The sequence below is a fragment of the Amphibalanus amphitrite genome, unplaced genomic scaffold (assembly GCF_019059575.1).
Source record: "Amphibalanus amphitrite isolate SeventyFive unplaced genomic scaffold, NRLGWU_Aamphi_draft 000270F_arrow, whole genome shotgun sequence".
NCBI lineage: Eukaryota > Metazoa > Arthropoda > Thecostraca > Balanomorpha > Balanidae > Amphibalanus > Amphibalanus amphitrite.
The window spans coordinates 464198-731149 of NW_024881765.1; the positions used below are offsets into that span (position 1 = coordinate 464198).

General features: G+C 49.2%; 8 protein-coding genes across 21 annotated transcripts; 3 read left to right on the top strand and 5 right to left on the bottom strand.

The window, feature by feature from the left end:
• Nucleotides 1-8764: 8764 nt before the first annotated feature.
• Nucleotides 8765-83801, bottom strand: LOC122387013. Its single transcript, XM_043376807.1, has 11 exons — nucleotides 83748-83801; nucleotides 73933-74110; nucleotides 71762-71920; nucleotides 48348-48461; nucleotides 32206-35878; nucleotides 13195-14330; nucleotides 12806-12914; nucleotides 11638-12447; nucleotides 10950-11117; nucleotides 10281-10407; nucleotides 8765-9435 (listed from the first exon to the last, which is right to left on the bottom strand). Exons 2-10 carry the CDS (start codon nucleotides 74098-74100, stop codon nucleotides 10310-10312), a joined length of 6435 nt encoding a protein of 2144 aa, XP_043232742.1. The 5' UTR covers nucleotides 74101-74110; nucleotides 83748-83801; the 3' UTR covers nucleotides 8765-9435; nucleotides 10281-10309.
• Nucleotides 83802-84148: 347 nt separating this feature from the next.
• LOC122387015 (cytosolic iron-sulfur assembly component 2B-like) lies at nucleotides 84149-87132 on the bottom strand. Of its 4 annotated transcripts, none has more exons than XM_043376808.1 (2): nucleotides 86942-87132; nucleotides 84149-85543 (listed from the first exon to the last, which is right to left on the bottom strand). In XM_043376808.1, the coding sequence occupies exon 2, from the start codon at nucleotides 85463-85465 to the stop codon at nucleotides 84974-84976; it is 492 nt and encodes a 163-aa protein (XP_043232743.1). In that variant the 5' UTR covers nucleotides 85466-85543; nucleotides 86942-87132; the 3' UTR covers nucleotides 84149-84973. The 4 variants fall into 4 exon arrangements, with proteins under 4 accessions (XP_043232743.1, XP_043232744.1, XP_043232746.1 ...); XM_043376809.1 differs by having other exon boundaries at nucleotides 87034-87113; XM_043376811.1 differs by having other exon boundaries at nucleotides 87077-87103.
• A 5432-nt stretch (nucleotides 87133-92564) lies between these two features.
• Nucleotides 92565-108197, top strand: LOC122387016 (polymeric immunoglobulin receptor-like). The gene is made up of 8 exons (XM_043376813.1): nucleotides 92565-93358; nucleotides 100276-100337; nucleotides 104295-104479; nucleotides 105028-105189; nucleotides 105849-105983; nucleotides 106302-106382; nucleotides 106807-106942; nucleotides 107194-108197. The coding sequence occupies exons 1-8, from the start codon at nucleotides 93342-93344 to the stop codon at nucleotides 107319-107321; spliced, it is 906 nt and encodes a 301-aa protein (XP_043232748.1). The 5' UTR covers nucleotides 92565-93341; the 3' UTR covers nucleotides 107322-108197.
• Nucleotides 108198-116616: 8419 nt separating this feature from the next.
• Nucleotides 116617-171397, bottom strand: LOC122387017 (AP-1 complex subunit beta-1-like). 9 transcript variants are annotated; one of them, XM_043376816.1, is made up of 19 exons: nucleotides 171374-171397; nucleotides 170206-170337; nucleotides 168562-168732; nucleotides 167516-167761; nucleotides 166878-167071; nucleotides 165863-166037; nucleotides 165237-165424; nucleotides 164640-164766; nucleotides 164134-164261; nucleotides 163405-163585; nucleotides 157359-157593; nucleotides 154953-155179; nucleotides 154198-154596; nucleotides 151702-151895; nucleotides 150604-150721; nucleotides 147028-147126; nucleotides 127116-127287; nucleotides 119229-119383; nucleotides 116617-118818 (listed from the first exon to the last, which is right to left on the bottom strand). In XM_043376816.1, the coding sequence occupies exons 2-19, from the start codon at nucleotides 170311-170313 to the stop codon at nucleotides 118744-118746; spliced, it is 3192 nt and encodes a 1063-aa protein (XP_043232751.1). In that variant the 5' UTR covers nucleotides 170314-170337; nucleotides 171374-171397; the 3' UTR covers nucleotides 116617-118743. The 9 variants fall into 9 exon arrangements, with proteins under 9 accessions (XP_043232751.1, XP_043232749.1, XP_043232750.1 ...); XM_043376814.1 differs by having other exon boundaries at nucleotides 171295-171397; XM_043376815.1 differs by having other exon boundaries at nucleotides 171274-171394.
• A 12333-nt stretch (nucleotides 171398-183730) lies between these two features.
• Nucleotides 183731-185294, bottom strand: LOC122387020 (N-acetylglucosamine-1-phosphotransferase subunits alpha/beta-like). Its single transcript, XM_043376828.1, has one exon. It carries the CDS (start codon nucleotides 185292-185294, stop codon nucleotides 183867-183869), a length of 1428 nt encoding a protein of 475 aa, XP_043232763.1. The 3' UTR covers nucleotides 183731-183866.
• On the bottom strand, nucleotides 183731-222255 carry LOC122387018. Of its 3 annotated transcripts, none has more exons than XM_043376826.1 (9): nucleotides 222170-222188; nucleotides 219230-219293; nucleotides 217856-218050; nucleotides 216266-216466; nucleotides 215624-215803; nucleotides 214309-215299; nucleotides 213619-213810; nucleotides 213032-213234; nucleotides 183731-185433 (listed from the first exon to the last, which is right to left on the bottom strand). In XM_043376826.1, exons 2-9 carry the CDS (start codon nucleotides 219272-219274, stop codon nucleotides 185278-185280), a joined length of 2163 nt encoding a protein of 720 aa, XP_043232761.1. In that variant the 5' UTR covers nucleotides 219275-219293; nucleotides 222170-222188; the 3' UTR covers nucleotides 183731-185277. The 3 variants fall into 3 exon arrangements, with proteins under 3 accessions (XP_043232761.1, XP_043232759.1, XP_043232760.1); XM_043376824.1 differs by lacking the exon at nucleotides 183731-185433 and adding an exon at nucleotides 211141-212809 and having other exon boundaries at nucleotides 222170-222219; XM_043376825.1 differs by lacking the exons at nucleotides 183731-185433; nucleotides 219230-219293 and adding an exon at nucleotides 211141-212809 and having other exon boundaries at nucleotides 222170-222255.
• On the top strand, nucleotides 201211-211185 carry LOC122387019 (N-acetylglucosamine-1-phosphotransferase subunits alpha/beta-like). Its single transcript, XM_043376827.1, has 2 exons — nucleotides 201211-201297; nucleotides 208308-211185. Exon 2 carries the CDS (start codon nucleotides 208443-208445, stop codon nucleotides 209871-209873), a length of 1431 nt encoding a protein of 476 aa, XP_043232762.1. The 5' UTR covers nucleotides 201211-201297; nucleotides 208308-208442; the 3' UTR covers nucleotides 209874-211185.
• A 39518-nt stretch (nucleotides 222256-261773) lies between the features above and the next one.
• On the top strand, nucleotides 261774-263177 carry LOC122386995 (glutamate receptor ionotropic, delta-1-like). The gene has a single exon (XM_043376773.1). It carries the CDS (start codon nucleotides 261774-261776, stop codon nucleotides 263175-263177), a length of 1404 nt encoding a protein of 467 aa, XP_043232708.1.
• The last annotated feature ends 3775 nt before the right edge of the window (nucleotides 263178-266952 follow it).

A 266952-nucleotide genomic window follows, 5' to 3' on the forward strand; every position in this document is an offset into this window, starting at 1 on the left:
CAAAGGTTTAAACAACCGCGCTGGTGATAGCATGTGGAGTACCTCCATGACGTTGTAAAACTGGATTATTATATATCAAAATAATCCTTGTTATGTTGGCTATCGAGTGGAGTGACTCTTTTTCCCATGCGTGTTCAAAATCAGGAACGGCATTGCATTCTGTTTGCAGTGTCACCACAGCAATATTTGCAAAATTGCGTTTATGTTTCATTGGACATACAAAAAGTTCTCCATCGACCTCCATTGAGCTTTTTGGCAGAATAAATCGCTGTTCAATTCTGCGTAAGGGGAACGTAAAAGCAGACTGCGCACTTGTGCGCAAAATCGTCCGTGAAGCGTCATCTCCCGAGGCGTACCTACCCGTCGCTTCGTTAGCACCAGGTCGGCTCGTCAGTCTTGCAATCGCTTATCCTTATAAATGATGGTAAGAAGCAGGGTTGCGGAGTCGTGGTGGCGCCAAATCCGACTCCGACTACGACTCCGACTCCTGACTCGTTGCCATGACTCCGGCCGACTCTGTCTCCGACTCCGGACCCCTGCCAGTGTTTCGGAGTCGCGATGGAGCTGTTCCGATTCGGACCGACTCCGACTTCCACTGCGGGCTCCTGACCGACCCCGACTCCGACTCCGACTCCTGGCTCGTTGCCACGACTCTGGGCGACTCTGACTCCGACTCCGACTCCGACTCCGACTCTGACTTCGACTCCGCACCCCTCGTAAGAAGTAACTGCTCGCCCCTGCACCTGGAGTATGAATATCGTGCAAACGTGTATGGATATCCTGGAGTATGGATATGGATATCCACTGACAGAACAGACATACAGACATGCTGTAAACTCCATTACACTGCCAATACCATGGCAAATCAAATGGCTATCTATGGTTTTTGATCATCGTTCTACAGTTTCCAAAATCTTGAACTGAATGTTGGCAATTTCTCGTGACTACTTCACGACCATGACGCATGCATTTCTGAAATTGATCTTTTTTCAACCAGCCACGTACTCGTATGATAAAATGAATGTCACCATCGTGTTCTACGCCCAAAAGTACCCATAAAACATGTGTCATGCATGGGCTGCGGATAGGTACCAGTTTTAATTTTCGGGGTTATGTGCTTACCTGATTGACCTGACTTTGACCCTGGCCAGTGGCCTATGCTTGACTGACCCCTACATTGATCTGACACTCTTTTAGCACTTATATGAAGGGTTGTGACAGTTGTGACAGTTGTGACAGATTGTTTAGGACCAACTGATGACTGAATTTATTTAGGACCAACTGATGACGATATAATCGAAACGCGAAACGCGAGGCACCGATTGCGAGGTTCTAAAGTCCATGCTACTGAAAGCCCGATTTCAAGTGTTTGACCTGACCTTGACCCGACCTGTGACCTCGAAATTCAGCTTTAAAGTATTCATGTGAATCGTCTCGTCGCGTTCTTCTTTCGTTTGCCGCGCCTCGTGCGTTTCGCTGCGCCTATTTGTTCGCGAGTTATCGGCTGGGGGCGTTGAACGCCCCCCCCCCCCCGGCAAACGGCGGATGGGGAAATACCCCAGCAACTGCCGGGTTAATCTGACGCATGTTTTGTCATTTGATCGTCATTTTATTTCTTACTTTTTTGCCTAATCTAAAAAAAAAATCATAAATACTCTTTCTCCAAATTTGTGACCCTTTATGACCAATAGTAAGACACTGTGCGTCACTACGTTGATATTTCTCGCCCTAAAGCATAACAACAATATCCATTCAGTAATAGCAGTATTCAAAACATGTTCAAAATGCCTCACGATATCGATAACATAACGAAAGACATAGGCGACTTATGACATACTTGCAATGATGACGTCACACACGCGTGACGTGACGTGACCTCGTCATTTCTGAGTTACTGTATGATGCACGAAAAACACTGGTATACCTATGCAAAGTTTCATCGCAGTCGGTCTACGCATTAACAAGTTATGGGCAAAACATTTTTTCGCGTTGACCCCCGGCCATCCGTGAGGCCGTTTCCAACCATAGTGCGGCGGCGGCGCGGGGCCCTCCAGTCCGCGCCGCCGCTGCCCGCCCGAACGCTGTGTATGGCTAGAGCGTCCCGGTCGGCAGCGGGGTGCCGGGTGCCTCACCGGCAGATACTACATATGCAGATTGCGACATGCACCGTCACCGCCGGCCGGTGACATGGTGCGTTCGGATGCGGGCCATGCGGCAGGCGACTGTGCAATTCACTTGCTGTAAGCATTAGGCAGCTAGCACTAAGCAGCATGCAGCGAGCCTGTCCGCTTAGCTCTAAATCTAGAAAAATGTTTTACCAATGTGCAGGACATCCCCACAAAAACGTCGTTAACTCAAAGCCGTTTTTTAAAGAGAGCAGAATCTTAGGTGGGGGAATCATCCCTGGCTCAGACGGTATAGCTGGACTCCGCGTGATGAGAGCACGCGTTCACGATTCTAACAGTTCGAGTTCGAAGCGCGACGGGCGCTTGACATTTATAAGCCTCCAAACAGTTATGGTTGCGGTTGGTGGTAGGCAATTTAAATGCAATTTGTGTAGTAGCTCACATTTTTTGGATTTTCAAAATTTTAGCAGTTATAATGTCTCAAAGTTATATTCTTCAAATTTTCACCCCTCACTTTTTGACTTAATTTTTTTTACAATCTGTTATAGCAAAAATACAGGTGACCTACTCCAGAAAGTTTTAGTTCGCTATCTTCAAAAATGGCTAAGTTATCCGCTTTTACATTTTACCGTGGTCAATTAGGTATCGTAAAGTCGGGCTATTTGAAACGGATTTTACAGTTTTTGGCCTCTCCCTCCCTTTAACCCGCGCCCCGCGGTAGGGCTATCGGCGGACCCTACCACCCGTGGGGGGGGGGGCGTTTCGGCCCCCTAAGATCTCGCAAATTTACCGGCCGATTTGCAAAATTCAAACGGCGCTCAATAGCCTCACTGGGGAACTACCTGGTGACCAAATTTCATTGACCTAGGTAAAACCGATGACGTCACAGGTCAGGTCAAAGGTCGGATTTTCACCGTTCACAGGCATTTCAAGAAATGTGTTGTGAAATCGCGTAAATTGACAAGTCATTGGAAACCATCGATGGTACATTGTTCGTCAAACACATACTTTGCTATCTGAGGTCACTGATACCAGGTCAGGTCACAGAGGTCAGGTCACTGGGGGTCACAATATGAAAGTGTCGTGTGATACATGTTTTATGGTCCATTTTACATGATAAATGTGAGTATGTGGGTCAGGCAGCCTTTGGGGCCAGCTTAGGTCACGTTTTGGTGAAGGTCAGGTCAAGGTCAGGTCAAACTAGGTCAAGTTTCAAAGTTGATATTTTTGCATAAAATGGGCATCAATTCGATGCAGCTCGTCATGGGAGTCTAATGGTGGTCTTTGTTTTGCCCTACATGGTCAAAAATGCCAAAAATTGAGTTTGAAAATTTGACGTAATCATTTTTGAGCAGTTTTTCGCTATAACTTGGCCAAAAAACGAGATATCGATCTTAAATTTGGTATGTAGATAGAACACGGTAAGTGCTATCACATATATTCCGGTATTTTCGAAACTTAAAAAAAATGATTTTTTGGCTAATATATCAAAAAAAAAGTTTTTTTTTATTTTGGGGTTTAAATTCAACAATTTCAAAACTTCGAGATAGCAGTTTTGTAGCCCTATCAACTCTACACCTTTTATGTCGTGATCATTTTTCTGTATCTTTAAAGCTATAGGCCTGACAGGTGACAGCTCTCCTCACGAAGGCCTTTTTTCGGTCGAAAATGCCAGAACATGACTTCATTCTGACGTCATTTGTGGCCAACCTATCATAGCCCCTGGAAGAATCTTTGGTCACTATGTGTAAAATTGATGCCCCCCCCCCCTAAGGGGCGCGGGTTTTAATTAACACGCGCACCGACGGGGGGGGCGGATAACTGCCCCCCTGAGGTTTTTCGCGGATAGTGGGAAAACCGCGGCGCGTAGCGCCGCGAAATTTTGTACGACTATTCTCTCATCAATTTTACACATGGTGTGCAAGTTTGAACCTCCTAACCTTTAAGGTCAGGTCACCAGGTCACTTTGAATGACCCAACCTCAAGTCACTTTTTTGCAACTTTGTCACCGTGCCAGAGCTACAATAGATGTCGGAGGCCTTTGAAAGTCGCAGGATGTTATTAGGTCATTAGTAGCTACAATTTGTATATCTCAGAATTTTGATGTCTGTGACCTAAGGTCAGGTCAATTTCGCGACCTCCCATTATAAGTCAATGGGGGAAAAATCAACTCCCTGTTTTTACCACTAAAACGGGTCGGAATGGCCCCATATACCATACATGACTTCATATACGATCAACCTTCACTACCTTGATGTCTGTTTTGCTGTTGGGCAGCTGTAAGGTCATGTGACGTCATCAAAGGTCACCAAAGGTTTTTCGCCAATAACTCCGTACAGGAACAAGATACAGCCGCGCGGATGGTCTCATTGTGTTCAGCTTGTCAAGACGCATCGAATGATATACATGATGACCTCGAGGTCACGTGACCTGAGGTCAACCTTTGACCTTGACCTTTCGAGGTCAACATATATATCATTCGATGCGGATTGACGAGAGGATCACGATGATGCCCTTAGTTTGTTCCTATCTCGACTAATTCGAAAGTTATTCGAGAAAAACTCTCCATATCTAGCGCCGCCATTTTGACTTTTTCGACCCCTGTGACGTCATCTTTGACCTGACCTGAAAATGACCTTTGTAAAAATTGTAGACCTTGTCCGTGCGTATCTGATGCCGTTTACCGCTTGTCGCTATCTTGCTTCGTTCTCGAGATCTCAGGGGGGGGCGGTCATCCGCCCCCCCCTCGCACAGTGGGGATTTTTCCGATCTAGCGCCTCTTAATTCAAAAAATCTTTTTTGGATTTTTGTTTATTTTCTGTGTCAGTAGGGCTAAGAAATGTCTGAATTTTTCATAAATGGCATTGTTTTATCTGTATGTCCACAGCAAAACCAGGAAAAATGCGCCCAAAGTTCACACTCATGCGTGATTACTCAATGGGCTCAGCAAGGCCCGAAAGTACAGCTCAATTTCATTGTCCTGTCCTGTTGGTTTTAATCTTGCGAGGTCTTTAAGTTGCATATCGTCTGAAAGGCACCTTTATTAGGAATGGAATGGCAAACAGAAAGTATGCCACAACCTTACTAAGGTCACAAAAATGCCCTTTACACAAAAAAACCCTTACAGACACCATATTGAAGGAATGGTATTCTAAATAAATGTAGGAAATCAACAATGTTCTCCACACTTTTCCACTCCGAAATATATCCTATCGAATTCGCCACTTTCTCCTGCACAAGACAACGCCTAGTTTGGCTGCCGAAACTTGCCTGAACACGGAATATTCACATTAGAGTATCTTAACACCCCACTCGAGGAGCGCTAGGGCAAACAGCACGATATAGGTATGTTCCTGACATAGGCGAATAATTTTACTTCGTGATTTATTTGATGCATATTTTCTGAGACACATTCATTAGGAATAGGATGACAAGCGTAAATTATACATACCGTAACCTTATTAACCATCGCACTTGTGGGGAGGGGGAGGGGGAAGGGGTCGGATAAAACCCCATGGTTTTCCGCAAATTACTCGCGCAAAAAGCGGCCGATCGCGCCGAAACTTTCGGTGCCCTCGAGATCATCAATTTTACATCTAACCTAAAAATTTCATGACTCTGACCCAACTGACCTTTGACCTGTGGCATATTTCTCGAGACCATGTTTGGCCGGAATCGCGATTCGGCGTATGCCAGCTCACATTATCCGCGGTTTCCAGTCTTTTTGTGGTTTTAAACGTTCAAATATGTGAAATGATGTTGGTGGCATGCATAATGGTGGGTGTCAAGGTGACGTGAAGGTCAAGTCAAGGTCATTGACCTTTTGATGACCTTGGTTCACTTTTTCGAGTTTTACTTGTTTCTAGGGTAGTTTTTGGTGCTGATTTCGATTTTAGCAGCCATTTGAATATTTACGAAGTAGTTCTGGTGCCTTCGTTCCATGTTACGAAGCTATCAGTAGTAGGTGACACTTCTATGGATGGCCGGCAGGACGCCCACTAGTTGATCTAGCCTGACCTGACCCGACCTGGCCTAAATGCATAAAGACATCGTCTGTGATCAAAACTAACATGAAATTCGTGATCAGCACCCCAAAATACCCCGTGACACCCTAACTTTGCGAAGTTTCAAGAGGTCTCAATTTCCCAACTTTAGTTGGGTCATTAAACTGACTTGGAAAGTCAGCTTATAACCTTGGACTTTGAAATTGGATATATTCGGCCTCATTTCGTCATAGGCAGCACGCTTGACTTTTCCGCGAAGCTCTAGCTTGATCAGGGGCCAAACGGCTGAGCGGGGGGTCCAATTGAACCCCCTATACTATGTTGATTATGCACATTTACAGGTAAAATTCTCACCAGGACACACCAGACAACATCTGTGCACAATCTGGCTACAATTCTATCTATGGTTTGCCCTCTACGAATAAATACGTGCTAGATCGGAAAAATCCCCACTGTGCGTCGGTGCGAAGTTGGCGCAGACCCCCGTCGGTGCGCGGCTTAAGAGAGCCAGAGCCACGACATCAATTTTGCTAACATCGTGTTCCTCTCGTCGAGACGCGTCGAATGAACTATTCGTTGACTTTAAAGGTCATTTTGAAACTTTGACCTCAGGTCAAGGTCATGACCTGACCGGAAAGGGTCATGTTGCATATCACTCGAACCGTATCGTCGAGCTGAACACATCTGTCGTGTTTTCACCGCTCTAGCACGTCTCTATCAAGAGTTGTAGCCAAAAACTGCTGGTGACCGTTTATGACCCGAGATGACCTCAGGGATACACAGAGGAGTCACAGGTGCATTTCCCCGATTCAATGTGTCATGTTTACCTGTGAACCGATGTTTGAGAGGGTTTTGAACGACATTCGTCCAAAAGAGGCACAATTAAATTTTCTCCCATTGACTTTAATGGAGAGGTCGCAAAATTGACCAGACTTTAAGTCACAGATAGGTACGAGACGTATAAGAAAAATATGAGATATAGATCTAATATGTGAGATGATGTTTTTCGTACTCCAGCGTAGATGGGTAGCCATTCGGCTTCCACGGTTGACAGTGATGACATCAGTCATCTTTTTGCAAACTCGTTAAAGATTTTGGGCTGTACGGGGATTCGAACCCCGGGCCTTTGGATTAGCGCTCCAATGCTCTACCATTGATTGGTAGAGCATTGGAGCGCTAATCCAAAGGCCCGGGGTTCGAATCCCCGTACAGACCAAAATCTTTAACGAGTATGCAAAAAGATGACTGATGTCATCACTGTCAACCGTGGAAGCCGAATGGCTACCCATCTACGCTGGAGTACGAAAAACATCATCTCACGCTCTCAGTCCCAGCGAATAAAAACAACACCTAAAAATAGCGCTACCACCTCTGCTCTACCATTGATTGGTAGAGCATTGGAGCGCTAATCCAAAGGCCCGGGGTTCGAATCCCCGTACAGACCAAAATCTTTAACGAGTATGCAAAAAGATGACTGATGTCATCACTGTCAACCGTGGAAGCCGAATGGCTACCCATCTACGCTGGAGTACGAAAAACATCATCTCACGCTCTCAGTCCCAGCGAATAAAAACAACACCTAAAAATAGATCTAATATATTCTGTTATTCTCATCAATCGCTGAAAGTTTCAAAGTGATCGTTTAGTCGGTGTAGCTGTAGCGAGACTTTGAACGTTTTCTGAGGTAAGGTCACTTCACGTGACCTGAGACCTGACCTTGAAAGACCCGGGTCTGAAATTTACACAACATGTGTGGAAAAGATGCATAAACAGGTGTATCAAAAACGTGCGCGCAGCCGTCTTTGAGATATTCGCGAAAAACCTGAGGGGGGGGGGGTGCAAAAACACCCTCCCCCCTCAGCACGGCGCGGGATAATGTGAGCCGACATACTTCGAATCGCGATCCGGCCAAACAAAGTCTCGATAAATAGGTCACAGGTCAAAGGTCATTCGTGTCAGGGTCATAAAACTTTCAGGGTATATGTAAAATTAATTAACTCGAGGGTATGGAAAGCTTCGTCGTGATCGACCACTTTTTGCGAGAGTAACTCGCGAAAAAAAAAACTGAGGTGGTCCATTCAACCCCGGCCCCCCCCTTATAGGTGCGAGGGTTAAACTACACTGGCATATTGCTATCACATTTTTTGTTATCACGTTCCTAGACACTGCGGGAGCACTTGCCCACCAAGACCCAGTCAACGATAGGTGACCTATCGGAAAATGAAATCAAATTAAACAAGGGATATGATCATACGTGAATGATACCTTTATGAACAGTCTTTGTTCAAGGAGATATGTTGCGCAAGCCCGTATAATACGAGTGATACAGCCAACAAACTATCGACGTTTATATTATTCATTTTCAGGTATTTGTAAGATACACGGTTCAGTTATCTACGAGTGTTTGTTAATGAAAATTAGTATGTGTTACGTCTTTGTAGATCTTGCAGGTGCTAGGCACCAGGCATAAATATTCTCGCCGCTACCATTTTCATCCTTTCTTCAGATATGTGTCAGGCAGAGTTTATTCTATACCACGAAACTCTCTTTTTCTTCAGTGGCAGTAAGGCCAACCTGTTGCAAAATAGGTATCCCTACAATGCACAAAACGCACACCCTCAAGCAAAGTACACATTTATTGAAATAATTATATTGTTTCAGCGTAAGAAATGACGACTGTCGTCCGCGCTCGCCGCCCACCAGTTCGGGTTCACGTCTCGGTGACTAGTCACGGGACGTCAGTTTGGCTCGGTCCGAGAGTGCCGTCTGTCTTTTGTCAGTCAGCGGCTGTAGCTGCTGGCGAACATTGCAGCTCTGCTCCGGCACAATTGGGCACCGTTCAGTTAGTTAGTGAGGCCAGGCCTCGCAAGCGCCGTCGTATCCCATATACATACGCACACACACATAGACCAGGTCACACTGGGTCGCTTTCTCACATCGCACAGTAGCTAACATCTCACAGTGTCTATCTCACAGGCTCTCCATATATCACAGTCCGGGACCAGGCGGAGCGGCGGCTGGTTAATCGCCTGACCGGTTAGTATCGACAAACTCTGTTCCATTACGTGCCCACGTGACACACCTATCTCTCTCGAGTTATTAGTTGGTCCCCGCTGGGCCGCGCTGTGGACTCTGCTGACCGGGATGGGGCTCGGGGTTCGAGTCCGCGGTCATATACAGCCCTCGGCGGATATCTCCTCCATCAACGGCAGGTCAGCGGCTCCCAGAAGCCAGGAGAGCGAGTGATTCCGCATGTCTCCAGCAACGGCCTACGACGGTGCAGCCACAGCGTCCTCCCTCCTTCGCTGAAAATGAAATACCGTAAATAGTGGTGACCTTGCACCGTCACTTCGAACACATCGGTTGGAGTGATTCGACAGCACTCACTACTTACACGAACGGACGAGCGGCATTGGCAGGGCTGGTGGGGACAGCTAGGGGAAGAGGGATGGTTACCCTGTGCTTGAAGCGGCACTTGGACTAATTGCTCCTTACTACCGATAGCACGTCGGCCAAAGTGATGACCGTGGCTGCGCCGAGTCCCCGATGGGGCCTGCTGTTGGACCATGCTGGTGGATGCTAATTGATACGCGGGGCAATCACATTTTCGAACACTGCGACGGACCAGGATAACTATGGCTGGACCTGTGTCCACTTCCAGTGTCACACCCTGACGCCTTGATTTAGGTGGCAGTATACCGGCCTCTTGAGCTGCAAGTAAAGCAAACACCTACAAGGAAGTAGTGCTATGCAAATGTTATCAGTTGTAACTACATTACCTTTCTGTTACGAAGCACACTGGCGGGGCAAGTGTATTGCTGAAACAGTTCGCGTTTCCATGTGCGTGACTCGTATGGGTTCTAACGTTTGTCGCTAATACAGTTAAAAGGCAAGGCGATAAAATCGCTTTATACAAGGCGATAAAATCGCTTTAAACCTATAGTGCGACTGTCCCTGGCCTGGTGGATTAATTAACACTACGCCGCCTCCTAGCTCACGGATCCCCATGCGGACACATATGCCGTGATATGCTCGTATTGCGGTCGATAAGGAGGTAACAGTTCGCTTATGACAGGATAAAAGCAAAAGATCGATGTCTGTGACGCTATGCACCTTGAACAATATATTTATTAACTACTTAGTTGCTCACCTTACAAAAAGGAGCCGTTGGTGGCGTCCCTACACCTTAGCCGACTTCTCCACGTGCTGAGCTCGGTGGGTCCGCACCTTTTGGCCGTGAACAAAATGTCTGTCTTTCGTTGGCTTAAGTCCGGCCCCTGAAGAGCAGACAGACACAAAATATTGGTAATCGTTAAACAATGATCTAGGGGGAAAACCGGCTGTTAAAGTGATACGAGCTGGTTATCTGGTTAACAGCGCCTTTGAGAAACGTGAAGTTCATATACGCTATCAAGTTGGCATAATTTGCTTTAATCGAGAGTGCTAAATGTAAAATACTTGAGTGATTGTACTTGACCTTCAGTCATAGCATTTTTCATGACCATTTTACTACCTAAAATGAGCGCCTTTTAATCATCGTATCAATAAACGATTGATGATCAGGCTTCAGCAGTCAGCGTCACAGACAGCTGAACGAGGTCGTTCAGCTCCTCACGCAAATCAAAATTAATCTGATATTTTTAAAGTCCTTAAAAATAGGCAATGAGAACCGTATCCTTATGGATACTCACTGCTCACAACAGCTTGATGTTCTCTCCTCTCCAAGCGAATCTAGAAATAATTGCTCTCGAGATACGTGTTTCCTGCCCAGTTTCTCCCCATCTCGCAGCTGCACGGCTCTCGCCCCGACCATGCTCACCCGTGATGACCTCCGTCTTCGTGACGATCCTCTTCACGCCGTCCTTGCCGTCACGGCCGCGTCTGGCCCGTTCCGTGACGTTGGTCGTGACGTGGGTACTGGTGCGCTGCTGGCCAGCAGTGCCGCTCGAGGCCAGTGTACGCCGCACCAGCTCCGAAGCGGCCACCCCTGCAGCCGACAGGGCAGCCCGGCGGTCAAAACGGACAATCGTGTGACCTGGCCCCGCGCACGGTCATAGGATTTGGCGTGAATGGAAGAGATTCAGACGGTGGTGTGTTGCATCGAGAGAAACAAGAAGGGAAGGTAAACAGCGTTGAGCACCTTAGTAGTGACATACAAATTATTTGTCACAATCAATGTCAAACGTCACGCCGGCGGTGAGCCGTTGATTTATCGAAGTTTAATTCGCTCAATTCAAAAGCGTCCCTAATAAGCAAATAACATTTTATAGCGGTAAAAGCTCAGTAGCTATTGCTTAGTTAGAACCCACAAGAAACGGAGTCTTTAAGCGCTAGATCAAAAAGTAGTTAGGCTCTACGAAACTAGGTATGACTAGTTCCCCAGCCCCATCCCGATGTTAATAGCGTCAGACGCATCTAGACTATAGTTGCAAAACAGCCGTAAGGATATCCACCGAAGAGAGCACTGCTCTTCACCGTGTTACCTTACCGTTCGGATCGGCGCTTACCGTTGCGTTTGTCGGTCAACGGGGCGCCACTGATGAGGACTGCCCTGGTCACCACGGCCGGCACCGAGAGAGGTTGGCTCTTCGCCTTCTGACGCACCACCGTAGTGCGCGTGGTGCGCACCTCGGGTCGCCGCTGCTGGGTCGGAGTGCTGCTGCCGCTGCCTGTGCCGGTGGAAGGCGCGCGGGGTCGACCAGACGGGCGGGCTACCTCACCCGGCTGACGCCGCTGCCTTTTAGCCTCCGAGCTGCTCGGACTGGCGGCAGTCACTGCGGTGGGACGAGCTCCCGGACGACGCGTGTTGGGCGCCGCCGCCCGCTGCCCTCTCGGGGAGGCTTTGGGAGAGGCGGGCACGCCGCCGGAGGTCAGCAGACGCTCCAGGGCCGACTCCACTCGCAAACCGATCGACTCGCCGAGCGAGCGCGGCTGTTCGGCGGGCCGGGAGCGCGGCAGATCCGGGGGCCGGCTGCGCGGCGGGTCCGGGGTGCGGGTGCGGCTGTGTGTCGGTCCCGCCGGCTCGGCACGACCCTCCTGCCGCAGTCGGGTCGGATCCAGCGACCTGGGCCTCGAGGTCAGGGACGTGCCCGGCGGCGGGAACGCGCGCCGCTCCTGGCGCGGGCGACTCTGCCGCTCCTGACGCTCCTCAGTGCGGCGCGCCAGCTCAGGAGTGCCGTGAGGCGTGCCGCGCCGTCCGGCCCGCTCGGCAGTCCGCTCGGCAGCCGGCCGGCGCGCGGGAGACGGAGAGGTGGGGCGGCGCCGCGATACCGCCGCGCTGCCAGAGCGACCCTGCTCATCGCCCGACGCGGGCTGATCTGTGGACACGCGAGCGACACTCTGACTCTGACCGTGAGCAGTGCTGCTAACTGCTGAGGGTTCAAGATAAGCAGCAAAGGTATTTGACAAAAGTCTGCCCGGATACAACACCACACAGACGTTAGGTACCAAAAAGCAGCGCTCACACAATGCGCACACATGATGTAGTAAACCATTCCAATCCATCGTAGTGACCAGCGCGCAACTATGCGTCCTGAAAGCACGGCAACTTCTTCGAAGCCCAAGCTTAGCAACCGCTATCCACAAGCGGCAAAATATCAATAACGCAGGTCAACGCTGACTCTGAGTGCGGCAACTCGAGAGAGTCTGGATAGGAGAGGGTCGAGAGTCACTCACCAGGAATAGGACTGTAGCTGACCCGACGGATGATGATCGGAGCCTTCTGTCCGCCGGATAGGCCGCTAGACGTTCCCGCTGAAGACGATTCCCCATGCCCGTTCGGCAGCTGAAACGGATCAAATCGAAATCGATTGGCCGGATGAAATATCCCGACAGTTATCCCGAAATAAGATTATTTGGTTAGCATCTCACATGCCTGAATGGATAATGAATAGTTAAGAAATGTATTTGTTTTACTGCCCAGTTCGAAATATTTCGCGACAAAACGCAATAACATGCAAATAAAATAACTTTTCGGGATGAGATTGCAAAAATAAGCGAGCAATTGCAAACTCCACTTTGTATGTTTAGTTTTTCTCTGCGGCCTGGCGTCATCTATGTCTGACCTGTTGTTTCTCCCGCTGGGCGGCGCTGCGGGCGGCGGTGCCCTCCTCCGGGGACGGCGCTCTGTGCCACGAGGTGTGCTCTTCCCGCACCACGCGCGCCCGTCCTGGGACCGACGAGTGGCGCGGCGACTTCTCATGATGCACAGGCACCTCTCGAACGACCACACGATCAGACGTCTCCTGGTGTACCGGAATCTGTCGATGTGTGGCCTTCTCAGGAAAGGGGGGCTGGTGCGAGGATTTCTCATGCTGCACCGGGATCTCTCGTTGACTCACCCTCTCGGGAGCAGATGAGTGCTGCGAGGGCTTCTCGCGTTCGACGTGGATCTCCATCACAGCCGGCTGCGTTTCCGGTGAGTGACGTGTCGTCTCTGCACGGTGAGAGTCACTGACGAGGCGCGGCGCTTCGGTTGACTGTCTCGTCCTCCAATGAAGATCACTAGTTCGCAGCGGCTCCAGAGGAGTGGCGTGAGGCGGTACCGGCGGCGGCTGGCTGTGCTCGTCCCCGTGGACCTTCGGTGACTGCCTGTGAGTGTCTCCATGGGGAGGGATTGGAGGCGGCTCCTCGGTCGTATCCTGCCTCTGAGGCTCGGACGATCGGGAAGGAGGGTGGATCTCTATCTCTTCCTGCAACACCAGCACCTTTCTGGAAGCCTTCGGATGCTCAGAATCATCCCTGGAGTCTGACAGAGGCGTGGAGGTGACCTGCGCAGACGGACTGTCATGAGAAGTCGCCCAGCTGGGTGGCCGGGCGCTCTCCGCTGCCGGGACCTCCCTCTCTGCTCTGTGACTCTGCGGGGACCTTCGTACCTCCTCTGAGATCGGCGAACTTCTCCCCGCGTTCAGCCAGGTCGAGGACGGCGGCGAGGTTTCGTTAGAGAGCGGTGAGGTCCTCTGGTGGCCGGAGGTTGGTCGGTGCGGCTCCTCAGCGGTCGGAGGAGCCTCCCGGGGCTGGTGGCGCCACCTGGGCACCTGCCGGGCGGTCTCCTCCGACCCAGGTGAGACACTGCGCTGGTGGCGCCAGCTGGCGGCGGGGGACGGCTCGGCGGGGTCCGGGGAGCGCCGGGCCCGCTGTCGCAGCTCGGCCACTTCACTGAGGATGGCGCTGACGTCCGGCGCCTCCCGGTGTGTCGCAGCTGGCGGAAAGGAGAACAGAGAGCGTCAGATGCTGCGGTCACTGCATGGCTGAGTAGGTGTGAGTGGGAGGGGAGGGTGCGGACTCAGGGGAGAAAGCTCAGTCACTAGCCAGATCAGTTATGAAGTTATGCCATTTTACAACGCAGTCCACTTTTGCCCGATGTGATGGAGCGAGCAGCAGCCCCGCTGCTACTCGCTCAACCGGAGCGTGCACGTTTCTTGAGCTAACCGATACATAGAACCCGGTTATGGCCACTGACACTTTCGAGCATGCTTTTTCTTCCGAAAGCGATAGTTTGCGGCCAACGACCGGAATACATAAGCAGAGTAAATACACATCATACACTTAGACTACCATGCTCAGCGTTTGGGAAAATCCGCTCGTAATAAGCAACTACTTGTTCAGGTATCCCCGATCAATGGCGGAAGTAGCGGTATGCACTCATAAGCCAATTCGATGGACTGTCTTCAGGATGCTCGTCTCTAAACTCTGTCGTGTGCAATTTGCATACCCAGAACCGGCCGATCGAGTGAACAAGTGGGAGAAGGAATGCAAAAAGTAAGCGTGAAAGTTGGCGTCATACAGGTCCCTATGCGTCTGGAGGAGGAGAAGTTGGTTGGATGAAAAAAGTACCTAAAGGTCTATGCGACCTGTGAGGAGCCTCCAATCACTGAAAGTCCAAAGTGGAGCCCTGGGGTCATCGTTTTCTAAGGGCACACATCGGTCTTTTAGGCCTACCCTCCACGCCGCCTCCGAGGGCTCAAAATGGTCGCTAAGGGCATCACAACGGCTACGGGTAACTGAGCACCACCTCTGCATCAAACATCTGCATCAAACATCTGTATCTGTATCCGTTACCAACTACTGATAACTGAGCGCCACATCCGTATCTGAGGACTCCAACTTGGCATTTGAGGGACCTTACGCGGGCCCATGACCATTACCGGTCTGTTAGTCATCAGTATATTCAGCTGTATTTTCCCAGCCTTAGCCTCAACCTTTTCTCGGCCTGAACCACATGTTAACCCTCGCCCGGCTAGGGGCAACTCCCTCCTCAGGTTTTTCAAAAATAACGTACGCCGCCAAATTTGACAGAGCCTCTGGGGCAACCTGTTCGCACCTATCCTGAAAATTTCAAGCCCCAGTCTTTTCAGGGCAGGTCACTAGGTTACAAAAACCGGTACAAGGTCAGGGGAAAATTGGATTAGTTAGGGTCAACTGAATGACAGTTATTCGTTGATTATCACGAATATTCTCCCGGTTTTAGCTTTATTTTTAAATCGGCGTATTACTCGGGCCGAACAAGCCGAGATAAAGCACCGCGGAAAAGCGCATTCGATAGCTCTTTCAAAGCATAATGTTCTCATATTTGGCCTCGGGTCAACGCCCGCCTCCAGAGGGGGCAAAAAGTCTCAAGCTTAGACGTTTTGGCGGAAAACGTTTTGCAGAAAACGTTGATCCCACTGAACCGACTTCAACTGGCTGCGTCTGCTCCCACTGCAACCGCAGACCGTCCCCGCAAGGAGTTGAAAATATCGAGCACCGGAGCGACTTAAACCCGGAGTCTCACCACCGGGAGCCGAATGATCTACTAGCATATCTACGGGATGGAGCAGATTTTAGATTAACCCATTTATGCCCAGGAATATTGACCATCATGAAAATCGATGAAATCAAAATATGTTATGCTCCTACCAGGGCCTTGCATGGAACCGAAAATAATTTTTGCCTGCAGCAAAAGTTTTTCGAGAAAAACGTAAAAAACGTGCGTTGCGAAATCGCAACGAAGGGCACACCGGGCGCCATCAGCGTTGCGAAAACGCAACGACGGGCACATCAGGCGGCCATAAAGTACACTAAACTGCCGTATATGCTAATTTGTTTTGACAAAACATCAATCAACTGTTGACAACTATTGCTTGAAAATGTGGAACCCACATCCCTCATGCTCTATAACCCGCCTAAAAGCCTCAGTGGGGGAGCATAACTTCAGGATTCGCGAACGGGGAGATGACAACAAACGGTCATTTTCAACAACAGTTGTCCATTTAAAGTTGTGGTCGACACGTACCCAGGGTGACGCTTTCTTTTTGGATGCTAGACAGAGCCGTTATCCCCACCTATCAGACCCCACACTGAAAACAATTGAACGGAGGTTGGGAGTAAACCAGTGCCTCACGTATACGCGTATCCGCAATGATCGTTAACCACCCTCCTAGGAGTAAAATTAAATTCCATTGTAGGTTAGTCGTACCCACTCTCAGCAAAAAATAAAAAAAAGAGAGAAAAAAATGAACCGATCGGGCTTTCACAAATTACCTGCGCAAGGCGTAGCGCATCATAACAAATCACCTCCCACTTTATCATGTTTACATCTGATCCAAAATTGTCATGGTCCCACTCTCAGCGACCTTCACGTGTAACCTCTTTCTCGAGGCAATGCCAGGGCAGAATGGTGATTCGACGCAGTCGCACACTTTCCAACTGTTCCCTGAATACGTCCTTTCCATCTTCAGGATAGTTGAATCCTTCATCTCCACGCCTCAACCCACTTTTCCGGGCTAGACGGGCAACTATATGTGTATCGCATTCGGGCAGCTCACAAAGGAGCACGCCTGTAGCCGGGTGCAGTGAGTGCTTGGGAGGGGGAGGGGGCTGGGTCATGGGTGGCCTGCCCACTGGCTGGGCTCAGTCTTGACGATTAACTGTGCCCGCTCAGACAAATGTCTCCCCTAATTCCAATAATAATGCTAGCTCTAAAATGGTCTGATTCGATAAAAGGCCTATCCCAAGAAAGAAAACAAGCGTATACTCCACATCAAGCAGCTTATTAACCTATGCAAGTTATGAATCCTAAAAATGACTATTTTCCCAGATGCCCTCATTACCCCTGCCGAAGGGCTCTCTCTGCTACCCACAGAGGGGGCCTATCCCACTATTTGCCGACCCTGAGTTATCTTTTCTAACGTAAAGGTTGGTAGTCAGCAGATTGTATCAAGAGAATGGCAATGTCTATCTGTCGTCTGATACCAGACTACATCCCCGTTATTCATTATATATGCACAATGTATGTACATAGTCGATCCAATTTCCAAAGGACCTAATTATCTCTCAGGTCCGTCAGCATCGCCGACCGTTTGATACAGGTCCTCTTCCTACCATGCGATTTTCAGATGCATGGGAACACATTGTTTAGTGAACGAACATCCCGATAATCTGTGAGAGAAAAAGAAAGGAGTGTTTGTAGCTGTTTGAGGCAGTATAAATGTGAAATATGTCACAACATTTTAAGTGCAAACGCACATTGCACTTAACACACGTCCCTCATGACTGCAAAACGAGAGAGAGAGAGAAATAGAGAGAGAGAGAGAGAGAGAGAGAGAGAGAGAGAGAGAGAGAGAGAGAGAGAGAGAGAGAGGGGGAGGGAGGAAGAGAGTTGGGGGAACGAGGAAGAGAGGGAGGAAGATGGGGGAGAGAAAGAAAGAACCCACAGCGTATCACGAGTGAAGTCTATTGTTGATATTCATACTTCCGCTACCCTACCAATGTGCCCCTCGTTGCGTTTTCGCGACATCGCTGTCTTTCCGATGTGCCCTTCGTTGCGTTTCCGCAACGCCACCGTAGTCATATTTGAAAATAGTCACAAACCCTTTTTGCAGCATAATTTCTTAACAACATGCATATCTAAGCTATTGTAGGGACTCTGCAGAATATGTTTACACAATCTTCATTACGATATCATTGAGCACTTGGCCTATTTATGTTGTTTTTCGTGACGTCATCACTCACAAGACCTTCGACTTCCCTCAGGGAGCTCTAGGCAGTAACTTACCGACCGCACAGACTTGTAACTGCGTAGCATCATGCGCACAACCATGCTACACACACTGAAACCTGTCTCATCGGTTAGCCTACATTACACACTTCTCAAGCTTCGATCACGTCGATGCTTACTTGCGTTGCGAAAACGCAACGAAGGGCGTAAATGGGTTAAATGTACTAAGCTTACAAACAAAACTAGCTCTAAACTATTACCCCTTTCCTGGTTACCAGTTCAGACTGCAGGATGGTAGGCGGTAAACACCGTGCTGTCTAGTGTCGACAGCGGATGGACGTCATAAAAACAGAGTTGCGTAACAAAGCCGCCTCGGCTGAGCTGCCACCTGCAGCTGAGCATTGCTCCCGGACGCTCGCTCGTGGTCTGTGGCTTCTACGCAGGACACAACGCCGGTAAGTGTGAACCACGCTGACACTTGGCAAGCGATAATAACCAGTGGGTATCAGTCGGCAAAATCAGTTGCGCCTGTTTCAAACAATCTCAAGTTATATCAAGCTGTAGCTGGGGCGTTCCACGACAAATCGACAAGTGCCCTGCACCCTCATATTTTATTTTTTGCTTAGAATTGGTCTATTGGGTTGTGATGGGCGGGGAAGCCAGCTGTGGCAAGGATTTTTTCTTCGAACAACGGTTTCCGAGATATAGCCTCGGGCAATTCCTGGAGGTCGCGCCGCAGCCCTATGTTTGGCGGCCTATAACTCAGAAACTATTGGTTTTATACGATAAAAACTTTTTGTGGTTTAACTTACAATCAACCAACAAACATTTTGGCAATCTCGGATTTTCAATATTTGAAAATTTTTGATCACGTGACCTTTTTACCTTTTTTCAAAGAGTTACCTTGATATTTTCCCCACTGAAAGTTAAAATTTTGTATGATGACGATTCAAGCCTTATCAATTGTCATTCATATGCAATAATAAAAAAGTGGCTATCGCCCTGCGTTGACCTCAGGCCAGGTCATTTTTATGAACTGTCCATTATTACGGGCGGGAGCGACAGCGAGATCTGGAGAACAAAGCAAGATAGCGACAAGCGGTAAGCGGTACAGGGTACACACGGATAAGGTCTGCAATTTTTACTGAGGCCATTTTCAGGTCAGGTCAAAGATGACGTCACAGTGGTAAAAAAGAAGTCAAAATAGTTTTGGCTGTACCTTTTGATCTAAAAAAGAAAGAGAAGTGGAACAGGCACCATTGTGTTTGCTATGGCCTAGCGCCAGTTCGCTTTGAATTTCGATATCGATGACCTAAGGTCAGGTCAATTTCTTGACCATCCCATTAAAAGTTAATTGGGGAAAATCGGCTCGCTTACTTTTAAACTAAAACACGTCGGAATCGCCTAATATATCATGAGTGACTTCATATAGGATCAACTTTGCCTACCTTGAGACCCTTTCTTGCTCTTGGGCAACTGTAAGGTCATGTGACGTCATTAAAGTCACCAAAGGTTTTTTGCTAATAACTCCTTACAGGTTTGAGATACAGATGTGCGGATGGACTCATTGTGCTCAGCTCGTCAAGGCGCATCGAATGATATATATGATGACCTAAGGTCAACTTTTGACCTTGACCTTTCGAGGTCAACATACATATGTTTCGATGCGGATCGACGAGAGGATCACGATGGTGCTATTAGTTTGTTCCTAGCTGGGATGCCTTGAAAGTTATTCGATAAAAACTTCACATATATGTAGTGCCGCTATTTTGACTTTGCCCCTGTGACGTCATCTTTGACCTGACCTGAAAATGACCTCAATAAAAGTTGTAGACCTTATCCGTATGTACCCTGTACCGTTTACCGCTTGTTGCTATCTTGCTTTGTTCTCCAGATCTCGCTGTCGCTCCCGCTCGTAATAATGGACAGGTCATAAAAATGACCTAACCTGAGGTCAACGCAGGGCGATAACCACTTTTTTATTATCGCATATGAATGACAATTGATAAGGCTTTAATCTTCATCAGACAAAATTTTAACTTTCAGTTGGGACAATATCAAGGTCACTCTTTGAAAAATAGGTCAAAAGGTCACGTGATCAAAGATTTCAAAAATTGAAAATCCGAGATAGCCAAAATGTTTGTTGGTTGATTGTGAGTTGAACCATATAAAGTTCTGCCATAGAAAACCAATAGTTTCTGAGTTATAAGCCGCCAAATATAGGGTTGCAGCGTGACCTCCAGGAACTGCCCGAGGCTATATCTCGGAAACCGTTGTTCGAAGAAAAAAATCCTTGCCACAGCTGGCTTCCCCGCCCATTACAGCCCCTTACACCAGATTTCAACGAAGAATAAAATATGTGGGTGCAAAGTTAATTTTTTATTTGTCGATTTGTCGTGGAACGCCCCAGCTATACCTAAGCGAGCTACGTGTAGATAGCTAGGCGGCTATTAATATCAGCATTATTATTTTTGCTTATCCCGCAACTCAGTAGAAAATTGGACCATCGCTGATAGAGCTCTGATTCATTCACGACGGCGCTCAACTTTTTGAAACCTTCGGAGACGTTTTGTGATTCGTGGGAGCAGCCACAGCCAGTTGAAGGAAATATGCATTTATGCTACCTATTTGCCATTATTCCATTGGTGATGGGGATGGCTACCTTGGGAAGCTAAAACATTGTTTGACTGTACAAAGCTTAGAATAGTACCTAAGAAATCAGTCTTATAAGCACAGTACATAAAGCCTAAGCAACAAAACACTCATGAAATACGATATTGTAATAATTTACAATGACAATATACGTCATCGGTAATAAATTAAGGCGTAAGTAGGTATAAGCCGATAAATCACAACATTCATTTTTTTCACAATCAATGCATCGCATAAATGTCATTGACGACTCTCAGGTCAACGCCGTAATTGTTTGTCTTGACTTTCATCTAATCCTCCACGAGTGGAATGGATTTTCTGCGTCTTATACGGTCGAATGGTAAACCGTTTTCGTCAATCGGCTTATCCCTTGCCGGCACCGGCCATTCTGCATTCTGCTTCCGGCGGAGACACATGGGGAAGGGAGTGACCTTCCTATGTGTGTTGTGTTGTCCCTCATTGAACTACAACTCCGCAAAAAAATGACCTTCACAAATGGTTCCAAACTTTAAGGTTTTATGTCAACTGGTTACCTAAAAGGTTACGTAATTGATGGAAGTATTGGATCTCGATTTTCGGCAACAAATGCAGATAAGAAACGATCAGAGAGTAAAAATATTGACGGAACACGCACGCATGCCTATTTTGCGTCCAACTACGTCATTTCTTGTTGCTAGGTCAATGTCAAGGGCTTACTCATGACTCATGTGGGCCTTGGACGACCTTGACGTATGTATGTAATGCATTCTTTGGCGCTGATCTACCTTCATAGAACGTGGCAACTATTTTGCCCATAGCCCCTTGCTCTTATTGGCCTTTTTACATGGCATCTAACATAGGCCTTCCGTAGGACCCCTAACACAGTCGTTTGACCCCTGATCAAGCTAGAGCTTTGTGAAAAAACGAAAGTGTTGCCGTGATGAGAGGAAGCCGCCGATACCCGATTTGAATGTCCTAGGACAGGTCATTGGTTCAAGTTCACCTCTCATATCAGGACAATGACCCAAGGGTCGGGAAAATTGGAACCTACTCGAACCTGGCATAGAGAGACTGTAACAGTTTTTCGGGGTAGTAATCACGAATTACTTTTTATCAAAGATGATGAATTCATGCAAGTGTGGTAGTATCGGAACTAGTTCTCAAATGTTCAAATGGGTGGTAGATTCGAAATTAGCTCCAGAAACTACGCTAACTAGAAACATGTAAAACTAAAAAAGAGCCGAGGTCATCTAAAGTCGTCAATGACCTTGAGCTAGCCTTCAGGTGACCTTGAAACTCACCATAACGCATGAAGCAAACGTCATTTCACATGTTGGAACGTTTCCAACAACAAAAAGTTTGGAAACGCACGGATATTGTGCGCTGACATACGCCGAAACGTACTAAAAGTTCCATCACGATCGGCTGCTTTTGCGCGAGTTATTTGCGAAAAACTGAGCCTCCCACAAGTGCGAGGGTTAAATCAAACTGTTTGGCGTCGGACAGCTGTTTCGGTATATTGCCGCCACGTCATCTCGGTGCCGTTTTGTATTCTCGGTGATAGCCTGCCAATTATACCTAACGCATGAACGATCCCCACATTCCAGCCGTGAGACGAGCATTTACCTTCTACCTTCTACCTGTTTTCCATTGTTCCATAGCTCGCCGTTCGTCGACCTCCGTATCTGGAGCTCTAACAGACCAGCTCAAGCCAGCTCAGTGAAGTCACGGCACACTTGCCAACAGCACATCAAAGTCACAGCACGCTCACGAACAACTCAATTAACACGCGACCTGGTGGGGAGGGGGGGGGCTATTTTTTGCCCCCCCCCCTCCAGACTTTTCGATATATATCCAGAACCGCCGCGCCGATCGTCACCAAACTTTCAGTACCCTCCCGGACATCAATTTTACACATTGAAAACAAACATGTTTCCAAAGGCTATGATAGGTTGGCCGGAAATGACGTCAGAGTGACGTCATGTTCTGTCGTTTTCGACCCAAAAAAGGGTTTCGCGGGAAGAGCTGTCAGGCCTATAGCTTTGCAAAAACAGAAAAATGATAAAGACATAAAGGCTGTAGAATTGGCAGGGCTACATAACTGCTGTCTCAAATTTTTGAATTTATTTTATTTTGACCCCAAAAAAACAAAAAAATAGATTTTTTGGATATAGGTAACAGTCAAAAAATCCAAAAAGTTTTTTTGAATTTCGCAAAAACCGGAATATTTGTGATAGTCCTTACCGCCTTCCATCCACATACCAAATTTGAGATTGATACCTCTTTTTTGGCGAAGTTATAGCGAAAAAAAACTGTTCAAAATTGATGACGTCAAATTTTCAAACTCAATTTTTAGCAATTCTAGACCCCGTAGCGCAAAACAAAGACCACCAATAGACTCCCCGTGACGAGCTGCATCGAATCAATACCCATTTTGTGCAAAACTATCAACGTTAAAATTTGACCTTTTTTGGCCTGACCTTGACCTGACCTTGACCTGACCTTCACCAGAAAGTGACATAAGCCGTACCTGATGGTCTTATAACCAACACCATTGAGTTGGAAATGAAAAATTGGCCATAAAACATGCATCACACAGCCTTAGTAAAGTTGGGTTCATGTGACCTGACCTGTGACCCTTGGTGACCTGACCTGTGACCTGACCTGGTATTGTCAGTGACCTCTAATAGCAACATATCTACTAGGCAACTGACGCCCTTTCGCTGATTCTCGACAAAATGCGTTTTCCTCGGTGTTATAGTGCATTCCCTAGAAGACCCGTGAACGGTGAAACATTTCATCATTGCCTTATCTGTGACGTCATCGGTGACCCCGAGGTCAATGAAATTTGGTTTTCCTCGACAAATTTGACAGGCCTTTCGAACACCGTTTAAATTTTGCGGATCCGTCCAGTAGTTTCGGAGATACGAGGGGGGGGGGGCAAAAAATAACCCCCACCACGTCGCGTTATAAACAGACCCCACCAGGGCGCGGGTTAAGAGCAATACGCCAATTTCTTAGGGTCAATGCTGGCTCTGTAGATGCCGGCTATATCCTATATCCCACATAATTCTTTGACGGTCCCACACGGGCACCTAAGCCTGAGTGCCCATTTCGGCCTCATGTGGGTCAACGCTGACTTCTGGCTTCTGGGGTCCCTTACCGTCTTTTTAGCCCACGCAGGCTCCGCTCCTGTGGGCCCCCATACTGAGGGCCCTTACGAGTATATGTCTCTGGCAAGCAAAACCGGCATCATTGGGGCTTTTGCGAACCTCTGAGGGCCCCACACCTGTCTCCGGGGATCCTGGCTGATCGGTGAGCTGGGGGGGGGGGAGGAAGGGGAGTGTGACGTGAGTTAACCTTCCAGGCGGTGGGGGGGGGGCATTTTTTGCCCCCCCCCTTTAGCTTTTTCAATATATCTCGAGAACCGCTGCGCGGATCGTCACCAAACTTTCAGTACCCTCCCGGGAGCAGCTAGCGCACATGGTGACCAAACATTTTTCCAAAGGCTAGTATAGGTTGGCCGCTAATGACGTCAGAAACGTCAATTTTGCCATTTTCGACCCAAAAAAAGGTTTCGCGGGAATAGCTGTCAGGCCTACAGCTTTAGAGATACAGAAAAATGTTTCATACATAAAAGGTGTGGAATCAAAAGGGCTACAAAATTGCTATTTCGGTTTTTCGATTTTTTTTTAGATTTTGACCCCAAAAATCAAAAAATAAATTTTTTGAATATAATAGCCAAAAAATCCAAAAAGTTTTTTTGAATTTCGAAAAAACGGAATATATGTGATAGTCCCTACCGCCTTCTATCTACATACCAAATTTGAGATCGATACCTCTTTTTTTGGCCAAGTTATAGCGAAAAAACTGTTCAAAATTTATGACGTCAAATTTTCAAACTCAATTTTTAGCAATTCTAGACCTCGTAGCGCAAAACAAAGACCACCATTAGACTCCCCGTGACGAGTTGCATCGAATCAATACCCATTTTATGCAAAAATATCAACTTTGAAATTTGACCTTTTTTAACCTGACCTTGACCTGACCTCCACTAAAAAGTGACCTAAACCGTACCTGATGGTCTTATAACCAACACCATTGAGTTGGAGATGAAAAACTGGCCATAAAACATGCATCGCATAACCTTAGTAAAGTTGGGCTCATGTGGTGACCCTTGGTGACCTTTGGTGACCTGACCTGTGACCTGACCTGGTATGACCGGTGACCTCTAATAGCAACATATGTACTAGACAACTGACGCCTCATCGCTGATTTTCGACAAAATGCGTTTTACTCGGTGTTATAGCGCTTTCCCTAGAAGCCCCGTGAACGGTGAAACATTTTATTTTTGACGTGACCTGTGACGTCATCAGTGACCCCGAGGTCAATGAAATTTGGTTTCCTTTCGACAAATTTGACAGGGCTATCGAACACCGTTTGAATTTTCCGGATCCGTCCAGTAGTTTCGGAGGTACGGGGGGGAGCAAAAAATGCCCCCCCCCCCGCGCGGAAGGTGGCTGGTAGGCCCACCGCCTACCGGGTTAAAAGCCATCGGTATGAGGCCTACGCTCAGAGGTCAGCGCGGTGCCTAGAGGCCGGAGTGGCTCTGGAATCTCAGAGGTGAGAATGAACTCTCAGCGGTTGGTGTAAACTGTGAGGTCAACGATGCTTATGCTATGTCAATTACCAACAGAGATCAGCGTGGACGACTCAAAAGCTCGCTTAGGGTTGTCGGAAATCGGCGCACGAACCCGACACGGAGCACTTAGTCCAAGATGGGGGATCCGCACAAGTGATACGCACAAGTCAACCAAGGTCTCGCTTAGTACGCAAGCATATGGGGTACGCGACACAGACATCACACGCTCCGCTTCCAGGGCCCGTTTTTACACTTACTAGACTTTCGGCAAAAGGACGTTTATTTGCACAGAAAAAAAAAAAAACGGTTCGTTTAGTACCTGAAGCTCGCTCGTAATAAAAGTTATCAAATATGTAATTGCTTAACTAATGTCGATGGTCAGGTCAGGTCACTAGAGGTCTCCAATTGTCTTATACTATGCCCAATTATTCCCAGAGCCATAAAATATGCAACAAAAGACGCCATAACATCACTTCCAAACACAGGGAGTTTAAAAAGTGCCTAGAAACAAGTGAGGACCCCATTATAGCCCTATCGCAAGGGACAGACAAATTTGACCTCAGGTCAACGGGGACAGCCTCAGGGGCTTAACAGGCTCAGGATGTCTGACATGAAAATATTGAACGCATCTAAGTAAACTTGTACCGCATCTACCTAAGCCTGCTGAATATCACCAATGACCCAAAATGCGACAAAAATACATATATTGTATAAGCTTAGCGGAAGACAGTTCGCCCTCTTCCCTAGTCCAGTGAAAGCTCCTTAGACAAGTCCCTGTCCCTGGCGTCGGCGACCTTCCTAAGTTAAGCCAAATTTTAAAATGTTTCTTTTTTTCGGACGTGACTCGAGGGTTTCCGCCACAATTTATAGGTTTTATGGGTAAGCTTATCGACGATACCTACATACTGCAGATTTGTCAGCTCATGTAGAGCTCATGTAGGCAATATTTTTTACCGTTTCTGAAGATATTTTAAAAGGCACATTCAATCATAAAACCCCTTTGGCTAGAGGTGTATTGGGGATGAGTTTATGTCAGGCGACAGTCAGGCAATCCCGTATCAATAGTATCATCCATTTAATTCTGACCACATCACTCTCCTATGAACCCCACTGTGCACTGTCAGCATAGGCGTCGCCAGAGATTCTCGGTTGGGGGGGGGGCAAAATCAACTTTTGTGTTAAAACTTGCCTTTCCCCAGTCTTTACTCACTCGTTTTACATATCATTTGACGCGCAATGGTGCGAGGAATCCGATGGTGGCAAAGGTGTCCTTCTAGCTATGACATGTAATTTTTCTACAGAAAAATTCGAAATTTTGAAATTTCATGACAAAAACCATAGAGATCTTATATACATAGAGATGACACGCCTATGTTAAAGCACTTGATTTCGTGGCGATTCAGTGGGTCTTTTTAAGCAAGGTTTTCTGGGGTGCCATGGCCCGTGACTTGCATTTTGTAAGGATTCGGTCAAGGAGATTGTGTTCACATCCGCTTATTTCTAAGTACAGTTTTTCTTTTTTGTCTAGCTGTGACGCTTTCGAGCATTATTATTGAAATGAAATTAGGCATGTTCCTTATGCTCGTATCAGGTACTGCATGTATCATTAACCCTCGCCGTCCGACGGGGGGGGGGGGGCGGGTGCCGCCTCCCTATAGGGTTTTTCACGATAGCTCCGAACACACAGGCGATAGAGGGCTAAAACTTGGCATACCTGACCTTTGATTCAAGCCGCATCTTGTGACACCAACCGCATTTTCAGGTCAGGTCAGGTCACTGACCTGTGACGTCATAAGTGAACAGCTCTGCACAGTCCTCAGATGTCGCAACTTCGCAACGCTGTCAGTGCCAGAGGAACTTTCACAGGGAGATGAAAATTACGGGATGTAGTATCATCCAGAGGTCTCACAACTTGTACATATATCTCGGATTTTCCCTAAAAATCACATGAGGTCAGGTCGGCCACGTGACCTCGCCATTAGGTATAAGTCAATGGGGAAAAATGAAAACTGCTATGTTAGCGCCGAGAACTATCTCAAACTGTCTCCAGCACATGGAATCGTGATTTCTTGCACGCCTTGCAAGGTCCGATGCTTCGCTTTTGCATTGTTGACCTTGCGTGGCGTCATTTATGGTCACTTGGGTCATTGATTAAAGAAAGCGCGGTTTTGAGGCTCATGATTACATATATATAACTGCAATGAAAACCGTAAGACGGTTTGACAAAAGCCAGTTTGTCAGTTTGGCCAACATGTCTTATTTTCTTGGCCCTATTTTAAATATAATTATTAGCATGAGGCTTACGGTTTTCATTGCAGTTATATACTTGGGTCATTAGTTTTTCATCAATAACTCCCCATCAAATTGAGTTAGCGAGTCGGGAAAAGCCACCAATAAACTCAGGAAGACCTGCCGATTCGAGTAATATGTAACATGACCTCTTTCAACCAGCTTCGTGATCTGGGGGAGCTGACCTGCCCTTGACCCGAGGTCAACACCTCAAGTTGACCTCACCCGAACAAAAAGTATCCATTCGACGCGCCTGAGCGAGGCGAACACGATGATGCCAAAATCGCGGCTCTCCGACCGTTTTTTTGCGAAGCTATGAAAATTAACCCTGGCCCTTGGTCACTTGACCTGACCTCATGAGACCTTAAAATCGGGTACCAGTCCCTGCGTCTTGTAACGGCGCACACGCTTGTTTTTCCGCGACGCTCTAGCTTCATCAGGGGCGAAACGGCGAGGGAAATCGTACCCCCCCCCCCCCGGCCGGCGCGTATGTAGAAAACCAATAGGTCCGGCGAGGGTTAATGTATCATTGAATGGGAACATGCAACATATGTATATTTGAGCTTGCACCGTGCTCAGCAAGGTTCAGAACAGCCGTTTTCACGACGGTTGACCGAAAGCGCCAAACTTGACCAATTCTCAAGGAACCTACCCTGAAAATTCCATGAACCTGACCCAAATGACCTTAGACCTGTAACCTTTTTTGGGGGACCATGTCAGGGGGGCCATAAAACATGCATCGCACAACCCTAGTAAATAGTAAAGTTGGTTCATGTGCTGACCCTTGGTGACCTGACCTGTGACCTGACATGGTATTATCAGTGACCTCTAATAGCAACATATATACTAGGCAACGTACGCCCTATTTTTAACGTACGTGAAACATTTTATCTTTGACCTGACCTGTGACGTCATCGGTGACCCCGAGGTCAATGAAATTGGAGTTCCGTCGACAAATTTGACAGGGCTATCGAACATCGTTTGAATGTTACGGATCCGTCCAGTAGTTTCGGAGATACGTGCGGGGGGCAAAAAATGCCCCCCCCCCCACCGCGCGGAAGGTGGCCGGGAGGTCCACCGCCTGCCGGGTTGATGAGAGCCTGAATGAGAGAGAATGTTTTTAGGCGAGCTTTTAAGGAATTCAATAAAAACACAAAATGAAATCATGCTACAAATTTCATTGCTTACCTCAGGAATGAAATCAGCCAGGAAAGAACAGCAATATTTTTAACCAGTAAAACGCCTTTGGGGGCGACCAACGGAGTGAGCGAGAGGGTGGGCCTTGGACAAGCGAATTTGCAAGGGACACCTCCAACTAACTTGTGCACTGCACCCTACTAACCGGTCCCTAGCGATGTGCCAAATTTGAGCGCAATCGGCCTAGCCGTTCTCGAGATCTGGAAGCGGCACCCTGCACGTGCACACGTGCAAAATGGGTCACAACTGACTTTTGCACGGCATCCTACTAACTGGTCCCTAACCATGTACCCAATTTCAGCACAATCTGTTCAGCCGTTCTCGAGATCTGGAATCGACCCCTGCACGTGCGCACGTGCAGCAGCACCCCAACTGTGGCACATGGATATGCATTGCCTAGTGGGTGCCTACCTACATACCAACTTTCAGCGCAATCGGCCAAGTAGTTACCAAGATATTGCAACAATTGCAAAACTGACACCTCTTCATTTTGCACGTGGCACGTGCATAAGCGGTCACCCACATGCATCGAGAATAGTCCAATACTTGGTAGAAGAAATGAAGCTACCCTAGAAAAATCATCGAATGTAAATCGGTCAAGTGGTTGCTGGGATATAAGCCTCGCAAAAGCGTAACCACGGCCGGCCGGCCGCTCATACTCAGAAATTTCCGTTATATCTACGAAAGACTACGCTTGCTTCGCTCGCTACGTAATAATTTCTTCAGACTAACAATGCCTCAGCCATATTGGCACGCTACTGGCTGAAAATAAGTTGCTTAAAAAGACCCACTGAATCGCCACGATTTTAAGTGCATGTCATCTCTATGTATATAAGATCTCTATGACAAAAACGACTGGTAGAATTATAGTATATTGTGGCTGCGATTACCGACGCACTGCAGAGGGTCCCTGTGCAGACGCTCGACGCTCATGATCATTACCCAGAAAAAGGTGAAAAACGCTCCATTTAATCGGATCACCCTGCTAAAACCTCCATTCACGCATGCATGCAGAGGTTTTACGTGAAATGCATAGGACTTATCCCAGCCGCCGATCGTAGCTAAGTTGGGCATTCGGCGGAGAGTGAATGTCGGAAGTGTGAATTGGAAGTAATTCATCTTTGCTCCAGTGAGAGGAAGTGTTTTGTTCACTCGAGTGTGAACAAAAGTTTCTCGTTTTTCGTGTGAAGGGAAGCGCTGCAAACGCGAACAAAAACTGTTTAACGGAACCAAAAGTTACGCACGGCATAGCGGCAAGGGATCTCTTAGAGATAGGTTTGGGACTTCCAGGCCATTTCAGGCCACTCAGGGTCAGTGCTGACTCTCATAAGCATGCTTAGGATCCCGGAGATCGGCGTGGGTCACCTCAAATATTTACGTGTACGTGGTGCTTTAGGGCTTTCCGAGCCCAAAGTGGGGCCCTCAGAAGCCAGTGTGGGCGGCGGGTGCTAAGAGACTAGGCCCAGGGTGAGCCTGGAGACCTCGGATAACAGTGTGAACCCTCGGGGTCTGTGTCGAATCCCTAAGGACCCTGCGTAGGGACATAATATTGCGGACGTCCTCAGAGGGACACGTGAGCTGTGACCCCTCAGATGCCGGCTTGGAGTTAGCAAAGTTTGTCGCCTCAAAAGTGTTGGCTGAACTATCAGAGGCCAGTTAAGGTTCTCAGAAATGTTCGAAGGCTCAAAGATCCCTGTATGGGCCCTCAGAGAACATGGACACCAGTGGGACTTTCAGAGGCCGGTTTGGGCCCTCTGAAAGCTTCTTTAGGGCTCAGTGGAGCTCCTTAGGAGCCTTTGTTTAAAGCAAGCTCATGAGCCCTGCGACACTTGTACGGTACTTGAGCCTGTCGCAGACATTTGACGAGAGTTGAGAAAGGCCCCGCGAAGATTTCGTTTCACGCTTTGAACGAAAATTGTGTCAGCACTCCAAAACTTATGAAAATCAGCTGTAAAATGTAATAAAGAACGAACTAGGAACATGAAATGAATCACAGCATTGACATTTCCGAGTCTGGACTCGGAGTCTTGAAGATTTTGGCGACTGCGAGTCAGACTCTGGTTTGAATTGCACGCTCCAACCTAGTCTGACCTCACAGGCATTCTCAGAAAGGTACCCCCATTTTTTCCCGACTCCAAAATCTCATCGGATCTGTATCGATCTCAGGGTGTGCCCGGTCCGAGGTTGGGGGGGGGGCAAGCTGCCCCGCTTGCCCCCCCGTGGCGACGCTAATGACTGTCAGGCCCCCGTCCCAGTCACCCGTGCCGTTCCTTGCCGCCCGATCGGGTGACCTTGTGACCCAGATATGGGCGGTCCAGCTACATTCCTGGCCCGCCCCTCTACCGCTGCCTCCGCCCTATCCTACCCTGTGACCTGTCCCTTATACAGGAGTGCCTACTGCACTATCGCTGGACCATCAGAGCTCAAACCCTGCCAGTTCTCGGTCCTGATACAGCCGCGCTGGCCGGGCACTGGGGACGGGGTTGGGTGGGCGGCCGGTCCGCCCACCGCCCAGCCCTGTGACCTTGGTGATAGCGGTGGAACACAGTCGGACAGGGTAGAGCGGATCAGTGCCTAATGCGGGCCCTAACCAGAAGGATAGGAAGTTAGGAGCTATACTTGACAGCGAATAATGGCTGCACCTGCAAGGACATTGGAGTCCAACAGGTAGCTTTGTCCATTCTCTCGATTGTCAGAACCAGGTGATTGGTGATTGCTAGATTACTTTGTTGGGTTTTCAGATGAGAACTTCATAGATTGTTCACTATATGTTTTTAAGCATTCACATTTCAACTTTTGTTTTGATTTGCCTGACAAGGAACTTTTTAAGCAAGCGCTTTTAATTTTGATGCTAGCAATGACCGGCGTGAAAGACAAACTTTCTCTGCCCTTTTTGCTTTGCTCGCAGGCGCCAGATGTATCAGGGTTTCTCTATTTAGGCAGTGAAGTTTTAGCCGTCAATGAGATGTCGGCCTATTAGCCAGTCCAGGCTGCCGACGTGTCAGTCTGTTCGTCTGTCAGTCTCAGTCGGTCTCCGCTCGGCACGTCAGCCTGTCGAGCTAACAGCCGGACGGTCCGTGTTGAGTCAATAATGAGCCTTGCCGGAGCCGGCCGGCCGACGGGGCTGGCTGATGAGATGCAGCGCGCTCGACCGGCCACTGCGCTGCAGCCCGATCACGGCCACTCCGCCGCCGCCGCGCCGGCCGGCTGACCAGGCCAGCTCGGCGCAGCGCTGGCCTTGGCTGCGCCATTCACGTGGGCAGTAAGTAACGGTTACCGATGCGGCACGGGTCCGGGGGCGGCACGGATGGGGGGGGGGCGGGGTGACGTCACTCTCACCTGCTGGCCGGCTGGCCGGTCGTCGACGATCCGACGGCTGCTCCGCCGGCTCCCGGGAGCGCACCCAGGCCGGTGATGATGCGGAGCGCGTCTGTGGAGAGGATGGAGGTGAGCGGACCTCGGTCCGCCACCGGGGAGCCGCTGCAGGAGCCGCGGCTGACGGGGCGGCTGACAATCGCCGGTACCACGGCCTGTGGCTGCCCTCGCTGTCCGATCCATCGCCCGACTGACGTGTTGGAGGTGATGCCTCCCTCTCCGGGGAGGCTGCAGTGGCCGGCGGCGCGCGCACGGTAGCTGCCACCCGCGCGCGCCGCAGCTCCGGCGGCGGTGAGCTCGTGGAGGCCAGACTCGGCGAGCGTGACCAGCGCACCTCTCCGTGCTGCGCCACGCGCCACGGCAGGCCGCCGCCGCTCGGTGCCGAGCCCTCCGATCCATTGGTGGGCCGGCCTCGCCAGCTGTCCACACTGGAGGAGCGCGAGCGGCGGCCGCCAGAGGCGCCGGCGGCGGGGGCGGCGCCGCCGCTCGGCTCTGCCACAGACTCCTCGTCGTCGAAGATCTCCTCGATGACGAGCCCCGAGTGGTTGGAGCTGACCTCGTCATCAGCACCGACCTCGGTGATCACCAGACCGGGGCTCGTCTCGCGCTCGATCCGGATCGCGTGGATCGTTTCCACCACTGGTTTGCTGGGCACGCCCTGCTCGGGAGGAGGTCGTGATCGCGACCCCCGCGAGCCGAACGCACTGCCGAAACCTCTGTCAAACGCACTGCCGAAACCACTGCCCAGCCCGCTGCCGAAACGGTCACCGAATCGATCACCGAAGCGACTGCCCAGGTCACGGTCACCACCAAACGCACCAAAGCCACTGAATCCGCCGAAACTACTGCGCAGTCGGTCCTGCAGCAGGTCGATTTCGCTGCGGATCTCGCGTTTCTTCTGCTCGAGGTCCTCCCAATTGACGTTGTTGCGTCGTCGGCGCTGTTCGGCAGCGTGCACCCACTCGGGACGGTCGTCCTCCATGTTTAACAGGTTCGGAGCACTCGTCTTCTTCAGGATACTCTTCAGCGGTCGTGTATCGCCCAGCTCGTGCTCGTCCTCGGGCCTGTGGTGGGCGGGATGGGGCGTGTGCGATGACACACCCGGCCGCGGTGATCGCTCGTCACTCACACCCTCTCTCGTCGTCTCCGCGGCGGCTGTATCGTTGTGCACGCGCGCAGGTGCGCCGCCTCCGCCCCCGTTCAGGCAGATGGTGACCGAGGTGCTGTGTCGGTCGACCGGCCGCGGCGCGCCGTTCAGGTAGACTCCGGTGCGGCCAGCGCGCGACCCCGGCCTGACGTCAGCCGCGGACGGCCGCCGTATTTGGCCCGGCTCTGGCGCGCCCGCCGCCGCAGCCGCCGCCGGCCGGCCGGCCGCCACCACACGGACGTTCACTGTGTGCGGAGCGGCCGGCTCCAGCTCGCTCTCCTTATTCTCGCTGGAGGACGGAGGTGGGGTTGAGATCAGGCGCTTCTCAGCGGACGGTGGCGTGGGCGGCGGCCGCGGCGCCGTGGACGGACGGTCCGGCATGTCGGCAGGAGATCGGGACCGGCCGGTCGAGCGGTGGTCGTCGCCACCTCGCGTCGACGATAGGAAGCTCATACTGGGGGGCAGGCTGGCCGGGCCATGCCGGGCCGACTCGCCGGCTCCATTACAGTGCTGCCACACAGCGGCGCGGTGTCCGTCTCCGGCGGGGGACAGCTCGCCGCCGTCGGCCGGCCGCCGGCCCGCCCACGGCGAGTGCTCGCCCGAGCCGCGGCGACGCGCGCGCAGCTCCTTGAGCCAGGGCGGCTCGGTGTCACTGGCCGGCGGCGGCGTGCGCTCGCGCGGCCGCGCCTCACGCAAACTGCGCCGCGCGGCCGCCAGCCGCCTCCAGGCCGGCTCGTCCCGTCCCTCGACTAACGCACTAACTGCGCGGCTGGGCGCCGTCTCGCCGAAAGTGATGACGGTTTTACGGCGCAGCACGTCGCCATCCGTGACCGACTGCTGTTCGGACACGGAGAGAATATCTGTCACACTGGCCGTGTCGTCGTCGGCGTCGGTGGCCGGCGCGGGCCGCGGCCGGTCCCCGGGCAGGGAGCTCGGTCTCGGGGAGGACGGAGCTGGCAGCGGCCAGCCGGAGCTGCTGTGAGCCGGCAGCGGCGGCCGGCGGCTCACCAGCAGCGGCCGCATCCGCTCCTGGTAGGCGGACCGGGCGGCGGACAGGTCGGAGCGGCGCCACGCGCCGTCCAACAGACCAGGCGAGCACGCCAGCGTGTCGGCTGCAGGCGCCGTGCTGGCGCACAAAACCGGCCACGAGCGGCAGTGGCGCAGTCGGCTTGGCGCTCTGACACCTGGCAATGCGCGCGGCCGGCGCGGCGGGGGCAGACTGCGGCTGCGGCGCGCCGGCCGCCGCCCCACACGGCTGACCGCTCGATTGACGTCACCCGTCCCACTGACGTGGCCGTGGCCGGCCCGGTGGGTGACGCCAGTCAATGAGGGCGGCGGCTGGACGACCGGTGCGGAGGCGCAGTTTTCCCGGTTGGCCTGCCCGTGCCGGCTGTCAGAGATACAGGCAGTCACATGCCGACCCGCACCGTCACTGCACCGGACGGCAGAGTCACTGGTCGGACGGTCTCGGTCTTGGTGACTGACGGCGGCAGGTGACTGCTTTGCCGACCCGTCGACTGCCGATGTAATCCGCGGCGCCCAGACGTCACTCTCTGTGGAATCCGAACCGGATCCGGAGCGGACTCCCGAGTCACTACTGTCGGTCGACGGGGGAGTCCGCCGCAGCTCGGGCTGTGTGGCGCCCTCGACACACTCTCTGCCCACTCCGACGCTCGACTGCGGACGCCGGGGAGAGGCGGCACGCGGCACAGCCGGCACACTCTCACTGGAACTCGGCTCCGCGGCGTCGGCCGGCTCTCCGTTCGTTCTCACTTTAACCGGCGTTCGTTCACACTCCCGCCCAACTCCGGACGGTGCGTCACTCGACTGCCGAGCGCTGCAAGTCTCCTCGCACTGCACACCTCGAGTGGAGTGCTCGAGAGGCTCCACAGGCTCGTTGTCTCCTCCCGCCTCGCTCCGCCTTCTGTCTGCCGGCGGCGAGTGCAGGCGCGCGGGCGGCGCTGAGTCACAACTCTCCGAGCCGAGTTGAGTTGAGTTGAGCTCGGGCGCCGGTGCAGCTGGGTCCAACACTGTCACTGTCACATGCGAATGTCCCTCCAGAGAGGTGAGTCGAATCACGGAGCCGCGGGCGCGCGGTTTGCGCGAGCGACTCGGCTTGCTCGGCGCGGCCGCTGAGAGGGCCTCGGCCTGCTGCGACAGCCCGGCGGCGGCGACCACGGCGGCGGCCACCGACGCGTCGATGCCGGTCCCGCTGGAGACGGATCCCCGTCGGAGCCGATCCTGGGCGCCGACGCTGAGCCGACGGGCGCGGCTCCTCCTGGGCGGCGGCACCGGAGCGGGGGCGGGGGCGGGGGCGGACTGGCCGCGAGTGGGCCTGTCGGGCGTCTGACCGCCTCCGCGGCGGCGCCGCTGTCCGCCCGCCGGCCCGGCCGCGGCCGGCGCCGCCCAGAGGCGTGACCATTGGCCCGGCGTGACGTCACACCCATCAGCGGCCGTCGCTGATTGGCGAGTCAGTCTCTGACGTCGTCGCTGCAACAGAGAGGGAGCGGTGAGACGGCAGTCAGGTGCGGAAAGCGTCCGCGGCAAACATTAATTAGTGATGGTCTTCAAAGACAGCTCCGACTCTGACAACCGCACGCAACTGACATTGACTCTGACACGCAGCTCGCACTGACACCCGCACGCAGGACTCACTGACACTGACACGCAACTGACATTGACACTGACATGCAAGACAGACCCACACTCACACGCAACAGACACTGGTCTGACCACCCACACTGAACCTTTCCCTCACGGACTGCTGAGCTAGCACATCACCGATCCAATGCAATTAATCAGAGTTCTAATCTCTAGTATCGCCGTGAGAAAATGCGATTCATACGGCATCTCGTAGCAATCATGTTTGAAGAGTTACGCACTCGGAGCAGAAAATGCATTAGGATTAGTGTCGAGATAGCGTCTGTGGTCCGAACAGGGTTGATTGGGCGTGAGGGAGATCTGAATAGAAGGAGGTGGCGCGCTGGCAGCGCTCGACATTTCCAGAGCCGACTCAGGGGCCGGCAGAGAGAGGTTTGGAAGAGTTAGAGCTGGGTGGTGACTGTGACTGGTGGTGACTGATCTTCCTTTTCCATCCCACTAGTCAGGATAGAGTCAGATGGAGAGAGAGAGAGAGAGAGAGAGAGAGAGAGAGAGAGAGAGAGAGAGAGAGAGAGAGAGAGAGAGAGAGAGAGAGAGAGAGAGAGAGAGAGGAGACGGGGAATGTGGTAGTTACGACCCGACCGGTCCGCCTGATCGTCCGGTCCGCGCCTTGACCTCAATCGGACCGCGTGGACCGGTCAGCAAATCATGGAGCGCCCATTCCCTGCAGCCGCGCTCTTAGCGTCCTCCCTCCCTTCACTTCACTCTTCACTCTCGCCCATACTCATCCCCTCTCTCTTCTTTTATCACAAACTCTCGTTCCCTCTCCATTCCTTGCTTTTTAGCTTCCCCTCTAAAACTTGTCTCTCTCCCTAGTACGTCTCCCTGGCGCGTATCTCTCTCGCTTATGGCTTCTCTTTCTCTCGCTACCTCCTTCCCATCCCAGCCGTGTGAAGATATCGACCGTGTTTTTGCATAGTGCTTCACCAAATCATCGCATGCATAACATCTCTGTCCTGATGGAATACGAAGTATGTTCTAAATAAATCGGCCTCCGAAACCATCTCCCTATATGTTCCTCCTTCTCCCCTATCATTTTCCTTATATCACATACCTGCATCATTCACTCCCATCACACACTGATGACTGCAACTGACATACATGGTGTCGGAAGTGACCCCCTCGCCGGCAGCCCGTAGGCAGCGCTCCCACTGAACCTGTCAGTGGGAGTGACAGCTCGTGAACGATGGACCCGCGCTATCCCTAAACCATCGGACAGGGCTGTATGCATCGCGGCGCGCACCGGCGTGCATCGTAATGCCCCGCAGTCGGCAGTGGGGACTGCGACGCTAGGTATGACGGTAGACCGGCGGCGGCTGGAGACTGCGGTGGCGCATAGGTAACTAACACCGGTGCTGCGGTCGGAACCGAGACGCCGTGCGCTCGTTGTAGGGCTCCCGCCCGGAGAGAGGAGGGGAAAGAAGGGCGAGGGGAGGGAGGGAAGGGCGTTCAGATGATACTGATGAGAGCTGCCTGTGGGCTCACGCAAGCCGCTATCGGATGGGTGACTCAGAAAAGCCGCCGACAGTGTCCGCGCCGATGTTTGGTTGTTTCTAACACGCGAGACTATGGACAGATAGGCACACCTGTTTGACTGATTCATGTTACGGAGCCGGCCCAGGAGACTAGCTCTCCAGCTCTCCATTAGCATATCCTATTCACGCAGTCAACCAGTGTAACCTTCTCAAGGATAAGCTACAAATGTCCGCTCCTCACGCGATATCAGCTTCGGGGCGTGGGATTCAAGCCACCAAATCTCGCTTCCTGCTCTCCAAACCAAGTAAGCACATAGCAGCAGTAGCCAAGCCCACAGGAACTAGTCGAGTAGTGTGTAAACGCCCATTAACGCACCTTTTCCCAAACCGCAGCGGCAAATTTGCGGTGCAAACTCGACTAGACCGATGACCGTTTGGCATACGTCGGACTGTGGGTTTCAGACGCCGGTCGAGCGACCTTGGTGGCGGAGACTCTCGCCCGGCGCGGAGTGAGGAGTGACTCGCCGAGCGAGGGTCGGCCCTGGCGCCGCCTGCGGCTGGACGGCCACAGAGGTCAGGGGAACTTTCTCAGGAGCTGGCCGGAACGGGCATTCCAGGACCGGCGCCCACGGGCAGTCAGAAGTCCGGGGAGGACACTGGAACTGGGCGCCGTGGGAGGATGATGTGGTGCGGCAATGGGCGAAGCAGGGACAAGGAAAGGGAGGAGTGTATGCATAGGAACGCGAGGGATTGAAGAGAAAGAGTTGAGAGGATGAAATAGCGAGTAAATGAGTAATGCTTAGGGAAAGAGATGACAGAAAATAAAGAGGGAGTAATAGAGGGAGAAAAAGTGGAACAAAAAACTGAGACAGAGAAAGAGAGACAGATCGAAATCGAGATCGAGAGAGAGGGAGAGAAAGAGAGGAGAAAGAGAGACAGAGGAGAGAGAGAGAGAGAGAGAGAGAGAGAGAGAGAGAGAGAGAGAGAGAGAGAGAGAGAGAGAGAGAGATAGATAGATAGATAGATAGAGAGTGAGAGAGAGAGAGAGAGAGAGAGAGAGAGAGAGAGAGAGAGAGAGAGAGAGAGAGAGAGAGAGAGAGAGAGAGAGAGAGAGAGAGAGAGAGAGAGAGAGAGAGAGATCGGGCTAGCGATGCGCGTTGCCGACACCTGCAGTCGCGCCGCACGGCGCCGCCCCCGCCCGTCACTCTGAGCAGCACACCGCCCGCCGCCTCCTCCCTTGTTTACAGTCACCGGGCCGGCTGCCCGGCTCTGTTGGAGCGCAGGTCAGAGGTGGGTGACCGCACCGGACCGTCATTATCGGCTCAGAGCAGTGGCAGAACGGCTCTGGCCAGTTCTCACGGTGTGCAGCGGAGGTCACCGCTGTTGGAGGTATGGTGTGACAAAGGTAGTCACTGATCTGATAGGACGTTATGGAAAGGGAATGGGTGGACTTCGAATCTGGCGAACTTGGGCGAAGCGGGCGGGTGCAGGGTGGAGATGAGAGGGAGAGGAAGAGAGGGATGGAGAGAGAAAGAGAGCAGGTAGAGTGGCGGGAAGAGGGAGGGGAAGATAACGCAGCAAAATGTGCTATTGAGCTAAGAAGATCGGGTGCACTTAAAATGGAAAATCCCACTGCTCGGCAAGCTACAAGGCTGAGCTATAAGACGACCCTCGAAATCAACGAACTCCGAGGGACGACTTCATCAGCGGTAATGACGGCCTAGCAATCCGTTGGACCAGAAGTAAGACACAGCCATCGGTTTTTACCGGGCTGCCGCCGGTCGAAGACACATGTCTGGTCCAACCGCTGTGTCCGTAGGAGCGTCATCGTTCGGCTCTGTGCGGCAGGTATTATTAGCGCCGGGTGGAGCGGCACACTGTGCGCCGTACCGCGAACACTGGGTCTGGGCGGGGGCGGCAGCGGCATCGGCGGGGGCGGCGGCGGCTGTCGTCCCGCGCCGGGTGCGTTCCAGGAGAGGGAGAGAGAGAGAGAGCGAGAGAGACAGAGAGAGACAGAGAGAGAGAGAGAGAGAGAGAGAGAGAGAGAGAGAGAGAGAGAGCGAGGAGCGAAAGGCGAGAGGGAAAGCAACAGAGCGACGAGAGTGAGAGCCGCTCGATTGTCCAGTTGTCGAACACCTGCTGTTTGGATTGCCGAGAGACCGGTTCTGTCAGCACTCTGAGAGGGATAGTTCGGTTCATGAGCTACCTGATCGCCTCCCTGATGTAGAGCTGCTGTAGTTTCTCCCTAATTTCTACATATGCATCCCTTCTATCCATCTGTCTGTTACCTGGCTGCATTTTTAGTATAGAAGCACACGGACACGCCTTGTCAAAACTTATGCATAATCTTTTGTACTACGCTTTCTGCACCAGTCTGCTAACCAATCACTGGCATATCTCTTTCTCCCCTCTCGTCTCCTGCTCTCCTTCTCCCACTGTCGGCATCTCCTTTGCCTGATGAACCATCTCCTAGCTGGCGCGTAAGCACTAAACAGTTACAATTGCCTGCCCGATTAGTGGCACACCTTTTCTGCATACCTCTCCGCCTGCATGCCTTGCCAATTCCATGCATCTCCTTGCATCTCTCTAGCACCCTCATGTACCACCCACTCTCTTCTCTCCGCTGCCCACATGTCGTGACGGACAGCCGCGGCTGCAGCTCACTAAGAGGAACATCCGTCAGCGCACCAACATTAGTGTCAGGCCGGCCGGCGGCCCCGCATGTATTAGCGCATTAAAGCGAGACCGAAACACGGCCCAAGCACGTCTGGCGACACTCTGAGAAACTCGAGCTGCGTGTAGGCCGAATGTGCCGCATGTATAATTTTACAGACTGTCCGTTTCGGTAAATTAAGATGGGTATTAGTGAGGTACTATCAGAGCCGGAGTTCCTTCTGCCGATTGACAGACTTGTCTCGCCGTATCGGACGTAGAAATGCAGTAACCGATATGAGTAACTTCTGGCCATTTGCGGGGGCGAAGTCTCTTCGTGACCTGTTAGTTAGGTGAGCCTTCCTCGGGGTGTCCATTGGATACCGATGTAAGTGTCGATCGGAAAAGGAGAAAGGAAGCCTGATGGCTGTCAGGGCAAACCCAAAACATAGCCAGACCCCAGGCAGTACCTACAAAGACGAGGAAAGAGGATCAAAGACGTAGGATCAAAGACGAGGACGAAAGACAATGACAGCTTGATCACTTATCGATAAGGCGTGATAAAAGCCCACTTCCCGTCCGAGAAACATGGACAAGTGAATCACGATTTCTTTGGAAGTCAATCCAACACCTGTCATTGATTTTTTTCCGTTTCTGGGCATTTCTTCGACCTTCCGTGACCCCTCTTTGACTCACCATCGCTCGGTCATCTGTAGCCTGTCACCAATGGCCTCTCCCTGAGGGCCTTGGTGGGTGTGTCAGTGCGCCACACCAGCTGACCGAGCTGTACCCACCAAATATGGAGACTGACTAATAACAGCCCCGACCGCTCCACCACGGCACTGGCTGGGACGGAGCGCCCCGACCCGACCCGACGCGGACTGACCCCGGCCGGCACACATAGGCTGCAGGTCGGACGTGACTTCTGCAAACGACTCCCAGTGCAGGGCTGGACTGCAGACGGGCCGGGCTTGTCGGCACTGCCAGGCACCGGCGCACGAACGGCTGGGACGGGCTCCGGCGTAGGGCGCTTCGTCTGTGTGTCTGTGTGTATGTGTGTTCGCCTGCGTGGGAGGCAAACTCTTGAAGCCGTGCGCGGAATAAGCAAGACTCAGAGGCGTAGCCGGAACACTTCACGAGAATACAACGTCAGTGATTCCGCTGAAAGCCTGGTCATTTGCAAATGCTCGCTGCTACTGAATAGATACCATCCCCTGATAGCTCCCTGAGCTGAGAGCGAATAACCGAACTGTAAACAGAGGAGCCACTGTGCCAGCTGGACTGTCAACTGGTGCTCGAGAGCGGCACGTGAAATGTTTGGTACGCTGAGCACAACTGAGTGGCGCAATACGTCACAGAATGTCACGGAGCGTTACACACACTGCGTAGCGCTACGTCACGGGGACGGTTCAGGCTCGCTGAGTTTCGCAGTTACGTAATTCTTTTATACTTCCTCCTTTGTAGCCTACCACCCTTCCATCCATCCATCTTTCCAGCCTTCCATTCTTCCATCCTTTCATCCTTCCTTCCTTCCATCCTTTCATCCTTCCATCTTTATATCCTTCTATCCTTCCATTATTCCATCCTTCAATCCTTCCATCCTACGAGTATTGTCAATTCTACCACCCAATCCTATAGTTAGTTAAAATCATTCATCCTACCATCATCACCACCCTACCCTCGATCAACTCCTCCACTTGAACCAGTCAGGCTGTCCGACCAGTCCAACCTGTACCTCCTTACCGGTAACGGTTCAACTCGTCCGGAGCCCACGGCTTGGAGTAACGGTCCCGCCCGGGGACAATGCTCACTGCACGACATTGCAGCCTCTCGGTTCTTCTGTGTGTTTGGTGGGAATGTGGTGTGTTTAGGGAGGATTCGCTATGCAGCGAAATAATTGTGGTAGACATTGACAAAGGGTGAATGCATGATGGCAGTTAGCAAGAAGTAAGTGGTTGGAATGATCAATCAATTTTGCGGGTTTTCGCTAAGCTCGCGCACTTGTTTGACCTCAGCAGCACACACACATCAGAAACATTGGCGGCCAACACCAGAGGTACAGCCCACCGCTTAAGTAATGTAGGGTTTTACTAATCTCAACGGTTGGCTTTGACTGGCGATTGTTTAATGCGGAGTGATGGAAATGCGGAGTGATGGAAAAGAAGATGTCAATAGCTAAAGTTGCAGCTGCAAGGGTGACGATACATATAAGCTACATTCAAAGTTTCATTGTAGTCTGGCTAATCGTTCCTAAGCTTCAGAAGCAGAACATACCCATGACTGAAACCACACATTACTCCTGCTGTGGACTGTACCAGCAGGTCGGAAACATCAACATCAGCCACCAGCGGCGCTTCGTCTGAAGCCACCTCCATGACGTCATCAGTGGGTGGCCACCCGGCGGGGAAGGGAGAGGAGAGGTCAGCCGCCATTCGCTGCCTGAGCTCTCTTTGTCTTCCGGGAGGATTAGTGCTGCAGATACCGCCATAAGCGTCCCAGCCGCTTGTGGGCGGCGGCTGGGGCCGACAGAGCTACCAGTTTCGGCTGGAGTTGGACCTTCATCCACAGACAGGTGCAGTGACATTGAGAGTGATGTCATTCCGAGAATGGACACTCTTTGAGATAAGAGGGTTTGCTAGGTTACGGGTACGTTTAAATTGACGCGCCTATTTCACAGGGCCAGATTAAATAGCAAAATAGCAAAAATGATTCTACGTAACAATGACATATAATCGAAAGCTGCACTGTTGTGTACAACCTTATTCTACAGTGTGACCTTCTATCTGACTTTCTACCAACCTTGATCAATGTAGACAATAGACATGGATCAAAATTTAGACAAAAATGCTTGGGCATGTTCATGGCATAAGCATAAAACGCATTTTCAATTTTATGCATCTATACCTCTGCTCATAGACGGTTATTCGATATTTCCTCGGCTTCATAGGTATTCAAGATTCACTAATCTGCTTCACTAATCTGCATCCAACTTGCCACATGTTGCGTGCTCCAGTTCCATATCAGTTGTGATTTACACTATCTCTGCTACAAGGAAGGTCTCACTGAGGGTTGGGCAGATGCCGACAACCAGACCACATTTATCTGATACGACAGGATACAGCAAAAACACGAGCAACACGGAATTTCCCGGCCATGGGGCGATGTTATTGCAAGATCATCCCGATTTTGACACTGTAATTGGACCGACACCTGTGCAGAACGTCATGTTTTCGAGCCGTCACTTTACTTCAACACTCATGGACAATGCCAGAACGCAGTCACTCAGTCAAGGACTTTGGGATGGGCCTGCTATTTTGATGTCAAAGAAAACATATCCTGCTCGGTACTCAGTCTAACATAATTTACTAACAGCTTGATCCACTGAAAGTCAGAGAAATGAAAAATTCTGATTTTAGAGGGACACTAACTTCATAACTACACTCAAAAACCATTGACGGCATTCAGGACTATCAAACGAGGGCTGCTAATATGTTTTCGGATAAGTGAGCTCGCGCTTGCCCTGCTCTTACGTAATGTGCTCCCGCCGCTGCTACCTCAGGAGCCGTGAACAATGAACGTGCTCCTATTCAGACTCCAGCCTTACGAAATTGTCTGTTTCTATCACACTGATGCTGTGCAACGGTAGCTGTCTCAGTTGTGACTGCATCTGTGACCGTGGCTGTAACACAGAACTGTGAGATCATCGCGGTAATCGATCGCAGCATCGACAACACACTCGGCATCTATTCACAGGACAGCTGTTTTGTAACTGGTTTATATCCAGCTGGCTTCCGTGTCTGATGTTTCCGCCGCTATTCGCGTCGTTTTGTCCGTTGGGGGCGGTGTTCTCAACGTCTTTCTCGTTCCCTTGGCCCCGACGCCGTGTCTGTCTCGGCCCCTCGGCCCTGCAGTGTCTACCTCGGCCCCAGCGTCTGCCTCGCCCCCTCAGCCCTGGTGTCTGTCTCGGCCCCCTGTCCCCGGCATCTGCACTCTGCACTGCCGGCTCCCTGCGCTGATGTCACCACCACGGCCGGTGTGGGCCGTAATCCGCCGGTAGCCAGTCTGCGGATGGCTCACTTTTGCGATCGTTTATCGCTGGGAACAGACGGCCACTGGCCGGTCGGCTCAGGGGTAGTGTCGCCACGGTGCATGTCACCTGACGACGGAACGATCTGATATACTGACGGTGGCAGGCAGTCGCGCCGTGGTGTGACTTCTTCACGCCGAGTAGACCCGATAAGCACCCTCACGTGACTGCTGAATGGAATTGGGTGCCCACTGCCCAGCAACCCACTTTTCAGAGCATGTGTGTTGTGATCAAATGTGCTTATGTTCACTTTAATGAAAAACAATATCAAATTCTTATCTGTATTCAGTGTAAACGCGTTTCGATTAGTTCCTTATCAATACATTGATACAATACAGATTATGAACACACACGATTCATAATCTGTATTGTATCAATGTATTGATAAAGAAATAATCGAAACGCGTTTACATTGAATACAGAGAAGAATTTGATATTGTTTTTCATTAAAGTGAACATTTGTCAAAATTAACAATATACAAGTGTGCTTAGTTCTGAATTTTACAGCCTGTAACAAAGCTCTCGTAGGGGAAAGTGGGGTAAGACGGTCAGGGTAGGTAAGACGGGCACCCCTTCTGCAGACCAAACCAATAGCGCTACGAGCGAGAAAAATTAGGACCAGAATTGCCTTTCCCACTACACACCACCATTGAAGTCTGGTGAATTTGTGTTCAGTCGATAATCTTTTATTTTGATTTCTATAAAACACTCATTTCATTGAAAACATTTATAATGTATTGGGCAAGCTTTTATATGAAGCACTATAGAGTTAAAAACTCGCTATCACTTGTGGTACACTCATATGCCACCAGTGTCCATTTACTGCGGATTTGCTTTGTCTGCATCAAATTGTCCACGGAGAAAAATCGTGCTGAACTTCTGACATTGAGTTTGGGGTAAGACGGGCAACTAGTATGAATCCAATGGGTCTGTAATGGTGAAAATATTTTTGTTGCTGTAGGAAGAATAGAAGCATTTCTAATAAGAATATGTTCGATTCCGATACTCACAGACATGTTAGCAATATTCCTTCGGCACAGTTTATTCTCGAATAATGAATGTGAAAACGGTTCTACATGGCTTCTGAACTACGGCCTAGTTATATACGAGCATACGCCATCTGCACGAATCTCGTATACTGCCATTTCCGAAGCACTTGAGACCAACGAGCGACTGTATCAATGCGGCTAATCTCGGACATTTGTTGCGAGCTGTGCTGGTCGGTGAAAGAAGCTGGCCGTCTTGCCCTACCCATGTGACCGTCTTACCCCATGGGGTGGGGTAAGACGGGTTTTTGCAAGGTTTTGCAAAAATAGCTGCAGATTATTTGTTGAATCAGGCCTAAGTCTCACCTTCTGGCAAATGGAAGTAAAATGTCTACAAAAGGTTTTCACCAAGTTTCCCGTTTCTATGATGTTTCTAACCGGCCGAAAAATGGCTCCAAAGTTAAGGTGCCCGTCTTACCCCACTTTCCCCTAAATATATCGAGAGGAATAGCAGAGCACCTAGTTTGTCTCACAGCCAATTAAAGGGACTATCCCACCTTTAACATGGGGTTTGAGTTGAGATAGCCAAGTTTGCGGCGAGGTTCAGAAACCACTATCTATCTAGGTTGCAACCCCCGCGGCCTCTTGGTGTTGAAGAAATTCGTTCCCTTCATTTGAAAATGGGCCTTGTACAAGGCCCTATCTTCAACATGGAGCGACCGTTAGTGTGACGTCACCTCGTTTGGTCATTCTGATTTAAATGGGTTTGTTCGGTGAAAAATCGCTTAAAACTTGGTCTGAACTTTGTTGTGGTGCCTACAGAGTAAAAAGAATCAGCTTTATGACAGTAATGTGGCCTGGGGAAGGAGGTAATTTTGGGCTGTGACGTCACATATTTGAAAGTTTGTGTTTGGAATATGGGAAGCCTAAGATGTTTAATGAAAAATAAATGCCAGAACCGTGTTCCTGGTCATCCAATCTATAAAGTCGGACACAATTTAACTGGTTTTAACAACATTTTAGAAGGTGGGATAGTCCCTTTAAATGATATATCCATATATGTAAACTACGCTAAACAGTATGCATGCAAACGACAGAAAGTCCATTGATACGATGAACTTGTTTCGGATACCGAATGAGTGATATCAGCAGTCTGTCGTAAGTGTCTGAAAATGACAATGAAGCTTGGCGCACCGTACATTCTTCAGTGAGAATTCCTGAATCTACGGGCGGTTGGTGTATCTCATCACGGCAAAGAGATAAGTCTCATTACTCTGAAACTTCTGCCAATGGCATGCTGGTTGACGTATATCACAATGCCACTTCAGACAGATAGCCGTGCAAGGCTGCGTCTCCACAACATTTTTCCCAATAATGATAATTCGCTTGTCATCTTGCTGTTGAATGTATTCATAAATCGTTTGTACCATAGTTGAGGATGGTGTCCCGTAACATTAGAAAATTTCTCAATATTTTTCTTCATAATTTGTAGTTTCATGATTTATGGCGCTTCTGACAATGAATTATCTATTATCCACCCCACTTAGTGCATTGCACCGAGCAGTTAATTGCACTTTCATCAAGCGACTCACCAGGTGCAAGCTGCCATGCCAACCATGTGAGAGCCATCAAAGTCACAAGGCTGCGCTGTTTTAAATGGATTCACTTAACGTGACATCATATCTCCAAGTATGAGTCCTTCCTGCTAAACTGTCATCACCATCATTCAGGATAAGCGACGGCTGACAGGACTGACAGCAACATAGATTGGCTTCTCGGGGATTTCTCGAATTCCCTGGCTCCCTGCATACCCCGAAATGTCAGTCCATTCTTCCTGCTGCACGGACTTGCGATATTCATCATCCACCAAGGCCCATCCACTCGGTTCCAGCACCACTCCTGATTCGGATATATGACGCCTGACGCCAGGTATATTCTTGATGCGTATCTTTCTAGGTCAACATGATATCACTGCAGCGGTAAAAGTGTCACGAATAAAAAATGTAGTTGGCACCGGGCTCTGGTTGTCCTTGACAGGGCTTCCACCATGTAAGGCCTGGGCTGAGTTAAATCATAACGAGCAAATTTTGCATTGAAATTGAGGATTTGCAAAGAAAACATTATGTTCAATTACTAATGCATGTGTGCTTGCACCTGATTTGCATACATCAGTCATCGGGAATGGGCAAACGTTGCCTGTATCCACTAATTTTAGGTAAAAACTTGTAGCACACACGACCTTTAGAACGCAAATAACATGAATAATGTTGCTCCTGACATGACATCTCTAATCTCCCATGTAACACTTATCATTTGTGGAGATGCATATCGTTGATACCGCTGTATTGATGTCCTGTAAAAAGATAGGAACATTGCTACCCCTCTATGTATTGATGCCAAGCTCACCGAAAGATCGAAAGATCTTCCGACACAAGACCTGGCTTCGGATGAAATTAGTTTTTTTTTTTCAATCTACTGCCCCGTTTTGGCATGTGATGGCTGTGCTGAGATTGCAGATCCTATTAGAAACAACGACCCGTTCCGTATCCAGTCCCACTCCCGTCTCTGTTCCTATCTCGTTCCCATCTCATCCCCTTCCCATTTCACCTCGTCAACTCCACTTCCCCAACCTATCCCGTCTAAACGAGGCATGCGGGGCCAACTCTCAGTGAAAGTGAACAGGGAGGTCGCGCGAGGTGCTCAGTACGCTGGAGACCCAGACAGCTCCACTCAACGTGTCGGCTTGGGTCGAACAGACTCGTTGAGATACGACCAATGATAAAGTGCCGAGAAGTTAAAGGAATGATAATGTGTCGGTGGCAATTATCGAGAGAAGCAAGATATAAAACAAATTTCCCCATTCCACGTGAGCGATGCCACGCTGTCATGCCTTGAAATTCTGCAACTTCACACGCACATTCTACAATGATAGAGCTATTATGTCCTATCCTGGTTCGGCTTCCATTTTTTAACTTAACCAATAATCATATCAAGTTATTTCAAACTGGTCATGTAACTTGACCTCTGACATGTCACCCACTCGAACTATGTCTGACCTTTGTCACGTAACACTGTCCTGACCCCTCTCCCTGACTGACCTCAGTAGTGTCGACGTTGCTGCCTGCGCTACGCTGTGCCGATGTCCTTTCTCGGTGCCCGTCCTGGCCTTGGTGCTGCCTCCTGTGCCGGGAAGCTCTTCGAGCCTTGGCGTCCTGGAACGGAAGCTCAGATCACCAACCTGTCCTCGGATGGCGATCGGGAACAGGGTGTACGCTGGAAACATCGAGCGTCTTCCCGGAGGTGCGGCTTCAGTGTTGCATTGATGTATTCTTCAATATCATTTATGCTTGCGGTAGGTAGTTATCTATTGTGAGTGAATCAGAACGGCTCCTATCTTTGTTTTAGATTTATAATGTGCGTGTGTGTGTGGAAGTTTTTGGGTGTGTTGTGTCTATGTTTTCCACATAATTAGTCGAGCTAAAATTATGCAGCCCCCACCGTGCAGCTTTGCTTTTTTCTGACGTTGTCAATAGACAAAAAAAAAATAGATGTATCAGCTGATAGCATCCAAAAAGTGTCGTATGTCATATGTGTCTTCTATCTATCCCCTAGAACTATGGCTTCAAACTTACAGATTCTCCCTAAATCCAATAACAATAATTATGCAAGTGCTTCATTATAGCAACAAATATAATGCTACGAAAAACAATCCGTCACCTAACCAAAAATTAACTAAATATGATTCCACCTAACTGTGAAGCATGCATGTATGAATATATTTCGCTTTTCACATGTCTGTCTCTGACACCGATCTGGCAGGCACCCAGTTGTCCGCCTACATAACATTCCGTTATATGGCCGTCGTTGTAATCTCGTATACCAACCTGGCAACAATCACTGTTCACATGCAACCAGAATTTCCAATTAGGCACGTTTCCAATAATGCCAACAACAGGGCGGCCGGGCACGGCACCCATGACACTGCACGGAATATATCAGCATTTGATATTGCCGGTTATTTTCACTGCGGCTTGCGACATTTTGTAACGTACCGAATGGCTATCCTGAAACAGTATAAATTTATACCTGCTACACATTGATCTATCGACAACATGCAATTGCACACAGATTAACAACTACTGGCACATGTTCGCTGCTCATCCTTTGCCAATGTATTTACGACCATTCGCAGCTAAGGGTTCCATCACTTTTCGACATCATCATTTTGATATGACGTCACCAGCGCCTGGATCCCTCCCGGATGAGGTGGGTTCGTTTCGTGACTCAGCCTCGTTCGGGGTCGATCGATGATCAGACAGCCAGTGTGCGGGCCTCCTCCCGGCAGGCCCTGCACTAAACTCATGATTGGATTCATTACTGAGGGAGGCCGAACTCGCCAAATCGCACATTGTTAACATGGTTATTCAATTATAGCGTTAAAACGGACCTCTCACATCTGCATGCTTCAAAGTTACGCCCGGACCACAGCATCATCTGCTGGTGAGGGTTCTTGGAAAGAAGAAAGAAAAGGAAAATCCGGCCATCTTCATGTTTTTTGTCCAGCGCAGACGCACAGGTGTTACTTTGACTAGCTGATGAGTGGTTGGCCGAGAGTGAAGACGTCACACGATCGGTGACGTCATCAGACGAAGCTGGGCGCAATGATGAAAACGCTCGAAACTACACTTTAAAGACACTAAATATGCAGAAAAGAACGTCGGATTGTATTAACATATTTTCTTAGATTTTACACATCTCCAAACCAATAACGCCTTTCTGTGCGCTGACTGACACCGGACAGAATAATCGGTCCCACCGTTATTCACGCTGCATTACGTTTACCCCGGCTGCATGCGGCTGGATTGCCATTGTCCACAGCACCTACAAACCTGGCTGAGCCGGCTATCGGACCTAACCCAGCCCGGCCTTTTGGACTACTTTGTCCAGCTTCGGTGCTAGTCAGTGACCGGTACGACGGGACCATTTTTACTGTCACACTGTGCACAACAAAGCAGAAATTCAGGTTGTTCACTTTTTCAGTTCATCGGTCCGCTATACGGTGGAAGGGCCGGGCATAATGACAGGCAGGTCCGTGGTATCGGTGACAACCCGGAACTGGGTCCGTCCGCGGCACCGCGTAGGTGCTGTCCGAGTCCGCACGAACCGTTAATAGCCCAGACCCTGAACCTGAACAGTGATTACAACGTGCTGGCGCCAATAATGAAGATGACGTGGTGTCCGTCAGAGACCGACAGTTTGGTCAGAACACTATCGTATTTCTCTGTAATCTCCAAACGTTGTCCATCCATTTAGGGCAGGTTATCATGAGCTCTCAGGTGCTGCAGACCGTCTCAGTCCCGACTGTGGGCGTATCAGAGCCGCTGGCCCTGCCGTAATGCAGCCGAGTGGGATAAATCACCGGCCCAGTCTGCTGCTCAGACATCACCATCGGACAGCTCTGGGCGCGGGAGGAGCCCGGAACCCGGCGCGGGGCGGGATCCCCTGTCGTCGACCCCATTCCCGGGCCAGTGGCCGTGCCGAGCTGTCCACCCACGTCCAACTCCGAGCTGTACGTCCTCTGACCACCTGCCGCTGCTGCAGAGAGCGGACAAAGCTGCTGCCCGCCCCTGACCCCGGACGGACGTCAGATGGTGGGGACAAAGATCGCAGAGCTGACGGAGAGGGACAAAGATCGCCAGGATGGCAGGGCTGGACACAGATAGCCGGACTGACAGGGGTATCTCGGGGGGCAGGACGACGGGAGGGATCCGGGAACGTCAGCGCTCCCGCGGAGAGCTGAGATCTGCTAAGATCTCAGGAGGGCGGGTGCTCACTTCTGGGATCTCTACCCACCCGTCTCTCCTCCATCAATCTGTATTAGATCTTGCAGCTGATGAGGTCAGCCAGACTATCCCACTGCCGGGCTGTCTGTATAAGCTCCATAGCTCCTTACCAAGCTAACTCAGCGATGGACCATCGCCAATCTGGCTCGAATCTTACCTTGGTGGCGTTTCTTTCATGCACGGGACTGGCCCGCTGCAACTCACTAACTCCGTGGGACATAAAACTGGTCAGCGGCGGGCGGCGGGCAGGGGCGGGGGCGGGAGCGGGGGCGGGGGCGGCTCAGCGGTGACCTTATACGGCAGTCGGCCGTCACGGGCGGCAGCCTCCCCCTCCCCCAGTGACGGCAGTGGGGTGGTCAGCCCGGGCTCCACCATTCAACGAGCTGGGGCGGGCCCGTCGAGCGGGATACAAAAACCGGTGTAAGGGTGCGCGTGTGTAGGTGCGCGTGCGCGTGTTTGTCTGCCTGTGTGCATGTTTACAGATGACGGACCCGGCTACTATCGCCTGTTAGCCGTCCGACAATGAGACGACTGTCTGGTTTTGTCCACCCTGCAAACAGGGGCACGAGGGACTAAATATGGACGGGACGGTGCAGCCACCCCCTATCTAACAGAGGACCAAACACGGAAGAGGAACTGACCAGCACCGTTCTTGCACAGGGGATTTTGTCCTCCACCCTGATTCTATTTGCAGATCTGCTAAAACTGCTCAGCCTCAGTGTGTAAGGGGCGGGTGCTACAGCGGTCCTTTGTGATCCATAGTTGCAGTCACGGAGCAGAGATTGAAGCTCATATTAGGCTACGGAAGGCAGCCCCCTCGTGTAAGGACGAATGGGGCTTTGGAAGACATAATTGAATTTGAAAGGACAGACGAGAATGACGATTAATCTGGAAGAGTTGAGAGTGGGAAGGGGAAGAGCTGGCACACGGAAAGGGCTAAGAATGGAAAAGCCAGACAAGTCTATACATCCATGGTGATTTGAGGTGTTATCAGCACATCAGTCAATTCAAGCTGACAGGAGGGGTTGACAGATGGTCCAGCCGGAGGTGGCGGATCTGTCCAGTGGGAGTTGTCAGGCGGGCAGTGACAGGTGCCAGTCGGCAGTGTGGGTAGTGATAAACTGCCTCCATCACCGGACACTGACGGCCCGTCGGGTCAGATGGGGGCGACAGAGTGACGACCAGCGGTCAGCGCCGCTAATAACCCCTCACTCCACCTCCGCGGGCCACCGTCGGACACCAGTGACGTCAGAGGTGACGTCAGTGGTGACAGAGGCTCCGGCGGCGTGACTGACCGCGCCCTGTAGTCCGAAGAGGAGTGACCCGCCCTCGTCCCACGACCGGTCACCCCCCGACCGGTCACCGCCCCAGATGATCAGAGTTTATTGGTGTGACCTAGCGGTGCCACCAAAAAGGCCAGCTTACAGTCACTACTCAGGAGGTAAGCTATTGTGAAAGGTTGGAGAAAAAGTAGCTGCTTAGTAAATTAGCGCTGTTGCAGACCGTTTAGAACATGCATACAGACATATAAATTCATAACTTGGTAGGCGAGAGCGAAGCATTGCCTTATCTACCAATGGCGCAGTTTCTAGCCATGCCCTTCTAAGCAACTATTCAATATTCATTCAGCATTCAGAACCGCACGCCAAGGAAACACAGCTGCGCATGATAATACCAAAACCGCACTGGCTCGTCACCTAACACCTCCATTTACGGAGCAACTCCTCTGTGATCGTCACAAAGACCTCTGCTGGCAGCACTGCGCCATCCAAAGGAAGCGCTCCGCAGATGGCGAGGGCGACAAAACGTCGACCCTGCAGCTTACACAACTGCACAGTGCACACGTCCACTGCAGTGCAGACACGGTCCTCTCGGGTCAGGAGGTGCCGTGTCGCTTCCGGCCGGCTCGGCCGTCTGTTGGCTCCCCACTGGCCAAGTCAAACACTCGAGGAGCGGCGCGCAGGTCGCGCCGGGGCGGGGGCGGCAGGCCAGCTGAGCCAGCGGCGGGGGCGGCGGCGGGGGCGGTGACAGCTGGCGCCAATTTGGGCGGGGGCGGCCAATGACCAGGCGGAGCAGCCCGGCGGGAACGAGTCTGCAGATGATCTGATCTGGACGGATTGGACGGCGCACACCTCCGCAAGTGTGGGCTGATGAACGGGTCTGAGAGAAAGAGCGAGGTGGAGGAGAGTGGGAGAGGGAGAGAAGATACATAAACTCACACAGCTGTAACAAAGATGAAATAGCTTTCGAATATTCGAGTAATGGATCAAGAAAAACAGGGCAGCGTGAGCAGAAGACGGGAAAACAGCGTAAAGGGGGAGAATAAAGTGGCTTAGAGTCGGGATAAAATTTGAAAATTAAGATGCATTCAAGAAAGCAAAGACCATTTGAAATAGTTATATGTCAAATATGTGTGAAAGTAAGCTTCATACCTCATCATTCTGTTATCCTGAGGCCTATCATGCCTTTCGGGGATCTCTCGGTCCGTCTAATTCATCTTTGAAGCTGGACGGTCATTTTTAGCCTGATGGAGCTTGCAGGTCCTTAGATGGCGCACCAATGGGCAAGGACGTACTTTGTGGACTACACGAAACCAGATGGCCTGATAATAAGTTGATGACTGTAACGCAGAGAGAAGGCAGGGATTATTCAGATCAGGCGGCCTTACACTCCGTGAATACGGATTAGTATGGTGTCCCAGAGATGTAACATGGAGCGAGCACGTATTATCTGGAGTCAGATTGGCCCAGCTCACGGACTCTACGTGTGCATACGTAAATCATCAGATTGCAAAGCTGGCTGTTGCAACATTGTCGCTGCCTTTTAATTGGGTCCGAGAGGTTAGCACTAATACAACGTTTTGTTAACACAAAAAAAATAATTATGTAGATAACAATTAATTAAATATCGTGATGTCAGACTGTGAGCTACCGTTAGCAATGATTCTTGGACATCTGGCAGAAAGTGAACAGTGAGTACTGAGCAGAGAGCACTGAGGTGCGGATGCTGGATTCTAGCAGACATGTGGTCTGCAAGGCCACAGGTCTGCAGGGCTAGTCATCAGTATTCGGCAGGGACGACGGGACGCTCCCAGCTCAGGGGTCAGACGCCCCCGGGGAGTGCTGGGCAGTGTTGCCGTCAGGAGACTGGAGTTTGAAGCCGCACATACATGGAGCGGGGTGCGGTCGGGGCTGGTTGGGACAGGCCGGTTCACACGGTAGGACGGTAGGTACAGGGTAGACGGTGCTGAGGTGGTTGTGGCACATTGTAATACAGAGGCAGGCGGGCAATCGTTATATAACATCAGAAACACCATGACAAAACCTTCCTTTAAATCGTCCTCCTTTTTCCATAGGATGATATGAAATTGAGGTCAATGAAGATAATGAAATTGAGAAACAGGACATTATGCAACAAGCGAAATATAATATTTCCATTGGGCTGACGTCCCTGAAAATTCAGCATGATATCAATGAACCATAGCAAGGTTTCCGTGAAAAACGTTCACTAGTTATCGACATACGGCCACAAAGTTAGCGTTTGCCTGCGGAAAATAAAGCGATATCGGAGCAATTTACATAAAATTACCCATAATATGATCGTTTTTATGCACTAGGTGACCACCAATATCTAATATATTCACCTCGGATAAGTGTCAGTATAAACCGAATAAATTCCTGCATCATATTAAAGCAAGCTATTTCATGGGCGAGCTCTAATGGCATACAAGAATGTCGTCACGGCATAGTGTATTGAAGTAATTCAGCCTCTCAACGGTATATAACAGGTAAGCCACCACAGTATTATGTGCTGTTGATTACTGATGGTGCCCGTCAGCAGGTCTGACGGGCTTGCTAACATAATCTCTGTGAGATGTGGCGTGCATGATAATAAACTATACCGAACATGTGTTTAAATATTATAGGGCGGAGATGTAGATTTAAATGACAAACAACGAGGCCCTCGATATGTGATTTAGGTATTCTGGAGATTATTCCGGAGTTTATTACGGTGGTTATTCAAAATAGGTGTTGAAAAGCTAACACCTGTGTTCTGTAAAATATTTGTTCAGTGTCATTACTGTAAAGTGTAATGTGACATTCGTGTAAAGACACCAAGGCGAGCAAAGGACCTTATTAAGAAGTTGAATTGGAAACTAATATCTCCCGACCCCTATCTCGTGATAAATACCTAACATGCTCACTCGTCCTCAGCGAATCCCTCAGTTAAAAGGGAGCAAAATGACAGGAGACTGGTCGGCCCTCAATGGAGGCCCAAGTTATGAAAAATGAGCCCACAAAGTGAAATCGAACGGTGGCCCCAGTTTTGATGAGTTGAGCAGCATTCACTAGGCACATATGTTGACAAGAAATAACTTCCCAAGACTGTATGCGATGGAATTGAATGGATAACTTAAATTCATGTAATTATTTCGCTTGGAATGGAATAATGCCGGCATACTAAGGCTCCAATGGCACGACCAGTTGTTTGACGGATGTTGCATGTCCATTGGTAAAACTTAATTTCCGGTCATATCACCTGTGGCTTATTATTTTGAGGCGCTGTTTACGATTATCCTTGCCAACCGGGAGGTCCATTACTTTGATGACCAAGGAGCTACATTGGCATTTTGACAATTGCTTGTTAGTCACGAAAATAATGCGATCAATTATGCATTATGTAAACATAGTAGTCGTTTTAGCAGTTATTTTTTCTGTATTGTATCGTCTCTCTCAATCTACCCATGCCAAATGTGTTATTCAAAGGTTTTCCACGCCCTTTACAATTTTAGAAATCTAATGTTGATTTTGTTTTAGTTTTTTACTTCAAGATTTTCAAAAACATGTTTGCCTCTCTTAGCTCAATGCCTAATGTTTTCGACATGAAATACTAACACAGTTTACGAACATGCCAACAATCAAGTTGCATAGGTATATATCAACGTCATTATCCATTGGTTTGGCTGAACAAAAATTGTAAAAATGTGCATAACATTTATCAGCAATGTCGCCACGTTTGTAGACGCGCCTAGTGGAATTGCGTAACGACCAATAACGATTAAGCTGCAGTTCGATGGTAGGGGAGAGTGGGGTAATTTGGCCGGTGGTGTAAATTGGCCGCCCCCACCTGTACGAAAGCTGATAAAAGTGAATGAAATAACTTTGGTGTCTATTCATTTGTCATCGGCAGAACTAACTCGAGGACAAATGTCAAAACTTACCCCCTCTTAGTTTTATTCAAAATTAATAAAACGTGAATTTCGTTAGAAAATGGTAACTTTTACTTCCGTTTAAAAATTTGTATAACATGTAGTATTTGGGCTGTAAACGAATTCCAACATTATAGCGCCATTCTTAAGGGTGTTCAGAGGTTCCAAGAACAATTTCATGTAGTTCTGTACAGCCATGACAACTTTATAGACAAAAATTTTCAGAATGGCAATGTGGGGTTATTTGGCCGGGTCTAGCGGGGCAACTTGGCCGGTGCGCTCAGAGTCACTATGCTGGGACGGCCGTGTTGTCATGGTCAATTATACCATAAAGGACATGATTCATGACCAACTTTGACTACCTTGATGCCATATTTCCTATTGGACAGCTGTAAGGGCATGTGACGTCATCAAAGGTTGCCTAACGCTTTTTTGCTAATAAATGCTTACAGAAAAAAGATACAGCCGCGCAAATGGTCTCATTGTGTTCAGCTCGTCAAGGCGCATCGAATGATATACATGATATACATGATGACATGATGACTCACGTAACCTTGAGGTCAAGCGACCTGAGGTAACGTGACCTGAAGCCAACCTTTGACCTTGACCTCTCGAGGTAAACACATACATGTTTCGATGCGGAATGACGAGAGAATTACGATGGTACTTTTAGTTTTGGCCTAGCTTGATTACTTCAAAAGTTATTCGTAAAAAACTGTCATCGCATCTAGAGCCGCTATTTCGACTATTTTCGACCCCTGTGACGGCTGAGTCAACCTCCAAAATGCTTCAAATGCGTCGTAGGACAAGCGTCATTGCTGAATGTGAAGCTGACTCGCCTATAACAAAAATCATGGCCTCAAACTAACACCGGCCAAATTGCCCCACACCCCCGGCCAAATAACCCTGCTAGTGGGGCAATTTGGCCGCTTTGCAGACCTTTGTAATACGTCACAATTTCAATATAAGTAGTTACTCTATCATTTCAAGTTTACTGTTTAGTAAAGTAAAATGTATGCCACACCTGTCGGCGTTGAGAAAAATGCAGAAATGTGTTGTCATTTTTTAGTTACATCGTTTTCTAAAAAAAGCGGCCAAATCCCCCTACTCGTCAAAGCAGAGGCCTCTAACAGAAGCACGCCACCATAACGTGTGCGCAATATGGTAATGTGCAGCACATCTGGCTAGTAAATCCGGCTGTGCAGGTGAGAATAATACAACACAGAATATCAAACCGACGGCATCAAGTCAGAAGAAAACAGGAAGAAAGCAAGTTAAGCTGATAAAATATTCAACTATTTCTAGTGCAGGTAGTTACATACCTATTCATCAGCCCAAAGCAGTTTCAGGCCACTATTTGGTGACCGTATTATCTATCCGCCCTTGGTCCAACGGTCCCAGCAGGGTGTGGATGTAGACCCCACACCCGAGGTCGGGTCGGCGTAGCCCCCGCTGAGCCGTCGACAGATAGGATCGCGCCCGGGGCGGCGCCGCCCTTCCAGATCGTGATTCTGGTCACGGCGCCGTCAGCGCCCCTCCTGTGACCTCGTGATCCGTCGATCGCCGCCAGTATCGGTCCCGGCTTACGCAACACCTCGCGGCAAATATGGTCAGCCGGTGCTCTTGCACAAAAATCACTCGAGACCGCCGGAGCCGCTGCTAAACCTGACATGGACGGCTTGATAATGCTCCAATCGTGACCCTGGAGGCTGATGTGTGCCGCTCTCGGTGCTAAAATCGCTCTTGTATCGATGGCGATGGCGAGCGCCGCACCAGTCCATCACAAACTGTGAATGGACGATCAGCGTCGTCAGACACACGGCTGCCTTTGACGGACACGAGCACCGATCAGCGGGGTGCGAGATAGAGTGTGGGGCCTGCCGCACAGCCCTGCACGACCCCGGCCTACTTCTGCAGCCCTCAGCTGAGTCAATGTCTGCAGTCGCGGTGGACGGCGTATAGTAAATCAGAGCGAAATGTGAGCCCATTTCGACGGGCGCCCGTCTGACCTCGAGGAGCCCGGTTGGTCAGGCTAGCTTGGGTTACCGCGGCTTCGAGTTTGCACGTTGCAAAACTGGACACAATGCCCAAAGTTGGTGCTACTGCTCACTGGCGTACCCAGGAATTTGCGAAGGACCAGGGCATTGGTCGAGAGGGCGCCAATCAAGGAGGGCGCCAACAACAAGGAGGGCGCCACATATCTGAAACTTCAATGTGTCAGTTATGTTCGTACACGTGCGGAACGAACATAACTGACATCATCATCTAGGAGCGCGACACTGTCGACTGGAGGGGCGCCAATACTGGACAGAGGGGCGCCGCCATAATCTAGGAGCGCGCTGCTATCGACCGGAGGAGCGCTAACTCTGGACAGAGGGGCGCCGCCATCATCTACATAAGAGCGCGACACTGTCGACTGGAGGGGCGCCAACACTGGACAGAGGGGCACCACCCACCATCATTTAGGAGCGCGACGCTATCGATTGGAGGGGCGCTAATACTGGACAAAGGGGCGCCACCGGCCCACCATATCGTCTAGGAGGGCGCCACTATCACCAGAGGAGCGCCAATACTGGACAGAGGGGCTTCGCCATCAACTAGAAGCGCGCCGCTATCGACTGGAGGAGCGCCAACACTGGACAGAGGGGCGCCAGTCACTGAGGGCGCCGGGGACGATGAGCCAAAGGGACAGGGCATGCACGGAATGTCCTGTATGTGCGTACGCCACTGCTACTGCTAACGTAACGAACGTCTGATCGCTCTTCGTTAGAGAGAGCTGAACCAGCTACATACTGTTTATGTGGCATCGGGACTCGCACGTTGCGTCTATCTTTGGTATTGAGTTGAGCGGATCATCAAAAGGCTTTTTATTTGCTGAGCTGTTGGTGAGTGTGCCATGAGTTCCCTGAGCTGTTGGCGAGTGTGTCGTGAGTTTACTGAGCTGGCCTGAGCTGGTCTGTCACAGCTCCGACGCGGAGGTCGACGAACGGTGAGCTATGGAACAATGGAAAACAGGTAGAACGTGAATACTCGTCTCACGGCTGGAATGTGGGGATCGTTCATGCATTATAATTGGCAGTCTGTCGCCAGCAGCACAATACCACACCAATTTGATGCGACGACACTGCCACATCAGCTGTCCGACGCCAAACGACAACGTAATTATGGCTAAGAATTTGAGGAATTTAATACCTTGCGTCATTGAATGAAGGCCGATGTTTTCACTCAATTCGTTCTTATACAACAGATAGTTTACTGGTACCATCAGATGCACAAGGAAATGGTAAAACTGCAAATACCAAACACCGCATCACTCGCTGCCACACGAAGCCTAGCAGCTCATTAGAGGAGATGCTGAAGATGACCTCCACCGCGCTGCTTAATCATTGGCAGCTTGACTTGATTTTTTTTCTTCAAAATGTAGGTCTCTACGCAAAACGACCTCTTCATTTGTTACATCGTAGAATAAACGTTTTACCATTTTCAAGCGTGCCAAGATGTACGTAACCACTTCATGAAATATTTAATTATATATTCACACGTGCCGGACAATAATGAAATCAAAATATTTGATGATTCTCCATGTAATAACACCGGTAGTTACGACATTACGCAATGAACCAATTGTAGCCAATCTATGAATGATTCTACATGCACGCATTAGTATTACCACCATTTCCCTGGACTTCATGATATCAGATTTGGGAACTCGAAATCCTTCAGCGCTTGTTATAAGGTAATGAACCAATTGGGAGGAAAAGGAATAAGTCAAGCGATGAAAAATAACATCAGCAGCTGCATGACAACATTTTTAGAGCGTCATTATATGCGGCATTAGCTCACCTTATTGCCACAAAGTCACTCTTGGCTCACTCTCGTATAACTGTTGACGTTCGGTCGAGAATTTTCTTACCTACTTAGCTCCGCTATCTCTATCAGATTGAGGAGTGTCCCAGATGTCAGTGACTGACAACGCGGGCGCAGTCATGCTTCATTTCAAGGCTGCGCCCGACATAGTTTCTAATGTATGCTGCAGCCCGCCCAATCCATATAAGAGAGCTTACACATGTTTTAAATGTCACTGTGCCTAACAACGTGACGAATTCATACAAAAGACGTTCGTTTTCCTCGCCTGACTATAAAAAATGCGCCGGTAAATTCAGCATCGTTTTCCCTACGCGTGCCGTAGCCATTGCCGTCCATGGCATGCGCTATCAGAAAGCTTATTGATGAGACAGTCACAGTTATGTAGCAAATTCTTACCACGACAAAAAAAGCGTAGCTCATGGTGTCGCTTAACCCTCGCCGGACCTATTGGTTTTCTACATACGCGCCGGCCGAGGGGGGGGGGGCGGGTACGACCCCCCCCTCGCCGTTTCGCCCCTGGTGGAGCTAGCGCGTCGCGGAAAAAACGAGCGTGTGCGCCGTTACGAGACGCAGAGATTGGTACCCGATTTTAAGGTCCTAGGTCAACCGGTGACCTCTGAGGTCAGGTCAAGTGCCCCAGGGTACGGTTCAGTTTTTGGTGAATAACTTCGCAAAAAACGGCCGCAGAGCCGCGATTTTGACAGCATCGTGTTCGCCTCGCTCAGGCGCGTCGAATGATATACTTTTTGTCCGGGTCAGGTCAACTTGGGGTGTTGACCTCAGGTCAAGGTCAGGTCAGCACCCCCAGGTCACGAAGTTGGTCGAAAGAGGTCATGTCGCATATCATTCGATTCGGCAGGTCTTCCTGAGTCCATTGGTGGCTTTCTCGACTCGCTAGCTCAATTTGATCAAGAGTTATTGACGAAAAACTAATATGACCTTGATGACGTCATAAATGACGTCACGCAAGGTCAAAATTGCAAAAGTGACGCATCTAACCTTGCAAGGAGTGCATCAAATCACGATTCTGTGTGCTTGAGATAGTTGGAGATCGTTCCCGGCGCCAGAATAGCAGTTTTCATTTTTCCCCATTGACTTATAATGGTGAGGTCACGAAAATGACCTGACCTCATATGACCTTTAGGAAAAATCCGAGATATACAAGTTGTGAGACTCATAATGGATACTAGATCCTGCAAGTTTCATTTCCCTGTGACATCTCCTCTGGCAGTGAGGGCGTTGCGAAGTTGCGACATCTGAAGACCGTGCAGAGGTTCACTTATGACGTCATAGGTCAGTGACCTGACCTGACCCAAAAATGCGGTTGGTGTCAAAAGATGCGGCTTGGATCAAAGGTCAGGTATGCCAAGTTTCAGCTCTCTATCGTCAGCGTGTTCGGAGCTATCGCGAAAAAACCCTATGGGGGGGGGGCGGCACCCGCCCCCCCCCTCGGCCGGCGAGGGTTAAATCAAAACAACATATCGATCTGAGTGCATGTGCAACCATTGAATTGAATGACCAAATTAACGCATGTTATTAAAAATGCCGTATTAAGACGTGGCATGTCGTGTAAAATCACTCATCCCAACAGCTTAGCACTCATTGAACATTTAACCCTCGCACCGACGGGGGGGGCGGATATCCGCCCCCCCCCCTGAGGTTTTTCGCGAATAGCGGGAAAACCGCGGCGCGTAGCGCCGCGAAATTTGGTATGACTATTCCCTTATCAATTTTACACATGGTGTGCAGGTTTGAACCTCCTACCTTTCAAGGTCAGGTCACCAGGTCACTTTGAATGACCCAACCTCAAGTCACTTTTTTGCAACTTTGTCACCGTGCCAGAGCTACAGTAGATGTCGGAGGCCTTTGAAAGTCGCAGGATGTTATTAGGTCATTAGTAGCTACAATTTGTATATCTCGGAATTTTGATATCGGTAACCTAAGGTCAGGTCAATTTCGCGACCTCCCCATGATAAGTCAATGGGGAAAAATCAACTCCCTGTTTTTACAACTAAAACGGGTCGGAATGGCCCCATATACCATACATGACTTCATATACGATCAACCTTCACTACCTTGAGGTCTGTTTTGCTGTTGGGCAGCTGTGAGGTCATGTGACGTCATCAAAGGTCACCAAAGGTTTTTGGCCAATAACTCCGTACAGGAACAAGATACAGACGCGTGTATGGTCTCATTGTGTTCAGCTCGTCAAGACGCATCGAATGATATACATGATGACCTCGAGGTCACGTGACCTGAGGTCAACCTTTGACCTTGACCTTTCGAGGTCAACATATATATCAATCGATGCGGATTGACGAGAGGATTACGATGATGCCCTTAGTTTGTTCCTATCTTGACTAATTCGAAAGTTATTCGAGAAAAACTATCTCCATATCTAGCGCCGCCATTTTGAGTTTTTCGACCCCTGTGACGTCATCTTTGACCTGACCTGAAAATGACCTTTGTAAAAATTGTAGATCTTGACCGTGCGTATCCGATGCCGTTTACCGCTTGTCGCTATCTTGCTTCGTTCTCGAGATCTCAGGGGGGCGGTCATCCGCCCCCCCCCCCCCCGTCGGTGCGAAGTTGGCGCAGACCCCCGTCGGTGCGCGGGTTAAGCAACGTTTTTTAGTAGGTACAGGGACCCGCAGTTGCTTCTGTACACACTAGTATTTCAGCGTATTCTTGGCCTGTGACACCGTTGAAGGCGAATTGGGAAATGATTGTGTGCTTATTAAAACCACCATCTGAAGGGCTTTAAACTGATGTGCTGCTCTCCTAATTTAATGAACGTTTTATGGCTGTATCAGCAAAACCTTGTTTTCAGCGCTTCTTCCTGCCCCATTCCTTCTAAAACCTGGAACCGCTTATTCCATTCACTCCTGCCATCTGACGATGGTCGTGCTGATTACTAGTTCCGGCGCTAGTAACTGCTCCAGTTTTGCACCCGGCACAAACGCAGGCGTCACTGGGGCTCGACCAGTGAGGGTCGGACCGAGCCGACTGCCTGGGGCGCGGGTAGATCGGAGGCCCTGCTAGGGAAGGGGACGGGAATGAAGGGGAGGGCAGGAGGTGGTCACGTGGTCCGTCCAAGCTCGCACACGACCTGTCCCGCGCCCAGCCATGTTCCGTGATCCAAAATGGCACTCGAGAGCTGTGGAATTCGTGGAGGCGACGCTTTGAAAGTGAACTTCAGCAGCACTATTTTAACATATTCTGTGGAGATAAATGAATATTGCCTTGTTGCAAAAAAAAATTGTATGCCTAAGCAGTAAGCTGTATACTCGTAAGCTGTATCTTTTTAAAAGCTGTAGGTAAATAGGATTATTTTTAGGGACTTAGGGGTTTCGTATACGCAGTGAAGTGTTACAATAAGCCGCTTCACTCTTATGGTTAGAACTGAAGCGTTATGCTTTTTCTCACAGGGAATGACAATACAATAACAATACGAATAAAACCAGACGTTTCGCACAACAAAGTGCCTTCGTCAGTGGCAAGAAATTAGTCACTATAATAGGTATAGGTGTTATCTCTCGATAAAATCAATGAAGTAGTTATCTTTATTTTTTTTTCAGATATATTTTCAGCAGTTTTTTAAGCACATCATGGAAGCATATAAACATTTGTATATTTTACCGGCAACCCGGCTGGCCATACCGAGACGGTGCCGCATATATTAATAATCGATGTTAAACCTACACTTATTTTTCTTCACTGACGAAGGCACGTTGTTGTCCGAAACGTCTGATTTATTCGCATTGTTATTGTATTGTCATTGTCCGTGAGAAAAACATACTCAAGTGGACTGGTCTCAGTTCATGTAGAAATTGTCGCTCATTCATCAACACAGATAAAATGAATATTAACCCTCACCACACATACCTACAAATAGAGTTAAGTAGACCCCGCCCTCTGTTTTTCACCAATACCTAAATCGCGTAAAAGCGAAGGATTGCGACGATTCTTTGGTGCCCTGGAGATAATCAATTTTACAGCTTCCCGGAAAAGTAAATAGCCCTTATTATTTTTGCACCTTCCCCGAGAATTTGAAATCCCTGAACCAAATTACCTTTGACCTGTGACTGATCATGATGTTAGCCAGATGAGCGATTGAAAGTCAGTCAGCGCACATCTTCTGAGTGTTTCCATAGTCGTTATGTGATAAGGGACGTGACAACATGTGAAATATAATATTTAATGTTTCTCATTGATTGTTGTGGGTGCCAAGGTCACGTGAAACTCAGATTAAGGTCGTTTACTTGAAATGATGTCGGTTAACCTCTTTAAATTTACACCTTTTTACTGTGGTTTTTAGGTAATGTTGGTTTGAAATTTAGCACCCATTTTAGCTTTGAAAACTAGGCATAGTTTGGTATCAGTTATAGTGCCTATCCAACATGTTGCAAGGCTGTCAGTGCTGGTTAACATTCTATGGATAGCCGGCGGAACGCCTAATGGATGATCTGGCGTGACCCGTCCTACCCGAAATGCTTTGATTATTTGAACAAAACAAGTGCAAATTCGAAGTCAGGAGGAAGCCAAGTCCCCGGCAAACTTCACTTGGATAAATTCTAGCAGGATCCAATTTTTCGTGCTTTTGGGTTATTAACATGATCTGGGAGGTCGACCAATGACCTAGTATCTCAACATTGACCAGGACATAAAGATAATTGGCTTTCCCTCGTCACCGATGACCAGGACCCTAAAATCATCGGATTTCTCTCGTCACGAGGAGCGCGCTCTTTTTTTCTTTTTCAGCGAAGCTCTGGCTCTATATTATAAAGGGCCGAACGACTGAGGGCTTCTACGCCCTACCGCTACATGTAAGACGCTTAAAAATGCTTAAACGGGTGAGGTTTAAATATCGATTGGTTTTTAAGTGCCGAAATACTTTAATTTATTTCGATAGCAGTTTAAAGACCGCTCGAATACACAATAACTTCATTAACCCTCGCATGTGTAGGGGGGGGGGTCGGATGGACCCCCCCATGGTTTTTCGCGAATAACTCGCGTAAAAAGCGGCCGATCGCGACGAAACTTTCAGTACCCTCTCATTGATCAATTTGACACCTACCCTGAAAATTTCATGACCCTGACCCAAATGACCTTTGACCTGTGACCTCTTTTCCGAGACCATGTTTGGCCGGAATCGCGATTTCGCGTATGTCGGCTCGCACTAGCCGCGTGTTTGCAAGCTTTTCGTGGTTTCAAACGTTCAAACATGTGATTTGATGTTACTCCCGTGTGTGTCAAGGTCACCTGAAGGTCAGGTCAGGTCATTGACCTTTGGTGACCTCGGGTGACCTCGGGTCACTTTTTCGAGTTTTACATGTTTCTAGGCTAGTTTTTGGAGCTGAATTCGAATTTAGCAACCATTTGAACATTTACGAAGTAGTTTTGGTGACTTCGTAACATGTTACGAAGCTGTCAGAGGCGGTTGACACGTACTACGAATACCCGTCACGACGCCTACTGGTTGACCTGACCTGACCTGACCCGACCTGGTCTAAATGCTTCAAGACATCATCTGTGATCAAAACTAACACGATATTCGTGATCAGCACCCCGAAAAACCCCATAGCAGCCACACTTTACGACTTTCTAACAGGTCCCGATTTTCCCGACTTTGGGTCATTGACCTGACCTGGAAGGTCAACCAATGACCTAGGACCTTAAAATTGGGTATCATCGGCTTCCTCTCGTCACGGGCAACACGCTCGTCTTTTTCCGCGAAGCTCTAGCTCGATCAGGGGCCAAACGGCAAGGGGGGGGTCCAACCGACCCCCCCCCCTACACATTAGAAGCTGGCAAACGCCGCACACATGCGAGGGTTAACAATATAAGCATCACATAAAATGAATCGTGAGAGAAGCGGCTCAAGATTGAGGAGCTATGAGACACTTAATGAAAAACGGCATAGATTAGAAACTACACTGAACTTGCACTGCCGTTTTAAAACCTTTTCGTTGCAGACTGATAGATGTTTTAGGATTGATTTCATCTGACGCTCAAATGATGTAGAGCTATTCATTCGTTCATTCATGCGACCATCCATTCATAAAAGAACTATCCAGTGATAAAAATGTTCATTTTAGAGAAGTGTGAAATACAAACTCAATAGGAGTTTAATGATACGGCAAATTTGACAGATGTTGTTAATGAATAGACCAATAGTTTTAACAAATCAAAGTTGAGAGCCCCAAATGCTTAACACAATTGAGGGCATTTTAGGCCATCACAGTATTTGTCAACAATTGTTGTTGTTGGGGGGGGGGGACTGGGGAGGGTGGTTGCGGGCTCATAAACTGTAAAAAAAACGAACCGATCATCCGCAAAAGAACTATTGAGCTCGAACCGAGCTGACGAATCGATTTAAAGGTATGGAACATGACTAACGATGCCATTTTTTTTACTTCTTGTGTTCCATCCAGATTCCATCATCGTCCAGATTCCATCATCTGGATAGCACGTCAACATTCTATCGGACATTTTGCAACAAACGTATACTATTTAGCGCGATTAGCCTCAGAAATGTTCTGAAACTAAACCGTTTCTTCGCAATTAACTTTGCCCACGTGATCCCAGCTTATGCACGACAAAAATAAAATACTGCTTCAGGATCACTGGCCTGAATTCCAATGCTTAAGGTTTACTTAAAACCGGTGTGGCTGAGGCTATATTCGCTACATCTCGTGACGCCCGTGACGGCCACCATTGTGTTGTATCTTTTTGGTAAGCTATAACTTAATAACGCAAGGATTGGTGAGTGGGTTGAAAACAGCCCTCCCCCTTTTCTTCTTCTGGAAACATAAGTAATCGAAAGACCAGGCGATGGTTCTCCACCTCGTCTGCCGCAGCGCTGCGAGGCCTCGATTCGTTCGGTATGTGGCTTCCTGAGCGGTCCTCCCCGGAGGCAAGGTGAAAGGTCATGGCCTGTATCAGAAATTTATACGTTCCTGAATATGTTTCACAGTTCTTCCAAGACCTTGGACACCGTTTTATAATATCGAAAAAGCGTTGCACTTTCTTGTTAATCAATACATTTAAAGAAAACTTTATCACAATCTCATACTGCGGCAATTGTAGTTCTGCTTACGGTTGCCTCTTTATGATACGGGCCACCACCACCTCCACTGCGCTGGAGCTCTGGCGTCCTACCCCTCCCCGCTACGGACCGGCCCTCGGGCTAGGTGTGTTAGTACTGAGCGCAAACGTGTAGTAGTCACGTGACTTTCATTCACGTAGCGGGAGCGGGAGCTAGTGGCGATACCAAGGACGGGCTCTGGGGAGGCAACCGGCGCGGAAAAATAGCACGATTGTAGTTTTGGAAGAATATCTGTTGCGGTAAGAGGAATTATACAAAACATACGTGCTAGGAGCAAACATGTGTTATTCCTCCATACTTTGCACTACATTTCTTTTCTCCAATGGCCAGCACTTAGCAAATAATAGCACAATTCTAAATTGGTAATATATGTGTACAGTAGCAACTGCGGGTCCCTGTACCCAAGGTTTTTGCAAAAGCAGTTGATGTCGGTTTAGAACATTCCTATTGAGCTGTTCGTTCCTTGAGCTCGTAATCCACAGCAATGTTTTCGATGACAAAATTTTGGCAATGATTGCAGAACTGTGTACGGAGGCTAATTAGGTAAATGTTTTCAATAACGTTGCAGATGGAACACTCCTTTTTCCAGCTCCGCGACACCGTGCATGGCGTCTGGATCCAGTTTTGCCCCGACCCTGACCCACAGCGGTGGCTCCCTATTGTCCAGGTGTCGCCTGACCTGGCGGGGAGCACGTGGCCTGCTCGGTGCTGAATCGACAGAGAGGGGGAGGGGAGAGAGAGGAGGAGGACGGCACGGCACGGCTCACGGGACAGGCCAAGGTCAGTCGAGTCACGGCGTCGGCTACTGCCGGTCAGGGTCACAGCCGACCGACCGACGCGACCGAGGGATGGAGGGATGGAGGGACGGGGAAATGGAAGGGCGAAAGACAGGAGGGAGGGATGGAGAGACTGGGATCGAGGGACAGGGATGGAGGAAGGAAGAAAAATGAGTAGCGACAAACAGAAATAGCCGTGCAACGCCATTCAAACGGTGGCAGCGGCCAGTACTGAGGCATCGTACGCGTACTTTTGCCACTATAATGTGCAGCTGCCTGAGCAATGTGATAGATATGTAGATTTAAAAATACTAAAGATTAAACAGATCCTTTGGTCCGGTGACACGTCCCGAGGGCACTGCCTCGCTTTATGTCCCAGAGCAGCCCTCTGACCTGCCGGGCCCGAGAAATCTCGGGACTACTGAATGAAGGGATGGGAGAGAGGCATTGGGCCTTCTTGAGGAGAGAGGTCCCTTCTCACCAACTGGTTTTGTTTTGTTGGGTTAGGCCCTTTCGATCTGACAAGACCATTTCAGGGCCGGAAGAATGATAGGAATTAGGGGGAGACATTGGTCTGGGCAGACACCCTAGAGAGTCGCCGGGGCTGAGCCCGTCCGAAAGGACAGGCCGACCAGCCCCCCAAGCACTCTCTGCACCCGGCTACGGGGTGCGCTCCCTCGGGAGCAGCGGTGCCGCTCCAAGGGAGCAGCCCGCATGAGATAAAGGTGCCTGTCCAGCCCGGAGTGGGGTTGCGGCGTGGAGGAGATGGATTTCTGTGTCCTGAGGATGGAAGCGATGGAACGGAGGAACACCAACTGGTGTCCCACAGTTGCCTATAACCAATCTGAAAGAGTTCCTTTAACCCTCGCCCTGGCAGGGCATTTTTCATAACACGGCCTGGCAGGGGGGGGGGGGGTCGATGCGACCCCCCCCCCTCGCGATTGGCTCCTATAGCACCTAGAAACACCAAACTTGGTAGGTAGGTGGGCCCCCTGGAGTTCTCGCCCCTGTGCAAATTTGGTTGCTCTAGGTCAATATTTAGGGGGGTTTGGGGGGTATAAATGTAAAAATTTCGCTAAAAACAGGTCAAAAGTTTTTCGCTTATAACTTTTGATCTAATTAAGAAAGAGCAAAACGAAAAGCACCAGTGAACTCAGCACGTCAAGGCGCGTCGAATGATATACTTTATAGCTTGCTGAAGTGTACTTAAAGTTTTTCTTAAATTTTAAGTAAACTTAAACTAATAAATTAAGTTAAAGTTAACCAAATTGCATCATATCGCATATCATTCGATTTGGCTGATCACCAGGAACACAATGATACCATTTTTAAGCTCTAGCGTCATTATGTGCCAAGTTATTGGCAAAAACGTCATTTGACCTCAGTTGACCTCATTTGACCTGACCCAAGGATAAGTACACCAAACAAAGAAGCACCAAGTGACCTGCTGTTAAGTACTGTGGTTTCAAAGCACAAAAGTGATAGAACGAAGCGGATATCTCCAGTATTTTCCGAATTTAGTATTTTCCCATAGGCTTAACATTACGATGTAATGACCTCTAGGCTCTAACTGATCTCAGGTCAGTGACCTCAAAAAACCCGAACTATATGTTATACAACTCGGTGAACTTAGCACATCCTGAAAGTTTGAAGGAAATCAGTGCAAAACTGTGAGTTGGACAGGTGCAAAAAGAAAATTGAAATTTAACCATGACCTTGTACCGGTTTTTCTGACCTGGTGACCTGACCCAAGGTCACCCGGACCTGAAATTTTTAGGTCATATGTAAAAAGGTTGCCCCATAGGCTGTACCAAATTTGGCGGCGCTGCGCGCCGCCGTTTTTACGCTATCTTCGAAAAACCTTAGGGGGGGGTCGCATCGACCCCCCCTGCCAGGACGAGGGTTAATCTGGATTGGGTGCACCGATTGCCCGTTTAACAGTCTGTCTTGAATTGCCGAACGGAAAATAATAAATGTCCATTCCAGTAAACACGCGGCCAGTGACGTTCGATTGACAAAGCGTTCTTGAACCGGTAATTATTCAGCAATGGAATACTACGTAACGTTCAAGCCTGCGTTGAGCATCGCCATCTACCGGCCGAGACCACAGGCTGCAGTGCTGACCTCACTCTAGCCGACTCAGCGATAGCGGTAGTGTACTACCTGCTAGCTGTGGCGGTGCAGCGGGACAAACGCAACACGACGAAACAAGATTTCCCACCTAACTGGCTGACAGGCTCTACAATTCTACATATACAGGGTGACACAAAAAAGCGGTCATCACCAAAATTCTAATAACTTCGGAAGCTTTATTCAGATCATCACCAAACTTCGGCCACTTTAGGTCACACCTATGTAGCAGACATCCACCAAGTTTCAAGTCTTCACTACGAATACTTTTAGTACAGTGTGTGTTTTACGGACGCTCCACAATTTGCTCCATGTGAGCGCCCCGGCGCTGCAGGGCGTAGGCACACCTGCATCCGGCGGGCAAAGTTGCCGATAACCCGAAAAGAATAACGTTTCAGGGGTAGCACACCCCCTGAGCACTGTCTCCAGAGGCCATTGCACTCTGTAAAGTGCACAGCCATCGGGTTATCGACTACTTTGCCCGCCGGATGCAAGTGTGCCTACGCCCTGCAGCGCCGTGGCGCTCACCTGGAGCCCATTGTGGAGCGTCAGTAAAACACACACTGTACTAAAAGTATTCGTAGTGAAGACTTGAAACTTGGTGGATGTATGCTACATAGGTGTGACCTTAAGTGGCCGAAGTTTGGCGATGATCTGAACAAAACTTCCGAAGTTATTCGAAATTTGGTGATGACCGTTTTTTTGTGTCACCCTGTACCAGGTTTACGCCCGTGTGCCTGCTAAAATACAGTCAAACATCTATCAAGTTCTGCGACTGCGAGAAGGAAGAACACGGTCCTCGTCCTCTCGAAAACGATGGTTCGATAATCGATAAGACGAAAACCATTTCAATCGAGCATTTGAATTCAATTAGAAATGTCTGCAGCATTCATGATATGTGGGATCCGTGTTAGGCATTGTCATCACAAGCAATGAAATCCTGAAAGCCTTCCCATCCCCATGGTAGCGGCCAGCGGGGTCCAATCATGTTACCCAGGCCAGCAGCACTGGTCACAGACGCTGCACCAAAGCGCCACCTGGCCACTGCCAGGGAGCTAGAGAGTGCCACCTGTGCACCGCTGTTCCTCCCATCCGACACCCGAGCTGACCTGCCCGCCATCTCGTGGCCGAGTATAAAATCACCCGTTGTAAACTTTTCGGCCAATCGGATCGAATTAAATTTTTCAGCAAATCGTGAATAATGCTACTGAAAAGTAGAATTGTAGTGTTAAGAAATAGCAGTTGCCGGTAACCAGTAGATATATTGTAGACATTTATATATTATAGATAGGTATAGTAGATATTTTATAGCCCTAGTTCGTGGGATAGATAGCTCTTCTCAGAATTTGTAACTGTCCCACGAACAGTAGTCCCTTGTGATATTTATTGATGAAGATTGCGAAGTTGCCATCTTCACAAATAATAGAATATTGGTGACAAATAACACTTTGCATTCCTGGACAGTGCGAAATAAGGCGTGGGACACCCATGCCTTCCGTGTTTTATAATTCGTTACGTCTGCTAACGGACAGTGACTTCAACAAGCGTATTATTGAATGTGACGGCCACGTTGACTGACCTGTGATCCGACGGAGCTGACCGAATGGCGGCTGGCTGAGCTGCCGCGCCGCTGCACCGCTGACCTCACGTGACCCGGGGAGGTCACACGGGTCACCACAGTCAGCTGGCGGCGCTGCGGACGGAAGCCGAGAGCATCGCGCTGTAGACCAATTAGAAGCTGCGGGCAGAGAAAATGAACCAATCAGCAATAGCCATGGTGGGGCGGTGAACGAGCAATATATTCATGACAGAACACACAATTACAGGTGATTCATTCATCGCGGTTCTACTGTACCACAGCCTCCATCACGCCTAAACGACCGCCTTCGTTGTGCTCTGCCAACACTGACGCCTCAGCTCCAGTGATTATGCCGGTGTTGGTATCATCATTGAGAGGGAAGAGCCAAAAAGGCAGCGGCCGGTTACTCCAATGATGTGCACCGGTCTCCTTTGCAGCCGGCGGTGCCGCGGGCTCAGACCAACCCTTACATGGACATTTAGATCAGAAGTGCGATAGCCAGCGGGAGACGAGACTGAGCTGACGCCGAGACAAGATAAAGACGGGTCTCTCCGTCTTCCCCAGGATGAGTCGAGACGCTGACCCGCCTTAGTATAGACAAGCTGCTGCCAAAGTTCACAGGCAGTTTGACAGATCGGATGAGTGGCCCTTAATGCTGCGATTTCAAAGAGCTGATTTAGCTTCGATCCCCTAAAAGGGAATCGGAGCTATGGGAAAGAAAAGGAGCGCAAAGGCACAGCGGAACAGACTGTGTAATCCGGCAATATGTCAGATTGGTGGATAATCTATGCAAAAAAATACAATATTTCCATAAAGGGACACCGTCGGATCCAAGTTATCATAGAAGGGGAGAAAGTAAGCAACAAAGGAAAGTAGAAAACGGGACCATAGGTATTTTATTATTTGTCCAGCTTGTTCACATTACGGTAACAGCAAGCGCATTTATGCATAATATCATATTTGCCTTCGTAGTTTCTTTGTGACACCATACTTATCTAAGCGTTTAACATGACTTACAGTATCGACAGATCTTTGCATTCCCCGTTAGGTGCGATTAACACCATATCAGGCATGCACATTTCAAAGAAGATCTCTATCTTTTGACGTAGCTGATAACGGGAAGATTTTTTTTCCAACATGCTTATTCACAGTCAAATCGGGGAAAACATCGGTATTGCAAACCTTTCCCGCCTTCTTTGTTCATGTCCTAAAATAAAAATGTACTCGGTAGTAATGTAGGTACTCGGTTTAGTCATCCCTAAACAGCAGCAAACCAACAGACAAGCCATGGTCATATGCAAATGACCCATATCGTCAGACCAGTCGCACGAGGCTTCAGTCCTCACCCCCATACCTAACCATATGGGCGCCATAAGAGTGGATGCTGGTCCTACGAAATGTTCGCCCTCTATCTCACTGTGATAAGCACAGCAATTCGTCTTGCTCACAAGCATGTGCATCGATTATCATGAGGATAAGAAGACAGAAAAAATTGGTGAGTCTCATGGCTATTTGCCATCTTGGTGCCTTGGTGAATGCACACTGTTGATAATCTTGGCATCATGAATTTGTGTCGTGGTCACGAACAACTATCCCAGCTCTGTTATTATTCAGGATAACATCACCATTTCTTCCTGGAATCCATGATGTCGTTGCATGATGCCATCGACATTCACCAGAAACATGTAAATGCTCATAGTCTCCGCGACTTAAATGGTTATATTTTGCTGGGGCTAAGTATGAAACAAAGCGACTCTCGCAGCTAGCAGTGGAAAGGTCACACGGAATAGCAGCATGTCGTTTTCATTAGTAAGCAATGTTAATGATTAAATACATGTCACGTTTCCATCCTTAAATCGTTTTTTACGACGATGCAGTTTGTAGGTTAGATACGCAATTATTCACTAAGAAAGCTAAATGATCATTTTTTATCCACCCATGTGCTAACTTACATCGGTCGTTATGTACACAATCAAATAATTTTAACATTCCAAGGAAGGTTCATAGCTATAGGCGATACAACCGATAAGCGATAATTCAGTCCTCATCGAGGGGCAACTGTGCTAACGGTGTCGTCAGCGCAAACAAACAAAAAATCAAAAATGATGGACACTCTTTTTCCGCACAATTTATAATTTCTGAAGCGAAATTAGAGCCGGGCGGTACCTCACCTTTTTGACGCGTGTGTTCCTGGCCGAAGGCGCGGCGGCCGGGTCGCGCTGGCCAGGCTCCTGAGGTGAGGAGCGAGCTCCAGTCGCGTCCCGGTCCGGCAGGGCGGCCAGGTCGGGCCTGTAGCGGCCACTTGGCACGAACACAATGTCACTGGCCACCACACTCATGCCTGGGAGTCTGTGGAGCACAGCGGGGAAGCACTGTCAGATGCTAGCGTCACAGATTATATGCAGTAACACTGGGTGTACTGATGGTCTTCCCTCTGTAAAAAATATTGTTATGTTTAACCCTCGCCGGCCGAGGGGGGGGGGGCGGGTGCCGCCCCCCCCCCATAGGGTTTTTTCGCGATAGCTCCGAACACGCTGGAGATAGAGAGCTGAAACTTGGCATACCTGACCTTTGATCCAAGCCGGATCTTTTGACACCAACCGCATTTTTGGGTCAGGTCAGGTCACTGACCTATGACGTCATAAGTGAACCTCTGCACGGTCTTCAGATGTCGCAACTTCGCAACGCCCTCACTGCCAGAGGAGATGTCACAGGGAAATGAAACTTGCAGGATCTAGTATCCATTATGAGTCCCACAACTTGTATATCTCGGATTTTTCCTAAAGGTCATATGAGGTCAGGTCATTTTCGTGACCTCACCATTATAAGTCAATGGGGAAAAATTCAAACTGCTATTCTGGCGCCGGGAACGATCTCCAACTATCTCAAGCACACAGAATCGTGATTTGATGCACTCCTTGCAAGGTTAGATGCGTCACTTTTGCAATGTTGACCTTGCGTGACGTCATTTATGACGTCATCAAGGTCAAATTAGTTTTTCGTCAATAACTCTTGATCAAATTGAGCTAGCGAGTCGGGAAAGGCACCAATGGACTCAGGAAGGCCTGCCGAATCGAATGATATGCGACATGACCTCTTTCGACCAACTTCGTGACCTGGGGGTGCTGACCTGACCTTGACCTGAGGTCAACACCCCAAGTTGACCTGACCCGGACAAAAAGTATATCATTCGACGCGCCTGAGCGAGGCGAACACGATGCTGCCAAAATCGGCACTCTGCGGCCGTTTTTTGCGAAGTTATTCACCAAAAACTGAACCGTACCCTGAGGCACTTGACCTGACCTCAGAGGTCACCGGATGACCTAGGACCTTAAAATCGGGTACCAATCTCTGCGTCTCGTAACGGCGCACACGCTCGTTTTTTCCGCGACGCGCTAGCTCCACCAGGGGCGAAACGGCGAGGGGGGGTCGTACCCCCCCCCCCCCCTCGGCCGGCGCGTATGTAGAAAACCAATAGGTCCGGCGAGGGTTAAACAATAATTGCTCCGTAAAAGCCGCTGATGTTAACTGCGCCCTATCAGAAAAATAGTGTCTTATTCAGTCCGATTATCTTGGCTTTGAGCGGGATCAAAATAACATTTCTAGTTAGCCACTACGCTTTCAAAAGGAACATCATCGGTGCAGACTTTATGTTGTATTTGCCATGACTTGTCTATTTGTAAGTAAGTCTTATAATTGCAATGCTTCAGTCTAAGGATTTTCGGGAAAAGGTTTTCTTTCTAATTGGCTGGTTGACAGAACGAAAGCTTGTCTACAATCCTGTGTAAGGATTACACCCATGATCCAGTATGTACATCCGCAAGGGATAGATAAGGGTTACTGTGCTAGCTTCTAACACACTATTGCAGTCTCCTACCTCATCTGGTGATGTTTTCTTGTTCTGAGATGTAGTCTCCCTCACTCGCCTTGCCTTTTCGTTATTGGTCAAGTCTTTCAGAAGCCAAACTTTTGGACAATTGACAAAATCTGAGGCTTCTTTCTTATTCATCTTTTTTAACATCCTGACTTACCTGAACACGAGTTTGCTAGAGTTATTGCCATTGACACGGCTTAGTTGATACCTGCATGTGCACTTTGCTGCTAATTCGATTGTTTCCACCAGTATTCAAAGCCAGTAGGTACCTTACGGTAGCCGGCGTTCCTCCACTGTTCTCGGATGTTTTCGGTTAAATATCCACGTAATTACGCCCTTTAAAAACACGTGTACGCCTCAGCGCCTACGATTGATCAATTTAATTCAATAATCTGTATTCTGCTGTGAACAAAATAGGGAACCAATGGTGCATCTTTCATTGCTTTGAGATTGCATCCTGCGTTGTAAATTAAATATTTTTTATCTTCATAAGCGTCTCTTTCACTTGTCCTTCGTTGTTTGTTGATTACTGATAAGTTTCTACAGAAATACCTAATAGCTATTTCATATCTCTAACGTCTTGAAGAATTGCAAAAGTTTAAATATGAGCAGCGCCAGAATTAGTTGTATTTGTCATTATACCTGTCATTTCTAATGGTAACATAAACAACACTTCACAGAAGCTTCAAAATTTCGATGGCGCTTGACGTATTTTTGAAACCGAAACTCCAAGGAAAGACAAACAATAGGACCATAAGATCGATCTATTGTCTTCAGGCTTGTGTCAAACATATGTAAATAGCCACGTCAATAGCCGGTTGGTGCACGCGAACTCCTTGTAAAACATCTACAGACAACCGAATTTTACGATGCAATTGATCCTGCACAGGTGCGCGCGAGTGTAAGGACCTTTTATTAATCGGGACAGATGTCTGACTTGATAAATCATTCCAAAACACATTGCACAATCGACCATACGTGCGGGTTTCGCTACGTGATATCAGTGTCTTCAAACGGAGATTTCACCGATAGGTGGACAGTTATTGATGAGCTGTTTATGTAGTACCGTTATACCTTCTTCTTTGCTATATCTTCCTCCTTCTCTACAGCACTATCCACCCTCTGTGTGATCAGAACCACCCGAGCGCAACGCGGGAAGGACAGGAGAGTTACGCAATGTATGCAGCATTATCGCACGCATCTCTCTGTAATTTACACCGCGCCAATCGAAAGAACACCTCATCTGAATCACAGTAATGCAGCGTGTCCAATAACTATTGCCTCAGCAGGGGCAGGATAGCATCTCGAATGCTGGCGAGCGCAAAATGTATCCGGGAGTTCTGCAGGACGGTTTGCGTTACATTCCGAGAGGTCGTTACGTTAACAACTAGCTGCCCGGCCGTATCCCAACATAATCTTCAGGACACTGCACTGCACAGCACTCCCCACTTAGACGGCTGGCTGTTTAGATTGGTATGCGAAACTCTCAGCCTATAGCGTTCCTGGGCAGAGGGAGTGGCCCTCAGCCGGGCCGATAGGAGGGGACCGACGCCGCTCCCCTCTAAACCCTCACCACCAGGGCAAATAGGCGACTGACATCGCTGAAAGTTACTGCCAGAGCTGCACCCTGCACAATGCACAATGCAACGATCTCTGCACGCTGAGAAGGCATACCAAATCGTCTCTCGTTCTCAGTAGCAAAAGCCTGTTTGGAGTTGGGGGCGAGTTTGTAAGGGAGACAGGTACTGTCTGATGCCGAGACCGTGAGATTGATTCTGCTGGAACGAAGAGGCTAGTGTTAAGACTATGTTCGTGTGTGAGTGTCGTTACTGTCGTTACTGTGAATACAATTTTGACACAAGACGAATAAAGGCTGAGACCGCTGACCCAGGCTGCTGAATGGGGTAGGTCATTCTTGGTTTCCGCTACCTATACGTAGAACGAAGGTCGGAACGATGATAAAAGCGAAGGTCAGAAACCTTCAAGGCGCATCTGATATCCTGCCAAAAATAGCCATGTGTTCTGGCCTATGTGACAGAATCAGTTACCGACCTGCAATCCAGGCGGCAAAGTGGTGGCGAGAGCAGCGAGCTGTCATGTCCACAACCTTCAGTGCTATAGGTACGCTGACTTTTCATATGCAGTAGGTAGCGCTACCCACTACAGACTACCGGGTGCCGATATTCAAATTATTCACTGCCATAGTGGCTGAAGGACATTTCAGAAAATAGCATCGGACTGATTACCAGTCTGGCCGGCCAAAGGCGGATTGTGGTGTCAATGATGTGCGATGATGCAGGAATGCGCTGCAGCAGCGCACGACGCACAGCAAAGGAAGAAATAAGCTGTCTTTGTTGAAGCTAATCACTTATGATAAAGCATTGCCGGTTTAAAACTGACTATGTTTTCCCCATTCCAATGAACTGTAGATATATTACATAACAGCCTATCACGTTCTCAACAGTTCGTAGAATGAGACAAACGTGCCTATTTCTGACTGACGCAAAAATTGACTGCTTGATCGACAGCATGAGTAAAACCGATGTCTAAGCGGAAGCGACCCACATTTTTGTGTGCCGTGTCACCGCGAGATGAACAAAGCCAGCAAATTCTTCCGGGTAGCAATGCACAGCAGAGTTAGGCTTCTCGAAGCATCAGGATGGGTGGCTTGACTGCAGCGGAAGGTCGTGGCCTACAACCATTGAAGGATCGCATGCGGTTGGGTAACAGGCGGAAACACATCTCACGCCACGAAGCTGCAGTGGAACGATGAAACAGGAGGAGCGCGGGCATAGCCCGCATCAACCCGCACCATGGTGGAAGCCATTTCCCCTCACCGCCCGCATCCCATGTACAGAATATTTATCGCGTCATCGCCATTATTAGGTCACCATACAAGGCATGTAGGAACACGAGCCATAAACACAGTTGGCCTGCATTTGAACCCACTGTGCAGCGCCGAACTGAGCCAAGCACCGTACCGTTGAGTACACTCGTGGTGCACGAACCTCGTCTGACGCAAAAGACAGTGGCAGGCACTAAACACGAACGACAGAAGTCATCACGCACACTGAACGAAGCCGCCTAGCAACCAAACCCAACCACAACTGACCGATGTGCTCAGCAAGTCAGCAATGCTGTGCAATTTGTCACGTGACCACCGCCAGTCGACGGCCACAGTTTTGGCTGCAGTTTTCCTGTTCAGACTCGCCACCAGACATCACTCAATACTCTGTGGACTCGCTCGGTGCCGACTGCCAACAGATGACGTCACACAAAATACTGAGTGACGTCACACAGTGGTCACATTCCAGGGCACAGGTGCACGCCGCACGACGGAATTCGGCGTCGGAGCTCGGACTACAGAAGCCCGCAGTGAGCACCGCCGACCGGCTGCAGACTGGCAGCTCCGGTCACAGGTGATTGCACCGGGTAACGGGCACCGGGCTCGCAGGCCAAGGGCCGACTAATGGTGCATGTGCGCTCCGGTGCCGCAGGGGAAGCAGCGTGCCGAGAGGCTGGGCCAGTGAAATGCTTTAGAAGATGTGTGGCGGCGTTAGAAGGAGCTGAAGTGTATGACTTTGTTGTTTAATAACACTGTTTTTTAGATAATCCATTCAACAGTAGGCACCAGTTATTTGAAGCTCTAAATACATTTTTATGAATCTAAAATGATTAATTTCTGTGTGAATCTCTGTGTAATTCTTTATGAATCTCTGTGTGAGCCTGTGCACTGTGCAGGAACCTACCAGACTACCTGCTTGAAAAGCATTGACCTGGTAAAAATTGATCGGCATTTCAAACAGCTTGCACTGTCTGTTTTCATTTCGTGAATCATAAAAAAGTTGCAAGAGAAGCGCTTCAAAATATATGCAAATAGCCAACCTTCTCTCCAGAAATACTGCTGTAGCAGCATACAGTCCAGCAAGACTGCATATATTCTGCGCCTTGATATTCAGGCAACATGTGTGACAACATACACGTATGACGCCACGACTGACGGAGTGTTATCTATGCTAAATGTGACGTCATAGCTGACGATGCTCGGTCGAGGAACCTCGGATGAACCGGGCGTTACTACGTCACAACTGCCGGGTCGAACAGCATCATAAGCACACCGATACCCGCAGAGGATAGACAGCTTGACAACCTCCACCTCCGCCTCTCCGGGTGATGCTGGACGGATGTTACGACAGACAGACAAACAGAGCGCGTGGCGAGACGTGATTGGAGGTTCAATGTCGCGTCTGCGTGCAGCAATCGACGTGCGTCACTAGTCGGCTTCCGCGTCCAGCCGAGACGCGCTAAGCCGGTTGTGTTTGGGAGCCTGTTTCTGACAGCGAATTAGGGATATAGTGTGGCGATACAATCGTCAAACAAGATGACTTAGATAACTAGCATTTATGCCAGAACTGTGTGAGACCTGAATGAGAGCTCTCAATATTGTGACATTGCATTTAATCTTTCGATTTCACCTTTGTACAATTGCCAATAGGTGCGTGCAACATTGAAATACAATACGTAATCGGCCATGCAAAAGAATTACTGTGACTATGGTTCTCATTTATTCAACCGTAAAAAAAAAACGCGTACCTTCCTATCAAAACGTTAATCATCAATCACACTTCCGTGTATAATCCTTACAAGCACCGCCGGGCGTTGCCTCTCGCGCTGTGTTGAAACTGGCCTCCGCGACAGATCCGTGCAGAGCTCCAGCACTATACTCGGCCGGCGAGGCTGGCCTGGGAATATATGTCACAACCTTCAGCCGGCGCTGCCTGCATGCTGCAGTGGCGGGGTCAAGGCGCGGCGCGAGAGGTCGCGGCGGCCGCTCGGCTGCCGGTGACGGAAGACGTGATGTGACGCAGCAGAACTCCGACCGGGCCCGGGGCTGACTGTAGCAGAAAGCGGACCGGGTCCCCCATGGCTGGGTGGGTGGCGGGAGGTGACATGGCCGCTGAGAGGAGTGTCATTTGTGGAACCGAGTCAGTGATTGGAATAGGTAAGACCGTATCCCGGAATTTAAAGTATTAGAATCGGCTGTAAGCGATGTCAAGCGTCATTATAGCAAGATTGAAATACAAGAGCGTCAATTAAAGGGACTATCCCACCTTTAACATGGGGTTTGAGTTGAGATAGCCAAGTTTGCGGCGAGGTTCAGAAACCACTATCTATCTAGGTTGCAACCCCCGCGGCCTCTTGGTGTTGAAGAAATTCGTTCCCTTCATTTGAAAATGGGCCTTGTACAAGGCCCTATCTTCAACATGGAGCGACCGTTAGTGTGACGTCACCTCGTTTAGTCATTCTGATTTAAATGGGTTTGTTCGTTGAAAAATCGCTTAAAACTTGGTCTGAACTTTGTTGTGGTGCCTACAGAGTAAAAAGAATCAGCTTTATGACAGTAATGTGGCCTGGGGAAGGAGGTAATATTGGGCTGTGACGTCACATATTTGAAAGTTTGTGTTTGGAATATGGGAAGCCTAAGATGTTTAATGAAAAATAAATGCCAGAACCGTGTTCCTGTTCATCCAATCTACAAAGTCGGGCACAATTTAACTGGTTTTAACAACATTTTAGAAGGTGGGATAGTCCCTTTAAACGTCTTTCCGCAAATATCACCTACTCTGCTAAATTCAGGTACCTAACGATCAAAGACGAAATCGTTCTGACGAATTAGCTAGGAGTGCCAAATAACTTGTATTTTGCAACAAGCAATTTTTGCATAGATCATGAATAAGACGTCTCGACTTCAGACTTGTAACCGCGAATGGGCAATTAACTTTTGATGAGGGCTCATGCTCTTATGATGATAAATCAATGATCACATGACAAGTGGGTTTCTATCGCGAGATGCGAAGTCAAAGGTTGGGAGGCTTTTGACCGCATGGGACGCAACTTGGTTGCCTTGTGGTCAGCGATTACATCTTCCTACGATCACAGCGCCACGACATGAAATAAAAGGGCAAGGTGTTTGTTCAGCGAAATGCGCTGCATCTAAAATAAAACCAATTTTTCAACCAAAAATGGCTTTTAAATTTGCTCTCTAGTCTCTTGTGAAGGAAAACAATGAATTTTCATAAAAGTTGGACGTGGAAGCCTATACGGGGGAATAAATATAATCACCAAATGCCCGTCTTGAATATACTTTGCATTACAGTCTGGTAGGGAATAGCATTCCTCGAACGTCTCGTGCGGGACGGTGCGGCGTCGTCTTTCTCTGGGTTCGCCTCCTCTAATTACTCCGGTTCGGTCACGACACGAAGCGGGAGTCAGTTTACAAGGATATCAAATTCCGAGGAATGCGACCGTGTTGTTGTCTCACGTCTGGTCAGGTCAGGCTGTTCAATGATCATTTGTCATTTCAATAAATATGGATTGATTGAATTCTACCAATGAGTATGAGAGGGAGCGGAGCCGGAGCCCATGGCCGTTTTACTGTCCAGCCCAGAAGCGGTGCCGGAGCCACCGGCGCTTGAAAACTTAACCCGTATCCGTAGCCGCCGAGGTATTTTTCATTTGGAGCCATAGTCGTCCGTTTTTTTACGGCTCGCTGTAGGTTACGGTGAAAAGGAAGAAGCATAGAGTGACACGATACCGGATACCTACTGTAACTTTTAAAAAGGGTGCACGGTTGCAATATATTTTTATCGGCGCCCCATTCTGACACGCCCTGCGGTCACATCAAAGAGCGAATGGCATCATTCATGACAAGAGGCTTACCGGTTAAGAAAAAGGAAATGTTAATCACGATCGACGAGGTTTGCTGACAGAACTATTAAAAACTAAGAAATTAAATCGAAGCATAATGCGTCAGAAGAAAGACCGAACGATTCTCACGTTAAAAATCATGTGTTCAGTTATTATTTTTCGGGAGTGCAAAGTACCTAATCTAAAAGTTCGAATACAGTTGCGGTTTAAAATTTGACGATAAATGGGTACATGAATGACATTAGGTATAGCGTGCAAGCAAACTAGCTTCATTCATCAACAATAAAAATGAATCGAGTACAGTCTACCGCTGTGGTTTGGTTCTCCCCGTCTTCCCACCTTCACAACGAATTCACGAAGGGAGGATTATTTTTCGGCGGCCTCTGCATTGGTCCTTGGGCATGGCGTGCCGTTGCAAACGGCTAAGCCCTTGACGACAGGCAATTTGAAAGTGCATCACGGGACGAGCACCCGCTCGGAAGGAACGCCCCCAGTTGAACGTCCGAGCCGCGCTGGGCCTGGGCCGGGCACCTACCGGTTGGCCCGCCGATCCACGGGGGACAACAGATTACATTACACAGAACCGGAAAAATTGACATGCGGTCAGCATTAATTCGCCGAGAGCCTGCAACACAACCGCAACTAGAATGGCAAACCAGCATCACATCCGGTACATCTCTGGGAGAGGTGCAGATCCGTTTTGCTGTTCAAAACGCGAACCAGGAACACGCCACTCGGACTGCCCAGAGTTCCAGACCGCCTCTCCGTACAGCGGTCAGTCAGACCGGGCCGCACCTTCCCCTCTATCCCAGAGGACAGTAACGGACCTGCACAGATCCGGCGTCACACACGCGAGACAGATAAACCCCGCCGGGCCGGGATACGAACCGGACTGACCTCGGGATTAATTTCCTGCAGCGCCGGCGGCCCGGCCGGTCCGGCACCGAGCAGCGCCGGCGCCAATGAGTCGCGACTCGCCGAATGGCACGTGCCATTGCTGTGTGGAGGCACCGCACGGATAGAATAACATCACTGACCTCGCTACGTGTTCGATGAGAATCGAGCACTCCTCGGAGGAGCTTCGATCGTACGATCACTAGAGCAAGAGCACAAGATCGTTGCCACATCGTTGCATGAGCTTTAAGCTTTCCCTTGCTCGTTCGCTACTCAAATTATCATCTGGTTACCGTGTTCAAAATTCAACTGAAATTATCACTCAATGTTGTGACTCAAAGGCCAAAACATGAAATGTGGTCTTCCAATTAGGGCTCAGAAGCACATACATCGGAGCAGCAGCGATCCTCTCGTAGTTCCTCCCGGTAGGAAATCGGTTCTCGGTACTCACCGGTGTACTGTGTTCAGTCCCGTCCCTCCCAGCGGCCCGGCACAGCACCCTGCACTCACCCAGCGCTCCGGGACCCGTCCGCTGCTCCCAACACGTGCAGTACCACTGACTGCACCCCGCCCCGGCCGCTGTAGTTCCGCCGCCGCACGATAGGTAGCACCACCAGTGCCGACTGGGAACCGGAAGGGCCGCTCGTGCGCTCGCTGAGTTTTCCCGGGTCGCAGCGGCGCAGCAGAGGTCAAGTCGACCGTATTCACCTCAGAGTCTCAGTCATTGGTGTTAGAAGAAACATTTCAATCGAGCAGACCGCAGGAGTCACGTTTGATTAACCTCTGTGGAGGCGCGAACGGCATCCGGAGTGATGCGGCACTGTGAGTTGCCGAGGCCGAGGCCAGGCAATCGACAGAGGTCGCCCCAGATCCAGTCACACGGCCGAAGAATGGCATCATAAATACGCAGCTAACAAAGTGGTATCTATTGACGGCTGAACGTGAGCCGGGGTCGAGGTCAGGCACGGTCTTATACATGACAGAGAGCGGCATAACAGTGTGAAAACGTGCAGACCAGCAGGGAACACCATCGAGTCACTACGGGCCACCGATCATTGGCACACCATTACACAGGGCGTTATGTCTGCTGCCCACTCTTCGAAGATGCATGGAACAATCCCAAGGATTCTCAAACCATGTCACGCCATTCACGTATGTCAAGTGGGCTATCATTCACGCTCTTATATGAATTATGATTTAGCTAGTTCGTTACATAACTACCCACGGACTAGAACTTACACACGTATTATAACGTCACTCCTCAATCATCCCACTCTGCAATTTAAATCTTCACATTCAGACGTCTTTTTCTATGACACTTTGCTCACAAGTATGCTAGGCTACCACGATGTGATAACCCTGATTCCAGTATCCGTAAATTTCAGAGGTTTGAGCTATGAGCCAATGCAGACTACAGTAGGCATCACTTACAATTAGTTGCAAAGTCTTCATGGACCGGTTCCCGCTCCTGATCCTGACGCCCCAACTTTCAGGCACTGAGTTTGAGACTTCTAAGGAGACACAGCTCAGCCTCTGAGGGAAATAGCAGCTGGTGATGCATCACAATGACCGGTTACTGGCACCTACAACAAAAATTCCAACTGTATCACCCTTTCCCGTGCTTATTCACTCCACTGGCACCTAATTATTGTCCACATATTTTCTTGTCCCACCTGATCCTTCACTTTACCCTTCTTCAGTACTCATGACCTCACCACTGTCCTGTGCCGGCGTCCTCACGCGCCTACGGCGGCTGCAGGCGGTACCAGACACTGGTTCACCACCTCCAGCAGACGTCCGTTCTCCGTGGCCGCCGCCACGCGCTCCTTATCCGCCAGCTGCTTATTCACGGCCCTCTCGGAGGCGTGCGAGCCGGGCGTGATACGCACATCGATCTTAAAGCGCGCCGGCAGCGAGCGTTCCAGCTTCACCTTGATGGAGAGTCCGATCAGCGTGGCCATGCTACAGTGGGGGATGGTGGGGGTGAACTGCACCTGGACCACTCCGGAGGCGGGATCCACCTCGATCAGCTCCTGCTCCACCACGTTCAGCTGCTCGAGCGTCAGAGGGTGCTCCGGGTCGGCGATGTCGCGCACCAGGTCAAACACCTCTCGCGCGTCGATGGGATCCGTGACTGAGTTGTCCAGCTCGGCGGCCGTGACTGGGCGCTGGCCGGCCGTGGAGTGGATCTGGGGGTTCACGTTCTCCAGACGATCCGAGCCCGACATGGCTGTTGGACTGGCGGAGAAGGAGGCTGATGGAGTCGCGCACAGACGGACGGCACTGCAGTCACTTCTGTCTCAGGTCTGAAATGGGAGAAGGTGGTGCACTGAAGTGATGAATCGATAGGCTAGGCTTGGCTATTGTTATCTACTCTCCATCTTATAAGGATAAGTGAAGTTTGTTGCAATGATTCATATCACTTCTTCTGCATCATCATAAAAAACATTCGTTACAGCATGGATCCACACGAGTGCCTAAGATAAGGAGTAACCACAGACCCCTTGTTGTCATGCAGAATCAATTCTGCACAACTGCTTTAAATCTACAAGCCACATTTAAACCAACATATTTCTGCCTTTTATAGTCATTTTGATCACTTGGCATATTATGTTCCTAATCAGGTATAAAATAAATCAGTACCTATATTACTAAAATAATTATTGTGTCTGTGTCTGTGCCACATATGTCAGAGTCTACAAAATTGTGTGTGAGGTTGTTGTGGCCCTTATCAAGAGCAGTCTCCCAGTGCAGATCACTTTTAACTGTGGTTTTTTAACCAATAAACAAAATTTCACATAAGTGCCTTTTTATTCAGCTGTACCATGGAGCAAAAATGAGCAAGAGAGCCTCAATAGCCAATAGTCAATACAGACAAGCAGCATATGACAGCATCTTGATCTTATCACACAGCAATGCCATGTGGCAGATTGAGGCAAAAGCCCAAAGGTTTTACCATAATCTTAGTTTCCTAGCAAAACAGCTTCAAATGGTTTATCCTGTACAAAAATTGTCATTCTGCACTAAAAATATTACTTTACGTGCCTAGGTAATGGATGGGTACCTACCCACTTATAACTTATTTGTCAGCTCGAATATCAATATCTGCTATCTACTTTCTAGTTGTTTTTATAAACAGTTTGTGTTAACATTCAGCATGAACCAATAATAAATGGGATAATTTTGACTGGGTAACCAGTGAAGCTTCCAGAATATACTGAGCTATTCAAGTAAGCCGAGAAGTGTGTCGTATTGCTATAAAATAACTCCCTCAATTATCATTCCCTAGTATACCTACCCTTATGTATATAAATACCCTAAATTGTTATCATTTGAAACAGTCAGAAACTTTTCTAACGGGAAACTCCATTTTCTAGCAACTCACCAGCTGGCTAAATAAGTATATACCAATAAAAATAAGAACCACAGGGCACTGGCACAGGTCGGCAATCAACATAGAGCACCCCATCCAGCTCAGTGCTCACTGCTGCCAAGTTACAATTAACCTTTTATCCACTAGGCCCCACAGAAGGCAAGGCTCTGCTATAAGTTTCCTTTCAATTTATTTTATTCTTATAGGTGTCACACAAACAGCTTCTGAAACTAGCACAGGCCACAGAGCAGTCAGCAGCAAGTCAGCAGAATCAATTTGATGTGATGAGAGGATCTGGGCGAAAGCAAAAGCAGATTAATGAAACATTCACCGTAACGTTGTAGACACGTGTTTTATCTTGTAGTAAATAACATCAATATTCAAGACCTCTGTCAAGTTTTACATCTGTCGAACCAACTCTACCTCAAATCAAAAACTGAAACGGCCTGCGCCTTTATATGCTTGCATTTATGCATTTATGTAACCAAAAGAGTTCAGTGAACTGAACCAAGGTAAAAAGTCAGATATGTCTTTTGTGCGTCGATTACGCTTCAATATGGCTACACATATGGAAGCTTTCTCCGACTGTAGCCTTGTCGGCACAGAATTTACTCTCCACCTAGTTTACAATTCAGCCCCTAGGTGGCACCAGGTGAAAGCGCCTGGAGAATACTGTACCGCATAGCATGAATTTACCAGAGTCCAGAGGCCAGAACCGCTGGCCGCCGGCCGTGATCACTATCATTCCGCAGTCTCCCTCAGTTTTTATCAGCCTCACGGATTTAGGTATTGACCGCTGCATTGGCGGCGGAACGGGGAGGGCACCGGGGCACCGTGCCCCCCTTTGATTTTGGCATTTTAACTAGCCCTATGGGCGTTGCATGGAAAGAATGGGACCAAAGTCCACAGTGAAGGTGTGTTAACCCGCGCCCTGCTGGGGGGGTGTTTGAACACCCCTCCCTTGTGGTTTTTCGCGAATATCTCAAAAACGGCGGCGCGGAGCGCCGCCGTTTTTGGTACACCTTATCATGCATCAATTCTACACATGTTGTAAAAATTTCAGACCAAGGTCATTCAAGGTCAGGTCACCAGGTCACTTGAAGTGACCTCACCTCATAAAAAGTTTCAATGTCTGTCATAGCTACACCGAGTGACCGATCGCTTTGAAACTTTCAGCGATTGCTAAGAGCAATAGCATGTACAAAATGTATATCTCAGAATTTTGATATCGATGACCTAAGGTCAGGTCAATTTTGCGACCTCCCCATTATAAGTCAATGGGAGAAAATTGAAATGCGCCTCTTTTGGACGAAAGACATTATAAACGCTCCCAAACACTGAATTATAGTTCGTTTTTCTTAAGTTTGCCCCTCACTGTAAACGTCTCTTTGAACACAGCACGAGAATTGCTAGCTGAATTGCCGAGAAAACTGGTTAGCGCACATTGTATTGTAGATATGAATAATATTTTCAAAAATAAGTTTTGAACACCGACGATTTAACGTTATGTTAAGCCCCGTGCAATTTATTCATTAGTTCAGACATAATTCCTGAGAAGTTGTCTATCCCTGTGGGGCTGTAGGTATTGACAAATACGATTTACGAGTCTGTGAAATCGTAAATAAATTTGATGAAATTGATCGTCTGTGAAATCTTGTCAAATCAGTGTGCGCCAACCAGTTTTCTCAGTAATTCAGCTAGCAATTCTCGTGCTATGTTCAAAAAGACGTTTACAGTGAGGGGCAAACTTAAGAAAAACGAACTATACAAGTGTTTTAGACACACTGAACATGAAAATGGTGTCCGTGACCCCTGTTTATGCCCTGAGGTCATCTTAGGTCACGAATGGTATCTAACAGTTTTTCGCAAATAACTTTTGATAGAGGCATGCTAGAGCAATGAAAACGCCTTAGATGTGTTCAGCTCGACGATACGGATCGACTGATATGCAACATGACCCTTTCCGGTCAGGTCATGACCTTGACCTGAGGTCAAATTTTCAAGTTGACCTTTCAAGGTCAAATTATAGTTCATTCGATGCGTCTTGACGAGTGGAACACGATGCCGGTAAAAGTAAGCTCGTACAAGGCTTGGGTCAAAAGTTATTGCAGAAAAACTGTTTCCGAAAAAATCGGCTATTTTTGCAGTTTTTGCCCCCTGCAGGCAAAACCGTTGACGTTAGGTCAAATCTGAGAGAATTACTCAGAAAGGGCGTTAATAGGGCTATCGAATGCGCTTTTCCGCGGCGCTGTAGCTCTATTGGTTCCCGCGTTATGCGTTGGCTTCTTGGAAATTGTCGACATTCGACCTGGAAATCGGCGAAATTTTGCCTTCAATGACCTCTGGTGACCTGACCTTTGACCTGACCAAAAAATTGACTGAAGTGATTTCCTCATTATTTTTGACGCTCTTTCGAACGCCGCCTTCCGCGTATCGCTACGTGGCCCAGGAGCCGAGTTAGAAGGGGGGTGTTCAAACACCCCCCCCCCCAGCAGGGCGTGGAAATCCAGGACCCCCAGCAGGGCGCGGGTTAATTGAAGGTGTTCCGCCGCTACTGGACCGCTGGTATATAAATTTTAGCTAGCCGGGTTCCCTGGCGACCATTTAATCCTCGCCCGGCGAAGCACCATTCCTGAAAATTTCAGGTCTTATTCGTTTGAGGTCAAGTCACCAGATCACAAAAACCGATATAGGTGCAAGGTCAGGGTAAAATTGGACTAGTTTAGCGACAACGGTATGACAGAGTTTTTCATTAGGTAATAGCGTGAGTGCCTGGGACGTAGCGCCACCAAAACAACTTGGGGCATTCATTTGACGCATGTCCTGCAAGTTTTGAGTTTCGGTGACCTCAGGTCACGTGACTAGATCACAAAAACCAGTACCTACATTGTCAAAATAGCACTGAAAGTAGGCAGGTACACCATTTTCCATAAAATTTAGAGTTGTTTATAGATTTGATTTAACCCTATTAGTGGCAGGCTCCTGGCTACCCCCTTAGTGGCAGGGGGGGGGGGCTGTTTACGACCCCCCTTGATATCTCGAGATCTAACGGGCCGATTTTCAAAATTCAAACGGCATTCGATTTCGCTCAACGTGATCTACATTTCTAAAAAATAAAAATTAAAAAATGTTAATAGGGGGGGGGGTAGAGGGGGGTAAAAACGGGCAAATTGCAGATACATTTTAGACTGTTTATCACGGCCAGGTTTCTGAACCAATCTTAACGCAACTTTTGCCGATCGATAGAGAATGAACCAGGAATTCACATGGATCCTAAAAATATGCATTTTTAAAAATCATAGGCGGATACAGATCATTGAGATTGGGGGTGCACAAAAAGTATAGTAAATAAGGTTTTTGTTGGTACTGTTTCTAAAAAGGGAGGTAATGGTCTTGTTATGTTACAATTTTCTTATGAGAGAACGACTACAATTGTATTGGTCATGCATAGGCGGTGTCAGGGCACCTATGTTGGGAGGTGAAACATAACCCCCCTTTTTGGACGCCTGGATCCGCCTATTATAGCAAAAACGTGTCAAAAGAGGATGCACAATAACTGTATATGTTATCACATGATACCTTTCATTCACTGTTCGTAAAACTGGTGCAGCATCGTGATCTTCGCCCAAATGACTCGCTTCACGAATAGGACCCCCCAATTCCCAGTGCTCTGGAGCCGCCCCTGGTAAAGTTATGAACTTGAAATTTTCAGGGAATGTGCCCAATTTAGTTTTAGGAAAAGTCAGAAAATTTCAGCATCGTAGCTTCAGCGGTTTCGGAGATATTCCCGAAAAACCTGAGTGGTGGATAAAAACACCCCCCCCCCTGCCACTAATAGGGTTAACCCGCGCCCTGATGGGGGGCCATTTTGCCCCCTCCCCCCTGTGGTTTTTCTTAACCCGCGCACCGACGGGGGTCTGCGCCAACTTCGTACCGACGGGGGGGGGCGGATGACCGCCCCCCCCCCTGAGATCTCGAGAACGAAGCATAATAGCGACAAGCGGTAAACAGCAAGGGATACGCACGGACAAGGTCTACAATTTTTACAAAGGTCATTTTCAGATCAGGTCAAAGATGACGTCACAGGGGTCAAAAAAGTCAAAATGGCGGCGCTAGGTATGTATGAAGAGTTTTTCTCGAATAACTTTCGAACTAGTCAATATAGGAACAAACTAAGGGCAGCATCGTGATCCTCTCGTCAATCCGCATCTAATGATATATATGTTGACCTCGAAAGGTCAAGGTCAAAGGTTGACCTCAGGTCACGTGACCTCGAGGTCATCATGTATATCATTCGATGCGCCTTGACGAGCTGAACACAATGAGACCATCCGCGCGGCTGTTTCTTGTTCCTGTACGGAGTTATTGTCAAAAAACCCCTGGTGACCTTTGATGACGTCACATGACCTTACAGCTGCCCAACAGCAAAACAGACCTCAAGGTAGTGAAGGTTGATCGTATATGAGGTCATGTATGGTTTATGGGGCCATTCCGACCCGTTTTAGTGGTAAAAACAGGGAGTTGATTTTTCCCCCGTTGACTTATAATGGGGAGGTCGAGAAATTGACCTGACCTTAGGTCATCGATATCGAAATTCCGAGATAAACAAATTGTAGCTACTAATGACCTTATAACATCCTGCGATTTTCAAAGGCCTCCGACATCTACTGTAGCTCTGGCACGGTGACAAAGTTGCAAAAAAGTGACTTGAGGTTGGGTCATTCAAAGTGACCTGGTGACCTGACCTTAAAAGATAGGAGGTTCAAACTTGCACACCATGTGTAAAATTGATGAGAAAATAGTTGTACCAAATTTCGCGGCGCTACGCGCCGCGGCTATTCGCGAAACACCTCAGGGGGGGGCGGATATCCGCCCCCCCCCCGTCGGTGCGCGTGCTAGCGAGAAAACAGCGCGCAGCGCCGCCAAATTTAGGGTACCTTCCCGGGCATCAATTTGACACCTTCACACAAAATTTCAAGTCACAGGTCACCTTACGGCGCACACGCTCGTTTTTTCCGCGATGCGCTAGCTCCACCAGGGGCGAAACGGCGAGGGGGGTCGTACCCGCCCCCCTCGGCCGGCGCGTATGTAGAAAACCAATAGGTCCGACGAGGGTTAAAACGCCATTTTTGTGACTTGACGTGAGAGCTCTGGGACTTACAATATTTAGACAACGTGTCAAAGAGGTTATCTACAAGGAATGCCAAAATTGACGGTGATATGTGCGATCGATCGGTGATTTATACGATCTATCTCTTTAAGGGTTAAGGGTCCTCTTTGCAGTTGTCCCCTGCTCAGCTAAGGTGGTGCAAGTGAGCCGATTTAATCGGGAAAAATTGCATATCGGCGACCCAACACGAGTATGAAAACTATGTCCCGTAACCGAAGAATTCAAAAAAGGTAAAGGATTATGAAATAAGCTTGGCATAAAATGCTCACTATTCATGGTCGGGCAGACACATGCCCACAACTACTACATCGGAATAGCACGGACATTCAAACATGATACACCGCTCGCACGATGCCCGAAGAATAGCAAACAAACCCACATATCAAATCGCACGACCGCCGCGGATTTGTTTTGACCGTGCGGGCTCAGGCTAAAGCCGCCATTCTCTGTTCTATTCGCGCCGAGCGCGCTGGATGAAGTTGTTTAGGGGATCGAGTTAGCGCCGCGGCTGTGCAGAGCAAACTGTGCTTCTGTCGGAATACCTGATAGCCCGGGAAGCACGGTGGGGCGCCTGCGCCGGCGGCCGACGGGTCGGCCCCCGTCAGTGGTGTGCCGGTCGTCGTCAGAGGTGCAGTGTGAAGTCGGACCGGTCCGGGACGAGAGAAGTCACCGGTGCAGTGCGGGGGGGATTGGCAGCGGATTCGTGCGGGGTAGAGTGACGGAACTGTCTAAAGGAGCGGTGCTGAGACAGACGGGACTGTGTGGAGGGAAAGTGAATAGCTACAGAGAGATTGTTCAGGATCGTGAAATAATCGTGACTGGCTGCTCGCTGCAGACCAGACGCGGACAGGAGCTTCCTGGAACATAAACACATCCTATTTTGTTATCGACACAACCAAGAAGATGTTGAATGGTGACTAAGTTTTATCTTAAAAAAAACAATGTTTTAGTAAACAGTACGATAGTTTTAAGTCAGCTGCAGTTGGACATTAACTTCAGTTGGAGCGGTGATGGAATTTTGAAAGATGAGAATGAAAGGGACAAATCATATTTGCGAGAGGCTGTAACGGGCATTAAAACGGTAGTTAGAGCGTGATTGTAACAAACTGAGAGCCATTTACGCCAGCTGGCGGCTGAGCCATTGCAAAAGTTTTGACTGCAGCAGAGGCAGCCGCTGAGACACTGAGCATCGGATATATCTGACGAGACAGCGGATCAGAAATCAGATCAGGAACTGGGCGCCCAGATTTCTACTGAGACTTTCAATAGCCGAGTGGGCTGAGCCGTCGACACAGAGAGCAGGTGAAGCAGCGATAAGTTGAGACCGCCCGAAATACTGTGGGAGTTCTGTGACGTGCCGCAGTAAGTTTGGATGGCGTTTGAAATGCCGTGAGCTACGTGACGTGCCGCGGAAGTTCAGACAGTGTTTGGAATACCATCAGTCGTGTTCCGTGCAGCGTCGCATGGCAGGTGCGGCTCTCCGATCGTCTTACATCAGCCGGCACGTGTCAAAGGATTAACATCGGGTCGGCCCGCTCGGCGGTGGCGTGTCGCCGTCACCATGGAACGCTCTCACAGGTTAGTGATTTATGGTCCCCTCAGGTGAACTTTACCGCACTTAATTGAATGTTTCACGGACGCTCCAAAGTGAAGATCCATACACATGGAAATCACTTTGAGATACCTTGAATGCCGACGGGAAAGATATTGGGCCGTTGAACTTTTATCGAGCTTAAGCTTTAGGCCTTACCTTTGTCACGAAGAAAATTACTTTCGGGAAGAATGTGCTCTGGCGCAAAACTTTTCACTTACGCTACATGAGGACCGTATTGTCGCTTTTAATTGTTATGGGGCCTGAGGGCCGGGTTGCGTTTACTGGATGCAAAGCAAAACGTAGAGGATCGTATTTAACACCAATTTTTGATAGACGTAGGTACTCACTGATGCTTTGGGCACAACTGGCTTAACCCTCGCCGGACCTATTGGTTTTCTACATACGCGCCGGCCGAGGGGGGGGGGGCGGGTACGACCCCCCCTCGCCGTTTCGCCCCTGGTGGAGCTAGCGCGTCGCGGAAAAAACGAGCGTGTGCGCCGTTACGAGACGCAGAGATTGGTATCCGATTTTAAGGTCCTAGGTCAACCGGTGTCCTCTGAGGTCAGGTCAAGTGCCCCAAGGTACGGTTCAGTTTTTGGTGAATAACTTCGCAAAAAACGGCCGCAGAGCGCCGATTTTGGCAGCATCGTGTTCGCCTCGCTCAGGCGCGTCGAATGATATACTTTTTGTCCGGGTCAGGTCAACTTGGGGTGTTGACCTCAGTTCAAGGTCAGGTCAGCACCCCCAGGTCACGAAGTTGGTCGAAAGAGGTCATGTCGCATATCATTCGATTCGGCAGGCCTTCCTGAGTCCATTGGTGCCTTCTCCGACTCGCTAGCTTAATTTGATCAAGAGTTATTGACGAAAAACTAATTTGACCTTGATGACGTCATAAATGACGTCACGCAAGGTCAACATTGCAAAAGTGACGCATCTAACCTTGCAAGGAGTGCATCAAATCACGACTCTGTGCGCTTGAGATAGTTGGAGATCGTTCCCGGCGCCAGAATAGCAGTTTGAATTTTTCCCCATTGACTTATAATGGTGAGGTCACGAAAATGACCTGACCTCATATGACCTTTAGGAAAAATCCGAGATATACAAGTTGTGGGACTCATAATGGATACTAGATCCTGCAAGTTTCATTTCCCTGTGACATCTCCTCTGGCAGTGAGGGCGTTGCGAAGTTGCGACATCTGAAGACCGTGCAGAGGTTCACTTATGACGTCATAGGTCAGTGACCTGACCTGACCCAAAAATGCGGTTGGTGTCAAAAGATGCGGCTTGGATCAAAGGTCAGGTATGCCAAGTTTCAGCTCTCTATCGCTAGCGTGTTCGGAGCTATCGCGAAAAAACCCTATGGGGGGGGGCGGCACCCGCCCCCCCCCCCCCCTCGGCCGGCGAGGGTTAACCCTCGCGGGCACAGAAGGGGGGGGGCAACCTCCCTAAGGTTTTTCTCGAATAACTCGCGTAAAAAACGGCCGATCGCAACGAAACTTTCAGCACTCTCGCATATATCAAATTTACATCTACCCTGAAAATTGCATGATCCTGACCCAAATGGCCTTTGACCTGTGACCTACTTTCCGAGGCCATGTTTGACCGGAGACGCGATTTGGCGTATGTCGGCTCGCATTAGTCGCGCGTTTGCAAGCTTTTCGTGGTTTCAAACGCTCAAACATGTGATTTGATGTTGCTCCCATGCATAAGGGTGGATGTCAAGGTCACGTAAAGGTCAGGTCAGGTCATTGGGCTTTGGTGACCCCGGTTCACTTTTTCGATTTTTACATGTTTCTAGGCTAGTTTTTTTTTAGCTGAATTCGAATTTAGAAACCATTTGAAGTTTGAACCTTTACAAAGTAGTTTGGGTGCCATCGTAACATGTTACGATGCTGTCAGAGACGGTTGACACGTACCTACTACGAATACCCGTCACGACCCCTGCTGGTTGACCTGACCTGACCTGGCCCGACCTGGCCAGGTCGGGCCAGGTCAAGCGATGACCTAGGGCCCTAACCCTCGCCCGCACATGCCATTTTCCTATCCTAGAACTAGAAATTTCTGAGTATGAGCGGCCGTGCTTAAAGACATCATCTGTGATCAGAACTAACACGATATTTGTGATCAGCACCCCGAAAAGTCCCATAGCAGCCACACTTTACGACTTTCTAACAGGTCCCGATTTTCCCGACTTTTGGGTCAATGACCTGACCTGGAAGGTCAAGCGATGACCTAGGGCCCTAACCCTCGCCCGCACATGCCATTTTCCTATCCTAGAACTAGAAATTTCTGAGTATGAGCGGCCGGAGCAACCACTTGACCGATTTACACGCGGTAATTTTTGTAGGGTAGCTTGAGCTTCATTCCTTCTACCAAGTATTGGACTATTTCCGATGCATGTGGGTGACTCCTTATGCACGTGCCACGTGCAAAACGAAGAGGTGTCACTTTTGTAATAGTTACAATATCTCGGTAACTACTGGGCCGATTGCGCTGAAAGTTGGCATGTAGGTAGGCACCCACTAGTCAATGCATATCCATGTGCCACAGTTGGGGTGTTGCTGCACGTGCGCACGTGCAGGGGTCGATTCCAGATCTCGAGAACGGCTGGACCGATTGCGCTCAAATTTGGTATACGGTTACGGAGAAGTTAGTAGGGTGCCGTGCACAAGTCAGGGGACCCATTTTGCACGTGCGCACGTGCAGGGTGCCGCTTCCAGATCTCGAGAACGGCTGGGCCGATTGTGCTCAAATTTGGCACATCGCTAGAGACCGGTTAGTAGGGTGCCGTGTACAAGTCGGTTGGAGGTACTCCCTCGCAATTTCGCACGTGCAAGGCCCACCCTCTCGCTCGCTCCGTTAGTCGCCCCAAAAGGCGTTATACTGGTAGTTAGTACAATACATATACGTTGCACGACTTCATTTGCATTGTAAATGTGATACGTTTCGTCACCACACCAAGTCTTGCATTCCGACAACACCCGGGTGAAATAAACGACTGCGCTGTTCTGGGCTGAAGAATGAGCCAGCATACATCATACTCTAACCCGCCGGTGGACTAGGCCGGGTGTTATGTAATGCGTGGCAATCATAGCCGCGACCATATATCACCTTGCGGCCTCCCTGGTGACGAATTGTGCCGGCGCCACCCGGATACGAGGACACGGCTGTCTGTTGTCACACGGTGGGTGCGTGGATTTTTTTTATTATCATTACGAGTCCTAGGCATTACTCCGGCTGCTGCTCCAAAGCTCGCAGAGGTGGAACTTCCAACCACGACACTGAAGACGCGAATAGTTGTGTCGTCTGATGCAGTAGCGGGGGAACACCTTCAATTAAGGGGGGGGGGGGCACTGCCGACTTTTGGTCCCATTCTTTCCATGCAACAACGCCCAGGGCTAATGCCAAAGTCAAAGGGGGCACGGTGCCCCGGTGCCCTCCCCGTTCCGCCGCCTATGGCTGATGCAAGGAAAAAGTTAGAAAAAATACTGGCATGCCTAGAGGAGTAATACATAGATGAAAATAAATGGTTTCATCCAAAAAGGAATTAGTACTGGACCTTTTTTTGATACTTTCAATTGCAAGTAACCTTATAAGCATGACCAAAGGTAATTTGTTGCCCGCCTTTATATATAGTTATGTATATATATATATATATATATATATATATATATATATATATATATATATATATATATATATATATATATATATATATATATATATATATATATATTCATAATTCACGCAAAATATAGGTACGTTGGATGTCACGAGTCTGTGTCCCATGAAGTGTTATCTAATCTTCATAAGCAATTCACTAGCAATGCATTCGTTTTAGATTGATTGCTATAATATAACATACGAGATACGTAAGCCAGCAACCGATACATGAATGACTCTGTCCTGAAAAAAAATCGAAGACGTGAGTTCAATATTTAGCTCACATTCAATGAAATTAGACCGTAATGCATTAAATTGCAGCCAAAAACATTACATTCTGCGGATTACTAGAAATTCAACACGCGGAATTTATGGTAGCTTTATCGTATAATCGTATTGCCTGCACATTTCAATTTTCACTCTTATCCCTTGTAAGATTTGTGCTCGCTCATTTTAGAGGTATGTATAACTTGCAATTTAGAGACATTGGGCAGGGTTCCTAATGAGCTCCGCCGTGCCTGCAGACGGTGGCCGGAAGTTTAGCGGCAAACTTGCTTTAGCCACCCATGACATGCTGACAAAATGCATGTAACGTTAACTTGCTACGAAAAGCGGATAACGCTTTATTCTACACTCGCTTCCTAACTGGAATGAATAGAAGTGCCGGCTCTGACCCCTGCTTTGTATGCTGTCACCACTAGCGCCATTCAGTTTTGGGATCACGTGACCTGATTTCAGAGCACCAGATAAGAGGACTTTAAACGAACATCTCTTTTCCGGCTCACACTGCTTTTATGAATGCCGGTTCCAGGGTAGCTACTGAAGACGACTCGCTCCGGGACTTTTATAGTCAGCAAGATTTTCTTTGACAACTTGCTCGCAGCTCCTAGAATACCGATGATATTTTAGCGAATAAAAGTCCTGAATTGAGTTTGACCCGGTCAACATGAACTTGGTTTTGCGAGCTACAAATACACAAGGGAGCCGTAAAAAAAGCTTGTTATCACATAGCCAAGATACAGCACAAACGTTTCTGATTCACTCCACCCTAGCTTTTAAGTTTATCCCTCACAGAGCATGAGGTGAAGATGAGGGACCAATATGCAATGATGATATACGACACTATTTTTTGCTCATCCTATAATGAAGAAAACGCTTATAACTATCTTTGTCACTGTACGGTCACAGAACAATAGACATGGTATGATATAATCATTAAATGCAGGTGCCTGCACCTATATGTCGTAACGGTCCCGTCTGTTTTTTGCCTGCCTGAGCCGCAATTTATGGTAATCGTTTCATCATGCATGGAGTACATAAAGCACGACATAACGATGTCATCGTGCACATAGCGCACTTACTATTGCCAATATACTACGAAACCATTAGATGCTCGCGGCTGTGTGGACAATAAGCTGCCTCGTTATGCTCTTCGGTAATTGTGATGATAAAGGCAGTCATCCGTAAAACGATTCTGATGATGCGGAAAATTCATTTTCCTTAGATAATTATTGATAATATAAATCTGACGTCGTGTTATTTGGTCCTTAATCCTCATAAAATAAACTTCGTCATTGATGTTATGGTAAGAAGAGCGATAAGGGCCAAGGGCCACGCGGATATTGTTCTATACGAAGTACTATACCATATTTTACTTACCATATTTTGCTTTCCATGTCGCCAACTCAAGCGCTGCGTGGTTTGATGCGACTCCCCTCTTCCACCGCCTATGACTAGGCCCCGACTCAATAAATTTACATAATATACCCAGCAAGCATCAATTTGCCTTCGCTAGCCGTTCATTTAGGCAATGATCGGGTGCCTACTCAATGTGGCATTGAAATCCATCGAGCGCGATCCATTCCTAAGCAGCATTCCTCGGCTCAATTCGAGCCAAATCCATCGTGGCAGAGCGCTCCGAGAATTCGACACATTACTCCAGCCATTATGAGCCATGCCGGATGACTCCAATATCGATTGCGTGTCGCCGTCTGGAGGTGAGGGTCGGGGATCACTGACGGCCGGACGGACGGACGGACAGACGAACAGACGGACAGACGGACGGACGGACGCGCTGTGACGTCGCGGGGTGACGTCTGACGTCAGCGGTCAGTGTGATGTCGGAGTCCCGTGGGCGGCCGGAGAGTGGCCCTGATGAGGCCATCAGCCACCCTCCGGTCCCATCGACCGGTGTCTGACGACTCGCGGCCTCACCGCACAGCCGGCTCGAGCCGTCACGCCCGCTGGGAATCGCCAACAATGCGCGCACGCAGCGCCCTGAGCCACCCATTGTTGTCGGCGGTTACACGGTGAGACCACAGCCGATTCTTCGACCCCATAACGGCCGGCGTCCTGACGTGCCGTCAATACAGCAGCTGGCAGTCACGCTACGAAATGCAGCCATCTGCACTGTCGCAGACTGAGATATACCAACTGAACCGTTGATTTAATTGCATGCAGACATGATGCATCGCATTGTAAATTTATGCGCAATATCTTGAGTTAAACAATGCTTGCTGACTTCTCGGTCGTCTAAGTCATGTGTCATAATTTCCATGCAATAAAGACAGACTGCATGGAGGCTCCCAGACTTCCTGTCGCATCCATTTCTTTCTCCTTCTGCAGTTGACTGAAAGCCCGCGCCCCGCGCCCCAGCTAGACTCAGTCTCATCCCCGCCTCCGCAACTCTCTGACTCGCTGAGAGGCAGACGCCAGGGTGACGTCTTTAATAACGGTCTCAGAACGTGTCCCGGGGGCCCGTCGGTTTCAATGTGGGCAGTCCGTCCACTGCGCTCCCTCTGACCGGGCACATATAGACGACCGGTCTCCGTCGATTGGCCGGCGGTGGTGGACGGCCCGATATGACCCGACACCGAGCCGGTCGCCCGGTCCGGCACAAACAGGGCTCACGGAAGGGCAAACAAATGATGGTGGTGACGTGCTGAATTGCTGTGAGCCATGCACACTAGGTGCTATATATTTTGCTTTGATTGGCAAGCTGATGTATAGGCACTCGGCACCTACACTGTTGACGCTCATATGGGCACACACTCTGGTTGCAGTTATATTTTGCAGCTACAGCTGCTTGCAATAATGACGTCGCACGAATTATTTATGTGTTGATCTGTACTGTGCAGTGCAAATTTTATCATAGTTGCTTATAATGTTTGAGATAGTGCTGTCATGTAAAATGAAAGACTTATGCATAATCTAACGAGCCGTTTTGTTTGGATTTCAGATACGAGAGGCAGCAAGTCATCATGTCAATAGTTTTTGTGACATTTGTACTCAACCAGGCAGGTGAGTAGACACTCGTAAAAGTACACCCCACCACTGCGCTACATTCGCCCCGTAAAAGTACACCCCACCACTGCGCTACATTCGCCCTGCCATTGCATTCACAGCACCTGACATTAAGCATCGACCATAAACTGCATGTGATGAGGATAATTGCTGAGTACATATGGATGCATTTGGCTACGATTCTCATTGTGGACGAGCAGGTGGCTTTAGCAGATTGTTCCACTTATGCAGCACTGCACTATAACCCTCGCCGGACCTATTGGTTTTCTACATACGCGCCGGCCGAGGGGGGGGGGCGGGTACGACCCCCCCCCTCGCCGTTTCGCCCCTGGTGGAGCTAGCGCGTCGCGGAAAAAACGAGCGTGTGCGCCGTTACGAGACGCAGAGATTGGTACCCGATTTTAAGGTCCTAGGTCAACCGGTGACCTCTGAGGTCAGGTCAAGTGGCCCAGGGTACGGTTCAGTTTTTGGTGAATAACTTCGCAAAAAAACGGCCGCAGAGCGCCGATTTTGGCAGCATCGTGTTCGCCTCGCTCAGGCGCGTCGAATGATATACTTTTTGTCCGGGTCAGGTCAACTTGGGGTGTTGACCTCAGGTCAAGGTCAGGTCAGCACCCCCAGGTCACGAAGTTGGTCGAAAGAGGTCATGTCGCATATCATTCGATTTGGCAGGCCTTCCTGAGTCCATTGGTGCCTTTCCCGACTCGCTAGCTCAATTTGATCAAGAGTTATTGACGAAAAACTAATTTGACCTTGATGACGTCATAAATGACGTCACGCAAGGTCAACATTGCAAAAGTGACGCATCTAACCTTGCAAGGAGTGCATCAAATCACGATTCTGTGTGCTTGAGATAGTTGGAGATCGTTCCCGGCGCCAGAATAGCAGTTCGAATTTTTCCCCATTGACTTATAATGGTGAGGTCACGAAAATGACCTGACCTCATATGACCTTGAGGAAAAATCCGAGATATACAAGTTGTGGGACTCATAATGGATACTAGATCCTGCAAGTTTCATTTCCCTGTGACATCTCCTCTGGCAGTGAGGGCGTTGCGAAGTTGCGACATCTGAAGACCGTGCAGAGGTTCACTTATGACGTCATAGGTCAGTGACCTGACCTGACCCAAAAATGCAGTTGGTGTCAAAAGATCCGGCTTGGATCAAAGGTCAGGTATGCCAAGTTTCAGCTCTCTATCGCCAGCGTGTTCGGAGCTATCGCGAAAAAACCCTATGGGGGGGGCGGCACCCGCCCCCCCCCCCCTCGGCCGGCGAGGGATAATGGCAGACGACTACCAACAGTAGGAACCTGAACATGTTATACAATGACTTGGAGGGCCAGTAAAAATGGAGGTAATTGTTATAGTGTTAGCAATTAAACCCTTTTGTTTGTGAGTGTATAACCACGAATTTTCGCCCTCTTTATAAATCATGAAATCATTATTTAGTAGACAACAATGGCCATATCGATGCCATGAATGCTATTGAAATATTTTACATTCACATTTTCTACTTTGCAATTGAGTTGAATACATGTCGAGTTTCATGAGTTTCATGTCTTCGCTACATCTCAAGCCACCGGTTACATTTGAATACGGATCTGTGGTTTCCCTCATTGATCTAATTATAGTCACAGATAGATCAATAACAATTTAAACATTCTAACGTTGTTCTTCTGTGATCTTACTGAGAAAGCTTTACGACCCTAATTCTAGTCACGTCTGTGCCTCCTTCATAATTCAATTTTCGAATCCTTTAGTGTCAAAGTGTATCCCGGGGAGCGCTGGCCGGCCGACAGTCTCGCATATTGTATCGGTCCAATTACTTCCACGGTCTTTGAAGTAACGGTACACGAATGTCCCGTTTGTAGTTGCATGGATAATACAAAAATGATTGCAAAGCTTCCAATGTAATAACCAATATAATAACTTTTCGGTCAAAACATATATTCAACATTTGGCGACAACAGAATGAGATCAATAACGTCAAGCATTTTGAATGCTTGAGTTGAAAATAAATTCCCTCATGAGGTATATTTGAGCAAAACTTTGCCTTTGGTTATCTCGGGTATTTGGTGAACCAATGTAAAAAAAGGTTGGTCTAAAATACATCATGGTGACAATGGCAGTCGGTTTAAGTATTTGAAAAGGATTACCTCTGGAAAACCATAATATGTCCAATTGAGTACCAATTCAGTGCTCTATTCCTCTACACCTAATCCGCCAAGCATGAAGCAAAAGACATAATTGTAAAATATCCTTTCTCTGTTTGGGCCTAGGGACTTAAATTGACGCTCAGTGATTGCCGTGCGTATTTGGAATTTCCGACCTCGACGAGCGTCTGTGGTAGAAAACCACCACTTTGGTAGGGGAAACTACTGCTGTCTGCTACAATTTGCACTGCATGTCAAGCTATTGTAGCGACATCTATGCATATACATTTCCGACCCCGACGAAAATCTCGCGGCGCTTCGCGCCGACCCGCGCCGCCCATTCATACTGGAGACCAAAATAGATTATGAGTTCAGAGTTGTGACAAATACCTAAAGCAACCACTACGTATGATGTATACATTAACAGTTAACTATCAGATTGACGGCATGTGTCAACCATTATACCCTGATAGAAGACCGGAGGCTCTGGTTACCAGTGTAAAAATGAATACTTCAGACCAGGGACGCGGGAACTACTTTCCGACTGGGGGGGGGGGGGGGGCACACTTTAATAGAGATCAACCTAGGGTATCCCCAAATCTAGTTTTCTCACCGGTTTTAGGCCACTTATTTTTCACCCCTCGGCTTTTTCAACAAAAAAGAAAACATTTGCAAAAAAAGTGTGATATTCCGTCTCAAAGCTGTGGGGGCACCGCCCCCACGGCCCCAGAGTTGGGGGGGGGGGGCAAGCTGCCCCCACTGCCCCCCGGCTCCCGCGCCTATGCTTCAGACGCGTACCGCGTAGGAATTCAGCCCAGTATCGTTGAACAGATAGTGCATCGGCCTGAAAAAGTACGGTAACGATACCTAATTTTGGGTTTTTAGTCGGCCGATCCGTCCCCCCTGTCGAAAATCTGCGGCGACGCCCCTGGCAAGTGGCAGGTAGGACAAAAGTACGTATCGCAAATGTTCGTACAGTATATAAAGTACGCATGGACAAAACTACGTCAAGGACAAAAGTACGCATGGCAAAAGTACATGTACTTTTGTATGCATACAGTATAAAGCACGAATGGATAAAAGTACGTCAAGGACAAAAGTACGTATCGAAGAAGTACGTGGTGCATTATTAAGTACGCATGGACAAAAGTACGTCAAGGACAAAAGCACATATCGTAAAAGTGCGTACAGCATAAAGTACGTATGGACAAGAGTACGTCAAGGGCAAAAGTACGTATCGCAAAAGTACGTCGAGTATAAAGTACGTATGGCATAAGTACGTCAAGGACAGAAGTAGGCGTATCGCAGAGGTAGGTAGGCGTACAGCACAAAGTACGTATACCTAGACAAAAGTACGTCAAAGAAGAAAATACGCATCGAAGAAGTACGTAAATTATAAAGTACGTATATCGCTAAGGTACGTACCCTTGCTGACTTGCATAGATGTCGCAATCGGTCGCAACTACAGCGAGACATGCAGTGCAAACGGTAGCAGACAGCAGTAGTTTCCCCTACCAAAGTGGTGGTTTTCTACCACAGACGCTCGTCGAGGTCGGAAATTCCAAATACGCGATTGCCGTTTATTGCTCGGCACGAGGCACATGCCATGAAATGCAGTTTCTCTGAGAAGTTTTTGACGTCAGTTGTGGTGGCACGCAAAGATCATTTCTAGCCTCACCGCAGTCATCTCCGACATGAGAGGCCAACATCGATATGCCTCACACCAGAGATAAATCAAGCCCAGAGGTTATCGTGTTGTTAGCCTTTACCATTACGATCTGTCCTACCACCTGCATTTCACAGACGCCGACTGGAGTCAGCTGGGCGGCGGTGGGTTCCGGATCGAACCCGACCCGGTCCTGAAGAGCCGTCGTCTGTGGGAAAGCTCCGGTGGCGAGCCGGCCATCTCCAACGTCACGGCTCAGCTCGGCGGCACCGCGTTCCTGCACTGCACAGAGCCCAGCCGACCGCTCGACCGGCCCGCCGAGGTGCGATAGACACTGACCCGACCCCTGCCACCGGGTGATACGGAGGAGTGATTGATGCGGCTAATGTCTCCGTCTGACCTGACCTTTGCTGGTGATTGGGTGGGGGTATTAATTGGCGGAATGTCCCGACGTGACCGGCCCAATGTGTCAGCGTGGTCAGCGTGCATTAATTGGCATGGATAATGACCCTGTGTGACCTGACCTTTGCGTAATGATTCGAAGAGTACCTCTCTAACATAATTGTTGTCCAGGACAGGAGCTTCTGTTTGACTACGCACTGCTAATGTTTTTATAGGTATTTTTGGACCTAAAGGAACTATGAAAAATAATTCATTCATTAAATATCTGCGAGATCACATGAAGGCTGAAATGTCTCTTTTCGATAATTCTGACCTTGTATTATGTCTTATCAGTTTTATGCGTCGGCAAATCTCGAAAGGTGGCGTGAGCCGTAGCGCCCCAGTTGACCCCGACGGAGTTGATGCACCTCTGAACTCAGTCGACCCCAGTAGACTTACTTCACCCTCTGACCTCATTTGACCCGGCAGGTGTCGTGGCTCCGGCGGCGCGACTGGCACCTTCTGACCTCCGGAAGGACGCGATTCACTCACGACCATCGGTTTCACATTTATCACGACCCGGTGGTGGGCAGTTGGGTGCTCAAGATCAGCCACGTGCGAAGTCGAGACAGAGGGCTCTACGAGTGTCAGGTGGGGAGAGGGAGGGTATCAGTGGCGGATCCAGGGGGGGGGGCAAAATGGGCATTTACCCCCCCCCCCCCCCAAACGGCATAATTTTAACATTACGCCTATGGACGATGCATGGAAAGAATCGATAAATTGTTATGGCTTGCCCCTCCCAAAAAAAAAAAACTCTGAGCTGGATCCGCCTCTGGAGGGTATCAGGTGGGAGAGGGCGAGTGTCAGCTGGGGAGAGAGAGAAAGAGCGAGAGACAGGGAGAGAGAAGAGAGAAGAGAGAGAGAGAGAGAGAGAGAGAGAGAGAGAGAGAGAGAGAGAGAGAGAGAGAGAGAGAGAGAGAGAGAGAGAGAGAGAGAGAGAGAGCATGAGAGAAAGAGACAGACAGACAGACAGACAGACATGAGGGGCTGCCTCATGTCTAATGTCCATCATCATTATCGCGTGCCTGTGAACGTCACTGCCCGACCATGTCTAATCTCAACCCTCGTCACTGCCTGACTATGTCGGGCATCTAATATCCGTCACTGTCCGACCGTGTCCCGTATCAATATCCAACTCGACCCGGTCATGTCTATTGTCAAGATTCCGTCACGTTTCCATGTCCCGTCACTACCCTGCTCGTCACCGTCACGATCCAGTCGTGTCCGTCATAATCTCACGTTGTCTGCAGATTTCGACGAGTACCGGCCGTCTGGCTCAGCTGGTACACCTGCACGTGGTGCAGCCCGTGGCAGACATCCACGGCAGCGGAGTGTACCACGTGGAGAGAGGCTCCTCGATGAGCCTCACCTGCTCCGTCAAACAGGTGAGTGGGCGGCCGGCAATGGGGAAGATGAGCATACGGTTAACAGCGGATACGTGGGCATAGGATACGAGATAAATGCTATGCGTTTGAGAATAACTATTTGCGCTCGCCTTCAGTGCAGAATCAGTGGCGCACGCAGTACATACTGGTCTCTAAATGTGCTTGCAGTGTGTGTGGTTCGTACCGATGTTCCTCGCTACGTACAAATATGGTATATAGTAAAAACACTAGCCAGCTCACGAAAATGTGCGTCTGCAGTGCCAGATTGTTGGTGTGAGATTGTGAGTATTGTTGCTAAGTACGGCTCTGTTCTTTCAGGTTGTGTCGTCTTCCATTTTAGTGGTGTGGCACCATAACGGCAAGGAGTTCAATCCGTACACGCTCCGGCCAGACATGAAGGTAAGAAACGGTACCGGACGACTCACACGACCGACCGACAGAGGACTACTTATGGGCCGTATAACTAAATCACAGGGAACCAACCACAGTTACAGCGGAGTGTCGCAGCGGGGCAGCCCAATGCCAAATATGGTTCGAAAATGAAGTGAGCTGAGCTTTGAGGGTAAGCAAAATTTGTGTGACCTGCAACTAAATCACAGGGAGCCAACCACAGTTACAGCGGAGTGTCGCAGCGGGCAGCCCAATGCCAAATATGGTTCGAAAATGAAGTGAGCTGAGCTTTGAGGGTAAGCAGAATTTGTGTGACCTGCAGTGTGACCCAGGCCGTGTCGTGTGTGACCCAATCGATACTGTACTATCCTAATGCGAAACCGACTGAACCCTGCCTTTATAACCCCGTCTGATCCCGACTGACCCATCCCAGGTGAGCGTGCGACACTCTCCACACAAGACGACCAGCACCCTGAGTATACGGGACGTGCGTCTCTCGGACGGCGGCAACTACACCTGTACGGCCGGCACTGCACGGGCCGCCAGCGTCGCCGTCTTCGTGTCACAAGGTCAGTTCCCGGTCGCAAAGGTCACGTGGTCGGTGGGGCGAGTCACGTGACAGGTTTTGTTGCGGGTGACCGGGTGCAGTGGGTCTGAACTGCCCGCCAGAGACCGCACACGTGATATGCTCGTTGCCGCAGTGGTGCGGTGATTCTCAAACGCCATGGGCGGTAACCTGGCTGTAAAGCTGTCCCCGGAGCGCGACATTAACCTTGGTACCGACTGCTGAATGACCCAGGTCATCGATCTGCTGCCCCAGGCGACACAGTGGCGGCCGTCCAGCGGAGAAAGGCCGCCAGCTCGGCGGCGCGGGGTCTCCGGCCTGCAAGTCGCGCGGCGCTGGCCGTCCTGCTGGCCTGCGTGCTGATGGAGAACATTCTCCGGTGAACCGCCGCCCGCTGCAGCGACCCGACAGCCGGAGATCGCGAAACGCTCGGTGTTTGACTGTACCTGAGTGTGTCGTATGCTGTTTTCCGGCGGCTGGCTGGCCGGAATGTATGTGTGATATTCGTGCGTCGGCGGCTCCGACCCGATCAGTCACCGTCACCTCGGATTGACCCGGCCGGGCTGACGTCACCGGCCGACCTCGGCGACGGTCCCGGCCGCCGTCCGCCGAGCGAACTGTGACGCGGCACGTGAAATATGATCGCAAACCACTCCCGGCGAGGCCGGTGGGCGTATTCAGAGCACGACGGCTCTGAATTGTTCCCGCGGACGCCCGACGCGCTGTCGGGGCGTTCCAGGGTCTAGCCGACCGCTCGGGTCGGGTGACGGATGTTGGAATTGTGCGTCGGGTGACCAGTGCTGGAAAAGCGAGGGACCGCGGCTTCCAGTGCTTGATCAGTGATAGACAGATACGACTGCTGCTGTGGTGTTCAGTGACCTGGCAAAGTCCCTCTCGGTGGCCGGCGTCCAGACGTACCCACTGTCGATGGTCAAGGGCCGGACTTGACCCCTGTCGGCGGCCAGAAACTCAGAGCTCCGTCTGCGGCCGGGGGTCGGACGCGACGCCCACGCCCGGTTTCTGGTTGGAATCGCGTTACAAATGACCGAGCTGATGAGCTCTGTCGTAGTTAGCAGAACGACTGATGAGAATGGCAGCCATCGTCGACCGTCGCGACCTCGTACATCGGCCTCTGATTTGCATGATGTCCGCGGCGAGCGATCTTCATGGGAACTGCCAACATTCCTTCGGCGACTTGTGACACTTATCTTTTGAAGTACCATAAATGTGGCGACTGGATATATACGATGCTATATGAAGCAGGTCTGCAATATTTAACCCATTTATGCCCAGGAATATTGACCATCATGAAAATCGACGAAATCAAAATATGTTATGCTCCTACCAGGGCCTTGTATGGAATCGAAAATAATTTTTGCCTGCAGCAAAAGTTTCTCGAGAAAAACGTAAAAAACATGCGTTGCGAAATCGCAACGAAGGGCACACCGGGCGCCATCAGCGTTGCGAAAACGCAACGACGGGCACATCAGACGGACATAAAGTACACTGAACTGCCGTATATGCTAATATGTTTTGACAAAACATCGATCAACTGTTGACAACTATTGCTTGAAAATGCGGAACCCACATCAGTCATGCTCTATAACCCGCCTAAGAGCCTCAGTGAGGAAGCATAACTTCATGATTCGCGAACGGGGAGATAGCAACACGGTCATTATCAACCATTTACGTTGTCCATTGCTGTTCATTTAAAGTTGTGGTTGACACGTATCCAGGGTGATGCTTTCTTTTTGGAAGCTAGACAGATCCATTACCTCCACCTATCAGACCCTGCACAGTGCACACTGAATACAATTAAACGGAGGATTGGGAGTAAACCAGTGCCTCTCGTATACGCGTATATCCGCAATCATTTTTAACCACCCTCCTAGGAGTAAAGTTAAATTCCATTGCAGGTTAGTCGTACCCACTCTCAGCAAAAAGAAAAAAGGACCGATCCGGCTCTAACAAATTACCCGCGTAAGGCGTAGCGCATCACAACAAATCGACTCCCAGTTTATCATGTTTACACCTAATCCAAAATTTTCATGGCCCCACTCTCAGCGACCTTCACGTGTAACCTCTTTCTCGAGACAATGCCAGGACAGAATGGTGATTCGACGTCAATCCGTCCTTTCCATCTTCAGGATAGTTGAATCCTCCTCCACGCCTCATCCCCCTGTTCCGGGCTGGACCGGCAACGTATATCGCAATCGGGCAGCTCACATAGGAGCGCGCCTGTAGCCGGGTGCAGTGAGTGCTTGGGAGGGGGAAGGGGGTGGGTCATGGGTGGCGGCTGCCCACTGGCTGGGCTCAGTCTCCAGTCTACGATTGACCGTGTCCGGTCAGACAAATGTCTCCCCTAATTCCAATAATCCTGCTAGCTCTAAAAATGGTCTGATTAGATAAAAAGCCTATCAAAGTAAGAAAACAGGCGTATACTCCACATCAAGCAGCTTATGAATCTATGCGAGCTATGAATCCTAAAAATTATTATTTTCCCATGGGTCCGCCCTCATTACCCCTGCCGAAGGGCTCAGCTACCCTCAGAGGGGGCCTATCCCACTATTTGCCGACCCTCAGTTATCTTTTCTAACGTAAATGCTGGTAGTCAGCAGATTCTATCCAGAGAATGGCGATGCCTATCTGTCGCCTGATACCAGAATACATCCCCGTTATTCATTATTTATGCACAATGTACATAGTAGATCCAATTTCCAAAGGACCTAATTATCTCTCAGCTCCGTTAGCATCGCCGACCGTTTGATGCATGGGTCCTTTTCCTACCATGCGATTTTCAGATGCATGGGAACACATTGCTTAGTGAACGAACAGCCCGAGGCCGAAAATCTGCGAGAGAAAAAGAAAGGAGTGTTTGTTGCTGTTTGAGCCAGCAAATATGAAATGTGTCGCAACATTTTACGTGCGAACGCACCTTGCACTAAACATACCTATATACGTCCCTCATGGCATAGGCGGCGGAGCGGGGGAGGGGGCACCGGGGCACCGTGCCCCCCTTGATTTTGCCATTTTAACATTATCCCGATAGGCGTTGCATGGAAATGGAAATGGAAAGAATGAGACCAAAAGTCAGCAGTGCTCCCCCCCCCCCCTTAATTGAAGATGTTCCGCCGCTACAGCCTCATGGCTACAAAATGAGAGAGAGAAAGAAAGAGAGAGAAAGAGAGAGAGAGAGAGAGAGAGAGAGAGAGAGAGAGAGAGAGGGGGAGAGAGTTGGGGAACGAGGAGGAGAGGGAGGAAGATGGGGGAGAGAAAGAGAGAACCCACAGCGTATCACGAGTGAAGTCTACTGTTGATATTCATACTTCCGCTACCCTGCCAATGTGCCCATCGTTGCGCTTTCGCAACACCGCTGTCTTTCCGATGTGCCCTTCGTTGCGTTCCCGCAACGCGACCGTAGTCATATTTGAAAATAGTCACAAACCCTTTTTGTAGCATTATTTCTTAACAAAATGCATATCTACGCTATTGTAGGGACTCTGCAGAATATGTTTACACAATTTTCATTACGATATTATTAAGCACTTAGCCTACTTATCTTGGTTTTCGTGACGTCATCACTCACAAAACCTTCGACTTCCCTCTGGGAGCTCTAGTCAGTAACTTACCGGACGCACAGACTTGTAACTGCGTAGTATCATGCGCACAACCATGCTACACACGCTGAAACTTGTCTCATCGGTTAGTCTCTTTTACACACTTCTCAAGCTTCGATCACGTCGACGCTTGCTTGCGTTGCGAAAACGCAACGAAGGGCGTAAATGGGTTAAGTTATCCGTGACGCTGTGAGCTACGGCCGGCATAAAATGTATGTCACGTTCCGGCAAGAGGACGGGATGACCGAGCTAGCTCAACCGGCAGTCCGAGTGCCGCTATGATAGAGCCGCTGCCGCGGGGTGATAAATGATACGCCATAATAAATCTGCCCTCACCCGCACAGACACACGGCCCGAGTGGGGCGGTGTGAGGCCATTCGTGGGTGTGAGCATGAAAATACATTGTATGTAGATATCGTGAAACCTGGTCTCATTCGATGGAGCTTTCTCATTGTTGACCTGGAATACTCGCGTTATTCTGCTCTTATGCTCGAACTGCACGGTGTACCGTAGTACTCGAACGCTGTTAGGTAGACTGTACCGCAACACATCCGAGCGCCGTTAGGTAGACTGCACCGCAACACACCCAAGCGCCGTTGGAAGACTGTACCGCAACACATTCGAACGCCGCTTAGACTATACCACAAAATACCTGAGCGCCGCTAGGAAGACACTGTCCCAAGGCGGGGACGTATAATAAACTGTAACGCCAAATATTGCCGAAATACTATCGCAAAAAAAAAAACGAACGGCACTAAACGCCGTAACATCGGAGGCAGGCTATGTCACAATAACAGCCGAACACTGGATTTATCTAAAGTGAACGTAGGATATAATAACGCACGGTACATACATTGAGCCGCATCAGATGAGACGTTTTCGTAATGACCTGTACGCAGTAAGACAGTCTTGAGCATTACGCAATACGCATGAAAGCGACTTGAGTCCTATAGTTTTACCACGAAACACAAATGGCGCCACAATTACTTTCTACCCATGTCGCAAAAGAATGAGCCATTATCATCGGATGATACAACATAACAATCCCCAATTATATACCGAACAAGGATTACGCTGACGGACTGCATTTCCCTCGTCCGTGCGATATCACAATGACCGTCAATCGCTCGTGATCCAGCGAGCTCGCGTCCTGAGTGTGTTGGACGGCACCCGGTAATTGCTGGGTGACAGAAAATGGCAGCACGCGCCACGGCCAGTGCTGGTCGTATACGAGTCATTCCCATCGGGTCGGGCTCGGCTGACGGCATTACGTCAGTGGCGTATCGTACGATGTCCGCGACGAAAGTGCCATAACGACCCTGACCGCGGCTCACATCCGGGGGAGTGGGGCGCACCGCGGAAGCGACACCTCATCACACGTGTGGAGGGCCGACATACGCGGAACTGCATGTCCCCGGATCATCCAATAAGGCCTGGTGGGCGAACGTATAGCCGTGTGGGAGCCCGTGACATTTGGCCGAGCGCGTGCCATCAGGGTGGACCGGCCGAATGAAGAACTTCCGTCCACTGAACCGACAGCTATGGCACGGAGAGCCTCGGCGGCAGCAGAGCGGCCTGTTCACTTCAAATTGCATGATAAATGATCGGTCGTTTGCTTCTATGCCTATGAACAGATTATCCCCAACAACCGAAATAAACCCATCTTTTCATCATGTTCCCCGAAAATTCCATGCCTTCCATTAAATGTTATTGCGTTCGATTACCTACCGTATCGACGGCAAATTGAAACTGTCAGCAGCCAAAGCGAACAGTGACTGACGCATCGCCATTGACAATTCGGATCGCGTCTACAAATAACACGCAGCGTGGTTTCAAAAATAGCTCGGACGAAAAGAGAGGTCAAAACATGTTAAAATTCATATGACGCAGACACAGCAGGGGTGAGTTGGGCGTGGCTGAGCCGATATTGATTGATCAGTCAATCGTCACGTCCCGAGAGTCCCGTCACATAGAGTTCCACGGTTCGACGTTATACGGGACCCAAGCATCACATAATGTTATTAGGGAGACGGTAGAGTCTCCAATATCTTTACAGCTGCAACACTGCCAACTGTACTTCTTGATGCGTTTAATGGTCTTATTATACTCACATGAAGAGCTCGTGCAGCCACTTACAGCATTGAAATTGGAAGCCTTGCCTTCCCAGAACAAACCAAAAGAGCAAGGCAAACGAACCCAGTCACCTCGAGACCTCTTGGACCAAAGAATGAATTAGCTGTCCTGCTAGGTAAATGTGATTTTAGATGTACTACCTATATGTGGATAAATCGTTCAGAGAACCCGACCGACGCGAGGTGCCGCCCACAACGCTTGAGGCCTCCTAATTTATCCACATATAGGTAGTACATCTAAAATCACATTTACCTAGCAGGACAGCTAATTCATTCTTTGGTCCAAGAGGTCTCGAGGTGACTGGGTTCGTTTGCCTTGCTCTTTTGGTTTGTTCTGGGAAGGCAAGGCTTCCAAGTTCAATGCTGTAAGTGGCTGCACGGGGTGCGTATTATTTAGGCCAGGGTTCATAATGTCCAGGGCATGGTGTGTCCAGTGCTCGAAATGGCCAGTGCCTTGAATTGGCCAGTGTTCATATTGTCCAGGGATTACATGGTCCAAATGTGGCCAACTGGCTGCAGATAGGGTAAATTCAAAGAGGCCAGGGCTCATAATGTCCAGGGCACGATGTGTCCAGTGCTCGAAATGGCCAGGGTTCACAATGTCCAGGGCACGATGTGTCCAGTGTTCGAAATGGCCAGGGTTCATAATGTCCAGGGCACGATATGTCCAGTGTTCAAAATGGCCAGTGCCTTGAATGGGCCAGAGTTCATAGTGTCCAGGGATTACATAGTCCACCCAACCCAACCAAACCTAACCTAACCTAACCTAACCTAAAATAACCTAACCTAACCTAACCTAACCTAACCTAACCTAACCTAACCTAAGGTAGGGGAAAGTGGGGTAAGACGGGCACCTTAACTTTGGAGCCATTTTTCGGCCGGTTAGAAACATCATAGAAACGGGAAACTGGGTGAAAACCTTTTTCAGACATTTTACTTTCATTTGCCAGAAGATGAGACTTAGACCTGATTCAACAAATAAACTGCAGCTATTTTTGCAAAACCTTGCAAAAACCCGTCTTACCCCACCCCATGGGGTAAGACGGTCACATGGGTAGGGCAAGACGGCCAGCTTCTTTCACCGATCAGCGCAGCTCGCAACAAATGCCCGAGATTAGCCGCATTTATACAGTCGCTCGTTGGTCTCAAGTGCTTCGGAAATGGCAGTATACGAGATTCGTGCAGAAGGCGTATGCTCCTATATAGGCCCTAGTTCAGAAGCCATGTAGAACCGTTTTTCACATTCATTATTCGAGAATAAACTGTGCCGAAGGAATATTGCTAACATGTCTGTGAGTATCGGAATCGAACATATTCTTATTAGAAATGCTTCTTTTTTCCTACAGCAACAAAAATATTTTCACCATTACAGACCCATTGGGTTCATAGTTGCCCGTCTTACCCCAAACTCAATGTCAGAAGTTCAGCACGATTTTTCGCTGTGGACAATTTGATGCAGACAAAGCAAATCCGCCGTAAATGAACACTGTTGGCATATGAGTGTACCACAAGTGATTGCGAGTTTTTAACTCTATAGTGCTGTACACAAAAGCTTGCACAATACATTATGGATGTTTTCAATGAAATGAGTGTTTTAAAGAAATCAAAATAAAAGATTATCGACTGAACACAAATTCACCAGACTTGAATGGTGGTGTGTAGTGGGAAAGGCAATTCTGGTCCTAACTTTTCTTGCTCGTAGCGCTATTGGTTTGGTCTGCAGAAGGGGTGCCCGTCTTACCTACCCTGACCGTCTTACCCCACTTTCCCCTAATGGTGTTTGCCTACCGGGGATAAGGGAATAGTTTCTCGCATGAATAGATTGCAAGCAATAGTAAATCAAATATTTTTAGGTTAAGTGGTTATGCATCAGGCTTCAGGCCTTCGGCCTGAAGCCAGATACATAACCACTTAACCTAAAAATATTTGATTTACTATTGCCTGTAATCTCTCCTAAGGCATTGCCTTCGGCACTGCACTGCTTCGCATTGAGCTGGTTCCGTGTTTTTTTTACATAATGGCGTCACTTTCAGTGACTATGTAATCCCTGGACACTATGAACTCTGGCCCATTCAAGGCACTGGTCATTTTGAACACTGGACAGCCTGAAGCCTGATGCATAACCACTTAACCTAAAAATATTTGATTTACTATTGCCTGTAATCTCTCCTAAGGCATTGCCTTCGGCACTGCACTGCTTCGCACTGAGCTGGTTCCGTGTTTTTTTACATAATGGCGTCACTTTCAGTGACTATGTAATCCCTGGACACTATGAACTCTGGCCCATTCAAGGCACTGGTCATTTTGAACACTGGACACATCGTGCCCTGGACATTATGAACTCTGGCCATTTTGAACACTGGACACATCGTGCCCTGGACATTATGAACCCTGGCCATTTCGAACACTTGACACATCGTGACCTGGACATTATGAACCCTGGCCTCTTTGAATATACCCTATCTGCAGCCAGTTGGCCGCATTTGGACCATGCAATCCCTGGACATTATGAAATCTGGCCCATTTAAGGCACTGGCCATTTCGACACTGGGCATAACGTACCCTGGACATGAACCCAGGCCAAAATGAATGCTCCCCTCTCTGAACGGCCGGCCCGTCGAACCTGGGAGGTTATACTGCGCCGCAACACTCAGCTGTGCTGCGGGTTAGTCTACCACTCACCGCCTGTCTCAGCCGCTCGGTGCCCGTCCGGCCCGCCAATGCGCTCCCGCGAGCCAGCTTTTACAGACGAATGAACGCTTAACTGCACCACCCCATAAGTCATCTAACTATTGAGGATTAAATTCCCATTTGGCAGCTATCTAGCCATTTGCGAGCTGATCGGGATTCCTCTCGTTTCGGCAGTTTCTGCTTCAGTCAGCATAAAATCGATGTCAAGGTAATTACCCATATCCGCTCCCGGAAGCCGATATTTTAATTCCGACTTTCATTGAGCTCTGGTGCCAGTCTGTGGGTGTCCTGTCAGCGCTGAATGTCATTAGCATCGGACCGAATTCTGAGGCAGCCCACCACGCAGAAACCGTGTCCCCAGCTGTCGACATGGGACAAAGTCGGACCCGAACACGCCGCTCGACCAGTCAGCTCCAATTGCCTCGCTGGCAAAAGCTACAATTGAGTTAAACTGACGGCGAGCCCGAATCGCATTATCTACCGGCCGATCGGACGGTATCAGCACAGCTGGCGAGACGGCCGGGGATTGTCAGCTGCTGCCGTCCCGTCCGCGTTCTCAATGGCGTGAGACAAAGAGTTCGACTATCTCCTGAGATAAAGCCGGCTGTGAATCGTGTAGCCGACAAAGAGCCCACGGTGACATTTCGCCGCTCATGTCTAGTGGATTCGGTACCGACGCGTCGCACAAAGTTTGAGGCTATTCCCGGTGGGAGCCGTGCATTTCGCCGGCGACATGTTCATAATGCACGGCCTGCGGCACGGCAGACCACCAATCAAATCCCTCCTACAAATAGCCGGCTAATCAAACTTTTACCGGCGCAGATTCGCCACGCTCACGGCACTTAACTTGTCAGGCGGGCGGCGTTCAACCGCCCTCTGTCGAGCGTGCGCGGCTCGGCGGGCGCCCGGCGGCGATCGACGAGGCTCCATCTGCGCCCTCAGCAGACTCCTGTAACGTAGCACGTGCATTGGAGAGCCCCTGGAGCCCGATGGACCGCCGTCCGGGCAGTTTCGGCGGCCGGCCATGGCCATAAGAGCGGCCGGGCGACCGTCGGGGCCATCGCCGGCCGTCGTCCGCCCCCGTCTCAGACAGTTACCTCGTCACCGACGGCGGCGATGCCGGGCACGTGCCGCCCAAACGCAGACGGCCGGTCGGCCCGGGCCCAGTCCGTCAATACTGCTAGCCGAGCCCAGCTCTCCGCCGCGTCGGTTCGCTCCGTCACTCACAAACGCACCGCAGCTCTGCTCCGGTCTATTGGACATTGACGGCCGAGAAATCGCGCAGAGACCGGCCGGAACGGGCGGCCCGCCCGACCGCCGCACCAGTGGCAGCCGCTTCGGGACGGCGGCGCCGGCTCGGCGGCTTTTGCGTGCAATCATCCATGCAGGACACATCAGCAGTGGTTGGTGATCAAAGAACGTCGGGCTGGAACAGCAACGACCAGTTAGGCTCCCGCAGACGGTGGCCCTTTGACTACATGGATCACAAGCGGCAGCTCGGACACACGAATATCACCAAACGGCGGACGGGCCGCCCGCACCGGCGTCCTCTGCGCGTATACAGGGTGACAGAGAATACAGAGTCCATCTGGACAGATACGGACGCCGTGCGGGTTACAGAATACACCACCGAACTTGGCCAGCTCATTCTAATGTATAAAGCAAATTCAAGCCACCATTCCGCCTATAAATGAGCTCGCTCACTGTGTAACGTTCACATATGTTCGCGTTAAACAATATAATCGCCCGCTGGCAAAAGCTACAATTGAGTTAAACTGACGGCGAGCCCGAATCGCATTATCTACCGGCCGATCGGACGGTATCAGCACAGCTGGCGAGACGGCCGGGGATTGTCAGCTGCTGCCGTCCCGTCCGCGTTCTCAATGGCGTGAGACAAAGAGTTCGACTATCTCCTGAGATAAAGCCGGCTGTGAATCGTGTAGCCGACAAAGAGCCCACGGTGACATTTCGCCGCTCATGTCTAGTGGATTCGGTACCGACGCGTCGCACAAAGTTTGAGGCTATTCCCGGTGGGAGCCGTGCATTTCGCCGGCGACATGTTCATAATGCACGGCCTGCGGCACGGCAGACCACCAATCAAATCCCTCCTACAAATAGCCGGCTAATCAAACTTTTACCGGCGCAGATTCGCCACGCTCACGGCACTTAACTTGTCAGGCGGGCGGCGTTCAACCGCCCTCTGTCGAGCGTGCGCGGCTCGGCGGGCGCCCGGCGGCGATCGACGAGGCTCCATCTGCGCCCTCAGCAGACTCCTGTAACGTAGCACGTGCATTGGAGAGCCCCTGGAGCCCGATGGACCGCCGTCCGGGCAGTTTCGGCGGCCGGCCATGGCCATAAGAGCGGCCGGGCGACCGTCGGGGCCATCGCCGGCCGTCGTCCGCCCCCGTCTCAGACAGTTACCTCGTCACCGACGGCGGCGATGCCGGGCACGTGCCGCCCAAACGCAGACGGCCGGTCGGCCCGGGCCCAGTCCGTCAATACTGCTAGCCGAGCCCAGCTCTCCGCCGCGTCGGTTCGCTCCGTCACTCACAAACGCACCGCAGCTCTGCTCCGGTCTATTGGACATTGACGGCCGAGAAATCGCGCAGAGACCGGCCGGAACGGGCGGCCCGCCCGACCGCCGCACCAGTGGCAGCCGCTTCGGGACGGCGGCGCCGGCTCGGCGGCTTTTGCGTGCAATCATCCATGCAGGACACATCAGCAGTGGTTGGTGATCAAAGAACGTCGGGCTGGAACAGCAACGACCAGTTAGGCTCCCGCAGACGGTGGCCCTTTGACTACATGGATCACAAGCGGCAGCTCGGACACACGAATATCACCAAACGGCGGACGGGCCGCCCGCACCGGCGTCCTCTGCGCGTATACAGGGTGACAGAGAATACAGAGTCCATCTGGACAGATACGGACGCCGTGCGGGTTACAGAATACACCACCGAACTTGGCCAGCTCATTCTAATGTATAAAGCAAATTCAAGCCACCATTCCGCCTATAAATGAGCTCGCTCACTGTGTAACGTTCACATATGTTCGCGTTAAACAATATAATCGGTTGGCTACCAGCGACGCCCTGCATGATAAATAACTCTAACACTCAGCCTAGCCTCTTTCGAGAGAGCGGTTCAGATTTCAGTTCCGTTTTCTGCAGCGCTTTCACCAAAGGGGGCTAACGCAGGAATGTTCTCTTCGTCTTCACATACTCACAGAGGAGATAACATAAACGCGACCAACAAATTACGACACGATGTCAGCACCGGAGGCCCGGACCGCGCCGCGGCCGGCAGCACCGGAGGGCCGGGTAGCGGCGCGGCCCGCCACGGCGCCGGCGCCGGGGTCTTGGGGGCCATTCAGGCGCGCAGAATGGCCTCAACACTGTTGCTGATGTCCGGAGCAATTTCGCACGTGCGGCACTTGATGGCCAGCTGTAACACGGCGGCGCCGGTTAGCGGCCGTGGCCAGAAATTAACGGCACAGGCAGACCGCGGCCAGTCGCGGGCGCCGGCGGCTTATTACAGAACCCGCAGTCCAGCCCATTCATCGTGGTAAGCATAACACCACACAGCAGGCTACTCGCATTATTATTTACTTAATAATCTTAAAACTGAGACTTTCATCTTAGATCTGAATGTTAAACAATCTTATTCAAAGCTCAAACGAATTCAGCCATAAAGTAGACAGATTTAAGAATCACGATCCCCAGTTAATTGACATTCATATAATCCAATAATCTTTAATGGCACACAGTGTGATTGTCAGCAGGTATGTGATTGGCACAATGTGATAAGCCCGTTGGGTGCTATCTCCAGCACCCCAGGCGCTCATTAAAACTCACCGTGATGTTGGACGAGCCAGGAGCCACCTTGATCTCCAGCAGCGCCCACAGGCCGTTGATGAACTTGATGGAGAGGTACAGCATGTCCTGGCCCTCGACGTTCCGCTTGGCGATCGTAAACACGTTCTCCTTCTGCAGCTTGGTCGAGATGGCGTCTGCGGGTGACGGGGGGGGGACGTCACAGACAGTGACGTAACAGACAGTGACGTCAGCCGGCAGACCGCCGCAGCCGAGCCGTCAGTTACGGCCCGTCCCAGCCGTCAGTTACGGCCCGCCCGAGCCGTCCCTCCAGCATTGATCAAACGGCGTCGCCGACAAGTTTTCGACTTGACTCTTATTACCGGCCGTACTCGGCGGCGGCGCCTGAAACCGGCTCTGGCGTGTCGTACTGGCAGTCCGGCGGACGACCGCAGTCGCTCAGCGCGGACAAATATAGAACGACGGCGGGCTCTGCGGCTCGTCTGGACAGTGGTTGCAGCCGGGCGCCGCCGGGAGCGGCACAACATGGACAAACCCGCTGTAGATACGGTGTCGCATGTTATGGTCGGACCACGGCGGGTGGACTGGAGACACTCCGGAACATCAACACGGCTCTAAAGAGGACGATGATACAAGTTGACCAGATGGACATTCAACTATCAACAATGTTCAGCTTTGGTAAATAAAAGAAATAGTATGACAAAGCCATTGCATTTTCAAATATTTCAAACCAAATCAAAAATATCAAAAATGTACAAAAATACAGTAATATTCGATAAGCCGGTGGCGGAAATAGGAGATACCACATTTCTGTCACACAAAATGACAATACCACCGCCGTGACATAACCAAATGTTGTTTTGTCAACTGGACGTCTGGGCCATGATTTTTTTAGAGCAGGCCACGGACTCCTATTCCGCCACCGATGTGTTTGTGTTTGTCTGCGGCTAGTGGGAGCAGTTTGTGTACCGCAGGACGGTGGGGCCGACCGGGCAACGGCTCGTATTTCCTATCCTGATGGGGAGGTAGGGAGAGGGACAGGGAGAGGGGGAGGGGAGAGAGAAAGAGAAAGAGAGAGAGAGAGAGAGAGAGAGAGAGAGAGAGAGAGAGAGAGAGAGAGAGAGAGAGAGAGAGAGAGAGAGAGAGAGAGAGAGAGAGAGAGAGAGAGGCGGAGCGCAGTCCGTTGAGACAGCGGACGGCGGGTGATAACACTCCGATGGGGAAAACCTCACTCCACCACGGCACAGACAGACCACAGCTCACCGCTGGCATTTAGCCGGGCGGCTTCAATATGTACAGGGACCCGCAGTTGCTTCTGTACTCACTAGTATTTCAGCGTATTCTTGGCCTGTGACACCGTTGGAGGCGAATTGGGAAATGATTGTGTGCTTATTAAAACCACCATCTGAAGGGCTTTAAACTGATGTGCTGCTCTCCTAATTCAGTGAACTTTTTATGGCTATATCAGCAAAACATTGTTTTCAGCGCTTTTTCCTGCCCCATTCCTTCTGAAACCTGGAACCGCTTATTCCATTTACTCCTGCCATCTGACGATGGTCTTGCTGACTACTAGTTCCGGCGCTAGTTACTGCTCCAGTTTTGCACCCGGCACAAACTCAGGCGGCACCGGGCCGTGGCTCGACCAAGGGAGGGTCGGACCGAGCCGACTGCCTGGGGCGCGGTTAGATCGGACGCCCTGCTGGGGAAGGGGACGGGAGTGAGGGGGAGGGGAGGAGGTGGTCACGTGGTCCGTCCAAGCTCGCAGACGGCCTGTCCTGCGCCCAGCCATGTTCCGTGATCCAAAATGGCACGAGAGCTGTGGAATGCCTGGAGGAGACGCTTCGAAAGCGAACTTCAGCAGCACTAATTTACCATATTCTGTGGAGATAAATGAATATTATCTTAATGCAGAAAAATTGTATGCCTAAGCTGTATAAGCTGTATCTTTTTAGAAGTTGTAAATAGGATTATTTTTAGGGACTTATAGGTTTCGGATACACAGTGAATTGTGTTACATTAAGCTGTTTCGCTGTTATGGTTACTTACTGAAGAGTTATCCTTTTTTCTCACAGGGAATGACAATACAATAACAATACGAATAAAACCAGACGTTTCGCACAAAAAAGTGCCTCCGTCAGTGGCAAGAAATAAGTAATTAGGCATAAATGTTTTCTTTCGATAAAATCGATGAAGTGGTTATCTTTATTTTTTTAAAGATATATTTTCAGCAGTTTTTTAAGCGCATCATGGAAGCTTATAAATATTTGTGTATTTTATCGACAACCCGGCTGGCCAGACCGAGACGGTGCCGCATATAGTTCTCATCGATGTTAAACCTATACACTTATTTTTCTCCACTGACGAAGGCACGTTGTTGTCCGAAACGTTTGGTTTTATTCGCATTGTTTTTATATTGTCATTGTCCGTGAGAAAAACATACTCATATGGACTGGTCTCAGTTCATGTAGAAATTGTTGCATATTCATCAACACAGATAAAATGAATATTAGCCCTCACCACACATATAAGTAGAGGTAAGTAGACCGCGCCCCCTGTTTTTCACCAATAAATCGCGGCAAAGCGAAGGATTGCGACGATTCTTTGGTGCCCTGGAGTTAATCAATTTTACAACTTCCCGGAAAATTAAATAGCCCTTATCATTTTTGCATCTTGTCTGAAAATTTTAAATCCCTGAACCAAATTACCTTTAACCTGTGATTATTTTTCTCAAGATCATGTCAGGCCAGAATAGCAATTGAAAGTCAGCGCACATCTTCTGTGTGTTTCCATAGTCGTTTCGTGATTAGCAACGTGACACCATTGCATGTGAAATATACTATCTAATGTTTGTCTCATTGATTGTTGTGGGTGCTAAGGTCACGTGAAACTCAGGTTAAGGTCATTTACTTGAAATGATCTCGGTTAACTTCCTTAAATTTGCACCTTTTTACTGTGGTTTTTAGGAAGTGTTGGTTTGAAATTTAGCACTCATTTTAGCATTTGAAAACTAGGCATACTTAGGTATCGGTTATAGTGCCTATGCAATATGTTGCAAGGCTGTAAGTGCTGGTTAACATTCTATGGATAGCCGGCAGAACGCCTAATGGGTGATCTGGCGTGACCCGTCCTACCCCAAATGCTATGATACATCATCTTTGATCAAAGCAAGTGCAAAGTCGGAGTCAGAAGCAAGCCAAGTCCCAGCAAACTTCACTTGTAGAAATTCTAGCAGGACCCAATTTTCCGTGCTTTTGGGTTATTAACCTGATCTGGGAGGTCAACCAGTGACCTAGGATCTCAGCATTGACCAGGACATAAAAATAATTGGCTTTCTCTCGTCAGCGATGACCAGGACCCTCAAATCATCGGATTTCTCTCGTCACGAGCAGCTCGCTCTTTTTTTTTTCAACGAAGCTCTGGCTATTTTTATCAAGGGCCGAATGGCTGAGGGTTTCTACGCCCCTCCGCTACATGTAAGACGCTGAAAATAAGTGCCTAAGTGGGTGAGGGTTAAATATCGATTGGTTTTTAAGTGCCGAAGCCCGAAGCACTTTAATTTACTTCGATAGCAGTTTTAAGACCAACGAGCTCGAATACTATAACTTCTTGAACAATGTAAGCACCACATAAAATGAATCGTAAGAGAAGCGGCTCAAGATTAAGGAGCTATGAGACACTTAATAAAAAACGGCATAGATTAGAAACTGCACCTAACTTGCACTGGTTTTTAAACCTTTTCGTTGCAGACTGGTAGATTAAATTTTAGGATTGATTTCAGCTGATGCTCAAATGGAGCTATTCATTCGTTCATTCATGCGACCATCCAATCCCATTAATAAAAGGAGCCAGTGACAAAATTGTTCATTTTAGATAAGTGTGAAATACAAACTCAATAAAAGTTGAATGATACGGCAAATTTGACAGCTTTTATAATGAACACACAAAAACTTTAACAAATCAAAGTTGACAGCCCCAAATAGGGGAGAGTGAGGTAAGATCCAGACATGTGCATTGATCCGAGTGATGGATCTATGATCTCAGTGGATCTCGAAGCAAAGTACAGGTTGGGATATATGATCCCACCGGAACCGGCGTAAAAAATACATCTTGGATCTATGATCTCATATGATCTGACGATAAATTAAGAACATGGATCTATGATCTGAGTGGATCCCACCAGGCACCACACTTGAAACCATGTTTTAAAGGGTTTCTATGCCAATAAGTGACACAAAAATATGGATTATGACGTGCGATCACATAACATCACTAAAACAGAACGTTTGTGAGTTGAAACAAGTGCTTTTTGGGGATATATGTGTTGACAAAAGATAAGTGAGGATCTATGATCTCACTGGATCTCAAGTAAAAAATGAGACTCGGATCTGTGATCCATACGGATCTCTCGATAAAGTAAAGAGCTGGATCTATGATCCCGTCGGATCCGAGATCAGGATCCGTGGGATCAGATCCCAGATCCATTTTCTCGGGGATCCATGCACATGTCTGAGATGAGCCAGGGGCAAGTTTAGCCACCCCATGTTTCTCAGCTCCTATGGCGCTAATTGACTTGAGCTTCCATGTGCCGTTCGCTTACGATGCTGCAATCTTTCACGTGAGACGGCAACGTTTTCACGCTCAGCACCCGGTAACATGTGGTATCGCCCCTGATAACTAGGACATGTTTTGCCTTTAAAATGAGATGGTTGTTATCTGCGGTGCGTGGTTATTTTCCTTAGCGGGTGTCATTAATCGAAAATGGCCACGGGTGGGGCAAGATGAGCCATTTTCACCTGGGGAAGATGAGCCGGATAAGCCATTGTTGTCTCCGCTGTCGAAAACCAGACTGAGCTGCGCTTGTTTCTGCTGAATAAAAATGGTAGAAAATTGTTTTTCTTTGTTGATTACACAAGTTGTAAGTGATTTGCAGGTTAGCTGAAGGATAAAATGATTTCTTCCGTGATAGAAAACTTGACGAGCTATTGGAAGGCTTAAAACAGCCACTTTTTGATGGAGGAAAAAAAAACTTTACCATAAGTATCTATGCCATGGAGTAAATAAAAGAGCCCACTCTTCGCCGCGCCCGGGAAAAGAAAAGGTTCGCTTTTTCTATCCATGCTCAACTTTCCCCACGACGTGTCTCAACTTACCCCGCCCATGGGGTAAGATGAGCAACGTGCAAGATGATTTTTGAGGTAGCCTTTTCAGTACAAAAATAAGCGGTATGAAACATTTCTGGCCACCATTACATGCGCAAATTGCCACTCTGTCCGTCCAACCCGTAAACGCAGAAAAATGATCAGTAAGTTAGCCTGTAGCTTACGAAAAACAAAAATGATAGGCGGTATCACAAGTGTATTCGCGGCCATTGGGGCGACGTAAGAAAAGAAGAAAACAACTGGCCCCAAGAACTTTAAATTATCAGTTAGCATGCACCTTTTCCTTGATATGTGGATAACTTACCATTAATTGTTAGAGAAAATTGCTCTAAAATCTTCCATTTATGCTTTTTTTCATCGTTTGCACAGTATGTTCTTTTACTAAGCTAGAAACACTAATTATTAATAGTTCCCGCATCATCAAGAACAATAGGAAAAGCTTGAAGTGAATACAATAATCTAAACGGTTTTGTAATCCATGTGAAGACACTTCTAAAATTGCTTGTAGAAATATTAAAGGCAAAAGTTCAACTTTTTCACAAGACGGATGGCTATAAACCTATTCAACGTGAGACAACTCAGCCGGTATTTCGCCGCCTACAGCCCAGCTTTTCCTAGTGACCGATAGAGGCGCTGCTATCGATGTCCGCCCGTGCCGCCTAACGAGCGGCTCAACTTACCTCATTCTTCCCTACGTAACACAATTGAGGGCATTTTTAGGCCATCACAGTCAGACATGTGCAATGTGCATGGATCCGAGAAAATGGATCTGGGATCTGATCCCACGGATCCTGATCTCGGATCCGTCGGGATCATAGATCCAGCTCTGTAATTTATCGAGAAATCCGTAGGGATCACAGATCCGAGTCTCATTTTTTTGCTTCAGATCCAGTGAGATCACAGATCCTCACTTATTTTTTATCAACACATATATCCCAAAAAAGCACTTGTTTCAACTCACAAACGTTCTGTTTTAGTGATTTTATGTGATCACACGTCATAATCCATAGTTTTGTGTCACTTATTGGCATAGAAACCCTTTAAAACATGGTTTCAAATGTGGTGCATAGTGGGATCCATTCAGATCATAGATCCATATTCTTAATTTATCGTCAGATCATATGAGATCATAGATCCAAGATGTATTTTTCACGCCGGATCCGGTGGGATCCGGTGGGCCTGTACTTTGCTTCGAGATCCACTGAGATCATAGATCCATCACTCGGATCCATGCACATGTCTGATCACAGTATTTGTCAACAATTGTTGTTTGGGGGACTGGGGAGGGTGGTTACTGGCTCATAATCTGTCCCCCCCCCAAAAAAAGAAAGAAAACGAAACCGATCATCCGCAAAAAGAACTATTGAGCTCGAACCAAGGCGACGAATCGATTTATAGGTATGCAGGATGACTAACGATGCCACTTTTTGACTTCTTGTGTCAAATAAATTCCATCATCTGGATAGCACGTCAACATTCTATTTGACATTTTGCAACAAACGTATACTATTTGGCGCGACTAGCCTCATAAATGTTCTGAAACTAAAACCGTTTCTTCGCAATTAACTTGAACCACGTTATCCCAGCTTATGCACGACAAAAATAAAATAATGCTTCAGGATCACTGGCCTGAATTCCAATGCTTCAAGTTTACTCAAAACCGGTGTGGCTGAGGCACTCTTCGCTACATCTCGTGACGGCCACCATTGTGTTGCATTTTTCGGTAAGCTATAAGTTAATAAGGAAAGGATTGGTGAGTGGGTTGAAAACAGCCCTCACCCTCCACCCCCTCCTTCTTCTGGAAACATAAGTAACCGAAAGATCTGGCGATGGTTTATCCACCTCCTCTGCCGCTGCGCTGCGAGGCCTCGATTCGTTCGGTATGCGGCTTCCTGAGCGGTCCTCCCCGGAGGCAAGGTGAAAGGTCATGGCCTGTATCAGAAATTTATACGTTGCTGAATATGTTTTATAGTTCTTCCAAGGCCTTGGACATCGTTTTATTATATCGGATAAGCATTGCACTTTCTTGTCAATCAATACATCTAAAGAAAACTTGATCATAATCTTATACTGCGGCAATTGTAGTTCTGCTTACGGTTGCCTCTTTATGATACGGGCCACCACCACCTCCACTGCGCTGGAGCTCTGGCGTTCTACCCCTCCCCGCTACGGACCGGCCCTCGGGCTAGGTGTGTTAGTACTGAGCGCAAACCTGTAGTAGTCACGTGACTTTCATTCACGTAGCGGGAACGGAAGCTATAGGCGATACCAAGGACGGGCTCTGGGGAGGCAACCGGCGCGGAAAAATAGCACGATTGTAGTTTTGGAAGAATATCTGTTGCGGTAAGAGGAATTATACAAAACATACGTCCTAGGAGCAAACATGTGTTATTCGTCCATACTTTGCACTACATTTCCTTTCTCCAATGGCCAGCACTTAGCAAATAATAGCGCAATTCTAAATTGGTAATATATGTGTACAGTAGCAACTGCGGGTCCCTGTACCAATGAAATTTACCAGACCCAGCATCGCGACGCTTGCCGGGCATTATGCATAGCATAACCATTAGCGGAGCCTCCCGTTGGTTTGTGGCTGTGGCGCTCAGTAAGTGGGCCACTCAAACAGTTGCCGACTTCACTCTCGACAGTAGCAGCATCTGTGTCGGAACAAAACGGCCAACAGAGAGCGCTCTGCACTTGCAGGACGTCACCCTCTGAATTCTCCACCACCACGGACCGGGACACTCACCTGCCGTCATGGCCAGGTTGGCGATGGTGAACTGCATCTCGTTCTGCGCCGGGATCTCCTTCCAGGTGGCCAGGAAGACGCGCTTGTCCATCATGCCGTCCTCCCCGAAGAAGACGTGAGCCGGCACCAGGCACGCGAAGTACATCACGTCGATGTTGTTCTTGATGGCCACCTGACGGCGAGGAACAAACAACAATCGTTAGACGGGGTTGGTATATATGGTAAACAGCGCACATACACGCAGCACACAATGCATTCTTTTTCACATAGATAGATCACACACAACCGCTGACCACGCACAAGTCAATGACTAGCGCGTATAACCCGAGTGTGACTTTCGGAGCATTCCAGACCACCCGTCCCGCCCTCGCCAAACCAGATCAGCCCGGTCTCAGCCGTAGCCCGTGCCGTGGCGCCATGACCATCCTTTCAGCAGCATCACCCGGCGGCACGAGGTTCCACAGAGCGCCCCGCCATGCTAGCGGCCCATCTGAGCGACGCTAGTCGCCATCCGTCCGCCACTGAACTAACGGGACAGCCGTGAGCCCCACGGAAAATGCTGACGACAGGGAGAAATACCGACCTTCACTGGCGACCCGGGCGTTCGACCCACACCGCTCCGTCCTGATCAATGCGTCAATCATCCGAGGGCATTTTCATAAGCGGCCGTGCCGAGAATCGATTGGGAGTACCCAGCGCAGGACGTAATTTATGCTGTCAGGCACATGGTGGGCCGACTAGTATCGCTGTATTGATGGGCGGTACTTGTGCGCAATCAGGCTCTATTAAACCGCAGTTAACAAGATGCCAACAGCATCGTATTCTCGTAAGTGCATGTCACGCCCCAGACCAGAGAGTTCAGCCGTGTGAGAAGGTCAGAATGATTAGGGTGGGGTTAGAGGCTAGAGCGGACAGGGAGGGGCCAGATGAACAGGGGTGGGTCAGCTCAGACAAGGGGAGGATTTAAAAAAAAAAAATCAAAAGCACCGCGGGGACTGCCGCGAGGATCGGAGGCTGATTTAAATTCCATATTCGTTATGAGCTGGACATTCTTTTCAGTACAGCAGCATGTATGAAACAAGCCTGCCACCCCATAAAAAGTTCATTAGAATCAGCAAGACCAGAGAAAAGAGCCTCGTAACGAGAAGAAATGTAAGAAGGGATAATATATCAACATCAACTCGTCCCATAGCTCAGTGAATAGAGCATTAGGCTCCCAGTGACGAGTATCCTGCCTCGTGAGACCTATAGGCGCTCGATACACAAGAGGCGGGGTCTGCCGTAGCTGGTGGGTCAGTGAGCGGGGCCGCCGTGCCCCGGCCCCGTGGACAGTCCCAACTCTGGCCTGCAAAGCCTAGCGATTACCAAGAATTTCGCAATCGGATACTAGGGGTCAGTCGGGACGGGCACAATCCACTTTACTTAGTGTGGTGCCTGAGCTTCAACCCGGGTATAAGACTTATAAAATAAAATGAAGGGCAATGAGTCCCATAAAGCAAGCGTGTATAACAATCAAAGCATAGTTTATTTTGCTAACGCCCAAAGGGTACTAACCCGACGCGTCTGATCACCTGAGGCAAAAGTATCAACGGCACTTCACACCACTTCGTCCAGCTATAAACGCTGTAAGAAGCTAGCGCACCTCCAATCAAACAGTGCAGTCTTGCGGGACGGCCGCGAAACAAACGTCTGCGCTGGCTAACGGCAATGACAGCCCGTCTTTGCAGCCGGGTGGCGCCCACCGGACGCCCATCGGCGCCCGCGGCGGCGCCCGTGGCCGGACACATTCGGACCAAGCCGCTGTCGCCAGCCGCGACTCAAACTGAGCCCTGCTTAATGGCCCAGTCAGAATCGTTAACGTCCAGGAAGTTCATGACTTTCATGGCAGCGCCATCGCTGCGACAAAGACGGCTTTTCGGAGCGCATTTCAACGACTCCAGTAATTTAATCGACAGAGGCCGTCACACGAAGGCAGCTATTCTCGGGCAGCGAACGACCCCAAAGTGTGTCCAGGTGACTCATCAGGCGCCCGTTCGTACCGAGCGTGACCACTCAGCGGTCAGTCAGACCAGCTCTCCACTCCGGGCCGCTGCCGATCCGACACTAGACAACTCCACTCCCGACTGCCCGACTCTCCGGCGGCTGGTTCTCCCTCACCGCAGTCCGTCACCTCTACCGTGTCCTCCCGGCCGGCAGAAGCCCGCCACACCACCAGTGACGCATGTTGACGCCAGTCCGGGGACCGGGCGACGGGCGGAGGCGGCGCGCAGTGATTAGCTGATCGGCCGGCGACCACCCGCGCCGGCCCGCGCCACAACACAGTCGTAACGCGCCGCTACCGGCAATTTACGCACGGTCCGCAAGCCAATCTGGCGGCGGGCGCCGGTCGATCGGGTGCCCAGGTGGGCGTCTCGGCGGCGCCCCACAGGACGCCCCGGCGCCCGGAGATAGCGGCACAGAGGCGCCCCTGACGACGGCGGCGACACCGCTCGAGCGATTGCCGGCGACGTTACGGCAGGAGACAAATGATGCCGACCGGCACATAGTCCGGAGTTTGGGACGGTGAGTCGACGGCAGCGTCCCGGGAGGTCGGCGGTGGCCCCAGCCCCGCGTTACCCTCAGTTGGCCGAGCCGCTTAGAAAGGATGGCAACGACGGTTTACCCACAAGCGTCTGACGCAGAAGCTTTTGTCGGCTCAAACATAATTAAGGACCTTGAGTGTGGATATCGGTCCCTTCAACAAATGTTATAGCCACAGCCAGCGGAGGCAGACACTTGTGTCCTCCCATGCCAATTCTGCGTCGTATCATTTTCAGCAACACACGCCTGAGAGCCATCAGTTCGGTACACAGGTGTCGGCCTCGAAAGTGGCCTCCGGCGTGCAGTTCCTGTCCCTCGGGCGGCGCTGTTATCTTCTCGGGGAACCCCGCGCCGCCTGGCAGCCGCTCTTTCCCCCGAGAGACGGCAGTGTCCACACACCTGGCTCTGCCGCCGTGCACGAACACCGGGAAGTGGGGATATCTGTCACTCCGCAATGGTCGCATCTGCTCGACACAGACCTAATAATGCGATAAAACATTTCTAAACTCAACTCCTACTTAAACCCGAAATTGATTAGGTTCCAAAGAGATACGAATCCTGAAGGACTATTTCGAGGCATTGCAATCGCTGTTCCGCTAATTGCCCTTTAGACAGCGGAGGGATGGCCACAGCGACTTACAGTAGCGTTGAGAACGTTGCATTGCCACAAAATTCGATGGCGTTGCATGAAACGAACCGAAAAATATTATTAAAACATACACATAATCCGTTTTTTAAGTTGTTTGATTGCTCCAAGTTCATTACCCAGCTTGAGCTTCATGATTTCCACGCCCTACTGGGGGGGGGGGGGGGGGAGGTGTTTGAGCATCCCCTTCTAACTCGGCTCCTGGGCCACGTAACGACACAGGGTAAACGGCGTTCGAAAGAGCGTCAAAAATAATGACGACATTAATTTTGTCATTTTTATGGTAGTTCAAAGGTCATGTCATCAGAGATCATCAAAGGTCGGATGTCGCCTATTTCGACAATTCTTTTTTACAAAGCAGCGCATAGCTCAGGAACGGATAGAGCTATAGCGCCGTGGAAATAAACATTCAATAGCTCTTTTAACGCTCTTTCTATAGACTGTCATCAGATTTGACCTAAGGTCAACGATTTAGCATCCAGAGGGTAGAAACTGTCAAAATAGTTTTTTGCGGAAACGGTTTTCCTGCAATAACGTTTGACACAAAAATCGCACGATCTCACTTTTGCCGACATCGCGTTCCTCTCGTCGAGACGCGTCGGGTCAACTTGAAAGTCATAACCTCGCCGGAAAAGGTCGTGTTGCATATAAGTCGATCCGTATCGTCGAGCTGAACACATCTAAGCCAAGGTATTTCCATCGCTCTCTCAGGCCTCTATAAAAATTTATTAGCGAAAAAATGTTGGAGACCTTTCGTGCCTTGAGATGACCTCAGGGACATAAGACGGGGTCACGGGTGTCATTTTCTGGTTCTGTGTGTCATATGTTATGTACATGTAATTCTGTGTTTAAGAGTGTTAACCCGCGCACCGACGGGGGGGGCGGATATCCGCCCCCCCCCCCTGAGGTTTTTCGCGAATAGCGGGAAAACCGCGGCGCGTAGCGCCGCGAAATTTGGTATGACTATAACCTCATCAATTTTACACATGGTGTGCAAGTTTGAACCTCCTACCTTTTAAGGTCAGGTCACCAGGTCACTTTGAATGACCCAACCTCAAGTCACTTTTTTGCAACTTTGTCACCGTGCCAGAGCTACAGTAGATGTCGGAGGCCTTTGAAAGTCGCAGGATATTATAAGGTCATTAGTAGCTACAATTTGTATATCTCGGAATTTTGATATCGGTGACCTAAGGTCAGGTCAATTTCTCGACCTCCCCATTATAAGTCAATGGGGGAAAAATCAACTCCCTGTTTTTACCACTAAAACGGGTCGGAATGGCCCCATATACCATACATGACTTCATATACGATCAACCTTCACTACCTTGAGGTCTGTTTTGCTGTTGGGCAGCTGTGAGGTCATGTGACGTCATTAAAGGTCACCAAAGGTTTTTGGCCAATAACTCCGTACAGGAACAAGATACAGACGCGTGGATGGTCTCATTGTGTTCAGCTCGTCAAGACGCATCGAATGATATACATGATGACCTCGAGGTCACGTGACCTGAGGTCAACCTTTGACCTTGACCTTTCGAGGTCAACATATATATCATTCGATGCGGATTGACGAGAGGATCACGATGATGCCCTTAGTTTGTTCCTATCTTGACTAATTCGAAAGTTATTCGAGAAAAACTCTCCATATCTAGCGCCGCCATTTTGACTTTTTCGACCCCTGTGACGTCATCTTTGACCTGACCTGAAAATGACCTTAGTAAAAATTGTAGATCTTGGCCGTGCCTATCCGATGCCGTTTACCGCTTGTCGCTATCTTGCTTCGTTCTCGAGATCTCAGGGGGGGGGGGCGGTCATCCGCCCCCCCCGTCGGTGCGAAGTTGGCGCAGACCCCCGTCGGTGCGCGGGTTAAGAGTGACGTTCGTCCAAAAGAGGGTCCTTTTCATTTTCTACCATTGACATACAGTGGAGAAGTCGAAAAATTGATCTGACCTTAGATCAACAACATAAGAGTTTCGAGATAAACATTTTTACGTACTTTTGCCCCTATCAAATGCTGAAAGTTTCAAAGCGCGATCCGTCACTCGGTGTAGCTATGGTATGTATTGAAACGTTTTCTGAGGTGAGGTAAGGTCACTTGACGAGGCCTGGTGACCTGACCTTGAGAAAACTTGGTTTGATTTTTTTTTTACACGTGCAGAAAGAATGTATGATGAGATGTGCCAAACGCGTGGTAACTCGAAAAATGTACTTGGAATCAAAACACTTTTGAACAAAACGAACTATAGATGCACCGAAAATGTGCTAAGCGTACAGTCTGTGTTAAAAGTACCGCGCAAAGTGACGGTGGATCCATCAAGCCTGACCGAGGAAGGGCCTGCTATAATTTGAAAGTGACCGAACCAATTGACCTGGGGAATGCACGAGGATGTCAATTGCTTCGGTGACTCAAATTATAGCACGGGCGTAGGAACGTCATGAAAAGTGGGTGGGCCACCCTGTCAAGGGGCCTCCTTTTCCAGGGGGCCTCCTATTTTCAGGGGACTCCAACTTTTGCCTCGTCCTGCTGGCTGCTTTCAAGTGTGACCTCCAAATCTAGCTTCTGAGATCGGGCAGATGTACCCAGGGGCGTAACCGTTTAAGCGAACAGTGCGGAAAGTCCGCACCATTTTTAAAACATTTTTTTTTTAGAATCTTTTTGCCGCAAACGGCGCATGACCCACGTCTGTCAGGACAGCCTCAGATTCAGATTCACATTCAGAATCACATTCGGACCCCCTTAGATTTTCATAAAAACTGGTCCATGTGTACAGTTTTGGACGCTGATTCCAATGGTGAAGTCTGTTTTTCGCCACATATTATACTTTGGCCCCTAGAGGCATTCAAAGTTTGTTTTAGGGGAAGGGGGACCCCCTTAGATTTTCATAAAAACTGGTCCATGTGTACAGTTTTGGACGCTGATTCCAATGGTGAAGTCTGTTTTTCGCCACATATTATACTTTGGCCCCTAGAGGCATTCACAGTTTTTTTGGGAAGGGGGACCCCCTTAGATTTTCATAAAAACTGGTCCATGTGTACAGTTTTGGACGCTGATTCCAATGGTGAAATCTGTTTTTTCGCCACATATCATACTTTGGCCCCTAGAGGCATTCAAAGTTTTTTTTGGGGGGGAAGGGGGACCCCCTTAGATTTTCATAAAAACTGGTCCATATGTACAGTTTTGGACGCTGATTCCAATGCTGAAGTCTGTTTTCGCCACATATTATACTTTGGCCCCTAGAGGCATTCAAAGTTGTTTGGGGGGAAGGGGGACCCCCTTAGATTTTCATAAAAAAACTGGTCCATGTGTACAGTTTTGGACGCTGATTCCAATGGTGAAGTCTGTTTTTCGCCACATATTATACTTTGGCCCCTAGAGGCATTCAAATTTTTTTAGGGGAAGGGGGACCCCCTTAGATTTTCATAAAAAACTGGTCCATGTGTACAGTTTTGGACGCTGATTCCAATGGTGAAGTCTGTTTTACGCCACATATTATACTTTGGCCCCTAGAGGCATTCAAAGTTTTTTGGGGGGAAGGGGGACCCCCTTAGATTTTCATAAAAACTGGTCCATTTGTACAGTTTTGGACGCTGATTCCAATGGTGAAGTCTGTTTTTCGCCACATATTATACTTTGGCCCCTAGAGGCATTCAAAGTTTTTTGGGGGGAAGGGGGACCCCCTTAGATTTTCATAAAAACTGGTCCATGTGTACAGTTTTGGACGCTGATTCCAATGGTGAAGTCTGTTTTTCGCCCCATATTATACTTTGGCCCATAGAGGCATTCAAAGTTTTTTTGGGAGAAGGGGGACCCCCTTAGATTTTCATAAAAACTGGTCCATGTGTATAGTTTTGGACGCTGATTCCAATGGTGAAGTCTGTTTTTCGCCACATATAATACTTGAGGAGGCCCATGAGACCATCAGTCTCATGGGCCTCCTCTGGCTAGTATAAATATAAGGGCCTGTCAGACCATCAATCCTAGGGGCCTCCTCCTAGGGGCCTCCTCTGGTTAGTATAAATAGAAGAGCCTCTCAGACCATTAATCTCAGGGGGCTCCTGTGGACAGTACAAATAAAAGGGCCTCTCAGACCATCAGTCTCCGGGGGCCTCTCTAGAAAAGTGTAAATGTGGATAGAGGGCCCCCTCAGATTCATTAGGAGTGGACCTCTCTGACTATAAGTCTCAGGGGCCTCTTGTGGCCAGTATGAATATAAGAGCCTCTCAGACCATCGGTCTCAGGGGCCTCTTCTGACTAGTGTGGATAGAGGGCCCTCCCAGACCACCGGTTTCAGGGGCCTCCAGTGGCCAGTTATATGAACAGAAGGGCCTCACAGCCATCAGCCTCGGGGGCCTCTTCTGACTGGTGTGAATATGAGGGCCTCTCATACCATCAGTCTCAGGGGCCTCCTCTGCCTAGTGTGAACATAAGGGCTTCTCAGGCCATCAGTCTCAGGGGACTCTTCTGACTGGTGCCGGATTGAGGGACCTCCCAGACCGAAGTTTTGGGGGTCTCCTGTGGCCAGTATGAATAGAAGGGCCTCTCAGTCCATCAGTCTCATGGGCCTCTTCTGCCTGGTGTGATTATAAGGGCCTCTCAGGTCATCAGTCTCAGGGGCCTCCTCTGACTACAGTGTAGATGGATAGGCCTTCCAGACCATCACGGAAAAGAAACGGCGGAAAGAAACGTGACGTGCAGCGAATGGTGGCCTGTATGGAGAACGCCTTACACCGTATGTATCAGTGGTTTTGTGCTAACGGCATGATGCTTAACACAGCTAAGACACAAATGGTCGTATTAGGTACGCCAGCGATGCTGCGCGACCTGCCCTTAGTCTCCCTTCACTTTTGTGGCACTGTTGTTGCTGAGTCGCGAGCCGCCAAGAACCTGGGTGTTTACGTTGACCGCCATCTCAACTATGAAACGCACATCGACAATGTAACTAGAAAGTGCACGGGCATTCTTATTGCTCTGACTCATGCACGTCACGTGATCCCAAGAGTGACACTGAAATGCATTGTCGAGGCACTTGTCCTTTCCGTGTTACGGTATTGTTTGTCAGTGTATGGTTCGTGTGGCATGACGCAGCTTCGACGTGTACAAAAACTTGTCAACTTCTGCGTTCGAGTAGTGACGGGCAAGAGGCGATATGACCATGTATCTCAGTCCCTGGAACAACTGCAGTGGCTCACTGCTGAACAGCTTGTGATATATCACACTGTGTGTGCGGTCGAGCGGGTTATAGTTTCAGGGCAGCCTGAAAGCATCATGGCGACTATTGGTCTGCGGGCTGATCAGCGCCACAGCCATAACACGAGGCAGGCCAGCCTGTACACGCTCCCGACCAGGCGCGGATACAAGGGGGGGGGGCCATGGGGGCCATGGCCCCCCCCCTTGGCCGATTTTTTTCAAAAATAAAATAAAAAGTTAAAAAGTTAAAAAGCTGAAAAGGGGGCCTCCTGAAAATAAAGTGGCCGAAATCCGATGAGTTTTTTTTTAACCTACCCACTTAGTTATTTCTTAGAAGACTAGCTGAGAAGACTTCTTTGTTAGAAGATTGGTAAAGCTTTTCATAACTTGGAGGTCTCTTATACTCACAGAGATGACCACTTTTACAGGGCCTCCTAACCTGCACAGAGGGCCTCCAAGCCTGCACAGATGTTGAGATGTTGCCTGAACAGCTAGATTAGCTCAATAGACGCAGTTTTTTTTTGGGGGGGGGGGGGGCCCAACAAGTGGGAAGATGGGGCCTCCAACAGTTGGGATTATGGGGGGGCCTCCTGGTTTCTAATGGCCCCTCCCTTGGAGATTTTCTGGATCCGCCCCTGCTCCCGACTATCCGAACTGAGGCAGGGAGGAGACGGCTGTGCTACCGAGGAGTAGGGCTACTGAACAGTGTCGGTGTGGAGCCCCGAACGTGCGGGTTCCGTTCTGCGGTCAGACGCGCTGTTAAGTCGCAGTAGGGTATCCTGACTTCATCATGTGCGTGATTGTAGCTGCCAGCTGGTATGTCTGTTTCGCTGTGACCACAAAGTTTTAATTCGCTTACGTGAACTAGTGAAAAGCCATTGTTTTATAACCCGCGCCCAGATGGGGTCTGCCGAGCAACGCGGTCTGATGGGGGGGGGGGGAATTTTGGCCCCCCCCCTCAGATCTCGAGAACCACGCAACATAGCGACAAGCGGTAAACGGTGTTGGATAGCCCCAGCGGGGAACTACCTTGTGACCCAATTTCATTGACCTCGGTCAAACCGATGACGTCACAGGTCAGGTCAAAGGTCGAATTTTCACCGTTTACAGGCATTTCAAGAAATGCGTTGTAAAATCGAGTAAAATGCATTTCATTGAAAATCATCGATGGAGAAATGTTCTTCAAACACATATTTTGCTATTTGAGGTCACTGATACCAGGTCAGGTCACAGAGGTCAGGTCACTGGGGGGGGGGGGGTCACAATATGAAAGTGTCGTGTGATACATGTTTTATGGTCCATTTTACATGACAAATGCGATTATGTGGGTCAGACAGACTTTAGGGCCAGCTTAGGTCACGTTTTGGTCAAGGTCAGGTCAAGGTCAGGTCAAATTAGGTCAAATTTCAAAGTTGATATTTTTGCATAAAATGGGTATCGATTCGATGCAGCTCGTCACGGGGAGTTCAATGGTGGTCTCCGTTTTGCGCTACGAGGTCTAGAATTGCTAAAAATTGAGTTCAAAAATTTGACGTCATCAATTTTTAACAGTTTTTTCGCTATAACTTGGCCAAAAAAAGAGGTATCGATCTAAAATTTGGTATGTATATCGAAGAGCGCAGGGACTATCACATATATTCCGTTTTTTCGAAATTCGAAAATTTTTTGGATTTTTTTTTAGTTTTTTTCTAAAAAAAAATCAATTTTTTATTTTTGGGGGTCAAAATCCCAAAATTTCGAAAATCCGAGATAGCAGTTTTGTAGCGCCGTCTTTTCTCTACACAACCACATAAAGAAGTTTAAAATGGCTTGTTAACTGTAGAATTGGTGAGCGTTTCAAGATGTCATGTTTTTTGCTCATTTTTGCTCGAACATGACCTCAGTTTGACCTCAATAACTCCTGACCTGAGGTGACCTGTGACTTGAAATTTTGTGTCAAAGTGTCAAATTGATGCCCGGTAAGGTACCCAAAATTTGGCGGCGCCGCTATTTAAGAAAAACCACCCCCCATCAGGGCGCGGGATAATGGATCTTGTTCGAATACATCTATCTATCTATCTATCTATCTATCACTCTCAGGGGCCTCTTCTGACTATTGAGGATAGAGGGGCCTCCTCTGACTAGTGAGTGTAGGGGGCCTCGGCTAGACCGCCAGTGTCAGGGGCCTATTCTGACTAGTGTGGATGGAGGGGCCTCCCAGATCACCAGTCTCAGACCTCTGACTAGTGTGGATAGAGGGGCCTCCCAGACCGCCAGTGTCAGGGGCCTCCCCAGACCAGTGTGGATATTGGGGCCTTCTCAGATCCACTAGGGCCTCTCAGGCCATTAGTCTCAGGGGCTTCGACTGACAAGTAAGAACAGAGGGCCTCCTTGGATCCATCACGGCCCCTTGGAGTCCGTGCGTGGGGATTCGTGGAACTTATTTTTACCGAGTTTGTTTATTCTGGAAGGTGACGACGTCCTCTCAAATCGAGACGAGGGGCCTCGAGTAAAAAGTGGGTGGGCCAAAACACATGGTTGCCCCCCCCCCCCACCTCGAAAAGTGGGTGGGCACTTGCCCACCTGCCCCCCCCCCCCTGTTCCTACGCCTATGAATTATAGCAGGCCCTTCCTCGGTCAGGCTTGATGGATCCACCGTCACTTTGCGCGGTACTTTTAAGACAGACTGTACAGTGTACACATAGATTCGCATCGGAATTGGCCGGTCCGGATCTGCTTCTCAAATCCCAGATTGGTATGCATAACTGGCGCGGTTGCAGCAATCTACTACACAATTCCCTTCGTAACATCCTTAAGCTAATACCACAGGCTAAAAACCGCGCCGAGACGTTCACTTCAAACTGGCGGCAATCATGGCGATTTTTTGTAAGCCGCAAAGGGAATAGTGCTGCCATATGCTGCCAAAATGGGATCGGCCTCTCATTTTCTTTCCGATCCAGGATTACCCGATACGATACCAAACGCGAAAAAGGCAATTTCCATGGTCGTCTGAATCCCGATTCGGATCAAATGCGGAATCAGAAGTGTCATGAAAACGGGGCTATGATCTCTATGCCCAATAGTGCACTTGATACATGGTTCGCCGAGGCATCAACCACCTGCAAATAACCCACCGCACATTGCACAAAAACCATGAACATAAAACCCCCAATACATAATACCTAACAAAGCTACCTTGATTTCGACATCAGCTGTCGCCGCGCTCCCACGGCAGACCCGCTGCGCAGTGCTGGCTATCAGCTGCAGAGCTACACTCCGGGACGGGTATAAGACGGCCGGGCCGCGGCGTGCCGCCGATTCAGAAGCCGACCCCGCGCGGCGCCGCACCTCGGATCGACGCACCGGACCGACTGGTGTCCCGACATGGCCGCCGGACCCTGGCTGTGGCTCGTCACGGTGAGTGTGACGGCCGCCGTGACGTCTGCCGGCTGTCCCTCCAGCGAGTGGAAACTCAACAACGGCTACTGTTACTGGGCCTCCCCATTTAACGTTGAATGGACTTCGGTAGAACTAGCCTGCTACAATGAGAACCCAGGATCAAACCCAGCGTCCATTCATGACATAATTGAAAACGCCTTCGTATTCGAAACCGTCCTGCATGGCTGGTACGGCTGGATTGGCTATGGACGAAATCATGCAACAGACAATCCGTGGTATTGGACTGATGGAACGGCCAACAACTGGACCAACTGGTGCAGCGGCGAACCAAGTGGTTCGGGGTTAAGATATGGCTTCATGAGTCCCCATAACAACGGCTGCTGGTCGACAATAGGCTTGGAAAGCTACGCTCATGTCGTGTGCAAAGTCCCAGAGAGCTAGCCTAGCTCGCCAAGACCGTCACCAGCCCGGCTGTCTCCAGTCCAGACAAGGAGCTGCGAGTTCCTCCTCCCGTGCTGCGCCCTCAGACCACCCCGACCCCACACAGCCCCGGCCCCAGGGAGACTGAACAGGACCTGCTGTCTGTTCCACAGCCGTCCACCATTCTGACACCGGAGGAAATGTGAAATACACTGGGGTGGAATGTCGATTGCTTGGTTGGGTGTAGTCTCAGATGTAATGGAGCTGGTTAGAGACGCTGCGTTCATTCGCACGTTCGTTACTGAATACTCAGAGGTACTCACGAACAAATTAGTGATGGGCCGGGAGTACTCACCAGGGCTATCGGTTCTCACCGGCGCATTAGTGATATGCCATCAGCCGCAAAGTGATGGGCTAGAAGCACTCACTAGATGACGGATACACCAGATGACTCATACACCATGACCTCGATGACGGTTTCTCCTCAAATATGTAAATACTCGAACTTCTCGCTCGGTCACATGACCTCAAAACTATGGGAGTTAAGGGAGGCACTTTTCATTCAGTTTTCAACAGACTTATTTCAAACGATGTTGGATTGTTTGACTTTCATACCATTTTTTTCCTCTCTAACCAATAAGGACTTCCCTAAATGACCTTAGATCAAAGCTAGCGATCGTTCGGGGTTAGCATTATCTGCATGCTATAATTTCAATCATTCACCCCGAAGTCTCAACGTCAAAGTTTGAACGAAATCGTAAAGTTAATACGAGGCAAGAGAAATACTAATGCACTGTACTAATGCACTTCCTCTCAGGAAGGTCACTTATGGTGACCCTGTGACCTGATCAAAACCCTCGCCGGAACGGCCATTTTAATAACGCAGACCAGTAGAGCGTTGATGCGATTCTTTTTGTCATAGGCTCTTATGGTACTTAAAAGCGCGAAATTTGCGGTGCAGGTGGATCATTGTGGCCCTTGGAAGTCTCTTCCTTACGTAGTTTTTGTTTGCATTTTTAGAGATGCAATGTTTCTGTTTCAAAATGTAATGGCCAATCCGTACGAGCAGGGTACGGTATAGGACCCACGACTCTGTACCTTTAGTTCCAGAGTGCGTGTCGGCTAACAGAAGAGCCCAGCTGCAGCGGCCGATTCAATAAAGCTCGGTAGAAATTTTACTTTAAGGTGTATTTTACGTCCCAAGAAACTACAACCTCAAGAAGTGTGTGGCTTTATTTGCATCGGAGGGCGCATCATGCACCAGTTGTATGTTTTCGTTTGTTTGGGACTGTCTACGAAAATCATAGTTTATAACATTATATGGTTACATCTGCATTCGCCTTATAATACTGTTTGGTTAAAAATGCATCCAAGTTGGTGTAAAACTGCCTCAGTCGCATTTGTCATCCTTCTATGAAATCGGCCGCTGGTGGGACATCGCTACACACCGGCCTATAAAACATAAAACAAAATACCAATAAGGCTTAATTTGAAACCCACCACTAAAAACAAAATTGAATAAAAGTGCTTCAATGCCGCCATTCGCCGCCGCTCCCACGGCAGCCCGCTGCGCAGTGCTGGCTATCAGCTGCAGAGCCACACTCCGGGACGGGTATAAGACGGCCGGGCCGCGGCGTGCCGCCGATTCAGCGGCCGACCCCGCGCGGCGCCGCACCTCGGATCGACGCACCGGACCGACTGGTGTCCCGACATGGCCGCCGGACCCTGGCTGTGGCTCGTCACGGTGAGTGTGACGGCCGCCGTGACGTCTGCCGCCTGTCCCTCCAGCGAGTGGAAACCATACAACGGCTACTGCTACTGGCGGTCACGAGTTGCTACTAAATGGATGTCAGCAGAACTAACCTGCGACACAGAGTACCCCGGATCACATCTTGTGTCCATCCATAACATCATCGAGAACGCATTCGTATTCGAAGCCGTCATGGATGACCACACCGGATGGATTGGACTTGAACTACACCGTGACTTCTCGTGGCATTGGACCGATGGCACACCCAAAAACTGGACAAACTGGTGTAGTAACGAACCAATCAACACCGAACCACGATATGCTTATATGAGTCCAAGGAACAACCGCTGTTGGTCAACAGTAGACGCAAACGGCTACACTAATCCCATGTGCAAAGTCAAAGAGCTAGCCTAGCTCGCCAAGACCGTCACCAGCCCACCTGCCTCCAGTCCAGACAAGGAGCTGCGAGTTCCTCCTCCCGTGCTGCGCCCCGGGACCACCGCGACCCCCCCCCCCCCCTACAGCACCGGTCACAGGGAGACTGAACGGGACCCGCTGTCTGTTCCACAGCCGTCCACCATTCTGACTCCAGGTGAAATGTGAAATACACTGGGGAGGAGTGTCCATTGTTTGGAATGTCGAGTGTCTGGTTGAGTCTGAGATGTTTCTGACATTAGAGACGCGGTGCTAATTCGCACATTACTGAATACTCAGCGGTACTCACCAGCCCATCACTATCACCCAGCGGACAGCGGTACTTATCAGCAGCTTAGAGATGGGCCAGTATTACTCACTGAACGGCGGACACACAAAATGGCTCACATCTTACTGTCGACATGGCCTGGATGAGGCAAGTTCCCAACTGTGAAACGATTTTGCTGATTTTTTCTTTTTTTTTCTGCTGCAGTATCTTTTTTACAAACTTCGTATGAAATCACTCACCAACAACGTGTTCTCTCTTGCAGGGATAGCGAATGATCTGCCTAATTAAACCCGAATAACGCGGCATACGAGCTTGACTCTAGGTCAGTCATCACCTGACAGGATGCCTTGCATGATTAATCAAACTGTTATTTTTACATAAAAACACCTATAGTGATTTCATCGCTTTTACAAGTACCTATCAAACGTGTTTCTTCAACAACTGGATGTTGTCGTCATGTCTCGTGATCTCAGTTATGTGGGATAAAGAGCAAGCTTGTTCAATTCACCATCTTAAAGTACCTACGATGTTTAGATGGCTTACATAGGAGACGTACAAAAGAGACGCAGTACTTTCTCCTATCACTTGTAATGAAGAGTTTAGCAAGCAACTACTTATATCATCGAAACCGAAGGTACGGGATCAACTGCTCAGCAATTTTTATCCATCCGAGAAGTTTTGATTTTCAGAGGGACCGTCTAGGCAGTAGCCACTGAGAAGAAAAAAAAACTTTCGTGGACTAACTAATGTCAGCTATCTTGACCCGGTGACCCGACCAAAAACCTCACCTGAGCAAACCTTTTCATAACGGGGACGAGCAGAGCGTTGATACGACTCGCCTCACGATTATTTCCTATAAGATTTAGAGGCACGAAATTTGCAGAGCGAGTGGACAACTTGGGCCCATGGGAGGCCTCACATTTTCAGTTTTTGCTTGCATGCTTGACATGCACTGTTCGCTAAATCAAAATATAATGAGCCAGATTCAAGAATCGGTTGTAGTTACTTTACGAATTTACAGAATTGGGTATAATTTACGTGCCGTGGGACAAACAACTCTATCTCTATAAGTCAAGAAAGGTGGAAGCTCCCGGAATGGTCTACCAGGTAAAACATCTCGAATCTCTAGCCTGTCTTATAAAACACGGGCAAAATAACAACAAGGGTTCAGTTTGAAAGGCAGATGGAAAAAAAACGAACGTCTCCATCTCGATTCCGACATCGCCAGTCGCCGCCGCTCCCACGGCAGACCTCCGCGCAGTGCTGGCTATCAGCTGCAGAGCCACACTCCGGGACGGGTATAAGACGGCCGGGCCGCGGCGTGCCGCCGATTCAGAGGCCGACCCCGCGCGGCGCCGCACCTCGGATCGACGCATCGGACCGACTGGTGTCCCGACATGGCCGCCGGACCCTGGCTGTGGCTCGTCACGGTGAGTGTGACGGCCGCCGTGACGTCTGCCGGCTGTCCCTCCAGCGAGTGGAAACTCAACAACGGCTACTGCTACTGGCGGTCACCGTTTAAAACTGAATGGCGATCGGGAGAATTCGTCTGCTACAATGAGTACAGAGGCTCACATATGGTGTCCATTCATGACAACATTGAAAACGCATTCGTATTCGAAACTGTCATGCAAGACTCGTACGGCTGGATTGGACTCGAAAGACCTCATACAGATGACCCGTGGTCCTGGATCGACGGCACACCTACCAACTGGACAAGCTGGTGTAGCGGCCAACCTGCTGGTACTGATTTCCGATATGCCTGTATGAGTCCAGATAACAACGGCTGCTGGTCGACATTAGGCGTAGATGACTACGCTCATGTCGTTTGCAAAGTCGCAGAGCTAGCCTAGCTCGCCATGAACGGAGCCAGCCCGGCTGCCTCCAGTCCAGACAAGGAGCTGCGAGTTCCTCCTCCCGAGCAGCGGCGCCCTCAGACCACCGCGACCCCACACAGCACCGACCTCATGGAGACTGAACGGAACCCGCTGTCTGTTCCACAGCCGTCCACCATCCTGACACCGGAAGAAATGTGAAATACACTGGGGTGGAATGTCGAGTGTCTGGTTGAGTCTGAAATGCCTTTGAGATTAGAGACGCAGCGGTCATCCGCACGTTACTGAAGATTCAGTGGCACCCCTCAGCGAATTAGTGATGGGCCGGGGGTACTCGCCAGAACATAAATGATAACCCGTGGTAGTCATCAGCCGCAAAGTGATGGCATAGGAGCACCATCAAATAATGGGTACACCAAATGACTCACCCGACAACATGACTTCAATGAGAGAAATATTCGTGAAACAATTTCGCTGATTTTTGCCGCAATATTTTTATACATATTTCTTATGAACTTTCTAACAAACAACGTGGTTCTCTCTGTAAGAGGGAGCGAATGATCTACCTAATTCAACCCAAATCACGCGACAAATAAGACACAACAGAGACGCAGTGTTATTTTCTTCTATCACTTGTAATGCTGTTAATGCAGAGTTTAACAGGCAAGACTTTATGTCATCAAAACCGAAGGTACGGGGTACATGTTCAATTTTATCAATCCCATAATTTTTTATTTTGAAAGGAACCATCAATACCTCTCGCGATAAGCCATTTTTTAAAAGTCCTTAAAAATGGCTGAGTGGGTGGATCAATGGGGCACTGAGAAGCTTGGCCCCTGAACATTTTTTTTTTTTCGTTTGTAACTATGTTTGCTATTGAATTGTCCCTAAATCAGAATATAATGAAAAATCTTCAAGAAAATGGTAAAATTAACCTTCGCCCTGGTGGGGGGGGGGGCCATTTTGGCCCCCCCCCCCTGTGGTTTTTCAGCGATAACTCAGAAACCACTTGAGTTAGCGCCCTGAAACTTTGTATAGCTGTTTATTCAACATTTTTACATCATGTCCTTTTTTGGGGGGTTCGGGTCAGGTCAGGTCAGGTCACAAGGTCACCAAAACTGACACCACCTCTAAAAAAGTTCAAAGCTCTCTCAAAGGCACAGCTTTTATCCGATCGATGTAAAATTTACAGTACTTGAAGATGTCACCCAGCTCTACAAAATGGCTATCTCGGATTTTTTATAAATGTGACCTAAGGTCAGGTCAGGTCATCGCTGCTCCCCATTATAAGTCAATGGGAGAATCGAAAAGTAGTTGTTTTTCAGCTAAATCGGGCGTGATTGTTCCTATATTTCGTTATTGAAGTGTCTTGGGTCAGCAAATCACAGCCCATGTGAAACCATTTGCTTGTGACCTCGCTGAGGTCACGCTAGGTCATCTCCCTGGTCACCAGAGGTCACCAGCGGTTTTTCTGCACTTACTTGTTATTGAATAGAGATAAAGACTCCGTTCGACGTTTATCGTGTTTGTCTCGTCAATGCGGATCGAATGATATGCAGCATGACCTATTTCGGTAAGGTCATGACCTTGACCTGAGGTCAAATTTTCAAAATGACCTTTCGAGGTCAAACTATATATCATTCGACGCGTCTCGACGAGCCAAGCACGATGGTGCATGAATCGTTTCTCTATTTTCTCGTGAATGCATGCTATAGTTAAAAACATTTTCAAAGAAATTTGCCAAGTTGACCTTGCATGACCTCTGTAGGCCAAACCGTTGAGCTGAGGTCAAATCTGACGAACCTTGGCGAAAGAGCTTGAAAAGAGCTATCGATTGCTTTTTTCCGCGGCTCTCTAGCTCTTCTAGTTTCCGAGCTACAGCGGAATATGTCCGGCAACACCGAAAACACTGAAATTTGACCTATGATGACCTCTAGCGACCTCAATATTGACCTTAGCGAAAAAATGACCGAAATACTTTCGAACGTACTTGTTATGGGCTTTCGTTTGCTTTTTTCCGCGTCTTCCTAGCCCTCTTCGTTTTCGAGTTAGACGGGGGGGGGTCATTTTGGCCCCCCCCACCAGGGCGAAGGTGGCTCAGACCCACACCAGGGCGCGGGTTAAGGATCACGTGGCACTGAGTTCACGACTCCCCGCCCCTCTCGTTCAAGAAGGCGTGTCGGCTTACAGGAGAGCCCACCTGGCGAGAAAATCTCTACACGACGGCCTGCTTCATAAAACACAGTGCAAAATAACAATAGCTAGACATCAACTTGAAACCAAATATAAAACACCTGAAGAAAGTAACTCAATGCCGCCAGTCGCCGTCGCTCCCACGGCAGACCCCTGCGCAGTGCCGGCTATCAGCTGCAGAGCCACACTCCGGGACGGGTATAAGACGGCCGGGCCGCGGCGTGCCGCCGATTCAGAGGCCGACCCCGCGCGGCGCCGCACCTCAGATCGACGCATCGGACCGACTGGTATCCCGACATGGCCGCCGGACCCTGGCTGTGGCTCGTCACGGTGAGTGTGACGGCCGCCGTGACGTCCGCAGGCTGTCCCTCCAGCGAGTGGCAACTATACAACGGCTACTGTTACTGGGAATCCCCGTTCGATGTCGACATGAGATCAGGAGAATTCGTTTGCTACAATGAGTACCGTGAATCACATATGGTGTCCATTCATGACAACATTGAGAACGCCTTACTATTCGAAACCGTCATGCATGGCTGGACCACTTGGATAGGACTCGTGGCATACAATACCAACGATCCGTGGCGTTGGACCGATGGCACACCCACCAACTGGACAAGCTGGTGTAGCGGCCAACCTGCTGGCACTGGTTACCGATATGCCTATATGACTAGCGATGGCAACGGCTGCTGGAAAACTCACGATATAACTGGTTACGCTAATGTCGCGTGCAAAGTCCGAGAGAGCTAGCCTAGCTCCCCAAGACCGTCACCAGCCCGGCTGCCTCCAGTCCAGACACGGAGCTGCGAGTTCCTCCTCCCGCACCGCGCGCTCCGGGACCACCCCGACACAGCACCGACCACAGGGAGACTGAACGGGACCCGCTGTCTGTTCCACAGCCGTCCACCATTCTGACTCCGGGTGGAATGTGAAATACACTGGGATGGAATGTCGATTGTTTGGTTGTCTGTAGTCTGAGATGTAATGGAGGTTAGGGACGCAGTGGTGATCCGCACGTTAGTGGAGATTCAGCGACCCCCAGCCAGTACGTTAGTGATGGGCCGGCAATACTCGCCAACACATTACTGATGGGCCGGCGCGGCGGTACCCACCAGCACGGGCCAGCGGTAACCGTTCGCGGTATACCGACAATATTCACCTACGCGTTATTGATGGGGCGGCGGTACTCGCTATACGTTAGTGATGGGCCGCCGGTACTTACCTGCAGGTTAGTGATGGGCTCCATGCGCTGGACGGGTCCGTTGTTTTCCAGCGGCAGCGACACGTCAGTGCTCTGGTTCGGCTGGACCGGCATGGGTACCTGGAACGGAGAGGGGCGCGTTAGTCGCCCATCAGTAGCCGAGGTGGACCACGGAGACTATGGGCGACAGTCGAAAGTCCATAGGAGTCTGGAAAAGCGCCACAGATCAGACAGTGAGCTACCTGCGGGGGGTAACGCAGTGATTTTCGTTGACCACTCGTTACGTGTTAGTAACTGCAAAACGCGTAACAAATCCAATTTAATCAAGGTCATCGCACACAGCACAGATATATGTATTAACAAATAGCTTATTAGGCAACTTCACATAACCAATACACGAAAAGAGAAAAAGCTTTTCATAACTGCACTATCAGCGCAGCGACTGGGTGATATGGTCCCCTAGGCGCAGCAGCTGCCCGGTTCCCCGGCAGAGGAGTGGTCTGACTCCACGGCAGGTGGCGCGAGCCCCCCCCCCCTCCCCCTTCCCGCTCCACTGTGTGTCCACGGCACACCGCCGCCGGCTGGCCGGAGATGAACCCCCCTCCCCCTCCCCCCGGCTACCCCCACTGATAGACCAACAGTGAGCCGGCCGCCGCCGCCACCAGTTCAATGCACGGTAGACACACATCAGCTCCGGTGGAATGCGGCGAAATGAAATGTTTAGCAGTGCTGGGCCACCGGTTCGGGATGCATAATGCCCCTTAGGGAAGTGCAAGCCATTGCGTCATTCTATGCCACCACAGCGGCAGCGAGAGAGTGCCAATGATCAAATATTGACACGATTTACGAATGAAAGAGATGGTGTGTGAAACACGCGGTAAAAAGCAAGGCGTTTAGCGTCAGTTCGGCGAATGCAGGATTTACGTTGGTCGAACTTTGATTTGCATCAAAGGGAATAAAGTAATATGGCAGGCATTTCGATGAACAGTCCACATAAACAAAAGCTGAATCCATATAAGATCTTAAAATTTAGAGTGGGTTCCAGATCACTGTCCAAACATCTGACCAGGGCTGCGGAGTCGATGGATTTTCGGCGACTCCGACTCCGACTCCGACTCCGGCTTTCAAAAACCAGCTCCGACTCCGACTCCGACTCCGGGCAGAATTGTCGACTCCGACCGACTCCAACTCCCGACTCCGACTCCGCAGACCTAGCAGGGCAGCGGAGTCGACAGATTTTCGGTGACTCCGACTCCGACTCCGGCTCGGGTTTCTAAAATCGACTCCGACTCCGACTCCGACTCCGGGCAGAATTGTCGACTCCGACCGACTCCGACTCCGACTCCGACTCCGCAGCCCTGCATCTGACAGTCGAAATCAGGTAACATTTCTTATTTCAACAACAATGACGTTTGTTTTGGTGATTTATTTCTAAACAAGACAATTGGGTTGTCATCTAAACTCCTCGAAATGGGATCGGCCAGCAAGCATACACATTGCATATGCTAACTGTGCTACATAACATCTGACAACATCTGAAAATATCAATACACATTGCACATGGCATCTCGTTTTAAGTTATGTTCTAAGATCGATGTCCCTAAGATGCTCACATGAATATTTAGCGACATTCAGCGACTTAAATGACGGGTAGTACCGAGTTCGGACGAAGACCGGCATGAAGCGTTGCTGAAAAGAATCGGCGTTGCAAAAAAAGGATAAAGGAGACCACGAACCCACTATCCAATCGGAAAGACAGGGGGCATTTGAGCGTTCGCAATTGTGAAATGATCGATCCACGAAAAAAGTTACCCATTACACAGCGCAATGCAAAGCTTTACGAAAGTGAGCCGACAACAAGCCAGCAAATCTTTAGCTTTGAAAATTATGAAAACCATCTCGAATTTGAAATTCGGCCACTACTCCAAAGAACCAAAACACGAGCTAAGTTTTAATCCGGAACACCCAATCGCGACTGGTTGTGTCCGGTCGGCTGGCGGCCGACCGTCGCGTCGGTCGGGAGCGAAGAGAGTTTAGTTCGACGGCGGCTGTGGCCTCATCAGGCTGGCTCAAAGGATCAGTCGGAGAGCGATGGGGCCATAACATCCCCGCCGCCACCCCGCCCCTAACCCAGTCCAGTCAGGCCAGGGCGAGACCGCCGGCAGACAGCGCCGAGCTCTCAGCACCGGCACCCCGCGCCGACAGGGGAGCAGGTCAGCAGGGGCCGTTCCCCACCGGTCAGTAACTGACCGGAGCGTCCCAGCAGCGCGCAGTGTCCACCGAACGCAGCCGCTAGCGATCCGGGTCCGTTCGCGGTCGATGATAGAATTAGCCGTGAGCATGCCGTGTAATCAGCCGCCGGATTATATTGGCTCACATAAAACTACGCCATGACACAATATGGTAGCGCGGCGCCCGTATTAAGCCGCACTATCTCATAACACAGAAAAGCAGCGGAGAGCTTCTTATGGCGGTAGACCACCTACGAGAGCGCCCGTTTCTCTGGAGAACCTCCTGGAAACAAGTCCCAATCAGCATTCGGCCCGGCTGGCGCCGGCCGGCCGTCTGGCTCAGTCTGACCGTCGTAAAGTGACTGATTGGTCTCAAACTCGGATTGATCGCCATCAAATCGGCGTCCGATTCGGCTCGTAACGGCGGCTGCCTCGGTGTGTCAGTGACCGTCACGTAACACCGTCACGCAGGGTCCGTGACGACAGCGCGTGACGCAGTCGAGTTCCGCACTTATCCAGTAGAACAGCGCTGGAGGGCCATCGAAGTCGTCGGTTAGGTCTGGCTCAGTTCAGTACCACCCTAGACAGGCTGGTACTGACGGCTGGTAGACGACCCGCCCTGGCCAACAGTCAATCAAGCAGTGCCAGGCGGTCTCAGACGCAGACGGTGTGACGGTTAGAGTCTCAGACGCAGCAGAGTTTGGCAATCCGGAGGTGTCACTGTGTAGTGTGTACCCAGTGGCTGTCGGCACCCAGCACCGTCAAACGGCGGCCCTGCTCCGCCCGCGCCGGGCCGTGACACCCCGCAACGGACTGTGACGGGTCCTGTGTACCGACAGTCCCCGTGTCGTCGGCCGCCTGGCACCGGGCGCCGCGCCGGCTCAGCCCGAACGGCTTCCATACCACCCAAGAGATAAGTGCCTCAGCGCTCGCTCACACTGCAGGTGGGCCAGTCCAAGCGGCATCTGCCGACCTCACTGCTGGGAGCCGCCCGATCCGATTCCAATGGGGCCAAAGCTTGGAACGTGTCACAATCGATTGTGTCAGATGGAACTCTAGTGATCTACATGCAGTTCAGGCCTGTGGGGTTGGTAAACAGTCACTGGTATGCCGAGGAAGGGTTGCTCGAAGATAGTGGCTCATTTGGCAACCACAACCACAACACTACCTATTATTCCAGGAAGTTTGCAATAAACGCAATAACTCAGCTTCAAACTCAGCTTGCTGTAGCAAACTCAATTTATAAAAAACGTTAATTATAAAACGTATTCTAATAAGCCCTAATTCCAATCCTAAATATGCTGGACGATCAGTGGCTGTGAATGATGTCTCCGCTACCCTCCTCTACCCGGCCCGCACCACCCACCTGCAGGGGCTGGGCCGGCACCAGGCCGAAGCTGTTCTTGTTCATCTGCAGAGCGAAGCCGGACATGGGCTGCATGGCTCGGTTGCTCAGGGTAAGCTCCATGCTGACCCGTCCCGCCCTGAGGACACACAGGTCAACGGGGTCAGCAAGGTCATCAGGGGTCGGTATATCACACAAAGGGTTTAGACAGTCCGTCAAGGGTCCATAAGGTCATCAAGGGTCGAGAAAGTTTGTCACGGATTACCAACGGTTATCAGGAGTCCGCGAATACCACCAGATATCAATGAAGGTCACTAGTGGGCGTTAAGGTCAGCAGAGATCAGTGTAAAGGTCACATTTATGGGCCAGCACACCCGGCCTCCACGGTTCAGTCAAATCCGGGGCCAGTCATGCGCGCGTAGCCCGTCAGTACGGGTCATCGAAACCGCTGCCGAGTACAGCAAGCTGGTCAAAGCCTGTCACCACCAGTTGAGGGCGAAGGCCACGCGCCGCTACCCACCCCACCCCTCACTCGTCTCGTCGATCACATTCAGAGAACAGAGCTCACGGCGGCCTCTCGGGCCGGCCCACGGCTCAGCCCCCCGTGGCAGTCCATGGTAAATGACAGCCTCTCAAATGGCATCGTGTCGCAGACAGAGGCGGGTCACGGAGTCCGATACACAGAGACGGAGTCACGGGAACAGGCCGGGTGTCCCGAGGGAATCGGCTGGGGTGGCCCGCTGCCGGCAGCGTCACTCGAAGGGGTGGGGGTGGGGCAGGCGAAGATAGCTGGAAGGTGGGCGCGCTAATCGGGCATGTGAGATGCAAGTGGAGCGACTGATCAGGGAGGAGTGACCACTGCCCAAGACCAGGACCTCAAACGTTACCTGTCCGTGCATTAGTTAGTCAAATATTCGGGGTCCAGTTGCGTGTCAACTTATCCAGGCAACAAAAGATCATGCTCATCATAAGACTGGCGATCGGGTGATAAGGAAGAGACGTGTAATTACCAATTCAATTTATAGAAATACAAAAACCAAAATAGAATGGGGACTGAATCCCCCCCCCCCCGTCTCCCCGCATGACCCCGCGCTCCCTTGTTCTTTCGACCTCTCTCACCTGCGACAGAAGGTGCCGGACACCTCCAGACCCTTGCCCTTGGCGGCCGGCAACCACACCTGCTTGGGAGGCATGTAGTTGGACGGTGTGGGTGTGATGCCGAAGATGTCTCCCAGCAGGCCGGCCGAGGTGCCTCCGCCCATGCCTCCGCCGGCGGCCGGAGCCGGCGCGCCGCTGCTCGAGTCGCCACCCAGCTGCCGGAGATAGACGGAGTCAGAGGGGCAGACACAACCGCAGACGAGCCCGGGGGAGACGTGGACGTATGCAGGCGATAGCCATGTTCAAATTGTTCATGTACAATCAATGTACCTATATTGTGTGTTAGCAGTACGTAGGAAGCATGCATGCGTGTATTCATGAGAATGTGAATGTCGTGTGGGTCCTTACAGAGGTCAACGCCCATTGGGTGGCCGCACGCAAACGGGAAATGAACGCGAGCGCAATATTTGTCAGACAAATAACCTGAACACCGCATTACAGGATATTGGCTGCAACCAGGCAAATAACGGAAAATCATAACCCAGAAATATTTGCCGTCACTTGGAAACTTATCGACCGAACGCTGACATAAGGAAGCTGGCTCACGTCAGGTGCCTGGCGGGCGCAGTGCTGGTCGGCAGCAGACGGGGCACGAACAGGCCCTAATCACGGGTCCGGCCTGGCCCGGGGTGCTAAAAGGCGAGCCGAGTGACCGGCCCGCCCCGCGCCGCCATCGACTATTGATTTAACACCTGGACTGGGGAGCCGGCCGCCGAGCCCCCGTCATTACTGCGATGAGCGTCATTAGCAGCGGCCGGCGCCGATTGAGAGCACTGTGTCACGGACACTTGAAACATCGGCACCGGCCGTGCAGCGAAAACGGCGCCCTGCGCCGTCCCTGCTGTGAATATCGGGGTTAGGCTACCTGACGGATATGAATATTTTATACTATATAGAAGAGGTGTATTATAGAAAGCTAAGAATTCAAATCGAACGATAGAAAATATTAGCAGACAATAGGTGCCGCATAGAAATATGGCGTGCATAGAAGTTGTCAAATGCCAACACACGATACGGCTGTAGCATATTCAGTCGTTGGAAACAGAAAAAAAATATGGAACTGGTGATGCCTGCTGAATGAATAAAACAAAACTGAAACTAAAACGTCGCCGATACATCAGACAGAACGAGCTCTAAGGGAGATGAGAGCCGTCATATGGCATCCATGGATGTTCGAATTGACCACCCGTCTGGGCCGAGATCGCGGAGGGCATGGCAACTCGTCAAAAACAGTAAGACTGACAGATAGAAAAGCGTCTCGGGCGAGAAGTCTGTAAACTTCAATCAGCGGCCTACAGACACTCGATTGCTGCTGCCTTTTTGTGGCATTCTTTCATCCACGAGATCTCAAGAATGTCAAAAATTTGATAGAATAATCCCTTCATAAAGAGCACATTGCAAATAACTTTACAACCTGCACATCATCACGATCGCATTACAACCCAAAACGATCACGCTACTCAAACCACTGCAATCCCCCGCGGGCACCTCTCCTTATCCACCCCATCCCACCCGGCGCTCCCGGACCTTCCACCAGGCATCCGGACAGCAGCGGCGGCAGATGGACACCGGGGCACCATTAACCGGGCGCGCACGGTCTGATCACCTCGCGGGCGCAGATAATTGGATACCGGCACAGATCAGGAGACCGCTCCCGTCGAGATCGTAACTCAATCAACCGGCAGCGGTGTGGCATTAGCAGAAGTACAAAAAAGAGCCGCCTGATTAAATAAGTTAAAAATAGTTTGGCTCGGAGTTTACCAAGGAAGTTTCGGAAGCGCAGTTACGGCAACTACAAAACTATGGTGCGTCGAGTAACGTAGATAACTTGCATGTTGTGCGTCCCAACAACACCACTTACAGTAATTCTACAGATCCTCTAGAAAAATGTCGCAGTGTAAATGTGAATGTAGTGGTAATGTCATAGGTCCCTTTATAGTTCTCATAAAACAGAAATGACCATGATAAACAGCCGACCGACTTTTCAGTCCGTCTGTTAATGCTCTAGCGAGGAGCGACATATCAAACAAGCGTGCAATTATTCCCACAACAATTAATACCTAACGTAAAATTAGACCGCCAACAAAAGGGTTCGGCTGGCCAACAGCCCGTGGAGCGTGGAGCAGCGGGCAGTTACCGCCGCCCGCCATGAGCAATGTGACTAGTTGGACACGCGTGATGCATGCCGCCGCCTCAGGCGAACAGGCCACGGCGCTGCAGCTCAGTCCCCGCCTGCCGGTCCAGCCCGGCAAGGCTTCGACTGACTCTCGCCGGAGCGCGAGTCATTTAAAAACACCCGTGCGCCAGCTTAGTGCGACACATATCCGGCGTCTGTGACGAAAAAAACGGCAGGAAACTGAGCTCAGACCACCTAGCTTCCTTCCCTCCCTTCCTCCCTTCACTCCGATCCGTTCCAGCTATAAATTAATCTACCTCGCCTCCCAGTGCTGCCCATACCGGTCTGTGGTCAGTCAGAAGTAGCTCATCGCCATCCGTGGCGAGCGTCAGGATGGTGTCTTCGTCCAGGAAACCGGCCAGGAATGGGTTGGTGCAGATGCCGGCCACGGTGAACCCGCTGGTGACGGGACTGGTGGCGTGACTAGTGACTCCACTGGTGACGAGGTTAGTGATAGGACTGGTGACACGGCCGCTGACGGCGGCAGCGGCGGCGGAAGCCGTAAGAGGAGACCGTAGCGGCGATGTCCGTCGCGGCAGCGACTGTGCGGTCGCCGGCAGAGGCGACTGAGCAGACGGCGCCGGCAGCGGCGGACGGGCAGGACGATGGGTGTGCGGGTCACGCAGGTGGCACAGGAACTGCCCCTCGGCTGGGCTGTGCACGCCGCCGCCCATCCACGTCTGCAGGAGAGGATAAAGAAAGGACGGAGAGGAGAGATGTCAGGAAAAGGAATGGTCTATCATATGCCGTTGCGATCAAAAGGCCTTACACATGAAGACATTAGACAGGGACCACTACAGGAAAAAAGGTATTTCAATGAAAAGGGTAGGTAGTTTGAGGAAGGTCAATATACATGAAAAAACAGTATCGATCAGACTTACATTGCATCGATGCCTTACGTAACAGTCCGCAACCCCACTAGCACAAACCAGATGGCTCTCAGGTCCCCCCAGACCACACCCAGGCGTCTGACCAAGTCCGCTCCCCTCCCATTATGAGCCGCCCCGCCCCTTGCCACTCAGCCACCCCCACTCACCAGGGCGTCCAGGCCGCCGCCGAGCAGGTCCACGTTGGAGGGCACGTTGGTCGCCGCGGGAGCCGTGTGGGAGGCCGGCGGGTTGAGGTCCAGCGAGAGAAGGTCACCGATCAGTGAGTCCTGTGACGGGATGACGGTCGCCTGGGGCGTCTCCTCGACCGGCGCCGCCGCCGCCGCTGCCGAGCCGTCCGGCTTCAGAGGCACGCGGCGGAAACCGGCGCTGCGACCTGGGGGAGGGGGAGCGGTGGTCAGATGGCGGGTAACGGGGTGAGAGTCGCAGGTAACGAGAGGCGACAGTGACAGGCAACAGTGCAGGTAACAGGTAACAGAATAGAACAGAACAGAACAGAACAGACAGGTGCAGGTAACAGAACAGCCAGCACTGCGATCTGATCTGGGCGAGCCGTCAGCCGCGGTTAGATGAAAGGTAACAACAGGCAACAGCACACCCGGCACTGCGACTTTGATGGGTGTGGAGCGGACGTCAGACAACAGGTAACGGTAGGTGACAGTGACATCCGAAGGGTAATTTGACAGTGAGAGATGATGGTGATGGCTTGGAGTAACAGGGTGCACCAGCAACGAGGCTATATCGCGCCCAACAGTGAGTGATCACGGCAGGTAATAGCTTACACGGAAACCCCTTCGGCCCGACCAGACGACGCCCAACCTGAGTGCCCCTGTTTCATCTCCGGAAAACGCACTCCCACGCATCACTGGACGGGCTTTGTCCGAGGAATCTTTGACGATATTGTGAGCGAGTGCACCACGCCAGCTCAGCGGAAGCAATCATTCGTACTCGGAATATCAATACCCGGCCGGAAGTCCCACAGGTGCGAGGCAGACCGGAGTCCATCGCAGCATTGAACTCCACAAGAGGTGTTGTCAATGGCACTGACATATTTAAACTTCCCTATTGGTACGGTACGCGTGAAAATTATATAGATGTGCTGTAAATTTAAGTAGATCCATTCAATGATTATGTTTCAACGCAAGTGAAAGAAACAAGTATAACGCCTTTTGGGGCGACTAACGGAGCGAGCGAGAGGGTGGGCCTTGCACGTGCGAATTTTCGAGGTGGTACCTCCAACTGACTTGTGCACGGCACCCTACTAACCGGTCTCTAGCGATGTGCCAAATTTGAGCACAATCGGCCCAGCCGTTCTCGAGATCTGGAAGCGGCACCCTGCACGTGCGCACGTGCAAAATGGGTCCCATTTGACTTGTGCACGGCACCCTACGAGTACAACTGGTCCCTAACCGTGTACCAAATTTGAGCGCCATCGGTACAGCCGTTCTCGAGATGTGGAAACGACCCCTGCACGTGCGCACGTGCAGCAGCACCCTAACTCTGGCACATGGATATGCAGTGCCTAGTGGGTGCCTACCTACATGCCAACTTTCAGCGCAATCGGCCAAGTAGTTACCGAGATATTGCAACAATTACAAAACTGACACCTCTTCGTTTTGCACGTGGCACGTGCATAAGGGGTCACCCACATGCATCGGGAATAGTCCAATACTTGGTAGAAGGAATGAAGTTACCCTACAAAAATTACCGCGTGTAAATCGGTCAAGTGGTTGCTGAGATATAAGCCTCGCAAAAGTGTCCGCACGGCTGGTCGGCCGGCTGGCCGCTCATACTCAGAAATTTCCGTTAATCTAAGGAAAGACTACGCTCGCTTCGCTCGCTCCGTAATCACTGACAACAGGCACCAGGGCCCAATCTTACCAATGCCGTGAATAGGATATGGCAGGAATGGCCGGAGTTACCGGTAATAATATCAACGGTATCGGGTATTATTGTTATTTACGTCCAGCATGAGTTTAATGACTGTGAATGATTATGAATGTTGCCTGAACGAATGAATAAGTGAATGTGGAATAGTTCTGAACGTTGCCAAATGCCATGATTGCGCATTCACGGCATTTGGTAAAATTGGGCCCTGGAGGGCAGTTACCTAAATTCTGATCCTTGCAAGAGTACCTAACTAAATTATTACTTTGCATAGCGATGGCGCAGCAGTAGGAAGCACACTTATTTGCAAAGTGGCAGCGTAGCTCGACTGCTGGGTAGCTCACAAGTTTCGATAATTAATTAAAGCAATGTCGAAAGCAGGGCTCCCAAAGAAACAGCCAAAACTACTAAGTGCACTCCTTTAATTACGTCAAGCATAGTTTGTTGGTAAATCACAAGCCGAGCTGCAACTAACTTGCCAACTGCACCAGATCTTGCGAACCGGATCAGCTCACAAAGTTACGAACGAACATTGCGACACTCACGTGTTCGAAAACGGCCACAGACCAACTATTCCCTTATCCTCTCACAAACGGGGAAAAGATCAGTCCACCCAGTGTTTCCCCACTCCAAGAACCAGACCGATGCCAACCCTCTCCCTCGCTCACCCTCGACAAAGGCGCTGGGCGGTTTGTGGTAGACGGACGCCAGACTGGAGATGTGGCAGACGAGCTCGTCGAGCAGCGTCGGCTCCAGCAGGTCCGTCTCCTCCGAGATGAGCGGCTTCTCTGCCAGCACCACCTCCTTGGCGGCGGCCGGGTCGGTGGACAGAAGACGCCAGTAGATGAAGCCGCGGTCGCGCAGGTCCGGGTTGTCAGAGTCCTGGGTAGCCAGACTCAGCACCTGGGGGTCGCGGGAGGGCAGCGTTAGATGGACAGAGCCGCAGAGTTAGCAGTAAGCAGCCGCAGCCAGCAGTGTCAATAATTCACTATGCAACAAAAAATGAAAGATTTTCTGTTCCTGGAAAGCGACCGATTTTTTCTTATTCATTGGGTCCTATCATAACCGAAATGGACATTTGTTTTGATCTGAAAATGCTTTTCCGGTTTTCAGAGACGATTTTCGATTTTTGGCCCCGAAATTCGGTTTATGGCCCACCGTGTCCGGTGTAATTGAGTAATCGACTCGTGGTAACTTTCATCGCCTTTCCTATGCCACAAGCTTTCGAATGATATCCGATTTTGCATATTTGCGTGTAAAAATAACGTCATAAATCTATGTTAAAGTAAGAAAATGTTGAAATTTGTAAAAAAAAATTGACATTTTTTTCGATTTCATTTCAAAATAGAGAAAAAACTAAAGACCCTATCCAAATTCTGAGCCCAGTTCCTTGAAGAGAATTCAATTTCCGTTCGGAAGGTACTTTTTTAGTGCATTTTATCGGATTCCTGTGGCGTCCAGATTGAGTTAACCTAAACACATATCCTAGGTCATATCACATAGCATTAACCTGATAACGTATGTTAACGCCATAGGGTCAACGAGGGGTCAACTGAGGTCATGTTGTTGACCCCTTGTGACCTCGTGTCACACGCAGGAACTTAGTTTTGAGCAGTCCTGTCGCTCAGAATCTTGATCTGTACCTCCATTTGTTAGAATGGTTCTTCATGCACTGAACACATATTGTCATGGAAATGGCTGGGGGCCCGTTTTTCCAGTGACTCAATCTGGACGCCACAGTAAACCGATAAAATGCACTAAAATAGTACCTTCCGAACGGAAATTGAATGCTCTTCAAGGAACTGGGCTCAGAATTTGGATAGGGTCTTTAGTTTTTTCTCTATTTTGAAATGAAATTGGAAAAAATGTCAAATTTTTACGAAGTTTCGACATTTTCTTACTTTAACCCTATTCCTGGCGGGCTCCGCCGGGACAAGAAACTGGCGGGGGGGGGGGCCGATTCGCCCCCCCTTCAGATCTCAAAAACTACACGTCGCAGCGACAAACGGCGAACGGCGTTTGATAGGTCGTTTAAAGATCTACAACTTTTACATAAAACATTTTCAGGTCAGGTCAATATTGAGGTCACCAGAGCTCATCAACGATAAAATGTTTTGGAATTAGTTACCTATATAACTTTTAAACTAAGAAACATAGAGACATAAAACCAATACATTTTTTGTTGCTCTCGCCGAGGCGATGCGAAATAAGTATGTGATGACCTTCACAGGTCAATTTGAAATTTGACCTGAGGTCAAGGTCAGGTCATTCATCAATGAGGTTGTGAGGTATGGTCATGCTGCATACCAAACGACGCGCCTTGACCAGGCGAGCAGTTTGGTACCACTTACAAGTCTTTAGCACCACCATGTCGTGATTTATTGACAGAAAAACGATTTATGACGTCACATGACCTCAGATGACCTTTGCCGGTGCCCCTGTCAATTAGCGGCACCAGGATCATCACCGATGAGATAATCTTCCATAATACTGAAAGAATTGGGTGGTTTTGACTCGTTTACACGAAGCAGGAGGCGTTTCAATATTTTCCCATACGCTTGCAATGTAAAGGTCACGAGTCTGGCCTGACCTCAGGTCACAGAATATGAAAATTCTGAGATATACAAATTGCACATACTGGTACCCTAACTAAAGCCTGAAGAGAAGAAATTGATCGGTCAAAAACTCTAGCTCTGGCGTGATTGCAAACTTTTCTGAGGTAGGGTCACCAAACCGCCTCTGGTGACCTGACCTGAGGTCAGATCAACTCAAAATTTTCAGAAATGTTGCGTAAAAGCCTTTTAGGAAAAGTCAGAAAATTTGAGCTTCCTAGCTCAAAGCGTTTGGGAGAAATAACCAAAAAACCTCAGGGGGGGCTCCTGAGGCCCCCCCCCCCGCCAGGAATAGGGTTAACATAGATTTATGACGTTATTTTTACACGCAAATATGCAAAACCGGATATCATTCGAAAGCTTGTGGCATAGGAAAGGCGATGAAAGTTACCACGAGTCGATTACTCAATTACACCGGACACGGTGGGCCAAAAACCGAATTTCGGGGCCAAAAATCGAAAATCGTCTCTGAAAACCGGAAAAGCATTTTCAGATCAAAACAAATGCCCATTTCGGTTGTGATGACACCCAATGAGTTCAAAAAAATCGGTCGTTACTCAGGAACAAAATGACTGTTGCATAGTGTAATGAAAAAAAAAAGAACGCTTCCATGCTAACCAAGTCCTTTGAACGTTGTACTGAATACCTAGGATGGCAATGAGCTCAATTACAGGTTGTTCATTTCTGATCATCAAAGAGCTTCTTCAGCTAAATATTAAAGTAACAATTTGTTCGACGAAGTCCTCGGGATGCCACAAATACCAAAGATTATGGGAGGCACGATAACTCGATTATTTATTTCCCGTATCATAAATTGGTCGTAAACTGACTCCAGCCAAGAGCTCAAGTGCATCCGCCGGGCGAAAATAATTATAAAAGAAATAATTCGCATCACTGAATCGAGACCACGGAGTCACATAGTTCATCCCAGACACCTAGATGAGCAATCGGAAGAATCCCTCCGATCCCCGACAGCTTTATGCCGGAGGTCGTCATCTTGCTCTCTTGGGGCATCGGAAACGGAGGGAGAGGGAGGGAGTCTCGTGCCGTGTCGCCGGTACCGCCCCCACACTGACCGCCAAATGCGGCACAACGCCTCCACCTCCGCTGCCGGTGGCAATACGCAACCGAAGTCGTGACGTCACGATAAGTGGCTGGGGCATAATCAGCTGACGGCCCCGTGCTAAAGCAATGGGGCAATATTTTGCCGATCTTTCCCAAGAAAACTGGACCTAGTTAGATAGTTTTAGTAGCTGAATTTAGGACAACGATGTATGATCTATTTTTCTATGAAAAAATATTGCAAAATCTAACAACGCAAAGCACAAAATTTCGTGAAAACCTAATTGGCGGCGAAGTTGACGCAGAAATACAAAATATTTTAGATCAAGAGGTTTAAAATAACGGATTTAAAATAAAAAAGATTTTCAAAATAACTTATATGGTGGATTTTCTCCTTTGCTTTTTACAAATAAAAAATATTTATCCAGCTCAAACTCAAATATGTCAAACCTTACACATCAAAATCCTCCCGACGCGGTCACAGTTCGCATCTCAAGGTCATGTATTTGGTGCGTCAAGTTCGCCGCCCGTAACAATTTCGTGAAATTTGGTCCTTTCCGCTTTGAAACATAGCATTTTTTGGGCGTAGAAAAATAGAATATACTCAGTTTACCTAGAAACTGGCCCCCAAACTATCTAACTAGGTCCAGTTTGTTCTAAAAATGCTGATAAAATTTCGTCCCATTGCTTTAACACAGGGCCGTCAGCTGATTATGCCCCAGCCAGTAGTCATGACGTCACACTTCGGTTGCGTATTACCCGCATCCGCCGGCCGCGCCGACAACTTGTGCCGGCCGCGCGCGGCGCGCCGACCCGCGCCTAGTCAGCTGGCTAATGGTTCGCGCCAACTTCGCAGCGGCCGGCGCGCCAACTGTCCGCGGCCGGCGCGCCAACTTGCTCCATTACCCCACTCAGAGAGATTAGGCGCGGTTTATGACGCCACACGTACGCGAGCCCACGGCCCGCCACTCTCAAAGCGAGGTGATAATTGGCTCGCTTTAAAGATTCATTTGGTATGTCAGCGAGCCCGGGAAAAGATTATTTGGCGCCCGGCTTTCGGGTGAAATCGTGTGCCGCTGAAGGACCGAATGAGTTTTTGAAACCAATCACGAACGGTGAAGTTCTAAGACTTTTTGAAGTTTGCTGGTGGCTGTGGTGGCGTAGGATGTGACATTCGGCCGTTAAAAATAGAAGCATTAGAAGGTGCACGTCCTGCTTGGCTTCTCAAAAGCCAGCCTAGAAATCAACACCAGCCTTGCAGCTTAGATCACACAGGCACGGGCTAGGCAGGACAACAATGCAAACCGAAACAAAATGACGGACAATTCGTCACATTCATTAACCCTCGCCCTGGCAGGGCATTTTTCATAACACGGCCTGGCAGGGGGGGGGGGGGTCGATGCGACCCCCCCCCCTCGCGATTGGCTCCTATGGCACCTAGAAACACCAAATTTGGTAGGTAGGTGGGCCCCCTGGAGTTCTCGCCCCTGTGCAAATTTGGTTGCTCTAGGTCAATATTTAGGGGGGTTTTGGGGGGTATAAATGTAAAAATTTCGCTAAAAACAGGTCAAAAGTTTTTCGCTTATAACTTTTGATCTAATTAAGATAGAGCAAAAAGAAAAGCACCAGTGAACTCAGCACGTCAAGGCGCGTCGAATGATATACTTTTTAGCTTGATTAGGTGTACTTAAAGTTTTTCTTAAATTTTAAGTAAACTTAAATTAATAAGTTAAGTTCAAGTTAACCAAATTGCATCATATCGCATATCATTCGATTCGGCTGATCACCAGGAACACAATGATACCATTTTTTAAGCTCTAGCGTCATTATGTGCCAAGTTATTGGCAAAAACGTCATTTGACCTCAGTTGACCTCATTTGACCTGACCCATGGATAAGTACACCAAACAAAGAAGCACCAAGTGACCTGCTGTTAAGTTCTGTGGTTTTAAAGCACAAAAGTGATAGAACGAAGCGGATATCTCCAGTATTTTCCGAATTTAGTATTTTCCCATAGGCTTAACATTACGACGTAATGACCTCTAACTGACCTCAGGTCAGTGACCTCAAAAAACCCGAACTATATGTTATACAACTCGGTGAACTTAGCACATCCTGAAAGTTTGAAGGAAATCAGTGCAAAGCTGTGAGTTGGACAGGTGCAAAAAGAAAATTGAAATTTGACCATGACCTTGTACCGGTTTTTCTGACCTGGTGACCTGACCCAAGGTCACCCGGACCTAAAATTTTCAGGTCATATGTAAAAAGGTTGCCCCATAGGCTGTGCCAAATGCAGCGCCGCCGTTTTTTTACGCTATCTTTGAAAAACCTTAGGGGGGGGGGTCGCATCGACCCCCCCCCCCCTGCCAGGGCGAGGGTTAAATTAGTCTTGAAATGCTATGTCACCAAAATATATACAGCAAACGCCTCCTGACCCGGATGGCGGTGTGTGTTTGGGGAGGGGGGGGGAGGGTGATGTCGAGATGAAAGAGTGCACTGAATCTGGTGCTAAGAATCTGGTAATGAATCTGGTAAGAAGAAGTAAGATAGGATGCGCCGACAGGCGTTGGTTCGGACCAGGGTGAATGATGAGAAGGCGATGATGAGTGGGAGGCGAGACTTAAGATTGACCTGAGCCATAGACCTCTGTATACAGAGGTCTATGCCTGAGCGGATAAGGAGACCAGGGAATAAGGAAAGAAGTTCGATATGCTAGAGTTTTGGCCTGGGGGCTTGGGAGGGGTAGGGGAACAGTCCGAAGCAAGAGAGCGGGGATGGGAGAGAAGCGAGCGAGCGAGCGAGCGAGTGAGTGAGTGAGTGAGTGAGTGAGTGAGTGAGTGAGTGAGTGAGTGAGTGAGTGAGTAACTGAGTGACGAGTGAGCGAGCAAATGAGTGAGTGGGCGAATGGGCCAGTGAAAGCGAGTGAGTGAGTGAGTGAGTGAGTGAGTGAGTGAGCGAGTGAAAGAGTGAGTGACTGAGTGAGTGACTGAGTGACTGAGTGAGCGAGCGAGACACCAACTGTCGGCCCCACATACACCCACCTGCTGCACGAGCTCCTGTGTATCGGACGGCCGTTTGAGGAAGAGCTTGACAATGGCTGTGAGCAGCTGAAGCTGCACCTGGCTGTTCTCGTCGTGGAAACCCTCCAGGAAACTCTCCAGCAGCTCGTCAGCGTTGTCAATTCGCTCTGCGTACTCGCCGATAATCCAGATCATAGAGGCTCTGTCAGCGACACCAGAGAGGGATAGTCAGTCGGCATCGCGGGCAATTCCATTGGTAGCGTGGAGATGGAATAAATGGACTCGGGGAAAAGATGCGCAGAGTACCCAGATACAGTGGCCGACACAGCAAGGAAAAGGAGCCGTGATGCACGTTTTTGCTTTGCTTTCCTTTTTGCAGAGGATAGACGGAAACACAGATAACAGTAGTACTACTAACTAACTAACTAACTACTACTAACAGTAGTAGTACTACTGTTATCTGTGACGGAAAAAATAAAAACAAGGACCAGTGAACAATGTTCGAAAATTTCATATCCGCGATGATTGAAAAAGAGTTTTTGGCCCCTAACAGCAATCAAGAAAATACATTTACGAAAAGTTGCCAGACATTCATGGGCCGGGAGCAATCTAGACAAAACATTGTGGCAAACAAATAGTTGTGAACAAAAGTTTGGCCACATCCCAGACGTTCCGAAGCACGAGCGGGACTCGCGGGAGTGGGAGACCAGCGAACAACAGCCTCCCCACACCGACACCCAGGCTACGTACCGCGCTTCAGGCTCGTCCAGCGTGTCCAGGTTCTCGCACAGGGTGGAGATGATGCTCTCGTACTTGTTGGGGTACTTGCGGAAAATGTCCTTGATCACCACAATGGCTTCTTGGACGACGTAGTTCACCTGGGGCGAAAAGGATTGAAGTGAGCATTGACAGTCGTGCGAATAGATCGACCAAACAGCTGAAAGTATCACTGCAAAAGACTACACGTTTGAGATGTCTCCAGCACGAAGGAATCAACGAAACACTCCCAAGTACAATCATGAAGAGATTGAGCGTAGATGACTAAGCAGGACCATGGTCGACCATGCTAAAAGGAAATTTGTGTGGCAACTTAACTGCAAGGAGTACAACCCACGTCTGGACTTGGATAGCCCCGGGCCACTTCATTAAACATTAAACATCGCGCCTTTCGAATTTAAGTTAAAAAAACAGCTACGCATTTACGCCGCACTTTCCTTCCTTGCGATAACGGCTGGGACCGCGTCGGCCGAACTCACCTTGGTCTGAATCAGGTCGAGCAGTGTGGAGACGCAGCGCTCCGAGGACTGTTCCACCTTGATGGCGCAACGGCCGATCGCGCGCACCGCCTTCCGCACAAAGTCCACATCCACCTCCGTGGCGTACCTGACAGTGGACAAACACACAAACATGTCACAAACATATAGTCACTTCCGCACAAAGTCCACATCCACCTCCGTGGCGTACCTGACAGTGGACAAACACACAAACATGTCACAAACACAGACTTACGTAAGAGGTATGTATCAAGTCGGTTGTCACAAGCATACAAAACACATCACAAACGGTATTTTGCACAGTCGCCGCCAGCCGCAGTGTCGTATCCGGGATGTGGAACAACACAAATAACAACATTATTATCACTTTTCGTAGAGATTATGGGTAATCCTCGATGGCATGTCTACTGTCTGAGCATGAGAGCACACTAACCTGTAGTAAACAACAAGATGACGTTTTAAGGTCTAATAGGTCCTGCTTGGCAATTCATATTATTTTAGGCGAAGATTGAAAAACTCATTATCAACCGCAATATTATAGCCAGACAAGCGAAAGTCATTACACGCTGTTTCACTCACTCTTTCAGCTCGGAGAGGACCTGGGCGATGTTGCTCTGGTTTGCCAGACGGATCATGATGTCCAGCTTCTCCAGCTTGACGTAGATGGGGTCGTTGTACTTGACGAAGAACACCTTCATCTCGTTCTTGAGGATGTCGGGCCGCTTCTGCACCACCAGGTTGATGTTGCGCAGGGCCACGTACTGCACCTGTGACGCAGACAGCATAGCACGGTCAGCCGGGTGACAGTCGCTATACCGTACGAGTGCATTCTAAGGAACGTATGAGATGTATGGTGTGTCATCTACGAGGCCTGAATGACACATCAACTCATAGGTGTCGGGTGAATCACATTCAAACGTCAAAAGCTTGCTCCTATGAGGTAAGTAATTTAAGATGCCAGTATTTTATCTTCAATTTTAACATTCAACATGAAGGCGCTACTGCCTGCAATAAGATGGGCTAGTAGCTCAGTCCAAAATATTAAAGCAAAGCATGCCACCAGCTGACAAATTTTTTTATGAACCATCACCTTGCTGACACCAACCCTCCACAAACCCCTCCCCTCCCCCTCCCCCCTTTCCTTCAGACGTTCACGATTTACCAACCATCCCCTTCCCTCCCTCCCTGTCTCCGATCACACCGACCTCCGGCTCAGAGCTGAGCAGAGTCACCAGCGGCGGCGACAGCTTCTTGGTGATGTTGGTCACGAACTCTGAGTCGGACGGCATCAGCTCCATGAAGCGCATCAGCACTTTCACCGCCGACAGCACCACAGCGGCGTTGGCGTGCGCCAGACGCGGGGTGATGCGCTCGCAGATGCTGGGGGAGGGACGGACAGGTCAGGGTCGGGGTAGTTGGTGTCAGGTAAGCCAGGTTAGGGTACAATGGGTAGATGAAGGTAGTGAAGTCAGGTTAGGGGCAGATGGTGATGTTATGGTCAGGCAGGACTGGTGGTTACTAAGTCAAGGTAGGAGCAGAACGGTAGTGAGGTTAGGGTACGGGCAGGCGGTGAGGTTAAGACGGGAACAGGTGGTCAGGTTGGGGTAGGGGCGGGTAGTGAGGATACGGCAGGTGGTCACTGGTCAGGTTAGGGAAGCGGCAGGTAGTGAGGTTAGGGGGGGGGGGGCGCCCGGACTACAGTGGTCATCGGCGTAGTGAGGTTAGGGTCATGTAGTCAGGTCAGGCCAGGGTAAAGTGGTAAGGTTAGGAATGGACAGGGCTGGTGGTTACGTTTCGAGAAGGTTGTCAGGCACGTCGGCGCTCGGGGCCGGTGGCCAGGTCACAGTAGGAGCAGATAGATCAAGGTCGGGGGGTCAGGCCGTCCTTTGGTACAGTGACACGGGACTAACCGATGGGGGTTGGACTAACGCCAGCTCAGAATAAACTGGGCATAGAGAGGATGAAACTGATGTTTTGAAATGGAATACAAGTGTCGAACTACATGAGTAAGCAAAATCAATGTAAGCATGCAAACAATGAGCTTATTAAATGGCGATCAATAGTCACGGGACAGTGGCATAACAGGACCGCGTCGGTCCCCATACCATGGTGAGCCACTGCCCAGCCCATCCCCACACCGCCCCCCACTGTCATACCATGTTGAGTCACATCACTGTCCAGCCCAGCCCCAAACCGCCATCAGTCATACTCCACACACACCTCTGCGCCTCGCGCTCATCCTTTGGGTTGTAGTTGGACAGGCTGTCCAGTATGAACACCTGGCCCCACTCGGTGCACTCGTTCAGCGCCGTCAGCAGCTTGTTGATGGTCTGCGCGTTCATCTCCATCAGCGGGTTGCCGCTGCGGCTCGTCTCGTTGATCTCAGTGAGCGCCGCCACAGCGTTAGCCACCACCTGGAAACGGCAGTTAGTCAGCACAGTTCACTGGTAAAGCATAGAGGTGGCTCGGTGACGTCAAAAGATCGGGGCAGAGAAACACCATAAAATCTTCAGGCTGAATTGAGAGCGGCAAAAACATCCGTCGTAGAAAAAGCGTAGCTATGCAAATGATCCAGCATCTCTGCATATTACTTATGCAGTGATAATATTGATGTCATCAACATGCACCATATAAGCGCAGGTATATAGCGCTAAGAAACAAGGAAAACGCAAGGAAGCTAGCGAAATTTGGAATTATCAAACACTCATTTTCATTCATGACTGGTCCAGCTAACAGCTAACAATAAAAAAAAACTACCACAGAGCCAGTCTATCGCCAGTTAGCACTGTTCCATCCACAATCCACACTCCACAGTCAACACCCTCCAAGATCCGGCCCTGTCCTCTCATCTCACTGACCATGGGGTTCGAGTCGGACAGCAGCTCCTTCAGCTGGTCCAGGAAGCCCTGGTCCTCCACCAGCGAGGCGTTGATGTCGTGCAGCTTTGCCACACACACGGCGGCCGTCTTGCGCACATACGGATCCTCGTCGAGCAGACACTTTCTGAGCGGCTCGCACAGGTATTCGGTGATCTTGTCGACGCGGATGCAGCCCATGGTGCGCACTGCCAGCGCGCGGATCAGCGGGTTGCTGTCCTCGCAGTCCTGAGGGAGGGACGCAGGGAGGTTGGGGTTGCAGACAAATACACGCGTCACAAACGTCCGTTTCTGTACGTATGAACCAACGCATTGGTTAGGTTAGGTTGGGTCACGTTTAGTTGGAATGGATTGGAATACGTTGGGTTAGGTTAGAAGTTGGATCTGGTCAGGTTACGTTATTTTTAGCGATACGCACTTTTGTCCTTACATACTCAATCGCCTACGTACTTCTGCTTACGAACATTTGCGATAAGTACTGTTGTCCGCGAATCGACGAGTTGATGGGCTACAGGGCGCTGGACAGCACGGGGTAAGGGGTTACGGGGATGGGACTGAATATGGGAATGGGAAGAGACTAGCTTTACGATTACATGCCGGTGAACACAGAACAACCACAAATAAACAAACAACGGAACAAACATAACCAATGGTATATCATAAAGTGGGTGCTGTCAGTGATCAATAAAGCAAACATGGAAATGCGATAAATCCATGAATACTGCATTATCACGGTCACTTTTTATTCGTTGAACTATTCCAACAAAATAAACTTACACCGATGGCGGGGACAAGAGATATTGGCGAGCAGGCAAATGAAAAAAAAAATACTACTAGCTTCATGGACTGACAACTATAGGACTGACAACTATAGAGTGTTGATCCAGTCATTGTCAGGCATCGATAATAAAACCACTCGATATCTTCTCTGCACTAAAAGACACGGAACATTGCTCCCAAGATCCCAGAATTTGATCAGACTGTTAAGTTCCAAAACATAATGAGCCTGGACGTAAAGGGTCACCCACCTTGACGAACGTGTTGACGGCCATGATGGCCATGTCCGGCTGGCTCTTGGCGTAGTTCATCAGGTAGAGATAGACGAGCTTCTTCAGCTCCAGGTTGTCTGTCTGCATGCAGTTGACCACGTCGGGAAACAGAGCCGACACATCCTTACCCACTGTCATGGACGCGATCACCTGACGGTCGCGGACAGAAGACGGAGAGAGTCAGACGCGCGCGCTGGTGAACATTTCACACCGACCACCAGTGCTTGGAATTATGAGAAACTGGTTGATGTTGGAAGAGTGTGAGTTGATGACTAGATAAGTGAAACTTTTTAAATTTAAAGGTACTGTATTATAGAAAGCCGAGAACCTTTATATTTAAAAAGTTTCACTTATCTAGTCATACATGTCACAATGAACGTTCAACAACATGTGAGTTGATGTTGGGAAGTTGTGTTCGAATAAATGCCCTGTCCTGCCCGTCCCACAGCTCAGCTGGTAGAGCACCGGACTCCCGGTAGTGAGAGCCCGGGTTCGAGTCGCTCCGGCGCTCGATATTTGACACTCCTGACTGGGATGGTATGCGGTTGGTGGGAGCAGCCGCAGCGGAGTTGAAATCAGTTGAGTGGGACAGGCCATGTCCAGCTTTAATGGGCACACTCTGCAAGGCTCGGTCCCACAAATCGGTCCAGTGGTTGCAGAGGTATAAGGTTCGTAAAAACATCTCCACAGCCCGCCGGCCACTCATACTAAGAAAAATTTGGTAGTAGTAAACCAGGCGTCACATTTGTTTTTCAACCAAGGAGAGTCGCTGTAGGTTAGGTTGCTGGTTGCAGGTGATAGCTTTTAGGTTGTACCTATGTTGTAGGTTGTAGGTAAGGTCAGGTTTGGTTTGGTTTGAGTAGAAAGCATCTCTCGGTATAGTGCCTCTACTTGGTTGCAAAAAAAAAAAACAAGTATGACGCCTGCTTCATGACTACCAAAATTTCTACTACCAATTTTGTGTGAGACTTAACTTTATCTGCTTGCTCATTACAATTTGAATTAACATATTTTTAATTTTATCTTTTCAAATGATGTTTGGTTGAATTAAATTATTTTCAATTTTATGTTTCCAAGTGATATCAGGTTGACAGTTGCATGTCATTGTATGACAGCTACTGTTGCATTATGTTTTGTATGATTTTACCTTGTAAGAGGGCAACATTAATAAAAAACAAATTCACAATTATGTCCATCCCATATTAGGTAGCTAATCAGTAGCACACAAAACTCTCCCAGTGGTAGCAGCTCAGGGTTTAGTTGCTCTGGTAATCAGCATATGAGACTGGCTGACTGGGTCAGCCAGTGACTGATGGGAGCAGCTGCAGCAAGTCAGTGGGTGAGACACATGGTGAAACACTTAACTTTTGACATTCAAAACATCTCCCAAGTAGGTACCAACAAATATTTAATAAGATAATAGGACTAAAGACTTTCACTTGTGCAGCTCAGGTTAGTGCAAGCTCTAGCTAAGTCAATTGTTAAAATGATGCCAAATTATTTAAGTTCTTGACTTAAGTCATAAAGAGTAAAATAAATAATGAGGATAGTAAAATTTGTGTAATGGCATGATTGATCAAAGCATAGAGACCAAAAACACATCAGTCATTGACTCATTCATACCTTTTTGACAGCCTCCCTCTTCTTCTCTTTCTTCTCGCTGTTGAGCTCCGATTTCAATTCAAATATTTCACCCTTCTTGGTGGTCGTGAAGTAGCGTGCGTCTGTCATTTTGGATGTTCAGAGAGGTACCTACTGGAAAAATGGAAGACAATATGAATTGAGCATGATATCAAAATGTTTGTTAGCTGTTACAAGTCCTGTTACAGTTAAGCAGAACTGCAGTCTTAATATCAATATCATAATTGATATGTATTGACATAAAATTTCATTATGCATTAAAACCATAGGTACTAGAGCTATGACAATTGGTTGAACCGGGGTAAAAGTATATCAATATATTAAGTCTGAGTGACTGTTAAAAGATAAAGTTTTCATATTCTTACATTACTTGACATCCTGAATCCAAAAATGATACTTATATGTCCTGGAAATAAAAGAAATACATAGTCAAACCTGACCTAACCTTACCTATTTACCTACAACCTACCAACCTACAACCTACAACCTAACAATCTAAAACCTACAAACCTACCAACCTAAAACCTAAAGCCTACAAACTTACAACCTAACCTAACCTAAAACCTAAAATTTTTGCTGTAGCAACACACGTATCACTGAACTACTAAAAAATAAGTAACAGAAATTTAAAAAATAATTGCCTACAGACAGAACCTTGTCATTCACAAGCTACAGGAATTTGAAATGATACCTATCATTCAAAAGTGCCACAATTTGCAATCCCATTCCCGAGATACATGCCCTTACTCCTTAGGCCACCTACCCCGAACTGGAACGGCCACCCAATTCTCGCACCCAATCCACATCAACATCAACATGCTGATGCTTAGCAATTTGAGTTAGCATGAGCACAGCAGAAAATAGGTACCTAGAATTTATCATTATCATTAGCCTAGGGAAAAGGCTAGACGTTCTTGGCCCTTAGATAATTGCTTTTTTGACTACAGTAACTGTGAAGTTACAAATGATTTGATCAGCTCAAATAACCTAATCGCTCCTACCAATCTCCAACAAATTCACGGTGACAGGAGGATGTGATTATTTGTGAACCTTCTGTAGCCTGCAGCCAACCTGTAGCCAACGTCAACGTTGATGTTGATGTATAGTAGTATAGCCGGCGACACCACGCGTTGACAGGCGACCCACGGACCACCACACACAACCAACACACAACAGAAATAAGTGCGCCATAAACGAAACAGAAATGCGCCGTAAACGACACGATTACGCCCATGAGTCAAAGCTATTATATTGTTTAAGTTGGAGCTCAGCAAAAGGTTTATGCTCATAGATATAAAGATATTAAGTCTTTATTTCTATGTTTATGCTCATGCCATGCAGAACAGTTCATTTCTTCAAAATTCCCAAAGGGCATTCGAAAATCGAAAGCCCCCGAAAAACTGTCGAATGAAGCATATTTTGACGACCTCGAGGTGTTGCTCGAGGTCACTGATGACATCACAGGCAGGGCTGCGGAGATGGATTTTCGGCGACTCCGACTCCGACTCCGACTCCGGCTTTCAAAAACCAGCTCCGACTCCGACTCCGACTCCGGGCAGAATTGTCGACTCCGACCGACTCCAACTCCCGACTCCGACTCCGCAGAGGGCTGCGGAGTCGACAGATTTTCGGTGACTCCGACTCCGACTCCGGCTCGGGTTTCTAAAATCGACTCCGACTCCGACTCCGACTCCGCGGTCACAACTGTCGACTCCGACCGACTCCGAATCCGAATCCGACTCCGACTCCGCAGCCCTGATCACAGGTCAGGTTAACCTGCGCCCTGCTGAAGGGGGGAGGGGGAGTGTTTGGACCCTCTCCCCTGTGGTGGTTTTTCGTGAAAATATTAAGGCAAATATTAAATATTAAAGTGAAATATTAAGGCACTGTTTAGCTCTGAACATCCTATAGTTTATGGCACTACTGGTATTTTAGCTAGCGTCTATCACATATCAGGGCATGGGTGTAACTTTGTATAATTTCGAGGTCCCATGTGGGACCCCAGTGCGAACATTTGGGACCCCAATTGTCATTTTGGGACCCCAATAGTGGAGGCCCCCGAGACGCACCAGCTACTTTACAAACGGAGGTCCGATGTTCATATAGAAGGTTCTCTGTATAAATAGGAGGCCCCTTGGACAAATCGGAGGCCCTGTTGGACAAATGGGAGGCTCCCTGGACAAATAGGAGGCCCCTGAGCAAGTAGGAGGCCCCCTAAACAAGCAAGGGCGCACACAAGGGGGGCACACGGGCCCGTGCCCCCCCCCCCCATTCGAGTTGGGGGGCCCAACTCGAAGGAAGGGGCCCATTTGAGGCGGCCGAAGGCCGCCTCAAATGGGCCTCTAACTAATCCTTAGACCACCGAAGACCGTGTACAACGGGCCCTCAAATGGCCTTAAAGGGCCCTCAGATGGTCTCAAAAGGCCCTCAGATGGCCTCGAAGGGCCCTCAGTTAGCGTCATAGGGCCCTCATCTGGTGTCAAAGGGCCCTTAGATGGTGTCAAAGGGCCCTCAGATGGCCTTAAGGAGCCCTCAGATGACCTCAAAGGACTCTTAGATGGCCTTAAAGGGCCCTCAGATAGCCTCAAAGGGCCCTCAGCTAAAGTCAAACGGACGTCAGAAGGCCTTAAAGGGTGTCAAAGGTCCCTGAGCTGGCGTCAGAGGGCCATGCCCTTGCGTCAAATGGCTCCCCGAAGGCTCTAAAGTCTAAAGGGTCCTTAGCTGGTGACAGAGGGCCCCCAGCTGGTGCCAGATGGCCCCCAGCTGGCGCCAAATGGCCATCAGAAGGCCTCAAACGGTCCTCAGTTGGCGTCAAGCGGCCCTCAAAAAGCCTCAAGGGGCCCTCAGAAGGCCTTAAAGAGCGTCAAAGGGCCTTGAGCTAGCGTCAGAGGGCCCCCAGCTAATGTCAGAGGGCCCTGAGCTAGCGTTAAACTTAAAGTGCCCTTAGCTGGTGTCAGAGGGCCCAGTTGGTGTCAGAGGGTCATCCATTGGCGTCTAATGGCCATCAGAAGGCCCAAAAACGATCCTCAGCTGGCGTCCAACGGTCCTCAGCTGACGTCAAGAGACCCTCAAAAGGCCTCAAAGGCCCCTCGACTGCTCAAAGGGCCCTTAGAAGGCCTCAATGGGAACTCAAGAGACGTTAAACGGCCCTCAAAAGGCTTGAAAGGGCCCTCTGCTGATGGCAAAGGGCTCGCACCTGAGTCAATAAGAGCCTTGTCAAAAAACGGACCTGAGAAACCTTGCCGGCCCTGGTTATCTGCGGGACTCCTACACTTACCTGAGTGGCCCCCGTTTACTGAGGGGCCCTGGTTATTGATGGGGTCCCTGGTTACTTAAGGGGCGCCTGGTTACCAGAGGGGCCCATGGTCACCTGTGGGCCCCTGATCAATTGAAAACCCCTGGTCATCTGAAACGCCCCTGATTACCTAAAGGGTCCCATCACTTGGATTCAGTGACATAGCAAGGGAGCGAGGGGGTACGTGCCCGTTCTCGGGTTTAGGGTTCCTTCGAAACCGAGGGGCCCTGCGGCGCCAGTTGGTAGCAGAGGGTTCGCGCTGGCCGCACTTCAACTCGGAAGGACACCACAGGGCTTGTGGGGGGACGTTATTGGCTCCTATGTAGCCACAATTTTCTTCATAAAGGCCCAATGCCGGTTTCTGAGAGACCTCGCCGGCCGCTCAGGGCCCTAAGTAGTAACGGCCAACGAGGGATTGCCTGCTATGGCTCCACATCCGTCTGTGATAGACACACGGTCCACACCAGTGTTTCTAAAGGCACCCACAACGGCAACTGCGAGGCCCCTCGCCCCATCACCAAGGGACCCCCACCAGCGCATCTTAAGGGCCTACATCGGCGGCTCTGAAAGTCCCCACACCGACGCCTCTGAGGGCCACGTACCAGTGACTATGAGGGCCTCTTACCAGCCTCCGAGTGTCCTTGCCAGCCTATGACGGGCCACTTTCCACTTGCAGGCCATTTTGCAGGGCCACACACATGCCAATGATGGCCCCACCAGTGTCTCTAAGCCCTAAGACCCGGCAACGGCGCCTGTGAGGACCCAACACCAGCGCATCTGACGGCCTTTCACTGGCACCTCTGAACGCGCCACACACCGGTGACTCTAAGGAGCTCGCTCGCTTCGCTCGCTCGTAAAATACCATGTAAATTAGGCATTAGTGTACATTAGGCACACTCCTCGGGCATAAATGATACTTTTGCTTGCCAATTTTCCACATTTTCTCATGCAAAGACCGTTTTAAAGAGACCCGTCTGCCAGTGAGACTGGACCCACCGTGCCTCCCTCCTCCCATCGAAAGGTCCTGGATACATCCTTGCCTGAGCTGACCCCGGGCGCCCGGGTGACTCGCGGGCCCGGGGCCAGGTGACCAGCAGGTGACCCCCTCTTGGGCGAAATTCTGGGTACGTGTCCGACATGCATCGTACATAGTCCTGTTGATTTGATTCATTGGTTAAGCATTAAATATAAGTTATAAGCTGGATCTCTAGTCTGTGATCCCGCATCGTATCAGATATAATGACATTTCATGTCGATGTGCCTAAAAAAAATATGCGAATATACGTGAAAAAGGAGTGCTGCTCCCGCTCCTACACATCTGGGCCAAACAGTGACCGGCCCCTGCTTCTAGCCACCCGGGGCCGGTCGGCCGGCCGGCCGGCCGGCAGTCAGTCGCTGTCCGGGGCTGATTTCTGAGGGACCTGCAAAAATGTTTATTAATGAAATGTTTTGCGTAATAAATTAGATGATTGGGTATATGTACCGGCTCTGAGTCGCATTTGAGAAAAAACAGGCTAGCGTAAAAATATATATGTTTTGAAAATTAAGATGGTACCGAAATAATTGTTTTACCATGCATTGACAAACCAATTGCTCAAGCTTCAAACCAACCGAAATATAGCACCGTGGCCCGTATTTTTTTTTGGGGGGGGCCCTTCGGCATGGGGGGCCCAGTTCGAAGGTCGTGCCCCCCCCCCCATTCAAAAATCCTGTGTGCGCGCCTACAAGTAGGAGGCCCCATGGACAAGTATTGGACATAGGAGGCCCCCTCTGAACGAATAGGAGGTCACCTGGGCTTGGACAAATAGGAGGCCCTAGACCTAGACAAACAGGAGGCCCCTTTCACAAAAGGAGGCCCCCTGGACAATTAGGAGCCCCCTGGACAAATAGGAGGCCCCTTTCACAAAAGGAGGCCCCCTGGACAAATAGGAGGCCCCCTGGACGAATAGAATGCCCCTGGATAAATAGGAGGCCCTCTGAACAAGAAGGAGGCCCCCTGGATAAAGAGGAGGCCCCTAAAATAGGAGCCCTCTGGATAAATAGGAGGCTACTTAAACCAATAGGAGGCCCCCTGGACAAATAGGAGGCCCCCTGAACAAGTAGGAGGCCCGCTGGACAAATAGGAGGGCTCTTGGCCAAATAGGAGGCCCCCTAGAAAAATAACAGCCGCTTGGACAAATAGGAGGCCCCCTGGACAAATAGGAGGCCCCCTGTACAAATAGGGGCCTCTTGAACAAATAGGAGCCCACATGGACAAGTAGGAGCTAGAGGCCCTCTGTACGAATAGGAGGCCCCTGAACAATTAGAAGGCTCCCTTAACAAAAAGGAGGCCCTTCAAAAAAGGAGGCCCAAGTAGGAGACCCCTGGACAAATAAGAGGCCCATGCACAATTATGAGACCCCTGGTCGAATAGAAGACCCCTGGATAAATAGGAGGCCCCTGGACAAATAGGAGGCCCCTGAACACGTAGGAAGCCCCCTGGATAAAGAGGAGGCCCCCTGGAAAATAGAAGCCCCCTGGATAAATAGGGGACCTTCTGGACAAACAGGAGGCCTCTTGGACAAATATGAGGCCCCCTAGACGAATAGGAGGCCACTTGGACAAATAGGAGGCGCCATTAACCTATAGGAGGCCCCCCTAGACAAATAGGAGGCCCTCTATAACAGTAGGAGGCTCTCTGTACGTACAAATAGGAGGCCGGCGCTCGACCTGTAGAAGCTTAGCTGTATGTACAAAAAGGAGGCTCTCTGTGCAAGTAGTCGAAGTAGGAGTCTCTCTGTACTGTATGTATATACCTACAAATAAGAGGCCCCCTGGGCAACTTAGAGGCTAGGTACACAAATCGGAGGTCACCTATAAAAAACCGGGACTCTGTTGGAATACCTGTTTGAATAAATTGTTTTCCTAATATTCAAATTATTTAATCCTCGCCCGCACATGGGGGGCAGTGGTTGCCACCCCCCCCCCCCCCAGGGTTTTTTCTGTTCTGCACTCAACATTTTGATTGCTAGAAGCCGGATGTTTCGTATAGCTATAGATGCTTCTCTATCCTTTCTTAGCGTCCATTGAAAATTCCAAGTTTCTGTGGTTTTGGTTTCGGAGATATGACCTTATTCTTCAGGTGATGTCATAACCCAAGTGACAAATACCCAATATCTTGCGTTGGCTATGGGTCTTATGAGCTTTTAAAACCTTGATTTCGGCCTTTTTTTGCCAGTCTTACCTCCCACCTATCATGGAACATGTTGTTCGATGATGTAGAGACGCTAGGGTCAGGGTCAAGGTCAGCCTAGGTCATCTAAAAATTTTGCGTTTTAGGCGAGCTGAATTTACTTTCGTGAAGTTTCTTTGACTGTATATTTGGTAAAAGCTTCTCAGTTCATGATCTCATGCTATAGGGACACATTCATAATCGGTGCACACATCAGTATACACACAGACATACAAACACATATCATTGACCTTGACCTTACTTGACCTGAAATGACCACAGCCAGCAAAAACCTAGTCGGATAGTGTGACAAAGAGGTTCTAGCTGGCTTGGCACCACAATACCGGCAGCGTCATCGGTACCTATATGATGAGCAGCGCACGTGATATTCCAACGGGCAACGGTGACCCCAAACAGCAACGTTCTTTAGTTTGACCTGACCTGGAAGGTCAATGACTACCTGATGAGGTAAAATTTGGTATCATCGGATTCGTCTCTTCCCAAAGAATATGTTGCTCTTGAGTGCGAAGCTTAAAATTTTGTTTGAATAAATTGTGGTGATGTCGAATAAAATACCTACACAAGCAGCGGGCCAACCCATCATATACCGATGACGCTGCCGTATTGGTGCCAAGCCAGCTAGAACAGCTCTTTGTCACACTATCCGACTAATTTGCTGCCTGCGGTCATTTCACGTCAAGTTAGGTCAAGGTCAATGATATGTGTTTGTATGTCTGTGTATGTCTGTGTCTGTACTGATGTACCCTGACCCTGACATCTGTACATCGCAGACGGCAGAACAACATCTTCAATGATAGGTGGGAGGTAAGATTGGCAAAAAAAAAACGACATCAAGGTGCCTCAAAAGCTCACAAGGCCCATAGCCAACGCAAGATATTGGGTATCCGTCATTTAGGTCATTACATGACCTGAAGAACAAGATCATATCTCCAAACCCAAAAGCCACAGAAACTTGAAATTTTCAATGGACGCTGAGAAAAGATAGAAAAACAGCTATCCAAAAATCAGATTTCTAGCTTTAAAAATGTTCAGTGTAGAGCAGAAAAACTAACTTGGGGGTGGCAACCCTCCCCCCAGGTGCGGGCTAGGGTTAACCCTTACACTTTCTGGGGTCGGTTAGATTCCTTGCGCAATGCTGTGCCGTTAAATTCTTTTTTATAATAAAGGCTTTTTGTTTTATTGTCGAAAGTGAAAAAGCCAGAAATTTTCGTCGATTTCGGTCGACGCGGGGGATATTTACATACAATGTCATCCTGCTGGCCAGGATCCATGAGTAAGGTCAGGTGACCTACCATTTCTTTATTAATATTAAAAAAAAAAATCATGGCATCCGGGCTGTGACAAAAAATAAGTGGCCTAAGTCCAATGAGAAAACTGGATTTGGGGGTACCCTAGGTTTGGCTTCTGAGCCTCTGGTCCCCCAGTGAAAATTTCTTAGAGGAGGCCCTGACGTGGTTCGTAAATTACCGCTTCCGCAATTGGAGGCCCCTAATTGCTTGGAGGCCCCCACTAAATGGAGGCCCCCTTGGACGTTTGGGACCCCAATGGTGATGTCAAAGTTTCACCCATGTATCAGGGGCGCAGCCAAGGGGGCACACTGGGCTTTAGCCCCTCCCAAATCTAGCAGGCGACCTCATTCAGGGCGCCTTCGGCGCCCTGGATGTCGCCTTTCACGATCATTTCGGGGTGCCGAAGGCGCCTTTCTAATGTCCAGCACTCTAGGCGCCCTCGACGGTAAGCCATTGCGGTACACCATGCGGCACTGGCGCCCAGGTTTACAATTTTATATCTCGTTGTGGGTGAAGATGCACCCACAATCCTGAACTGCCGGATATCCACCCCCAGTCTGCTGACCATCTAGCGCCCTCCTCATCTTCAGCGCCCTTCTGTCTGTTCGACATTCGGAATCGGCGCCCTCCGGGCCGGCGCCTTCGTGGTCTTTACCACACAGCATCCTCCTGATCTGTCTGCGCCCTCCACACTTGTCGGCGCTCTCCTGACCTGTCAGCTCCCTCCTTATCGTATTATAGCGCCCTCCTCACCGTACAGCGCCCTCCTGAACTGTCGCCGGCCTCCTCACTGTATAACGGCCTCCTAACCATACAACGCCCTCCAGACCGGCGCCCTCTGCGTTTAGCGCCCTCCTGACAAGTCGGTGCCCTTTTCACCGTAGAGGGTCCTTCTGAGCTGTAGGCGGCCTTCTGACCGTACATCGCCTTCCTCACCTGTCCGCGCCCTCCTCTTTAACCCGCGCCCGGCTGGGGGTCCTGGATTTCCACGCCCTGCTGGGGGGGTGTCTGAACACCCCCCCCCCCCTTCTAACTCGGCTCCTGTGCCACGTAGCGATACGCGGAAGGCGGCGTTCGAAAGAACGCCAAAAATAATGACGAAACACTTTGGTCAATTTTTTGGTCAGGTCAAAGGTCAGGTCACCAATTCCGTTGTAACCTGTATGTTGGTAAATCAAAATGTTTGTTTCTAATAAATATTTTGGTTGTTATTAAAAAAAAAGCTTTTCATTCTCCCCCCGCAGAACAACTTAGGCCTGGCCCTGCTGCCGGATTTTTTTTTTCACCCCCGCCCCGCTCAACAACTTTTTTATCTGAGTCAATTTTGAGTCAACACACTTGACTCAACAAAAAATTCGAGTCAAGTTTGAGTCAACTCATATTTTCATTGAGCCGCTTGAGTCATGAGTCGAGTCAAGGGAAAAAATCAGCTCCAATTGTTTGAGTCAGAGTTGAGTGAGGGCTTTCTGAAGTTGAATGATGAGTCGAGTCGGCAATTTTTTTTAGTCGAGCACAACCCTGCCATCTAGACGATATTGCCAGTTGATGGGGGGGGGGGAATTCGGCAATCGGCATCCAATCAAGGGCGCACACAAGGGGGGGGGGGCACACGGGCCCGTGCCCCCCAATTCGAGTTGGGGGGCCCAACTCGAAGGAAGGGGCCCATTTGAGGCGGCCGAAGGCCGCCTCAAATGGGCCTCTAACTAATCCTTAGACCACCGAAGACCGTGTACAAAGGGCCCTCAAATGGCCTTAAAGGGCCCTCAGATGGTCTCAAAAGGCCCTCAGATAGCCTCGAAGGGCCCTCAGTTAGCGTCATAGGGCCCTCATCTGGTGTCAAAGGGCCCTTAGATGGTGTCAAAGGGCCCTCAGATGGCCTTAAGGAGCCCTCAGATGACCTCAAAGGACTCTTAGATGGCCTTAAAGGGCCCTCAGATAGCCTCAAAGGGCCCTCAGCTAAAGTCAAACGGACGTCAGAAGGCCTTAAAGGGTGTCAAAGGTCCCTGAGCTGGCGTCAGAGGGCCATGCCCTTGCGTCAAACGGCTCTCCGAAGGCTCTAAAGGGTCCTTTGCTGGTGACAGAGGGCCCCCAGCTGGTGCCAGATGGCCCCCAGCTGGCGCCAAATGGCCATCAGAAGGCCTCAAACGGTCCTCAGCTGGCGTTAAGCGGCCCTCAAAAAGCCTCAAGGGGCCCTTAGAAAGCCTCAAGGGGCCCTTAGAAGACCTCAAGGGCCCTCAGAAGGCCTTAAAGAGCGTCAAAGGGCCTTGAGCTAGCGTCAGAGGGCCCCCAGCTAATGCCAGAGGGCCCTGAGCTAGCGTCAAATTTAAAGTGCCCTTAGCTGGTGTCAGATGGCCCCAGTTGGTGTCAGAGGGTCATCCATTGGCGTCTAATGGCCATCAGAAGGCCCAAAAACACGATCCTCAGCTGGCGTCCAACGGTCCTCAGCTGACGTCAAGAGGCCCTCAAAAGGCCTCAAAGGCTCCTCGACTGCTCAAAGGGCCCTTAGAAGGCCTCAATGGGAACTCAAGAGACGTTAAACGGCCCTCAAAAGGCTTGAAAGGGCCCTCTGCTGATGGCAAAGGGCTCGCACCTGAGTCAATAAGAGCCTTGTCAAAAAACGGACCTGAGAAACCTTGCCGGCCCTGGTTATCTGCAGGACTCCTACACTTACCTGAGTGGCCCCCGTTTACTGAGGGGCCCTGGTTATTGATGGGGTCCCTGGTTACTTAAGGGGCGCCTGGTTACCAGAGGGGCCCATGGTTACCTGGTGGGCCCCTGATCAATTGAAAACCCCTGGTCATCTGAAACGCCCCTGATTACCTAAAGGGTCCTTAATCACTTGGATTCAGTGACATAGCAAGGGAGCGAGGGGGAAGTGCCCGTTCTCGGGTTTAGGGTTCCTTCGAAACCGAGGGGCCCTGCGGCGCCAGTTGGTAGCAGAGGGTTCGCGCTGGCCGCACTTCAACTCGGAAGGACACCACAGGACTTGTGGGGGCACGTTATTGGCTCCTATGTAGCCACAATTATCTTCATAAAGGCCCAATGCCGGTTTCTGAGAGACCTCGCCGGCCGCTCAGGGCCCTAGTAACGACCAACGAGGGATTGGCTGCTATGGCTCCACATCCGTCTGTGATAGACACACGGTCCACACCAGCGTTTCTAAAGGCACCCACAACGGCAACTGCGAGGCCCCTTGCCCCACCTCCAAGGGACCCCCACCAGCGCATCTTAAGGGCCTACATCGGCGGCTCTGAGAGTCCCCACACCGACGCCTCTGAGGGCCACGTACCAGTGACTCTGAGGGCCTCTTACCAGCCTCCGAGTGTCCTTGCCAGCCTATGACGGGCCACTTTCCACTTGCAGGCCATTTTGCAGGGCAACACACATGCCAATGATGGCCCCACCAGTGTCTCTAAGCCCTAAGACCCCGCAACGGCGCCTGTGAGGACCCAACACCAGCGCATCTGACGGCCTTTTACCGGCACCTCTGAGCGCGCCACACACCGGTGACTCTGAGGAGCTCGCTCGCTTCGCTCGCTCGTAAAATATCATGTAAATTAGGCATTAGTGTACATTAGGCACACTCCTCGGGCATAAATGATACTTTTGCTTGCCGATTTTCCACATTTTCTCATGCAAAGACCGTTTTAAAGAGACCCGTCTGCCAGTGAGACTGGACCCACCGTGCCTCCCTCCTCCCATCGAGAGGTCCTGGATACATCCTTGCCTGAGCTGACCCCGGGCCCCCGGGTGACTCGCGGGCCCTGGGTCCGCGAAAAAAAAACATGCTAAAAAAACATGCTAGCGTAAAAATATGTATGTTTTGAAAATTAAGCTGGTACCGAAATAATTGTTTTACCTACCATGCATTGACAAACTAATTGCTCAAGCTTCAAACCAACCGAAATATAGCCCCGTGGGCCGTATTTTTTTTTTTGGGGGGGGGGCCTTCGGCATGGGGGGCCCAGATCGAAGGTTGTGCCCCCCCCCCCCCCATTCAAAAATCCTGTGTGCGCGCCTGCATCCAATTAGTTTTTTAATCAAATGGCCAGTGAATGACACAGCATATTTGTTTTCTACCGTTCGCTCGGATTCAATAAAATAAAGAAGAAAGAACGTTGAAGCATATAACTATAAAGTAAAGAAACCAATGATTTTCATAGCTTTCATAGCACAGGTCCAATACAACTGCAGTCACACTTTCATATCTTTAATAATTGCAATTGGTCATTGTCCCGCTTACAGTCACAGCGTATCGGGATACAAAATGAAAAACCTGAATGATCAGCGCCACTCATGTTCTGATGAAATTGCCGCTTTGCAATTTTAACAAATTCATCTTCTGCGGGTAGGACGGCTTTCGTCTATTACAATCGCAAAGGACGGCGACCGCCAACCGGCCTCTCCTCGACCCTTCCCCTGCATTTACAGGACGTCACGCCGTAGGCGTCATGCTCATGTCATGCTGATTAAATCGCTCACCACATAGCGACTCTGCTTACGGTTTGAAATTGTCTTCTTGGTGGGGTGGTTTAGCGTCAGGCTATTGTTCGGGATGGTTCGGGTTCGATTCCAATCGGATCTTTTCGTTCTCCACTGACTGTTAGATCTTATATGCACTTTGAATATCATCGACATTCGGTACCAGTCATCAGTTATTGGCCAAACATATCAAGATTACTTAGTTACTCTATCATGTGTATGTGTATCGAAATCTTTAAATTCCTTATTATGTTAATGGGTCCCATTATTCATCCTATAATCATTAGATAACTCATTCGACGCCATAACTGGCTTGTGAGTCGTTATTGATGTGACCTTGTCAGAACCGATATGTACCGTGTGAAAACAGCTGCTGTCCTGTGGTGGCTATGCATTTATACGCCCTGCCCTTTCATTTATACGACATAGTGAATAGCACAGCCATGAATGCATTCCATATTGACCCAAAAAGAACTATCAACATGCTCGGTGGCGCAGAGGGTCTGCCCAGACCCGCCCTGCCCAGCGCACCGATAGCCCGGAGGTGGTTGACGAGGCTGACCCCACTGACCTCGCTCTGCGACCCGACTCTCGGTCACGCCACAACCAAGAAGCGCTAGCCTCGACGCAAGGGCACCTGGCACCATTCATGCTGTCTACAAGAACGGTAATTGGTTCGCTGCCGAATCACGTGGTTAGGGCATCAGTGGCGTTATCAGGAATTTAGTTACGAATCTCCTCCACAGATGGCTTTGACCGAAGAGTTTAAAATATGGAGTGATCCAGAGGTAGACAGCAAAAGATGAGATTGCAGCTGAAAAGATCTCGGCACTTGTAAGCCACATTTCAAGTTTCATGGCAGTCGTACAAAATAGGTCCTAAGATACAGATGCAAACCCTAGCCACCACGGATACCGCACATTACTTCAGCGGTGACCTGTACATACCTATGTGACAACTGACGTTTCTTCTAGTGTTTGAGACGATTTAGCATGCTCACACATGTTAACTTTATTCGTACTTTAGCAATAAAGCTAATTTTATCAAGACTGCATTTTCCTAAGCTGACTTTTGCCATAAATGAGCATGTCCCACGGCTGATGTAGTGAATAAATAAAATGAAGTTAAATATCTAGTAGTTACTTATTGCATGTCAGGCATTAATTAATTCAATAAGATGTTTCCGAATGACCTCCTTATAAAAAGCTGTCAAATTCGTGCATATATTTTTCTCCTTAAAATGATATTGGGGGGGGGGGGGGCACGGGTCTTGATCACATCAATACCAAACATAAAAAACAGTTATTTCTGACACCAGCCAAGCAGCACCAGCTAGTAACACATATTACCGTCGGTTCGACGTCAGCTCGAACTGGGAAGGCCAGGGAAAGAGTCTCTCGAGCAGTTGCCCCAGCATATCGCGCACGAACTTGATCCGCCCCGCTGTGCTGTCAGAAAAGTTGTTGTTTAAACATATGAATCGGCGTGGATTGGCTAGAACTTCAGTGAAACGCCTCTTGACGACTTGTGGCCGGGACGGTACTTTCAGGTAGAACCAGGCACTGCGCGCGCCGTCGCGGGTGCGGTACCGACGCTCGCCAATGCGCTGCGACAGGCGAGTGGTGGCCGTCGTGCAGCCAAGCACGGCTGACCGGTTCAGCTCGGCGCTGCTGTCTGTGGGCGTATCGCCAGCCGCGGCACACCTCCTCAACTCGTCCCAGAGCAGGCGGGCATCACGCACGGAGTAGGAGCGTCCTAGAAGACCACTCATCACCGAGAGAAGCTCGCGCTCAGACAAGGTGCCGGAGCGGTCTGTGTCAAACATCTCGAACAATCTGCCTGACGACACCCGATGCCGCTCTGAGCGCAGAAAGTAGGAATACGTGAAGCTCGTTTGCATGTAGTCGTTGGTGCGCACGTGCGCCGCGGAGGTATGTTCGTACTCGGCTGCAAACGTCGTCTGCAACTCTGCGACGATCGAGCGCTTCAGGAGGAGCGGTACGTGTGCAGCGGCGCGGCGCTCCTCGGGTCCGTAACGCTGCGTGAAGAGACGGTCCACGTGTGTGAGGCTACATGAGTGGGCGGACGACTGGTTGAAGGCGCCTCCCCGCGACGGCCATAAGAAGGTGAGGTACTCGCCTCTGGGAGACACGAAATCCTCCAGGACCACTGGCTGGCCGAGGAAAAAGTCGTCGTTGAAGAAGAGGAAGTGTTCTGAGAGGCCTTTGATGCGATGCAGATGAGACTCGATCGCTGAACTGGAGAAGGTGGGCAGGTGCGACTTGTTGGGGAATATCTCCTCATGCGTGACGACGGTGATGCGTGGGTTGTCCAGGTCCAGCCAGGCGGGTACCTGTCCGTTGGTGACCAGGTAAACGCGTCGCACCCACGGCGCGTGCTGCTCCAGAGATCGAAGAGAGTATCGCAGTTCTTCGTTGTCAGCAAACCTGCTGTCGTTAACCGATTCGTTGGCCGGCGGGTGCCCCAGGTGGACCAACGTCTCCGACAGCTGCCGCCGAAACTCCGGGTCCGAGCCGTTGACCCAGGTGTAGACGGCGTCGATCGGCTCATGAGGACACGAACCGGCAAACAGCCGCCTTCCCAGAAGGTTGTCGGAACAGTGGTCGGCGCTGAAGGACGGGTAGGCCCAAGGGGAGGCCTCACGAGCCAGCCGACCAGACGCCATGTAGAGCATGATGATCGTGGAGATGGCTATTAACGCCTTCATGGAGCGCCGCCACCAGTGGTGTGAGATCCTACTTTGAGTTGTCATTGTTGGCAAGGTTGTGGAGAGTTGGCGTTACACTGAACTGATCGATCGGCGTTGAATCACTCGTCATGGGAATCCTCGTCTTGACGTCGTAGCACTTCACTGATACCAGTGAATGGTATATGTAGACAATCGTGAAGCCCTGAAAAAAGAACAAAAGTTGTGGTGGATTGCAATAGAAACGTTGGTGGTAAAAATCAGCCACATGCTCACAGTTCGGACTATGGCCGCCGCTAAATGGGTAGGTAGGGGAGAGCGGGGAGAGTTGTATCATGTCCAAGTTGTATCAGGGCGAATTGTGCCAAACTTATCCAATAGATGGCGCTTGTGACACGACCAGCCGACGAGGTTTTCCGGGCGCCATCTTTCCCTGTTCTGTCGTGTGGCTGGGTGGACGCGTCTCGAGGTGAGAGCCGATTTTATGTTTTTTTAATGTCATTCTAAAAAAAATAAGTTGCAAGAAAATGTGTGTTTTGGGCATTTAGAAGTACACGAATTTGAAAGATCTCCGTAGCGGTGGTGATGGTAGGTTCTAAGGCTGCGTGAGTGAAAATGGATGTCCGCTGTTTTTGAGCACGAGGATGTTTTTTCCAAGATGGCGGCGAGGTACATGTTGTATCAGAGCCGGGTGGGGTATGTTGTAACATGTATGTATGTATGTATGTATGTATGGGTATGTTGCTTTTGATCGCGAAAGCTAAGCCCTGGCTCGCGTTTGTAGGTAGCTAGTCAATACTCGTCCCATTTCGGCACAATGTGTTGGCTTCTTTGCTCTTAACCCGCGAGTTGCTGGGGGGGGGGCGTTAAACGCCCCCACTTTTTTCTCCGGGCCATAGCATAAAAACGGCGCGCCGCAGGCGCGCCAAATTTTGGGTACCTGTAGGGAATTGATTGAAGTTTATTGTGACAAAGTTTCAAAAAAATCGGTCGGAAAATTTTTGAGATATCGAGGTTTTAGTGACGTCATGATTTCTGAGTTTTCGACCAAAAACGGCATATGTTCAAAAAATCATATAAAATCACAGAATAGACATATAGACATGCCGTAAACGCCATTAGACTGCCAATACCATGGAGAATCAAATGGCTATCTTCGATTATTGATTATCGTTCCGCATTTTCCAAAATCTTGAACTGAATCTTGGCAATTTCTCGTGACTACTTCACGACCATGATACATGAATTTCTTAAATTGAACTTTTTTAGCCAAACACGTACACATATGATAAAATGAATGTCACCATCGTGTTCTACGCCCCAAATTACCCATAAAACATGTGTCACAGGCTGCGAATATCAGTTTTGATTTTCGGGGATATGTGCCTGTCCGGTTGACCTGACCTTGACCCTGACCTATGCTTGACTGACCCCTGCATGGAGCTGACACTCTTGTAGGCCTTATATGATGGATTGTGCACCGTTTTGACAGAGTTTATGACGAGAGGCGCCCATTGCGAAGTCCTGAAGTCCATGCTACTGAAAGCCCGATTTCAGGTGTTTGACCTGACCTTGACCTGACCTGTGACCTCAAAATTCAACTTTAAAGTACTCATCTGAAGCGTCTCGTCGCGTTCTTTCGTTTGCCGCCTCGTGCGTTTCGCTGCGCCTATTGGTTCTCGAGTTATCGGCTGGGGGCGTTTAACGCCCCCCCCCCCCCAGCAAACGGTGGGTGGCGAAATACCCCAGCAACTGCCGGGTTAACGGGCCACTTTTGCGTCTAGTCTGTTGATGTTTCGTTCGTTTCGATGTTTCGTTCGGATCAACGTAAGTTTGGTCTAATAAAAGTGAAGCCTTTGAGCATATACATTGTATTGACCCCATTTAATGTTGTTGCTATGTTTAAAACCAGTAGCAAGCACACTCCATGAAACGTGAAATAGTGATACAAATTACCCCACCATGTGATACAACTCACCCAAGCCATGGGGCAAGTTGTATCAAAAACATTGTTCTATTTGGCAGACCGTAGAAGAAAAACTGGTAGAGGTAGCGGAAAAGTTACTTTGCACAAAAAAAGCAGAAGAATCAAGGAAGGAGATAGCATGGAAATAATGAGTTTATCACGGATAGTTACGAGGTTATGGGTCTCGGAGTAAAAACTGATACAACCCACTCCACTCTCCCCTAAGTCACATTCAGCTCATGTTTGCTTTACACACTCGTAAATGTATGCTGAATATATCTTGCGGGTACCGAGCTTGTTCTTAGTATGTTTCAGGTCAAAGGAATGTCAGACTAGGTCACAATAGTCACGGAAGTTTCCAGACTTAGGTCATGTGACATACATATGTTTTATGGTCCATTTTGGACACATAGTTCGAAAATAGTGTCGTGTGTACCATCCGCGAAGTCATTTGCAGCAAGTTATACCTAATAAGGGTCTGGTCACGGTGTGGTCGAAAAATGTCCAAATTTAATGTTCAGATTTTCCAACAGGAAATGTGCCCACCAAATGTAAGTTAAGATCAGCAATGCGCTGATGGCATGTGTTTTGTCGTGCGATCTCTAAAACGTAGGCACTGCAAATTGTAGGGGAAGCGGGGGGAACACCGCCCCCTAAGCTTTTCGCCAAAAGGAGAGAACATGTGTGAAGTATCTTGGTAGTTATTGTCTTGATTACAATAGTTGAACAAGTTTTCTAACGTGTTGGTACTCATGGGCGTAGGAACGGATGGAACATTGTGGGTGCATAGGTGCAGAAATCCAGCCATAGTCGGTGGAGCGGGGGGAGGGGGGTAGGTAGGCAACGGCACCCCGGGTATCATTATTTAGGCAGACCTTCCGCGCGGTGGGGGGGCATTTTTGCCACCCCCCCCCCCTCGTATCTCCGAAACTACTGGGCGGATCCGTAAAATTCAAACGGCGTTCGATAGCACTGTCAAATTTGTTGAGGAAACTCCAATTTCATTGACCTTGGGGTAACCGATGACGTCACAGGCCAGGTCAAAGATAAAATGTTGCGCCGTTCACGGGTCTTCTTGGGAATGCGCTAAAACATATCGAGTAAAACACATTTTGTCGAAAATCAGCGATAGGGCGTAAGTTGCCTAGTAAATATGTTGCTATTGGAGGTCACTGATGATACCAGGTCAGGTCACAGGTCAGGTCACCAAGGGTCTGCACATGAACCCAGCTTTACTAGGGTTGTGCGATGCATGTTTCATGGCCAATTTTACATTTCCATTTCAATGGTACTGGTTATAAGACAATCAGGTACGGTTTAGGTCACTTACTGGTGGAGGTCAGGTCAATGTCAGGTCAAAAAAGGTCAAATTTCCCTATGTTTTATTCCACGTGTTCCCTGCGAACCCACTGTGTGGGCAGGGTATACATGTACCGGCCGGGCCGAGCCGCGCCCCGCTCGGGAGTCGCGCGATCACGCGCTTGTCACGTGACCTTCCCGCCGCCGCGCCGAGTTGACCTGTGTCGGGGTCGCGGCGGGAGAGAGTCAGTCGATCTGGTGCAGCGGAGCCGGCCGGGTGGCTCGACTATTGGGCTTGCGTTGAGGGTAGGACGATTACACTGAGAGCTACACGGAGTCGTCTGGGCCAGGCAAGGTCAGCGTATGCGACTGCCTTTCTGCACCCTGGCCCTTCGGGGAAAGTTCGGCATACACGGCCGACTTTTGCACCCCAAAGACGTCTCTCTGCCAGTAGGGCCAGCCTACAAGCTAACCTATTGCACGCTGGCCTAGCTCGACAGTCCGATCTCTCCATGTGTTTTATATGCCCTATTAGTGAGCCAAATTTGTTGGACAGATTAATCGTACTGATTTCGGCCATTTACTTGTATTGTTGTCATTTTATGCCTATTTTATGTCATTTTATGTCATTTTATGTTTCGGTCATATGCAGTCTGCTTGAATTAAACGCTGATTTTGGAGTGATCCTTTGACCTTTGACCTGAACTGTGACTCTTAGGTGGACCGAGGTCAATTAACCTGCGCCGGGCCGGTGCTCCGAGATTCCGCTCCGGGCCGGGGGGAGGGGTGTCTGAACACACCCCTTCTAACTCGGCTCCTGGGCAACGCAGCGACACGCAGTTATCGGCAACCGAAAGAACGTCCAAAATAAGGACGAAAATACTTCGGTCATTTTTTGGGTCAGGTCAAAGGTCAGGTCACCAGAGGTCACCAAACGTTGTTGACTATTTCAACATTTTGGAAACTGCCCACAGCTATCTCGGAAACCGATAGAGCTACAGCGCCGCGGAAAAGCGCATTCGATAGCCCTTTTACAGACCTTTCTGAATAATGTTCTCAGATTTGACCTCAGGTCAACGGTTTAGCCTCCAGAGGGGAAAAACTCCAAAAATAGCCGTTTTTACGAAAAGCGTTATTTTCGGCAATAACTTTTGATTCAAAGGAGCCATAACATTACTTTTGCCAGCATCGTGTTCCCCTTGTCGAGACGCGTCGAATTAACTATAATTTTACCTAGAAAGGTCAACTTGAAAATTTGACCTCAGGTCAAGGTCATGACCTGACCGGAAAACGTCATGTTGCATATCAGTCGATCCGCAACGTCGAGCCGAACACATCTAAGGCGTTTACAGTGCTCTAGCACGTCTCTACCAGAAGTTATATGCGAAAAGTTGTTAGATTCTGTTCGTGACCTGAGATGACCTCGGGGACATAACGAGGGGTCACAGTTGCCATTTTGTATGTATGTATGTATGTATGTATTGACGATCAAGAGCAATCCACAATCGGCGTGGCGATTACACTCCGAGTCCGAGCTGGTTGAAGATAACACAAGAAATAGGTACCTACACAAGAAAACGCACACACTTACGGATACGAAATACAACACGCGAACGCCGAACACACACATACTTGGTGAAACCCGCACGAAGCCGCGTTCATAACTATGTACACACAGACTCGTTTGCCTTTCATAGTCCAAGAGTCATGAGGCTAGCTACTATGGCTACTCTGGCTAGGCTTAAGCCCCTTTTTTACAGCACGGGCAAATCTGGCTGGAGGCAACTGCGTTAGCTCGAGGGGGAGAGTATTTAGGAGCGCCGCGGCACGGTAGGCGAATCTACGTTTTCCGGTCTCTAGTCGGGGTCGCGGTAAGTGGAAAAGGTGGTCTTGGCGAGTAGACCTTGCTCGTGTTTGGGAATTTTTGGAAAATAGGGTCGCGATCTCCTCGGGTTCACCTCTCTGGATGGCCTTGTGCGCCGTGATAAGGGTATGGTATTCAGCCATTGTTTTAGGTGCCATCCAGCCGAGTTGGTCCCGGAGATGGGAGACATGATCAAATTTACGGCGACCGAAAATGACTCTAGCGGCAAAGTTAAGAATTTTCTGAATGCGATCGAAGTTCTTTTATTTTACCTACATTTCGATTTTGGAGAGTGTCTAGAATAGCGTTCGTGCAAAACAGACTCTTTTCAATTTTCTCCCATTGACTTATAATGGAGAGGCCGCAAAATTGACCTGACCTTAGGTCACCGATATCAAAATTCCGAGATTAACATTTTATAGATCATGTTGCTCAAATCAATCGCTGAAAGTTTCAAGGCAATCGATCAATCGGTGAAGCTATGACGAGCATTCTTATTTTTTCTGAGGTGAGGTCACTTAGGTGACCTGGTGACCTGACCTAAGGCGACCTGGCTCTGAAATTTTCACAACATGTGCGGAAAAGATGCACAAACAGGTGTGCCTAAAAACGGCGGCGCTCCGCGCCGCCGTTTTTGAGATATCTACGAAAAACCGCAGGGGGGTGTTCAAACACCCCTCCCCCCGGCCCGGCGCGGGCACAAGGTGGTTCCCCGGTGGGGCTATCGAATGAGGTTTGAATTTTGAAAATCGGTCGGCAACTTACCGAGATCTTATGGGGCCGAAACAGACCACCCTCCCACCCACGGGTGGCAGGGTCCGCCAATAGCACAGCCCTACAGGGCGCGGGTTAACCCGGCACCGCCTGGGCTATTTCCGTACCCACGACAGCCGGGGGGGGGGGTCGGATCCGACCCCCCCCCCCTGTTATCTCGAGAACCAATGGTCGTATCGAGCCCCGCGAGGCGGCGTTCGAAAGGTCTCTACGAGACCTTCCCAAAGCACTCTTAAGATTTTAAGATTGAGGTCAACTTTCGGGTCAAGGTCAGGTCAAAGGTCAAATTCTGGGGTTTTGCATGATTAGGCTTACGGACAGCGGAATCGATAGCTGCTGCTCGACACTCCCCAGAAATGACCTCAAAAGCCTAGTGAAGGTACCATGTGCGTATAGGGGTCATACTAAGTACGGGTCAAGGTCAGGTCAGGTCACGAAAGGTCACGGTTTTCACTTTCTGCTACATGGGCGTGCGACACATGTTTTATGGCTTATTTTTCACGCCGAATCCGATGTATGTGACCCCAAGTCACTGTGCTGGTGATAAATGTGCATTGAAAGCATTAAAAATCGTTTATTCCATACATAAGTAAACGAGGGCTAAGAAAAAAGGTCAATTTTTAACTTCTTATTTTTGACATAAAAATGCACTTCTCTAGACGAGCTTTGTCCCAGAAATCTATTGGTGCCATTTGTTTTCACATGCGATGTTCAGAAATGCCTCTAATTCACGAAAATGCTTATGACGTCACCATGCCCTATGCATGTTAGAGCTATTTTTTACAATTTGGGGGTCAAAAATCAAGATAAAAAGTTGAAATTTGGGACATCTAATGTTCTAATAGAGCTCTATAACATATATTCCGTTTTTTGGAAATTCTCAAAATTTTGGATTTTATTAGCTGTTTTCCAAAAATATAGTTTTTGACTTTTTAGGGGTGAAGAACGAATTTTATGGAAAATCCGAGATAGGCATTTTAAAGAACTCGTTGAGCTGCGTCTATTCATGTCCTTAACCCGCGCCCAGATGGGGTCTGCCGAGCAACGCGGTCTGATGGGGGGCCATTTTGCCCCCCCCCCCTCAGATCTCGAGAACCACGCAACCTAGCGACAAGCGGTAAACGGTGTTGGATAGCCCCAACGGGGAACTACCTTGTGACCCAATTTCATTGACCTCGGTCAAACCGATGACGTCACAGGTCAGGTCAAAGGTCGAATTTTCACCGTTTACAGGCATCTCAAGAAATGCGTTGTAAAATCGAGTAAAATGCATTTCATTGAAAATCATCGATGGGGAAATGATCTTCAAACACATATTTTGCTATTTGAGGTCACTGATACCAGGTCAGGTCACAGAGGTCAGGTCACTGGGGGGTCACAATATGAAAGTGTCGTGTGATATATGTTTTATTGTCCATTTTACATGGCAAATGCGATTATGTGGGTCAGACAGACTTTAGGGCCAGCTTAGGTCACGTTTTGGTCAAGGTCAGGTCAAGGTCAGGTCTAGGTCAGGTCAAATTAGGTCAAATTTCAAAGTTGATATTTTTGCATAAAATGGGTATCGATTCGATGTAGCTCGTCACGGGGAGTTCAATGGTGGTCTCCGTTTTGCGCTACGAGGTCTAGAATTGCTAAAAATTGAGTTCAAAAATTTGACATCAATTTTTAACAGTTTTTTTCGCTATAACTTGGCCAAAAAAAGAGGTATCGATCTAAAATTTGGTATGTATATCGAAGAGCGCAGTTACTATCACATATATTCCGTTTTCATCGAAATTCGAAAAAAAAAATTGGAAATATTTTGAGTTTTTCTTTAAAAAATCAATTTTTTTATTTTTGGGGGTCAAAATCCCAAAATTTCGAAAATCCGAGATAGCAGTTTTGTAGCGCCGTCTTTTTACTACACAACCACATAAAGAACTTTAAAATTGCTTGTTAACTGTAGAATTGGTGAGCGTTTCAAGATGTCATGTTTTTTGCTCATTTTTACTCGAACATGACCTCAGTTTGACCTCAATAACTCCTGACCTGAGGTGACCTGTGACTCGAAATTTTGTGTGAAGGTGTCAAATTGATGCCCGGTAAGGTACCCAGAATTTGGCGGCGCGCAGCGCCGCCGTTTTCCGCGCTATTTAAGAAAAACCACAGGCGGGGGCCAAAATGGCCCCCCATCAGTTGCTTTAAACCTTGATTTTTTGGCGATTTTTTTAAAACATTTACCACTTTTTGACTGAAAACGCCATGTAGTTACATCACTAAAATCGATATATCTAAAAAAATTGGAAATTTTTCTTCAAAATTACACAGGAGACGTCAAATTGATGGGGAGAAGGTATGCCAAGTTTCAAGTTGATAGCGTAAGCGGTTCATGAGTTATTCAAGAAAAACGAAGGGGGGTTGGATCCGACCCCCCCCCAGGCGGTCGCGGGTTAAGACTTCGAAGCAACGAAAAGTAAAACGGGCCTACCTTCAGTAAGGCAACAGCGGAGAGAGCCCCAGCACTACATGAAAACAGCACCTAAGCGTCGCGTCCAACTGGCCCGTCCACCGAGTGGGTTTTCAGTTCCCTCCCGCGCATCGCATGTATGCTTCCTAGTGGCTAGTCCTTGGCAGACAGGGACGCTGACCGAGCGTGGGCAAAAAGCGGTCAATGTCACCTTTCCTGCCAGTTCAGACTGGTTTTACTTTTTTATACGAACTACCAGATCAGTGCCGAGTCACTTACCAAGATATGATCAACAGAGCGGCAGGGCGATGGTGTTGCCACCAGGGCTGCTGAGTGCGGAGTCGATGGATTTTCGGTTGACACAGACTGAAGACTCCGACTCCGACTCCAGCTTTAAATATTGACTCCGACTCCGACTCCAGTTCCGACTCCAGATGTTTTTCTTAACCCACGCACCGACGGGGGGCGGTTATCCACCCCCCCCCCCCCGAGTTTTTTCGTGAATGCGAAATTTGGCATGACTATTCTCTCATCAATTTTACACATGGTGTGCAAGTTTGAACCTGCTTACTTTTAAGGTCAGGTTCAGTGGCGCGGGAACCGGGGGGGCTAGGGGGGGCTGAGCCCCTCCAACTTTTCGGCTGGGGGGGCTCGTAATGTATTTGAGCCCCCCAGCTGGAGGAATCGAAATCGGAAATCTACCAACACAATTTCATAGATTCATACATAGGCGCGGGAACCGGGGGAGAGGGCAGTGGGGGAAGCTTGCCCTCACAACTCTGGGGCCGTGGGGGCGGTGCCTCACAACTTTTCATGGGGCCAGGAACCGTTGGGGCAGCTTGTCCTCCCCAAATTAGGGGTTGTGAGTCACAAAGGAAAAAAGCATGTGAGTGAAAAATCTACCTATTTTACTGACTCGGCAACTCAATGGCAGCTTAAAACCTTTATTCCAGGTTGCCAAAACGGTAGTTTCTTCACTCAGCAGAGACGGAATACCTCACTTTTTTTGCAAATATTCTCTTCTTTTTTTTCGTTGAAAAGGCCAAGGTCTGAAAAATAAGTGGCCTAAAACCGATGAGAAAACTAGATTTGGGGGTACCCTAGGTTGATCTCTATGATGGTTCAGCCCCCCCAGTCTGGAAGAAGTTCCCGCGCCACTGGTCAGGTTACCAGGTCACTTTGAATGACCCAACCTCAAGTCACTTTTTTGGAACTTTGCCACAGTGTCAGAGCTACAGTAGATGACGTAGGCTTTTGAAAGTCGCAGGATGTTATGAGGTCATTGATGGCTACAACTGGTATATCTCGGAATTTTGATATCGATGACCTAAGGTCAGGTCAATTTCTCGACCTCCCCATTATAAGTCAATGGGGGAAAATCAACTTCCTGTTTTTTTTTCACTAAACCGCTAAAACTAAAACGCGTTTTTTCCGACGCTTTTTTCACTCAAACGCGTCGGAATGGCCCCATATACCATACATGACTAAGACTTCATATACGATCAACCTTCACTACCTTGAGGCCTGTTTTGCTTTTGGCCAGCTGTAAGATCATGTGACGTCATCAAAGGTCACCAACGGTTTTTTGCCAATAACTCCAGGAACGCGATACAGCCGCGCGGATGGTCTCGTTGTGTTCAGCTCGTCAAGGCGCATCGAATGATATATAGTCGACTACAGAATGATGTTCCACTTTTCACAGGCAATTATTTGCCTGGAGTGGTACGCTGTGCCGCATCACACGGGCTGAGTTCACAAATTATAGCTTTGTCCCAATGCTCACAATCGACAACTAGCTTAACCTTCCAGGCGGTGGGGGGGGGGGCATTTTTTTGCCCCCCCCCCTTTAGTTTTTTTCGATATATCTCGAGAACCGCTGCGCCGATCGTCACCAAACTTTCAGTACCCTCCCGGGAGCAGCTAGCGCACATGGTGACCAAAAATTTTTCCAAAGGCCATGATAGGCTGGCCGCTAATGACGTCAGAGTGACGTCATTTTTGCCATTTTCGACCCAAAAAAAGGTTTCGCGGGAAGAGCTGTCAGGCCTACAGCTTTAGACATACAGAAAAATATTTCAGACATAAAAGGTGTGAAATCAAAAGGGCTACAAAACTGCTATTTCGGTTTTTCGAATTTTTTGGATTTTGACCCCAAAAAAATCAAAAAATTAGATTTTTTGATTATAATAGCCAAAAATCCAAAAAGTTTTTTTTTCAGTTTCGAAAAAACCGGAATATATGTGATAGTCCCTACCGCCTTCTATCTGCATACCAAATTTGAGATCGATACCTCTTTTTTTTTGGCCAAGTTATAGCCAAAAAACTGTTCAAAATTGATGACGTCAAATTTTCAAACTCAATTTTTAGCAACTCTAGACATCGTAGCGCAAAACAAAGACCACCATTAGACTCCCCGTGACGAGCTGCATCGAATCGATACCCATTTTATGCAAAAATATCAACTTTGAAATTTGACCTTTTTGACCTGACCTTGACCTGACCTCCACCAGAAAGTGACCTAAACCGTACCTGATGGTCTTATAACCAACACCATTGAGTTGGAAATGAAAAACTGGCCATAAAACATGCATCGCATAACCTTAGTAAAGTTGGGCTCATGTGGTGACCCTTGGTGACCTTTGGTGACCTGACCTGTGACCTGACCTGGTATGACCAGTGACCTCTAATAGCAACATATGTACTAGACAACTGACGCCTTATCGCCGATTTTTGACAAAATGCGTTTTACTCGGTGTTATAGCGCTTTCCCTAAAAGCCCCGCGAACGGTGAAACATTTTATCTTTGACCTGACCTGTGACGTCATCGGTGACCCCGAGGTTAATGAAATTTGGTTTCCTTCGACAAATTTGACAGGGCTATCGAACGCCGTTTGAATTTTCCGGATCCGTCCATTAGTTTCGGAGATACGGGGGGGGGGGGGGGGGGGCAAAAAAATGCCCCCCCCCCCCACCGCGCGGAAGGGTGCTGGTAGGCCCACCGCCTGCCGGGTTAATTGCATGATAAACGGCACAACTTAGCGCTCCGGTCAACTGATAGCTTCTGAGGAGTGGAACATCATTATGTAGTCGACTATACATGATGACCTCGAGGTCACGTGACCTGAGGTCAACCTTTGACCTTGACCTTTCGAGGTCAAAATATATCCCTCGCCCGTAAACGGTGTTTTGCCACCTTCGCCCATGCAGGGGGGGGGGTTGCTGCGACCCCCCCCCTGGCGTTTGAAAACGGAGCGTCGTAGAGCTTAGCGGAAAAGACCAACGGATTGCTCTCAACGAGATCTCGCGATTGGTGGTATATTTTTTGGTCCTAGGTCAACATTTGACCTACTTATGACCGGTCAAAGGTCAACTTTTCGGAAAAATCTAACTTTTTCAGATTTCCGCGCCGATTGCGGCAAAACGGTAAGAGATATCGACTTGAAACCTTCACTATCGTGATCCTTGATCAATTCTCTATCGTGTGGTGTGTATTTTGATGTCATAACTCTAAAAATGATGCGTTGGGAGCATCGGAAGTCTGCAAGGTCATTTGTGCATTGGGTCACGTCAGGCGTGTGACGTCACTGACCTGACCCTGACCCAAAATGAACTACAAGAAACAACCGACGATGCCTGAAATGGATAGCAAATTCGAATTCAGGGCAGCAAAATACCCCGATAAGGCATACAAGTGCGAGAAGTCATTACAGGTCAACCGAGGTCACTGACCTGACCTTGACCTTAAGTAACCTTGAAAAGGTCAACGGACATTGTGCCAATGTCAAATCAGCCAGTTATGATTCTAAAATAATCCATCAGTGTGTCAGGTCAGTCGGCATTTATACCAATGTGAAGCAATCTCCAATTTAGCGTAAATTTGGCCGGAGGTTGTTCCCTTTATGACGTCATAACTCCATGACCTGACATGACCTTGACAAAAAAATACCAAAAGTTGCGCAAAGGATGCCCCATAGGGTACTGAAAATTTGAGCACTGGTATCTGAAACGGTTCGGCGTGTAGCTAAGAAAAACCTCAGGGGGGGGGGGTTGCACCAACCCCCCCCCCCTACATGGGCGATATCCCTCGCCCCCCTACATGGGCGAGGGATATATGATTCGATGCGAATTGACGAGAGGATCACGATGATGCCCTTAATGTGTTCCTAGCTTGACTAATTCGAACGTTATTCGAGAAAAATTCTCTCCATATCTAGCGCCGCCATTTTGACTTTATTGACCCCTGTTACGTCATCTTTGACCTGACCTGAAAATAACCTTTGTAAAAATTGTAGAACTTGTCCATGCGTACCCCATGCCGTTTACCGCTTGTCGCTATCTTGTTTCGTTCTCGAGATCTCAGGGGGGGGGGGGGTCATCGGCCCCCTCCCGTCGGCTCTAAGTTGGAGCAGACCCCCGCCGGTGCGCGGGTTTTAAAATCAATATCACCAGTATAACGCCTTTTGGGGCGACTAACGGAGCGAGCGAGAGGGTGAGCATTGCACGTGCGAAATTTCGACGAGGTACCTCCAGCTGACTTGTGCACGCAAAAAGACACGCTCCGCCCATAGCCCGCAATGCTAAAATGGCGCCAGCGCCCTCGCCGTCGGGAAATCGGCGGCGGCTGCTTTCCCGGTCTCTAGCGATGCACCCTACTAATCGGTCTCTAGCGATGTGCCAAATTTGAGCACAATCGGCCCAGCCGTTCTCGAGATCTGGAAGCGGTACCCTGCACGTGCGCACGTGCAAACTGGGTCCCAACTGACTTGTGCACGGCACCCTACTAATCGGTCCCTAACCATGTGCCAAATTTGAGCGCAATCGGTCCAGCCGTTCTCGAGATCTGGAATCGACCCCTGCACGTGCGCACGTGCAGCAGCACCCCAACTCTGGCACATGGATATGCATTGCCTAGTGGGTGCCTACCTACATGCCAACTTTCAGCGCAATCGGCCAAGTAGTTACCGAGATATTGCAACAATTGCAAAAGTGACACTTCTTCGTTTTGCACGTGGCACGTGCATAAGGGGTCACCCACATGCATCGGGAATAGCCCAATACTTGGTAGAAGGAATGAAGCTACCCTACAAAAATTACCGCATGTAAATCGGTCAAGTGGTTGCTGACGCTCATACTCAGAAATTTCCGTTATTCTACGTAAGACTCCGCTCGCTTCGCTCGCTCCGTAATAAGAAATTGCATAGCGGGGCTGCGGAGTCGATGGATTTTAAGGTGACTCCGACTCCGAATTAAAAAATCAACTCCGACTCCGAATCCGACTCCAACTCTGACTCCGGACATTGCTAATTAAGTTCATATAATGAAATAAAATTTCATGTTAAATCTTTTTATCTTGGCTGAAGTGACCATTTAGTGGTTAGCCGTTCCAAGGCTTTGTATTGCAAACAAATAGGTACTTTTGCAGCATGCAGAAAGAAAACAGGTTTTAACGCAACAGCCGTCTACATCTTTTTTTTCAATGAAAACTGAAAACGCTCGTCCAATTCAGAGGTATGCCCTAAGCTTCAACAAAGTCTGATTTGCAAAGGTCAACGAGCGAAATATCGTCAAACAGCCAAGTGTAGGGCATGATTTTTAGCCTTCCAGTGTTGACTACGGCTCCGGAGTCGGGGTCGTCGCTAAGATTTTAGCGACTCCAACCCCGACCCCGACTCCGGGCAAAACTGCCGACTTCGACCGACTCCGACTCCGACTCCGTAGCCCTGGTTCATAGGGAAGATGTTTTTAGCCTGAAACGATCGTTTGCGTGACAAGGGCTTGCATGGCAAATAGGTAAGTTAGGTATGCTATAGGTATGCATAATTAAAAGCAGGTTCTGGCGAATCCACTATATTCTGCTACTTTCGCTGAAATGCTCGTCTAGAACAGGAATATGGCCCTTTTTCGACAAAATCTGACTTCGAAAGGTCAACGAGCGAAGCACCGTCAAGCAAACAGGTGCAGGGCATCAAGGCTGCAGAGTCGAAGGGCTGCAGTCTATTGATTTTTTGGTTACTCCAGCACCGACGACTCCGACTCCGACTTCAAAAATCGACTCCGATTCCGATTCCGACTCCACTGCTCCGACTCCGAGCATTTCTGTCCATGTAAAACCATAACATGATGTCAAATTTATGTCAGTTTTTTTTTCTTGCCAGAAACAATCCTTTGCCGCGATCCATGGCCTTGCATTGCAATAACACTTTACAAATAGCATACTGAACTAAAAGCACATGCTGGCGCACATGATTGACGATGTGTCTTGCTCTTTTTGCTGAAATCGCTCGTTCAACTCATGAGTGATACATGAGATTCGACAAAATCTCAACGAGCGTAACTTTTGTCGACCAAACGGGTGTAAGGAATGACAGCCATGCAGTGTTAGCTCCGACTTCGGAGTCGGAGTCGGTAAGATTTTGACGACTCCAACCCCAAATCCGACGCCGACTTCGGACAGAATTGCCAACTCCGACCGACTCACACATAGCCTTTTGAAAAAAAGCATTGGTCATAATGTGTAAAGTTGATGCCCGGGAGGGTACTGAAACGGTTTGGTGACGATCGGCGCAGCAGTTCTGGAGATGCAAAAGTTTTATTCATATTCATTGGATGTATAATGTTTTTATCAAGTGTCAATAAACTAACTAACTAGCTATCGCAAAGTCTAGGGGGGGAACAAAAATAGCCTCCCCCACCAGGGCGCGGGTTAAAACGAAAATAGCGTAATATGACGTCACTAAGACGTAATTTTCTGAGTAAAAATCCGATGGGATTCACTCAAATTTTCAGGGAAAATGTCAAATCGATGCATGATAGCGCAACGCAATTTTGACGTCGTAGGCAAAATACGTTTAGCATGGGTGGAGCTTTTCCAGGAAAGTTGGTGGGGCAAAAGGTTGTCAAACCTACAATATCCGATTGTTAAGTTAGATAACATCCAACAATGAATCATTACTTTTCATTACAGAGATACTATTTTGCATTACACAGACATTTCAAAGCTCTTCAATGCGAAAAACATTGGTTTGCGAAGCAGTCAAGTCCTGCAAATCGGCTTAAGTTGGTGGGGCAAAATGGCAAATTGGTGGGGCAGGCGCCCCGATATGTGAAGTGAATAGGAAGCTCCGCCCCTGACGTTTAGAAGCTACTTTTCGCGCTTCGTTTGTTCTGCACAAATCAAGTCGATAAAAACACTAAAAACAACATGGCTAATCCCAGCGTGAACACTGAGGAGTTGAGGGCGGCTTTTGGAAACGTGATCGGCATGGCCCACAACCAGGCCATTACTCCTTCCTGGCGTCACATTACAATCCGCTCCGCTTAAAAGCTACTGACGAAAAACAGGAGGGCCAGATTTTCCACCTCCCCTAGCAAGGCGAATAATTGTACATACACCGCAACACCAACAACACCGCTCTGTCGAGCATGTTCTAGCAAGTGACTCAGCATTAATTTGATAGTCCGCTGAAAAACCCGTAGATCCAGTCTAAGCTGGTAGGACATGGACCTCTGACCACTTTTTGCCCACACTCGGCCGGCGTCCCCCTGTCCGCCCTGGAACAGATAAGATTGGTGCATACACGCGGGCCGTAATCGAGGGAACTGGAACCATCACTCTCGTCACTCGATGGACTGACCAGTTGGCCACACAGTACAGGCGCTGCTCCCAGGTAGTGGTGGGTTGCCTGCCTCCGTTGCCTCCGCTGTTGCCCGATTCCAGGTAGGTTTCGCTTTTCGCACTGCTTTAAAACCCGCGACTTGCTAGGGGGTCGTTAAAGGGAGATAATGAGCTTTCTTTTTTCTTAAATAAAAATTACTCGACATCTATACTATTTCTACTGTAGCTTCTATAAAATATGAAAATTTCCTAGCACATTTTCGTATGTGAAAAAGGTTTTTATTTTTGCAAAAAAGAAGCAGTACTTGCAGTACTTGTAACACCCACCGAAATGCGTTGTCCTTCTCTATAAAAAAGTCGCAGTATATGGCGCTTATGTTTCAAAGAGCGACGCTTGGGTTTTTGTTTATGTTATCGCCTTGTCGTTGCTTGGTTGTAAGGATTCTAATTTGAATTAGAGTTAATTCGGTTTAGAATTAATTAGATTCTAATTCGGGGGTACCTACATAGTGCCTACTCTTCTTTGTTTCTAAGTATTATTTTGCGCCACAAATGAACGGCATGCGCCAGAAACGCAGCCAAATCTTGCGATTGCGACTACGAAATTCATTATTTTGGCGTCAGAGCCTGAAGCGAAAAATACAAGCATATTTATTTCAAAAAGACTTCAGGTTTGTCGAACGGTGTTATGGGAATTTTGATAACAGTACTGCATAAGTGTTTCAGTGATGCCGCAAAAGTGTTGTATCTATCTTCTTTTATTGTGCAGTCGGCGGGACCGATTCAAAATTGAGTCGTTGCTACTAAAATAGCAGCATATGGCGTCAGATGATGAACAGGAAAAATAGTTGCGTAAATTTAGACATAAACCACCCCCAAACCATGAATATCTTTTGAAGGCACTATAGACGACCATTAACTAACTAGATGTGATGAAGATCAAATGTAAGGAATACGCTCATTTTACAAAATTACATGCAAGTACCAAAAAGTGATGTCAAGTACTTATTCAACGGTCATTTTCAGCGCTCCCCGCTAACGTGACTTCAAGTTGAGATATTTGCGGCAAGGTACCGAATTGAGCAAAATGGTTTTAATTTACATTATAACTTGTTGTGTTTTGTCAGAAAATGGTCCTAACTCAGATTTTGTGGAAAAAGGTCATTATCTCCCTTTAAACACTCACACTTTTTTCGCCACCCTGTAGCTAAGAAACCGGTAACGAATTGATTGGAGTTTGTTGTAACGTTATTTTTGAAGATATTGGGCTAAAACTTCCTAGAATAGTTTATCCGTGTGTGTTCTAGCACATATATTCCGGTTTGTGCGAAAAAAATCAAAAACTTTTGAAAAAAAAATCAAAAAACATATTTTTGTAATCGCAAATACCTACGTACCTACCTACATATTTTACCTTTCCGTCGATATCTCCTAAACGGCTGGAGATATCGCCACCAAACTTTCTGGACCCCTCCGGGCATCAATTTTACACATTGTGACCAAAAAATTTTCCAGTGGCTATGATAGGTTGGCCACAAATGACGTCAGAATGACGTCATGTTCTGCCATTTTCGACCCAAAAAAGACCTTTGCGAGAAGAGCTGTCAGGCCTACAGCTTTGAAGATACAGAAAATTGATCAACACATAAAAGGTGTAGAATTAACAGGGCTACAAAACTGATATCTCGGATTTTTGAAATTTTTGAGTTTTGACCCCAAATATCAAAAATGCAATTTTTTGGATATATTAGCCAAAAAATCCAAAAAGTTTTTTGAGTTTCGAAAAACGAGGAATATATGTGATAGTACCTACCGTCTTCTATCTATATACAAAATTTCAGATAGATGTCTCCTTTGTTGGCCAAGTTATAGCGAAAAAACTGTTCAAAAATGATGACGTTAAATTTTCAAACTCAATTTTTGGCAATTCTAAACCACGTAGGGCAAAACAAAGACAACCATTGGACTCCCCGTGACGAGCTGCATCGAATGGATACCCATTTTATGCAAAAATATCAACTTTGAAATTTGACCTAATTTGACCTGACCTTGACCTGACCTTCACCGGAACATAATCTTAACTGACCCCAAAGGCTGCCTGACCCACATAATCGCATTTGTCATGTAAAATGGACCATAAAACATGCATCACACGACACTTTCAAATTGTGACCCCCAGTGCCTGACCTTTGTGACCTGACCTGGTATCAGTGACCTCAGATAGCGAAGTATGTGTTTGACAAACAATGTACCATCGATGGTTTTCAATAACTTACCAATTTACTCGATTTCACAACACATTTCTTGAAATGCCTGTGAACGGTGAAAATCTGACCTTTGACCTGACCTGTGACGTCATTGGTTTGACATAGGTCAATGAAATTTGGTCACAAGGTAGTACCCCGGTGGGGCTATCGAACGCCGTTTGAATTTTGAAAATCGGCCGGTAAATTTCCGAGATCTCGGGGGGGGGGGCCGAAACGCCCCCCCCCCCCTACGGGTGGTAGGGTCCGCCGGTAGCCCTACGGGGCGCGGGTCGCGGGCCGAGGGGGGGGGGGGCGGGTGCCGCCCCCCATAGGGTTTTTTTCGCGATAGCTCCGAACACGCTGGCGATAGAGAGCTGAAACTTGGCATACCTGACCTTTGATCCAAGCCGCATCTTTTGACACCAACCGCATTTTTGGGTCAGGTCAGGTCACTGACCTATGACGTCATAAGTGAACCTCTGCACGGTCTTCAGATGTCGCAACTTCGCAACGCCCTCACTGCCAGAGGAGATGTCACAGGGAAATGAAACTTGCAGGATCTAGTATCCATTATGAGTCCCACAACTTGTATATCTCGGATTTTTCCTAAAGGTCATATGAGGTCAGGTCATTTTCGTGACCTCACCATTGGGGCATTCCACGTCAAGTGGGACAAAAAATGATCATTTTGAACCTCACCTCCTCCGATTTTTGCGAAACTTTGTGAAACTACTCATCTATATGTGAAAAGAATGGAGACATATTTTTGTCAAGATATGACGTCACGTTTCCGAGATACACGTCATCAAACATTGACTTAGGCAAGGCACATTATCATCTTTAGAGCGTCATAACCATTGAAGTTTTAGACATATCACCACGAGATAAAGTGTGAAATGGAGGGAATAGGTCAGGCTTTAATTTGAGGATAACAATATTGACGTAATTAAGTAATTAGTGAACTTAATTAAAATTCAAAAAATAAATTTTGATTTTCTGAAAAATGGGTACCCTTCGATTTTGCTGATTTTTACATATTTTATTCTCCTATAAATTAGCTACATCATATAAAAAATCCAGAATGGGCCGACGTCTACGTAACTGTCTTTTGGACTTCGGAATGTCTGGCACTCGCGTGTTTCGTTTTAGCAACCAAGGAAAGGCGCTACCCGGAGATGCTTCTTTCTACCCCAAACCAAAGCAAACCCAACCTGACCTGACGTGACCTGACCTAATCTAACACGCGTAAATATGTACAGCCCTCACGGCAGTTGTCGACTGGCCAAATGCTACCTAGATACGAACATTAGCCCTCACGACAGTTGCCGGCTGGCCAGATGCTACTTAACCCGCGCGGGGCTGGGGTCTCCAGCCGAACGCGCGGGGCTGGGGGGGGGTAAATTTTACCCCCCCTGTTATCTCCCGAACTAATGGTCCGATTTGGAAAATTCAAACGCCAATCGAAAGCTCTCATCACGAACTACTAAAAACATGTACTTAATTTAAAGTTTGAGGTCAAGGTCAAGGTCAGGTCAAGGGTACAAATTGCAAGTTTCTACAGTATCGGCCTTGCACCGTAGTTGCCGAAGAATGGAGTCATGGACTGAGACTGATGCCCCAAAACGTGTTCTTAGGCTACCAAAACAATATTCGTTGCATACAATATCATTCAGAGGTCAAGGTCAAGGTCAGGTCAGGTCAGGTCAGGTCACCAAAAAACAAAATATAGAAAAGGGCATGTGCGACACATGTTTTATGGGTCATTTTACTCATAGAATTCAATAGGCACACTCAATAAGTGATATGGACCACCTCTGGATGAATTTCAGGTCGAGGTCAGGTCAAGGTCAGGTCAAGTGAGGTCAAATTTTGAAGTTGGTTGTTAAGGCCTAAAAAGGTGTCTATCTGATGCAGTTTTTCACGGCGAATCGAATGGTGCTAATTTTGGTTCCGTACGAGGTCTAGAACTTCCAAAAAAGTCATTTTTCAAAAAAATTGTGTGTCGTGACGTCATAAAATTTTGAATAACTCCCACATTTTTGAACTGATTCTTCTAAAATTTGGTATGTAGGTGCACATAGACCACTTCTCTGACATATATTCCGGTTTTTTCGATAGACTCAAAATTTTGGATTTTATAATGATTTTCCCAAAAAAGTCAGTTTTTTGAAAAAATTTAGGCCAAAATCCAAAATTTTCAAAAAACCGAGATAGCCATTTGATAGACAAAGTAAAATTACGTATAACCTTTTTCATTACGTCTTGATTCCTTTAAAAATGAAGATGTTAGCGGCGTTTGAACTTTTGCCGTTTTTGAGGTGAAAATGGCGAACATGACGTCACTAAAACGTCAATTTCTCAAAAATTTTCCGACGGATTTCGCTCAAATTTTCAGGGAACGTGTCAAATTGATGTAAGAAAAGGTACTGAAAGTTTGGCGGCGCTGCGCGCCGCCGTTTTTGAGATATCGCAAAAATTCGCGAGGGGGGGTAAAATTTACCCCCCCCAGCCCCGCGCGGGTTAAAAAACAAATGCGTGTTTAACACTTCAGGCTGACCCGCTGCGAGCCAGCGACCTTTAGATTTCGAGGTGGGTACACTCGGCACACTTACTACTAAGCCACGAAGATAGCTGGTCATCGTAAGCCAGTTGATGAAATTGGGCATTCTCCGGGCAGCGCCTCTCTTTGGTTGCAAAAAGAAAATACGCCTGACTCTCCCAGCGCTAGGGAAGAAAAGCCCGGTTTAGCCAAAAAAGGTATTTTAAAAAAACGGATTTTGAATTGTAGGCGGGGAACTTTATCGTGTGCCAATTTCATGGTCCTAGATCAATATATTCAAGATCAAATGAGGTTAAACGTGATCAAATTTGCTATAGTGACTATTTTGCGTTTATACGCCCATAGCTCTCTAAGAGATACTGGCCGATTTTCCTAGTTCTTCCTTTATACGACATTTGTAGTGTTATGAGAATCTCTAGTTAATCTTACCATAAATTTGGCAGTTAGTGGCTTGCTAATAGTAAGATGTCGCCGGCAGAGGCGGGGATCGGCCGACGCGGGAAACGTCATAGTCACATATTGTGTTTGCACCCTAATGATTTATTTTTACCAGTTGATTTTCGCATTTATTTGAACATTAGATTGCCTGTACATTTTTAAGCCTTCACACAAAATTTGACACGAATCGATCATAATCAGCGGTAAGAAGCGCGGTGCAAAGATGGAACCGTCCCGCGCCGGCACAGTCTACCATTCAGGCGGCAACGGCCGGCGCCGGCCGCCGAGCCGCTCCGACAGGAATGTTTGACTTTACACCGCTATTACTAGAAAAGTTGTGGACCGATTTACCTATTTTTTGCACGGGAGGATTTGCAATTCGATTCTGGACAGATCCTGAAAGTTTGACGTTAATATAATAACTATGGCGTGAGTTATTGGCGAAAAACAGGTGGGGTTGGCGAAATCCGCCCCTTCCATCGGCCGTGCTACGTTGCACTACTTGTTGCTATATCATCCAAAGTTATCGTTGGCCCACTCTAATTTTCTCAGCACCTGTGCCTTACGTGTAGTAGAAGACAATATCTAAATTTGAGCAAAATCGAAGGGTACCCATTTTTCACAAATTACATTTTCAGATATAGATTCAAAATAAGATAAATTCAAAATCACCGAAAAATGTAAAAATTGTCAAATTTTACTAGCATAACTCCTTATGTACACGTTTCAGTTTGTTTGAAATTAATAACTTCAAAAATGTTGAAGCTATAGAACTTTCAAGATTGCAATACACGTCCAATTCTGCTCATAAAGCAGAAGTTTAGCGACTTGTATCTCTGTAGCCCGAGGGCATATGACAAAATCCTTTCACTCTCAGAGGTTTCACCCAATAGCCAATAAGTATACCAAGTTTGAACAAAATCGCAGAGGTGGCCGATTTTGGCTGTCCCGGTTGACATGGAATGCCCCCATTATAAGTCAATGGGGAAAAATGAAAACTGCTATTCTGGCGCCGGGAACGATCTCCAACTATCTCAAGCACACAGAATCGTGATTTGATGCACTCCTTGCAAGGTTAGATGCGTCACTTTTGCAATGTTGACCTTGCGTGACGTCATTTATGACGTCATCAAGGTCATATTAGTTTTTCGTCAATAACTCTTGATCAAATTGAGCTAGCGAGTCGGGAAAGCCACCAATGGACTCAGGAAGACCTGCCGAATCGAATGATATGCGACATGACCTCTTTCGACCAACTTCGTGACCTGAGGGTGCTGACCTGACCTTGACCTGAGGTCAACACCCCAAGTTGACCTGACCCGGACAAAAAGTATATCATTCGACGCGCCTGAGCAAGACGAACACGATGCTGCCAAAATCGGCGCTCTGCGGCCGTTTTTTGCGAAGTTATTCACCAAAAACTGAACCGTACCTTGGGGCACTTGACCTGACCTCAGAGGTCACCGGTTGACCTAGGACCTTAAAATCGGGTACCAATCTCTGCGTCTCGTAACGGCGCACACGCTCGTTTTTTTCCGCGACGCGCTAGCTCCACCAGGGGCGAAACGGCGAGGGGGGGTCGTACCCGCCCCCCCCCCCTCGGCCGGCGCGTATGTAGAAAACCAATAGGTCCGGCGAGGGTTAACGTCCTTTGAGTTATGAAAATCGGTAGGTAACTTTCCGATATAAAATAGGGTGAGGTCGAAACGCCCCCCCCCCACACACACACACAAACACACGCAGCGAGTGGTTGGATCCTGAAATATTCCAACCCGGCACAGGTTAAGATATTTATACGTCCATTGTCTATCAGCTTTTCCGAATTCCGTTGGCCATGCACCAAAACTTTTTTTCTGTTGTTTTTACAGGCTCAATGATTGTTTGCATATGATTATTCATCGGCATCTGAAGTGCTACGACGTCAAGACGAGCATTTCTGACGAGCGATCCAACAGCGATCGACCAGTTCAGTGTAAGGCCAGCACTCTACGACCTTACCAGCAATGCTAGCTTGGAGTGGGATATCTTCCCGGCGGCGGCGGCGCTCCATGAAGGCGTTTATAGGCATCTCCACGATCAGCATGCTCTACGTGGCGTCTGGTCGGCTGGTCCGTGAGGCCTCCCCATCCTTCAGCGCCGACCGCTGTTCCGACAACCTTCTGGGAAGGCGGCTGTTGGCCGGTTCGTGTCCTCATGAGCCGATCGACGCCGTCTACACCTGGGTCAACGGCTCGGACCCGGAGTTTCGGCGGCAGCTGTCGGAGACGTTGGTCCACCTGGGGCACCCGCCGGCCAACGAATCGGTAAACGACAGCAGGTTTGCTGACAACGACGAACTGCGCTACTCTCTTCGATCTCTGGAGCAGCACGCGCCGTGGGTGCGACGCGTTTACCTGGTCACCAACGGACAGGTACCCGCCTGGCTGGACCTGGACAACCCACGCATCACCGTCGTCACGCATGAGGAGATATTCCCCAACAAGTCGCACCTGCCCACCTTCTCCAGTCCGGCGATCGAGTCTCATTTGCATCGCATCAAAGGCCTCTCAGAGCACTTCCTGTACTTCAACGACGACTTGTTCCTCGGCCAGCCAGTGGTTCTGGAGGATTTCGTGTCTCCCAGAGGCGAGTACCTCACCTACTTATGGCCATCGCGGGGAGGCGCCTTCAACCAGTCGTCCGCCCACTCGCGTAGCCTCACACACGTGGACCGTCTCTTCACGCAACGTTACGGACCCGAGGTGCGCCGCGCTGCTGCACACGTACCGCTCCTCCTGAAGCGCTCGATCGTCGCAGAGTTGCAGGCCACGTTTGCAGCAGAGTATGAGCATACTTCCGCGGCACAAGTGCGCACCAACAATTTCATGCAGCCGGGTTTAACGTACTACTACTTCCTACGTTCAGAGCGGCGTCCGGTGTCGTCAGGCGGATTGTTCGAGATGTTTGACACAGACCGATCCGGCACCTTGTCTGAGCGCGAGCTTCTCTCGGTGATGAGTGGTCTTCTAGGACGCTCCTACTCCGTGCGTGATGCCCGCCTGCTCTGGGACGAGTTGAGGAGGTGTGCCGCGGCTGGCGATACGCCCACAGACAGCAGCGCCGAGCTGAACCGGTCAGCCGTGCTTGGCTGCACGACGGCCACCACTCGCCTGTCGCAGCGCATTGGCGAGCGTCGGTACCGCACCCGCGACGGCGCGCGCAGTGCCTGGTTCTACGGGCAAGTGCCGTCCCAGCCGCAGAAAGCCAACCGCAAGCTGATGGAGGTTCTAGCCAAGCCTCGCCGATTCATCTGTCTCAACAACGACTTTTCAGACAGCACAGCGGGGCGGATCAAGTGGGTGCGCGATATGATGAGGTTCCTGCTCGCGACACTCTTTCCCTGGTCTTCCCAGTTCGAGCTGACGTCGCCGACCTACGGTAACGCGTCAAGTTGAGCTCGTGCTGGCTGCTGCTTAGGTCAGATGTCAGAAGTCACAGGAGGTTGATCGGAGATTATAAGATATAGAACACATTTCCAGCAGCGTGAATTATACAGCATCTCTGACCCGACAAAACAAAAACAGCAATACCTTTCATCGCCAAAACAAAACAGACCAATGACAATTGACAACCGATCCAGATCAGACTCATGGTCACCAAACAAAAGCTGATCAATGACCGCTAAACACCTGCCGAATGGTGACCATCGGACCAATGATGATCAATGACCACCAAACCAGAGAAGGCCAACAACCAACCGACTAGACCAATCGAACTGCTCGAGTCACATCAACGACCGAAAGGCCAAGACAGGTTAATGACCACCGTTGGAACATACCATACACCGAAACAGTGCAATATGGAAGGGACACGACTGGACCGGTATTCGGACAGCGGCACAACTGCTGCAAAGGCAGTCAACCAGGTAAAGTCGGGCACCCCCAGCGCCGACGATTGTCGCGGCTCAACTCAGCCGGAATGGTCCGTTTGTTTGTTTTGTTGGAAGAAAAACTCTTCCCACCTGAAAAGGCCATTGCAGATATGTGATGATGCATAGGGCATAACTGATCTTTGCTGAGTGCTGACCATTGACGGTGCGCCACAGCGGCAGATCGACCATCCCGATGGGACAGAGACCATCCCGATGGGACAGCGCGCCCTGCCGCCGCTCGGACGGCCATCCCGGGCGGGGTGTTGTCCAAAGACGACTGTTGGTGACCGCCAGGCGCCGGCCCGTATTGTTAGCGGGGACACGGAGGGGTCTGGGAGCGATGCTTGGAGGGGTTTTGAGGGTTTCAACTAACGGCCGCAGAAAGGAACATGAGAGCACTGCACTTAGTTCCTTTGGGAGTCTTTATGGTGGAGAGTAGCTTATTGTTTCAAACGTGTCTCGATTTTATCAAACGTATTATCCAATTACGAACTTCTACTGCTTAGCGTGAAGAGAGCCTCAGAAGTCGGTACACAGTCCAAGTTACAAAGCTCTCACCGCGACAATTCCACAGCCGTTTCCGGCTTTCGCTGTAATTTTGAATCGAATGCGTCCACAGCCGACCGTGCTCGCCGGAGACCAGCGTAAGTCTGTCAACGCGAAACGGTCGACATATCGAGCCCGGCAGGCCTGCATGGTATAACTGTCATGTGAGTTCGCAGCGAAATGTGTACTGTGTCGGCTACATGGACTTGTATGCACACCATATATTTAATAAGTGAAACATCATCAGTGGGCAATGGGCATGTATGTAATATACAAATATCGACTGAAAATGAGCTTTGTACGGTTTTTACACCACTAAAAAGGGACAGTTGATGAGTGTGATTCAACAATACATACACGAAAAATCATGAGGCCTATAGGCATCTTACGAAATCCGAGTTGCACAGCCAGTCTTGAAAGTACCGCGCAACCATTGCACCGGTGGATCCATCACGCCCGACCGAGGAAGGGCTGCTAAATTTTAGTCACCGAACCAATTAGCCTGGGGGATGGATGCGGATGTCACTTGGCTCGGTGACCGTCAGATTTAGCAGCCTTCCACGGTCGAGCTTAAAGGGATCCACCGCACCGATGCGCGGTACTTTCAAGACTGACTGTTCACTTTACACAGTCCGTGCCAATATCAAGTCCAGTCCATTAAAGAACAGCTGAAGTCATTTAACAGCTGTGACAATGGGCCATCGAGCTCCAACAAATCAGCTGAGTTTCAGCACATAGGCGTCACATCACACCTGTCACACTTTGGCGCGCACATACGCCATTTTCTAGCGACCGCCGCTCAACCGTCAACCTTGGCAGTGAAACTGGCCCTGTGGCAATGCTTTGCCTCACATGGTGCCCCGTAACTCCTTGACAGCACCCTCCCTCTAATGTGAAGAGAAGGAACTAGGCTGATGATCACCCTCACCAGCCGATAACGAGCCGGCGGTAGTGCGGACTGTCAGCTAACCAGGGTCACAGGCCCGCTACCAGTGATCAGCACATCTAAATTGTGACCAATCGCCTGCTGTAAATCAGTACACCTCACCCAACTGGAACACAACCCAACAAAAAACACACAAGTGTACTGTAAACGGCTTGGTGATTCTTCGCGAAATCATCCCGAAACGCATACGACTTGAATGCCTATAAGTGTTTCAAATCACCCACGACAGCCTTGCCGATACCTCAGTTGAGCATTATTGAACGAAGTGAGCCGGGCATGATTTGCTGGAGCCAGCACGAATAAAACAGCCTTCAGAGTTCACACGTCGCCGACTCTAGCACTCACACGTCTCACCACTACGGCCATCATCCCGGTTTTTCCCCCGGCAATCAGCACTCTGTAGCGCTCCTCTCTGACCTGTCCTCCGTCCCCTCTGCTGCCGGGGCGGCCCGGCGGCCCGGCTCGGCCTCCCCGGGCCGCGAGCTGAGCTGGCCGCCGCCACAGCTGGGCGTCACACACGTCTCGGCGCCGCCGCCGGCCGTGCCGTAGGTGGGCCAGCCGGGCGGCTGCCGGCCGGCCGGCGGCGGCGGCGCCGCGCGCTGCCGACGGACCGCAGCGGCCGGCGCCAGTCGCAGGCTCCGCTCAGTGTCGCGCACGTCCTGACTCAGCTCGGCCGCCAGCTCGCTCAGGCTGTCCAGGATGTGGGAAAGGTCGGTGGCCGGCTGCGCGTCGATCAGCTCCGAGAGCGAGCTCAGCTCGGCGGCCACCTCGTCCGCGTCGAGCGCCAGCATCTCCTCCGGCGGCTCCGGGTCCGGACCCAGAGTGGGACCCGTCTCCGGGGCCGGGCCCGGCGCATCGTCAGTCTGCGGCGCAGAGGTGTCCGCGCCGGAGACCGGCGGAGCGCGCGGCACCAGGGGCGTTAGGTCCACCCGCACCGCACGCAGACGCAGCGACGCGTTTCTGTGGCCCTGGCAAGCGAGAAAAGAGTAAGGCTTGAGAATAGAGTAGACAGATTAAGCCCTCATATATCATGCATGTCAGCAGGATGGTTTATGCTAATTAGCAGGCCTGCAGCTCCAAAAAGCCACGTCTAAATTCGCGCATATTCAATAGAAAGCTCAGAAGTTGGAGGAAGATCTAGCCTTGAAATGACAAGCGAATACAGAAAGCATCTAGTGCTCTGTCCGTACCTGTGAGTGGAAGCTGAGGTATTTGCTGATGTCCAGTGAGAGCTCCGTATTGGCGACGGTGGCGCCGTGGCGACTGCGCTCCGAGTTGAAGGTTCGGCTGCTGGCCGCCAGGCGGCTGCGGACTCTGCTGCAGAGCGGACGTGTTTCGTCCACCGGCAGTTGATTGACGTCACTGAGCAGGGTCTGGGAGGCCGCGCCCGCCGCTGGAGGAGCGAGAACAGCGAGCGGTCAGAGCAAGGCATCCTCGTAGCGTGGCGTGCGAAGAGGCTGACAACACAGCCGTTTACAGGCTCATACAGGAGCTGAGAAGTACCTAGCAGTTTTGCATCAGCTTCACTGCGCACCTCTCAGGCCGTATCGGTTAGCACTTCGCCCTTGTTTCATATTACTCTTACTCCACCTCACGTCCTCCAGCGAGGACATTCTGTCAATAGCAGTCCCCACTTCGACTCGACCACTTCCACCCCAGCTCCCCTCTCCCTTCTCTTCCACTGGCTGCCCCTCCTCTCCTCACCCACCATCCCTATCTCCCATTCGCTACCTCTTATCCTACTCACTCCCCCTCGCCGCCCCTCCCTCTCACTCACCCTCCCCCTCGCCGACGTCCCCCAGTCCGTCCAGCACGGCCGTCTGCTCGTCGTCCTGGCTTTCGAGCAGCACCCGCAGCCGGTGGACATAGGTCACCACCACCTGGACCACCTTCTGCAGGAGACGGTGGGCGCCCAGGTCGGCCGGCCGCTCGGCCACTGAGCGCACACTGCCCGGCAGCTGCGACACGGCTGCCGACACACGCACAGGGGAGAGGTAAGGGTGAAAGGGCCATGGTTATACGGTTGTGAAACAGAAAGGTAAAAGGCCACGAGACGGCAATTCAGATTCAATTTGGGATTTAGTCAAATAAATTGCTTATCATCATCATCATGATCTTCCTCACGACGCTTAACTCTTAAAAAAGCGACGCCGAGTCGATGAATTATGGGCTATGGTGGAGACATGCGTGGATGAATAGCATTGCTCTTCAAATACCTAATTACAATATGCATCAAAAGACTCCTTTGCATTACATTCACGCATGCAAGTTTTTGAGATAAAAGAACTTCGGACTATCCGTTTTGATCAAAGTTAATGAACAACTGATAGCCGACAAAATCTGCTTCACTCGTTGGGAAGGTAACTACTCCCAAAGCGTGTGCCCCTGTGAGCAATCGCCATAATTCCTTGATTATATAAAGTAGGTACTGATATAGCAGCCCGTGACTCAGCGGCCCGTGACTGACCTCTATTGACGAGCAGCACGGCCTCTGTGATGTGCGGGAAGCCGCGAACCTGGTCCATCATGAACTGGCCCAGCCGCAGGCCCAAGCTGATCACCTTGCCGGCCAGCTCCAGCAGCGGGTCCGTGACCTGGTCGTACAGCATGTCCTTCATCCGGGCGGCCAGCGCCGTCTGCGCCGCCTCCACCGCCTTGCAGAAGGCCAGCGGGTCCATGATCTGATCCAGACAGTCGCGCACCTCCATCAGCGTGAGCCGCCAGCGGTCGCGGATGGCCGCCAGGTGCTGGCGCGCCGCCGGGTCGTTGGGCGCCGCGCGCAGCAGCGTCGCCGCCGGGTACACCTCCGGCTCCAGGGTTTCCAGCATCAGCAGGCCGGCGCGGATCAGTGTCAGCTTGTCGGCGTCCGTGGAGCAGGCGGTGGCCAGTCCGCACACCTGGAACACCCGGTCGGCGGCCAGATCGTGGCCGACCACGACCCACTCCAGGTCCGGGCCGTCGGGCGCCTCGCAGCTGGCCGCGCGCACCAGCGCGTCCAGCTGCTGGGTCGGCTCGGTAAACGTGTCCACGATGAGCCGGAGCAGCGCACTGTTCACTAGGTGCTCGGCCAGTTCCAGCTGGTCGGCCAACAGCTGACAGGCGAGGACAAACTCGCCGCGGCGCTCGGCGGTCACTCCCTGCAGACTGGCAGCGGCACTGAACTGCTCCAGCACCTGCTGACAGGCGCGGCTCACCCGCTCGCCCTCACTGCCCCCCGCACACTGTCCCACGGCCAGCGCGTGCGCCAGGAACTCCTCCAGCAGCGGCTGCGCCTGCGCGGCGAACCCCGGCTGCGGACAGCGCTCCAGCAGGCGCAGCAGGCCGTCTGTGCTGCGCACGAAGCCGCCGTCGGCGGCGGCGGAGTCTCCGGGCCGGCGGCTGTCGGTAGGGGTGCAGAGCAGGTCGGCCGCCTCTGCTGCCGACTCGGTCAGGCCGCGCACCGCCAGATCCAGCGGCATCTGAACGGAGGGGGGAGGAGGGCGGGGTTATCATTACAGATCACACACATAGTCAGGGCCAATACTTTACATTAGGGTATGCTGGGAAACACACCAAAAAGATAACCAGAAAAACCATGAATGCAAAACAAAAGAGATGAAGATAAAGCAGCATCAAATGTCCAAAGCTTGCCAAAATTATGAACAGAATCGAATATGTCAATCTTCTAGTATTGACCAGCCATACAATATATTATCCTAAATGCATATCCATAGCCGTACGCTGTCCGTCCCCTTCTCAATCCCACACATCACCATGCCCAAGGCGTTCGGGAGTCGCCTCACCTTCGCGTATGAGTTGAGTGGGTGGACACAGCGGCAGACGGCGGCGGCCGGCAGCAGTTGCGCGCAGAGCAGGATGTGACGCAGCTGAGCGGCCAGCAGCCGGCGTGAGCGGTCACAGGGCAGCTCACCGCCCAGCTGCTGGCACAGCTCCACGAACCGGCGCAGCTCCGAGACGGCCACCTGGCCGTCAGAGGGGCGGACGGGGAACGGTGAAGCTAGTAGCAGTTTCGGACGCTATATGGGTCCTGTGTGAACGCTGTATGGGGCAATTTAGGACTTTTACTTTTACTTATTTAAGATTTTCATATTTCAACCAGTTTTCCGAATACGTCCGACATGTTTGTCACTTATCCGTCCGATTTCCGAATCGGAAGTCGGATATTTTCGAAATTCCAAAATTTTCTGTTCCGATTGACACCACTTGTATTGCTAGTCAGACGGCGGACGGGGAAAGGTCCGTCAGCTGGGAAACCCCGGGTCGGAGAGAAAAGGAAGCGACCGGATGGCAGATACACAGGAGAGTGTCTAAACAGAGGCCAGAGTACATTAAGCTACTAAGTAGGTATCCATTCTCATCAGACCGTGGACAGGAGCCAACAAAACTGCTCTATCTTCACCTGAGAGCCTGCCACCTTCCCGTACCTTGACGGCCGGCTGGAGCCGCTGCACGCTGCCGACGTGCCCCAGGTCGGAGAGGGCGGCGCCCACCTGTCGGCGCGCGGCAGCCACCTGAGCCGAGCTGAAGCCGTCCCACCAGGCCAGCACGGCCGCCGTGGCATCGCACAGACGGCGGACGGCCTCGCTCAGACGGCCGGCCGCCGCCGCCGCGTCGTCAACGTCGAACTGGGGGAGCGTGAGAGGGGAGAGGGTGATAGTTTAGCAGAGGACGGCAGGGTGGGGTGGAAGAGTGGTATGTTGGCGTGCAAGAGTGTGCCGCAAAATGGTGCCAGGGGCGTGAGAACGACCGCTATCACATTTGAGACACTGTCAATGGCATAACCGATATACAATTTTTCTAGATATGGGCGCTCAGCTTACAGGAACTACCAAGTAAAAACAGTGTAGGGTGAAGTCGTATAAGAGTACGCACTTAGTGGATTTCTTGCTCTCATTTGTTTAATATTTGAAAGAAAGAAATCGCAAATAGGGAATATTAAAGGTCATTGAATTAGCCATCAACCCATGGGGCAACGATCCTTCAGCGTAAATGGAAGTGGTCTAAAACTGACATTTTCTGAACCGCTGCAGTTGCGTACTCTTACCATATGGGGTGTGTAAGAGTACGCACGCCAGGCGGGTGGAGTACGCAAGCATATGAACACACACCTATGCAGCTGGTACTGTCCAAATGCTTAACTTCAAACTCAGAAGGCATTTAAGTTAATTCTAGTATCCAAAAAGAAAAACAAAATAAATCTTTCAAGTCTATAAATAAGGAAATAATCATGTCGTGTGTTTCTTAAAAAATTGCACAATCAAAAGGGAGAATAACTCGTATTTGGAAGAATTTCGGGTACGCATCTGCATCACAGTGCTCCGTTGATGATATACCTACAAAACAAACGTCATTGAGCGATAGATTAATAATTTTATATTTCTGTATATTCGATTTAATGTATAATAATTCTGCGTAGGTACTCTTACCCTCCTGAACAGTGCGTCCTCTTACCGTACATGCAATTCGCGCACAAAACAACCCCGAAACGTTGTGCAAAACTTCGCAAACAGAATATTGCACTGCACAGTATATCCCCAGATAACCTAACAAGTTTCCCACAACAATCACGGAAATGTACCTTATCTCAACTGCCAAGTATCAAAATTATTGTACCATACCATAATAATATCATAACGCTCGAAAATAATATTCATCGCCTTAAACTCAACAGCGTCGCCGCTCAACGCCCACGTTCCGTTGGTGACAAACACGCACTGGCGGCTTCATGTCACTTCATGAACTCGACCAACCCGCGTTGCTAGGCAACCGAAACAGCTGATGCGTACTCTTATCGCCCGCGTACTCTTACCCGCCCTTACCCTACTAAAAAAAACGTACAAAAATAGCAATAACTACCAACACTTGCCAGAGCACACTGTACGGTGTATACCTCATTCCAGCTGTGGCCTACCAGGCTCAGCATTGTGTCTTCACTCCACAAGGCTCCTCGATCCCCATCCGTGTGTTTCCCATACCAGCCCAGCCCCTTCCCATATTCCCCTCCGCCGTCTCACCCTGGCCTGTCGCGCCGCAGTAACCATCTGCTGGGCGGCCGCCAGGAGCGCTGCCGCACTCTCCTCGGCACCCGACTGCCGGCGCTCCTTCATCCAGCGTTCCAGTTCCTGCGCTGTGGTCAGCACTGCCGAGCAGGTGTCCTGGACGCGGGACTCGGCACCGGCGGCCGGCCGCAGCAAGGAGAGACGCTGAGCCTGATGCAGGGGGGGGGGGGGCGGCGGTAGAGAGAGGGGTAATGGGGTGGGGGAGTTGCTTATAGAAGGAGGGAGGGGTTAGAGACTAGGGGAGAAGAGATAATGGGAAGAGAGGGAGGGGTAATGGGTGGGAGTTGCTGCGCCTTATGGAGGGAGGGGGGTTAGTTAGAGAGGGATGGTTAATAGGGGAGAGAGGGTGGACCTGGGCAAGTGCTATGGAGGTACTAGTGAGACTAGAGTATTTTGTGAGACAGAGTTGGTGGAATAGGATGATTGGTGAGACAGTACTGGTGATACAGTGCTGGTGAGACAGGGCATTAGTGAGACAGAATATTTGTGAGACAGGATGGCTAGTAATGCCAGGTGCCTAGTGAGCTTAGACTCAGGATGTGGCGCTCAACTTGTACCAATGTAACAATGACTAAAGAAAAAATGTCATGGGATAAGTGAAACAAGACTGCCTTGGGCTCTCCAATAGAGGGGAAAGGGGGAGGGAGCTGAGAAAACAAGTCACCAGCAACCAAAATGTTGGGGACATACCTACTGTTTTTTTTTTAATATTTATTTCATTCCTGTACACATATGTAATCCCGGGGACATACTGTATTCCCGCCCCCCAATTATCAGCTAAAATCTACTCTGCTTCTTGACATCAAGAGCAGAACACACACAGACCCTCCTAAGAAAGAAAATCTGATTGCAACTTCAACACGTAACCTATTGCTATGCTATTTTATTTTCACTATTTTGTTGTTTGATGTCATTCCAGTGATTTTAACATTTTTCTTTCCTTCTAGTGTTTTGTTTACCTATTTAAAATAACAGAGCAAATGATTGTTATAAACAGGGCTGCGGAGTCGATGGATTTTCGGCGACTCCGACTCCGACTCCGACTCCGGCTTTCAAAAACCAGCTCCGACTCCGACTCCGACTCCGGGCAGAATTGTCGACTCCGACCGACTCCAACTCCCGACTCCGACTCCGCAGACCATAGCAGGGCTGCGGAGTCGACAGATTTTCGGTGACTCCGACTCCAACTCCGGCTCGGGTTTCTAAAATCGACTCCGACTCCGACTCCGACTCCGGTCACAACTGTCGACTCCGACCGACTCCGACTCCGACTCCGACTCCGCAGCCCTGGTTATAAAAAGCAAAATATTGCAACTTCTAACTTCTCACCATTGATGCAAGCTCTGATATAAGCTGAGAAGTTGTGGCAAGCATCTTGATAACAATATGTTTTCTGAAAAGGAAATGTTTTTCACAGTATTGGTGATTAGGCACCTACTGATTTAGATGCCTTAAGCACTAAGCAGGTTCCAAATTGTTAACAAAATCTGAAGCAAAATGGAACACAGCAACATGGGTGGAGAACATGCCCCGGCCACCCCGGCCGTGGCCGGGGTAACTTTCAGCCGACCCCGGCACGGCCGGGGTAACTTTTTCCACTTTTGTAAATCCTTAAAGCTGTCTCCATACGAAAAAAACTGCCGTCTGTAAAAGCGTCTCCCATTATTCTTATCTACCTTGAAAAGTTCTTGAAAATGTACTTTATTTTCATTTTGGAGCTTCTATGTTTTAAGTCTTTTCATTGCGGAGCCCGACATGTTTCATCAAAAAGAAGTAAATCATATTTAAGGGCCGTTTTCGTAAGATGGCACTGTAATAACATCGCAAGACAGGACGAGGGTAATATCAGTGAGATAGAAGGACGAGCTGCTGGCCGGTGGGGCTCAAGGCTCCCCCAACTTAACACGCGCAAGGTTTTGGCCTTATCGTAACACGTTGAGTCGAGAGGTGGGCTTTTCACGCTCCTTCTAACTCGGCTACTGGGCTACGAGGCGAGAAGCGGAACGACGTTTGAAAGAACGAAAAACGTGATAAGAGAAATCTGGTCATGTTTTAGGCAAGCTCAATAATAAAATCACCATAGATCATCAAAAGCCAAATTTCTCTGATTTTAGCGTTCTCACTTCTCCGACAACTTTTCTCACAGTTCATGAACATAACGGAGCTTAAACACTGCAAACAAAGATTCGATTACTCGTTTAAGGTTCGGTCGCGAATAATATTTCATGGTGCGAGCCAGGCGCGGATACAAGGGGGGGGCCATGGGGGCCATGGCCCCCCCTTGGCCGATTTTTTTTCAAAAATAAAATAAAAAGTTAAAAAGCTGAAAAGGGGGCCTCCTGAAAATAAAGTGGCCGAAATCCGATGAGTTTTTTTTTAACCTACCCACTTAGTTATTTCTTAGAAGACTAGCTGAGAAGACTTCTTTGTTAGAAGATTGGTAAAGCTTTTCATAACTTGGAGGTCTCTTATACTCACAGAGATGACCACTTTTACAGGGCCTCCTAACCTGCACAAAGGGCCTCCAAGCCTGCACAGATGTCCTAACAAACACAAAATCTCTTAGCCTACACAGAGGCCTCCACTCGCATCCGAACAAAGGGCCTCCTAGCCAACACAGAGGGCCTCCTAACTCACACAGAAGGTCTCCTATCCTGCACAGAGGGACTCCAAGCCTGCACAGATATCCTCTTCGCCAACACAGGACCTCTTAATCTCCACAGAGGGCCTCCACTCGCATCCACACAAAGGGTCTCCAAGTCTGTACTGAGGGCCTGCGCTCGCATCTGCACAGAGGGCCTCCTAGCTATCACAGAGGGCTTCCTAGTTCACATACAAGGCCTCCTAGCAGGGGCGGATCCAGGGGGGCGATAGGGACTATAGCGCCCCCCCGGGCGACTTTCTCATTTTCTTTTTTTTTGCAAAAAAAGCATGATAGGGGGCCCCCAAAAATAAAGTGGACGAAATCCAGGCTTAAACTTTTGGGGGTAGGTAGGGCCCCCATCGATGGGGGGCCCCCGATTCGGAATAGCCCCTCCCTTGGCAAAATGCTGGATCCGCCCCTGGTGCGAGCTCAAATCAATAAGAGGGTCAAAACGGTCAAATTTGACATTTTGTTTTGCGTGAGAAGGTTGCAACTTCCACGGAATAAGCTTTGCAAAGGGCATGCTGGCATTTTTAGCACGAACATCCAGCAAATTTGACCTGATGACCTGACCTAGCACTATATAGGTGACATGCGTCCGAAATTTTAAGGCGTGTTGCAAAATTGTTGTTACAATTGCGAAATCTTCCGCACCTGCGTGCAGCAGTTTTCCCTAAAAACGTACAAACGGCAGACATCCATTGTTCTATGCCACAAAATAGGGGTTTGTTGATAACCGTTGACAAATATTTGAGCATCATCGTCTTTCTGACTTTCGGTCGCCGGCCGGGGTAACTTTTTCAAACATTCTCCACCCGTGCACAGCAATCAGCAATGAAACACCAAATAATGGACAAGGGTGAAAAGAGGGCACCTGGGGTGATTTGATCAAGGCTCTTGAAACTTACTCACACAAAACACGTGACAATCACTGTGTAGAAGGCATCGAGAGGGAGAGAACTTCTCAATAGTCACGTGACCAAATATGCCCTCCGAGTCCGGTTCGGCGCCCTGTTTTCACCGGCATCCCAAATAACCGGTACCTAATGTAGCTACTACATGTACATTGTTCAACAGTTCACATTGATAACTACCATTAATATGGACAAGAACATCAATTAACAAGGGACTGTTCAGTCACTGCTCATTTCAGCAAGCTTGACCTACAGCTGTTATTGGGGGTGCTTCTTGTTCATGTTCCCATTGTTGAATTCATGTTGATGTGGTTACTCTGACAAACCACAAAAAGCTACAAATGAACTTATTCATATGGGAAGACTGGCAGCATGATGATAAGAATGACACAAGCAGCACCCAGGTTTGGGGCAGTACAACTACCAGTGCCAGTGTGAAGCGGGCATACTTCACCTGAAATATTTAACCAATTATGGAAGGTATATAGGCAGTACTTCTAATAAAAAAATATTGTAACAAAACTTGGTTCATAGCAGTCACGGGTCAACTAACCTAGCATTTAACTACTAGCTGAATTGAAATGAACAAGAAATTGAAATCAGTGAAAAAGCAGCAGCTAGAATCGCAAAATACGTCTATAGCAACCGCATTATCAAATATCATGCTCAAAAATACAAAACCAACCAAAGCCACACAGACAGCCAACTTACAAAAATTCATTAAAATTGCCTACATTTCAACAAACACTTCCATTCAATCAATTTAATTCAAATCAGTCGGGGAAACTATGGTAAAATCTGCTATTTTTAGCAGTCTGCTATTTTTAGCAGAAATCTGCTAAAAATGGGTACGCATGTGACGTCATCGTACCCAAATATAGCAGATTTGGGTACGGCCCCATACAAAAGCAGATCTGCACCCTAATTGAAGCAAATGCGCATCAAATGCTTGGCAGATTAATGGTGAGAATAGTGCTGAGAGTGTTCTCTGCTATTTTTGTTCAGATCCGACTATTTTCAAATTCATTATTTGAAAATAGTCGGAACTGAACAAAAATATCAGAGGACATTCTCAGCACTATTCTAATCATGAATCTGCCAGGCATTTGATGCGCATTTGCTTCAATTAGGGTGCAGATCTGCTTTTGTCGGGGGGCTCCATATCAAAGCATACAAAATCTTATCATACAATCATCAAAACATACAAAATCGTAACATACAACGCGCAAAACCTACAAAACAGGCCGGGTAGGGGACAGTCAAAACATACAAAAGCGCAGCATACAAAATTGTGTCATACAAAATCGCAAGGTACAAAATCGTTTCACACAAAAAGGCAGTGGAAAATTAATGGCATTAATCAAAGTACGCATCATACAAAACCATTTCATATAAATTTACATCATTTCGTCGTCCTTGAGATGTCAATTTTCAGTTGGATCAAAACATACAATCTCAACCGCGCCTCAAGCGACATCTTTGTTAGAAGTTTGTGTAGTTACGAAATATTCCACTAGATGCCTCCTCTGTCAAAGCACAGCCAAGCTTTGCACGGCCAGCGTTTTTTGCTTGTTTATACAGTGAGCGCCGGTCTCGGAGCGACGGGGCGTCCCGGTGGCGCCGTCGTCCCCCTCCCTCAGACTGGGCAAGGTCTCCCCTCCCTCGGCAGACGGCGCGGCCCCAGAGGAAACGGCCAAGGCCGTGCCTGACTTACATCCCCGCTCTCTGCGGGCCGGAGAACGAAGTTGCGCTTGGTACATTGAGCAGCATTCTGCTCATTTTGACTATAGCTGCCGGAACATAATTCGTAAATTAAATTGAAAACTGCGAAAGAAATTTAACTGACTTAACCCTCGCCCGTATAGGGGGGGGGGTCGAACGGACCCACACCCCCATGGTTTTTCGCGAATAACTCGCGTAAAAAGCGGTTGATCGCGATGAAACTTTCAGTTATGTCGAGTCAATCAATTGTACACTTACCCTTAAAAGTTCATGACCCTGTCCCAAATGAACCTTGACCTGTGGCCTATTTTTCGAGACCATGTTTGGCCGGAATCGCGATTCGGCGTATGTCGGCTCGTATTAGCCGCGCGTTTGCAGTATTTTTGCGGTTTCAAGCGTTCAAACATGTGATATGATGTTGGTCCCATGCATTATGGTGGGTGTCAAGGTCACCTGAAGGTCAGGTCAGATCATTAACCTTTGATGACCTAGGTTCACTTCTTCGAGTTCTAGGCTACTTTTTGGAGCTGATTTCGAATTAAGCAACCATTTGAGCATTTACGAAGTTGTTTTGGTGTCTTCGTAACATGTTACGAAGCTGTCAGTAACGGCTGACACGTACTATGAATACCTGGCAGGACGTCTACTGATTGGCCTGACCTGACCCGGCCTAAATGCATTAACCCTCGCCCTGGCAGGGGGGGTCGATGCGACCCCCCCCCTAAGGTTTTTCGAAGATAGCGTAAAAACGGCGGCGCGCAGCGCCGCCAAATTTGGCACAGCCTATGGGGCAACCTTTTTACATATGACCTGAAAATTTCAGGTCCGGGTGACCTTGGGTCAGGTCACCAGGTCAGAAAAACCGGTACAAGGTCATGGTCAAATTTCAATTTTCTTCAAGCACCTGTCCAACTCACAGTTTTAGACTGATTTCCTTCAAACTTTCAGGATGTGCTAAGTTCACCGAGTTGTATAACATATAGTCCGGCTTTTTTGAGGTCACTGACCTGAGGTCAGTTAGAGGTCATTACGTCGTAATGTTAAGCCTATGGGAAAATACTAAATTCGGAAAATACTGGAGATATCCGCTTCGTTCTATCACTTTTGTGCTTTGAAACCACGGTACTTAACAGCAGGTCACTTGGTGCTTCTTTGTTTGGTGTACTTATCCATGGGTCAGGTCAAATGAGGTCAACTGAGGTCAAATGACGTTTTTGCCAATAACTTGGCACATAATGACGCTAGAGCTTAAAAAATGGTATCATTGTGTTCCTGGTGATCAGCCGAATCGATTGATATGCGATATGATGCAATTTGGTTAACTTGAACTTAATTTATTAATTTAAGTTTACTTAAAATTTAAGAAAAACTTTAAGTACACTTAATCAAGCTAAAAAGTATATCATTCGACGCGCCTTGACGTGCTGAGTTCACTGGTGCTTTTCTTTTTGCTCTATCTTAATTAGATCAAAAGTTATAAGCGAAAAACTTTTGACCTGTTTTTAGCGAAATTTTTACATTTATACCCCCCAAAACCCCCCTAAATATTGACCTAGAGCAACCAAATTTGCACAGAGGCGAGAAATCCAGGGGGCCCACCTACCTACCAAATTTGGTGTTTCTAGGTGCCATAGGAGCCAATCGCGAGGGGGGGTCGCATCGACCCCCCCCCCTGCCAGGCCGTGTTATGAAAAATGCCCTGCCAGGGCGAGGGTTAAGACATCATCTGTGATCAAAACTAACACGATATTCGTGATCAGCACCCCGAAAAACCCTCATCAACCTCACTTTATGATGTTCTAATAGGTCCCGATTTTCCAGACTTGTGGGTCATTGACCTGACCTGGAAAGTCAACCAATGACCTAGGACCTTAAATTTTTTCTCGAAGCTCTAGCTCGATCAGGGGCCAAACGGCAAGGGGGCGGTCCAACGGACCCGCCCCCCCCTATACCTTCGAGGCTGGCAAAACACCAATACGGGCGAGGGTTAACCCGGCAGTTGCTGGAGTATTTCGCCACACACCACTTGCTGGGTGGGGGTGGGAGAGGGGGGTAAACTTTCCCAGCCCATAGCTCGAGAACCCATAGCCCATAGCCCATAGCTCGAGGCGCAGCGAAACGGGCGAGGCAGCAAACAAAATAACGCTACAAGAGGCTTCTGATGAGTACCTTCAAGTGGAGTTCCGAGGTCACAGGTCGGTTCAAGATTATTTTGAATACCTGAAATTAGGCGCCCGGCTGGGGGTCCTGGATTTCCACGCCCTGCTGGGGGGGTGTTTGAACACCCCCCCCCCTTGTAACTCGGCTCCTGGGCCACGTAGCGATACGCAGAAGGCGGCGTTCGAAAGAGCGTCAAAAATAATGACGAAATCGCTTCGGTCAATTTTTTGGTCAGGTCAAAGGTCAGGTCACCAGAGGTCATTGAAGGCAAAATTTCGCCGATTTCCAGGTCGAATGTCGAAAATTTCCAAGAAGCCAGCGCATGACTCGGGAACCAATAGAGCTACAGCGCCGCGGAAAAGCGCATTCGATAGCCCTATTAACCCTCGCCCGCACATGCCATTTTCCCATCCTAGAACGCACATGGGGGGGGGGGGGGGTGGTTGCCACCCCCCCGCGCCATTTCGTTCCTGTTGGAGATAGAGCTTAGCAGTAAAGACCAAAAAGATTCTTTGGGAAGAGACGAATCCAATGATACCCAGTTTTACCTTCTCAGGTCAGTCATTGACCTTCCAGGTCAGGTCAAACTAAAAAATGTTGCTGTTTTGGGTCACCGTTGGATATCAAGTGCGCTGCTTATCAAATACCGATGACGATGCTGTTTTCTGGTGCCAAGCCAGCTAGAACCTCTTTGTCACACTATCCGACCAGAATTTTGCTGCTGAGGTCATTTCAGGTCAAGTTAGGTCAAGGTCAATTATATGTGTTTGTATGTCTGTGTGTGTCTGTGTGTATACTGATGTGTGCACCGATTGTTTTTGGGTCCATATCACATGAAATCATGATCTGAGAAGCTTTTACCAAAAATGCAGTCAAAAAACTTCACAAAAAGTAAATTCAGCTTGCCTAAAACGCAATTATCTTAGATGACCTAGGTTGACCTTGACCCTGACCTTGACCCCTGTACATCGTCGAACAACATGTTCCATGAAAGGTGGGAGGTAGGGTAGCCTGGGGCAAGACGCCCCAGATAATTTATTTTGCTACATAAATTTTGTCCCACATCACCTGGAAGGCCAACTTTGTGCTCAATGCGTTCTTTGGACATTTTACTTTAAATTGCACCCCTCAAATTCATTCACTTATGATCGGACTCCAAGCTAGGAAGTGATTTGTGAAGCAACTGCAAATGGGGCATTTTGCCCCAACCCCAGGGCAAAACGCCCCACGGCCTGGGGCAAGTAGCCCCATACTTTAGATTACAGATTTAACATGGTAGTTGGCTTAATCTTATGTGAGAGGTCCGTTAGACCTCTGGAGGCACGGCTCTGAAGTTAGCACATTCCATACTGTCAGGTGTTCAGCTATGACACTATTGTATGAGCAGGTTTTTCACCTGCCTCATAAGACCAAATAATAAATTATTGCAATGCAAATGTTTACAGAATACTTCCTTTGCCATCCAGTTGCTGAGAAAAATACACATAAAGGCATAGAAACTTACTGTTCGCCAGCTACCGAACATTAGAAAGTGGGTAGCCCGAACAACACATGAGGTAAAACGCCCCATGGGGCTTTTTGCCCCGCGACCTACTGGGGCGTTTTACCCCACCACGTAGTTCGGTCAGAGAACAACGCTTTGCACTCCAGCAAGACATAATTTAACACGAACCAACCCGGCATGATAAGCGCTAGACAATAGTTGTTCAAAATACATAAAAGTCGTTAACCTGATGTGGACCATAAAAGAACGCCATGATGCATAATCTGACAACAAAACATAAAAATCACTCAAAAAACACATTTTTGGCTATATCTCCCGAAAGAGTCATCACAATTTCTTTCCAGTCTGCTCATATAATGTCCATATAGTGTACAGTGGATCTATTTAAGATCTCCAGAGCCACCACGTGGCGCTACGGTCGGGGTAGGGCGAGTCCAAATCCCGAGGGAAGTGAGGTCACCGGTCATTGTGGGGGAAGGAGGGAGGGGGAGTGACGCGGTATCACGGCGCATGGGGCGTGCGTAGCGCCGGGAGTGGGCCGCCCAGGGCCGCCCGCCACTGCGCCGAGGCTGAGGGGATGGGATGATGGTTGCGGGTGCGTTCACTCCGGTATGGCGGTATCCTGTTCATGTAGAACCAGCAAGAATGCGACTGAAAGGAATCATTATCTCAAACAAACGGGCAAGCCAGAGGCAGCGTCAGTTCCAGCCAAAATGTTGAACAATGATAGGTAGGTAATTGAAATCTAGGACGCATTCATAGCATGCAACTATTCAGTGGATAGTTGCATGATGCTTTTCATATTGCATGATGAGGCTGTTTTAAACTGTTATTTGAGTTAGATATTTTTCATTTGGCACATTCAGTTTTGGTGGGTTTTATCGGGCCGAAAAGAATCAGAAAAGAAAAAAAAATTGAAATGGCTCCAGAAAAATGTTCAAAAATATTTTCTTAAAAATGAAACTTTGCTAAACATTTATAAGCGATAATTTTGACTTTTTGAGAGGATATTGGGGAAAGATATTGGGGAAAGATGTCATCGTGCTTATCTGTGTTGCAGTAGAAGGAAAGGTTTTGTTTCGTGTCGAGATAAAACCAGACCCGGGAGTGGGGCTCGAACTCACGACATCGCATTCAGCTCACAGGTTACCCAACCTCAACGCTACGAGCACCTATCGCCCTGCGCAGCTTGCTCAGTGTTTCGACTAGAGTTCGGCCAAAGTGTCTGACGTCTGTCAATGTCACGAGGCGAAACCGCAAGATAAATGTCCGTCCTGGTAGCTCGGTCGGTAGAGCGTTGGACTCTATGTGCCATGTGGTGAGAGCGCACGTCCCGTTTGCAAAAGTCCGGGTTCGAAACGCGACGTGTGTTTGACTTTGACGAGGAATTGTTTGATCGGAGGGTAGAGAGCAGGGTCAACGCAACAAGCTCAGCTTAGCGGGGACTCTGTCCTTGTGATTCCTTTCATTCAAAAGGTTCGGGCCAAATTTAATACTATAAAAGGGGAGCCGAACCAGGTTGGGCCGGGTTGAGCCCGGTTGGACCGGTGTCTTACACGCAATCATGGTCAGACAAGACAGAGGCTAACGTCGGGTCAAATGTTCTTATTAATTGATCTTATTGTTTTAAGCTTACACGCCTATTAGCTTTTAGCTTTTTTTAACTCGAGACTTCATGCACAAAAATGTGGCATTCGTCTACTTCTCCTCATCTTCTCTTAGCGACTTGATTTGACCTTAAAGGCCCATCTTACCAGCAAAAAAAATCACTTGCGTGATAATTATTTGCCAAAGGGCGCTCTACGCAAGAAACGCCAGCCGGTCAAAAACTGGCGAACGATACGATCTTTCTATTGCTTGAATTATATGCAATGAACATTTCAGGAGACATAAATAATATTAATCCTTATAGCTACTGGGCGCCCGGAGCATTCGCTAGCATTGCATTGCCAGCTGCATTACCAACTGCATTACCAGCATTACCAGCTGCATTACCATTTGCATTACTTTGGGTTCATCATAGTTGACATGGCCGAGATGAACCGGCCACAGCAAACCCATGCCTCATTATCCTTTCCTTCCAAGCAGCCAACTGCCAAGCTAATCGGCCGCCCGGCCCACCACCGCGATATGGAACAACGCTGGACTGCGCCAATTGCCTGCGGCAGTGCCCCACCGCGCCGGGGCTGTTTGACAGGTCACCTGTACCGTGCCCTCGCCACCCGCCCCGCCCCGCCCCGCCCCTCCCTACCTCCCCCACCGGGCTCAGCTCGGTAGTGACCTCTCCTTGAATCTCACATGGACTCAACTGAGGCTCAACGCCATCTAGTTTCGTCTGGAGATCCTTACTAGATCCACTGTACGTTTTATAGAAGAGAGGATGTTTCCCCAGAACTCTGCCAGTTCCGAGAAACATCGGTGAGGCGTTTTACCTCGGCGGGGCGACTTGCCCCGGTCTACCCTAAAACTGGCAAAAAAGGCCGAAATCAGGGTGTCAAAAGCTCACAAGCCCCATGGCAAACGCAAGATGTTGAGAATTGGCCATTTGGGTCATGACATGACCTGAAAAACAAGGTCATATCTCCGAAACCAAAAATCGCAGAAACTTGAAATTTTCAGTGGACATCAAGAAAGGATAGACAAGCAACTATACGAAAAATCAGCCTTCTAGCTCTAAAAATGTTGAGTGCAGAGCAGAAAGACTGCCTGGGGGGTGGCAACCACCCCCCCCCCATGTGCGGGCGAGGGTTAACGCCCTTTCTGAGTAATCCTCTCAGATTTGAGCTAACGTCAATGGTTTTGCCTGCAGGGGGCAAAAAGTGCAAAAATAGCCTATTTTTTTGGAAGCAGTTTTTCTGCAATAACTTTTGACCCAAACCCTGTACGAGCTTACTTTTACCGGCATCGTGTTCCTCTCGTCAAGACGCATCGAATGAACTATAACTTGACCTTGAAAGGTCAACTTGAAAATTTGACCTCAGGTCAAGGTCATGACCTGACCGGAAAGGGTCATGTTGCATATTAGTCGATCCGTATCGTCGAGCTGAACACATCTAAGGCGTTTTCATCGCTCTAGCATGCCTCTCTCAAAAGTTATTTGCGAAAAACTGTTAGATACCATTCGTGACCTAAGATGACCTCGGGGCATAAACAAGGGTCACGGACACCATTTTCATGTTCAGTGTGTCTAACCCACTTGTAATTCGGTGTTTGGGAGCGTTTATAATGTCTTTCGTCCAAAAGAGGCGCATTTCAATTTTCTCCCATTGACTTATAATGGGGAGGTCGCAAAATTGACCTGACCTTAGGTCATCGATATCAAAATTCTGAGATATACATTTTGTGCATGCTATTGCTCTTAGCAATCGCTGAAAGTTTCAAAGCGATCGGTCACTCGGTGTAGCTATGACAGACATTGAAACTTTTTTATGAGGTGAGGTCACTTCAAGTGACCTGGTGACCTGACCTTGAATGATCTTGGTCTGAAATTTTCATAACATGTGTAGAATTGATGTATGATAAGGTGTACCAAAAACGGCGGCGCTCCGCGCCGCCGTTTGTGAGATATTCGCGAAAAACCACAAGGGGGTGTTCAAACACCCCCCCCCCAGCAGGGCGCGGGTTAATAGCATGGACTTTAAACCTCGAACTGGACGTCTCTCGTAACAAACTATGTCTCCAACGGACCCCCCCCCCCCCCCCCATATACGTTCGCGGCTGGCAAAACACCAGTACGGGCGAGGATTAAGGACTTATGTGTTTGTATGCTCTTTGAAATCCCTTCCGTGACCGCGTTTTCAGCCGCTAGCATATAATTGGGGGGGGGGGGGGAATTCTGTTGGATCCCCAATCGTTCAGTCCCTAACCGAACTATAGCTTCGCGAAAACATGAACGTCCTACCGTAACTAAAGGAAGCCGATGGTACCCGATTTTAAGATCGCCGGTCATTAGTTGGCATTTCAATTCGGGTAAATGACTTAAAAGTCAGGGAAATCGTGGCCTATTTTAACTTTTTAAAATGAGGTTGTTAGTGAGTTTTTTTCGGGGTTCTGATTTCCAATTTCGTGCTAGTTTTGATCAAAGACGATGTATCCGTGCATTTTGGGTAGGTGGGGCCAGGTCAGCTCAACCATTAGGCGTCACCGCCGACATCCAAATGGGTGTTTACCGCCACCAACAGCTTAGTTACACATAAATATATGATGTGGACTGTGGAGTTTGTTAATGCAATAAGTGAATGAGAGCTTCACTCCACAAGAAATCGTTCGGGTTGGAGCTTTCAAATTGTATTTACAAAACTTCGTCAGCGAGTCGTAATCGGGTTCAGGGGGTATCGGTCGCAAAATATGTAGCATAGACACTAAAACTATTTCTTACAATGCACAATGGGAACGGAGCGAGAATTAGCGCGACATCGGTACTTTTTTATAAGGTGTGCCAAAAACGGCGGCGCTCCGCGCTGCCGTTTTTGAGATATTTGTGAAAAAAACACAGGGGGGTGTGGTGTGTTCAAACACCCCCCCCCCCCAGCAGGGCGCGGGTCAAACACCGATGATGTACCGTTATGTTAAACGCCATGCGATTGACTAACCGGCGCCGGGCCGGTGCTCGGCGCCACCTGCACTGGGGGGAGGGGGTGTTTGAACACCCCCCCCCCCCTTCTCACTCGGCTCCTGGGCCACGTAGCGACACGCCGTAGACGGCGTTCGAAAGAGCGGCAGAAGTAATGAAGAAATTATATCGGCCACATTTTAGGTCAGCTCAAAGGTCAGGTCAACAGAGGTCACCAAAGGTAAAATTTCGCCACTTTCCAGGTCAAACTTCGATAATTTCGACAAACCGGCGCATAGCTTAGGAACGGTTTAGCGTGCAGGGGCCAAAAACTGCCAGAATAGGTAGATGGTTTTTGCGGGAACTGTTTTTCTGCAATACCTTTTGACTCAAAACATGCACGAGCTTACTTTCAGCAGCATCATGTTCCTCTCGTCAAGGCGACGCATCGAAAGAACTATAAGTTGACCTCAAAAGTTCAACTTGAAAAATTTACTTTAGGTCAAGGTCATGACCTCAGGTCAATGTCATGACCTGACCAGAAAAGGTCATGCTGCATCAGTCGATCCGTATTGTCGAGCCAAACACATACATACATATAAGGTTTTTTCATCGCTCTAGCACAGGGGTCGGCAAATGGTGGGGCATGCCCCCTTTGGGGGTAATGGAGCCCTTTCGGTATGGGTAATTAGGGATTCTGAGAAAGCCTATCTTTTTAGAGTTTGTAGCTCCAGTGATGGAGCCATCGTGACTGTTGCATCCCAGGGTTCAAAGATTAGCTTAGGCCAAAGGCACAGCACACATTGATTAGATACCAATTTTCATGTACAGTCCACAGCAGAAGTAATGTGGGGTTTCAGTCATGGGTATGTTCTGCTTCTGAAGCTTAGGAACGATTAGCCAGACTACAATGAAACTTTGAATGTAGCTTATATGCATCGTCACCCTTGCAGCTGCAACTTTAGCTATTGACATCTTCTTTTCGATCACTCCGCATTAAACAATCGCCAGTCAAAGCCAACCGTTGAGATTGGTAAAACCCTACATTACTTTAGCTGTGGGCTGTACCTGCTCGCCTCACCATCTCACCCCTCCGTACAGTCGTACAAAAGCAGCTGCAACTTTTAACCGTCGCCCGTCTGTTGGCGTTTCAACAGCCGCTAACGTAAGGGGGAGGAGTCGATCGGACCCCCGCGGCCTCTCGGACTCTGAGATGGAGCTGTGCATAAAAAAGACGAGCGTGCTACCCGTGACAATAGGAAGCCGCTGCTGCCCATTTTTAAGGTCCTTGGTCATTCCGTCTCATTCAAGAGGGCAATGACAAGTGTCGAGAAAATCAGAACCCGCTATAACTTCTTGAAGTGAGAATTTATGGCTCAAGATGATCTCCAGAAAAAGCTCGCTCATAAGCCAACGGTCATTATGGGTCCAGAGGCTAGTTTCACCAACAGAAAAATAGCCGCCTGCCGGAATTTTTTGCCTAAAGATCGTTTCACATATGGAGCGTAAACGGTAAAGCCCTATCCGCTTACGAGCCCATCGCGTTTACGCTCCGTATGTGAAGCGGTCCTGAGGCAAAAATTCCGGCAGGCGGTTATTTTTCTTTTGGTAAAACTGGTCTCAGGTCATGATATTTTCCGGGCTGGTAAAAAAAAAATGATGGGCTTGAGGGTACAATTTGGTCGTGATCCAATGCCTTTTACGTGAGCTTTTAACGAAAAACCATCCGCCGCCCCTATACGTACAAGGGTTAAATGGGATATAGCATAGGCGGCGGAACGGGGAGGGCACCGGGGCACCGTGTCCCCTTTGATTTTTGCATTTTAACCCTCGCCCGTATAGGGGGGGGGGGGGTCGAACGGACCCCCCCATGGTTTTTCGCGAATAACTCGCGTAAAAAGCGGCCGATCGCGACGAAACTTTCAGTACCCTCGCGGTCATCAATTTCACACCCACCCTGAAAATTTCATGACCCTGACCCAAATGACCTTTGACCTTTGACCTACTTTTCGAGACCATGTTTGGCTGGAATCGCGATTCGGCGTATGTCGGCTCGCATTAGCCGCGCGTTTGCAGTCTTTTCGTGGTTTCAAGCGTTCAAACATGTGATATGATGTTGCCCCCATGCATTAGGGTGGGTGTCAAGGTCACCTGAAGGTCAGGTCAGGTCATTGACCTTTGATGACCTAGGTACACTTTTTCGTGTTTTACATGTTTCTAGGCCAGTTTTTGGAGCTGAATTCGAATTTAGCAACCATATGAACATTTACGAAGTAGTTTTGGTGCCTTCGTAACATGTTACGAAGCTGTCAGAGGCGGTTGCCACCTACTACGAATACCCTTACTGGTTGACCTGACCTGACCTGACCCGACCTGGCCTAAATATATGAAGACATCATCAGTGATCAAAACTAACATGATATTCGTGATCAGCACCCCGAAAAACCCCATAGCAGCCACACTTTACGACGTTCTAACAGGTCCCAATTTTCCCGCCTTTGGGGTCATTGACCTGACCTGCAAGGTCAACCAATGACCTAGGACCCTAAAATTGGGTATCATCGGCTTCCTCTCGTCACGGGCAACACGCTCGTTTTTTTCCGCGAAGCTCTAGCTCGATCAGGGGCGAAACGGCAAGGGGGGGTCCAACGGACCCCCCCTTATACGTTCGCGGCTGGAAAAACACCAATACGGACGAGGGTTAACATTAGCCCTATGGCGTTGCATGGAAAGAACGGGACCAAAAGTCGGCAGTGCCCCCCCCCCCCTCCCCCTTAATTGAAGGTGTTCCGCCGCTACTGGGATATAGGTATTAAATGTTTTGTGGAGGAAGTGTCATGTTTTAAATTTGATGCATTGGAAATGCACAAATACCTAAAGAGTTCCAGGACGGTATGGAATTTCAGTAAACTTGGTTGTGTCAGCAATGGGGTCTGGTAGGTGGGGTAATGGCCCTGCCTGGCGCCCAAAAAGGGGGCACGACCCCGAATAACCTGCCGACCACTGCTCTCTAGCATGTCTCTGTCAAAAGTTATTTGCGAAAAACTGTAGGATACCATTCGTGACCTGAGATGACCTCAGGGACATAAAGAGGGGTCACGGGTACCATTTTCCGGTTCAGTTTGTCATGTCTACTTGTAATTCGATATTTGAAAGTGATTAGAATGACGTTCGGCCAAAAGAGGCGCCTTTCAATTTTCTCCCATTGAGTTATAATGGAGAGGTCGCAAAATTGAACTGACCTTAGGTCACCGATATCGAAATTCCGAGAGATACATTTTGTGTATCATTATTATAATTATTGTATACATTATGTGTATTGTGTATACTGCTGTTTTATCAGTTGCTCAAAGTTTCAAAGTGATCAGTCACTCGGTGTAGCTGTGACAGGCATTGAAACTTTTCATGTAGTAAGGTCACTTGACGTGATATGGTGACCTGACCTTGGATGACTTTGGTCTGAAGTTTTCACAGAAGGTGTAGAAAAGATGTATGATAAGATGTGCAAAACACGGCGGCACTCTGAGCCGCCGTTTTTTAGATATTCGCGAGAAACCGGAGGGGTTGTTCAAACAGTTCCCCCCCGCAGTGCGTGGGTAGGGCTATGTGACCAAGGATGAAGGTGTTACATACCTATGCACGTTTGCCTCATTCACCTACATATGCACACCCGCCAATATAATAGATTTCTCTCGGTCTTGATGCCCGCTTCTCCTCGTCGCCTGCTCGGCACCGGTCCCCGCGGCACCCGCAGCGTCGATAGTCGGCCGGTGCAGCGTTCAGAGGTATCGTGTTCCCGCCTGCTCGGAACCATTCCCCTCGGCACCCTCCGACCGCCCGCAGCGTCGATAGCCGGCCGGTGCAGCGTCCAGAGGTATCGTGTTTCTAAGGGACTTAGTGGCATTCCACTCTATTTCCTGGTGGCTTCCAAAAAACCACTGCCACAGCACCATTACCCCATCTGGTGGCTGACTTGTTAAATATCAATTCACCCGGCGTCAACCAGAGGCATTTTGTACCTTCCGATTTTAGACGATGCGATTTTGTATGATACGATCATCTCGTTTTGTAGGTTGCAATTTTGTATGATACGCGTTTGTTTGATCTGCCATTGTACGTTCCAATTTTGTACGTTCTGATCATTGTTTGATTTGCCATTGTACGCTTTACCCATTGGACGGTAAACTTTTGTACGTTGGGATTTTGTACGCTGCGCTTTTGTACGTTTGGGCTGTCCCCTACCTGGCCTGTTTTGTAGGTTTTGCTCGTTATATGTTGCGATTTTGTATGTTTTGAGGATTGTACGCTGCGCTTTTGTATGCTTTGATAGCCACCCGTCGGGGGCCGTACCCAAATCTGCTATATTTGGGTACGATGACGTCACATGCGTACCCATTTTTAGCAGATTTCTGCTAAAAATAGCAGACTGCTAAAAATAGCAGATTTTACCATAGTTTCCCCGACTGAAATAAATGGCTCCATATCAAAGCATACAAAATCTTATCATACAATCATCAAAACATACAAAATCGTAACATACAACGCGCAAAACCTACAAAACAGGCCGGGTAGGGGACAGTCAAAACATACAAAAGCGCAGCAAACAAAATCGTGTCATACAAAATCGCAAGGTACAAAATCGTTTCACACAAAAAGGCAGTGGAAAATTAATGGCATTAATCAAAGTACGCATCATACAAAACCATTTCATATAAATTTACATCATTTCGTCGCCCTTGAGATGTCAATTTTCAGTTGGATCAAACCTACAATCTCAACTGCGCTTCAAGCGACATCTTTGTTAGAAGTTTGTGTAGTTACGAAATATTCCACTAGATGCCTCCTCTGTCAAAGCACAGCCAAGCTTTGCACGGCCAGTAGAGCACTTCACGGATAGGCTTTTTAGAATCCGGCCCGGCCCATATCCGGCAAGTCATATCCAGATCCGCCCATTATCCGCCTTTCTTTGAATATCAGCATCCGGCCCACCCATGGCCCGTATTGCAGCCAAACTTCCAAAAAATATCCGTAATAATCCGTTTCACCAATAACTGGTTTCACCCAAAACTGGACTAACAAATTCAATCTAAGGGACCAGACAGCCATACAAGTCTTGTGACAAGTGAGTGTCATAAAATGATGCCTATTACTTTAATCAAACCTCTGCTGCCGCTTAACACATAAGGTTAATTTTTAACTACAATGTTGAATGTTAAAATTTTGATCCGTTTTGATCCGGGTTCAACCTTCAATTCCCAAATCCGGCCCGCCCATATCCGTTCTTTTTTAACAAATTTAGAATCCAATCCTATCCGATCCGCGGATTAATCCGTGGATAACGGATTTATCCGGTCCATGAAGTGCTCTAACGGCCAGCGTTTTTTGCTTGTTTATACAGTGAGCGCCGGTCTCGGAGCGACGGGGCGTCCCGGTGGCGCCGTCGTCCCCCTCCCTCAGACTGGGCAAGGTCTCCCCTCCCTCGGCAGACGGCGCGGCCCCAGAGGAAACGGCCAAGGCCGTGCCTGACTAACATCCCCGCTCTCTGCGGGCCGGAGAACGAAGTTGCGCTTGGTACATTGAGCAGCATTCTGCTCATTTTGACCATAGCTGCCGGAACATAATTCGTAAATTAAATTGAAAACTGCAAAAGAAATTTAACTGACTTAACCCTCGCCCGTATAGGGAGGGGGGGGGGGGGTCGAACGGACCCCCACCCCCATGGTTTTTCGCGAATAACTCGCGTAAAAAGCGGTTGATCGCGATGAAACTTTCAGTACTGTCGAGTCAATCAAGTGTACACTTACCCTTAAAAGTTCATGACCCTGTCCCAATTGAACCTTGAGCTGTGGCCTATTTTTCGAGGCCATGTTTGGCCGGAATCGCGATTCGGCGTATGTCGGCTCGTATTAGCCGCGCGTTTGCAGTATTTTTGCGGTTTCAAGCGTTCAAACATGTGATATGATGTTGGTCCCAGGCATTATGGTGGGTGTCAAGGTCACCTGAAGGTCAGGTCAGATCATTGACCTTTGATGACCTAGGTTCACTTCTTCAAGTTTTACATGTTTCTAGGCTACTTTTTGGAGCTGATTTCGAATTAAGCAACCATTTGAGCATTTACGAAGTTGTTTTGGTGTCTTCGTAACATGTTACGAAGCTGTCAGTAACGGCTGACACGTACTATGAATACCTGGCAGGACGTCTACTGATTGGCCTGACCTGACCTGACCTGGCCTAAATGCATTAACCCTCGCCGGACCTATTGGTTTTCTACATACGCGCCGGCCGAGGGGGGGGGGCGGGTACGACCCCCCCCCTCGCCGTTTCGCCCCTGGTGGAGCTAGCGCGTCGCGGAAAAAACGAGCGTGTGCGCCGTTACGAGACGCAGAGATTGGTACCCGATTTTAAGGTCCTAGGTCAACCGGTGACCTCTGAGGTCAGGTCAAGTGCCCCAAGGTACGGTTCAGTTTTTGGTGAATAACTTCGCAAAAAACGGCCGCAGAGCGCCGATTTTGGCAGCATCGTGTTCGTCTCGCTCAGGCGCGTCGAATGATATACTTTTTGTCCGGGTCAGGTCAACTTGGGGTGTTGACCTCAGGTCAAGGTCAGGTCAGCACCCCCAGGTCACGAAGTTGGTCGAAAGAGGTCATGTCGCATATCATTCGATTCGGCAGCTCTTCCTGAGTCCATTGGTGGCTTTCCCGACTCGCTAGCTCAATTTGATCAAGAGTTATTGACGAAAAACTAATATGACCTTGATGACGTCATAAATGACGTCACGCAAGGTCAACATTGCAAAAGTGACGCATCTAACCTTGCAAGGAGTGCATCAAATCACGATTCTGTGTGCTTGAGATAGTTGGAGATCGTTCCCGGCGCCAGAATAGCAGTTTTCATTTTTCCCCATTGACTTATAATGGTGAGGTCACGAAAATGACCTGACCTCATATGACCTTTAGGAAAAATCCGAGATATACAAGTTGTAGGACTCATAATGGATACTAGATCCTGCAAGTTTCATTTCCCTGTGACATCTCCTCTGGCAGTGAGGGCGTTGCGAAGTTGCGACATCTGAAGACCGTGCAGAGGTTCACTTATGACGTCATAGGTCAGTGACCTGACCTGACCCAAAAATGCGGTTGGTGTCAAAAGATCCGGCTTGGATCAAAGGTCAGGTATGCCAAGTTTCAGCTCTCTATCGCCAGCGTGTTCGGAGCTATCGCGAAAAAACCCTATGGGGGGGGGCGGCACCCGCCCCCCCCCCCTCGGCCGGCGAGGGTTAAGACATCATCTGTGATCAAAACTAACACGATATTCGTGATCAGCACCCCGAAAAAAAAACTCATCAACCTCACTTTACGATGTTCTAACAGGTCCCGATTTTCCAGACTTGTGGGTCATTCACCTGACCTGGAAAGTCAACCAATGACCTAGGACCTTAAATTTTTCTCGAAGCTCTAGCTCGATAAGGGGCCGAACGGCAAGGGGGGGGGCGGTCCAACGGACCCGCCCCCCCCTTTACGTTCGAGGCTGGCAAAACATTAATACGGGCGAGGGTTAACCCGGCAGTTGCTGGAGTATTTCGCCACACACCACTTGCTGGGTGGGGGTGGGAGGGGGGGGGGGGTAAACTTTCCCAGCCCATAGCTTGAAAACCCATAGCCCATAGCCCACAGCTCGAGGCGCAGCGAAACGGGCGAGGCAGCAACAAAATAACGCTACGAGAGGCTTCTGATGAGTACCTTCAAGTGGAGTTCCGAGGTCACAGGTCGGTTCAAGATTATTTTAAATACCTGAAATTAGGCTTTTAATAGCATGGACTTTAAACCTCGAACTGGGCGTCTCTCGTAGCAAACTATGTCTCCAACGGACCCCCCCCCCCCCATATATGTACGTTCGCGGCTGGCAAAACACCAGTACGGGCGAGGATTAAGGACTTATGTGTTTGTATGCTCTTTGAAACCCCTTCCGTGACCACGTTTTCAGCCGCTAGCATATAATTGGGGGGGGGGGGGGGAATTCTGTTGGATTCCCAATCGTTCAGTACCTAACCGAACTATAGCTTCGCGAAAATATGAAGGTCTTACCGTAACTAAAGGAAGCCGATGATACCCGATTTTAAGATCGCCGGTCATTGGTTGGCATTTCTATTCGGGTAAATGACTTAAAAGTCAGGGAAATCGTGGCCTATTTTAACTTTTTAAAATGAGGTTGTTAGTGAGTTTTTCGGGGTTCTGATTTCGAATTTCGTGCTAGTTTTGATCAAAGACGATGTATCCGTGCATTTTGGGTAGGTGAGGTCAGGCCAGCTCAACCATTAGGCGTCACCGCCGACATCCAAATGGGTGTTTACCGCCACCAACAGCTTAGTTACACATAAAGATATGATGTGGACTGTGGAGTTTGTTAATGCAATAAGTGAATGAGAGCTTCACTCCACAAGAAATCGTTCGGGTCGGAGCTTTCAAATTGTATTTACAAAACTTCGTCAGCGAGTCGTAATCGGGTTCAGGGGGTATCGGTCGCAAAATATGTAGCATAGACACTAAAACTATTTCTTACAATGCACAATGGGACCGGAGCGAGAATTAGCGCGACATCGGTACTTTTTCGTGTTTCGTGCCCGCTTTTCACATGAAAGGGATGATAGAATCATACAAATGGTAGTCGGTGTACTTTCGAAGCAATTCCTGATAAATTTAATTAAATAATCATTAGTCATTTAATTAATTAATTAATTAATTAATCAGTTGACCTGCGTTGACCTTGACTCGGTTCGGTCATGTGATAAGATGGCATCACCTGCCAGGTCAAGTCATGACGGAACCGGAAATTCCCATAAGCAAATAATGTAGCTACCAAAACCATGATGGGAATGTGATAGCCTGATGGACTATATAACAAATAAAGTGAGGGTCAGAAAAGTGTATCAGACACTCCGATAGCAGGTACGGATATTTCCGGACAAAACTTAAATATAGTTGGCACTTAGTTTAGTTTAGTTTAGTTTATTGAGAGCATCATCAACGGGCATAGGAGGCCCAATTACAGATTAAGTCGAAGGTTAAAAATACACTTACATATGCCGACACACAGATAAATACACTTATAAAAAAAAATCAAAACATAGCAGTACCTACTTACAAACATGGGCAACTACATGAGACTTGAAAGACGCAGTGCTGCTCGTCCACACGTCTATCTCACGGTTGCAGTCCAAGAAGCCATTGCAGAGCTTTGGCATGCGACAGAAAGGACTGTTCAGCACTGTGTTCACCCGTGCGTACGGTACATGGAAGAGAACAGTGGCGGATCCAGGATTTTCACTGGGGAGGGGCTGCAGGTCATAATTGGGCGCCACGCCCCGGATGGGTGCCATAGTCGCATCGTATTGGCGCTGAAATATTGGCGCCCAGTGGCCCTGACAAGAGGCGCCCAGGATCAGTATGTACAGTGACACCACACGATTGGAAATATCGGTGCGGAGCGTACTGAAACGACGTTATTCGACTGATTTTTGCATCCTAGTCCTAGTATGCGGCACTCCGATGAGTTGCGAATTGAAAATTGGCGCCACTGCGCCTTCGGCGCAGTGGCGCCAGTTTTCCTTGGGTGGGGGCTGCCAGCCCCCGCAGCCCCCCTGGATCCGCCACTGGAAGAGAACCCTTTTTCGCAGGGGGCGATGCGGCACGGCCAGCGGGAAACACTCCAGCAGATACGATGAATCCACAGCATTACGGTGAACATTGCAGATGAACATAATATCATGCTGCTGACACCGCACCTTGAGGGGTGACATGTGATGGTATTTGAGCAGGGCATCGTACTCGAAAGACACGCCCTGGACACCACACCTGCCAGATAACCATTAAAAACTTATGCTGTACGCGCTCTATTCGAGTCATGTGCACCTCTGCGGCTCCTCCCCATACCACACTAGCGTACTCAAGAATGGAGCGTACATTGGCGCAGTAGGCAGCCAGCACAGCCTTGACATTGATACATCGTAGTGACTTGCCACCTTTGCCAGTTTGGAAGGACCTCATTCGCATCACGCTCACTCTCTCAAGCTGTTGGCCTCCCACGCTGTAAATACTGATTGTTGGGTTGCGCCGTAAAGTTAGGGTAAGTAGGGGAGAGTGGGGCACATTCGTGCATGGGGCACATTCGTTTTCAGCAGTTTATGGGAACACGAGTTACTGCACGAGCTCAAGGTAAATTATGGAAATATGTCTATCATTGCCGCCCTTCGTTCACCGTAGAAGACAACACTGTACCTGCTGTCATGCTTGATAAAAACGCAAATTTGTAATATTCGTGAGCTTTCCAAACTTTTCTCATATCATCCATTTTCGTGATCCTGACTCGGAAATGTGGTTCAGCTTTTCAAAATTGGGGGTGAAGAAGCCCACTCTATTCACGGAACTGCTGCAAACTTGTTTGTTGAAAAAGTGTCATTTTTTCAAAAAGAAATTTTGAAATATATTACTAATAACGTTGTGGGGCAGGTTCGTGTACGCACTGCCTGGGGGCACATTCGTGCATATTTTTTTTTTAGTTTTTGCGATTTATGACTTTATCTGTAGTAGGTTTCTCTAATGACGCTCGCCTGACTCAGTCTCGACTGCTTGCGACGTCGTGACGAGCAATTCACGCGAACTTGGCGAAGTCACGGAGGCGGCAGTTGGCACATTCTTGTTGGCCAGCCCATTCTTTCTACATTTGTTGTGCAATGCATTCTTGTCGAAAGGAATCAAGTGAAATGACCCCCTGCCAATTTCCTTTGGTAAATTTCTGGTAATGCCCGGTAATTTCTCGAATTTTGCCGGGTGAACGGAAGTGCCCCATCTGTTGAACGAATGTGCCCCATAGGTGGGGCAGTTTCGTGCAAATGTTCAGAGTAAATAAAAGTCATTTTTTCTAATGGAAGCAATAATTTTATAGGATAACTTTTAAAGAGGAAAACTATCTGCAATAGTTCCTTTCCATACTACAATCAACAATTTTGCCATTGCACTAACCAAAGAACAGATATATGGGTTTATCCATTTTTTGCACGAATGTGCCCCACTCTCCCCTACTTTACATTTACTTGGGATCAGCGTGAGCTGCCAACGCACAGACCATCGGTTCAGGTCGTCAAGCTGCTGTTGCAAAAAAGCTGCGTCCGCGACGGTGTCTACTGTCTACCTTGCTATACAGCTTAACATCGTCAGCGAACATCACACAATCGGTTTGGACGCAGTCTGGTAGGCCATTGATGAATCAGGCGAATAACAGCGGCGACAACAGGCCACCTTCCGGCGTGCCGGATGGTACCTGTGTCCACCGCGAACACTTCCCTTTCACCACAACGCGCTGTTCTCGTTCAGACAGGTAAGATTTGCACCAAGAAAGAGCACTGCCACCCAGTTGATAGGAATTTTGAAGTTTATGCAGGAGTAGTTTATGATTGACACTTTGGAAGGCTGAACTGTCTGTGTAAATTACGTCTGTCTGAGACCCAGCTGCGATGTTGTTCCAGGCAGCGTTTAACATCGTCAACAGATTCGATGCACACGAACGACCCGGCATGAATCCGTGTTGCCTATTGCCTATTGGAAGCCTTGTTCGACTCCTAGGAGGATCTGTCGATCTGTTACTCTCAGCTTCCGGCCGGCTCGTGGTAACCGCGCATGGCCAGCGCCGGCGACCTGAAGTAAAAACAAAAATGCCCCTCATTTTCGATGTAGGTAGCAGGCTGAAGCAGCTAAATTATACATTTTCTGAAAGGCAATTGATCGGTAAAGACCATATTGATAAAAGAAGAGCGCGACCTAGCGGGACGTTTTATATCGGCATTCTAGAATGTTTATAACAGTAAAATTAACTCAATTTTAAAAGCACCTACAAACTTAACATTTGAAGCGTATTTATATATTCCGTTATAAGTTTTTCTTTCCATCGTGAAGCCAATGGTCTAAACATTTATTGTTTCATGGTCTAAAGGTTAGACCCCGAAAATATTGATAAAGCCGTCTAATATGCCTACATTTTTCTTACCTACATTAGCTGCTACTTTTCTCCGTACGAAAACGGGTCTACGATGCTTGTCACAGAACTTTGTATTTGGGCTGATGTGGCGCGGACGCTATACACCATGGACGAAAAATATTTGCAGATTCGTGGTCCATGGAATTGGACATTTCTGAACTACGTGGAACAGTCTAACTCAGTTTGGGAAAGGGCGGCAAATCCACCAATGTCGCGCTAATTCCGGCCGCGGTCCCATCGTGCAATGGCCCGTCTTTTTCAAGTTCAACCCTCACTGTAAACATCCTTTTGAACACATTTACAATGTTTGCTAGGTTAACCACTCAAAAACTGGTTGGTTCACATATGATTTAACCCTCGCCCGTATTGGTGTTTTGCCAGCGTCTAGCGTATCGTGCGTTGTTACTAACGTCACGATTTATATTTGACCTGAGGTCAAATCTAACAACAACACTCGGAAAGGCCTTTGAAAGCAGGGGCGGATCCAGGAAAACTCCAAGGGGAGGGTCATGAATCGAAGTGGTGCCCCTACCTATACCCAAAATTAAAAACTCAACGGATTTCGTCCACTTAATTTTGGTGGTGCCCCCATTTTCAGTTTTTTTTATTTTTTTATTTTTAGTCAGTATCTTAACTCTTACCCACAACCACATTTACCAATTGTAAGCAAGTATATATGAATGTGTGATGTGTATATATGTTGTGGACGCTGAGTAGTGAGTACTTACCAGGAACGTTATCAGGTAAGCGAATCGTTGTCAGTCCGACGAACTTGACCCTGTCGTCTAAAGGGTCTGTCCTTGACACTTCAGGCTTGTCAGGGGCACCAAAGTCCTTCCAGGGACACCACAAACCTGTCAGGGGCACCTACGGCCTTGTAGGGGCGCCACAGGCCCGCCAGGAAGCAGGGGCACCACAGGCCTGCCAGGAAGCAGGGGCACCACAGGTCTAGCAAGTATACACGACAGGCCTGTCAGGGGCACAACGGGCCTGTTGGGCCCATGAGCACCCCTAGGGGCAGGGGCACCACAGTCCTTCCAGGGGCATCGCAGGCCTGTGAGGGGCACCAGCGGCCTAGCAGGGGCACCAGTCAACACAGGCCTGCCAGGGGGGCACCACAGACCTGCCAGGGGCACCAGAGGCCTGTCAGGAGCACCACCGACCTCGCAGGGGTAACTTGGGCCTGTCAGGGGCACCACGGGCCTGTCGAGAGGCACTTCAGGCTTTTCAGGGGCACCATAGTCCTCTCCGGGCGCAGGGGTAGCAGGGGCACCAGAGGCCTGCCAGGGGCACTACAGGCCTAGCAAGGGCACCACTGTTCTATCAGGGGCACCACGAGCCTGTCATAGCCAGGCATCTCAGGCTTGTCAAGGCCCAGGGGCACCACAGGTCTGTGAGGGGCACCAGCGACCTAGCAGGGGCACCAGTCAACACAGGTCTGCCAGGGGCGCCACAGACCTGCCAGGGGCACCAGAGGCCTGCCAGGGGCACCACAGGCCTAACAAGGGCACCACGGGCCTGTCAGGGGCACCTCAGGCTTGTCAGGGCCCAGGGACACCACAGTCCTTCCAAGGGCACCGCAAGCCTGTCAGGGGCACCAGAGGCCTGCCAGGGGCACCACAGTCCTTCCAGGGGCATTACAAGCCTGTCAGGGGCACCAGAGGCCTAGCAAGGGCACCACAGGCCTGCCATGGACACCACAGGCCTGCCAGGGGCACCACCGGCCTTGCAGGGGCGCCTCAGGCCTGTCAGGGGCACCACGTGCCTGCCGGGGACACTTCAGGCTTGTCAGGGGCGTTACAGTCCTGTCAGGGCCCAGGGGCACCAGGCCCGTGGTGTCCCTGCTAGGCCTGTGGTGCCCCTGGCGGTCCTGTGGTGCCCCTGGCGGTCCTGTGGTGCCCCTGTCAGGACTGTGATACCCCTGATAGGCCGGTGGTGCCCCTGGCAGGTCTTTGGGCCCCCGGGCCTCAAGGGGGGGGGGCCATGACCCATGTGACCCCCCCTTGGATCCGCCCCTGTTTGAAAGAGCTGTTGAATGCGCTTTTCTGTGGCGCTGTAGCTCTATTGGTTCCCGAGTTATGCGTTGAGTATTTGGGAAAATGTTGAAATAGGCAACATTTTACCTTTGATGACCTCTGGTGACGTGACCTTTGACCCAGGAGCCGAGTTAGACGGGGACGTGAAAACGCCTCCCCCCAGCACGACACGGAAAACTTAGGCCACCAGCACGGCGCGGGTTAAGTTCGACCCTCGATGTAAACAACACAGCACGATATTTGCTAGCTGAATTACTGAGAAAACTGGTTAGCGCACATTGTATTGAGGATATTTATATTTTCCAAATGTGTTTTAACCCGCGCCCCGCTGGGGGTCCTGGATTTCCACGCCTTGCTGGGGGGGGGGGTGTTTGAACACCCACTTCTAACTCAACTCCTGGGCCACGTAGCGATTCGCGGAAGGCGGCGTTCGAAAGAGCGCCAAAAATAATAACGAAATCACTTCGGTCACTTTTTTGGTTAGGCTAAAGGTCAGGTCACCGGTGGTCAAAGGCAAAATTTCGCTGATTTTCAGGTCAAATGTCGACAGTTTCCAAAAAGCCAACGCATAACTCGGGAACCGATATAGCTACAGCGCCGCCGAAAAGCGACTTCGATAGCCCTATTAACGCCCTTTCTGAATAATTCTCTCAGATTTGACCTAGCGCCAACGGTTTTGCCTGCAGGGGGCAAAACTGCCAAAATAACCGATTTTTTTGGAAAGTGTTTCTGCAAAAACTTTTGACTCAAGCCTTGCACGAGCTTACTTTTACCAACATGACCTGACCGGAAAGGGTCATGTTGCATATCAGTCGATCCGTATCGTCGAGCTGAACACATCCAAGGCGTTTTCATCGCTCTAGCATGCCTCTATCAAAAGGTATTCGCGAAAAACTGTTAGATGCTATTCGTGACCTGAGATGACCTCAGGGGCATAAACAGGGGTCTCGGATACTATTTGCATGTTCAATGTGTCTTAGTTTCTTGTAATTCAGTGTTTGGAAGTGTTTATAATGGCTTTGGTCCAAAAGAGGCGCTTTTCAATTTTCTCCCATTGACTTATAATGGGGAGGTCGCAAAATTGACCTGACCTTTGGTCATCGATATCAAAACTCTGAGATATGCAGAGTTTATCTCAGTATAGTTTACAGCGCGGAGCGCCGCCGTTTTTGGCACACCTTATAATACATCAATTCTACACATGTTTTTAAAAATTCAGACCAAGGTCATTTAAGGTCAGGTCACCAGGTCACTTGAAGTGACCTCACCTCATGCAAAGTTTCAATGTCCGCCATAGCTACACCAAGTGACCGATCGCTTCGAAAGTTTCAACGATTGCTAAGAGCAATAGTATGTACAAAATGTATTATAAGGTGTGCCAAAAACGGCGGCGCTCCGTGCTGCCGTTTTTGAGATATTTGTGAAAAAAAACACAGGGGGGGGGGGGTGTTCAAACACCTCCCTCCCCAGCAGGGCGCGGGTTAAACACCGATGATGTACCGTTATGTTAAACGCCATGCGATTGACTAACCGGCGCCGGGCCGGTGCTCGGCGCCACCTGCACTGGGGGGGGGGGGGGTGTTTGAACACCCCCCCTTCTCACTCGGCTCCTGGGCCACGTAGCGACACGCCGTAGGCGGCGTTCGAAAGAGCGGCAGAAGTAATGAAGAAATTATATCGGCCACATTTTAGGTCAGCTCAAAGGTCAGGTCAACAGAGGTCACCAAAGGTAAAATTTCGCCACTTTCCAGGTCAAACTTCGATAATTTCGACAAACCAGCGCATAGATTAGGAACGGTTTAACGTGCAGGGGCCAAAAACTGCCAGAATAGGTAGATGGTTTTTGCGGGAACTGTTTTTCTGCAATACCTTTTGACTCAAAACATGCACGAGCTTACTTTCAGCAGCATCGTGTTCCTCTCGTCAAGGCGACGCATCGAAAGAACTATAAGTTCACCTCAAAAGTTCAACTTGAAAAATTTACCCTAGTTCAAGGTCATGACCTCATGACAAGGTCATGACCTCAGGTCAATGTCATGACCTGACCAGAAAAGGTCATTCTGCATCAGTCGATCCGTATTGTCGAGCCAAACACATACATGTAAGGTTTTTTTCATCGCTCTAGCATGTCTCTGTTAAAAGTTATTTGCGAAAAACTGTAGGATAACATTCGTGACCTGCGATGACCTCAGGGACATAAAGATGGGTCACGGGTACCATTTTCCGGTTCAGTTTGTCATGTCTACTTGTAATTCGATGTTTGAAAGTGATTAGAATGACGTTCGGCCAAAAGAGGCGCCTTTCAATTTTCTCCCATTGACTTATAATGGAGAGGTCGCAAAATTGAACTGACCTTAGGTCACCGATATCGAAGTTCCGAGAGATACATTTTGTGTATCATTATTATAATTATTGTATACATTATGTGTATTGTGTATACTGTTGTTTTATCAGTTGCTCAAAGTTTCAAAGTGATCAGTCACTCGGTGTAGCTGTGACAGGCATTGAAACTTTTCATGTAGTAAGGTCACTTGACGTGATATGGTGACCTGACCTTGGATGACTTTGGTCTGAAGTTTTCACAGAAGGTGTAGAAAAGATGTATGATAAGATGTGCAAAACACGGCGGCACTCTGAGCCGCCGTTTTTTTAGATATTCGCGAGAAACCGGAGGGGTTGTTTAAACAGTTCCCCCCCCCCCGCAGTGCGTGGGTAGGGGTATGATCAAGGATGAGGGTGTTACATATCTATGCACGTTTGCCTCATTTACCTACATATGCACACCCACCAATATAATAGATTTCTCACGGTCTTGATGCCCGCTTCTCCTCGTCGCCTGCTCGGCACCGGTCCACGCGGCACCCGCAGCGTCGATAGTCGGCCGGTGCAGCGTTCAGAGGTATCGTGTTCCCGCCTGCTCGGAACCATTCCCCTCGGCACCCTCCGACCGCCCGCAGCGTCGATAGCCGGCCGGTGCAGCGTCCAGAGGTATCGTGTTTCTAAGGGACTTAGTGGCATTCCACTCTATTTCCTGGTGGCTTCCAAAAAACCACTGCCACAGCACCATTACCCCATCTAGTGGCTGACTTGTTAAATATCAATTCACCCGGCGTCAACCAGAGGCATTTTGTACCTTCCGATTTTAGACGATGCGATTTTTTATGATACGATCATCTCGTTTTGTAGGTTGCAATTTTGTATGATACGCGTTTGTTTGATCTGCCATTGTACGTTCCAATTTTGTACGTTCTGATCATTGTTTGATTTGCCATTGTACGCTTTACCCATTGGACGGTAAACTTTTGTACGTTGGGATTTTGTACGCTGCGCTTTTGTACGTTTGGGCTGTCCCCTACCTGGCCTGTTTTGTTGGTTTTGCGCGTTGTATGTTGCGATTTTGTATGTTTTGAGGATTGTACGCTGCGCTTTTGTATGCTTTGATAGCCACCCAAATAAATTCATCACGCTCTTCTCCCTCTGTTTAACCCCGCGTTCGATGTCTCTCGGACGACGAAGATTCTACGTCGTCCGGCCAATCCCGTTCAAGGTCAGCGGGGGCTCGGCTGTGGTTCTGGAACGTGATTGGCCGGACGGCGTAGAATCTTCGCCGTCCGAGAGACATCGAACGCGGGGTAAACCACCGCGCCACAATTGTAATAAAATATGGTAAAGCATATATATCACACTATGATAAAACCGACGTCATAAGCTTCAGCAAACTTCGAAAAAGCTAGCAAGTTTTTTTTTTTTTACAAAATATACCAATAGGCAATAACTACCTAATTTGACCTGATTAAGCCAAAATTAAGCCAATGTGATCAAATTTTGCCTAGTGCTACGACCAAATCTTGCTAAAGCCTAAAGCTGACATTTTTTCGCTTTTTTTCCGCAACAGTGTCACAGACTTATGACGTCATCAAAATAATCAGTTATTTTCTTTTGCACCTTGCCGCATTATTCGAAAGCTGCATACTGCATGCATGAATCCATGCTGCATACCAAGATTCCTTTAGATATATCTAGATATATAGAAAAAAAGGAATACGCGAAATCAACACAATTAACCCTCGCCCGTATTGGTGTTTTTCCAGCCGCGAACTAAGGGGGGGGGGGTCCAACGGACCCCCCTTGCCGTTTCGCCCCTGATCGAGCTGCATATTTACGTCTGGACAACGAGTTGCGTTGGAGAGGCCGGAAATAGTGGCGATTTCAGGATCGCAAGAATGGACCGTCATTGGAATGATTCTTTTTTAAACCGTGCACTGTTTTCGGCCGGAATTTAATAGTTACTACAAAATATTTTGTTATTACGTTTCCACCAAGATGAATGCCATCAGGGCTAAATTTTTAATACTATTGCATTTTGTCAAGAAGCATATAGTGCTGTTGTATTGCAGTTTTAGCGCGTTTGTTACAAAATATGAAGCGAATAAGCGTCAGTGTACAGAAGTTAACTTGAGGGAGAGCTATGCTAATTCAAATTGCTCTTGTCCATCCACTAAAATTTATTAAATATTTTGCTTTGTGTATTCCAAAAGGAGAGGGAACTATTTCATTTGTGCCTTCATGTCAGAATTGAAGGTGGATCATTAAATTTTCAACGCAGTTTACAAACAAGCATTTGGTCTTTCTCGTTTATAAGCAGTGGCTAAGAAAAGGTTGATCAATCCTGAAGTTCAGTCATCGCAAGGCAGTCATCGTACCTCAACTTGGCAGCAAGATCCCCCAAGGACAGAGGATATATTGTATACATCAACATGTCCTGTAAATCAAAACAAACAAGCATTTGGTCTTTCTCGTATATAAGCAGTAGGTAGCTAAGAAAAGGTTGATCTATCCTGAAGTTCAGTCATCATACCTCAACTTGGCAGCAAGATCCCCCAAGGACAGAGGATATATTGTAAACCTGTCTTGTTAATCAAAACATTTTTGTGCCTTCAAAGGCTTAAGTTATCTGTGGTGTGTTCGGAGTTAGGCTATATGGCCGTTTTTGTTGTATGTTTATGTGGAGATTGAATATAACTGTGACCCTGTGCTTGTTTGTATACTTACGGTCATGGGCGTAGGAACGGCTGGAGCATTGTGGGTGCATGGGTGCAGAAATCCAGCCATGGCCGGTGAAGCGGGGGGGGGGGGGGGGGCGACACCCGAGCGAAGGCTCGTTACGAGCTTTGAGGGTGTACCATGTCGAAAAGGTACCAACCGATAAGTGCATTTGGAAGCATTGACCCTCGCATGTGTAGGGGGGTCGGATGAACCCCCCCCCCATGGTTGTTCGCAAATAACTCGCGCAAAAAGCGGCCGATCGCGACGAAAATTTTAGTTCCCTCGAGTTGATCAGTTTTACACCTACTCTAAAAATTTCATGACCCTGACCCAAAAGACCTTTGACCTGTGACCTGATTCTCGAGACCATGTTCGGCCGGAATCGCGATTTGGCGTATGTCAGCTCACATTATCCGCGCATTTCCAGTCTTTTTGTGATTGTAGACGTCCAAACATGTTAAATGATGTTCTTCCCATGCATCACGGTGGGTGTGAAGATAACCTGAAGGTCAGGTCAGGTCATTGACCTTGGATGACCTCGGTTCACTTTTTCGAGTTTTACATGTTTCTAGGGTAGTTTATAGAGCTGATTTCGAATTTAGCATCCATTTGAACGTTTACGAAGTAGTTTTAGTGCTTTCGTGACATGCTACGACGCCGTCAGTGGTAGTTGACACCTACTATGGATAGCCGGTAGGACGCCTAATGGTTGACCTGACCTGACCTGACCCGATCTGGCCTAAATGCATGAAGAAATCATCTGTGATCAAAACTAACATCAGATATTCGTGATCAGCACCCCGAAAAACCCGATAACAGCTTCACTTTACGCAGTTCTAGCAGGTCCCGATTTTCCCGACTTTTGGAATATTGACCTGACCTGGAAGGTCAACCAATGAAGTAGAACCTTAAAATTGGGTATCATCGGCTTCCTCTCGTCACGGGCAACACCCTCGTTTTTTCCGCGAAGCTCTAGCTCGATCGGGGGCCGAACGGCAGGAGGTCCGACCGACCCCCCTCCCCCTCCCCCTACACATTAGAAGCTGGAAAACGCTGCTCACATTCGAGGGCTAATATTGTCAATATTGACTACCGCAAAAAGTAAAAGCGGCCAACTTAGCCATTTTCGAAGATATCGGGCTAAAATTTTTGACAGTGAGTCATCGGTTCGGTATGTGTTCAATCACATGCTCCATTTCCCTTTTTTCAGCACAAATGTAAGTTTTGAAGACCATCACTGATCACAGTAGCAAATGCTTCGAAAGATGGATAGTAGGCAACATATCCTGAATTTGCCGTGCTGCATGGGAAGTAATGTTGATGAAAAAGGGGTTTTTGGTTCAGATTATTGTGGGTGCAGAATACATTGTCTGCACCCACTGGATAAATATTGTGGGTGCAGCTGCACCCTTGCACCCATGGTTCCTACACCGTGGTTCCTACGCTTATGCTTACGGTCAAACAGGGAACAGCACATTCACATAACATACTCACCTAGCACCTAACTCATAGCTGTACCCTGCAGGATCTGTACTTGTTCATGTCTCGAGCATTAACAAAGCACTAAAGTAGCTTAGTAATCATTTCCCACATTTTCTGAGCATCTAACATGACATACAGCAGTGCGGAGCAGCTTCAGAGAAGAAACACTTTAACCCTATTAGTGGCAGGCTCCTGGCTACCCCTATTAGTGGCAGGGGGGGGGGGCTGTTTACGACCCCCCCCTTGATATCTCGAGATCTAACGGGCCGATTTTCAAAATTCAAACGGCATTCGACTTCGCTCAACGTGATCTACATTTCTAAAAAAAAAATAAGAAAATGTCAAAAGGGGGGTTGAGGGGGGTAAAAACGGGCAAATTGCAGATACATTTTAGACTGCTTATCACGGCCAGGTTTCTGAACCAATCTTAACGCAACTTTTGCCGATCGATAAAGAATGAACCAGGAATTTACATGGATCCTAAAAATATGCATTTTCAAAAATCATAGGCGGATACAGATCATTGAGATTGGGGGTACACAAAAAGTATAGCAAATAAGGTTTTTGTTGGTACTGTTTCTAAAAAGGGTGGTAATGGTCTTGTTATGTTACAATTTTCTTATGAGAGAACGACTACAATTGTATTGGTCATGCATAGGCGGTGTCAGGGCACCTATGTTGGGAGGTAAAACATAACCCCCCTTTTTGGACGCCTGGATCCGCCTATTATAGCAAAAACGTGTCAAAAGAGGATGCACAATAACTTTGTATATGTTATCACATGATAAAACTGGTGCATACAGTTATAATACATCAGCATCGTGATCATCGCCCAAATGACTCGCTTCACGAATAGGACCCCCCAATTCCCAGTGCTCTGGAGCCGCCCTTGGTAAAGTTATGAACTTGAAATTTTCAGGGAATGTGCCCAATTTAGTTTTAGGAAAAGTCAGAAAATTTCAGCATCGTAGCTTCAGCGGTTTCGGAGATATTCCCGAAAAACCTGAGGGGTGGATGAAAACAACCCCCCCCCTGCCACTAATAGGGTTAAATGCACAGACTCACACCAGCCACCCAATGAGCCAGTTCCTCAGTTGACTGTTTCCCTGGACACAGCTTGGCAATGTGAGCTAACTTTTGGCAAGTTGAAGGTTAGCAGGTAAGATTGAGTTAGGGTGAGTACCTACCCATAACTGGGTGCTACTGCCATGCAGGTCTTGGGTAGGCTGCAAATATGTGTGATGATTGAGGTTAGGTCAGCTGTCAGGTTAGTCAGGTTCAGGTATGCTCATTGCTCAGGTCACATTTTTATGGACATTTGGCAAATTAAAAAACTAACAATCTGATCTAAGCTAACCCGACTAAACATACACAACTACTGACTATAGGAACTGAGCACCTACCTACTTGTGCCTACACCTCATACCATGTCAAAGTAGAGTTCCTTGGTGGAAGATTACCCTCAGTACTTTTTATCCCAGCCCTGTGAAGAAAACTAATACTTCTAAGCTCTGAGTCACTGCTGGCCATCCACAGGAAGAAACGCTGAGACTGAGAGCTTTGCCATTGTATATTGGACCAATAATGACCATCACGAATGACTATGAGAACACATAATATGATCACATCGTTGCACGGATTGTCACGTTGACAATTTTACTACAATCCTTTTTTCAAGAAATACAGTGATGATGATTAACATCAAAATCAACATAAAGTGGATTTAGTGATCCAAGCTTTCTCCTCCGGTAGCAATGGAATGATCACATGTTTCATTTGCCAGACACTGAGTACCTGATGCACATTACAATCTGCATAGCATCTAAGCATAGTAAAACTGCCCAAGTCCATTCATTCTAGATTTTAACTTGATAGTTAGCACTAATTTATCTTGCTGTTGTAAGTTATCATTCAATATTCATACCAATACATCAATATGCGCTCATCAGTCAACTTTTCTGGCATGATCCTGCTCAGCGTGCTCTTCAGTATTGCTCCAAGGTCTGCAATATTATAGCTTGTTTTTGGACAATAAGCTCTTTTAATTTTACTTTTTCTTGCTGATATATGAGCCCGATCAACTTGCGTTTATCAACCAAAATTTCATAACTTGTTCAACTTGATATTGATATTGCTCAGTAGTCAGGACCTCTGTCAGCCTCCTGGATACTTCAGATTGTTTTCAGTCAACATGCTTCTTAAATATGATATGTCAATCTTAATGGATTCAAAACATCCAACAAAACGACATATAAGAGCAAGAAAACCACCAGATAAACTAAAAAATTGCCTTGGAACAGAGCCAAGTGGTGCTCCATTTGTTTGTTTACAATGATTGTAGTGCTGATCAGCGGTGTAACTTTCTATATGTATGGGGGTGCAGGTGCACCCCCATCCCCTGAAAGTGCACCCCCATCACGTCAAAGTGCACCCCCATAGGCTAAGCGGCGCACCACACGCCGCCCGACACCGATAAGCTCTTGAGCAGATGGCGAGGGTGATTTCCCGGCTACATTCCGTCTCGTGACCGGCGTCGTGATGCTTGCGGGCTTGGGAAGCGTCCAGTCGTATCGTCCCCCAAAAATGGGTGAAAGGGGCACCCCGGCAAAAGCGGGACTTTCTCAGCAAAAGTGGAGCGCCCGAGGCAGAAGTAGGGCACCTCCAACGTAGGTTGGGATCGTCAAGCATAAGACTGGCGCCCCAGCGGAGGAGAGGCGCCCCCAGTAGGAATGAGGCACCTCAAGCATGGATTCGCCCAGTAGAAGAGCTTCCTCAGTAGAACACGGGCGACTCCAGCAGAAAGGGGCGCCTCACCAGAAGAGGGGTGCCCTAGCAGAAGAAGGACACCCCAGCAGAAAGGGGGCGCCCCACCAGAAGAGGGATGCTTCCAGAAGAAGAGAGGCACTCCAATATAAATGGGGCACCTCAAGCAAAAGTTGGGCTCGTCCAGCAGTAGTGGGGCGCCCCCAGAAGAAGAGGAGCGCTCCCAGCAGAAAGGGGCGCCACACCAGAAAGGGGCGCCCTACCGGGAGAGGGATGCCTAAAAAAGAGAGGCGCCCTAATACAAAAGGGGCACCTGGAGCAAAAGTTGGGCTCGTCCAGCAGCAGTGGGGCCGGGGGCGCCCCCAGCAGAGGTGGTGGGACGCCTTTAGCAAAAATAGGGCATACCCGGCAAGGGAAATGTCAGACTCCAGCAGAAAAGTGAAACCCCAGCAGAGGAGGAGCGCCAATCAGAAGTAAGTCTCGCCGAGCAGAATGAGGGGTGACCTCAGCAGGAGAGAGGGAGAGGCGACCCCAGCAGTAGAAGGGCGCCCAATGAAAAAGGTGATTCCAGCAAAAGTGGGTCTCGCCAGTCGACGAGCATAAAAAGGGCACCCCAATTCTATAAGAGGTTGGAATAAAAAAGTAAAATGCCATTCGTTATAAATTCAATTGATTGATTGATATTCGTGCAAACGAATTCAATTTTATTTCATAATACCCAACTTTGTACCATTGGACTCATCTGCATCCATAGGCGTCGCCAGAGATTTTCGGTTGGGGGGGGGGGGGACAAAATCCAATTTGGTCTTTAATCATGCCTTTCTATAGTCATTACTTACACGTTTTATATGTCACTCGACGCGCCATGGCGCGCGAGGAATGCAATGGTGATGCAGTTTTTCCTCTAGCTATGAAATGTAGAAAGTATTTTTTTAGGATTTCCTGGGCAAAATCAGTTACGTCAGTTAAAAACGCATTACCCGTTACGTTAGTTTAGCAGGGTAGAGCCTATTAATGGGAAGGATACAATGGGTCTGTAGGGCCCCTCCCCCTCCCTCCCTCGGACGGGTCCGTGCAGATGATCCGAAACCTTATCCAGAAAAAAGAGTTGCAAATGATCCAGGGAATCGGTTCGCCCTTCTAAAAATCCATATTCTAGCATGCTCAGTTTCCGTGATGGATTTATCGGTGCCTTCGACTCGAATCCGACCCCGGCTTCCAAAACCGACTTCGACTCCGGTCAGAGCTGTCGACTCCGACCGACTCCGACCCCGACCTCGCAGCCCTGCTCAGAGGCACACGTGGCCCCTCTATGATAAGGCCCGTGTAGGTCTTCATAGGCCTGTCGTAAGGATGGTCATCAAAGTCGAAAGGGCCCTCAGAGACTACCATGGGTCCGCCCCTTGCACACCGATGAACCCTCAGAAGCCAATATGGGGCTGTTGAGACCGGCGGAGGCCCTTAAAAGGACTGCCAAAGTGGCTCTCAAAGATTTGCGCCCGAGCCTTCAGAATCAGCGGTGGAAGATCGTAGTGGTGTTCATAAGTGCCGGCCTGAGGGCCCTCAGAGGTCAGTTTGGGTCCCTCGGAAGCTAGCGTGGGATCCCTTCTTAGAGTTCAGTGGGACTTTTTAGGAGCCTACGCACGGCCCTCGTTAGCCCTGTGGTACTTTAACGGCACTTGAACATGTCACAGACCTTTGGCCAGAGTCGGAAACGACCCCAACCCAACCCCGAATTTTTCGAGCTAGGTCTTGACACTAAAATTTCGTGTCAGCGTGCTAGACTGGTGAAACCCGAGTGTAAAATTCAGCTAACACCAGCTAAGACATGGATTGAATCGAAGTTTTGATATGTTCGAATCTGGAGTCGAAGTCCTGAATGTTTTGGCGACTCTCACTCCGACTCTGGCTGGGACTCAAGACTCCAACTGATTTTGACTTCACAGCCATTCTTCAAAACTACCCCCACTTCTGGCCGACCCCAAAATCTCATCGGATCTGCATCGATCTCAGGGGGTGCCCGGTTGAAGGTTGGGGGGGGGGGGGGCAAGCTGCCCCGCTTGCCCCCCCCCCCCGTGGCGACGCTAATGGTCTTGACACTAAAATTTCGTGTCAGCGTAGGTACTAGACGGACCCGGTCTCTGCGCGTGGACGGAGCGCTGCTCCCGAGAGGAGGCAAGGGGGTCGCTCCCAGCTCCACAACAGTGTTGAAAACCGAGTGTAAAATTCAGCTAACACCAGCCAAGACATGGATTGAATCAAAGTTATGATACGTTCGAGCCTGGAGTCAAAGTCCTGAAAATGTTGGCGACTCTCACTCCGACTCTGGTTGGGACTCGCGACTCCAACCGATTTTGACTTTACAGCCATTCATGAAAACTATCCCCATTTTTTTGCCGACCCCAAAATCTCATCGGATCTGCATTGATCTCAGGGGGAGCCCGGTCGGGGGTGGGGGGGGGGGGGCAAGCTGCCCCGCTTGTCCCCCCGTGGCGACGCTAATGTATAATGTATGCACCATCTATGCACCTTGGAAGAGCCCCTATCCTCATTGAAGGTCGCCCCCATCACCAAGTGCACCCCCATCTCAAAAGCAAAAGTTACACCCCTGGTGCTGATGTATTTTTAGGACTCTGAACGTCGGCTTATAAAAAATGAAACGTTTTTAGAAAAGTTGTAAGGCAAGTAATATTTATCTGAAAGAACTAAAATCTTCAAAAGCCAAACACTATGAAATATACATGAATCGGAACGAAAAAGTAACCCAAAAATCCAGCCTTATCACCGGCTCCTAAAACTGCAACACAATCAGCACTTTTCCCCGCAACTCGTTGTCCAGACGTAAATATGCGATCGAGCTAGAGCTTCTTTTTTTCTTGTCATTTTTTTTTACCGATTTGAGCATGCTTGCCAAAATGAAGTGGCCGAAATCCGAGGAGAAAATGGATTTTGGGGGTAGGTTAGGTTTTGTGCCTCTGGGAGCCTGGCACCCCCCCCCCCCACACACACACACTTTCGAAAACGTTCCTACACCTATTTCGTAGTAGGTGGCAACCGCCTCTGACAGCTTCGTAACATGTTACGAAGGCACCAAAACTACTTCGTAAATGTTCATATGGTTGCTAAATTCGAATTCAGCTCCAAAAACTGGCCTAGGAAAGAAACATGTAAAACTCGAAAAAGTGAACCGAGGTCATCAAAGGTCAATGACCTGACCTGACCTTCCGGTGACCTTGACACCCACCCTAATGCATGGGAGCAACATCATATCCCATGTTTGAACGCTTAAAACCACGAAAAGACTGCAAACGTGCCGCTAATGCGAGCCGACATACGCCGAATCGCGATTCCGGCCAAACATGGTCTCGAAAAGTAGGTCACAGGTCAAAGGTCATTAGGGTCAGGGTCACGAAAATTTCAGGGTAGGTGTAAAATTAATTAACGCGAGGGTACTGAAAGTTTCGTCGCGATCGGCCGCTTTTTACGCATGTTATTTGCGAAAAACCGAGGGGGGTCCGTTCGACCCCCCCCTATACGGGCGAGGGTTAAGAACTGGTGCAAAGGCACTGGAAAGGTGCTTTATTCGAGTCACCAGCTCTGTTAAAAACATGCACGCAAATAAGCACAAAAACATACCTATACAAGAACTTAAAAATAATTCAAACAAACTAAACTTCAAGAACTAAATCGCCAGTCGGCAGTCGCCGCCACCAAGCCGAACGCGTCGCGCATTTGAGGTGATCCGGAGAGCCCCTTTGCCGACGCCACCCCACCGAGACACGCTCATCCCGCCACCGCCTCACATGTTAACCCTCGCCCGCACATGGGGGGGGGGGGGTGGTTGCCACCCCCCCCCCAGGTAGTCTTTCTGCTCTGCACTCAACATTTTTAGAGCTAGAGGGCTGATTTTTCGTATAGCTGCTCCTCTATCCTTTCTTGATGTCCACTGAAAATTTGAAGTTTCTGTGATTTTTGGTTTCGGAGATATGACCTTGTTTTTCAGGTCATGTCATGACCCAAATGGCCAATTCTCAACATCTTGCGTTTGCCATGGGCCTTGTGAGCTTTTGACACCCTGATTTCGGCCTTTTTTGCCAGTCTTACCTCCCACCTATCATGGAACATGTTGTTCGACGATGTACAGGGGTCAAGGTCAGGGTCAAGGTCAACCTAGGTCATCTAAGATAATTGCGTTTTAGGCAATCTGAATTTACTTTTTGTGAAGTTTTTTGACTGCATTTTTGGTAAAAGCTTCTCAGATCATGATTTCATGTAATATGGACCCAAAAACAATCGGTGCACACATCAGTATACACACAGACACACACAGACATACAAACACATATAATTGACCTTGACCTAACTTGACCTGAAATGACCTCGGCAGCAAAATTCTGGTCGGGTAGTGTGACAAAGAGGTTCTAGCTGGCTTGGCACCAGAAAACAGCATCGTCATCGGTATTTGATAAGCAGCGCACTTGATATCCAACGGTGACCCAAAACAGCAACATTTTTTAGTTTGACCTGACCTGGAAGGTCAATGACTGACCTGAGAAGGTAAAACTGGGTATCATTGGATTCGTCTCTTCCCAAAGAATCTTTTTGGTCATTACCGCTAAGCTCTATCTCCAACAGGAACGAAATGGCGCGGGGGGGGGGGGGTGGCAACCACCCCCCCCCCCATGTGCGTTCTAGGATGGGAAAATGGCATGTGCGGGCGAGGGTTAAAAAAGTCAGTATTGTGGGATTGTAAAGCGCCCAGAATCAAGTAAGAAAGTTTGGAAGTGTTGAGCCACCGCCCGGCCGTCGCCACTATCTCTCTTCTCTGGCGCGTCCGATCTCGACGACTTGTGGGCTGTGTTCGTGTCCGTGTGTAACGTGAACTTTCCACGACCGAGGGACAGCCACGGAGGCTTGCCGGAGAGACATACAGCCTCCCTCGGGAAGCCCCGCAGATTCGCGTCGGCTTCTATCTTCTCAGCCTCGTTTCTCCACATGGTGCTGACTTTCAAACGTTTCTTGATTTTCCTAGTTGCAGTCTGATGTGCTGCAACATGGTGCAGTATGGTGCAATATGGTGACCTCAAGTGGCCGTGGTAGGTTACCTGAGAATTTTGCCTATCGCAGCAATTCTATTACCCAGGAACCACGGGACCGATGGAGGCAAAAGGGCCAACAGTTGATTCGCCGTATGCGATTTCATTAGTTGTCTCGAATAAAGCAACTACAGATGACCCCTTGATCTTCTTGAAAGGTCTGCTCGACGATTTCACCTATAACACTTAACAGCCTTTCTATATTCTATAGCTCAGGAACCTCTCCGCTCGAGACTATTTCACCGCCTGTCGATTCAACCGTAGGTATGAAATTTCATCAGCCGTTTCGGATATGGTGACCTCAGATGACCTCAGGCCCGTTTCAGGACGGGGGAAATCGAACATTTCTTTGTGCCAACAACCGCTTTTTCGGGTCAGGTCAGGTCACTGACCTATGTATGACGACTGACGTCATAAGTACTAACGTCCACACGGTCCTAAACTGTCGCAACTTGGCAACGCCCTTAGTGCCAGAGGAGCTTTTGCAGGGAGATGAAACTTACAGGACATACGAGTACGGGGTAGTCAATAAAGAATGACATACTTGTTTTTAAACATAAACAGCACAACTTAAGAATATAAATCTTGGACATTTGACATCACCTAAATAGAAGATAGTTGTGACGCCTCGTTTGTCTACAAGAAGTGCTCAAAGTGCCCCCCCCCCCATGCATAGCAGCGATCGGCCCGGAGCCGGATTTGCCGCGCCATGCGTCTCAGATGATCGCCTACCATCGTGTGGGCGACCGGCGAAGTCTTCGACGACTTACGACACAAGACAGCCCTCAGTTCATCAAGGGTCTTGAGCTCGCTCCGCAACTGCTTGAGTTGCTTGAGGTTAGGTTTGAGGTTATTGCTTGAGGTTAGAGTCCACAGAAGCTGATTCCATGCAAGAAGGCACACGGAGCGACATGCCTGAGCATGACAAACACGATGTTGCCAAAAACGCGGCTTTGCAACAATTTTTGGCGAAGTTGTTCACCAAACACCGAACTCCTACCTTCGGACACTTGACCTGACCTCAGTGGTCAGCGGTTGATCAAAATCTTGAAGGGTTCCAGTCGTTGCGTCTCGTAACCGATTTTTTTTTCGCGAGGCGCTAGCTCCATTAGGGGCGAAACGGCGATGGGTGTCGTATCCCCCTCGGACGAGACGATTGTAGAAAACCGATAACCGATAATAAGTTAGGTCCGGTGACTGCTAGCGTCGCTTCTTTTGATCCCTTGTGACCGCCGCTCAATATGCAAGTACGCTGTGGCGTGTTACGACTACCTGAGCAAGCGTGACTGGCTGTAATTACAAAACACAAAGGTGGACGCGAGCGTCAATCACCAGTACCGTCGCTGCACCTCCAGTATTATTACTGTCATTCTAGCGCAGTTCGAGCCAAGCACATTCACGCGTTTCCCGCCGTTCGGTGTCGACGGTGTAATGGTGCGATGGCATGAGTCTGATGGGCAACAAAACAGTCCGCGGGTTCGCGTAAAGGGCGCACAAACCGGCCATCGATCCTGCCTGCATCCTCCGGTGCGACCGACCCGGGCGACGAAGCGCCAGTTCTGCGCCGGGTGAGGTGCTGCTCACAGTCTGCCGACTCCGCACTCACTAGGTGAGCCATCGTACTTGGTCCGGCTCTTACGGAGCGAGCTACTGTGCTCACAGCAGAGATACAGCCTGACGATCAGCACTAATGTTTGTCGCAGAGTGATCAGCTGGTGATCAGTGACCTCAGAAGCTTCCTGGAGCGGACTGTCAGCAAAAGAAAAACGTGCCACGCAGGACAATCACTATCGGCTATTCGGGATCAATCTTGGATACCGGGTCAGCAGCAGGTCAAGCACAGGTCAGTGGGTCGACAGCGGGTCATCAGCAGGTCAGAAGGTCCCCGCAACTCCGTAGTAGGTCCTCATCAGATTCCTCAGCCATGCAGGCCATCGGGCAGCTGATGTCAGTGGGCCGCACCTGGTCTGTGGAACCGTTCAGCGGCGAGGGCATGAAGGAGCCGCTGCGCGTGGTGGCCATCCACGATCCGCCCTACATCTCCATGGTGCGCCAGGGCGACGGATCCTACCACTTTGACGGCTACCTGATGGACCTGTGGCGCACAATTGCGCGCGAGCTGCGCCTCACCTACCGGCTGGTGGCACTGCCCGGCGGGGGGTACGGCAGCATGGACGAGAACGGCACCTGGAACGGCCTCATCGGCGAGCTGACGTACGGGCGCGCGGACGTGGCGCTCACCTGGGTGAGACTTCGCCAGGACCGCGCCCAGGCGGTCGACTACGTGGCGGCCGTGCCCGTGGATCAGGATCAGTATACGTTCCACATGCGCCAGGGCACCGACACCGTGCCCCAGATCACGCCCGGCATGTTCAGCTCACTGCTGAAGCCGCTGCACATGAACGTGTGGTGGAGCCTGTTGGCCTCGCTGTTCGTCGTCTCGTGGGTGCTGCGCATCGCGCTGCGCTACAACCACGAGCGCGCTGAGCGACGCGAGACGGTGGCTGACATGACTTGGGGCACCTGCTTCCTGTCCAGCTTCATGTCTGTAGTCGGACAGGGCTGGGCGAGCTCTCCGGACTCCCTGGCGGCGCGAACGGCCACCATCTTCAGCTGGGTGCTCGGCATCCTCATCTACGTCAACTACACGGCCAACCTCATCTCCTATCTAACCGTCACCACGGTGGACAAGCCCATCAGCAGCCTCAAGGAGTTCTCAGAACAGTCCGGCTGGAAGTTCGCCTTGGAGCGCGGCATTGGCACCCTCAACGACTGGAAGATCAGTAGCAGCCCGTACGAACGCGAGCTGTTCCGGCGCGTCTCACAAAGGGACGGCTACTTGGAGCTGGATGGCAGCGATGAGGCCTTTCGTAAGTCCATCGAGCCGAACGTTCTTGTCTATATCGACGTAAAGCGCCTGTTCTTTACGCTCGGGGACGACGCGTGCGCCACTGTCCCTCTGCTGGATCGGCTGCCGGCCAAGGCCAACACCTACATCGTGATGGCGAAGGGCAGGGAGCGATTGCACAGCGCCATCAACCAGGTGATGCGCGTGCTGAACCAGGCGGGGACGATCTCCCGGCTGAAGGCCCGGTGGCTGACAGGGGGCCAGGATATGTGTACTGCGTCCGGCGGCTTCAAGGAGCTCTCTCTGGGAGATGTGCTGGCAGTGCTCGTCCTGGTCCCCCTTGGAATCATCTGCAGTGTCGGCCTCTTTATGCTGGAGTGGCTCTGGATCAAGTGCTCGCCGTGCCAGCGAAAGTCCCAGGCCTTGCAACAGTATCCATTTGAACAGAAGGCCGGAAGCAAGACATCATGGGGCATTTAAGACGAGCAAGGAATGCCGACTCTTTTAACTACTAGTACTATATTATACATACCTACAATTTTTATGTGTAGCGAACGGACTATGATTACAAAGTTAGCACACATACTTGTGATATTTACTAACAGCAGAAATGCTGTTACACAGGACCTACATACCTAATAGCTGTTTTCACGACGGGTTATCTGGCAAATGTATCAAACTTGATCAAATATGTTCCAAAGTTTTTTTTACAACAGATATTCATAATGGATTTATTTCATTGATTTAATAGAAAATGATGTCTGATAATTTGAAATTTCAGACACAGGTATCTAAAGCAATTGTTTAGCCCCCGCTGATAAATACTATGAAACACAATTAACCTAATTCAAGGTAGGTACGCTTTTCGGCTACTAGTCGTTTACATATAACCTAGTTTGACCAAATCTGCACCAAATTTTCCCCAAAGGCAGTAGCGGCGGAACACCTTCAATTAGGGGGGGGGGGGGCACTGCCGACTGTTGGTCCCATTCTTTCCATGCAACGCCCATAGGGCTAATGTTAAAACGCCAAAATCAAAGGGGGGCACGGTGCCCCGGTGCCCTCCCCGTTCCACCGCCTATGCCCAAAGGTGTACCAAATCGCTGTCGTGAAAACAGCTTTTATCATATCGTATGGTGTGGTGCATGTTATAACTAATTATAATCTATCTATATTAAAGGTAGTGTGCCACCTTCCAATGATTTCCCATTTTATTTTTCCTAGGATAAGAAGCTTCTGTTTTTACCTAATATCGCAAAAAAAATCAAAAATTGGCCTAAAATAGAGTTTTTTTTCGCCTAAAAGTTTATCGGTTTTTCGATATGTATAACAACTGTAGTGACTAGTGGGCTGACCTGCAAACAGGCGTCGGCAGCAATCGCGAATGCGGCGCACATGTGACAATAAGCAAAGGTCATTATAGAGTTACGACGTACGGGAATGAGTTATCAGCTGTCTAATCGTAGACAACACAATGTCGAATTTAAACTGTAAGCCTGTATTGGTATTGTTTCTTTAATTTGGCTGTCGAACATTAATTTATGATTTGAAATATTATTTTATGTAAAATGATTGATATGAAACAGCCGTCTCTAAAGTTATGACCCCATCTCACCACATGAAAGTGGCAGAAATGACAATGATCAGCTGACGCATTTTTCTTGGCCGAAGTCAGAGCGCGCGGCCCGGCGCACCACCACCGCACCACAAAGTATGAGCAGAAGCCACCTGCGGTAGACCGCGCCCAAAGCCAGGGCCCCGGTAACGTGATCGGTAGCCGAGTCGGGGCAGCGTGCGCTGACCCAAGCCGGGGCCGCAGCTTTGGGCGCGGTCTACCGCATCCCCGGGCTATCACATGACACCGAGAGGACGCGCGGCCCCGGCTTGGGTCAGCGCACGCTGCCCCGACTCGGCTACCTCACGTTACCGGGGCCCTGGCTTTGGGCGCGGTCTACCGCACCACCTAACAGGCGTGTTCGAAACCGCAGGAGATGATGATGAACGGGTTTATCGAAACTTGATTGGATGAGCCTATCGGTAATGGCGATTTCAGTGTGTGCATTTATTGTTCATAGTGGTGTGAAATGTGGTTGGGGTACGACCGACAACCCGTCGGGGCGAATTTCGCACTGGGGTACTCAAAATTTGAAGAATTTAAGACGTTTCCATGAGTTTTGAAGGTATGGATAGGTTCTAAAAATCCGGTTCTCCTTATCTGGGCCATTAACTCCATACGGTCCAGGAAAGCTGGCACACTACCTTTAAGTTGTCTGAGCTTACCAACATTTTCAAAGTTCTCTTTGTAATATAAATGCCGTAGTTTTTGCAATGTTCGCATTATTTGTCTAAGATAAGCATAGCATTCAGCATTCCGGTTGCTTACCTAATAGGCTACCTGGCTCAGTTTTGTATTGAGTGTATGAAGGTGGCATTTTTCAGAAATATTTGTTTTATAAGGCAAATCAGCTACTTACATACGAGTATTCACGTCAAACTGCCGTAAAGATTACCTAAATAATGTCCGTTTTATGCTTCAAATAGAAAGGTGATTTGTTGCAGCCAAACGATCATATGGGGATAGAATAGCGCGATAAAATGTTTGACTCAATTTTAACTTATTCGTATTTGGTTGTCTTCATACCAATCTTTCATACCATGACTACAGAGCGTCCACGGTTTTCGGGATTGCTTGATGTTTGCAAGCCATATTTTGTGTATGAGGAATATGGGAAGTGAAAGAAATTCCACGTGAGACCCGTGGTCCATGTGGACAAAATATATGTAACTATTTTGCCAATGTATACAAATACATGATATTTACCTTATAAAATGCTGGCTGTGGACAGTAGCGGCGGAACACCTTCAATTAACCCATTTATGCCCAGGAATATTGACCATCATGAAAATCGATGAAGTCAAGATATGTTACGCTTCTACCAGGGCCTTGCATGGCATCGAAAATAATTTTTGCCGGCAGCAAAAGTTTTTCGAGAAAAACGTAAAAAACGTGCGTTGCGAAATCGCAACGAAGGGCACACCGGGCGCCATCAGCGTTGCGAAAACGCAACGACGGGCACGTCAGACGGACATAAAGTACACTAAACCGCCGTATATGCTAGTTTGTTTTAACATATAATTCACCAACTGTTGACAAATATTGCTGGAGAATGCGGAACCCACATCCCTCATGCTTTATTACCCGCCTAAGAGCCTGAATGAGGGAGCATAACTTAAGGGTTCGCGAACGGGGAGATGGCAACAAACGGTCATTATCAACAACAATTGTCCATTTAAAGTACCTAGTGGTTGGCACGTAGGGGAGAGTGGGGTGGGTTGTATCAGTTTTTACTCCGAGACCCATAACCTCGTAACTATCCGTGATAAACTCATTATTTCCATACTATCTCCTTCCTTGATTCTTCTGCTTTTTTTGTGCAAAGTAACTTTTCCGCTACCTCTACCAGTTTTTCTTCTACGGTCTCCCGAATAGAACAATGTTTTTGATACAACTTGCCCCATGGCTTGGGTGAGTTGTATCACATGGTGGGGTAATTTGTATCACTATCTCACGTTTCAGGGAGTGTGCTTGCTACTGGTTTTGAACATAACAACAACATTAAATGTGGTTAATACAATGTATAGGTATGCTCAAAGGCTTCACTTTATTAGACCAAACTTAGGTCAATGCAATCCGAACGAAACATCAACAGACTAGACGCAAAAGTGGCCCGTTAAGAGCAAAGAAGCCAACACATTGTGCCGAAATGGAACGAGCATTGACTAGTTACCTATAAACGCGAGCCAGGGCTTAGCTTTCGCGATCAAAAGCAACATACCCATACATACATACATACATACATACATACATACATGTTACAACATACCCCACCCGGCTCTGATACAACATGTACCTAGCCGCCATCTTGGAAAAAACATCCTCGTGCTCAAAAAACAGCGGACAGCTGGAGAAATCCGTTTTCACTCACGCAGCTAGAACCTACCCTCACCACCGCTACGGAGATCTTTCAAATTCGTTGCACATCTAAATGCCCAGAACACACATTTTCTTGCAACTTATTTTTTTAGAATGACATTAAAAAAACATAAAATCGGCTCTCACCTCGAGACGCGTCACTCAGCCACAAGACAGAACAGGGAAAGATGGCGCCCGGAAAAACCTCATCGGCTGGTCGGTCGCGAGCGCCATCCTTGGATAAGTTTGGCACAATTCGCCCTGATACAACTGGACATGATA

Coding starts and splice junctions, on each gene's coding strand:
- LOC122387013 (XM_043376807.1), bottom strand. CDS start 74,100: ATGAGTGTGGTGGCCAGTGACATTGTGTTCGTGCCAAGTGGCCGCTAC. Junction 35,879..48,347: donor GCAACGTCGACACTACTGAG/GTCAGTCAGGGA, acceptor TCTCTGTTGCAG/CGACGACGTCAGAGACTGAC. Junction 14,331..32,205: donor ACCGGCCAGCCGGCCAGCAG/GTGAGAGTGACG, acceptor CCTTTCCGCCAG/CTGCGACACACCGGGAGGCG.
- LOC122387015 (XM_043376808.1), bottom strand. CDS start 85,465: ATGTCGGGCTCGGATCGTCTGGAGAACGTGAACCCCCAGATCCACTCC.
- LOC122387019 (XM_043376827.1), top strand. CDS start 208,443: ATGCTAGCTTGGAGTGGGATATCTTCCCGGCGGCGGCGGCGCTCCATG.
- LOC122387018 (XM_043376824.1), bottom strand. CDS start 219,274: ATGCTTGCCACAACTTCTCAGCTTATATCAGAGCTTGCATCAATG. Junction 215,804..216,265: donor GGCTCCAGCCGGCCGTCAAG/GTACGGGAAGGT, acceptor TCTGACGGCCAG/GTGGCCGTCTCGGAGCTGCG. Junction 212,810..213,031: donor ACCTCAGCTTCCACTCACAG/GTACGGACAGAG, acceptor CTCGCTTGCCAG/GGCCACAGAAACGCGTCGCT.
- LOC122387020 (XM_043376828.1), bottom strand. CDS start 185,294: ATGACAACTCAAAGTAGGATCTCACACCACTGGTGGCGGCGCTCCATG.
- LOC122387017 (XM_043376816.1), bottom strand. CDS start 170,313: ATGACAGACGCACGCTACTTCACGACCACCAAGAAGGGTGAAATATTT. Junction 166,038..166,877: donor GATGAGCGCGAGGCGCAGAG/GTGTGTGTGGAG, acceptor TCCCTCCCCCAG/CATCTGCGAGCGCATCACCC. Junction 147,127..150,603: donor TGCCGGCCCAGCCCCTGCAG/GTGGGTGGTGCG, acceptor TCTCCGTTCCAG/GTACCCATGCCGGTCCAGCC.
- LOC122386995 (XM_043376773.1), top strand. CDS start 261,774: ATGCAGGCCATCGGGCAGCTGATGTCAGTGGGCCGCACCTGGTCTGTG.
- LOC122387016 (XM_043376813.1), top strand. Junction 104,480..105,027: donor CGCTCGACCGGCCCGCCGAG/GTGCGATAGACA, acceptor TTGACCCGGCAG/GTGTCGTGGCTCCGGCGGCG. Junction 106,943..107,193: donor CGCCGTCTTCGTGTCACAAG/GTCAGTTCCCGG, acceptor CTGCTGCCCCAG/GCGACACAGTGGCGGCCGTC.